This window comes from Barbus barbus, assembly GCF_936440315.1.
Source record: "Barbus barbus genome assembly, chromosome: 3".
Classification (NCBI taxonomy): Eukaryota; Metazoa; Chordata; class Actinopteri; order Cypriniformes; family Cyprinidae; genus Barbus; species Barbus barbus.
In genome coordinates, this window is record NC_136731.1 from 17,991,650 (window position 1) to 18,217,150 (window position 225,501).

At 37.7% G+C, this 225,501-nt stretch overlaps 10 protein-coding genes and 2 pseudogenes across 18 annotated transcripts; 6 read left to right on the forward strand and 6 right to left on the reverse strand.

The window, feature by feature from the left end:
• Nucleotides 1–7,366: 7,366 nt before the first annotated feature.
• LOC306858093 (SUMO-conjugating enzyme UBC9-like) lies at nt 7,367–10,700 on the reverse strand. Its single transcript, XM_079398490.1, has 7 exons — nt 10,363–10,700; nt 10,077–10,159; nt 9,867–9,950; nt 8,965–9,037; nt 8,689–8,798; nt 8,023–8,102; nt 7,367–7,914 (listed from the first exon to the last, which is right to left on the reverse strand). The coding sequence occupies exons 2-7, from the start codon at nt 10,140–10,142 to the stop codon at nt 7,851–7,853; spliced, it is 477 nt and encodes a 158-aa protein (XP_079254616.1). The 5' UTR covers nt 10,143–10,159; nt 10,363–10,700; the 3' UTR covers nt 7,367–7,850.
• Nucleotides 10,701–11,145: 445 nt separating this feature from the next.
• Nucleotides 11,146–17,679, reverse strand: LOC306858085 (3-mercaptopyruvate sulfurtransferase-like). Its single transcript, XM_079398480.1, has 2 exons — nt 17,089–17,679; nt 11,146–12,287 (listed from the first exon to the last, which is right to left on the reverse strand). Exons 1-2 carry the CDS (start codon nt 17,669–17,671, stop codon nt 11,986–11,988), a joined length of 885 nt encoding a protein of 294 aa, XP_079254606.1. The 5' UTR covers nt 17,672–17,679; the 3' UTR covers nt 11,146–11,985.
• Nucleotides 17,680–20,882: 3,203 nt separating this feature from the next.
• Nucleotides 20,883–31,176, reverse strand: LOC306853130 (uncharacterized protein). The gene is made up of 4 exons (XM_079390329.1): nt 30,914–31,176; nt 26,170–26,617; nt 25,644–26,042; nt 20,883–25,202 (listed from the first exon to the last, which is right to left on the reverse strand). Exons 2-4 carry the CDS (start codon nt 26,614–26,616, stop codon nt 21,324–21,326), a joined length of 4,725 nt encoding a protein of 1,574 aa, XP_079246455.1. The 5' UTR covers nt 26,617; nt 30,914–31,176; the 3' UTR covers nt 20,883–21,323.
• An 8,669-nt stretch (nt 31,177–39,845) lies between these two features.
• On the forward strand, nt 39,846–50,771 carry mief1 (mitochondrial elongation factor 1). Its single transcript, XM_079390338.1, has 5 exons — nt 39,846–40,098; nt 43,363–43,524; nt 43,864–44,044; nt 45,084–45,346; nt 48,244–50,771. Exons 2-5 carry the CDS (start codon nt 43,378–43,380, stop codon nt 49,060–49,062), a joined length of 1,410 nt encoding a protein of 469 aa, XP_079246464.1. The 5' UTR covers nt 39,846–40,098; nt 43,363–43,377; the 3' UTR covers nt 49,063–50,771.
• A 950-nt stretch (nt 50,772–51,721) lies between these two features.
• LOC306853149 (cathepsin D-like) lies at nt 51,722–57,144 on the reverse strand (annotated as a pseudogene). The gene is made up of 9 exons (XR_013785795.1): nt 56,965–57,144; nt 56,001–56,139; nt 55,788–55,911; nt 55,590–55,708; nt 54,427–54,626; nt 53,788–53,911; nt 53,494–53,638; nt 53,202–53,300; nt 51,722–52,456 (listed from the first exon to the last, which is right to left on the reverse strand). The product of XR_013785795.1 is annotated as a cathepsin D-like (transcript).
• A 2,418-nt stretch (nt 57,145–59,562) lies between these two features.
• LOC306858388 lies at nt 59,563–64,542 on the forward strand (annotated as a pseudogene). Its single transcript has 9 exons — nt 59,563–59,721; nt 60,091–60,278; nt 60,403–60,555; nt 61,201–61,343; nt 61,428–61,692; nt 62,107–62,708; nt 63,334–63,500; nt 63,943–64,215; nt 64,539–64,542. The product of its transcript is annotated as an uncharacterized misc_RNA (transcript).
• A 614-nt stretch (nt 64,543–65,156) lies between these two features.
• Nucleotides 65,157–68,320, forward strand: LOC306853204 (E3 ubiquitin-protein ligase RBX1-like; the record flags this gene model as incomplete). Of its 2 annotated transcripts, XM_079390443.1 has the most annotated exons (6): nt 65,157–65,490; nt 66,235–66,313; nt 66,428–66,498; nt 66,602–66,687; nt 67,052–67,921; nt 67,976–68,320. In XM_079390443.1, exons 1-5 carry the CDS (start codon nt 65,380–65,382, stop codon nt 67,062–67,064), a joined length of 360 nt encoding a protein of 119 aa, XP_079246569.1. In that variant the 5' UTR covers nt 65,157–65,379. The 2 variants fall into 2 exon arrangements, with proteins under 2 accessions (XP_079246569.1, XP_079246570.1); XM_079390444.1 differs by lacking the exons at nt 67,052–67,921; nt 67,976–68,320 and having other exon boundaries at nt 65,405–65,490; nt 66,602–66,691.
• On the reverse strand, nt 68,162–77,077 carry LOC306853200 (hsc70-interacting protein-like). Its single transcript, XM_079390429.1, has 13 exons — nt 76,975–77,077; nt 76,561–76,712; nt 76,241–76,292; nt 75,486–75,576; nt 74,436–74,509; nt 73,316–73,382; nt 73,121–73,205; nt 72,930–73,040; nt 72,743–72,845; nt 71,480–71,596; nt 71,346–71,394; nt 70,500–70,591; nt 68,162–69,121 (listed from the first exon to the last, which is right to left on the reverse strand). The coding sequence occupies exons 2-13, from the start codon at nt 76,668–76,670 to the stop codon at nt 68,990–68,992; spliced, it is 1,083 nt and encodes a 360-aa protein (XP_079246555.1). The 5' UTR covers nt 76,671–76,712; nt 76,975–77,077; the 3' UTR covers nt 68,162–68,989.
• A 1,046-nt stretch (nt 77,078–78,123) lies between these two features.
• On the forward strand, nt 78,124–105,342 carry xpnpep3 (X-prolyl aminopeptidase 3, mitochondrial). Of its 2 annotated transcripts, XM_079379992.1 has the most exons (10): nt 78,124–78,397; nt 79,007–79,129; nt 80,110–80,523; nt 80,602–80,786; nt 80,982–81,044; nt 85,746–85,859; nt 97,627–97,712; nt 97,814–97,997; nt 103,143–103,263; nt 104,533–105,342. In XM_079379992.1, exons 1-10 carry the CDS (start codon nt 78,328–78,330, stop codon nt 104,703–104,705), a joined length of 1,533 nt encoding a protein of 510 aa, XP_079236118.1. In that variant the 5' UTR covers nt 78,124–78,327; the 3' UTR covers nt 104,706–105,342. The 2 variants fall into 2 exon arrangements, with proteins under 2 accessions (XP_079236118.1, XP_079236119.1); XM_079379993.1 differs by lacking the exon at nt 85,746–85,859 and having other exon boundaries at nt 78,138–78,397.
• Nucleotides 105,343–107,153: 1,811 nt separating this feature from the next.
• LOC306846556 (histone acetyltransferase p300-like) lies at nt 107,154–157,545 on the forward strand. The gene is made up of 30 exons (XM_079380014.1): nt 107,154–108,998; nt 111,437–112,020; nt 113,751–113,912; nt 119,412–119,655; nt 119,736–119,849; nt 120,630–120,857; nt 121,268–121,376; nt 121,480–121,611; nt 123,123–123,240; nt 123,526–123,694; nt 125,322–125,399; nt 125,520–125,608; nt 125,695–125,847; nt 126,844–127,302; nt 128,737–128,964; nt 129,072–129,231; nt 129,960–130,111; nt 136,068–136,307; nt 137,541–137,629; nt 139,702–139,782; nt 139,932–139,988; nt 140,117–140,194; nt 147,546–147,613; nt 147,882–148,032; nt 151,711–151,857; nt 151,998–152,277; nt 152,437–152,604; nt 152,855–153,016; nt 153,140–153,421; nt 153,561–157,545. Exons 1-30 carry the CDS (start codon nt 108,905–108,907, stop codon nt 156,420–156,422), a joined length of 7,938 nt encoding a protein of 2,645 aa, XP_079236140.1. The 5' UTR covers nt 107,154–108,904; the 3' UTR covers nt 156,423–157,545.
• Nucleotides 157,546–159,449: 1,904 nt separating this feature from the next.
• Nucleotides 159,450–165,058, reverse strand: LOC306846566 (uncharacterized protein). 4 transcript variants are annotated; one of them, XR_013782081.1, is made up of 7 exons: nt 164,746–165,049; nt 163,632–163,675; nt 162,826–162,891; nt 162,650–162,716; nt 161,850–162,171; nt 159,941–160,784; nt 159,450–159,874 (listed from the first exon to the last, which is right to left on the reverse strand). XR_013782081.1 is itself a non-coding variant. In XM_079380027.1 (6 exons), the coding sequence occupies exons 1-6, from the start codon at nt 164,818–164,820 to the stop codon at nt 160,189–160,191; spliced, it is 1,170 nt and encodes a 389-aa protein (XP_079236153.1). In that variant the 5' UTR covers nt 164,821–165,058; the 3' UTR covers nt 159,450–160,188. The 4 variants fall into 4 exon arrangements, 2 of the variants coding, with proteins under 2 accessions (XP_079236153.1, XP_079236154.1); XR_013782082.1 differs by having other exon boundaries at nt 164,755–165,023; XM_079380027.1 differs by having other exon boundaries at nt 159,450–160,784; nt 164,746–165,058.
• Nucleotides 165,059–179,182: 14,124 nt separating this feature from the next.
• On the forward strand, nt 179,183–184,059 carry desi1a (desumoylating isopeptidase 1a). Of its 2 annotated transcripts, XR_013782087.1 has the most exons (7): nt 179,183–179,753; nt 180,587–180,608; nt 180,739–180,808; nt 181,058–181,167; nt 181,339–181,461; nt 181,830–182,001; nt 182,728–184,059. XR_013782087.1 is itself a non-coding variant. In XM_079380053.1 (6 exons), exons 1-6 carry the CDS (start codon nt 179,663–179,665, stop codon nt 182,819–182,821), a joined length of 510 nt encoding a protein of 169 aa, XP_079236179.1. In that variant the 5' UTR covers nt 179,433–179,662; the 3' UTR covers nt 182,822–184,059. The 2 variants fall into 2 exon arrangements, 1 of the variants encoding a protein (XP_079236179.1); XM_079380053.1 differs by lacking the exon at nt 181,830–182,001 and having other exon boundaries at nt 179,433–179,753.
• Nucleotides 184,060–225,501: the final 41,442 nt, after the last annotated feature.

Genomic DNA, 225,501 nt, shown 5'->3' on the forward strand with positions numbered 1-225,501 from the left:
TGTAGTATTGCGAGTAGTTTTAGTGTGTTGCTGTGCAGTTACAAGGGTGTACTGAGTTGTTGCAAAGTGGTTGTTTACTGGCCTACTTCAAAAGATTACAACTGCAAATCTATATGATACCCTGCTCTCTCTATGGAACATTTTCAGATTATGTTTATCAGCTTCTAACTTTTGCCTAACCCACATTTGTGAATTTGGTGTATTTCTGCATACAATTGACTTACATTAAAATCAGGGCCTATATTCATGAAAAAGTTTTAGTGAAAAGGGTTGACAAAATTCTAAGAAAATTGGTTGTTTCCCCTCACAAATAAAGAGATGATCCTAGGAAAGATAAAAGTTATTCACAAGGTATCTTAGCCCTTAAAATAGCTCTTAAGGTCAAAAAGCGTTAGAGTAGGGAGGAGGACTTTTAAGAGGCTTAAGAGTTTCTTTAGCAGAGGCGAAAATGGTCGAAAGATGAAGAGAAAGAAAAAATGTGTTGCAAACAATGGAAGTGACTTAAGACGCTAGATTAGATCGTGCAGGGATCATGTTTGTGAACAATCTTATTAGACAAACTATATATGTACACAGTGCTTAAATTTATTAGATCACCATCACCAATGTTAATTACATGTAAAGTAAAACATTTCAAATGTTTTTTATTTTAATTTTGATGATTACAGCTCACAGCTCATGAAAGTCAAAAATCCAGTATCTCAAAATATTCTAATATTTACATTTGAGCTTCATTAAAAGACCATCCCTACAGTATAAATCCCGGGTATCGCTTGTTCTTTGAAACCACAATAATGAGGAAGTCTGCTGACTTGGCAATGGTCCAGAAGACAATCATTGACACCCTCCACAAAGAGGGTAAGTCACAGAAGGTCATTATTGAAAGGACTGGCTGTTCACAGAGTGCTGTATCAAAGCATATTAAATGCAAAGTTGACAGGAAGGAAGAAATTGCGTAGGAAAAGTTGCACAAGCAATGGGGATGAGAATACTTTCAAGCAAAGCCGATTCAAACACTGTGGAGAGCTTCACAAGGAGTGGACTGAGCTGGAGTCAGTACATCAAGAGTCACTACGCTCAGACGTCTTCAGAAAAAGGGCTACCAAGCCACTTCTGAAACAGAACCAACACTGCAAAAACAGATGCGTCAAAAAACAACACACATGGTTGTGTTGACAGCATTCTGACACGTTGTATAGGATTTTAACACACAATGTGTAATTTAAAAGAATGCCTTTAGACAGATTGGCACAATAAATGTGTTATCTCCTGGGTGGGCAGTTTGTGTTTATGGAAATAAAAACAACACACATATTTCATATGGTAGCACATAAAAAGCTATAGAATGAATAAAAATCATTATTAAAATAAATATACAATATACACATCTCAATTTATTAGTTCTGGAATGAGCCCCAGCATCCTCAGAACATTCTACACCTGCACTGTGGAGAGCATCCTGACCGGCTGCATCACCGCCTGGTTTGGAAACAGCACTGCTGGCAACCGCAAAGCTCTGCAAAGGGTCGTGCGAACTGCCCGTCACATTGTTGGAGGTGAGCTTCCCTCCCTCCAGGACATCTACACCAGGCGGTGTATAAAGAAAGCCCGGAGGATCATCGATGACTCCAGCCACCCGTCCCACAGACTGCTCTCTCTGCTGCCCTCAGGAAGACGTCTCCGCAGCATCCGATCCCGCATTAGCCGACTGAGGGATAGCTTTTTTCCTCAGGCTATCAGGCTAATGAACAGTCAAAATTAATATACCCTACAGCACACTCCCACCTTAAAGTATACCACGCACCGCACTTTAATTCCATACAGTTCAAACTGGACTACCAGTACACTACTGCACAAATACAACAATCTTTTTGCCAGCACTGGATACCATCCAATGCACATCCATGACATTTGCACATCCGGTTTATATATAATCTGCTGCATCTTCGCATATTACTGTGTGTATATAACGTAGAATGTGTACTACATACTGTGTATAATGTGTATCGGTAACTGTATGTCTGTCTAATAGTACACTGTGTGTACTGAGTATATGTATGTGTATATTACACATTGTCATCTGTATAAGTCTGTACGTATGTATGATAATGTCTATATGTAAATTGTGTCTGCACTGTCTGGAGCACGCTCTCAAGAATTTCACTCACGAAGGCACATGTGCTGTGGTGATGTGACAATAAAAAGTTATTTGATTTATTAAACTTTAAATATTAACGGCTATTTTTTGCAATCACGTTAACTTTTAACGTTAAATTTAGTTAACTTTTAATTTTCCGTCAGTCATACTACACGATGTAGCTACAGAAGAGTCAAGCTAATAGGAAAATTATCGAAACTCTTTGGTCATTTTTGAGCGAGATGCTAATGGTCTAATCCGATTCAATGATCTATGCTAAGCTAAGCTAAAAGTGCTACCGCCAGACCCGGAGATCGGCTAAATGGATTCAAAAATGGTAAAACTCAACTGTTTAACTCTAGGGGAGATGTAAAATGAGCCTATTTCCAGAAAAAGTGGAGTGTTCCTTTAAAAACTCCTGAAATGTATTTGTTTTTTCCCCTTAACTCTAAGCCTGGGGCCATATTGCATCCCTCTGCAGCAGTTTTGCGACCGCATCAAAGACCAGACCACAGCCAATCTACATTGAGAGTTTGAAGAGCGCGACATGACAATACATCATTGCGAGGATTGACAGAATGACCATTTATGTGGCCTGACGTGCTGCGAACAAGATATTCTAGGTTTGAAACGTCTGTCCACCACAGATTAGTTCTGTCTTCACTTTCTAAAACTGGGACATCTAATATTGAAACACCACATTCTCTTCCTTTTAAAACTGACATTCCTACTTACTGTGTTGCCTCTTTTGTGGCCCAAATGTATTCTTCATCAAATACAACTATAGTGGATGTAACCAGTATTACTTCACAATTAGTACACACAATTTTACAATATTTACAAGAGTGACTGTCATTGAGAACAATTTCAAAATATGTGCCTGAATGTTTCTCTGAACTAAAATGTTTATATTTATATGTATCAAAAAGTATCTGCCTTTCTTATGAGATTAAGTTGATCTTATTTTATGAGAAATGTTATCCTCTGGTCTTGTTTCTGTTAAACGTAGGTGTAATTGACGTTGGCAACACTTTTTAATGAATACTGTGGTTATTAGCTAGTGCATTACAAATGCTTTTGTATTATGAAGAAAAATGACATACTATAGTTTTTTTTATTAAATGTCATTGCCCAATTTCAAATGTTTATTTGTTGTCTGATTTGGAAAGTTTTACCTTGTATCTGACATTTTATGTTATAAGTTGATCTTATGTTATGAGAAATGTTATCTGCTAGTCTTGACTGTGTATGATTTTCAATCATCCAAGGTGTAGTTGATGTTGGTAACACTTTTTAATGTATACTGTATTTTAGCTAATAGTTGTAGTGCATTACAAGGCATTTGTGCCATCTAATCATCTAAATTAAGTTTATGAAATTGAGATTTAAAACATTTTGTTGTGCCTCTGTGCATGCAATGTTCTCTACCCTGACAACATTTGGCAAATTAAATTGCTAACATTTTTACATCTGTCTGTTTTATTTAAATTTTGTAGGATTACAAATTGATGGTAATGCTTATTATTTTTGACTTAACACATTAATTAGCCGTTTCTGCTCATTTTCAGTTACACATGATGTGTGATCCATCTTAACACACAAATTGTGTTAAATTTGACACAACATGTGTTGTCCCTGAGCACATTCGCCATGTGTTAAAATTTTGCACGTCATTTTTATCACATCTCCTTTTGCAGTGAATGTCAGAAGCATCTTACCTTGGGTAAGGAGAAAAATAACTGGACTGTTGCTCGGTGGTCCAAAGTCCTCTTTTCAGATAAAAATAAATTTTGCATTTCCTTTGTAAATCAAGGTCTGGAGAAAGACTGGTGAGGCACAGAATCCAAGTTGCTTGAAGTCCAGTGTGAAGTTTCCGAAGATGTCTCCGATTAAGCGATTGTGGTGTTTTGTTGTTGGTTGTAATTATGAATATAGCAGTCGGCTCTTACTCTAGACATCTGAGCCGCTGAAGATGCAGAGGATTAACGTTACTTTAAATTTGAAGGGAATGCTATAATCCCCGATCTACATAAATGCGCCTATGTTCGTGCGAATCATTCGTGATCCTGCTTCATCTACAGAAGAAGTGAGTATAAGGGTTTTTTTATGAATCTTTGCAAATCGCCTTTCCTCATAACGCGTTAGCTAGCCAGTTTCACGGCTGAAGTAAACAGTACTGCTCTCACCCCACGGAAGAGAGGGGCGGGGTCAGCAGAGCTCATTAGCATTTAAAGCAACATGGACTATAATGGCTTGATGAAAAAAGAGCTGATTTTGACAGGGTAAAAAAGGTGTTTTTTCCACTACCATTGAGAAATTTTAACCAAAGTATGTTATAGCCTTTTCATTAAAGGGGTCATATGATGCTTTTATAAAGATCATTATTTTGTGTATTTGGTGTAACAATATGTTGACATGCTTTAAAGTTCAAAAACATTATTTTTCAAATACTGTACATTATTGTAGTTCCTCTATGCCCTGCCTCTCTCAAACGTGTCATTTTCTACAAAACCCCTTCTTCCAACAAGTGCAGTCTGCTCTGATTGGCCAACTGACCCAGTGCATTGTGATTGGCCGAACACCAAGCACACATCGAAAATGTAACGGCCAAATGGGCATCCGATGACCCGTTTAAAAAACATGATCTTTTCTGTTTTGCAAATCCTTTTTTTTGACTGATCTTAGGAAATATTCTAATATTTAGAGATACTGGGTTTTGACTTTCATGAGCTGTAAGCTCTAATCATCAAAATTAAAAAAAAAAAAAAATTTTAATCTAATGAATCTAAAATATATGAAAATTTCACTTTTTTTTTTAAATAAGTTACAAAAAGAAAGAACTTTTTCTTGATATTCTAATTTATTGAGATGCACCTGTTTATGGGTTGTTTACGTGACATGGCATTTTCACTGTCCCACAAGATTAAAATTTATATAATTAATATTGTCATTATTTAAAATGCAGTAAATGGTTTAAAAAATTGTGTCCTACATGGACCTTTTGTTATAAAAACTGCAGAGAAATTTTATTTTTTTAATTTTTGAGCCAAATGTAAAAATTGTCAGTGGTACAGTATTGCCCATGGTACAGTAAATTACAACTTTTATAAAAGAAAAGCATAAAAATATTACTAAATACCTCCGGCATAATTGTACAAGTGTCTGTTTTAGTAAATGGCAATAATTTTTTTTTCATCCATATATTTCTGAAAGTGTAGGAACTTGATACATTTTGTACAAAATGTAAATTTTCACAAAATGAAAATGTTCATCTGAATGAAGATTAATTTCACAAAATGTCCTCCGGTGTGACACCTGTACTGTCACACCACAGGACAAAGACGTCACACCAGAGGACAAGGTCTCTTTAAAAGGCATTTATAATTAAATAAGATTTTAACTCCTGTTTAACTCCTTTTTATTATTTTTTGATCATTTTCTGTGTTCTTAAATGCAATAATTACATTAAACTATTTTCTGATGTTTTACAGAAAACTTGTACTGTTATAAAGTGTCATGAAAATAAGCATAAAATGTGATACTTTGTTTTCAAAACAGAAAATTGAAGGAGAGAAATTAGTGGAAGAGAGAGGACAAGGAAATATAGACAGAAAATGAACAGGGATCCATGCAGAAGGGAGGAGATCCTAAGAGAACAATGCAGAAAGTAAATACAATAAAATGATGCCTTAGAGTAGCCATATAGTTTTAAAAAATATAAGTAATTCACATCTTAATGAATATAGTTTGAATACAATCATATTTAGCTGTGCTACACCGGGGAGTTTCAGCTTTTAGGACAACTTTGAAAGGTTTTGATCCACTTAAAATGTTGAATGTGTGTATTAGGGTAAAATAGAAAAAAATTAGACCCTATTTAATAGATCTCTTATTCTAGGACAACAGTCTTCACAGTCAATCAGTCTTCAAAAGAATGTGTCATACCTAGCAACAGGGTCATCCCCGCCTCCTCACTAAAAGTTTTTATTTTCCTCGCTCAGAGTTGCTCTCAGATTGGTATGAATAAAAATAAACACACATATTCATATTCATATATATACACACACGCACATACACATACGTGTAAAATTTACATAATAAATAACATTTATTTTTTGATATCTGACCACTGATTTATAGAGCGAGTCAATGAGAAATGAGAGAATAGGATTGTAATCTTCAAGCCTACCTAAGTGATCTGTTTTGTGCCCACACCAGTGCTCTGGATCGTGGATAAATGCTGGTAGAGGATGATGAGCATGAGTCCTTAACCAACGATGACCACACAACCGGGGGGCCTTTAATAGTGGACACATACAGTACAACATTTGTAATAGACAGTTATGCAATGTACTAAAAAGATTCAGTTTTTCTATGTGTTATAGACACACCTGGGAAGATGTTTGCACGCAGAGAGTGGCCCATCATATTATAAGATCTATGCAGCCAGAGCCTGTATCGGAGTAGTGAGGAGCACAAAGCGGAGGAACTCTGCACACCTGACATGCACATAAATACACATTTGTGTGATGATACGAGTTGCATAGTAATCCTCATGCAACAGCATTTCAGTGCTCTAAAATTATAAATTTAGCGATTCGTTTTGAACACTGGATCACACACAAGTTATTCAGTTCAGAACTGACCTGACTGCCGCTCTCCTTCCTCTTCTCTGATTTGCTGATGGTGTTCATCTTCTAATTTTCCTATCAGCAAATACAATTTATAAGCATGGTAACCAAAGTTAGTGCAAATGATAGAGACAATTGATGCAATTTCAAGTTTCCAAGTAGGTTGGATTAAAACAGTCTGAATACAAACATAGCACTTTAGTAATTTCATAAAACTGCTGAGGCTACATGAAAATATGCCAGGTTTGGTTTGCCATGATACGTTTAGTTAGCCTTAAACTGCTGTTATAAGAGTCCTTAAGAATGTCAGCCAATGATATTCCCATAATATCAAAGAGAGACTGGACACATTTCCTGAAACCAAAGAATTAAGACTTTGGATAGTTAAAGGGTTAAAAAGTTTGTATCTAACAACCAGCAGTTGGGCATGTTTTGTTTGGTGTGGGTGAAACTCTACCTGCGATATTAATAAATAATTGACTTCTACAGAGTATCAGTGGTTACAAATCGTGAACATCACACAAACATCATAACGACAGTTTAGCTTAAAAAAAAAACAAGATGCGGGTGAACAAGGAAACTTATTAACATACTACATAAACAACAACGGTTTTAGCAACCACTTTATCTTTTTATTTCAAATTATACATACACTCAATACATATATTATGGCCACACTTATTTTAATTAGTATAATGAAACAGTAAAAAAGTAAATAATTTTATATATTTATACTATATATACACAGAAACCTTTACCATCTCTGCTCTGTGTAAAAGCTGTTTCTTAGCAACTGATCAACAACCATTTTCCTCATCAGAAAAAAAACAACTAAAAACTAAACAAAACATTTCACCATCACTATATAAAACACTGGTCAGTGATCAGCAGCCAACATTAACTTGTTTCGGTTGCTTTAGTCTTAGAATAGTTTTGCACCCATTCTCATTCAGTTCTGTGCTGAAGCCAGCTTGAACAAATCTTTATTTCAACTCTCAACTGCAGTTTTGGGGTTTTCATCGAGTGGTGAAGTATTCTGGAGTCGGTGCAGAATTTCTTTATGAGATTGTGCATGTGTCGCTCTATGTAGGAGCGAATCTCTTAGCTTGTGCCCTCACACGCTTTTCGTAGTCCATCCTGTTTTGACTGCGAGAGAATGAGCGTGAGAGATAAGATCAATTTTGTAGGCATGGTATCAGATGAAATAGTAAAATCATATATAAAGGCGTGCAGGTGATATTTGGCTGCACTTACCAGTATATCGTATAGGCCTCTGCCTGCGCTGGGTCCTGAATATTGGGCTCATTCAGGAGCTCCTGGATGCCCAACAATATCTACAGCCACAACAACATATTGAGATATGAAAGCTTACTGCTTAAAAGGTTTGTTAAAATGCCTAACCTTATGAGCAACTGTGATCTTTAATGCTCCTATCATAATGGATAAAGCGTACACATTCAAAGGTTTGTGGTTAGTAAGTTGTTTTTAGGAAATTAGTATTTATATTCAGGAAGGATGGACTGAAATTATCAAAAGTGAAAGTAAAGACATTTGTGTTTATCAAAGAATCCTAAAAAATATGATTTAAGCAAAAGTATTGGTCAGCACAACTGTTTTCAACATTGATAATAATAAGAAATGTTTCTGAAGCAGCAAATTAGATTATTTCTGAAGGATCATGGAGTAATGATGCTGAAAATTCAGCTTTGCCATCACAAGAATAAATTACATTTGAAAATATATTCAAATAGAAAGCAGTTATTTTAAATTGTTATAATATTTCACAATATTATTGTTTTACCATATTTTTGATCATACAAATGCAGCCTTGGTGAACATCAAAAACATTTTCAAAAATCTTTCTGACAGAAAACTTTTGAACAGTAGTGTAGAAGCACACACATTTGTGTTTTTGCATACCTGTTTGATGGTGATGGCTGGTCTCCAATCCTTCTCTTCCTCCAGTATGGACAGACACACTGTGCCTGAAGGATAGACGTTTGGATGGAAGATTGGAGGCTCAAACTTGCCTGAGAAAAAAAAAACCAACAAGTCAAACATACTGTTTCAGCTTTACAACAGATATTTCTCAGTTTTTCAGTGTCTATATTAGGCACTAGCAGAGAGCTATACGGGAAATGTGTGTAAGTGCCGTGACAATGATAAGCAACATTTCTCGCAGAAGAGAAAACTCACACTTGGGTGGTGAAGACGGGTAATCATCCTTAAAGAGCATTCTCAGTTTGTACAATCCTCCCTCCCAAAGAGTCTGCAGGAAACAGAAAACACAATACAGGTGTTAAAATCCGTCGTTTAACGTTATTTGGTTTACAGGTCAAATATGATATGATTTGCATCTATGAACTAATCCAAGAGACCACGGATTTCCATTTGTCCACAGGCATGTTAGATGGAGATGTTATATCAAAACATTTAATACATAAATTATGCAAGGGGAAAAAAAGTACTGGCAAGTATGTTTACACAGAAAGAGAGACAGATAATAAAAATAAAATAAGTGAAAAGATTACATGCATGATAAAAGTATGAGTATGCAAGTATAAATGTTAAATACATATGTGACCCTGGACCTGGGGTATTTCTGTAGCAATAGCCAAAAATACATCGTATGGGTCAAAATTATTGATATTGACTTTTATGCCAAAAATCATGAGGATATTAAGTAAAGATCATGTTCCATGAAAATATTTTGTAAATATTCAAACTTAATTTTTGATTAGTAATATGCATTGCCATAGAACTTCATTTGGACAATCAACTTTAAGGTGATTTTCTTCTCAGTATTTTTTGCACCCTCAGATTACAGATTCTCAAATAGTTGTATCTCAGCCAAATATTGTCCTATCCTAACAAACCATACATCAATGCAAAGCTTATTTATTCAGCTTTCAGATTATGCATAAATCTCAATTTCGGAAAATTTACACTTATGACTGGTCTTGTGGTCCAGGCTCACATACGAGCATAAAAAATACCCTAAACAAATATACAGATTGAGACACTGTTTAGACCTCTGTGTAACTTGATCTAAAACGTAATTTCGAGAGGGGTGTAACATTGTTCAGAAGGATACTAACCCCCTTTTTTCCTGGTATTGCACACTCCCAATTCATGAGATTCATGGTGCCATCTGGGTTTTTGGTTGGTACAGCCACAAAGCCCTACAGAGAAACAACCAAAATACCATAGCCCAAAACAATCACTTTGAGTCGGAATAACAGACTGATTGAACAGTTTGCAAGTCTACGCTCAAACATTTGACTGATGTGTATCCGTGTGTCCCTCACAAAAGGATGATCTTTCCTCCAGGCTTTGCGCTCCTGGGACAGTCTACTCAAGGCGATTCCAGACATGACTCAACAGCGCCACCCTGCGGACAGAAAACACACATATCCTCCATCAACCTTGTCGCTGGAGCGTCCGTAAAGACACAAATACACATTACAGCTGAGCTTAAATCAATATAACGTTATTAGACAGAACACACAAAGATTTAGATGAACGACTTGGGGTGTTTTCAGCGCTAACGTACATCATCTCATCATTAGCATTATATCTCACTCGCTGTCTTACCGTAAATAAATGATTAAAATGCCTTTCCAGCTAATCCAAAACTGTTTCAGTGAAAAAAACGAACTCTAGAATAAAAACTGGAAACGTTAAAAAGAGCCAAAAGTGCGAGGAAAACACCCCACGACCCAACCTAGCGTTTGATTTCCAACTGTTTGATTATGAAAGCTTGTATTCAGGATCAAAGCGAATTTGACCAGCTCGTCGTATAATAGGCTTAAAATTACATCCAGATTTGGTCTAAAACGTCGGGGAAATACACAAACAACGTTTATCCATGAAGGCGGTGGAAAGGAGAGTGCGTTTGTTTGTTATTATTCTCAGGACCATCAGGCAATATCAGAGTCGACTATAGGCGTCTTCTTCTTGAAACTTATTGGCGGTTAACAAACAACAAAATGGTGTATTTCCGCCACCAACTGGTTGGAGTGTGGATCAACATGACTTACTACCTTCCCCCTTATATATATATATATATATATACATACAGGTGCTGGTCATAAAATTAGAATATCATGAAAAAGTTGATTTATTTCAGTAATACCATTCAAAAAGTGAAACTTGTATATTAGATTCATTCATTACACACAGACTGATATATTTCAAATGTTTATTTCCTTTCATTTTGATGATTATAACTGACAACTAATGAAAGTCCCAAATTCAGCATCTCAGAAAATTAGAATATTATGATATATATATATATATATATATATACTCTCCCACAATTTTTTATTTTAAGGTACTGAAAAATAAAACTATAGCATTAATTTTTCAAGTTATTTTGTAATATATCTCTCAGTTTATTTTTTCTAAATTTTGCATTAGAATCCTTCTTCAGTTTCGTATTTCTGACAGTACAATTATTCTGACCGGACAAAACATGTTCCACTGATTGACTACAGGAGTCCATCTGAAGCAGCCATTTAAAGTATTTAAAAGTGTGATAGACAAACAGAAACTTGACAATCTGTGCAGGAGCTCTATATTTATATTTAAGTGTAAGTTGAGATCATTTAACAGTAAGGGCGACATGAAAATGCCCTTCATGGGTGTAGGGCTTATTTTTACTGTTTTAAGCACTAGCACACAAGACAGTATTTTGTATTTATTAGATAAACTCTGATATATAAAGAGAACAAAAACAACCGAGTTCAGTCCCTAATTATATTTTGCTCATTTTTAGATCAAATTTCTACTGCCTAAAAATTAAATGTGGCATTATTGATTATTATTTTTTCCCTCATAAAAAAGTGGTGGTCTGCAATTACATTTAAATGCAAAATAATACAATTATATTAATATAAATATATACCATTTTAACATCATATAATTACATTTTAGAGACTTATTGTGAAGTATTGTTTTCTTCTGTATTCTTTACATCTGATTTGAGTTCTGAATTGGTAAAGCATAATAATTTCAAAATAAACGTCTTGTAACTCTCTTCCTAGATTTATTTAACTGATATTTCAACCAGAAAAGGGGCTTTAATGCATATGCATAGTGCAGTAGTTAATAGCCATTTTATGCAATCATTTCTGATACAATTTAAACTCTTGTGATTATATTAGTCATCAGTTCTTTATTACAGTGAAGTGGTGTAGTATGGGTCTAAGAAACCATTCATGGCAGTTTTCCTTTTCCCTCAGAGACCACATGTTCAGGTGCAGCTTTAATGAACCACTCGGCCCACGCCCCGTCGTACAGACAGACCCCCGGGTGGCCACACAGGTGAGCAGCGAGGGCGATGTGACAGGCCGTCACACCTGAGCCACAGGTGACCCAGAAGGGCTTCTGCATGTCGACTCCAGCCTGCAGGAAGAGCTTCTTGAGTTCCTCCACAGGAAGTTCTAGACCTGACGTTGAGTCCAGGCAGCTGGGAAAAGGCATGTTGATCGATCCAGGAATATGACCAGGCTCGATGTCTAAGATAAAGAGAAAGATACAGAAATAAGCTAATGGTACTTTTGCATTTTTGATAACATTTTTTATGTCTTACAGTGTGGTACATAAAATCTTCGGTGTGTTATATTCTATAATAGTACTTCACTAATAAGGGTCAATTTTTCAAAATTGAGATTTATACATCATTTGAAATAAATAAGCTTTCCATTAATGTATGGTTTGTTAGGATAGGACAATATTTGTCTGAGATACAACTATTTGAAAATCTGGAATCTGAGAGCGTAAGAAATTCAAAATATTGAGAAAATCACCTTTAAAGTTGTCCAAATGAAGTTCTTAGCATTGCATATTACTAATCAAAAATTAAGTTTTGATATATTTACGGTAGGAAATTTACAAAATATCTTCATGGAACATGATCTTTACTTAATATCCTGATAATTTTTGGCATAAAAGAAAAATTTATAATTTTGACCCATACAATGTATTTTTGGCTATTGCTACAAATATACCCCAGCGACTTAAGACCGGTTTTGTGGTCCAGGGTCACAAATGAATGTGACACAAAATGCATGTACACTAATTATAAAAAGTATGCATGAAATGGCACTGTGTGACACTGCTGTCAGACCTTGTTAACTACCATCTACTGTCTTACTGCAGATAATTAAAAGGTTATCAATAGTTGAAAATGACTGTATGCACAAGTCCTTGCAAAGCATAAAAGGGGTATCACAGATCTAAGACGTTTACCTTAACTTTCTTAACTAAGTTGCAGGGTTATTATAGTTAATTAAAATTAAAACCATAAAAAAACATTTCATTACTTAAAATAAACAACTGAAATAAAATAACATAAAACATTTTATTTTGCCAAGTTAGAAACATTTCTCATTTCAATTTAGTTTAACTTGAAGTACTAAAATAACTGAAACTAATAAATAAACTTAAAACTAATAGTCTAGTAGCCAAGTAGGTGAACCCGGAAATGTTGAGTACACCAAAGTTTTATTGCAGAAATGTGAAGTATGGGTCCCCAGCATACAGAAACTACCGGATGCTAATTTGCATATGTTGATCAATTTGCATAATTTGCATAATTTGCATTATTAGCTTAATCGTCCATTTTGACCACATATTTTGCACTGAATGGCCAATTTCTACAATATGTGAGTGGTTTTAGAGGTTTTAGAGGATGCTGATTTCATTTCTGGTATTTTCAGATTTCAAAAGAGCTAATTTTAGTACATATTTTGATTTATTTAGGCAAATTTTGATTACTTTCAGTCATAATTTTAGGTTATTTTTATGGTAAACAAAATAATCTAACATTTCAGAATCATGAGTGCTCTTGTGAATGTTGATGCATTGTTTTCAGGGTGTAGAGAGGCTGAATCCCCTCCTGACACTTTTGAAGATTCAAAATATTGCTTTTTGGATAAACAATGAATCTTTGTTAGGCTGAATGTTATGCATTTCTGGATGAAAAAGCAATGCGGGTATTTGACATAACTTGGATCCTGCAACTGTACGATACATATTAATGGGGTAGCTCTTTAAGACACCCAATGAGATGACATCACCTAAGCCCATCACCATGTGTGATCAACGAACTATGTACAAATATACACTATATACACATGCCATATAAGACAGGCCCTGCAAGTCGCTAGGGCCATGCCAGAATGGCAGAAGGGCTGTCCAGGTTGGTCCGCAAGTCGCAAGATCCAACGAGGACCCAGTTAAAACTCCGCCAAACGCAAGAGTTAAAACTGAGTCTGGGCAACCCGGGTCAGCCCGCAAGACTAACCAAGAGGGCCTCACCTCCGCACCACACAAAGCACACACTGGCTACCACCTTCAGGCAAACTGCTATGCCTCACAATTAATTAACAAAATGCAGCCTCATCATCTTCACTATCCTCTTCTGTTCTGTCATCATCTTCTCCAGACCCTTCATCCCTCTCTTTGTGTTCTTGGTGTTGTGTAAGTATGTTGCAGCATATACCATCATTGCCTTTGCAGGAACAATAACTGGTACAGGCCAGACCTGCAGCTGCACAGCTGCACTTTGCTGATGTGCAAGGTTTCAACCCGGCTTTGCAACCACAGCTGACAACATCTAACAAAGCAGGAGGAGCAACTGGACTTGAATCCTGGGTGGGCATATCCTCTCCTTCCTTTAGACCCATCTTCTTGTCCCATCCAAACAAGGTGATATCCACAGCCGGTGGATCAGGCTGGTCAGCTGCTTTCCATAGCAGCACCTGTAGGTGGGCACGTCTTCCATGAAGGCGCATATTGCGCTCTGTAGGAGGTAGTGCCTTCAGTGCTGGGGGCCTAAAGCTGCCAAGGTCGTATTCACGAGGCAATGGAATATTCTGGACCTCTGCACGCACTTTTCTGACAACCTTGTTGACATCATCGTCGTCATTGGAGAGGCCAGTTTGTCCTACTAATTTGAGTGATTTACCTATGTACTGCCTAAAGCCAACAGTCGTCTGGCATCCTTCAACTCTCAGTACAATAACGGCATCACCATAATAATCACATAGGTTGGCTAGCATTTGCTTCCGGCACAAATTCCCAGAATTAGCTACAAAAACATCATGTAATTCGGAGACAGTCCAAGTCACTGACTTGTTTGCACTCATGTGGTCTATGACCGAAGCTAGGCAGCTGTCAATTGGTTTACTAGCAGTTGCACTTGAGTCAATAGGTACCTTCCTGAAAGCATTGTAACACTTGGAGTGATACTGAGCATCAGCTGCAGGTAGGTCCATGATGCCATTCACCCGTAGCTTCACAACTTCTGCCCAATCATCCTGCCGTTCATCAAATTTAGACAAAATCACATCTTTGAAGGATGGAAGGCCTGACCTATCTAAAGTCTGACATTTTTGAACTGGATTCCACCTGTTAGGATTTTTAGAGTCTTTTTCTTCACAAATAAGACCACAGAACAAGCACTGTTTTGAATACTCAAAGGCAGAGAGTTGAGAACGAATGATTCGCTTTCCGGGCTGACTCTGAAATGAGTCTGACTTGCGTTTGCTCACATTTCTAGAATGAGAAGTATATGAGCTGTAGCAAGATTTGTGTCATAGCACAGAAGCTGATGAAGCACCATCAGTAGCAATAATGTTTGATAAAGTCTCATGTATGGCTGTGTCTCCGAGCTCCTCGCTCTTAATTAGCAGAGTAGCAATTCCTTTGGACCCAGATATTTTAAAGTCGCCATCTTTGCCACTGCATGGAGCAAACAGACACTTCTTTCCCGACATTTCGACCTGATCAAACCGTCTTTCTTTGTTTTGAAAGTACTTAACCCTAGATCCAAATGGTTAAATTAATACTCCACAACAACTTGAGAAAACAGCAATAACACTGAATATCGACTTTAGGACTTTTAATCCTTTCCTGATCAAATCGCAAGAAGTCTGAATTTTTAAAAAAGAAGAATACAAAAATTTTAAATTATGGTGACTAATTTTAGAACACCAGATTCACCCACAAAATGGATCTGAATAGAAATTCACAATGTACTGAACAATACTGTCATTATAACTCTGTCCACCTTTTATCTTAATGTGAAAACATAAGTAATGGCAACATTAAAATGTCAACATTAAATCCCTTGACTGACTTTTGTACGAATATTAAGGCGATATAAGAATATAAAAATATTTGCAAGGTGAATTTTGACTTTAAAACTAGACTATAACTACAACAGCTCACTGCTACAGATTATTTGCATAAAAACATGACCGGACCTCAAGAAATGTAAACAAATTGAGGTTATCAACATTCACATCAAAGAGCAAGAGTTCTTGTGATTCTGAAATGTGAGAATATTGTGTTTACCATGAAAATAATAAATAACCTAAAATTTTGTCCGAAATTAATAAAAAATGTCTAAATTTATCCAAATTTGTTATAGAATTACCATTTTGAAGTCTGAAAGTGCCAGAAATTAAATCAGCATCCTCTAAAACCACTCACATATTGTAGAAATTGGCCATACAGTGCAAAATATGTGGCCAAAATGGACGATTAAGCTAATAATGCTAATTATCCAAATTGCTCAACATATGCAAATTAGCATCCGGCAGTTTCTGTATGCTGGGGACCCATACTTCACATTTCTGCAATAAAACTTTGGTGTACTCAACATTTCCGGGTTCATAATGGGGCTCTATGGGCTGGCTACTAGACTATAATAAAAAAAGATGAACAAAAACTTTGTAGGCGTAAAAAAATTATATAAATGACAAAAACACAAACATTAAGCTAAATATAAAGTGAAACAGAAATAAAAATGCTAAATTCAAAATACAAACATAATATAATAGTATATAAATTATATTATAATAACACTGCTAAATCAGTATCACACCATTCCACAGAGATATTGTGTAACAAAAAGAGATAAGCTATAAACATATAGATTTGTGGTACATGAAAACTGCTGTTATTGATAACCTTTTTTTTTATCAAATATTCCATATGGTCACAAAAGTGCCTTCATAATAATTATACAAAAGTTGGAGAGTATTCAAAATAATTGTTTTGATGAAGTGGCACTGGCACTGTATGACTGTAGGCCTACACTGTATTACTGCAGAGAATTAAAAAGCTATCATTAGTTAAAAATGGTTGTTTGCACAAAGTGCAAAGTCTTTGCAAAAGAGTAAATGGGGTAACATCCATGGATACATTCCCAGACCTAAAACTAAGGCCTAAGACTAAGATTATAACCAAGTAGTCAACACTGTTTTACAGAGAATTTGTGCAACATGACAACTAACAATTTATACTCACTTTCCCTCGGCTCTGGTTCAACCCCACGAAATCTTCCATTGACTCTGGCGTCAACTACTTGAAATGCATTGGTTTTAATATTGTTCAAGACGTCTTCGTAAGTTTTGACCCAGGACTTGTTAAAGGACGCCTTGAACTCGACAGGCTCTGGTTTATTATATTGCTCGGTAACTGCATGACCCTCCTTTAACCAGTTCTTAAATCCACCGTCCAGAACCGACACCGAATTGTGGCCGAACACCCTAAACATCCACCACACCCGAGGAGCAGCGAACGAGCCGAAGTCGCTGGCATCGTAAACGACGACATGAGTGTTGTTCCCTATTCCCAGATTACCCACATAGTCTGCGAACTCGCCCTCGGTAGGCAGCATGTGATCAAACTTTGAGCTTTTGTCACAACACTCGTCGATGTCGAAAAACGAGGCTCCGGGAACGTGCGCTTTTTCAAACTCAACCCTGGGATTGCGTTTTAGTTTAGGTAGATACCAAGATGCGTCTAATATCCGCAGATTTGGTCCCACTCGGTTGGTTTTGACCGCGTCCGCGAGCCACCGCGCCGCCACGAGAGCTCGAGCAGCCATGTCTCTCTCTTATGGAGCGAATTTAGTGCCAATATTTATCAAACAAATCCAGTGTTTTGCAAATAAACACAATCTGCTTTGCAAAGAAAAACTCGACTTTCAAACAAACGCAAAGTGATTTTCAAATACAAAACTCTATTTGAGAGAAAATGCAGAGGTATGGACAAATATATGTATTGTGTGTTGCAACTGTGAGACTCATTTGCCTTTTTATGAGGAAACTTGGCTTGATTTTATCACAAATGCATGCAGGCTGATTTTCTCACACGAGTGCGGGCTGATTTTCTCACATGTGCAATTGAGCAACTTTCTTTTCCAAAACAGCAGATGGCGCTGTTGGTCAATTTACGCTAGTCTCCCGAGACCTGAAACGCCTCTTTACCTTTTCAGACCAATATGAGTGGGGAACAGGTGAGTTTCTGTCTTACTTGTAAAATGCAAACGTTGGTCATCTGAGTCACTCCTAGAAGAGTCCTCGCTGTCCAGAGTGTGTCTTCACCCGTGTAGCACGCTGTTTATTAAACCACTGTTTATTAAAATGCTGAATTTAGTATTATATCAGCGTGATCCTATCACTTGATCCTTCTCCCCAATTGACAGGACAAGAGTGACACCAGAAAATAAATATTCATCATTTTGCTAAGCTAAAAAATACGTAATTATTTTAGACAAATGATTGCACAGTTACATCATTTAAAAAAAATAATAATTAATGACCTCTTGGGTGATATTACTATATCTGATACCAAATTCAATTGTCTAAGCTTTCATTTTTGGTACACAATATTGTTGCTATCTATTATACATTTGCATTACAAATGTATACATTATACATTACATTGTGTCACAATATATTGTTATACCCCTGCATTGTTTTGAATGTTGAACAATTGTATCAATATATATATGTATATTCTATATCCCGCGATCCAACAGAGGATAAGAGGTATGGAGAATGGATCAGTTTTTATAGGGAAAGACAGCCTAGTTAAATGTTTAGCCAGGTCACCTCTGATTTTTGAACTAATCAATCATGTTAACAACTTTACAGCACTTGTTGTGAATTTCACTGACACTGTAGTAGGGTCGCTTTGTGAACACATCTAAATGGTTAATTATAGATCTAGTAAGACAGAAACTCACCTGTTCCCCACTCATATTGGTCTGAAAAGGTAAAGAGGTGTTTCAGGTCTCGGGAGACTAGCGTAAATTGACCAACAGCGCCATCTGCTGTTTTGGAAAAGAAAGTTGCTCAATTGCACATGTGAGAAAATCTGCCCGCACTCGTGTGAGAAAATCAGCCTGTCGCATTTGTGATAAAATCAAGCCAAGTTTCCTCATAAAAAGGCAAATGAGTCTCACAGTTGCAACACACAATACATATATTTGTCCATACCTCTGTATGTTCTCTCAAATAGAGTTTTGTATTTGAAAATCACTTTGCGTTTGTTTGAAAGTCGAGTTTTTCTTTGCAAAGCAGATTGTGTTTATTTGCAAAACACTGGATTTGTTTGATAAATATTGGCACAAAATTCGCTCCATACTCTCTCTGGCGCTCAGCGGTATAGTCGAGGTTTCAACGAATCAAAGGGTCACATATTACGTTGGTGTGATATTTTGTGCACTGGGAAAGGGGAAATGCCAATAAACTATTTCTTACTTTATTTAAATTAAGATTTGCAATCATCTTTGTCTATATTCTAGGTACGACATAAAACAATGCCAATATATTGTGCAGAAATCTTCTCTTGTACCGCGAGGGGGTATAGCTCAGTGGTAGAGCATTTGACTGCAGATCAAGAGGTCCCCGGTTCAAATCCGGGTGCCCCCTGTTTTGTCTTTTGGGATCTATTTTAGTACAAAACTGTGAATTCCATGGCTTTGCAGCAGTATTTACATTATATGTGGATACCAGTGAAGGTGTTTCTGATGCCTTATAGATTGCAATGCTATTTAGTAAAGAAGAAGCACTTAATATGATATGATTACATAGAACGAGGTTTGTAAGCGTTTTTTGACAGATTACAGAGGCTACATGATTGGATGGGACTATTTACTCCATTCCAACATAAATAGCCTAAACAGTGTAGAAATGCATAAGACATACATGAGAAAAACATAGTCAATGTTGGAAATAATTGAGCATGATTCATGCAAGTGATGTTTTAATGGGTGAAAATAGTGCAAGGTTTCTGAAACCAATGAACAGTGTCTGCATTGTAATGAATATATGACATATAATGTGATTTAGCTTTTCCAAAAGCCATCTGATTCATTCATTTGATTCATCTCAGTTTAGCTGTCAGCATAATCTGGAAGCAGAAATTTTGTTCCCACTTTATATCAGATGGTCTTAACTTCTATGTATTTACATAAAAATAAGTACAATGTACTTACTGTGTTCGTATTGTATTGCAAAACACTTTTGCTGCTGCTGATGTGGGATACGGGTAAGGTTAGGGACAGGTTTGGTGGCATGGGTAGGTGGCTGGGTTAAGGTGTAAGGGATAGGTCAACAGTGTAAATATAAATGTAATTACAGAAATTAATTACAGATGTATTTACATGCAGGTATTTTTTAAAATATAAGTACATGTAAAAACATGTATGTACACAATAAGTACATTGTATCAAATTATTAATTTAGATGTAAGTACATAAGGCCACCTAATATAAAGTGAGACCGAAATTTTTGGTTTATTGGTTATACACACTGCCCCTATGTGACTTGTGTAAGTTGGAGAAAGAGACACTGTTTTATTTATCTGAGTGTTGTCAGTTAGTGAGACTTTTTTAGTAGGTTGTCACAAGGTATGCAGCTTTGTGGTTGGTCATGAGAATAAAATTACATAGTCTGTAATGAAGATTTTAGCACAGCTCTAATCCTGTTTTAGCCTGAATAGTTATTGTGACAGAGGCGCATATCTGTTGCCCATTGATCTTGATCATTATCTGTTTAGTGTTTTTCATTCTGTTATGGTGTCAGCATAATTAACCATCTATGTAATTACTATTTGTTTAATGTGCTCTCTTGTTCACCTTTGGAAAGTTAAAATATTTTATTTAAAATATTTGACCAGCTACATGACAAGAATTGAATTTAGCACATATTTTATTAAGGCCATGACAAGCTTCTTTTTATTTTTGGGAACATTGAGTTTAATGAGTTCAGTGTTTAATGATAAAACAATCAAAAGACACAAATGGTAATTTATATGGATTTTATTATTATACTTTGAAACAATGTTATAAAAGAGTTTTGTAATCATTTTTTATAAATCAGCAAGCCAGTTTGTAATGCATCCATATGATATTTTAAGAAAGTGTTAAACAAAACAAGGAAAGAGAAAAAGATAAAATGATAAAGAATCACAGCGCTTATATAAATCAAACTGTCAATCAAGCCCAGCTCAAAAACATAAAATGTTCTGTTCTCAGAAAATTTAACATTTAGCAATCTGAAATGTAATGTAGTTACAACATTACTTTCATTTCAAAATGTCATATCCTTATTTTTGCTATAATTCTTGAGAGTATATTTACCATTTATTATATGCTTTATATATCAAGCTATAACCTATGGCTATACATATAATTACTTAGTATCCTGTGTTTGTAGAAGATATAACATTTGAGGGAAAGTATATACCATTTAAGGCATGAACTTTTTGGCTTTCAGTCTGGGTATGATTTGCATATCCCTGACATCACTGTGCTGCAGAAGCCAGCATAGGTATCTCTCTGTGCCCATACCCCATCCACTAGTAAGAAGAGGGATGACTTGACGCATGTTGATGTACCATTTGTATGAGTCCTCTGGTACAGCATGGTGCTGTAAGGCCTCTCGTACCATTTCAGGTGTAGAATGACGTTCCCCAAGCCCTACTGTCTCTCCTAACCCCAAGAGAAGGTCAGCTGCCTTGGCTTTGCTCCTGCCCGAACCTTCAACATATGCTTGGTAGAAGGGTACACCAAGATGGTCCATTTCTGTCAGCCAAACAGCACCTCCATACTTTTCAATTAGAACTTTTTCCCCCTTTCGAGTTAACTTCCTGCCAAACTGTGGCTGTCCCTCCTGAACCCATTCAAGGCAATCAGAGGAAGGCATAATGTGAATGGCTTGATCCAAGGTTACTCTTGGAAGGGGTTTTTCTAAGTTCTTCAGTAGTTCTTGGGCATGAGATAGTGTGCCAGCTGTGTTTAAGATAATGCTGGAATGTTGCTTTAGCATTGCCTGAGTCAAATGTGCAACGTAGCCTTCAGCTATACTAATGGCAACATTCATGTCGCCCAGGAGCTCACATTCCACGTGGTAGAACTGGTTGAGATGTGTAGCATCAGGATCTTCCCCTCTGAAACTGGGAGACACGTAGTAAGCCCCAGGAAGACCATCATGAAACCTCATGAAGTACTCTAAAACAAACTGCATAGAGTCCGCCAGATATACATCTTGGCCCAGCATGTTGACAAACACAGGTTCAGAATCGGACCCCAGACCCATTGGAGAGGAGATTGTGTCAGTTGTGATAGGTGTCAGTGCATAAGCATACTTGCATTTCTTGTTGAAGTACTCTACTGTGCTGTGAAACAGGGTGTTTTGGATTTGAAAGAGATTGCGATACCATTTGCTCCTAATGGCTGATGCAGCGTGAGTTTGGGGGTCTTTCCAGGACTGAGGTGGAGTAGTCTTTGTGATCTTGCTATGGATCTCTGTAAGGTCCTCTTTGCTAGCTGGGGGGCCATCTGCTGATGTAACATATCCTGCATAAGTTGGGCAGAACTGAGAAGCCACAGATGGGAGTTTTAGGGCATTAGGCTGAGGAACTAATGGGATCAGTTTGGCATGGGCATAATCAATTTCAAAGCCTTCAAATATGAGAGCTACACCATGGGCATTCATTCCTTCTTGCAAAAGGCGAGCAACCTTTTGTGTGGCCACAATTAGGGCTGTATAGTCACTCTCGTTCAGACGGAAGATGTCACTGGTAAGAGGTTTTCTTGGCACTAGAACTGTAAAGCCTGGTGTATTTGGAAAAGGAGTAAGGACGGCTACATGTTCCTTGTCTTCCCAGACACGCCACTGTTGCTCTTCACCACGTATAATGCGAGGGAAAAGGCCACCATCAGAGGGATCCCCATGGAAGTCAAAGCAAGAAGGGGCATTGGGTGTTGGGAGTCGTGAGCGAATCTTTGCCTGCACCTCGTCAAGATGTATATCTTCACATCGTGGACCACTTTTGGAGCTACAGTATCCAGTGTCATAAGGATTGAACTCCATTTCCTCAGCGAGCTGAGGCTTCCAGTTTGGTTCTAGGCCATGCAGAGGCAAGACTTTGATGTAAGCTGGCTTGTCGAATTCTGGCATGGACACAAGGGCACAGCGATGCACACCAAGTTTCTCGCAAAGTAGGTTGGCAACAGTCCGTGCCCCCTCCATCATTGCTGCATAGTCAGATAACACTAACTGAAAGATGCTTCTAGGTCCATTAATGGTTTTTCGAGTGAGAATAGTGGCTCCTGGGGTCAAAGGATTAGGCTGTAGGTGAGCTACAAGTTCATCAGTCTCCCAAATCACATTTGAAAACCCTTTCATAGGTCTCAAAACTTCAGTTCGAGGAATGCCGTTGACCATTGAACCAACAAACATGACCCCAGCATTGGTTTCAATAACGGCCTCACCTTGATTGTTCACAGCAATAATTCCTGCACACTTTTCCTCCAGATCATTATGGATAACTTCCCGACAAGCCTGTCTGAGACTGTAACCTTTGAGGTTGTATAAGCTGGCTACTTTGTGAGCAACTGATTGTCGTAAGAAAGCATCACCATCACCAGAGCATGTCACAGCAAGTTTCTCATCAGCATATATTCCTGCCCCCACTATAGCAGTGTCACCAACTCTGCCTTTCCACTTGCCAACTAAACCTCCGGTAGATGTGGCTGCTGCTAACTTGCCCCACTTATCCAGTGCAACTGCACCTACGGTTTGAGGATGGTTATTCTTGCCGTCACCTGACTTCATAAGCAACTCCTTGTATCTTATGTCAGTGTCAAAGTACTCTGATTTCAGTGTAGTTTCTTTCTCTCTAAGACTGTCTAGAAACTCTTCTGCACCTTTTCCAATCAGTAATGAGTGCACACTCTTTTCCATAACACATCGAGCTGCTTTTATTGGGTTTTTAACTCTTCGCAGGCAAGCCACGGATCCAGAGTTCTTTCCATGTCCATCCACAATGGTGGCTTCCATTTCATGCTCCCCATCTCTGTTATATACTGATCCTTTGCCAGCATTAAACAAGAAACAGTCCTCCAATGCAGCGACACTTCTTTGTACTGCATCCAGACTACTGCCCCCCTGAATAAGCACTTGTGCTGCAAGAGTTAGAGCTGTTTGAAGGGCAAATTCAATGGTTCCAATCACCCTTTCATTCAACATCATTTCCTCTCCTGCCCCGCCATGAATCACTAAAGTGAAATCTGGCTTCATGGTTTTGCTGTGTCCTTTCTGCTCTACTGCTTTGACTGCATCCTCCACTGAAGATTCATTCACTAGTTTTTCTTCATTGTCTTGAAGGAGACATTCAATGGCTCCCATCTGCCCAGCAATGGCATACCTTAGTGCCAGAAGCATTACTAGTTTTAGATTGAGCTCAAGTCTTTCTTTGAGATTTCCCAGGATGTTGGCGAAAGTACCCTTCCCATTCAGCACTAGACGTACTTTGTCCTTCCTGCCTAGATATGTGACTGCCAGTTGGTCTGTAGCATAAACGTTACCTACAGCACATTCAACTCCCTCCATCAGATCTGATCCAGTCAAGTAAATTGAAGGGCATCCAAAAGGGACAAGAAAGTTTTTGAGTGGGTTATCTTGAGACATAGATTTGCGCAAGGCTGCCAGATGAGGCCCCACACCAAGGCCAAGTTTTGTGGCTTTAATGAGGTTTTTGTGCTCTAAAAAGGCAAGGTGAAAGAGCCGGAAAAGCTCATTTGTGTACCGGGGAACCTTGTCTGGGCCAATGCAGGATGCCAGTGCTGTAACGAGCTGGTGAGATCTCACAGTTGTGGAGTATGTGGGATCACAGCGGCCATGTTTGAAGTGACGCATGTGAGTAGGTGTCACCATGATGAGGCGAGTAGCTGCATCCCCAAGTGTTTGCCTCAAGGATAGCTGCAAAGTGAAATTAATCCATGCATCATATAAACCTCTATGGCCCCTTAAGGTGGTGAAGACATCTGGGTAAGATGAAACTTCAAAAGTCATGACAGACTGGCTATCTTGTTGAAGGCTAGAAAGAGACTGATTAGGCATAGTTATGCCGTCCAGTGGCATTTTCAGAGGTTTAGGATGAAGGGAATCAGTGTTTGAGGGTGGAGCTAAACCATTGGTTTGGGTGTTTATCTTTTCTCTGTTTTCAGATTCTGAGAGCTGCCACAGACGTTCAACGACAAGTCCAGCTACCATTCCATCCAGGGCACTATGCTCGAACAACATGCCTGCTTGGCCATTTTTAAAAACCACCAAGTTCACCACCTGTTGATGAAGATGGTAAATAGTCATGTCATGTCATTCTGCCATTCATATCTAAACATTACAGACAGCTGAGTTTGATTTAGCGTTAATAATAATTTCATGCTAAAGAAATCATTACACTTTGTGCATCATTCCGAACCAAATTGAGAATGCCTATGAATTCCAGTTTAGTTTTTGAATTTCAATGGAATTTTAGTTTGCAAACATGTTGCAAAATTTGAATGTAAGAATTAGAGTTACAATATTTTGAAATGCAAAGTAATTAATATCATTTTTTTATTTAAAAAAAAAAAAGCTTTACAGTTTGATGGTTTATAGGACTGAATTCTTCAATTTTTCAATTCTGAATCTTGCAAAACTCTGACTAGAACATAAGCTTCCTGCTACGCTATATTAATTATAAAGTGGTAATTATAAGCATCCTAATTTTCTTTTACATACCTTATCATAGTATCTGAAACATCTGCCATCTTTCTCTCCTAGCCGGACAGCATTGAGCATATTTGCAAGATCAGCCGGTGCTGGGTTGTCGTCCAGGGAAACAGCCAGAATGGCACTCTCCATCATTTCAAGAGAAACTGCTGCTTCTCCCCCTGCATTTAAGATTTCCATTCTCACAGAATGCCAGGCTTGGCGATGAAGAGAAGACAGACCACAAATAGTGGATGGGTCTTGTTCAGGAGCTGCTGCTGGGTGACTCATTGCATGCACCAGTTGGGCATAGATGTCATTGAGAGGTAAAGGAGAAAGAGATTCTCCTGAACTTGGTTGCCGTAAAATTTGAATCGGAAATATACCCCCTGGACAGGTCAATATGGCATGAAGGCTGTCTTGGTATGTCTGGAACATTAAGGCCAAGAAATCATGTCATTAAGATTGAGTCAGCATTTCTAAAAAAATTACTTTGCTAAAGAATCTTAAAATTCAAAGTTAGATGTAAAAAAAAATAATGGAACCAAAGCTTTACCTTTAGCTCATCCTGACTCTTGCCTGGTAGGCGACTAGCAGCAAAAACCTGCGACTGTTGTGTTCGCTCAGTTGGTATATCCCCTTCTACCAGCTGTGGTTCACTGTACAGCTTAGCAGCTGCCCAAAGCAGGGCTGTAGCCCGCTCTATCTGTGCAAACTCCCCCTTCAGCTTAGAGGAGGGCAGGACAGAAGGAACAGCAGTGGAATTAGGCAGGGGATCGTAGCAGGAGAGCAGCCGCTTTTTGAATTCCTCAGTCACCCAGTTCTCACGTCCAGATGCATGTTTCTTCAGCTGTTCTTGGACTTCCTGGAGTGCATCTTTCTGCTGAAGAAGGGCAGTTTTATAGCGTTGGTATTGTTCAGGATTTAAGGTGAGCTGAAGCACGCGGCTAGCCTCCTGGAGCGTAACATCCAGTTCTGGAATAGGATAATCAGGTAGCGCCATCCTGTAGAGTAGAGGACGGAACATAAAACTTTAGACCACATGATACAGTTGTGTCGTGATTTAAATTTAAGTCCATGTTTGAATGATTACACACATTGCTTTTTCTCAGGGTACATGTGACACATAACTTTTTTGTCATGTGCAATTCAATAATTTAATTATGTGGGTCAATAGTAGTGGCTTATTTCCAGCACAAAAGTCTCAGTGTGGCTTGGAAATGTAGTTTGACTCTACAAGCATATTTCAAAGGCATACAAAGAATGAGCATTATTAATGTACACCATGATTTGACAACCTTTACACATTCCAAAGGTGCACATACTCTGAATTACTTTTTGACCTTGTGGCCATAATGAGTATACCATGCTGTTTGTATAGTCCGCTGTCATGGGAATATGTCTCATGCTGCATGTCCCTAGTTGAATAATTTGATTTTGCCTGATTTAATCACGCTGTGTCTCTTTTTGTAACTCTCGTAATGCTGTCTTTCTTTTTTTTCCATTTATGCTCCCTGGTGACATAGAAGTTCACTGTAGTTGAAACTAGTTGACCTTGATCATGTGATGTCATTGATCATACTGAATTCATTCACATTAAATAGGAGCAACACCAAAGTAAGTACAATTACAAGTAAATTCATTATTTTTAGACAAATTTGCCTTTGCCTAACACAATATTCTTATAATAGTAATTGACTGCAAAATACTGCATTGTCCTGCTTAAAAGAGCTTAAACAATCTTTAAGCTCTGACCATGCTGTGCAACCAACTTAAATCAGCTAAGACCAACAAACCATCTTTCTTGTTTGGTTAAAGATATATTTTCTAGCAAACAATTTTTACGTACAGATCTGACATTCTAATGCATGAATAAAATTTTTCAGTATTTGTTAATTTTTTTCAATCACAAATGAAGCCAGCATATTCGTATGAATTTTTGAATGTATGTATTTTTATTTTGTTAAATGTTTTGTGGCTGTACCAAATAAATAAATAAATACCACTGAACCTGAAAACAATTAAGTTGTACATTTGCAAGTAAGCTACAAGGAGAATGTAATGCAAATGTAAAAGCAGCTATATTTTTGGGAAATATTTAAAGAAATAAGTAAATTCATGATCAGTTGACCATAAGAGGTCAAATCAAATAGCCTTCCACGAACATTAATTTATTGATTTAACACACAATTGGCTGTATCTGTTTTGATTTTGAAATGTTCAGAATTAATAATGAAAGTATGTATATATATATATATATATATATATATATATGTACATGTGTGTGTGTGTGTGTGTGTATATGTGTATGTATATATATATAGAGTCCAAACAATGCACATGGCTAGTGGGTTAAAGTTGGGTTCAAAAATAAATTCAGTTACTTTTTTATTACTTGATTTTTATCCCATGCAATTTGCTTATGTATGCAAACTGTGATTTCTTAAATTTTTCTTATTTTTAACGTAAAATTATTTAAGGTTTGTCAACAAACTTGTATAATTTAATGTCAGAGCAGAAACATGAAAACAATATAGAAACATTCAACTCACCTCAAGGCAGCAAAGACTCCCAAAGTATATGTCGATTTGTCAATGCAATGAGAACTAGAGTGCAACAAGCTTTTGTTGCAGTGAACAAGCAAGAGGAGGGCTGTAATCTGAACCTAGTGATTCCAATTAAGAAATTTAATTTCCTATCTCCCAACAGAAGTGGGCTGTAAAACAGGACAGATTGTCACACTGACATTCCTTTTCTTTATATGCAGTTAAAGGAAAGGGGGAAGGGAAAGTGGTGTGTGGCCAAGTATGGTGACCCATACTCTGAATTTGTGCTCTGCATTTAACCCATCCAAGTGTACACACAGTAGTGAACACACACCCGGAGCAGTGGGCAGCCATTGCTGTGGCGCCCGGGGAGCAGTTGGGGGTTTGGTGCCTTGCTCAAGGGTCTCACCTCAATCGTGGTATTGAGGGTGGAGAGAGTGTTGGTTATTCACTCCCCCCTCACCAACAATCCCTGCCGGACCTGAGACTCGACCTTCAGGTTACAAGTCCAACTCTCTATCCATTAGGCCACGACTGCCCCGTCCACTTAAAGAGTACATGGTCAGTCTCATTTATAGTTTCTACAACTGTACACCATTTTTGATACTACAGTTTTATTCTGAACATTAACGCCTACAGAAGCTCCTTATTATAGAGCCAAGTCTATATAAATTGAGCTTTCTAGATTGTCTGTGTGCAAGCTGCTTACTAGTATGCGCTAATAACGTGTGTTTAATAACAGCTTGTTCTCTCATTCAGAAACAGAAACAGCGAGATTAATACTCTAATGTCCCACAAACATCATGTTCTTTCTGCATTCACCTTATTCATTCAGAAAGACACGCAACATGTGAATCATTTCCTTGTACTGTGAATTTAGTCTTGAAGTTAAATTAGCTCAGTATTGCTTATAAACTCATTCATCAGTTTTAGGATATCATAGTATATGATGCTAATATAATCTGGACATTTGGGTTCCTTGTGCTCTCTGTAATCAGGTTTCCTGTAAACGACATTGAAGTGTCATTATCTCACTAAAAGTGGAAGAAGGATGAAGAGTAGACATGGACTCCTAAAAAAATGTCATGTGATGTACTGTGTGGTGATGATTTTTGTCATGTGCGAGTGTCTGTTGCAGGCTGAACAAAGAAGGTACTGAGCAAGTGAGTGTGTGTCTCACGTGAGGAAGGTGCTTTTTGTTATCAGACAATGTTTAACTGTGACTCATTCAGGCTGACCACATGTCCTCATCATGCATCTATCTGTGCGTGCTTGTCTTTATGTCAATAATTGCTATTTTCATAACAGAGGTTCATAGTTTATTTTACATTAAATTATTTTACATAGTTTAAGTACATAAAATGCATTTTGAAAGTATTCTAAAAACCAAACAAAAAAACATACTTAAAGTACCACTAGATCAACAGCTCTCGGTTCTTGAGCCACAGCCCTAGTAACAAACTAATTAAAAATAAATAAATAAATAAAAGCACTTTTTCCAATAACACCGGAAGTAACGTTCTAGTCTAGTCACTTACATCTTCTTCCGGAGCGGCTTTAATCGACCCCGCACTGAAGACTGATCTCCCTCCACCCTTGACAAGCCAAACATTCACTTCTGTCTCTTTCAAACGTGAGTTAAAGGTTTTTTTTTTTAAATCAGGTCTGAATATGAGTTTATGAAGTATATGAGACCTCAGAGGTTGGGATTATTGGTATATTTACACAGTTAAAGAAGGTCATTGGTGATTAGGCTAGCTAACGGTAGCATGCAAATAACTGCAGCTCTGTTTATGAACGTCTCATTTTCATATTTCACTGATTCCCGTAGATCGTAGTGATTAATGTACCAACATATATATTTGTGTTTGTTTACCTGATAATAATACTAAATAGTAGCTGTGGAGAATAGGCTGTAAATATGTCGCAGTGGTTGTAAAGGCGGTCGTTCACTCTCCTATTTTGTTTCTCCAGTTATCAAGTAACGTTAAGGCATTTAAAAAAAAAATGATGTAAAAATTCCCAACATTAATAACAGTGCGGTGTCATTGCCATGTAATTACAGGGTCACATGACTGAGAATGTGGTCAAGAAGTCGCACGTGCCAGCATTGGGCTGGTTTTATGTGAGTTTGTTTTGAAAGGCGTTATTTGGTGTGTCCTTTTATCTTACACCGTTAACCCTATATCCTTACCCCAGGTAGGGTAAGGATACTCAAATCAAGCCTAAGCAGGGCTTGATACCATGATGTAAGGCTATATAATTCTCTTCTATAAAACGATAACAAGAGTAAATATTAGATATAATATTTATGCGCCGCACGCGGAATGAAACAGCGCCGTAGTTACATTTTTACTATGGTATTGAGGTGCTATTTTTGTGGTTTTAACTGTGGTTATCATGATCTAAAAATGTATGCAACAATGGGTAATTTTAATAAAACTCAAATGATTTGAAACAATATCTCTTATTAGAACATGCAAAAACTAAGAAATACATTTTTCTGTTTTGTATTTTGTTTAGGAAAAATGACTGGAAAAGTGTGAAGAATTCAAAAACATGTGGTTTGTCATGGTCTGACCATAAAGAGTAGTTTAAAACCACAATTAGCTGTCTGGTTTCTACAACTTTCACTTAGGAGCAAAAATGTGCCTAAAAATGTTTTGTAATAGTTATCAGTATAAACTGATATGAAAAAATGTATTGTGATAATTTTTTTGGCCATATGGCCCAGCCCGGCCATGAAGTACTCACCTGCTCACAGTTTGAAGTCTTTCAGGAATGATGTGGTTGTTCTTTCTTGAGGATCAGTTTGTTGTTGTAAGTAAAGTCTCGCGGGAGGCAATTTAATTGTTATTTATTGGTTGCAATACAAAGCAGTTAATGCAAAAATAAAACTTAAAATCAGCTGAACTAAGAGTTCTATAATCAAAATCTGAACCGCAATATTGGAGATGCTGTAAGGCGTCCCTCGATAAGGTGTCAGGTGTCCTTCGCGCTTAATGCAAGCAGCATCTGAAGAGTGGTTTACTCCTCAGACCTTTTATACAATTTTTTTGGGAACTCCACTTACATATCAATGTATGTGACATCTAAAAGGTCAGATGTCATTCCTTTGTCGTTTGCGTCATCATACAGCACGCTTCCTTTTCTTCGATGCAGTTTTCATCTGTCTCATCACTGCCTGATGTTTCAACATGCTTTCCTCTCCACTGCTTACCCTCATGTGGTTGATTACAGAGCATCATACTCAGAAACCTAACTTTCACAATTGTTGCTTATTCATCCTATCTTAAAGTCGGTGTCTAGTGCTATTTCATGCATTCTAACTTATTTCCACTTCTAAAGAATTGGATTCTCTTGCTAAACATGACCAAAGTCTCAAAAAAACGAGTTTGACGTATGACTGACTATTTCTTCACCAAAGACACTGCTTCAGGGTTCGTATAAGTTTCAGAAAGTTTTTTTTTTCTGAGTATGGCCCTGTATTACGGCATAAAGTCGTGGCCTAATGGTTAGAGAGTCGGACTTGTAATCCAAAGGTTGCGGGTTTGAGTCTCGGACCGGCAGGAATTGTAGGTGGGGGGAGTGAATGTCCAGCGCTAGGGGTGTGCGATATGACGATTTTTGATCGTGGACGATAAAAATGTCTCCACGATCTGCTTTTGAAGAAATATCGTAGTATCGTGCTACAGCACACATTATATCAAATACAGTTCTGGCGCCTCCGTCTCTATATACTGTACAACACGACATACAGCAGTAGAGTTACTCTGACAGGACACTGCACTTATTCGCGATCGCAAAAGTACATTATTTGCACACAAGCCTTGCTGGTTAAATGTTTAATTCGCGCGCTGGTCTGAGGTGCCCTTTTTCTGAGCGCATACACCTGAAGCGCGCGCACTAAAAAGCCTGTCTAACAGCGTCAGATTACTCAGCTAACTTATCTTTTGCGCTAATACTGTCAAAACACACAAGGTTTACATACAGACTCAGTTGGTTATCTCTAAAATGAAAGTAAATAGTTAAGAGAGAAACGGATGCGTGTCTGTATATTAGATGCGTGCAGCTCTTAAAGAGACAGGACACTAAACATGCTGTCGACTGTCATTAAAGGGATAATTCACCCTAAATGTTCATTTCTGTCATTAGTTACTCACTCACGTGTTGTCCCAAACCTCTATTAATTTCTTGTGCTGAACCCAAAATAAGATATTTTGAAGAATGAGGGTAACCAAACAGTTGCTGGTCCACATTGGCTTTGATAGCAGGAAAGAAAAATCCCATGGAAGTCACTGAGGACCAGCAACTGATTGGTTTTCCACCTTCAAAATAGCATTTATGTTCCGCAGAAGAAAGAAACTCATTCAGGTTTAAAACAACTTTTGAGTAAATGATGGTATAAAAATAAAACAATTAGACTGAGGTGCCCTTGAGCAAGACACCGAATCCCCAACTGCTCCCCGGGCGCCGCAGCATAAATGGCTGCCCACTGCTCCGGGTGTGTGTTCACGGTGTGTGTGTGTTCACTGCTGTGTGTGTGCACGTTGGATGGGTTAAATGCAGAGCACGAATTCCGAGTATGGGTCACCATATGCATGAAAAAATGCATGCACATCAATCATGGGTGCGTTTCCCGAAAGCATCATTAACTAACCATGGTCGAAAGTTCAGTTGAATTCTACTTGTAATAACGAAACTTGCCACCATAGTTGCTTTTCGAGAGACACACCCCAGAGCGAGAACAGGACCTCGCCCATCAATGAGTTTTATTTCGGGTTACAGAAGTTGTGGGGGTCAGTGAAGTTTTTGTTCCTGTTTTATTTACGTCAATGTCACAGCTTGAAAACTATCGTTAAGCAAAAGCTTTGCATGCTTGGGAATCTTTAGCTCCGCCCACAGCACGCCTCTAGGAGCTTTACTGTTTTTTGAAGAGGTACAGCTGTATCTGTCCTTAATAAATCTGATGAAACTAAAGATTCTTTGGATATATGAAGAAGACAATACTTCTCTATAGGGATTAACTTATAGGGAGTAGCAATGAGAAACTGAAAGAAACTGTGTGTTATGTCCACTTTAAAGTAAACGAAGGAAGTGTTGCAAGTACTTTCCCAAGTATTCAAGTATTTTTATGCTAAAGCATAATATGGCATTCATTTAAAATCAATAAAATAATATAACATTGAAACAGGAAAATGGCAATATCAATATCCAAAACACCCCTTTCTTGCCATTTTCCTGGTTCAGTCGAACACATTTATTACTCTCTCATTCTCATTTGCATGTAAACCTCATTAGTCTTTTTGTTAAACTTGACCTTGTGTAGTTATCTTTATTTTCTCAGTAACATTCATGCACTTTCATATTTTTCCCTTTTTTGGACTCGATACATCTTCCCTCTCAATACATCTTCCCTAAGGACTGTATCTCTTAATATCATTTTAGGGCCACATTTTTGCATTCCAAAGGATGGCCCTGTGTACTATAATACAATTTGCGACTTCATGTACGTAAACTTGGTCCACTGTAATCAGTTGGGTAGCTAATTCAACTAGAGGCCATATCGGAACTAGGGTTACGATGACTGTTACCAATATTACCATTAATACAGGTTTAAGCAAACATGTTTCTTTCCATTTCTTAATTTTTCTTGACCGGTTGTTTTTCCCCTCCATCCCATTTTTCAACGGCCATGTCTGACTCAGGAATAACCCTGCACTTTATTCTCCACCCAGTTCCATTTCAATCACACAGGCGAGTATTTCAGGTTCCGATGCTGTGGTTAAATTCATGATTACCTTGACTATCAGGGTCAGTCTGTGTGCTTGTAGAAATTCTGTCTCCTTCCATAATAGGTTTTTGTTATGTAGACTTTGCACTTTTCTCTTTCTGAGTGTTTTCCCTCTTCCAGACATCTATAGACACATTTGACACCCTGCCAACTTTTTCTGTTATTCTGTTCAGCCTATGTTCTTCGTCAGTTTGTCCAAACTAGCATCTCATGTTTTCTCGTCACTTTCACCTCGCCTGGGAAAATCAACTCTTGGTGACACTTTGTTCTCTTTCACCATTTCCCATCAGAAATTTAGCAACAGTTACAGCTGACCAGAAAATTTCTTTTCCTTTTTTTTTCTGGTTTAATTGTTATTTAATTGTTTAATTAATCAAGTGCAAATTGCGTCCTCTGCCATGTTGCCGTCAAATACAGCAGTTGCCAAGCCAACTTGCTACTGTAAACAAAAGCTCACAATATTTGCTCCGCTTCCTGTGTTCATCTAGTGCCGTGTACACACAGTAGTATGGGGAAAGTATTAACAGGATTTAAAAAAACTAAATTATTGACATGGGACAATTACATCAGTTTCAGGTTCTGAATTACAGTTTGGATTACTTTTCGATTAATTGTCCAGCCAAACCACCATATATATTCTCCCAAGCATCCACAAATTACACAGTTTTCTTCAACAAATAGCTTGTTGCATTTCAACCTAACAGGAATTCATGTTTTTCCATTTTGCCTGACCTTTTAATGCTGTATGTCTGTAATTATAAAGTTTATTCTGCTTTTCGCAATAGTGACTATTTGTTTGAATCATTCTTTTAAGCTTTGCTTCCTCTTTCTCTGTAAAACCTGACAAGTTAAGCTACAAACCATTTGTAGAAACCGATTGCCTCATACATTGAGTTAAAATCACTTATATTTTTAAGTGTTGTTTAGTTGATCAAACTCAACTCAAAAGATTTTAAGTTTATTCCACTCATTCAGTCTGATGTCAGGTACGAAATCTAACTCAATGTCTAATGCTGCGTCTAGGGTTGTAACGATATACCGGTATGACGGTCTATCGCGGTTTGAACGTACACGGTTATCATACCGTAACCATTTGCATATCTACGGTTTAAAAAAAAAAATTATGAAAACAAATATACAATAATCTCACCCACGCATATGCAATTTGTTTCGGCTGCTTCACTCTGCTGAAATAACAGAGACTGTATTGTATCTAATCTCCATGCCCCGCCGAAAAAAAGTTAAAATTTGCAGTATGGGAATACTTTGGATATTAAAAAAAAAAAAAAAAAACACGAACGTGGGGTTGTCCTTGAGGACGAATCCAATTTGCAAAAGACGTGGCTGCAAAAGCAGGCAATACATCCAACATGTTCGCTCATATTCGCGGACATCATCCCTCCGTGCAGATAAAGGTATGTCGCATTTATAACAAGTTATAAGGCCGTATAATTTCCGTGATGCAGAGGGAATCCCGGTGCAGTCGTGAACATGGGATTTACAGTATAACGTTAACGAGGTTGTCACTTAAAACGCGCATGGTTTTAAGTGACAACTGATCTCCCTCCACCCTTGACAAGCCAAACATTCACTTCTGTCTCTTTCAAACGTGAGTTAAAGTTTTTTTTTTAATCGGGTCTGAATATGAGTTTATGAAGTATATGAGACCTCAGAGGTTGGGATTATTGGTATATTTACACATCTGATGGATGGATAAATCAAAAGTAGATAGGAGTGGCGCCGTTTTATCTATTACATACTGAAGTATGCATGCATGACACTAATGTTGTTTTCAGCGTCTACATAAACATGAACATCAGCAGAGCTGCTCTGAGAGAAAACCAGTTTTATTTGAGAAAAACCATTGTCAAATACACTAAACTCAAAGGTCTGCTACAACCCGTCAAAATAAAAGTAAAATTTAACTTGAAGTCCTGACAGAAATAATTTAGCATTGTACAATGTACTTAAGTTATGACAATAATAATAATATTCTTTATAATAATTCATTTATTTAAACATTATTTTTAAGGAATATCATGTTTGTCCATGTTTTAACTTAGAATACCTCTGTTGTGCAGCACTTTGCCAAAAAATAAGTGTTGTTAAATTTTAATTTGATAACATTTTAAAACATTAATTAAAATGTTAAAGTGTGATATAGATATACATAAGGCTTATGGCTTTATTTTGTAATTGGTTTTTTTTCCTCAGAAGGGAGGCTTACTTTCATTAAAATGATTTCAAGTTTGTTGCAATAAAGGATTTGTTCACTCAAATAACTTGTTTTTATTCTTTTAAGGGTCATTGTTACTGATAAGAATTATTGTTTTATTATATACCGTGAAACCGTGATATTTTCTGAGACTATTATCATACCGTGAAAATCTCATACAGTTACAACCCTAGCTGTGTCCCAATTCACCTACTTATACTATGCCCTAAAAGTATGTATTTTTTTTTTGTTTTTTTTTTAAGTATGTAGCAGAATAGGCACTCTTTGGGACATACTACTTCATCATAACCATACACATGCTGCAGATCACTCAAACCCCTTTTTCTACCTGTCTGTCGGTCGTGCACATCCACCATGTTTGTAGTTTTTAAACTTTTTATGCGTGTTTGTAGTTCTAATCGAATCCTCGTCCACAGCGCAATGTGTTGTGGGCAATATTAGCTGTTAGAGTGCGCATCAATCTGCACTTCGAATTTTAATCTCAAGTAGTAGACCATCTGGGAATGTTTGGCATACTCTTTTCAACATGCTATGATTTGGGACATACTAATAATTCTATTTTCGAATAGGCTACTATTTATTTTAGGCTACTAATTGGGATGCAGCATAACTCTTAAGTATATACGAAATACAAAAACACTGGTACAGTACAATGAAGACAGAACAGGAGGGTATTCTTGAGTGTTTATTGAATTACAGCATTTACTAAATGTTTTCAAGTATAAAACAATCAGTGGGCTGTCAAAAATATATAACACTTAAACAATCTTATCAGACTTTTCACCAAATAAGTTAAGGCTGCACAAACAAGGAAATGTTGAAAAATTCCAAGTAATAAATAAATAAAAAGCCTAACTGCTATGTTCTTACACCACATGAAATGCAGTGAATAATTTTTATGTTGAAAGTAAATTAAACAGTCCTGTTTCCATATGGTTTTAGTCACCTTTGACCAAATATCTTTTAGACCAGATGCCATTTTCTATTAATTCCACTGTATGCTGCTCTACTTTTTTTGTCATTTATATTTTTCTCTGTTATTAGGTCTGCCATTGTGCCTAATCTCTAACTTCATTATTTCCAGCAACCATTTCACTCCTATGTTTTATATGCCTTGGTTGATGTATAACAGTAAGGTCCATTATTACCATATCCTCCTCTATTTCCTTCCAGATATCTATGTGCTCCATAGGCTTTCCTTTTGTCCAAATACTCATTCATTCCTACTTCAACATTGTTATTATTATAGCCTGTTTTATGTCGGGGTGCGCCGATCCGATACTCTGTATCGGTATCGGTATCGGCTCCGATACTGGCATTTTCTGCCGGATCGGGTGTCGGTCAGACGAGACCGATCCAGATCCGATATTCTGCGTATACTATTGTTATTATTAAGCCCCACGAAAGCCACAAAAACATCATAAAGCACCATAAAGTTTTTGTGCACTATTTTCCAAGTGTTCTGAAGCCGTTCCACAGTTTAATGTAGTACAGATACAGATGAATATTTAAGTAAAGTACATGTAAACTCTTCTCTCTGCTGTGGCTGTCTGTCATCCTCCATTCAGCTTTCAAACTGCGTTTCGGGTTCGGTTACGACAGTCAAGATGATGAAACTCTCTCCAAGATTCAATGTTCCTAATATTATACTTGATCTGTAAATAAAGATAAATGGTTTGCATAAAAGTACTTTATCTTGCTGGAGTTTTGTTTTGTTTCTAAATTGTTCCTTTCTATCGTGTTAGATCACAACACTGGAGTAGCACAATAAATTGTTCTTCACGAGCACGGTAACTGAGATTTAAAACTGTTAAAAGAAAAGGCTCAATAAACTAACGCAGATTTAATACACTATGCATAAATGTCTCTTCCCTTTGTGCTTTGAACTTTTCTATGCGGCGCACACCGCGCTGGACTTCAAGCGCACGGGATACGTGTTGGAGCCTTTCGTATCATAATACTTTTGCACAATTACAGATTATTAATAGCCTTTCTTGTTCGTCTTATCCATCATATGTTGCTGCCTCATTACTGTGCTATACATTTAAAAGAAATGTCTTTTAATTTTATAGTAGGCCCTATATGTTGATATATAAATATAATACTTTTGTTCATGAATGTATTTTGCAACCAATAAAAAGAACATGTAACATTTTACCAGATTTAGTCCAACGTTTCTTCACTTTTATTTGCTCCCAACTAAATAGTTTTTTTTCACTAAAAGTTTAGATTTTATAAAATTATTTTGCACTCATGATTTTTCTAGAGTAACTTTTGCTACTGAATTATCCACTAACCTAGTTTAGAAAGTTGTCTATACTTGGTAGATTATGTGTAACACTCAAAAGAGTGATGATCAGTTCAACACACATGGAGGTATAGAAATTGTACACTGATTTAAAAAACTGCGCTGATATCAGATCGATATCGCATCGGTTCTGAAAAAGTGGTATCGAGCCACCCCTAATTTTATGAGTAATTATTTTAATTTCTTTATTGCTTCAGCCACAGCTATGACCTCTGTTGTTTGTGCTGTACCTTCTTATGTTTTTGTTTTATAATGTATCCCCAGTGTGCCTGTTCATCATTGACTACTGTACTTTTTACCAAGTCTACTTTTGTCTTCTGACACACTTTGTCCCATTATCTGTTTTTTTTTTTTTTTTTCAAATTTAAAGGCAGATTTTTGCTCGTAAGTGAAAGATATAGAAACCAGACCATTTATTGTGGTTTTAAACTGATCTATTGTCAGAACATGACGAAGACTTTCTTTTTGTTTTCCTAAACAAAATGAATATCTTAATATAAAAATAGATTTCTTAGTTTCTGCATGTTCTAATGAGTGATATTGTTTCAAATGAATTCAAGCGCTTCACACTGGATCTCACAGTGCTGTTTAGTGCTCGCATGGCCAAAACTTAACAGTGATTATATCAAACATTTACCAAACTCTTTTTATCATTTTATCGAGGAGAATTATATCAGTTATTTTTATCGTTCTATCTCCCAGCCTGAGCACTCTTCCACTTCTTCACTGCAGTCGTCATCTGTCTCGTCTGCTCTTGATGTTGCAACATGCTCTCTTCACCACTGAGTACCCTCTTGTTAATTTTTGTGGTTGATTACAGAGCATCAAACTCAGAAACCTAACTTTCCCAACTGTTGCTTATTCATCCTATCTTGAAGAACACAAAGGAAGTATTGCAAGTACTTTCCAAAGCATTCAATCGTTTTTATGCTAGTCATCACTTGAAGTGGATCAAAACCTTTCATCAAAGTTGTCCTAAAACCAAAAAGTGTTTGTTTGAACTTTTTTTGATCACTTCAAATGTTGACAACTGAATACGAAGGCATATATGGCATTAACCGAAAAACAAACAAATATTATAACATTGAAACGGGTCAATAGCAATGTCAATATCCAAAACAAAGGACACATTGTGGACTGTCCTTGTTTAAAGAAGAGCACTGAATTGTGGTGATTTGAATGTGGTTTGGCCGAGTCAACTGTTTATTGAATTGGATAGCATTATAACCACTGCTCTTTTGTGTGGTCAGTGACCTTTTGTCATCCAGTGTGGCGTGGTATTAAAGTGTCTACTTTCTTTTGCAGGTGCGTGTGAGACGTCTGTCTCTGCCCGCTCCGAGCTCTCCCTGATGGGCGGCTGGTCCCGCAGTGCCGTGCTGCAGCTGTACCGAGCACTGCTCCGTGCAGGCCAACACCTACAGTACACAGACCGTGACTACTACCGGCGCGCAGTGACCCGAGAGTTCCGGCGCTGTCAGACCCTCAGCGCCCCAGCAGAGAGGGAGGACGCACTGAAGAGAGGCCAGTTCTTCCTCAACAGCGGGCTGGGTGGGTTGGTGTAGAAGTGGTCCATCAGCATCAGACTGTCTGACCAATAACCGGTAAGAGGGAATTTGTGCATCAGAAACAGTGTAGGCAGTTTGTGAATGTTCGCAGGATGTGTATGCTGTTGTCATTAACTAAAACCATTCATTTGTTTGTTGTCAACTGAGAATTTTAACATAAAATATAGCCTATTGTTAATGTTATGATTATTGTTAAATATTATTGTATACATATTAGATGAAAGACTTTGAAATTTGAGATATTCCTTTGGCACCTAAATAATATAAAAAAGGACTAAAATTACTAATTAGAAATAAAATCTAAACCTGAATTTAAAATAAAACAAAAAAGTAAATTTTAACTAAATTAAAATATTTAAAAAATGTTAAAAACTCACATTTCACTAGTGCGCTCGACAGAAAGAGGTGATCGTCAAAGGGGAAATATGGTAGCCGGCTGCAATAAATCATTTAGTCAAAGAATTACTCTCCCTACTGATGGCCCTGTTAGCAGAGGTTGTTGAGTTAAAAAAAAAAATTACCTGTTCCATTGAGGGTCAAAAACCTCCCGTTTGTCACTTTTTAAATTGGAAGCTGACAACCGGCACCACAAGGTGGCAGCACCAGCGACTTTTTCTCTGTCATCACAGCCAACTGCTGCCGCATTGCTTCCTCCTATGCAAGCATCAGATCTGCTCAATACCATAACTCACCTGCACTCTGCTAGCTTGATAACGATCGGCCATAAATCAAAGCTTTCAGTTTATAAAGGATATCCTGAAACTGAGCCACACAAGCTTTTAATTGTTGGAGACTGTATCATCAGATTTGTAAAACTTCCAAGACCAAGAGCTCTGAACGTTTTAGCTGTCTTTTTAGTTTGCAGTAGTGGTGGCAAAATATTACTACTGCCACTGGACTTGGTTTTATTAGTAATCTTTGATTCTACTGTCCAGTGTTCTGGTTCTGCACTTTAAAGCCTGGTCTTTGACAGTGCGGGTCCTGCTGGTGCTGGCTTCCCTCACTAATTTATTCATTCCTGATTAGTAATTACTGAAAGGCAGTGTGAAATAACTAAATCCATTTGCAGTTCACACAGAAACAGTCTTATCACAGTTAAAGCCACGTCTTCCATTCCTACAGCTATGTCCGCTCAATTTTGTCTACTCAATGTAAGGTCTTTGGTCAATAAGCCTTTCGTCTTCCAGGATTTTGTTTTGACCAATAATTAAAAAACAAAAAAAATTCCATTATCACAGTCCTGCATTAATTCTGATGAATGTGCCCCCTCATTGAGTCATCCCCCCCAGATTATTTCTTTCTTCACCAGCTAAAACTGACAGGCCGAGGGGAGGCCTCGCAGTAATACACAGAAGTGATTTTAGCTGTTCTCCACTTTCACTTGGCTGCTTCTCCTCCTATAACGGGAAGTCGTGGCCTAATGGTTAGAGAGTCGGACTCGTAATCCAAAGGTTGCGGGTTCGAGTCTCGGACCGGCAGGGATTGTAGGTGGGGGGAGTGAATGTCCAGCGCTCTCTCCACCCTCAATACCACGACTGAGGTGCCCTTGAGCAAGGCACTGAACCCCCAACTGCTCCCCGGGCGCCGCAGCATAAATGGCTGCCCACTGCTCCGGGTGTGTGTTCACGGTGTGTGTGTGTGTTCACTGCTGTGTGTGTTCACGGTGTGTGTGTGTTCACTGCTGTGTGTGTGCACGTTGGATGGGTTAAATGCAGAGCACGAATTCCGAGTATGGGTCACCATACTTGGCAGTATGTCACTTCACTATAAGAGTCTTATTTTTACTTTAAAGAATAAACTGCCCATTTTATGTGTTTAAATCTACAAGCCCCCTGAATCTATCTGCGGTTTTATTCAGGAATTTTCAGACCTTGTATCAGTCATTATGCTGCATTATGACAGAGTTCTTATTCTTGGTGATTTTAATATTCATGTTTGTTGCCCTTCTTCCTTGTTTACTTCTGATTTTATTAAACTTTTAGACTCTTTTAATTTGACTCAATATGTGAAGCTTCACCTCTCCATAGAGGAGTTGTTTTTAACAGCTCTTGCAGAAATATTCTAAATTCTGTAGCTCCAGTTAATTAAAAAGCTGAAACCACCTTCTCTACTATGGTTAAATGAAGAATTAAGAAACTATGCAGGAAGGCAGAACAAAAGAGGAAAACTGATGAACTCGGTGTCTTCCTTGCATCTGTAAAAAATCTAATGTTCACTTCTCAGTTTAAAATTAAAGAAGTAAGGAACACTTATTTTTCTGACCTGGTTACTAAACAAGGACACAATATTTGGCAGCATTTTAATATTGATTACTGAGAACATGATGTTGACTCCTGTTCAATGACTCCCATCAATGAACACGTTGTACTTTCAGAATCATCCACCTGCCCTTCTGACATTCCCACATGGTTTCTAAAAGCTGTATTTCGGATAGTTTACCCACTACTAAAGAAGGCCTCTCAAGACCCCTCTGCTTTAAGATCCATCTCCAAGTTGCCATGTTAGAAATGTTTTGTCCAAATTTTGTCCTGATTTTTAAAAAAGGTTGTGTCCATGCAACTGACTTCCTTTATGGAAAAACAATCTAATTTTTGAAAAATTTCCACTCCCAACATATAGGTCACTATTCACTAATGATCTACTGTTTGCAGCCGACACTGGCTTGTATTTCATTTTAATTCTTTTTGATCTCAGCTCAGCCTTTGACACAGTGGACCATAATGTCAACTATCTGAAGACTTGTTTGTATCAGTGATGTGGCTCTGGATTGGTTTATCTCTTATTTGTCGAACAGGTCGTTGTCTGTAGTGCTTGGAGATGCCTCCTCCTCTCATGCTTCTCTATTTTGTGGGGTCCCTCAAGGATCTATTTTGGGTCCCCTTTTGTTTCCTATTTACGTGTTAACCCTGGGTCAAATTTAGTTGACACCTTGATTTCCATTGCTATACGAAATCATGGGTAAAATAAATGTAATTTACATTTTCATATATTTAACATTTCCTCAATCTGGCCATAAAATTCCATCAACTGTCTCAATCGTCTTTCCCTCAGGCCCGGGACATCTGGCAGTTCTTTATATCAAGCCCTGCCATACCTGTTTGTCTGTCTAAACTTTTTTTTTTTTTTCTTCCCAATAACAACACGTTATTTGCAGACATAACTGGAAAGTGACATGTGACATTTTGATTTACATAATGTTATCACTTAGTAAACAGCAAATAAGGTCTGCATATTGCACAACTTGTTTATGAGAAAATCTATTTGCTCTCTTTTTTTTCCCACTTTCTTGCTTTGTCTTAGGGAGGTAAAAGATCGATGGCAGGAGTGAACGGGGACCGTAAGGGAAAGAAAGATGACAATGGGTTTGGCACAGCCATCGACTTTGTGCTCTCTAATGCAAAGCTGGTGCTGGGAGTTGGGGGAGCAGCCATGCTCGGGATCGCCACACTGGCGGTCAAAAGAGTGAGTTCGGGAACAAGCTGTAATGCTCTTTGAACCTGTGGGTGTGTTAAAGGGTTCATGTCATAAGGAATCACATTTCCAGTGATTTTGAAAATTGATGAGAATTACTGGAGAAGTCAACTTTGTTTAATATCCTGTGCAAGAGACCTTCTCAAGTTCTATAGCTCATTTCACATGTAATGAAGGTGTTTTTTTAAGAGGAAATCTTGTAAGTGTATCTCATGAGAGGAAGAAAAAAGATCCCTTTAAAAAAGTGCATGCTTTGTTTCCAGCACTGTAGATATATATTATTATTATTATTATTATTATTAGTGTATAATTGAGTTTGGTTTGTATCAGATGTACGATCGAGCACTCAGTGCCCCATCCAGTCCCACCAAAGCCGACCCATCGGGACGAAGAAGCTGGGAGGAGCCGAGCTGGCTGGGGTCGTCACCACGGACACTGAACCATGACATGAAACAGAACATCAGCCGCTCTCTACAGACGCTCCCCACATCCTCCAGCTCCTTCAAGCCAGGTATTGAATTTCTGGTGTCTTGCATACTTAACATACTTGGGGGAAGTCGTGGCCTAATGGTTAGAGAGTCGGACTCGTAATCCAAAGGTTGCGGGTTCGAGTCTCGGGCGGCAGGGATTGTAGGTGGGGGGAGTGAATGTCCAGCGCTCTCTCCACCCTCAATACCACGACTGAGGTGCCCTTGAGCAAGGCACCGAACCCCCAACTGCTCCCCGGGCGCCGCAGCATAAATGGCTGCCCACTGCTCCGGGTGTGTGTTCACGGTGTGTGTGTGTTCACTGCTGTGTGTGTGCACGTTGGATGGGATAAATGCAGAGCACAAATTCCGAGTATGGGTCACCATACTTGGCAGTATTTCACTTCACTTAACATCCTGTACTTTTATATGCAACAACCATGAAAAAAAATTTTGCAAACAATAATATGGAATAAAATGTTATTCCATATTACTGAATTTCCTCTTTACAGATTTGAGTATTTATTTTTATCCATTTATTTTTTTGTTTTCATTCAAATTATTCATTTATTTGTAATCCTGGGCCATGAAGGACACGGTTTTTCCTAGTTTTTCTTATCCTAACCTGTATCCTTATTGTTTCCCAGGCTTGTACATATTGGAGTGTCTGCTCTACTTGCTCAGTGGGTATCTAAACCCTTCCTTAACTAATACACTGTAGGTTTCTGTAGACCCTTCATTTGTTTTATGGGCATTAGGGATATACATAATAATTTTGACTAGTTGGTGACTGAATGACTAGTCGTTGTGAAGTAAGCATTGGAAATTTTCAAAAGCATCCTCATTAATCATTTGTTTGTTGAATGATTAGTTCAGCATCCTGTGTCATCTATTCTCCAACAAAGCCCAAGACTAGTCTTAATCGGTGTCTGGAAGACTAAATATTGTGTTGCTTTAGGCTGAGTGTTGTGATTAAGTAGAATTATTCTATCAGGTTTGACCTTTGGAAGGTATGAGAATGTTAAAGTATGCTAAATTGATTGTCATAAGTATATTTGTATGTTTTCTTCTGCTTTTGTTTAGATTCTTTACATCGTGTTATGGGTCGTGGTGGTGGCCGCCCTGGTAAGGCTGAACTCCAGAAAGCACGGATGCGCCTCTCGCTGCAGGAACACCTCTGGGCTTTCTTTCAAGAGCGAGTGGCGATTCCTTCAGAAGAGCAGGTCGTCGCTCGGCGTGCTGCGTTGGATATCTGTGCCGAGCTCAGAGTCTTTCTCCATGCAAAACTGCCTGATATGCCCCTACGAGAAATGTACCTAAGCGGAAGTCTGTACGACGACCTTCAGGTGAGAACAAGTGTGATCAATTCTGAGAGTGTCACATAAGCAAGAATATAGGGGTAACATGGCCTTTAATTGAAGTGCTTTTAATTAAGTCTCTTCTGTACACCAAGGCTGCATTTATTTAATCAAAAATACATTAAAAACAGTAATATTGTGAAATATTGTTACAAATTAAAATAATTATTTTATTTTAATATAATTTAAATAAAGGTACATTTTCAGCATCATTACTCTAGTTTTCAGTGTCAAATGATCCTTCAGAAATCATTCTAATATGCTGATTTGCTGCTCAAGAAACATTATCATCAGTATTGAAAACAGTTGTGCTGCTTAAAGGGAACATCAGATGCAAAATTCACTTGTACATGGTGTTTGCATATAAATGTGTCTTGGTAAAAATCTATTCACACTTTTTTTTTTTTTTTTTTATTCTCCAAAAAACCTAAACAGTCTCAATCATCAAGCCTTTTTGATTTTCTGAGTAATATGGCGTCATATTGCTCGAGCTCCGCCCATGAACACTGACAGACTTTCCTGTATTAGCATATTTCTGCCCTCAGCCAGTTGTACCATAGACGCCCTATACGATCGCTCCAGGCACGTAGATGTGGCCGCCGTCTTGGAAAGGTATTTTTGACGTCATTCACCATACTGTAGGTTCACACAGAGCCGTTGAGCCGTTCTGTGCATGATTGTGGCATCTTTCGAATATTCAGTGATTACTATGGTGAATGACGTCAAGTTTACCACTGCAATATGGCGGACGGCTTATGTATAGCGGCCCATAGAAACAGTCGCTAATGAGGCATCTACGTATATATTTCTACGAGTTGTACACTGTCTGCCGTTTTCATGGAGCTGTAGCGAACAACGTCTCGTAAGCAATGCAGCTGTTTTGTAGTTGGATGTAAAAGTCAACATAAGAGTCTTTATTTTCTCCAGACATCAGAGCTACTGAGGATGCAGTGGATTGATTTGGTTTTTGATGGTAGCTCATTATCATGTAAAACAATGGTTCTCAAACCTGTCCTGGGGACCCCCAGCCACCACATATTTCGTATGTCTCTCTCATAGGCCACACCCACTTCAAGTCTTGCAGATTCTACTGATGAGTTGAATCGGATGTTAAATGAGGGAGACATACAAATTATGCTGTGGTTGGGGGTCCCCGGGACAGGTTTGAGAACCACTGATTTAAAGGAACATTCACCGAAATGGGTCGCTGTGAACATAGCTGTTCTTGACAAGGGAAAAAGTGTTATTTTACACGGCCACTGAGGAATTTTAACCACAGTATGTTGCAGACATTTCATCAAGACCCTGAAGTGTCATACCAACTTGTGGAAAATGGGCATCCAATATCCCCTTTAATATGTTTGTGGAATTTTAAAAGGATTCTTCAAAAAATAGAAAGTTCAATTTAGAAAGTGTATGTTTTTACTGTCACTTTTGATCAATTTAATGCATCCTTGCTGAATTTAATTTCAGTATTTTAAATGGAAGTGTAATTCATCTTAGAGCCCTGCATTTCGGCCCGGGCCCGACGGGCCCCGACTTTTTAACGCCTCTAGGGCCGGGCTTCGGGGCAATTTTCACGTCATAGTTCAGACGCAGACCGGGCCTCGGGCCTGTTTTGGATTTCTCCTTAATTTTATATTGTAGACATCTATCAATTAGTGATGAAAAAAATTGCAGTGCTTGTGGAAACAAGACGAGACTGTGCTGCCGCGACTGAGAGCATCTCGATGGTGTTTAGTGTCCCGCAGCAGCAGGTGCGCAAGTGACTTCAGCGCAGCTGAGTAGTTCTGTGTTCAAATGCATGCAATAGGCTAAAGCTTGCTGCAAAACCCCAGCAAGCATAATCATGAATGTGTCTGCGGCAAATAGCAAGGAGATATTTGAATTATTTACTAATAAACTAATGTTTTCTGAGTCTGTGTTGCTGCTGATCCTGACTCGCCGTCTCCTCATTAGATGCGGCTTTAGAGAGAAATCTTTATTGATTATGATTAAGATTATAATAATAGAGTTTTTGTATTTTTTTATTTCGTTAAGTAATAATTTAAAGCTTTCTATAGATATACTTATCATGTCTGTGAGGCATGTATTCGCTCAGCTTCGATTCATTTTTGTGAAGCGCTCCTGTTCAAGACGCAGAAAGCACATCATGCTTGTTTTCTTTGTTTTATAAAAGAACTACCTTTTGTTGGTATTATGAGTGCACACAAATACAAGACCCTTTACAGTTCCGAATGATGTATTACTCTTACCTTTATCAAAAAAAAAAGACCGCGTAGGCTATTTTAATTTAAGTAAATCCAAGTGTTTCTGCTGGTGCCTCCATGTCCTGCAGAGCAAGCTTTAGCTTCCACTCTCCGCACAAACTGAGATATAGGCTAGAGCACATTATTATTATAGCGCAGGTTTAACATTTAAACATTGTTATATGCTTGAACTGTTTTAGTATATCTATAGATTTTATTTTAGGCAAGTCGTGATGATATGAGAAGGCTAAATTGATCAAACATAGGCTATGATCAGCTCATGCCGCTGGCCGCTTGGTCGTTACTTTATAAAATACAAAAACGTATAGGCTATTTAACAAACAAAAATGCTCCAAACGTTTTTCTAAATGAACTTAATAACAAAACAAAACGAAATATAATAATTTTGCCATTACTCACAAAACTGAACTATTTTAATAGCCGAAACAGTAGTATAAACTGTTTTTTAGGGGGAAAAAAAGACGGGCTCGGGTCGGACTCAGGCCGGTAATTCTGATAAGTTATCGGACTTGGGCCAGGCTAGGGCCTGAGCGTCTCGGGCCGGGCTAGGGCCTAAATTTGAGGCCCGTGTAGGGCTCTAATTAATCTCTCAATCTCTATTTTTCACATTTTTAGGTGGTGACTGCTGACCACGCCCAGCTGATGGTACCCCTGATCCTTGAGAAGAATCTCTGGTCATCCATTCCTGGTGAGGAAACCATCATGAACCTTCCTGGCTTCTGGCTGGTTCGTCGGGAAAACCTTGAGTACTTCCCACGTGGAAGCAGCTACTGGGACCGTTGCATGGTGGGTGGCTACCTTTCCCCAAAGAGCGTCCTAGAAGTTTTTGAGAAGCTCGTCGCCGGCTCCATCAACTGGCCCGCCATCGGTAGCGTTTTAGACTACATCATCCGACCTGTGGTCCCGTCAGAGACGCTTACGCTAGAAGTGCAGTACGAAACGGACCGTCGCCTTTATGTGGACTTCCTCCCATTGCTTGTTATGGAGGACGGCGTCTCGCTCATCGCCAAACCGCATCGATTGGCCGCCGAACGGCATGAGAACCTGTGGCGGCAGAGTTTTCGCGTGCCGGAAACATCAAAGTTACGTATGCTCGATCAGGAAGACTCCGGGTGCCGCTGCGCGTGTCTTAAAGTCATTAAAGCCGTGTGTAAACTGAATCCAGCGCTGGCACGATTAAACGCAAGCCAGCTCACTAATGCAATCCTTCTCCTGAGCGAACAGGAGGGCGATTGGACTCAGGAAGCGCTCGCCGGTCGTTTCATGCAGCTGCTTCGTGCACTAGTGGGACACCTAGAGGCTGGGAGGTTACCCTGCATCTTCAATCTCAAAGTCAATCTGTTCTGTGAGCTAACACCACAGGAAATAGATGAACTGGGATACACACTATACTGTGCATTGTCTGACCCAGAGAGCCTTTTGAGAACTGTTTAGCAAACACGCATGCACATTGGCTACCACATTTTGGTCCCCGCACAGAATTGAGTTGATACACAAACCTGAATAATGGCAATGTTTTCACACGTGTCTTGTTCTGAATAGATCAATAACCTCAATTGTTTTTCACACATTCATATTTTTGTCAGTCATACCATCATAAGTTATTTCCAGGTACTACAACCTCATCCGTTGGTCATATTTCATATGGCCCATCTTCTATCATTTCAGTGTTTTTGACTTTCCTAATGCATAGTGAAGGGTCATGATGATAATGTATTTATCTAGTGAAGAATCAGATTCTAACTTCAGTGATATTTTATTATAAATTCAAGCACCGTCATCTCTTATGTGTTTCTGTTGTTACCCAAAATGCGATACATTTGATCTGTGAAATTCATGATTTTATGTTTCCCAGTTATTTGTTACGTGGAGCATTGTTCAGTATTTTCTCCAATTCTGTTCTTGGATTCATCAAAATACTTTCTTTAGAAAAATATATATGACAGAGAGCCGTTTTAGATTAATCAGATGGCAGGGTCTCTAAATTATCTTTCAGTTACTAAATTTCCTGTGATTTTTCATAAATGCTTGCAGCTCTGATGCTGAAAGTGTGATTGTATCATTGAATTATTTTTAGTGAACCAACTTTCTGAAATATTAAATTATTGGAAGGCAAATGAAATTAAAACTCAGTAAAAAATGCCTAAAATAACAAACTTTTTCAGAGGATTTCTGTCCATTATTCAAAATCAGTGATAATAAAGTTTAAGAAAAAGATAATGTGTTTCTCCCCCATATTTCCATCTTTCGTCAGTCTGTGCCATTAAAATATGCAAATACTATTTTACCCAATTGCTTATTTTCAGATACGTTCTCTAAAATGATCCTTTAAAAGTCACTCATAGAAATGTGGAATGGATATGTTGTTATTTAAATGGTCGACACGGGTTATTACCACACTGCTGAAACCAGGTGAAGATAAATACCTGAATTAATAATCAAAACGCATCTTTAGAATAGCTGAACAAAGAGCAGATGTGATTTTTTTGTGTTAAAGCTGCCTAATAAACCAAGGAAACCCATGCAGACCTCCTTAAAGCTATAGAATCGTTTAAAAGCACTGTTTAATTTGAGGCTGTGGGTTATAAGGAAGGTGAAATTAAATGTATTGTGTGCTTCTACGCACAAATGATGTACAAGAGCCTAAAAAAGCAAACTTCATAGAGACATTTTAGTATTTTTGTATTAATTGTACAGATGTAACCAAAAACCAGTGTGAAACTATTTATGTATATCTTATGATCATTCTTTGTGCTTGGAGAGTGACGTTTGTTAGAACAAAATATACAATAGGCTACGTCTCCGATATAAAATGCCAAAACTCGCAGGAGACCTTGTGTTTGTGTATAGAAGCATTTATTTTGCTTGCGTAACCAGAACACCTGTGTCTACCTGTGTGATGTAGCAGAAACACATTTACCTTGCGAATGATATGAAAGGGCAGCACCGAATCAAAAAGTAGATCTGCTAGTGGAGTTCAGCTTGGCCTAGTACTTTGCATGTGATGCTTGTGTACTCGTTTCTTTATTTCCTGGTGATTTGTATTTTTATTAAACTGCAGTTTGTATAATGTTCTGTAAGCGTGTTCTGTGCTGCAATACAGAGTAAAGGATGAAAATAAAGTCGAATGGAGTGAAACTGTATTACAGCGTTATTGTGAATTATTTGTATAAGTCTCTGAGTCCAGTAGCTGACATAGACCAATGTTTGGGGTCAGATTTTTTTATTTTAAGCAATTGATACTTTTACCCAGCAAGGCTGAATTAAATTGATCAAAAGTAGCTGTAAAGATTTTTATATCAAGTAAACGCTGTTTTTAATATATTTGTACACTTATTTAATATGTAACGTTATATCAGTTTCTACAAAAATATTTTGCAGCACAACATTGATAAATGTTTCTTGAGCAGCAAATCAGCATATTAGAATGATTTCTGAAGGATCATGTGACACTGAAGACCGTAGTAATGATGCTGAAAATTCAGCTTTGCATGAGAAAAAATTACATTTTAAAAAATATTACAATAGAAAATGGCTATTTTAGTAATGTTTCACAAAATTACAGCATTAAGTATTTTTTAACAAATGAATGCAGCATTGAAGAGACTTTCAAAAACATTGAAAAATCTAACCAACCAAAAACTTTTAAACGGTCATTGAATCAGCATTGTTTTCAGTTTTAATGACTTTGAAATTAGATCTGTGCAGAAGGCAAATCAAATTAACCTCAGTGGTATGATCATTTCAGACAAAGCTAAATATTGATATGTTATGTGCTAAACTGACTCTAGATGTCATGTGATGGACATTTTGAATCATCACAGGAAACAGAAGATGACTAACACCATCACAGCATGCAGGAACTAACCAATGTCTTGTTTCTATAGGGCTACAGATGCAGTCAACCAATCAAATCAACCTTAGAGTTAACGGTTTACACATTGAAGTATAAAAACTGAAAAAAATTGAGGTTTGTGTTGAAACCTCCAAAAATAATGAACTAGACAACATCCCTGCTTGTACTGGTTGTCCCCCACATGGGATACCAGAAGTTACAAAAAAAGCAGAAGTGAAAAACCACCATCAGTCGAGAAGTTTAGACAAGAACAAACTTTATTTAACTTCAGGTTTGGAAGAACTTTTGCTGCAATTTTGTGTTAAATGATTAGACAAAGAAACCAAGAAATCTTGATTGACAAATTTCAGTGTGATAAATTGAGTATGATTATCAAACATTATTAAAATGGTTACAAAAGTCAACTGACAAAATTCCAACACAGAGAACCACAAATCCAAAGTACTATTCATCTACCAGCAATTTATTCAATTTTCTACAAAAAATAGATTAATTATAAACTAAAATTGCATAGTTTTTTTTTTATTTTTAAATTCATCTATTGAAACAGTGCAAAATAAAAACAAGCGAGGCTTCAAGGGGAAGTACAGAGAATCCCTAGCTCAACAAGTTTGTCACTTCTTTTTTTTCAGTTTTGCTTTGAGTTTAATACTTGCAAAAACATATACTGTCACTCAGGCATATGTTGATTTTCTTACGTTGCATATTTTAAATTGCAAAAGACTTACCAACTTTAACCAGTGCTTTCTGTATTGCTAATGGCCCATTAAGTCCAGTACAATACAATACAGTGATTTCTTTTCACTCTTTTCATTTAGCAGGAGCAAAGCCCATGCGGTCTGCCTCCCTGTCAAACACAGTGTAGTAGCGGCCAATGAACACATCTCCCAGAATCCACAGCGGCCCGGCGGGGGGTGGGATATCCAATGCCGTGAAGCCAGACAGACAAATACTCACACCCATGTGAGTCATCTGAGAAAAAGATAGAAGCGAGTTAAGATTGATTTAAAGTGTTCAATTAATCAATGCTGCATTCATTTTCAAAGCAGTTTTAATCAACGTCCTGAGATTCAATTAGATTCCAAACATAAAAGCAACAGAAATTTTGATTTGATTTATTTTTTCAGTGTACAATAAAAAGAAAATCATCCTGTGCAAATGCAGTTTGGTCCTCAATGTAATGAAAGGAATAGTTCAACAAAACAAGATTTACTCACACTCAGGCCAACCAAGTTGAGTTTGTTTCTTCATCGGGACAGATTTGGAGAAATTTAGCATAACATCAGTTGCTCACTAATCAATCGTCTGCAGTGAATGGGTTTGGACTCGCCCCATTCAGTACAGAGGTTCTTTATATTTGTTTTTGTTTTTGGTCAAACTTTCATTTTTTTGGTGAACTATTCTTTGAAGTGGAGGCAAGTATGAAGTTGAAGAAAAAGTATCCCAAACACTTACACAATACATAACATTAAATTATATATTTTTTCAAACATTCACATACTAATTGAGCAACTTATTATTTCAAAAATATGACTCAATTTACACAAAAAAAGCATAATTTAGCCACAAACTTAATTTTTCACTTCAAGGAATCAGGTAATTTATTCCATGAAATTGCACTTCTATATAAGAAAGGACTTTGTATGTTCAACATAATATTGTATGTTCAGTGTAAGAGAGGAAACCCACACCAGTGCCTGTAAAGAGGGGGACGCACCTTCAGAACATAGTCCTCTCCAGTTAAGTTGAACATCTTCCCTCCCAGGCTGAGGGAAACAATAGGAAGTGATGGAATCTTCTTGCAGTCAATCCAGTACTACAAGAGAGGAAATGTTCACTTTACAATTTCCTCAATTTATGCTGGAAATACATGGCGATGAAAGTATCAGCAAATTAAAAGGACATAAATGACAAAAAAAATATATATATATAAATAAAGAATAACCATTATAAATGATTTATTTAATGTATATGTTTTGAAGATATTTTTTAGTAGGAATGCTCCTAACCTCTCCCATCAGCAGTGGTAGGGCTCCGATGGCTTTCTGCAGCGCCCGCACCTCTTGAACCGGCCCGGTGATCATTGATGTTCCTGTGTCAACAATTGCCTGGCATCCATTTTTGCAGAGGGTAAGAGTGCCACCCACCTGAACTCTGTTGGAAAACGACCAATATAAGAAATAAGTCATCATGACAAATAAGATTTGTCCCATTTGCAGCCATCATAAACCAATATCAATCTGGCTAAAAACCACAGCCCTGGCTTTTGAAACATGGCTTGTATAGTAATGTTGATCACATACTCATCCATCTTTATCTGCCAGTAAGCTTTTCGTGTGACATTGACGTAATGCAGATCACCATCGAAATACTGCTGGTCAAAACCTCCCAGCATCAGCTCACCTCCAACTTCACCTGCGGGGGTCCCTACACATACACACAACATTCATTAACAAGATTAGCATGTGCATTAAGCCACTGCGATGACAGTTCCTGCAGCGCAAGTGATTTTAAATCTTACGCATCTTGGTCCCTAAAATGTAGGCAAAGCCTGACCTACATGCACACGTTTTAGTCATGAATCATTCAGTTAGTAAAAGAGGCTTTTTATACAGACGGAACAATAGACTATAGTGTGATAAATAGGCTGGAACATGCACATGCGCTTTGAAAAGCAAGAAAGGGGCGGACTGCTATGCAAGCAGTAATAGGAGTCATGCGTTACCGTTTAACAAGAATAAATACAAATCTTTCATGCTGAGGGTCACACTATCAGTCTACATTTGTAGCCACATTCTTCACCATTATAAAACCGAAATGGAGAAGCAAATAGAGGAACCTCAGATAAGGGAAAACAATGTTGTTTCCGTTCCAAACTATCCAATGTCAATATTAAACGTCCAACAATTGGCTAAACAATTTTGAAAAAAAGAGAGGCTTACCGGTTGATATAAAAAGAGAAGATATTCTGAGGCAGGATTTTGGCAGCCATGGCTGTGTCAAACACCGGCGTAACCCCATCTACAGAAATGGAAGGGTATGCCATGCCCAGGATGCCATCAAAACGTGCCATCGCAAACACAATCCCAGGCTGTTTAACTGCCTCGGCAAACTGCTGGTTTGGCACCTTCAGGCCTGCCAACTACAGACAGAAACAAACGTGAGACTTTTGGGGCATGTTGATGCCTCAAACATTGCACTTATGGTTAACTAAAACTATGCTTTCTAAACAGTTAAAACTGGGCATCATACACTAAATGCGTGAGGATCACACTACCAAACTTGTGATCCGAACACAAATTCATGCATAACATGCTTCAAAAGCTGCTTGACAAATTTAAACACTATCCCCCGGTTTCACAGACTAAAATGCATGTTTGAGCTGTCTCAACTGAAAATATCTTGCTCCGACATATTTTAAAATATGTCAGTGTCAGTGTCATTGTTCTGTGTCAAGATGCCCACCTTAATGTTTTCTTGTAAGGTAGTTTTGTAAAAGTTGCTTAAATATCTTAATTTAACTAAGGCCTAGTCCTGGCTTAAGCTAAGCCCCATTTGTGAAACTGGGCCTATGTATTCTCAAATTGGCTTAAAACGAAACATGCTTAATATTGGTCTTAACCATCTTAATATTGAGTCTTTGCCCATCATACACTTTGATTTTTTTGTGAAATCCGTCAACTCTGCCTGCCAGAAATCATCCAGAATGGCTCTGAAAAATCAGGGCCAAAATCTAGAAAAAAGAAAAGTTGCGCAGTATATTCCTGCATTAAGCTAAAGTACTTAAATTCCTAAAACTGAAAAAAAGACCAATATTTAAAAAAATTATTAAAAAAAAGACAAATGCACATAATAAAAGAAACTGAAAATATCAAATTAAAAACCAATTCAAAAATGTATAATATTATATAAATAATACTAAAAAAGCACTAGCCTCAGCAACATTATTGGTTTCTTTTTAAACAGTGTTGATCTATTTTTTACACATAGCTATTGGATTTCTTTAGAGGCATGTGATATAGTATAGAGTCACTTTTATGATGCTTTTCTTCTTATTTTGGAGCTTTTACAGCTCTCATGATCAGTTCCTGTAGTCTTTACTCACAGTGACTGTATCCTGACTGATGAAGCCAGAGAGACTCCCTCTGCCGTACTGGATCGAGAACTCTGTGCCATTCTGAACATACGTGCTTGACTTCTTAGAGTTGTAGCGATGGTGGAACCCTGAGAGACAGCCAGAGTAAGAAATTTAGTAAAGAAAAAAACAATACATATCAAAACAATGACCCAAAACATCACTCACAGCATGCAATGTTCAGGTAGGAGCAATGGATAGATGGAACCCAGAGGTTGGATGATCCGGTGTCAAACAGCACAGTGAAGTCCTGAGGAGGGGTGCCAATACTGATCACACCAAAATACTGAGCCTGAAATGGGAGAAAGGACAGTCGGACTTATTATATTCCTCATGCAAAACCAAAATGCATAATCAGTGACTGATGCCGCATTATCTTACATCCATGAAGTTGGTGAGTTTCTCAACAGGTGGTGGCAGTTTTGTTGGTGATGGTGTTGTTGTGAAGGTTTCCTCTCCGTCCATGGATTTGCTCTCTGCCAGCATGCGGCGCACAGTGCGCATCTTGTGCAGAGGAATCCTAGAGATACAACAGTAATAAAGCAATAAAACACCTGTGTCGGGTCATCACAAAACGACACCAGTGTTCAAACAAGGCCTTTAATGAATAATCCGGACTAGATTTTTACGTTTTCTGCAGAAAATGTTACTTGGTGTTGCTATGGATTTAAAGTCTTGTTTTTCTTCTGGACAATTATTTGTTTAGATTGCAGCACCACTATATTGTTATTTTTACATATTAGATAACCCCGCCCCTAATCGAACAAAGCGACCGGTGATTGGTCGCTTTAGAGTGGGCGGTTCTTGCAAGTCCACTACCTAAATTTCCAGTGACTAGTGAGCGGTCAAATTGTATCATTGCGAGGCGGAAATGTATAAAATAACCGTGCATCCGACATCAAATTACAACGCTGACTTTATAAGCAACGAAAATGCATGCTCCTTTTGTAACGAATAAGCGTTTAAGTTGTTCGCCTCTCTCGTTTTCATGGCAGATGCAGGTTCACATGTCGCACCTCAACCACAGCAGTTCACACATGTTGCTGCTTACTAACTGAACTTGGTCATGCGAGTTCAACTTCCTGATCCAAAACAGCAGTTGATGCTGTAACAAACCTTTACACAAAACGTCCTAAGCAGCACTACATTCATATTATGAAATATAATGCATCGGATTGTTGTTTGAAGATTTTATTGTAATAGGCTACAGATAAATTTGGTGATTAATAGAGTGAAAGTTAATGTGCAAAGACATAATGGGGCTGTTTAAGATTTTAATAATATCTAAATATGTTTGCATAAAATGCATTTACATCGATAATAATAAGAGAATTGATGCAATTACCTGATTATTGCTTGGCTGTCCGCAATTAACAGCCAAATTAAAAACGTGAACAAGTGAAGGCGATTCATTATCTGCCCTTTAAAAGGAATAAATTGCTTTTACTTCTGATCAGAAACAAAATTCAGACTTCCAGAAGCAAGTCTGAGGTATAACTTCCACCGCCGCCCCTTGTGCGCAACTTATACATCCAAAAGTGTCCTTCGGAGAGTGTCGTGCAAGTTCGGGGGTTTCCGTTCTCCTGAAACCTGATTGGCTAGCAGCACTGATGTAGCGCTACGATTGGCTAGAGACCATATCAATCAAGTTGAATTTCACGCCCCCGCTTCCTGAGTGCTTAAATGTGGAGTCACTTGTTTGTTGTATTTTTGTTTTAGAGAATTTTAAATTTGCATAGTTGAAACGCACCACGGCTTCCAAATGAACACAGAAAGTTAACTACAACCAACAATAAATAAATAGTAAATAATAATAATAAAGAAATATCCTTCCTCATTTGAACCTGTTGTGGAAATAAATTGCAATGCACAAAATAGGAAGTGGAGTAACCAGCAAAACCTAAACTTCTCTAAGCATGCAGATATATTGTTTTTTCACACTTAGTTGTACAAACGATACTTTTGACGTCACATTATTAACATGTACATTTTGCTTTTGATTTAAAACTTGTCCTTAGGCTTGACTGCTCCGGGTGTATGTTCACTACTGTGTGCACACTTGAATGGGTTAAATGCAGAGCACAAATTCTGAGTATGGGTCACCGTACTTAGCCACACACCACTTCCCCTTTCCCCTTGACTGGTTAGCATGGATATTATGTATGTATATATAGATGCCAAAACTGCACCCATTCTATGGCGAACCAGCATCCGTCTCCCGACTGTCATTCAAAAATAGCCTGAATAGCCAAAATAACAAATGTGTTTTAATGGAATAAAAAAATGTACTGTAAAATACTGTAAAAATCATATTTTTATTGTTTGTGATGTTTTGGAATCAGATTTTCTGTATCTTGAAGGTTGTAGGAGTGCCAAGGGGCTCCAGGTAAAGGACGGGTAGAGGTCTGTTACCCGACCCAGCCCGACTGGTCCTGAAAAATGCCCTTTGTGCCCAGTCCAGCCCTTCGGCCAACATGTGTTTTTGGCTAGGTTTGAAGCAAGGAAACGTACACTTTCAGATGAACAAGGCGACATAATGGATGAGACTTGCATCTCTCGTTTTCTCCAAAGCCCCCCTTAAAAAAAGCCCTTTAACCCTTTGATGCACAATCTATGAAAAGCTATGAGTCTTTGGTTAATAGGCAGAGCCATTCTTATCTCATTCACATATAAGCAGACAAGAACACAAGGCGCAGATGAAAGATTTTCACCCTAAAGACTAAATGTGTTGTAGAGGTGAGTTGTCATTTCTTTCATCTTTTCCTCATCTTTTTGCAGAAACAATAGTTTCTATTCAGCTCAATAAGAGAGAAGTCGTGGCCTAATGGTTAGAGAGTCGGACTCGTAATCCAAAGGTTGCAGGTTCGAGTCTCGGGCCGGCAGGGATTGTAGGTGGGGGGAGTGAATGTCCAGCGCTCTCTCCACCCTCAATACCACGACTGAGGTGCCCTTGAGCAAGACACCGAACCCCCAACTGCTCCCCGGGTGCCGCAGCATAAATGGCTGCCACTGCTCCGGGTGTATGTTCATGGTTGTGTGCGTGTTCACTGCTGTGTGTGTGTGCGTGCGCACTTTGGATGGGATAAATGCAGAGCAGTATGTCACTTCACTAATATAAATGGTTTTCATCCCTACTCTGATCAAGTTAAGTTTTGCATAATGAAACTGTCTGAATGAGTATTTGTAAGATTTAGAAATGGAAATGAGTAAATTACTTCTTTGTCTTTCTCCATTCTTGCACTAAAGTTTGGAGCCCTGTGAAATGTGGTACCACTGTGTTAATTGTGTTAAGGGCAGGACGGGATCAGAGGTCATAATGCAAGAATTTACCTATGGTGTTTAAAGACATAAGTATTATGTTGTGTTTGGTTTGAAACAGGAATACCATCTTTAAATAGTTACAAGGACAGTAGTGTTCAAAAGATGTTTTTTTTTTACATGAACAATGTGGATGTTTCTCTTCTCTCACACTGTATTTCTGAAGGATCATGTGACACTGAAGACTGGAGTGACGATGCTGAAAATTCAGCTTTGATCACAGACATAAATTACATTTAAAATTGAGTAGAACAAAAAATAAGTAATAATATTTCACAGTATTACTGTTTTAACTGCATTTTTGATCAAATAACTGAAACCTTGGCAAGTATAAATTACTTATTCTATGAAACATAAAAAAAAATGGCAGTGTTGTAATTTTTTATTTTATATACATTTTTATCATTTTCATGTACATATAAATGGACACGCTAAAACCTTTTGCACATGAAAGAATAAGCCTACTGCACCTATTTAGAAAAGATAAAACTAAGTCTTAAGGTAAATATGTACTGCTAGAAACTTTGCACCTTCTTGTCAGTATATATTTGATCTTTCCATTATGTTCAAATGCAGATAATAATCAGTTTCCTTTGTATCCCTTCAGTTGGAGGAGGTTGGCACCATGAGGCTGATAGTAGCACGTCTGCTTCTTTTCCTAATATCCTCTGTGCCTGCAGGTCAGACTGCGAAATGCCCGTGCGTCTGCGTCTGCGACGACACAAAGCTCACTGTGACATGTGTAAGGAAGAATCTCACACATATTCCTCCTACTATAAATGAGGTGAGTGTGACTTTCCACATACAGTACAGAACATCACACAACAAAAACATCATGCTTGTCTCTTAATATCATAATCATAGTTTACTGTCTGATCCCTCATAAGTTTGCTTTTGTATTGTGCATGACATCCACCATCAAACAACTAGATGATGCATGACACTATAACAGACTGAGCATTCAAATGGACTCTCATTTTATATTGTTCCTTCCTGAACTTCCTTCTTAATTGGTAAAATTTGGTATGCAGGGTTAATAACACTTCTAATGCCTTTCAAAATAACCTGACTAACTTATAGGATCTGATAGCATTATTCTGAGCATGTGGATCAACATATTTATATGCAATATTTGCAATGGCTTTTATCTCAGATCACAGTGAAATTGGACCTGAAGAGGAATAATCTTGGGGAACTGCCTAAAAGTGCGTTCAAACACACACCCTACCTGACCCACCTGACCCTGCAGGGGTCCAGTCCGTCAGAGAGGGGGCGTTCTGGGGACTTTCACGTTTGGTGCAGCTTGACCTCACTAGCAACAATATTGACATCCTCTACCAGGTATTTTCTTTGAGATGTGGAAGTGTGTTCATTTTAGATGAATGGAGGTAAAATCATTCCAAAGCTGATGGTTTGAGATGTATCTGTGTTTTTAGCTATGTTGTTACTGTCTCCCCTCCTGTAGGAATCATTTGATGGTTTATCATCACTAAAGCAGTTGTATTTAGACCGGAACCGCATTGAAGAGATCCACCCTGGAGCGTTTGCTGCGTTAAACTCTGTAAACCTGCTCTCCCTCACTCATAACCAGCTCTACCTCCCCAACATGGCATTCCAGGTACACTATCGATCAACAATTTGGGATCAGCAAGGATGCAATAAAAGTAACAGTGAAGACATTTGAAATGTTGCAAAAGATTCCGGTTTCAAATAAATGCTGTTCTTTTATGCATTCTTTTATTCAACATAACAGTTTCCACAGAATATTAAGCAGCTGTGTTCTACATGGATTATAATCATAATGTTTCTTGAGCAGCAAATCAGCATATTAGAATGATTTCTGAGGATCATGTGACACTGAAGACTGGAGAAATGATGCTGAAAATTCAGCTTTACCATTACGGGAATAAAATATATTACAATTGAAAACAGTTAGTTTAAATTGTAACAAATATTTCACACTATTACTATTTTTACTGTATTTTTGATCAAACAACTGCAGCCTTGTTGAGCATAAGAGACTTCTTTTAAAAACATGAAACAATCTTACCAACCTCATACTTTCAATTGAGAATGTAGATCATCTTTTTCTAGTGAATTCTAGAATTCTCTCAGAGTCCCATTACTTGATGTTATAAACTTTCCAATCTGAGATTACACTGATTTTGTTGGTTTGGAAGCTCTATGTGATAATCTTCTGTTAGGCCTTTTTGATATTTGAGTAATTTTCCTCCTGAGTAATTCCCAGTTATCTGTCTCTCAGGGAATGCTGAATATCCAGTTGTTGCTTTTGAGTCATAACTCTCTAAATAATCTGGCGACGGAAGCCTTTGCTGGTCTTGCACTCACACACTTAAATCTGGACCATAATGAACTCCAATACTTTCCTACCAAAACTATGACCAGGTAGCTACTGATTTTTGAAAAACAAAATTCATTATTGTTGATTTTAGATATCCTCTGGTATAAAACAAACCTTCAGAACTCACTGTTTGTGGTGGAGTTGACTCACCTGGATATGAGTTTTAACCCCATGACATATCTGGTGGAGGAGAGTGTGTCCATGCCGAAACTCACACATCTGTCTCTGCACCACATGGCCCTGCAGAACCTGTCTGAATCGGCTCTGTCTCTGTCTCCTCACATCTCTCACCTAGATCTGAGCTACAACCAGCTCCCTTACATACAGGCCCTCAAAATGTCCTCACAGCTCAACAGCCTTAACCTCACCGGTTTTAATACAGCATTGCCCACTGTCTCAGATCGTCCAAAATGTAGATGAGTTTGTTTTTTTATCAGAACTGATTTGAAGAAATGTATCATTTGGATATGCTAACACATCTGCAGTGAATGGGTGCCATCAGAATGAGAGTCCAAACAGCTGATAAAACCATCACAAGTAACCCACACGACCATCAGTTAATATTTTGTGAAGTGAAAAGCTGCACATTTGTAAGAGACAAATCTATCTTTAAGACATTTATAACTTCAAACGGTTGCCAGTGGCACCCATTCACTGCAGAGGATCCACTGGTGATCAAGTGACGTAATGCTAAACTTCTCCAAATCTGTTTCGATGAAGAAACAGTGTCATCTACATCTGTACCTTAAATCTAATACATATCTCCGTCTCAACACATTTTCTGTTCTCCTTACTCTCACCATCAAGGCTGCAGTTCAGCACGCTACATGTGAGGACCGCAGCCACACTAAAGTGCCCACTGGTTTCCCTGGCAACACACTTCTGCTTGACATGCGTGGAAACCATTTCCATTATCTTTCTAGCAACAGTTTCCCCGGCATCCCACAGGTGGTGTCTCTTCACCTGGACATCTCTACCTGTCTGACAACCAACTGTCGTCCCTGGACACAAAAACCTTTGAAGGTGCCCATGAGATCATGTACCTTCCCCTGGAAGGCAATAAACTCACTCGGTTTCCTTCTTCAGATACACATCCCCAAACTCCTAGAACTACATCTGGAGAGAAACCTTATAGTTAAACTAGAGCCTCCTTTGCTCCTTTCCCCGGTCCCTCAGCTGTCGGGCCTTTACCTCAATAATAACATCATCGCATCTATAGTGCCAAAAGCTCTGGATCCGGCACCCAAGCTGGACGTCCTTCATCTTGAAGCTAATGCGCTAACAGAAGTGCAGAGTGATGCGCTAGGCCATGCCCCTCTTTTGTCTGAGCTCCGCCTTTCAGGGAATCCGATTCGCTGGATTGGGCCAGTCTAAAGCACCTGCACATTGATAGAATGAGTCTTCAGAAGGTCAAATGAGGAACTACATGAGATAACTTTATGCACTATTAAAGGGTTAGTTCACCCAAAAATGAAAATTCTGTCTTTAATTTCTCACCCTCATGTCGTTCCAAACCCGTAAAACCTTCGTTCATCTTCAGAACACAAATTAAGAAATTTTTGATGAAATCCAAGAGCTTTCTGACCCTCCATAGACAGCAAGGATCCTTACACGATCAAGGCCCAGAAAGGTAGTAAGGATACTGTTAAATCAGTGGATTAACCATAATTATATGAAGCTACAAGAATATTTTTTATGCGCAAAGAAAACAAAAATAACTACTTTATTCAACAATTCTTCTTTTCCGTGTCAGTCTTCAATATGCGTCTTTCTGGGCTTTGAACATGTCAGTTATGTTGCTTTCTATGGAGGGACAGAAAGCTTTCGGATGTCATCAAAAATGTGTTCCGAAGATGAACAAAGGTCTTATGGGTTTGGAACGACATGAGGGTGAGTAATTAATGACAGAATTTTTATTTTTGAGTGAACTATCCCTTTAAATGATAAAAAAAACAATAGTTAATCCTTGCTTTTACTAATCTCGGTAATGGAAAATGTTCTTTCTCTGTCTCCTTGTTTGATTTGTGGTCGTAGATGAGTGCGAGGTCTCTGGCAGGGTTTGGTCGTGGTCTGTTGACTTTGTCTCTGGAAGAGAATCAGTTAGAGGAGTTGCCTGACCTTTCACCTCTTACTGGACTTCAATACCTCACCCTTAACAAAAATCCGTTAATGTGTGACTGCAAATTACTACCATTTTACAGGTGAGATATCCATCCATCCACCCATTCATCCATCTGCCATTCTATCTTACAAATTAGTCTATTACTGATTACAAATTACATGATGGAAATTATAGTTTGTAATGTATCATTATTATTCAATTATTACTATAATTATCTATTGGCTTACACATATTAGATAATGTACTCTGACTACTTTTTGATTACTTTTGAGCAAAAATGTATTCCATTCTTGTGTTATCTACGTCATGAAGTGTAAGTGAAAAGTGAAGGTGAAGACTTTCCAAATGTATAAAAGTGGTAGAATTTCAGAAAGGAAAACTTAATAGAAATCAAAAAAGAATTAGGAGTCAAATTATGAATAATATACCGCCATTTTGTGAATAATGTGTAATCATGTAATCCATAAAAAGTAACTGTAATCTATCTATCTATCTATCTAGATATCTCAACTTTCTTTCAGATGGTTGAAAAATCTGAGTCTGAGAGTTGAGGCCGTGTGCGGTTACCCTTCTGAGCTGCGAGGTCAGTCTGTGATGGAGGCAGCCATCTTTAAGAACTGTTCTGGAGAAAATGCTCATTCCTTCAACAAGACCTCCATTCCTACCAAAGCCCTTACACCAAACAAACCCATGCAGACCACAAAGGCCAGACCTGTGCAATCTGAACCTAATCTTAAACCAGTGAAGACAAAACTGACAGCAGCACCAAAGAAAAAGGAGAAAAAAAGAGGCAGGCGACCAAGGATTAAGTCATTAATGAAAAGTCATACCCCCAGTTTCACAGACAAGGCTTAAGCCTAGTCCTTGACTAAAATGTAAGTCTGAGCTGTTTCAAATGAAAGAAACTTGCACTGACTGACCTTAAATAATATCAGTGCATTTGGTTTGTCTTAAGATGCACTCCAGTAATGTTTTTTTCTAAGGCACGTTTATAAAAATTACTTAAATGTCCTCATTGAACTATGGCCCAATCCTGGCTTAGTCTAAACCCTCTCTATGAAACCGGGCCATAGAGGTTTTGATTTAAACTAAGCAGATAATGTGATATATTTATCAGGTGAACAAATTTACTGCTGTTACTTAGTTTATTTATAGGTAAAACTGACCAGAAAGACCATAGTTGCTACTGTATTTAGTCTTTACTTCCACTGTTTATAGTTCTTGAATGTGCAATTTATTTCAAGGCAGAACAGAATGATTTTGAATGTGATTCATGAAACATTCCATCTAATGTTGTTTTTTGGCATATATGTTTAACTCATAAATATGAGTTTTTATAATGTTAAGTATGTGTCATTTAAAATAAATTCTTTATTTAAAGAAATATTCTGAATTTCCTCACAAAATTACACCTTACAATTTTTTTTCAATCTTTATTTGTCACAATTTCTGAAACCTGACACTGAAACACCAGCACCACACACCAAATCTGCAAAACTAGACACTAATTCTCAGCCTTTGACACTTTTTGCAAAACATAACACACAGTTCTTTATGTAACACAAAAATCTAACATGAATTAAAATGATGGCAAATGTGTTTGCTTTTGAGATGTGTTTGAATGCAATGCTTCATTTTGCAAGAGATGTGAGGCATTTTGCGTACGCAGTTCCTGGATTTGTGTGCAGAGTTTTGAAAATGTGTAAATGTGTAAATATTTTGCCGAGGCATCAGCTGGTTCCATGGTGTAATGGTTAGCACTCTGGACTCTGAATCCAGCGATCCGAGTTCAAATCTCGGTGGAACCTACTGTTTTTCACTTGACTACAAAACAGTAGAGTTTACTTTACAATCGATATGTTGAGAAAATCAGCTTTCAATATAAACTGAATTCTAAATAGCGCGCAGTACTGCTTTATTTTATAGACAACCTACACTGATTATTAAACTGAGGAACTATGCGCTCTCGCGAGATCACACCATTAGCAAACATGGCGGCCGCGATGGATGTAGACACCCCGACTGGAGCTAACAGTGGAGCCAGTAAAAAGCGTTTTGAAGTGAAAAAGGTACAATATTGAGACGTCGGTATTAAGTATTGATGTCAAGTATATATATACACATTTAAACCGCTTAGTCTCTTGAAAATGTAAACTCTTTCACAGCGGCGTGTTTATAATCCCCGGTTAGCATCGGCGGCGCTGCTCTTTCTCATCATTAATATGTAGAATCTGATATCAAGTAGACAAATGTAAACTGGTCGTTCTTGACGCCTCTGATTTGAACTCGTAATCCCAGAGATTATTTAACTAGGCCACTAGAAAAATGAAACACTAATAGAAATCACTTAGAAACCCAGTGAGTTGCTTACCTAGACAGCATTTATAGACATCGCTTTCAGAACGTTAGATTTGCACATTTTTGACAATATAGACGCGTTCGATCCTAACAGTTTTGAACTCGTTCTAAACGTTCGATTCGATTGTTTTGGATTTAACAGGCACGTTCCAACCCATAGACGCGTCTAATTCTAACACTTTTTTTGAACACACATGGTAATCATTTAGTACCACAGTATATATGAAAGTTCCATGATATTACCATGTAAATTCTGTCAGTTTTGACTTTTATTTTCTGATCTATGTGTATGGATTGTACATCTGTTACAGGCGTTTTATTTCCTGGGGAATTGAGATTTACATTGGGTTGGATCTCAGTGCCACTGGAAAATAAAATAGTTACGAATTGCCGTGGAATTGTGTTCCGGAGATTTGTTTGGTTGAATGAATTCCAGAAGTGTGTTTCTCTTGCAGTGGAATGCCGTGGCTCTGTGGGCTTGGGACATTGTGGTGGACAACTGTGCCATTTGCAGAAATCACATTATGGACCTCTGTAAGCATCCTCTCCCGTTTGGCCTCCTCTGACTCTATTCTAGGGTTAGTTTGTTGTTTAACACAGTCAAATGTTATTTAGTGAGTTGTTTAAGTCTAGTTCATCTTCCTTCAGGTATAGAGTGTCAGGCCAATCAGGCGTCAGCTACATCAGAGGAGTGTACAGTGGCCTGGGGAGTCTGTAATGTGAGTTTGATGACACAACACACCAAATAACCAATCAAATGAAATCAAAATGTGGACTGTGTCTGTTCGGTTGTGGTATAACTGTGTGCTTTTGGTTCTGCAGCATGCGTTTCATTTCCACTGCATCTCTCGCTGGCTGAAGACCAGACAGGTGTGTCCTCTGGACAACAGAGAGTGGGAGTTCCAGAAGTGAGTGATTTTGTTTCTTCATTAAAATAGAGGCAGACCCAGAAACTGTGTTAATAGAGAATCTTAGTTCACTGAGTCACAAGTCTCAAACCCGCTCTAGATAACCCGTATCATCTATCACTTTGAACTTTATTTGGATGTAACATATGATTGGTGCTAAATACTTTTGATTCAGTTATGTCATGTCAGCTGAACATGCTAAAAATTATCCTGTTTTCCCCCATTATTTGTATTTTCCAGAAGTTTATCATTGAGAAGGGATAATGCATTGTTGTTCTAATTCCATATTTTCTGACATGTCTTTTATTGGTTGCAAGTGTCCATGCTTGTATTAATACTCATCTTTCGTTGCTCTGTTTTTCAGGTATGGCCATTAGCAGCCCAGTGTCTGTGCTTCAGATCCAGGATTTTCTTTCCCGAGATGCATTTTTGTTTAGACGTCAGCATTCTCTCTCTGTCAAAGACCAAATGGTCCACATTTAAATTGTTATGCTCGTTAGGATGTTTTTTTTATTTCTGTGTTATATGCAGCATTCTGAGCTGTAAATGACCAATAAAGTCTCTCTAAATTCAGCTCTATCAGTTCCAATATTTCTGAAATTGCATTCTATTTGAACACAATTTAAATATTTATGTGTTGTTGTTTACATTAAGGTTTTATGCAAGAAACCTAACAAGCCCAGTCACTTCATCTCTTGTGTTAAAATATGTGGAGAGAAATCTAAGGTTAGGATCTAAACATTTGATTGAAGGAACCTGGGGCCTGAACCATGAAGCTGCATTAGCTGACTAGCCAGGTAAGTTTCAGTTTAGTTTGCACCAATCCTGGGTTTTAGTGAGTTATTTACGTATAATTTATGACTTAGTTATTTTATGTTTAATAGAATTATGTGATTTATTATATTATTAATCCATTACACACAAGCAATTTTAGTTGATCAGGTATTATAATTTATGAATATTAATATGTACAGATCATATGTAATAAATAATATAAACAATAAATAAGATGTAGAATCAATAGACAAAGCTTTAAAAATGGTTACATGTGACCTAGCATGTTCAAGTCTATCGCTGTATATTTTCAACTATATAAACTAATTTAAGTTTCACTTGTGACTGCACTGATAGTAGAGCAAGATGAACTGTATATATTACATATAAACAGTACTGGACTCTTACTAGTCTATTAAACACAAAAGAAGATATTTTGAAGAATTTGGGTAACCAGGTAGTTGATGGTAGCCATTGACTTCCATAGGATTTATTTTTTTCCATACTATGGAAGTCAATGGCTACCGTCAAATGTTTAGTTACTCACAATCTTTAAATATCATCTTTTGTGTTCAGCAGAAAGAAAGAAACTTGTACAGGTTTGGAACAATCTGAGGGTGAGTAAATGATGAGAATTAATTTTTGGGTGAACTCTCTTTTAAGTCAAATAAAATTTCAAGTTTGTTAAAAAACAGATGTCTTATATTTGCAACAGCCAAAATGTTTATTGAATTAAATCATGAAATCCACACAAGATGCAAATTTGTCACAATAAGAGTTGTTTATGATTAATTTTTCACTCTTTTGCATTTATGAGAGACAGAAAACAATGTTAGGTTACACTGAGGGTGAGGAGAGCAAAATAAAATAAAAAACTAAAGAACAAAAACATGAATCAAAAACCTTTAAAAGAAACACCCATGAAATCTAAACAGGAAGTGATTGACTAATTGCTTTGGACAGGGAATATGTATAAATATAATCTAGACCCCGTTTTGATCCGGATCCCGCTGGATAAGACCACAAACATAAGCTATGTAGCATACTGAATGGATGAAGGTGATAATAATTAGACTAAATCCCTGGAATTATTGACTGCTGAATGGACAAGTTTGTTAAATCCAGTTTGTCAATGCAGCAACTGTCCGCTAGAATAGGCTCTCAAATCCAAACCCCCTGATATTCTGGAGAAGAGACCACGATCATAAGTGTTAAATGTGTCAGCCTCAGTGAAGCCCACAATATAGTTTGTCCCCAACAAAACGTTAAAGGAATAAACCCAATTCTTAGTTCATGCGTCACTCAAGCGAATCCCCCCACCCCCCAAAAAAGCGCCACATCTCTGGTCTTGTTCCGATACTCTTTCATAGTTTCTTCTTCTTTCATCAGCACAGACTCTAATCATAGTCTAAAATCAGTATTTCTAGTTGCTCATAAGCTAAGTGTTGTCTGTATTTATGGCAAGAAACCCAGTGAGAAAAAGCTACAGCAGAGTATTGGAACTGGACATGAACTCTTTCAGTGCTTTTTAGGGCTGCTGGCCGCCAAACTTGGAGCTGAGTTTGTTGATCAGGGTCATGATTTTGGGGTTGCTCTGGTACTTGGAGATGTTGGCGGGGTTCTGCGCCACATCCTGGAATGCTGCCATCACCTCTGGGTCCTGGAAAATGAGAATGCATAAAGGATTTACCATTGTGTAAACATTACAAGCAGCTGAGATGATCAGGATGTCAGCTACAGGAACGTTTATTATAGACATTTATGAACATGGTTCAATACTATATAGCTATATTAACTGACCCAAGTAACCCAAAGTAGGAAAAACAGTAATAGCGATTAACAATTTCCATTGTTCATTTATGATTACAATGTATTGTGAAGCATCTGTGAAACAAGAATCAATTTACACACCAATATAAAAAGAAATTAATACTTTTTTTCGGGCAGGGGTGTATTAAATTGATCAAAAGTGACAGTAAAAGACATTTACATTGTTAAAAAATTTTTTATATTTGAAACATTTCATTTTTGAAAATTCTATTTGTTCTTTTGAAATGTATTATCAAAAACTGTTCAACATTATCAAGATCTGAATTGATCTTGAGCAGCAAATCAGCATAGAATGATTTCTGAAGGACACTGAAGACTGAAGTTCAGCTTTGCATCACAAATTATTTATATTTTAAAATATATTCAGAAAGCAGCTGTTTTAAATTGTAATATTACTTAACAATTGTCCAGCTTCACTGTATTCAGAAACTTCTTTCATGACATTTTAAAAGTCTTACCAATTCCAAACTTTTGGATGGATGTGTAATTGTTCGTTCATCATTATGTTTAGTGAAGCAAGTGAACTAAGAATCATCATCAATTTGTTGAGAACCATTTATAAAGGTTTCCCATCCTCTTTGAATAATGAATTTCCATCATCTTCCCAGCTGTTTGTCATAAGACACCAATGAATCATTCTAATGAATTCATAATGAATCAGAACTGATTGTGACCGTCTTTGATCAAATAATTGGAAAGACCAACATAAATGTAAGATTCTATCATAAACTGGATATAATGATGACCTTTTCTCTACATAAGGTCAATACCTAGCCAATCAAATATTTCACAGCTGAGCTTAACAAGAACAATGTATAAATCACCATCGACCTTTCCATGATTTTCAAAAACTGTTTTGATTGAGGTAACTTCTTTGGTCCTAGAAAATACAATTCTTAAATTCCCTAATAATTACAGACCTTCCTTAACTTCAGACTGTAGTCCAGTGATCCTCAAATCTGGCTCGCGAGATCCACTTTCCTGCAGAGTTTAGCTCCAACCCTGATCAAACACCCCTGAGCATGCTAATCAATGTCTTCAGGATCATTAGAAAATCACAGGTAGGTGAGTTTGATCAGGGTTAGAGTTAAACTGCAGGAAAGTGGATCTTGCGAACCAGATTTGAGTATCACTGCTGTAGTCTATCCAACTGTTAACGCTGTATAAACGCACCATCATTGTGCTCAGCAGTATGTGGTTAACTTTACCTGCATGGCCATGAGAACCTCTGGGTCATTGAATAGCTCATTAAGTCCAGGCATTCCAAACGGAGGAGCTCCACCTGGGAACCCAGCACCTCCTGAAGGATCACAACGAATATTAACATCAATTACTAATAGCAGTAATCTCTCTTAAAGGCATAGTTCACCCAAAAATGAAAATTAGCCCTTGATTTACTCACCCTCAAGCCATCCTAGGTGTATATGACTTTCTTCTTTCAGACAAAAACAATCGGAGCAGATGACGTAGGCGTAAGCTACAGTGAGAATATGCTAGTCTCGTGAGAACCAAGTTTTTATTTACAAGTTTACAAGGAAAACCTGTCTACTCTTGGCTTACATTGAATTCCTCTGACATTGTTCTTTACTTCTAATTTGTGACCAGTGTTTTGGTTTCCTCTCTCTCCTCTGTGCTTCTGCACTCGTCACTCCTCTCATCCCACGTTATCTGCTGAAATGCCACTCTCTTGTGAACACATGTGAAACAGTTAGCGGAAGACAGAGGTTAATAAAGTTTTAAATATGGATATTTTTCTTATACAAATGCATTTTCAATTCAGGAGGCCTTAATTACCCCCCCCCCCCCGGAGCACTGTTTATGATAGATTTATGCACTTTATTTGACTTCAAAATCTTGACCCCCCCCATTCACTGCCTTTTTAAAGCTTAGAAAAGCCAGGATATTTTTTTATATATCTCTGTCTGCGTCTGAAAGAAGAAAGTCATATACACCTAGTATGGCTTGAAGGTGAGTAAATCATGGTTCATTTTTCCTATTCTGTTTTATACGTCAATATGGCTTATTATATACATAAACAGTTTAATAGTAGATACCTGGGAATCCTCCACGTGCCCCTCCAGCCTGTTGTCTGGCTTCCTCTTCCTGCACACACAGAGGCACATTAACAGGACTGACTGTGCAGAAAATTCTGATTTAGTGGCTTGATGCAAATCAATAGATTTCTTACCCTCTGTGCTCTCTCGTGCTCCTCCCTTGCTTTCTTCACTCGATCTTGCCGTGCTCTGACCTCTCGTTCTTCACGCTTGCGTTCATATTTGCGCCGATGCTCGATGATTTTGTTGGCCTGCGATGGAGAGGTGGGATCACATGAGACGCATTGAAGTTTCGGCACAGTCGCTTTGCCATTGTTTTCAACAAATGTACTCAAGCTAACATAAGTATTATTTTGCATCACAATATTAGCAGTGATTTTCAATCCTTCACTAGCATTTAAATGCTACCTTTAGTCTTACATTTTAAATATACACCATTGTTTAAAATTTTGAGGTCAGTAAAAATTTTTTTTTGTGAACAAGTTTTATATATATATATATATCAACATTTGAAGTGGATCAAAAAATGTTCCTAAGACAAGAACACATTTTGGTTTTAGGACAACTTTGATGAAAGGTTTTGATCCACTTCAAATGTTGACTACTGTATATATATATATTTGCAAGAATGCACCATGTTGCAATATGTTACACTACTATTTGTTACAAAATATTTCAAATAAATGCTGTTCTTTTGAACTTGCTATTTATCAAAGAATCCTGAAAAAAATCAGCTTATAATAATAATAAACTACATTCTAAAATATAATTAAATAGAAAACACATTGTAACACTCCAAATAAAATTTCACAATATTACTGTTTTACTATATTTTTATCAAATATGTAGCCTTGGTGAGCTAAAGATTCTTCTTTCAAAAGCATTAAAACATCTCATCAACCCCAAACTTTGAATAGTGGTGTACATGTGTCAGTGATGTAAGGGTCTCTTATAGTAGATTTCATCCTAAAAGTGTACGTATGCACAAAAGCTAGATTTTGTATACGCAATTTTTTTTCATATTTATAAACCCATGCGTACGTCCGAACCTGCGCAAAAATCCCTTTATAAATCCCAGTCAGGGGAAGATTCTACGTACAAAATCAAATTATATAATAAAAACCATATAGTCCATCATGACTGTATTAAAATCGAGTTCAGGAAGTCTTTTAAAAATGCCAAATAATTTGACATTAACCAACAAGTTTAGTTAATGAAAATCACGATATTTATAAAAAAAAACACTTTTGGATGTTTTTAAAATGGAAGTCAATAAACTATTACTACATTTTTCAATTATATTACATCATTCAAGAGAGTTCTCCCTGGATGGCAAATCAACACAACTGTTCTACAAAAAATAATAATTACACCAGTTCAGAGTTCTGCACAGATACCTTTGGTTGGACCTCTTTTAGCATGGCACTGGCCTCATCATCATAGTCCAGTTTACAGGCCATCGCCAAATCTCGAGCGGCCTCCTCCCAGTGACCGAGCAACCTGTCAGAACGAGAGATCTTCATCACTGATGTGTCAAGGCAGAAATCAAACCTCTTCCATCAAAATCTAGCTTTATTCTGTTACTTGTGTGCCTTCCCCCTCCACTTATAAGGCTGGGCTGAGTCTGGGTTGATGCTGATGGCTCGGTCACAGTCTCTGATGGCAGCATTGGGCTTCTGCATTTTCACATATACGCTGAAAGACACAAAAAGACAGAGTTACTCAACAGCCAATCGAACCAGGTTGCTAAAAACCAAACAGGGATTGGATGATACCTGGCTCTTTTGGCATACAGAATGGCCAGTTTTGGGTTGAGTTTGATGGCCTCTGTGAAGAGGTCTACAGCTTTCTGTAGGTCACCTGAAAAGTTGGCATGTCTCGTTGAACTCCGTTGTTTTATCATGAATTATTAACACAACTAAGGAAATATAAATTATTATTACATTATTACAGACTTCATCATTTCTTACCATCTCCTAACACTCCAATAGCCTCAGTCTTCTTCTCATTGGCCTGGTCCATCATCTCATCTGTGATCTGAGTATAAAGAAAGCATTCCATCATCCCCTTTGAATAATTTCACTTTACACTAAGAGCTTGATGAAAGTATTTTGACAGTATTCTGAAAGAGCACCCCAACAGCAAAGTCACGGCATCAGCGGTTGTCTATGATGAGAATATTTACAACCTCACATTGTTCAAACAGCTTTGGTTTAAAGGAGTCACATCTGGTCAAATTATAATGTCAGTCAAAGCTTGCTTAATATAGTTTCTCATGACCATTTATCTGACCTGTTTTGTGCAAATGTACATCCATGTTCTTTGTATGTGAAATGAGTAACTGTGGTTTGGGATTTAGCAGGACATTTTCCTGGCTTTTGCAGCCCAAACTGACTGAATTTGCTGTGGTTTCTCTCAAAAACTGTGGTAATATCAGTTGCATATTTTGAGTGGAAACCCACCAATAATCACAATGTATTTATGCAATTAGACTTAGTAAGAGTACTGTTACCTGTTCAAATATTTTGTGCATAATTACTTAAATCATGCACACTAACTTTGATAAACCCAACCCTCTAATTAACTTTAAATTGTTGAAATAAGAATAATATATATGCTTGGAACGTTTTTGCAGCTTAAGGCTAGAACACACTACATGACATTAGTTGACGCTAGTTGTCAAAAGTCAGAGCCAGTCTGCAGATTTGAGATAAAAGATTTAATAGAAAATCGTATAGTGTATGATGGTTACAGACTTCATCCAGTCCATTCTATTCACTCAACAAGATCTAACGTGTGATATTTTGAGCCGGAATAGCTTAAAAGTCTGATAGTGTACAATCCTCAGTTGTTTAGTGTATGATGCACAGTTTTTCTTGCGTAACAACTTACAAAGTCGGCAAGTGTATGATACCTAGTGCTTTAAACTTTGTGTAATGTATTCCAGCCTTTAGCTTCAATCAGTGGTCTTTTTAGACTGAGGAGAAAGCTTTAGAGTTCTGCACACTGCAGTATGCTTTTATAGTACGATCAACTCTTATCGCAAAGGATTATGGATATTTCTGGTTTTTCCCGATATTGTGCGTTTACCTCCAGGTTCTCATAATCGCCCATCTCCTGAGGATCATCCGTGTCAGGCTCAATCACTCCTTCATTGTCAATATCTGAAGAACATTTCACAGCAGCGTAAGCATTAGAAACTGTTGTTACAAAATAAGAGCATACTCTCCAAACAGACATTTGAAAATGATAAATCTCACCAAGCGCCAAATGAGATTAGAAATTGACTGCGCAGGGTAAAGCTTTACTGGCCAGTTAGCTGGTAGCATTTTTAGGGTTTGCAACATAAAATATATGTCAATATATAAGCAGTCTATATACAAACAGTCACTATGCGTGCTTTTAAAATTAATACTATCATTCAGCTAGAGTGCTTTATATCGATTAAAAGTGACAGTAAAGACATTTATGATGTATAACTGTTTCCATAAAAATATTAAAAAGCACAACTGTTTCAACACAGATAATAATAAATGTTTCTTGAGCAGCAAATCCATATATTAGAATGATTTCTGAACATGTGACACTGAAGACTGGAGTAATGACGCTAAATATTCAGGTCATCACGGGAATAAATTACATTATTTAAAACATTCAATAAAAAACTGTTGTTTTAAATTGTGATAATATTTCTTTAATATTAATGGTATAGTTCTTTAAATCTGTGATGTAAAATGAGGTGACTATTGCACCTTTTAACAGCTTCTTTACCTTCAGAAGTTTATGTAGACACAAACAGCGTCTTTTTATCTCTACAGTCAAAAGATTTCAGCCTCTAGTTTCCAGGATAATACAAAACAGACTTTAATGTTGCTTTAAAGGATAATTTTAGAGCCTAGATATCAGCTTCATATCAAACGCTATTGGCATACGTTTCATTGTCTTCTAACTGCCCAAGTTTGTATATGAAAAACGAAGCTGATGTTGCATACTGCTATAAGAGCGAGAAATCGTGAGCCAGCAATAGCTAGAAACGTTTAGTGAAAGTTCAGAGCTATTACCAATCCACAGAAAAGGCCAGAGCGATGGCATATGAGGAGCAAACAAAAGATAATAAAGGAAATATTAGAGTCAACATACCTAACTCACTCTCCTCGCTCTCAGATGGCGGGGCATCTCCGGGTTGGGGTTCTGGTGCTGCTTTGGGGGCCCCATCACATGGACAGCTTCCCTACAGACAAATGAAAACAGCAATCTGTAGAAAATATCCTAAAACAGCCCTGCCACAGTTGCAGCTCAGTTTCATCAGTGAAAACGTCAAATACACAATCAAATGCAAACCATCAACACTGGAAGAACATATGACAGAAATATATTACTATTGTATACGAAAATGCAATTCTTAAAAGTAATGATAATAATCATATTTTTTTAAAGATTAAACAAAGATGTTTTTCATCCACATTATAATTTATGCACTTCTGTTTTGTCTTATTTGACAAAAAAATAAAGATGAAATGCTTTGTTGCAAATTATGTGATGTATTAATTTGATTATTTCGTAATCCATTTAGTTCATTTTTAGAGTTTTATAAATCAATTACATCTGACAAATGATAATAAATAAAATGGATTTCATTAAAGGTAACCTGGAAATTAATTGTGAACAAGCTAGTTATGCTTACATTTACTCTCAAGATCTATGAAACATGTGGAAAGCATTTCTTTCCCCATTAATGGTAAATGCATAGTCACAAATACAACCTTGTATATATATATATATATATATATATATATATGATCTATAATATTATTAATATTTACAGACCGTAATGCTGTTTTTTTTAGGTTGTGATGCTATAATTCTGAATAATTCTTCTTGATTTATTTTCCTACCTTGCATGATGAGCTGTCATTCTTTGTTGGTAATGGTATGTTTCCTCCCATTCTATAATAAAGTAACATATTTGCACTTTATATGAGTCATACAGGGATGTTTATTTATCTGTGTGCTCCACTGAAAAGCGACGAAGCTAGAACTTTCTGGAAGCCACATGGATGTGGGTGTGACTGCTCAAACAGACGCTAAACTTTCACATAGAAACCTCCATTATTACACAACGCACTTCATAGTTTATCATTATTATAATGGAAAAACATAACATTTGGAATCAATACTGAACACAAAACCATAAACAACACAAACAAGCACTGACCCCTGTAGCCAGCTCTTAAAGAAGCCCATCTCTGGCAGATGCAGCACAGATGGATTATCTCTGCACAGCTGCACAAAGGCCTTTAACTCAGACACCTTCTGTGGATCCATGTTCCACAACACCAACCAAACTCGAGCAGAGAAAACAATGTGCTGGAAAACAACGAACCGTGCGTTATTATTATTAATCCCGTCACATGACGTGTCCCATCAGAGCGCGGGCTTAATAAATCATGCAACGCCAAAAACTGTGTAATGCAACAGTGCAGGAAATAACCGGGATTAACGCACGCGCTGCAGAGAAGCTTCTAGAAATAATGCGCGAGGAAGCGCAATTTGTTAAATCGGCGTGAAATTTTAATTATTCTTTTAATCAACAAACGTTCATTCAAAATATAAAACAGTAATGTTGTACCTGAACGTGCAATGTGCCTAAAACGCGCTTCCCCAGCAGCGATTTGAGGGTCGCGAGATCGCACTCGCTCTGCACGCGCGAGACTGCGAATTTTGCGCAGGCGGGAATTAAGCTACTCACTACTATGACTAAACCAAAACAACAGGGGTCCTTCTGGCACTGCATTCATTCGTTTTGGGAGTAAATGCAGAACATGTCCAATATCTACTTTATGGTGGTGGAAAAATAGACTCTGAGCTTTAAAAATTATATTATGAACGTGATTGCATTCTCTCTATATAAATGTACATTTGCTGATCGCAAATCTGACTTACTGTGTGAAACAGGGCAGTACACTGACAGTATTAGAGACTCTGAATAAAACCCATTCAATGCACTTTTGTTTTGCCATTTAATGTGTTTTGCCCCTATTTCTATTTGCTGTTATTTATAGTAGTATTGTATCATGTTGTTCAGTTGTTAATAAAGAACAAAAAAGAGAAATATTCGCATGTAAAATCATAGGAATAACAATTTATGCATTCTGTGTTTTTCAGAAAGATAGTATGTATATAAAAGCTTGCGCTATACCCCATACATATTTAATTACAATTTATAATATTCATTTAAGTGTATTCAAAAATGTGACCTCTGTAACTATTTCTATGGTATTTATATATCATGTTAATTTTGATGAGCTGTTAATTTGTTTGGAAATTTTAAATGAAATAATTAAAGAATATTAAAGAAAAAAAAAAACTGTCTAGAAGACGTACTTCTCGGCTTTCATAATTATGAAATGTCCCAATGCAATCAATATTATTTTGTTAAATTGTAACCTGTTTTAGGCAAATTCTATATGCATAAACTAAGCATAAATCTATATTTGAGATTAAAATATGTTTTAATCTCTAGAATGCAACAATGAAATTACAACAAAGAAAAAATACAAAAATAATAAATCGGTTAAAAAAATGTAAAAAGTTATGTTTGTTTCAATTATTTCAATTTATAGCAATAAGCAAGATCCACACAAAATAAGAAATTAAGGGTCCTTCATCATTCAGAGTCGCAGATTGTATCTGTCATAACAGAGCTGTCCAATCAGAGCGCTGGAGCCGCTCTCACTCCACCAATAGGAGCTCAGAGTCTTGCATGGGGCGTGACACTGTCACCTTCCAAGCGATCATGCTTACAGTTGTATGAGTTACATGTGCGTTCGGTGTTCCTTCGGTTTGTTACCTTTAGGTTAACAATCCGAAATCATCTCGGTTTATGTATTTCTAATGCACGCTGTTGTGCGAACTTATTCTACCTCATGTTGAAAGTTGGCGGATCAGTGCAGCTGATCAGAAATCTCGCGTACTTGAGACAATGTTGCATTCCAGCAGCAGTAAACTGAGAGCCGCCGTCCAGTGCGTTACTCGCTCTCGCTGGAGCCCAGGTAATGTATTACACTTATACTTACTAATTTGCAGCTCTGTCATTCAATACAATGTATTAATTTAACTCATAGCTGAGTACTGGGCACATGGCAGGAACCTTGCTGCTGCTGATGTTTGTAAAGACAAGCATTGTTCTAGGATTGTGCAGAATATTAATGATATTAGGCATTAATATGATCTTTATGATTAAGCACTGAAGAATAAATTGCATTGGAAATTGCTAGTCACCACCCTGACCTCATCATGTATGCAACAACTTATCTCTCTTTTGCACCCCAACAAAAGATCATGGATTAGCTGTTACAGTCAAGTGGTTTTTAACATGTGTTTCAAGGTCGATGTAAAATTACAATTGATACCTTTTATTGTCTTATGATACAATATATAATATAACATTAACTTGCACCAGTTAACAATTAACTAACATTAATTACATTTTCAAATATATTAGAATAGAAAACAGTTATTTCACAATTGATGTTTCTCAAGATTTACTGTATTTCTGATCAAATAAATGACCCTAAACCTTTGAACAGTAGTGTACATTAAAATAAGGAAGTAAAATGGTTTACAAATACAGTTTACTGTAGCTTTGTTTTGTTTTACAGGGTCTGTATGGTGTCACTGCAGGAATGTGTCTGTGAAAACAGGAGGATGGAAAACCAAGAAAGTTCCTCAGAGATACCTGGGTCAGCCAAGCCCGTACACACACCCTCACCTCATCAGATATGGTGAGAGAACGCTCCTTTTCAGTTGTTTTCATTTGAAGTTGACATAAAATCAGAACTGTCCTTTATGAGTCTCTCAATGTATGTTCTTGGTCTTATTCTGAACAACTGGTTGTACACATTTTTACAAAGATGAAAAATGTTTGTAATCTTTGACTAAAATGTAACAGCTTGCTTCACTTCTGAAACAATTTTAAGTTTTGACTGTTGTCACTTAGGCCATGCAGGCTATTGGTTTATAGAGTAAAATAGCTATTTAGGCCTTGTTTTAGATAATACTGTTGTAGATAATAAAGCCTTTACAAATCTTTCATTTAATTAACACATTAACAGCCAGTGATATAATGATAATGGAACGCCTACTTTTTACAATCCAATTAATTCCCAATGAATCAAATACAATTCCCATATTCATTTTTTTGTTGTTGTTAATTATTTTGTTTCATTTTGAAATGTTCTACTATTTAAATGTTTTGTCTGTAAAAATGTGTTATGTTCACCAAGGCTGTATTTATTTGATCAAAATGCAGTAAAAACAGTGAAATATTATTACAATTTAAAATAACTGTTTTCTATTTTAATGTAATTTATTCCTGTGATCAAAGCTGAATTTTCAGCATCATTAGTCCAGTCTTCAGTGTCACATGATCCTTCAGAAATCATCTAATATGCTTATTTGATGCTCAAGAAACATTTCTTATCAATGTTGAAAACAGGTGTGCTGCTTAGTGCTACATGGTTTATGGAAACCATGACACATTTTTTAAGAATAATTAGCTTAATATAAAGTTCAAAAGACCATCATTTATCAAAATAGAAATCGTTTGAAACATTATAAATGTCTTTACTGTCATTTTTAAGCAATTTAATGTATTTTGCAAAAAGAATAAATAAAAAACATGGTAGGTGTACATCACATTATAGAAAGTAAAATGGCATGCTCTGGGTTGTTGAATAACCTTGGAAATGTCTTCGTCTCATAGGTGAGGTGACGCCAGGTCTCACCCAGACAGAGTTTGAGTTTCGCCGGCAGCGCTTGGCGTCTCTGATCAAGATGCAGGAGGAACGACTAACAGGTTCCGGAGCCTCTTCAAACTCCTCCCACATTGTCATCGTCCTATCGCATCCCATTCGCTACATGACCAATGACATCCCTTACCCGTTCCACCAGAACCAAGACTTCCTGTACCTGACAGGAATTATGGAGCCGGATAGCGCACTGGTGATGTATGGATCGGGTAAGCCGGACCAGGCCGTGTTATTCGTCCCACGGCGAGACCCGGCGCGAGAGCTTTGGGACGGCCCTCGCTCAGGGAAAGACGGGGCAGCTGCTTTAACGGGTCTAGAGCGAGTTCACAGCACAGAGGAGCTGGGTGTAGTGCTAAAAAGCTTGAAAGGTATAAAACGAACATACATTTACATGCTTTCAAGGTCTACATGTGCATCAGTATCTTACTTTTTTCTTTTTCTCTTAGGAGGAACTATATGGTACGACAGCTCCCAGCCTAGCCATCCACAGTTACACCAGACTCATGTGCGCCCCCTATTGGAAGGAGGACAGCTACCGAAGTCTCTCCGACCCCTCACTCATTCCCTCAGAGCCATTAAGAGCCCAGCAGAGGTCGCTCTGATGAAGGCAGCAGGACGGATCACTGCCCAGGTAATGAATCTCTAATAACAGTACCGAACGTTGTGGGAAATTACTTTAAAGGAAGGTCTGGGTGATCTTGGGTCCCTTCGTTAGGTCAAGGAAAGTAAGATGTTCATGTAAAGTCTGAGTGAATTGATCTTTTCAGTTATGAGGGACTTATGAAGGTCAAACATGCAATATGTTAAGTCATGCGTTTATCTTCAGGCATTTAAGAAGACGATGGCCATGTCAAGAGGAGACATTGATGAGGCAGTTCTCTATGCAAAGGTAAGCAGAGGGAGTCAAACACGCTTAAACAGTCAATTTAAACAAAAGATTTAGTGTTTTGCAACCTGTACCCTGTTATATATTATATTATGTTTCTTCAACTTTGTACATTTTCTAGGGGTTGATTTTTAATGAACATTTTTTTAAATAAATAAAAAATGCTCTGTTCTATAAATGAAGGTCACTTTAAAATGATCACATTAAGAGTTTTTTTAATAGGCTTCAATCATTTAGGTTTATGGATCTTTTATTTTTTATAATCCCACGTCAACTAGGCATATACAATAGTAACAATATAGCCTATAGAACACCAGAACAAATACATAACCCTGCAATACACACATCCAATTTACACTTACATGTAATAAAGGACAATAAAACAGAATAAATTATAATCTAAATAAAAATAAATAATGGATAAATTGGTCACAGACTGTGTTTACAGTGTCAAGTAAAGTCTACAACCGGTATTCTGGAAATGTTGGGATGTTTTTTCATTTCAAATTTGATGCCTGCTACACGTTTCAAAATAGTTGGTATGGGGCCTGTTTACCATGGTGTAGAATCTCCTCTTCAAAACAGTTTGAAGATGTCTGGGCATCGAGGTTATAAGTTTCTGGAGTTTTGCTGTTGGAATTTGGTCCCATTCTTGCCTGATATTGGTTTCTAGCTGCTGAAGAGTTTGTGGTCGTTTTTAGCGTATTGTTCGTTTAATGATGCACCAAATGTTCTCTATAGGTGAAAGATCTGGACTGCAGGCAGGCCAGTTCAGCACCCGGACTCTTCTACTGTGAAGCCATGCTGTTGTAATAGCTGCAGTATGTGGTTTTGCATTGTCCTGCTGAAATACACATCATCTGGATGGGAGTGTATGTTGCTCTAAAACCTTAGAAAAACCTTACCTTTCAGCATTCATAGTAGGGGTCGACCGATTATCGGCCTGGCCGATTATTGGCACCGATATTAAGCATTTTTATGATAATCGGCATCGGTCATTTTCAAAACCGAAGTGCCGATAAAATTATTTAATTTTGAAACGCGCTATTTGGCTCTGATGCAGCCTGTCGGAACTCACCACTCTGTGGCCTAGAGCAGTCTCCGCCCACCGCGCATCTGATTTGTTGAGAGTCAGGAGTCCGACCAATCAACCTGGAAGACTAAAGGCGCTCTCACACCGAAAGCGCTTGCTAACTGGTGCTGCTTCACGCATCAGTTATCTCTCAAAGGCAGCAGCTGACCTTGCACAAGTTGCAATAAATTACAATCCACTACACTGAAGTTGTAAAAACCTCAATATTATCTATTTATGGTTTCCGAGATGGGGGAATCGCGGAATCCAGTCATATGGAATTTACTGTATAACGCGGAGTCACGGAATTAGTCAAAGTTTGGATGAATTAATCAAAAGTAGGTCAGTACACTTAAATCGACTCACAATATGGACTATCTGTAAACATTAAGCTGCAAAAAGACTATTTAAATATGAATTCTGCATGTTCGGCGTGTCTCTGTATATGTGAATGGCACAGACGCGCGGTTTTGACACACACACACACAGAAGTGCGCGACGCTCGCGGTGTATTCCGCATCTGCCATGTCACTAAATGAGGACATAAATACATGAACATCATCCCCAGAACTGCTCTGAGAGTTACTTCATGAGCATTTGACTGTTTCGTTTGAGTAAAACGATCGTCATATCATAAATAGGCTACAGAAACTTAAGAGGTCCTCATGGCAACCCGTCAAAATAAAAGTTCGGTTTATTTACTAATACTACTACAATTATTGCAACTTTTGTTTAAAAGAACAATCACACAATACGCTATTTCTTACATGTTTTAATTTTAATAGTAACCCCATTTGTTTGCCAAATTTGAGTTTAACTCATTTGATTAAAAGATAAATTAAATGAATGTTTTATGCCTTCATTTGCACTGCTCTGTAAATGAAAACTAATGGAAATTACTGTCACATAGGCCAAGACTAAGATACTGTCACATAGGCCAAGATTAAGATACTGTCACATAGGCCAAGATTATGATGACGGAAATTGGGACATTTCAATAGGCTATTGAACCAAGTGAGCCTATAACAGGCTATTAGTGTTATAGTTTCATTAAAATAGTTGCGGTCTTCTTCACAACTTCTACAATGGAGCTATGAAGACGATTAAATTATTTACACTTATTATATACATTGCGCTTTTTAAATTAATCAACTGATGTGCATTAGATGATGAATTGAATAGTCACCTCTTGTAGGTTATGATTTAGTCAACCGAAAATAATGAAGAATTATGAGAGGTTATGCTATTACACACACATTTCTAACATGTAAATTATTGAAGCCAAATACTTACATTTCCCCAAGCTGTTTAGCTGTAGTATTTAGTATTCATAGGCTTAATCATGAAGCATGCAGTGGCCCCACTTTTAACTCTCTCTTTATATATTACCCTTATTGTAGATCAGAGGTCTTCAACCCTGTTCCTGGGGACCCACTATCCTGAAGATTTTAGCTACAACCCTAATCAAACACACCTGAAGCAGCCAATCAAGCTCCTCAAGACTGCTTGAAAATTGCAGGCAGGTGTGCTGAAGCCAGTTGGAAATAAACTTTCCAGGAGAATGGGTCCCCAGGAGCAGAGTTGAAGACCTCTGTTGTAGATGGATGCATGGGGGAAGACAAGAGTAAGAAGTGCAACCAACACTAGGGAAGGCGGTTTTTGTCAGAGCCCTTCTTATTCTTAATTTTGACATTCATTTTAATTTTTACACCAGACATATATATCGGTTCAATATATCGGTTATCGGGCTACTTGGTCTGTAATAATCGGTATCGGCATCGGCCCTGAAAAACACATATCGGTCGACCCCTAATTCATAGTGCCTTCAAAAACATGCAAGCTGCCCATACTGTATGCACTTATGCACCCCCATACCATCAGAGATGCTGGCTTTTGAACTGAACGCTGATGACATGCTGGAAGGTCTCCCTCCTCTTTAGCCCGGAGGACACGGCATCCGTGATTTCCAACAAGAATGTCAAATTTGGACTCGTCTGACCATAGAACACTTTTCCACTTTGAAACAGTTTATTTTAAATGAGCCACGGCCCACAGGACACGATGGCGCTTCTGGACCATGCTCACATATGGCTTCCTTTTTGTATGATAAGAGCTTTAGTTGGCATCTGCAAATGGCACGGCGGAATGTATTTACCGACAGTGGTTTCTGGAAGTATTCCTGAGCCCATTTAGTAATGTCAATGACAAAATCATGCCGATGAGTGATGTAGTGTCATCTGAGGGCCCGAAGACCACGGGCATACAACAAAGGTCTTTGGCCTTGTCCCTTACGCACAGAGATTTCTCCAGTTTCTCTGAATCTTTTGAAGATGTTATGCACTGTAGATGATGAGATTTGCAAAGCCTTTGCAATTTGATGTTGAGGAACGTTGTTTTTAAAGTTTTCCACAATCTTTTTTAGCACTCTTTCACAGATTGGAGAGCCTCTGCCCATCTTTACTTCTGAGAGATTCTGCCTCTCTAAGATATTCCTTTTATAGCTAATCATGTTACAGACCTGATGTCAGTTAATTTAAGTAGTTGCTAGATGTTCTCCCAGCTGAATCTTTTCGAAATGTCTTGCTTTTCCAGCCCTTTGTTGCCCCGTGCCAACTTTTTTGAGACCTGTAGCAGGCATCAAATTTAAAATGAGCTCATTTAGTGGATAAAAGTGTAAAATTTCTCTGTTTAAACATTTATGTTTTATTGTGAATAAAATATTGGTTCATGTGATTTTTAAAGTCTTTTATTTTTAATTTTATTCCAATTTAAAAAACGTGCCAACATTTCCAGAATTCGGGTTGTAAATTTTTATTTTACATGATGTTCATTTATGGTTCCCATGGCTGATCAAAGTCTTTCCACTTGCCCTTAGCTTTATAAGTTAGTCTCTCCAGTCCGATACAGTTCAATATCTCCTTTTTCTACATTTTCAAGGATGGAGCATCTATATTCTTCCAGCATAATGCAATAACTCTTCTGGCTTTATGAATAGCATCTCAGATGGAGATTTTAATCATGAAATAATAAAATCCTTCATAAAAATTGATGATTTACACAGAGTGAAATAATAATCAGATTTTAGATTTTAAAAGTTTGAGGTTGGTACGATTTTTTTCAATATTTTTAAAATAAGTCTCTTACGCTCAAGAAGGCATTTATTTGATACAGTATTTTAATAAAATTTAAGATGTAATTTATTGCTGTGATGCAGAGCTGAATGTTCTCCATCATTATTCCAGTCTTCAGTGTCACATGATCCTTCAGAAATCTTAAGAGTGTTTATTCTTTTGAAACCCACAAACCCCAGTTGCCCACAGTTGAAGAAACAGCTGTATGTATTTTTTGTAGCAGAAGGTGCCAGTTATTTTTAAGCATTTCAGAAGTTTTTTTGTTGCTCTGAAATTTTGGGGTAGAATTACTATAAAGTTGTCATTGTTTGGCTGTTGGGTGATGCAGAGGTAATGGACCCTCTGAAAACTGAAAATGTACCACAGAAACAAAGTGACGTCAGCAGGCTCTTGGAGAGCCACATTGTAGTGTCCAGCCCACGTACTGAATAACATCTGTGCCTGCTTTCTCTTCTGTTTCTTTCTTTTCTCCCCTGTTTCCCTTTTTATTCTTCCGTACAGTTTGATTTTGAATGCCGTGCTCATGGCGCAAACTTCCTGGCATATCCGCCTGTGGTTGCCGGTGGAAACCGAGCAAACACACTTCATTACATCAATAACAATCAAATAGTGAAGGTAAAGTACCAAACACACTCGTGATCACTACTGGGGCTTTTTTTCTAAGAGGGGGGAGTCTAGAAAAGATTCATATGACATCTCTCTTTCCTGTTTATAAACAGCATTTATATATAAACTTTGTGTGCTAGTTATGCACCAAAATGTTGGCACCCAATAATTTGTACCTGAATTTTAGGCTCTAGTCGCCTCAATGCAACTTTCTCTTCTCTTTCTCTTTACTACTAGTTAAAACATTAAATAAACATGAAGGAACATCAGAAAGAATGTTGAAAAAACAGCTAGCTGAAATGAATCATGCCTCATAGGGGTGAAACAGTAACATGACGATTTGGTAGGTACTTCGGTTTTGACGTCACACTTCAGTATTATTTTGGTACAGCAGACATAAAAACATAAACAAAATTCCTTTTTTATAAATTAAACGGTGGTTTATTGAACATTGCTCTTTCTTTAAACAAATTAAATTAGAATTCAAATTTGGTTACACTTTATTTCGATAGTCCACTTTAGACATTCTACTAACTATAAGTAACTTTGTAACTACATGTCAACTAACTCTCAGTAGGGTAGGTTTAGGGTTAGTAGAATAAGTTGACATATACTTGCAAAGTTTCTAATACTCAGTATGTTGTATGTTGTGGACCCATCAAAATAAAGTGTTAGAAGTTATTAAGCAGAGAGTCTACTAATACTCTAACGACTGCTAGTTGACGTAGTTGCAATGTTACTTACTGTTAGTAGAATGTCTAAAGTGGACTATCGAAATAGTGTTACCTAAAATTTTACTTACACTTAGGGAATACTTTTTTGTATGGAAAGAAAACAAAAATAACGACTTTATTCAACAATTCGTCTCCTCCACGTCTCCTCCCCATCACCGTAACGCGATGTGGAGGAGACAAATTGTTGAATAAAGTCATTATTTTTGTTTTCTTTCCATACAAAAAGTGTTCTCATAGCTTCGTAAAATTATGGTTGAGACATCATGTAAGGCTTTGTTTTGTGATAACATCCGATATATTTGAAATATTTTAACGCAAATCTTATGTGAAGAAAGCAGTTGCTAGCAAGTGGCAAGTTCAAACTAGACGGACATTAAGAGATATGGTACAGTCACAGCTTGACGGGGAAGATGCCCATTGCCACTTGCAAGTTGCCAGTGGGCCCTCCCAGACCCAGACCCAAACCGAACCGAACCAACCCTCCCCTCCCCCACACCAGTGCCCAGTTTCCTAGTCCTGTTTGCAGATGACTGCTTTCACCCACCTCAGGCCGTCACAGATTTCATCTCCTTCTACATCCAAGGGGAAGAGGACTCCCTGTCCATTTCCGCTTCTGAGAAGGACTTGGTGGAGTCAAAGCCGGATCACCCTGACACAGAGGGCCCTGTGGACCTCCATGGTGAGCTCACCAGGGTCCTTGCCAAGGTGAAGCTGAGCTGGGAGGCTTCAGAGGGAGCAGAGCATTTCCTTGCTAGCGCCAAGCTGCATCGAGCAAGAAGATGCCATTCTTCCCTGACTTGCATGAGCACATGGTGAGGTCTGCGCACCAATCAGCACGTATCCATGCTCCATGCTCTCTTCTCGCACGTGGACAGGGCAGAAGCCCATGGGTATGTGCGCATGCCCCCCATCAAGGAGACCATCACCGCACACTTGTGCCCTTCTTTGGCCATGATGGAAGCAGATCTTAATCTGCCGTTTAAGACCTGCAGACTACCTACCCACTTGGCTGAAAAAAACTTCACTTCTGCTGGTGAGGCAACATTCGTGCTACACGTGATGGCAATGCTGCAGGTCTTTCAAGCAAAGCTTCTCTAATCCATGGACTGAGCCAGCGTTATTGTGGAAGCCATGAGAGACATGCGTGCAGCGATGGACTTGACCCAGACCATTGGCTGATCCATAGTCTTCACATGGTTCTTCACAGGCACCTATGGTTAACCCTTGCTGACCTGAAGGACTCCGACTGCAAAGCACTCCTAAATGCTCCTAAACCCGTCAATTTCTCCCTCTGTGGAGTCAGTGGTCAAGCGTTTTACTGAGGCTCAAAAACACAAAAGCTATGAGTCATCTGATGCCACGGCGTGTTCCAGCAGCCTCCTAGATCACGCTCCTCGCCTGTGCCTCGTTCTGCGTCTTAACAGCCTGCTGCATCCTCCATGGTGCACCGCCCGGAGCCGGATGTTCGCCGTAAGCAGTAGCTGGGAGGCCCGGCTCCCAAGCGTTGTGTTCTGCATTATGTCCTCTTTGTTCATATAGGTGACAAATGCAATGTTCTGTTTTACATTCATGCAGTAAACCCAAAAAAATCCTCTCAAAAAGAGCTGCAGTCTGTACCTGTTATGACCTCTCATACCTCTTTTCCACCAAAGCAGTTCCAGATGCTAGTTCAGAGCCAGTGCTATAGCCGGTTCTTAGTTGGTTCGACTGGCGAGCCCTTTAAGAACCGGTTGCTTTTCCACAAGCTAGAGAGCCAATACAGAGCCAGGTCTTACGTCACTGAATACGTTTCATGTTTCGGATCACTAGCGCGGCACAACAGGCATCTGTACAAAGCATCAGCGCCACGCAGATCGATCGATCGGCACACAACACACTAAAGCACCGTGAGAGCGATCCAAAAGCATAAAGAGCCATCTGCTTTCCAGTCGCTCCCGCAGCACCCCGATATTCCTCGCACCAAACGGTCCGCACAGAGCCGAACTATCCCGAACGAGCCTAAACAAACTATCAGCAATGGGGGACGTTGCGTTGCTATTGATGTTCATGGCTTTGCGAAACACGGCGAATCAAACGTGTTAGCGTTTAGCTGCTATTTCAAATATGGCGGTCCAAGTTTCTGTTCATCTTGTTGGTCACGGTAACCCCGCCCCCAGCCCCTGACGCAAGCGGTTCTTTCTTCTAGCCCAGCAATGTTGTGGTGCTACTTACGAACCGCTTTTCCTGGTTCGGAGCTGGTGCTTTGGGTGTCGAAAAACAAAGAACCGGTTTGAAACTAGGCTGAGAATCAGCCAACTTTCCCTCCACAAGCCGTTTCCCCACTAGCGCATTTAGCCTTGCTGGGGCACCAGCCTGCGCATAAAGCTTCTATGTCAGTTACAGGACATTTGGAGAGCTATTCCAGGCGTTTTGCATTGACTGTTGCATGTAATACAACATTGGGTATTCTCTCCAGTTTAGACACAGAACACCCCACTTCAGTTCCTTCACTGACATTGCCTCAAATTGCTCCGGTTATGAGACAGGAAGTTCTCAGTCTTCTCGCAAAAGGAGCAATAGCACGTGTCCCTCAGAGTGAGCTGCAGAGCGGGTTTTACAGCCGCTATTTTGTGGTGTCCAAGAGAGATGGAGGAATCCTTCCGATACTGGCTTTAGCCCCATGCATATTCTTGAAGTGCATAGATGCAGTGCTTTCCCCTCTCAGAGTGAGTGGTATGCACATTCTGAATTATCTGGACGATTGGCTGATTTTAAGACCATTTAAGAGTTGTGTTTATCAGTCATATGGACAAGTTGCTTCACCATCTGGAATACCTAGGACTGCGTGTGAATATGCAAAAAAGCATGTTCACCCTGAGTCAATCTATAACGTATCTGGGTGTGTGTTTCGAGATGCGAGCTTGCCTCTTTGGAGCACGTAGATATCATCTCTGCAGCTCTGCACCAGTTCAGACCGGGCTGGTCTGTTCCTTTGAGGGAATTCCAGAGGCTCCTGGGGCTTTTGGCTTTGGCGTCAATTTGCCACTTAGGCCTTCTGGACATGCAACCTGTGGCTGAAATCTTGGGTCTCGTGGAGAGAATGGACCATGGGGTGTGTGTGCATCAAGGTCACAAACAGGCTGTGTCAGATCTCTGAGAATATGACTCGACCCAGAAGGGCATACTGACTTCAAGACTGTGGTCAGAGTCTCAGAGCAGGTGGCACATAAACCGCTTGGAACTGAAGGTGATGTCCTTAGCTCTAGTGGATCAGTGAGGTGCTGATTCGCACCGACAACATGTCTGTGGTTTCGTACATTGATCGCCAGGCCGGCGTGCACTCCAGAGCCCTTTTCGATCAGGCTGCAAGACTCTGTTGTGGGTGGATCGTCATTTACTCTCCATCAGAGTGGCGCAAATCCCTGGTCTCCTAAACCGCAGAGCAGACATGCTTTCGAGGAATGGAATACCTCACGGAAAGTGGAGGCTGCATCCCAGCTTGTTTCGGATAATTAACCTTGGTTTCTGGACCTCGGGGAGATTCTGGTGGCTCCCCTTTAGTAGATCCCCCTCAGGAATGACCTGCTGTCTCAAGCGGATGGCTCAATTTGGCAGCCAACCTGGAGCTGTGGAGCCTGCATGTGTGGCTATATCAGGGATCCCTGACGGTCCAAGCCCCCTGCCTCCCCATTTGACGTGATCACAGAGTCTTGTGCACCCTCTACCAGGCATTTGTACACGCTTAAATGGGGAGTGTTTATGAAATGGTGCTGTGATGAAGAACAGAGGCTTTCTCACTGGATAGTGGGCGCTATCGTGTCCGCTTATGCGAGCTGGGGACAGGAATGCTCTCTCAACATCAGAGTCCATAAGACACGATATAATGCTTCCCCATGGGCCTGGTTTAAAGGCTCATCTGTTCGGGATAGATGCTTTGCTGCTGGCTGGTCTTCACAGAATATGTTCGCCAGGTTTTACAAGATGGATGTGCTGTCCTTGGCGTCTTTCGGTGCTTTCGGTGAGTCACTAACCACACTTATTATACTATTTCATTGCTATGTTTGCAAATAAGGCACTGTTGTTACCACATTAGCTGTTGACACTGTGCCGGCCTTTGTAAATTTTTATAGGTGCTTTGAACCAGTTGTTACTGTGTAAAGCTGTTGACACTACAGATCTATGTGCATTTCACATGCTGATTACTTTCCTTGTCTGCCCTGTGTTCAGTGCAGTTGCTTCGTTCATCCTGGCTAGATTTGCAAATTCAGGATACCTAAGCAAAAGATGCTCATTGGTCTGGCTGTGCCTATCAGCTACGAGCTTTCCTAGAGGGCGTCACTATTGGTTGGGAATATCTGTTGTTCTACCCCATGCTTGGTGTGGATTTTATATAATTCCCACTGCGATCTTCGCAATGTAGAGAGAATGCTCGATTAGGGAAAATCTCCAGTTACTATTGTAACCTTGGTTCCCTCAGAGCAGGAACGAGACATTGCAAAGATCGCCGTGCCCGCTGCTCAATAAGTAGTGCAGCGTTCAGTCTCCGACTATGACGTAACTGCCGCTTTCGGCGCATTTACACTGCCTGCCAAGCCTGTCAGTATTTGCATCCAATTTGCATAGAAGAGTTTCAACTGACAGTTCGCAAAACCTGCCCACCCTTAGTTACTGTTGCCATGACCGACAAGCTCTCACACTACACATCATGTTCTCACACAGTGAAAATAAATTGCAGAGCAAAGAGGAAACTGACAACACACCAACAGAGAAGAGAGAGCAGGTTACGTCTGATATGAAACAAAGTTTCAGGACCCTCAGCTTTTAAATTTTGTAATTTACTTTCACTTTCTGTATGACTGAAGTTAAATCGTTCACCGGCATAACGATTGCGCAAAGTTTGCACGTTGCTTTTGTGATATCCATTGGCTCGCCTTCATGGTTTAAAACAGAAATATTACCAGTATTGCGACGTAACTGCAACCCCCCATGCATATGTATCTTAAACGCAGGGATACATGAAAGAGGAATCAAATCGATATGCAGCGCTGTCTGAAACACGTCTCTATGCTTGTGCGCTCTTTGGGTGTGTGCAAGTAACGAATTGAGTTCTGTTTCGTTTCTTCTTCTTATATTTATATTTATTTATTTATATTTATATTTATTCATTTAGCTGACGCTTTTATCCAAAGCGACTTACAATTGCTATATATGTCAGAGGTCGCACGCCTCTGGAGCAACTAGGGGGTTAAGTGTCTTGCTCAGGGACACATTGGTGTCTCACAGTGGATTTGAACCCGGGTCTCTCAGATATTCTTCTTGTGGTTTTAAATAGCTTGAACGTGTAAATTGGCAAATTAATCTGCGAATCACACGCCGAACGGTGGGGTCTGGACCTGGTCCATATATCACTGATCAACTGCGACCCGTTTAAAGCCCTAGCCATGACAGATCAGAGCAATCTTTTATTTACTAATTTAACATGAAATCGTCAAATTGCTACTCGATATCAATCGCATACAACGAAAATACAGAATAATTAGAAAAATCATTTACGCACAATAAATAACAGAGCGTCATATCTATACACATTTTCCCCAGAACTTTCCATGGCCCGGTAGTGGGTCGCGACCCGGTGGTTGGGGACCTCTGCTTTAGAGTGTCGCAGTGACCGTCTTTTTGCAGTAAAGGACCTGTCATAGTTTGGTGAGTGGGAAGATGACATGAAGCGTCGTGGTTAACCTGCATTGAAAACAAATGAGCTCACATGCATATAAAGCTCCCATTCAGGGCGAAGTTCACAGGATTTTGTCCACAGAATGATAAGAGCACACGTTTTAACATTTTATTATTTAACACTCAGTATTTAACTCAACCGCTGCAAGCCATGCATACAGCGCAGGACATGACAGATTTTCTGATACGCAAAACAAGTACTTTAAAGGGGTGGTTGACTTTTTTTTTTTTTTTTTTTTTTTTTAGGCTTGATTGTGTTTATGGGGTATAGTCAAACGTGTTCATGCTTATTTTTTTTTAAAAACACATTATTTTTCACATAATTTACCTTTATTCCACACCTCTCTGTCCCTTTTCCACTAAACACCCGATTATTTCCTGGTTTTATGAAGCCTCTCCCTCAGAAATACGTAAAGGGCTCTGATTAGTTAGCTGGTCCAGTGTGTTGTGATTCGCTAAACCGCCTCTACTGCGTGTCTGAACGTCCCAACCCTCAGCTCAGCAGCATGTGCTCCAGTTGTATTGTAAACAATGACGTTGCCAATGACAGGGCGATTTTGAAAGTTGTGAATTCATTAGAATCGTTAGAAGACAGAATCACGATTCATATATGAATAGATTTTTACATACACCCCTAGTTTTTTCTTCCTCTTCTCTAAAGCAGCACAGCATGTCCTCGCCCCCTTTGCTGCATGTTCCTGGGGGCGGGGTTTATCTGGGTCTGTGATGTATCGGACCCAGGAACTAACTCGTTGTAGTCCCTTACCAGTCATTTTTGTAGGCATTAAACTGCCAGAATTTTAAAAGACACTATCTCCGTTTGCATTGAACTTTCAGCGTCATAACTTTGCAGATATTGTTTATGCTCAAACAGCAACATTACACATTAACGTTAAAAAAGTGAAATCGCAATCAACCACCCCTTTAAAGGAATACCTTAGCTTATTGCCATTACCGTGGCAGCCAACAACAGCACAGCTTACCCCTCCGCACATATTTATATTTAGTTACATTGAAAAAGTTTCAGTTCAGTCGATCTTTTTTACTCTGTTTTAACGTATTTGAAGAAGAAAAAGCTTTTATTGCCAAGTATGCTTGCGCATACAAGGAATTTGTTTTATTGTCATAAGCTTCCAGTTCACAGAGACAAAAATGACACACAGACAATAAAAATAAGATGAGAATAAAAAAATACACATGTAAATATCAATAGACAAAAAAAAGAAAAACAAAAAAAAATTGAAACAAATGATTGTATATACAGTTGTGCTATAGATGATAGAATAGAAGGAGCTGCAGGGATGTACTAGGATGGGAAATAAATATAAGGTTATAGCATTGTTATTGAATAATAGCGGGGGGGGGGGGGGGGCATTTAACTGTTCATAAGTTGGATTGCCTGGCTGTGCCTTGGGGCTCTGTAGCGCCGGCCAGATGGCAAAAGTTCAAAAAGGGGATGACTTGGATGTGAGGGATCCGGAGTGATTTTCTGAGCCCATTTCATCACTTTGGATGAATATACAGTGCCCTCCATAAGTATTGGAATGGTAAAGACAAAATTGCTCTGTTGGCTGTGGAGTCAAGACATTTGCAAATATTATTAAAAGATGAATATGAGACAAAACTACAGAATGTCACATTTTATTATTAGCCGTTTCAACACATACATGTTTTACCAAATAAAAAGAACAGCACTTTTAGAGTTCATCCCACTCATTGATGTGAGCATAAGTATTGGGACAGTTGACCTTAAGGCAGATATAAAAGATTAAAAGCTATTATTTAGTTGCATATCCCTTGCGCACAATTCAATTACAGCAGTAAGTCTGTGACCCATAGACATCACCAGACTCTTGGTCTCATCCTTTGAAATACTTTTCCCAGCCTTTAATGCGGCCAATTCCAATTGTTGCTTGTTTTGGGGAGTTTCTGCCTTTACTCTCCTCTCCAGCTGGTGAAATTCATGTTCAATCAGATTTAAATCTGGAGATTGACTTGGGCAATCTAAGACTTTCCATTTCTTTGCCCTTATAAATTCCTTGACTGAACTGGCAGGGTGTTTTGGGTCATTGTCCTGATGCAATATGAAGCACTTCCCAATGAATTTGGTGGCATTTATAAAGCCAGCCTGCTTTATATCAAGCTGATGTAAAGCTGCTTTGACACAATTTGGATTGTTAAAAGCGCTATACAAATAATAGTGACTTGACTTGACTTGAAGCAGGTAGGGACTTCACACAACTCCAGAGATCTAGTGAAGAACTGTGTGAACATGGGGGCCAGCTGGTCAGCACAGGTTTTCAAGCAGGCTGGTGTCACACCGTCTGGTTCTGGTGCCTTCCTTCTGAAGACCTGGCGCACATCTTCTTCAATGATCTGAAGTACAGGAGTGGGGGAGAGGGGGGTTGCTGGAGGTGTTAACTGTTGTCTAGAGAGATGGTCAGGACAGGTGTGGGGGGTTTCAAATCTACAGTAAAACTCATTCAGGTCTTCAGAAAGTTGTTGATTCACCTCAGTGCTGGGTGATGGTGTCCTGTACTTGGTGATGGCTTTCAGGCCTTTCCACACTGAAGCGGAGTCATAGGAATTGAACTGATCTTCTAGCTTTTTAGCGTAGGTCCTTTTAGCCACACTAATCTCGTTATTCAGTATGTTCCTAGCCTGATTGTACAAGACTCTGTCCCCATTTCTGTAGGCGTCCACTTTGGTCTGACGAAGGTGTCTGAGTTTTGCTGTAAACCATGGCTTATCATTGTTGAATGCTACAGAAGTCCTGGTGGGGATGCATATATCCTCGTCCAGATTGGTGGCAGCAGCTTCAAAAACACTCCAATCAGTTAGATCGAGACAGGCTTGTAAAACCCGCTCTGTCTCGTTGGTCCATCTCTTTAGTCTGTACCACAGGTTTAGCGGATTTAAGTTTTTGCCTGTAGGTTGGTATAAGATGAACCAGGCAGTGATCAGAGAGCCCCAAAGCTACCTGTGGAACAGAGTGATATGCATTATTTATTGTGGTGTAACAGTGATCTAATATACTTCTTTCTCTGGTGGGACATGTAACATGCTGTCTGTATTTTGGCAGTTCATTTGAGAGATTTGCTTGATTAAAGTCCCCAAGAATGATTAAATCAGAGTCTGGGTGTTGTTGTTCTGTGTCTGTGATCAGATCAGCGAGTTTCTCTAAAGCCAGGCTCGCGCGCGCTTGTGGAGGAATGTAAACACTCACGAGAATGAATGAGTGGAACTCCCGCAGCGAGTAGAAAGGCCTACAGTTAATGAAGAGAGCTTCTAGATATGAACAGCACATCTTCTTTAATACGTTTACATCTGTACATCACCTCTTATTGATGTAGAAGCTTGTCCCGTTGCAACGCGATTTCCCCATTGATTCTGCGTCGCAATCTGCTCTGATCAGCTGAAAGCCCGGCAGTTGTCTGGAATGGCGTCGTTCAGCCAGGTTTCAGTGAAACACAGAGCGACAGAGTTTGAAAAGTCCTTATTTGTCCGGGAGAGCAGAAGGAGTTTGTCCGTTTTGTTGGGTAGAGAGCGGAGATTCTTCATATGGATGCTAGGTAACGACGTTCTAAATCCGTGCTGTCTGAGCTTCTGGCTCGCTTCCCCGTCTGTGTATCCTGAAGCATCTGAACAGTGCCGCCGCCCTGCCGACTACTATGTCCAGCAAAACATCCGAATAATCGAAAACTGGTAGGAGATTTTGTGGTGTGTTCTGCCAAATGTTCAGCAGTTCTTCTCTGGAAAACTGATCGTGTTCGAGAAACAAAAAAAAACACTAAAACAACTGGATAGCGAAGCACCATGGCTGCCGTGAGTGGTACTATCTTGAACATCTTACTTCTATGGAGACAGGCCGTAGCTGTTGGGCAAGATGACAGATAGCAGCAGCGGCACATAATATCCGCATCCTGATTGGTCAGATCGCCTGTCAATCAAGCTCTTTGCGAACGGTCAGTTGGCCAGTTGGCCTGGTGTTATCCAATAAGACTTCAGGATTTCGGAAATGGGGAGAAGTCCCACCGCGATCTTCGCAATGTCTCGAGCCCGCTCTCAGAGAACTGAGGCTACGACACTAACCGGATACATTTTTAATGGTTGTTATTGGGGAATAACATACTTTGGAATGTGGTGACTGACCAATCAGAATCGAGTATGCCACAGAATTAGTTAGGTTAGTTTTTTTTTTCTTTTTGCTAAATATATGCACTTTACATATTTAGGGCCCAAGCCACTAAGTTGCAGGACCCTCTTGTTTTTCTAAGGATTATTATTTAAACATTTTTTTCGACTATCCTGGGCTTTTTGGGGGCCTTAACGTGCTCAAAAACTCTTGAAAATTGGCAGACACGTTGGAATCTGTGGTCATTAGGACGCCGCAGAGACTTTGAAATTGCATGTTTATGTTATACATGTTTTGCTTCAAACTTCATCAGAATAATTTCAAAACATGACCAATGAGAAGGGGTCCTCGATATAGTAAATGCCATGAATGCTTGTTGCCATGACATGTCAAACTTTAATATTCTTTTCCGGTGATTTTGAGGCAGATAACATGCTTAGAATTTAATGAAACTTAACACACATATCAGTATTAATGATAGATAGACACTCATAAGCTCATAAAAAGGCGTGGAAGAGGCACTCTATAGCGCCACCTTTTGATAAAACTTGGGGACTTAGTTTTAGCTATAGTCACCAAACTTGGTACATATATTGTTCTCATCAAGCCGGACAACTTTCTAATTTACAATTATTAGCTATTAGCTATTATTGCTGTATCCCTTAAAACCAGACTGCCAGAGGGTTACTGTAAACGCATGAGTCCACAGGGCACAGTTTTCCTGATGCCACCGGGGTGGCGTTTGCACTGATAGCTTGGGCCCGCAATCGCTGCTTGCAGCTATATTTATTATTTTTTCCTAAGCTTTTGTCTCCATTTTTTTAAAGTTTCTTTTTTTTTAATTAAAGCCACCGTTTAAATGTTTATATTTTGACAACAAAATTAGAGTAGAAACATAATTCTGTTATTAAAATGTTTTCATAAAAATTGACTTGTGTGCCCCAGTTTTTATTTGAGAGTTGATTTATTAAATAAAATCGATTGATTAATTGATTATTAAATAAAATGTTAAATTCAGTGTTTTCAGTTCAAGCTAAATAAAAACTTTAATTTCCGTTATACTGTTTCGGTAAAAATTTTATTTTGGTGCATCACTATTGTGTTCATGTTTAGTTTTTACAAGCATACACAAAGTTATAGGACTGGGTGACAGACAAAAGTAATAATATTAATATATTGAATTTTTTTTTCTCAGGATGGAGAAATGGTCTTGTTGGATGGGGGCTGTGAATATTTCGGTTATGTCAGCGACATCACACGCACTTGGCCGGTGAATGGAAGGTCAGTCTGTTTTCAACAGAACTCTTATTGTCTCAGGCGTAATGTAGTTTTAATTTTGTGCTATTAGTAAGTGATCAATCAACCCCGTGTGCCGTCTCTAGGTTCAGTCCTGCTCAGAGAGAGCTGTATGAGGCCGTGCTGGAGGTGCAGTTGGCCTGTCTGTCTCAGTGCAATCCTGGTGTCAGTCTTGACTACATATACTCCACCATGCTCACACTGTTGGCCCGGCAGCTCAAAGAACTCGGTATCGTCCCACAAAACACCAGTGATACAGACACACTGAAGGTACTCTAATTTCATAATTTGATCAAAAAAATGTTAACACTCAAAAATGTTAAAATATTTTTGATGTTGTTTGCTCAAATTAAATATCAAAATACCTGTATGTATGTGTGTGTGTATATGTATTTATGTATGTGTATATATACACACACACACACACACATATACATATATATATATATATATATATATATATATATATATATATATATATATATATATATATAATATATATACACATATACATACATGCACACTCGGGGTGTGCGATATGACGATTTTTGATCGTGGACGATAAAAATGTCTCCACGATCTGCTTTTGAAGAAATATGGTAGTATCGTGCTACAGCACACATTATGTCAAATACAGTTCTGGTGCCTCCGTCTCTATATACTGTACAACACGACATACAGCAGTAGAGTTACTCTGACAGGACACTGCACTTATTCACGATCGCAAAAGTACATTATTTGCATACAAGCCTTGCTGGTTAAACGTTTCATTCGTGCGCTGGTCTGACGTGCGCTTTTTCTGAGCGCATACACCTGAAGCACGCGCACTAAAAAGCCTGTCTAACAGCGCCTGATTACTTAACTAATTTATTTTTTGCGCTAATACTGTCAAAACACACAAGGTTTACATACAGACTCAGTTGGTTATCTCTAAAATAAAAGTGAATAGTTAAGAGAGAAACGGATGCGTGCCTGTATATTAGATGCGTGCAGCTCTTAAAGGGACAGGACACTAAACATGCTGTCGACTGTCATTTAAAGGGATAGTTCACCCTAAAATTTAATTTCTGTCATTATTTACTCACTCACATGTTGTCCCAAACCTCTATTAATTTATTGTGCTGAACCCAAAAGATGATATTTTGAAGAATGAGGGTAACCAAACAGTTTCTGGTCCACATTGACTTTGATAGAAAGAAAAATCCTATGGAAGTCACTGAGGACCATCAACTGTTTGGTTTTCCACCTTCTTCAAAATAGCATTTATGTTCAGCAGAAGAAAGAAACTCATTCAGGTTTAAAACAACTTTTGAGTAAATGATGGTATAAAAATAAAACATTATGACAGAATTGACAGACAGATGACAGAATATTAATTTGTGGGGGAACTATTCGTTTAACGTTGACAAAACAACAAAACGCAAAGAGAAAAATCACTCACTATTCTTGACTGAAAAACTTTAATACAGTTGCTTTAGGAATCAGTCTATCTAGTGTTTTATTTTTATATTTGTTCATTCAATTTCATTGAATGCTCTGCTAAATACACCTATTGTACCTGAAAATAAAGCACTGTTTGTTTTATTTGTATATTATGTGTATTTGTAACGTGTATCTTTGTTCTTAATTTTTAATAAGAAAGATAAAATAATGACACAGATTTTTATCTTCGCCCACTTTAGCCTAAATATCTACCATGTCTTTATTTTTGTTTTTTGTTACCTTGAAAGGCTTTGTCTTTCTAGTTTGGCTGTAATGCTCAGACAACTTGTAAAACCAAAATAGTAAAACCAACATGACAAAGAATCGTGATAAAACCGTGAATCGTGATATTTCTAAAAAAAATCGTGATATGATATTTTTCCCATATCGCCCACCCCTAATGCACACACACACACACACACACATATATACACATACAGGGTGCGATTTTCGGGGGGGATGGGGAGGATTTCCCCCCCTCTGGTTTATGCATCCCTGCCTCTGCTGAATTATTTTCATCCCCGGTGGGGATAAAAACATCCCGCGATCTCGCTCCAAGGTCCCGAAATCAAATCATTCACGATACACGCATTGAAGTCCTGTTCTGAATCAAATAATTTGCAATACGTGCTTTGAAGTCTCATTCTGAATCTTCGAAACAGTGAATCATATTGCAACTAAATGGTTTAACTGATTCGGAGTTTCAAAAAGCTCTGTTGATACGGTGTTCTTTGCTCACTTTCTCTATAGGCCTACAATTTATTCGTTGCTTGAATAACCGTGGAAATGAAATCATTACAATTAATAGGTCTAACTTACAATGTTTTTAATAGATTGTGATCACGTTAAATACAGTTTCCATCGTATTAAAGACATTTCATAATCCATATTACCCATATTACTTGCCTAAAAAGATGGGTTTATGATGTGCGTTATTAGTGTGAAGTGAAGTGAAGTGACATACTGCCAAGTATGGTGACCCATACTCGGAATTCGTGCTCTGCATTTAACCCATCCATCGTGCACACACACAGCAGTGAACACACACACACCGTGAACATACACCCGGAGCAGTGGGCAGCCATTTATGCTGCGGCGCCCGGGGAGCAGTTGGGGGTTCGGTGCCTTGCTCAAGGGCACCTCAGTCGTGGTATTGAGGGTGGAGAGAGCGCTGGACATTCACTCCCCCCACCTACAATCCCTGCCGGCCTGAGACTCGAACCCGCAACCTTTGGATTACGAGTCCGACTCTCTAACCATTAGGCCATGACTTCCCTTAATTAGCAGATTACACTAACATTAGGTTATATAGGCTATTACTTCCACCTATGGAGAGAGAAAAAAGTTTTCAAAAGCATCCCCCCTTTGCTTTTTTCACAATTTTTTTTAAATTAATACTTTTATTTATCAAGGAGCATTTAATTGATCAAAAGTGACATTTAAAATGTTAAAAAAGATGGAAAAATGTGTCTTTGTTTCCAGAAAAATATTAAGCAGCACAAGTGTTTTTAACATTGATAATAATAATTAATAATAAACGTTTCTTGAGCAGCAAATAATCAGCATATTAGAATGATTTCTGTAGGATCATGTGACTCTGAAGACTGGAGCAATGATGCTGATAATTCAGCTTTGGATCACTCGGGAATAAAATTCACTTTTCAAGTTGTTTGAACATAAATATATGTTGGAAGTGTGTTTACACATCGATCCTATAACGATAAAAGTCCACGCAGTATTTTTTTAAAATCCCTATTTTAAAATCCCCTTTCTCAAACCAGGCTGTTTGACCAGATTCCTGTCAGAATGACTGTAAAAAAAGATGGACGACGTGTCTACGCTTCCTTCCATTATAGAAAAGTGAAGCGAATACATCTCAGTATGGCTGCTGCCATTGTGAGTAAATGACGTCATTTGGAGCCCAAGTCTGCGCAGTAGAGATTCGTTTGGAGCCAGAGTCTGCGCAGTAGAGTCGTGACGCGGAGCCGCGGAACCAAACTCCCGCCCAAACTCCCACAGACCCAATCAACCATAACGACAGGCCCCGTTTTTATAGCATCAAATTACTAGCTAAAATCATACTTACCACAAAAACGAACAATTGAACATATATCAGTGTGATAACAACTACCTTAAATGACCAAAATCATATTTTGGAAAATTGTATTGGAAGTGTAATTAATTTTTTTGTTATGACTCAAGTCCCGTTTGTTTACATGGAGAAGGCGGGGTTTATGACCTGTACTGCAGCCAGCCACCAGGGGGCGATCAAAGAGCCCGCAGCTTCACTTTCCAGTATGAGTGAGAAACACCCGGAATGACAGTTCTGTACAGGCCCCTCCCACGATAGTTGATTGACAAGGCCATCTTAACTTAAACCCGCCCTCGGTGAGCTGTCATCAGTCCGCCATTGTGTCGACTCCGGTACAGGGGAAGACAAGAATGTCTCCGATTACTCGATTGAGGCGTTTTGTCGTTGGATACTATAATGAATAAAGCAGTCATCATTTACTCCTGACATCTGAGCCGCTGAAGACGCAGAGGATTAACGTTACTTTCGCTTTGAAGTGAATGCGCCGATCCCCGATCTGCCTGAATGCGTCTATGTTCACGCGAATCATTCACGATTCAGCTTCATCTACAGAAGAAGCGAGTATAATGGTTTATGAATCTTTGCAGATCGCCTTTCCTAATAATGTACTGGTTAGTCAATTTCGCGGCTAAAGTAAACATTACAGCTCGTCACCCCACGGAAGAGAGGGGCGGGGTCAGCAGAGCTTATTAGCATTTAAAGCAACATGGACTAAAAAACGGCTTGATGAAAACAGAGCAGATTTTGACAGTGTAATGAAAGTGTTTTTGACACTACCATTGAGAAATTTAACCAAAGTATGTTATAGACTTTTCATTAAGACCCTAAAGAATCATATCAATCTGTGGAAAATGGGCATCCGATGACCCCTTTAATATATATATAAAAAAATTAATAATATTTCACAATATTACGATTTTTTTTTTACTGTACTTTTGATCAAATAAATGCAGCCTTGGTGAACATAAGAGACTTTCAGTAACCTTATCTTACCAACCTCAAATTTTGAACGATATTCCTTATTATTAGTTGTGTTTAATTGATAAAACTTGGTGTTTTAAAAGTATTATAGTAACATGCTAAAACATCCAAGATGATCACTGCATCTTTAAATTAATTTTTAAAGCACCACAGGAACACACATTAGCAGCACGTGTCTAACGAATTTGCCACCTTCAACAATAGATTTAAAAAAATATATATGATCATTTTGTGTAAGAAAAGATTGTTTAGGCTTTTTATTTATTTAATATCTCTGTCTACTATTTTTCTTATTCCTGTGTATATAAACAGACGCTCATTGCATTGTTCCAGCTTTTACATCAGTGATGCCAAATGCAACTGATTCTTGCATGTTTTGTAATCGATTGCAATTCTCCAAGAAAATACACAAATATACTGTAAAATGTATCACTGGCTTCTCACACCAAGCTGAGATTCTGGTTCACAGTTGCTGAAACACCAAGAATTCGAGACATTTTTTATTTATTTAATTGAAGTTCCCTAAAGCTCTGTGGTCAGGAAATGACTTTAAGTCTTTCTGCCCAAGTTAAATGGCAAAGATCTGACCCACTTATAGCGTCTGTAAAGCACCACACTGCCATAAAAGCACCATTTCACTTAGTGCAGCGAGTTTATGAGGCCAACAAACCGACATGTTAAGCCTGTTGTGGCCATGGGGATGTAGGGGTGCACTTATTTCAGTTTAACTCTGTTTTCACATTCAGAGTTTGTCACATGCAGCTTTGCAGTTGTTTAACATGCTGTAAAATGCATTATAATCGCATTACAGTTGTTTTTCTTAAGGGATGTCTGCCCGTCTCTTTCTTTTTTCCTTCCAGGCTGCTCGGCAGTTTTGCCCCCATCACGTGGGTCACTACCTAGGCATGGATGTTCATGACACCCCTGAGCTGTCCCGTTCACAAACGTTGCAACCTGGCATGGTGATCACAATAGAGCCAGGTAGAGATCACTTTTATTGCAATTGTATTCGATACGCCAGCAACTGTATTGTAATTTCCACAGTTCATTGAGCAGAACAATCATTTTCAGCTGTGCTAATAATAAGAAAAGTTTCTCGAGTTGCAAATATGAACATTAAAATGATTTCTTAAGAACAAGTTCGAGGTAACAGTGTTTTCTTGTTATGGCTTTTGAAAATTATGCTTTTTAAGAAGCAAATTTAAAAAAATAAACAAATAAAATAGAAAGCCATTTTCTTTCTCCTGTGCTGTTATTGTATAAAAAAAAAACATTTTTGTTAATTAAAATAAAATAAATAAAACAAATATTGTATTGCTAGATAAGATGAAGTACTTAACATACAGTACTATAACTATATATAAAGGACAGCAGAACGTAAAATTACTACAAAGTTTAAACTGAAAATACAAAAATAAATGCTAATTCAAAGTATTAATAAATGCTATAATTGTGTATAATAAGTACTAAAATAACACTGATTATCCATAATAATAATGCATATTATTGTAGTTTATATAACATAAAATTCATGGTAATCAATTAACATGATATTTTTAACTAAAATAATACTAATTTAGTCAGACGGATGAAATACAGTGACTGGACTAGCTCTATAAAAACAAATATAATACATAAACATAAAATGCATAACAAAATTACTAAAATATACATTAAATTGAAAACTGACAATACAAAAATAAAAGCCAATTTCAGTGTATTAATAGCTACTATAATAGCATATAAAAATACAAAAATAATACAGATTATCTTAAAGAGTAATAATAATGTTGCATATTACTGCAGTGTTTATAGCACATAAAATTCATTGTAATCATTTAAGATATTTTTAAATAAATATTTTAATTCACTCAGTCAGAATAAATACAAAATACAGTGGCTGGACTAAAATTGGAAGAAGACATAAGTCATCTGAATGCATGTTGCAACACGCTTGACTGGGCACTTGAGGTGTAGACACAGACTTGTTGATTACAATCAGAGCAATGTTTGGCACTTTGCATCCCAAAAGAGATGTTTTGAAAACTGCACTTGTTGAGGACATTCATACAGCACCATGTTAGAAAAATAAGAGTAATAATACTGATAAACCGCAGATATATATCTTGAATGCACTGTAGAGACAGCTGGACTTTGGCATATTGGTCAAAGTAACATTCAACTTAGCATTTGAGCTGTACTGCAAAAAACAGAAGCTCTAAACTCTCATCTCTTGCTCCCTTCACCCAGGATTATACATCAGCGAGGACGACAGCTCATGTCCAGAGCCATTCCGGGGTCTTGGGGTGCGAATCGAGGACGATGTGGTGATCCGAGAACAGGGGGGACCCCTCATCTTGTCTGCAAACACCCCAAAAACCATTGCTGAGGTGGAGAGTGCTTGCGCACATGGAGAGGACTGAAAGGAAAGAGTAGAACATAGCAAACCCTGCTAGAATGAGTCTGTTTCTCCCATCTTTTAACACCTCCACTGGCAGAGTTTTCTGTAATAGAGAACTCAGGAGGTTTGGATCTCACAGAACTTGCACCAGTTAAGTATTAAATCTGAAGGATTAAGAGCTGGACGTGTCTGGACAGCGTACAATGTCTCACTGATAGCCAGTTCACTCCTACGCTAGCTAAATGGTTGTGTTGGGTCGTGTTTTGTATTTGACCTGCACAACTACACTCTCAGAAAAAAGGTATAAAAGCTATCACTGGGGCGGTACCCTTTCTAAAGGTACTTATTTGTACCCTATTTACCCCTTAAAGGGTGCATAGAAGTACCTTAAAGGTACATATTAGTATATAAAGCATGCATATTTGTAGTTTTTGAAAGGTTACCATCCCAGTGACAGCTTTTTTACCTTTTCGTTTGAGGGTTTACTTCAAATGAGTTCAGATGGAGAAACAAACAGGTTACTATGATTTAGCATGGTGAACAGGTTGTTTGAGAGACAATTGATCTTTTGTACTGTGAGAGGTTCGATTTGTCTGCCGAGGCTTTTACTGTCATACATGGTGTTTTTTACTGTTGCCAAAATAAACGTCTAATTCTTGATTTTGTTGCTGCAGTTTGTAAGCACAATGCATTTCTAAGCCACATAATTAGTCACTGAACAGATTTTTTACAAAAATGAGAATTTTTCATTCAGTACATATTCTAAGTACATTTGAAACTTTGAACGACTCCATAACACAAATTATATGATGCAGCAAATAAGTTATACTAACAAACTAAATTGCTTGGTTTTAAGTCACAGTGATTTACTATTAGAAGTAAAAAGAAAAGTTACACAAATAAGTTAAAAGTGATGACATTTATGTTGAATGAAGTCTAAAACTACAATTGTATAGTGTATTCACAATGCTTATAGACACTAAAATAGTTCACTAAAAACATCAGTAAGGTTGGAAATGGAAATCGAAAAACTCATCAGAATTTGTTTTGTGTGTTGGGCTGCTGTATTTTTGTGAATCTGATAACTCATAAGTTGCAGGTTCAATCCCAAGCAGATGTGAATTGGAAACTGGAGATGGTACTAACATCTCCGAAAACTACATAATACATTTGAAATGATGTATAAGCATGTTCTGGGTCAGCTGAGCTTGTTTAATGTCCAAAAGTACAGTCTAGGTGAGTTTCATGATGCTCTGAAGCAGCTCAATGGCTGGATAGGGTTTGAATGCATCTACGAGGCTCAAAATGCCATCTAGGTAGGCAGTTCACTGTTTTTTTGAAAATATTATGATGCAAGATGTGGTTAAACTTGGGATATTTTGAGTTTTTGTGAAGCAGAGCTCACTCAGAACATGCAAATGATTGCTAAAAAGTAGGTCTAGGTTAGCAGCTTGCTAGATTTTGAGACAATTTCTCAGCTAAGATGACTAGCAAAGCATTTATGCCCTTTTTTATGTGAGCTGACTTTGAACATGCCAAGTGAGGCCCAGAAATGCTGTCTAGCTAGGCCACTGAATATGCTTATGTTTCCCAAGGATGCTACATGGTCAGCTCCCTACGTTTTGAACCAAAAAGTTGTCTAGTTAAGCGAAGTTTCTTAGCTGACTATGAAGGTGTCCACAATATCCAAAAATGATTTATAGATAGGCAGCTCACTAGGTTTCAGAGTTTTTGAGCTGAATTGACTCTGAATATGCTTGTGATGCCAAAAAATGCTGTTGACAAGTCCCTGTTTGGAGTTTTTTTTACATGAGCTCACTCAGAATACACTGAAAATGCCCAAAATGTAGGCCTAGGTAGGCATCTTACTGGGTTTTGAGATGCAATCTCTCATCTGAGATCACTTGCTGTCTCGGGAAGCAACTTCAGGTTTTTGAGCTGAATTGACTCTTAAAGCTCATATGACATCCAGAAATGCTGTCTAGGTAGTGACTACGAACATGATGCCCAAAAATACTCTGTAGTTTGACAGCTCGCTAGGCCTTGAGGAACTGAGAAGACTGAGTACGAGGTCTCAAAAAAAAACATCACCGTGTGTTCTGGCCTCTATCACCATTGCACTTCAATAGGGCACTTGACCCCTGGGTTCCTCCGAGGAGGCTGACTGTGCCTCCAGCTATAGCGAAGCCAAGCGAGGCAATATTTTGCAAACCAAGTCACAAGGTGGGCATCATCTCACTCCTACTGACTCCATCATCTGATGCTGCTGGACCCCAGTCGCAACTCCGAAACAGTACGGAAACAGCGCTGTCCGGGAAATCCCGATCGCCATCTCCCCCTCCACCCCCCTTTACTAATGTTACCGCACCTCCAACCTTCCCTCCCCCCAGCCAGAGGAGTAGAAACAACAAGCCGCCATTTTGTTTGTGCGGAGAGAGTGAAGGAGGCAGGAGCGACCGAAAAAAAAGCCACTCGAGCGCCGACCACTGCGACTCTGAGCGCCGCCGGCTCCGGTTCGAGGATCCAGACCTGATAAAACACAAGCCCGGCGATTAGCGGAGGCGACGGAGGGAGATTAGAGATTCTCCCGTGTGCAAATCAAAGAGCAGACTAGGTTTTCCTTTCTTTTGCTGTTCTTTTTTTAAACGAAGCGGAGAGGCGGAAGAGGGCAATACATTTAAACGAAGGGACGCTCGTCAGGGGAAAAGGAAAATAACAGCGTCACGAAGTGGGAATATCTGTGAAATTACATCGCCGCTTGCTGGCGGACGACGGCGAAAGTGGGGAAAATTGCAGGAACTGTGCAAGAGAAGGGAGAAATTTAAAAGGGATGAACGCGCAGGGGGGTTCACAGCATCACAAAGCCTATGAAAGGGGTTTGAGGACCCCCAGATTTTGGGGGGTGCAGCTGGCAATATCACCCGGATCGACAGATGCTTCAGACCCGAAATATCATTGAAGCCCAGCTCGGTTCTGTTTTCGACCCACTGCTGGCTGTTCCTCTCGCGCTTTCTTAATGCTCCGCAAGGCTCTTCGTGCAGGGACAAATTATTCTTATTTGCTTGATGTGTCAGTGCATTGAAATACACGCATATGCATTGATCAACTTCACTTGATTCCCGTTCTTTAGCTCGTGCACAGCGGACTGCGAGACAACATCATCTTGCACTTCAGACCGATTGCTTGCATGTTCTCTCCATTAGACGGACACTTTTGAAATCATTTCTTTGCTTGCACGAGCTGTGCGCAGTGCAGGGTAGTCTCGTGAAGCGATGGTCAGAGGTTTTCTGCAAACACTTTTAACTCGTGCAGTGGACACGTTCACACAAAGGGCGCACGAGCCAGATTCAGATGCGAATGCACAATAAACCATTTGACTTGTCACTTTGAAGTGTTGTTGCAAAATGCTAAGACGTGGATACTGAAGTTGTTTGGAATCGTCTAAAGTGGTAGCTCTTGCATGCAAACTGAAGTTGGATGCACATTCATCGCCTTATTTATTCTGAAAAGAGTACCGTCTCTGGAAGGAAACTTTGACATGCATATGACTGTTTAATGATATTTCCAGTATTTATTTGTTCTCTCCATTCATCTTGGGAGGAAATAAAGACATTGATGAAGGAGATTCAAACATCTGTGTCAATTTTAAGGAGCACGATGGACTTTCAATCTTCTAAATAAAGTGATGCAGGCTGAGAATTGCACATGCTACAGTGCGAAGGCAGACACGATTCTGAATCATAGCGTTTGCTCATGAGCATTGCATGAAGCCGCACCGGAGCGGGTTCGGTTTCTCGTACACAACGCCTTAAAAAAAACAAAAAACACCCAACACTTCAGCTCGCCGCCGACAATGGCGGAAAAGACGGATGCAAGCAGCGAGGATAAATCTCGGGAAAATTGCTCAGTCGCCGAGGAGGCTACGTGAGTTTGCGGCGAGCTTGCATGACCGTCTGTCCCTCCCTTCACCTCCTCCATTCGGAAATATACTTTGAGGAACTAAAGACTAGAAATCTTAAAAGGGAGCTTTAAAGGTGGACTGAACGCTGAAGCTTTGCTTTGCATTGCATTGCATGCATGTATCGTCCCATGAAAGGGAAACGGGAATCCGTCCGGTGCTCGTGAACGAGGAGAGATTTCATTTGCACATCGGCTCGCGACTGCACAGGAAGGGCTATCCTACGCGGGATATATGCTTTAACACTAAACCGGAGGAAAACTATGGCCGATAATGTGCTGGAATCCGGTCCGCCTTCAGCTAAGAGGCCTAAATTGTCTTCTCCGGCTCTGTCGGTCTCCGCGAGCGATGGAAACGGTAACGTAAATAATAATGTTTCACGCGCTGCGGTGTGCGGCGGCGAGTCTGCCGCTGTTCGCCTGCATAAGACGCTCGACGTGTGTTCCCAAGAGCTTTCTTTTGTTGTATCTGTTTGTTTGCATCGTCCCCTGGTATTTAAATAACTTAGCAGGGATAGCTAGCAGGCTAATTTGCTCCATGTTTTCATGTGAAGTTGGTGAGGTGTGTTTGTGCCTGGTCATCTGAGAGTGCAAAATAGTATGCAGCGTTTTTCCGGGTGTGCGTTACACAAACTTTTCGCTTTGTTCGTCGGGGTTGGTGTCAAAGGTTTATGGGATGATGCATTTTGAGCTTGTCAGGAGGAACATGTTATCAATCACGTCGTTTTACTGACGCACGTTTGCGAGTGCAGCGTAGAGCACTTTGAGACTCCAGAGGTCTTACTTTTCAAGTTGGTTTACATGTAGTGCGTACTAAATAGTTGACAAACCAGTGTCTGCCAGTTTCTGATCAACACCACTTCATCTGTGTGTTTACTCTGTATTTTAACTAGCTCAATGTGGTTTGCTGGTCTTCCTGTTAGACCAGATGAAAAGTGTCCAAGACCCTTCGAAATCCAGCCTGACTAGTTCAGACAAGCAAACCAATCTAGGCTGGTTTATACAGCTTTTTTTTTTTTTTTTTTACAGCATGTATAGAAGTGGAAGTCAGGTCATATTGCATGAGAACTAATGCAGGTTTTTAGATGGCTGATATATCAACAGAGCGGACTGGTGACTGTTACGTATAATCTATATGTAGGTTTATTTTCATAATAGCAAACAAGATGAATTTTAATCAGAATTTTATTTCTTACAATATTTATTTCATTAAAGTCTGGGGAAACTGGCGTAAGTTGTGCCACTGTTTGTGTTGTCATCTAGGCAATAGTCCTTGGCTATCTTCAAGAATCGGCTAAAAACACATCTCTTCCCTCTTTATTTGACCCTCTAACTCTAGCACTCTCTTTTATAATTCTATTCTTTAAAAAAAAAAAAACTAATACTAGCATTTCTTGTATTTTTTTCTATTAGTTTAAAAAAAAATTATTATACAGTTAACCAAAGCAAAAAAGGCCTCTAACACTAGCTTGCTCTATTCTTTTTCTATATATATATATATATATATATATATATATATATATATATATATATATATATAAAACCTTGCTACGTATATTACATTAAGCTCAATTAAGCTAATTGAGACTTGTTATAGCACTTGCATATCATTGCTCTTTTGTTGATTTTGATTGCTTCCATTGACCTCATTTGTAAGTCACTTTGGATAGAAGCGTCTACTAAATGTAAATAAGAAATGAATGTTTGTACAACTAATACTTTGAACTAAATCCCAGTTTTTGTTTTTATTTTTACTGCACACTGTCTGCAATTACCTAAAGATAAACCCATAAAACAGGCGTAAGACAGTTATTTTAATATTCAGAATATTGAGGTCAATGTAAAAATGTTTTTTTTTTTTTTTTTTTTTGGAAATATACTATAGATGAAAAAACAATTACATGCCAAAAATGTATCAGGCTATATAATTGGCCTAAAACTGTCACTTTTCTAATTTGCGTCGCTTGAAAATTTACATGCATTTAAAAACTCTCCTTTAAATATAAAATTAAATAAAAACTCTCGTGTCCACAAACAAGGTTGTATATAGACTTTAAAACAGATAAAACCCTTCTGTAAATCAGCCAATCATGTGTTGGGTTGTTGGTCTATGACCATAATTCAAATCCAAATATAGTCTGATTAATTGCTTGGCTGATATATCGATCTAATCACTAATGTGAAGATTGCATTTATAAATTTTCATATTTAGAGTATGTTGCATTTATTAGTCATTGGTGCGTTGCTGCTATCAGGATCTGCCATTATGTAGGAAAAGGCCCCCATTTTGTCCCACCACTTGTCCATTGTTATGCCTTGCCATGTGTTTTTTATTAGTATGAACCATTAGGACATGCACACCGGCTCTACTGCATACTGTTCTCCTGTGACCTGATAATCTCAGTCCTTTTCTCATCACGGGTGCTGCAATAAACTGTCGCATGAGATTCGTTCAGTTGCACTTTGGTCAATTTGTCTTGATTTCTTGCTGTAGATTGATGGATCAACCCATGTATTGTGAAGGTCAACTAACCTCCCGGTGTATTGAATTTACAGATGTGTTGTCCACTTGTTGTTGTGTTTTAGTATTATTTAGTCATCAGATTAAATTCTAGTCATTTATCTCATCAGATTAAATTCGGTCTAAGAACAGATATGCTTTCTTTTGCTGTGGCTTTGCTGGAGACTTCTCATTTTTTGGGCATATGCTATAATTATTCTCTGATGTATCTCATTATGAGTAATTTTTCTGTGAGCAACAACCTTATTAAAGTCTCCTTTCTCCCCTTCTTTCAGATTTTGGCTCCCTGTTTGACCTGGAGCATGACCTCCCGGATGAGCTCATTAACTCCTCCGACCTGGGCCTTCCTAACGGGATGGACCCCGGCCAGTTGCACACCACTTTGGGTGGAAGAGGGATGTTGGGCCCTCTGGGTGGCTCGGGCCAGGACACAGCGGCCAAACACAAGCACCTGTCTGAACTCCTCCGCCCTGGCGCCCCTCCATCCACCTCCACAGCCACCGGCAACCCCGGTAACGCACCCTCCTTGGGGATGATGGGAGGTCTGAGCGGCAACCCGGTTACTCAGGGACTAGGTGGCCCTCAACAGCAGCAGCCTGGCATGATGCCGCAGCCTGGCATGGTGGCGGGACTGAACCGGGGCATGATGGGCACCCAGAAAGGGAACGGACAGCCGCAGAGCATGATGGGAGGGCAGATGATGAATGGTGCGCCTAGAATGGGTTACACCAATGTGAACATGAATGCGGGCATGGTTGGTAACGGGAACATGCTGCCCGATGCTCTGCAGCAGCAGAACGCAGGGCAGCAGATGGCACAGGCAGCAATGAGACCGCAGCAACCAGGAGCAGTGAACAAGGTAACGTCAACAAATCAGAGTGTCAATATAATAATTCTGTGTGACTTTTTTTTTTTTTTTTTAATTCATCAAGGATTAAATTGAATGTAATGTGTTACAATATGTTGTTATAAAAATATATTCAAAATAAATGCTGTTCTTTTGAAATTTGTTCAAGAACTCTGTAAAAGGATCATGTTTCCATAAAAATATTATGCAGCACAACTGTTTTCGACATTTGCAGTAAGAAGTGTTTCTTGAGCAGCAAATCAGCATATTAGAAATGATCCATAGAAATCACTGACACTGAAGACTGAAGTAATGGTGCTGAAAATTCAGCTTTGCCAACAGAGGAATATTTTACATTTTAAAAATATCAAAATTAAATTTAAAATTGTAATAATATTTCACAATATTACTGTTTTCACTGTATATATGATCAAATAAATGCAGCCTTGTTGAGCATAAGAGACTCAAATGTATACAATTTTATGTAATATTATATATTTTATTATAGATGCTATTTATGGATAATTTAATGATTATATATAGATAGTTTTTATTATATATATTCAGTTTTGATCTAATTATTAATTACAATAAATTTTATTCTATTTTATATATATATATATATATATATATATTTTAAACAAACATAAGTGTTGCTTTTCATTAGACAAATTGAAAAACTGACAAAGACCCAATGAAATCAATAAATAAAGACCATTGGCTAAATTAATTAATTAATTGTTATTAATATTATTATTTTTAATACAAAAAGTGCAAGCCCTTTTAACGTTTCTGTCCCAACTTCCTGTTTCAACAGTCGTCAAACTATTTAATGGAGCAAAAAGTACAATAACAACAAAAAGCGCAATGTTCTGTTGCTGTCACACACCTGTGTCAGTCCCAGACCCAAACTTTTTGGTTAAGTTGCTTTAGAGAGAATCTAAAGGTTAAACAAATAGTTCTCAGGATTTATGACTTTTAAAGGCCAAGTTGTCCAACTTTCAAACTTTATGACCTGAAAAAAAGACTCATGTAGTGTTTGCCGTTGGTTGCTTGATTTAAAAACTAAATTTGAAAAATTCTGTTTTTCATTGTCCGAATAGACAAATATGATTACTACTTGTGACAGCACTGTATTCCCCTCCTTTAAAAACACAACCCTTTGTTAAATTTTTTTTTAAGACTGTTGTTAGAAATCAGGTAGTGAAATAGACTATTCAAGCGAAAGAAATTTCTTGTGGTGTTTCTTTGGTTTGAATGTGATGCGATGTGATCCTTCACACTGAAACAGACCTCAGTTTGAAAAACCTTCTCTACTCCCTCATACGAGGAACTGTGCGCACCATTTTGTTGATTCACAGGCAATTGCACAACCTGGACTACAGGAAATGGGCAGAAAAAAAGATGGAATGACATTTTCTCTTTCAGTTTTGCTGGGTTCTTCTAGATTTCAAGCTGCTGTTTTGAGATTTATTTTGCAGAATTGATACCGCAGTGTCACTAACATTAAACGTATGCTGTGAGTAAACAATGAGAACGTGAGTGTGAAACAGGCTGAATGATTGATTCTCATCTATTGATGTTCATGTTCTTGTTTTGCTGTTAACATTTTCAGTTTTGTAAGATCATTTTGGATGCTTTATGATTCAGCCCAGGATGATGGATCAGATTCTGTCATGATTGATATACTAGCTCATTTTCATTCTTGACAAAGTTTTTCTTTGGTGTTTTTTTTTCCTCAGATGGGAATGATGGGTGCTCCAGGCCCTTACGGTAGTTCATATGGTCAGTGCGGAGGACAGTCCCTTGGGCCTCAGCTCCAAAACAAAGTGGGACAACCCAACAGCATTAACCAGTTCAACATGGACAAGAAACCTCAGCATGGGCAGAACATGGGTGGCATGGTGAGAGAACTGTACATAAATTGTCACAGCAAACCACATCCACACACATTCCCTGACCCTCTCTGACTGAAGAGATTTAATTCCATCTTTTACTGGCCACCAAGAGCCTTCAGTTATCATTTCCACTCAGACCTCAGCCAGTGGTTCATCCCACAGACACAGAACTACTTGATTAATTATTTCTAGGTACTCAAAAAATGTGTTCCCTTTATTTAACCAGGAAGAAACTCATTGAGATTAAAAATCTCTTTTTCAAGAGTGTCCTGTCCAAGATAGGCAGAGTACAACCATACATACATACAGCCACAAAATACACAAAAATAATAATAATATAAAACACTGAAAAAGCAAATCCTTTAAAGTCAAACACATCAGGCAAAACATCTACAGCTAGATGTGGCTGCCTCCAAGTCAGACAACATCCTCTTAAAAGCGACCAATGAGACCAGCTTATTAAGTTTCATGGATTTCTGTAACTTGTTCCATGTAGAGGGAGCAGCATACTTAAACGCCTTTTTTCCCAATTCAGTTCTAACCTTTGGAACAGACAGAAGGAAAAGATCCTGTGAACGAAGATTGTAAGTCCCGATGTTATTTACACTGATGTAGGTCAGAAGATAAGATGGAAGTAGACCTAAAATAGCCTTGTATATGAAGCTATACCAGTGTTGAAGTCTCCGCATTGATAGAGAAGGCCTTCCAACACGTTCATACAGTTCACAATGGTGGGTGAGGACTTTAAAACCAGTGATGAACCTCAGAGCTCCATGGTATACAGTGTCCAATACATATAAACTTTGAGACGAAGCGTGCATGTATAACACATCACCATAGTCAAGTATAGACATAAAAGTGGCAGCAACGAGCCTCTTTCTAGATTAGAATGAAAGGCAGGATTTGATTCTGAAATAAAACCCTAGCTTAAGTTTTAATCTTTTTGCTAGCTGCTGAATATGAAAGGTAAAAGAAAGAGATTAATCTATTAAAATACCAAGATATCTGTATTTTGAAACACATTCAATTCTCGTACCCTGTAGAGTGAGGATTGAAGGCAGATTTGATTTGGACTTCAAATTTGAAAAAAGCCTGACGTTTTTTCTGCATTTAGAACAAGTTTTAAATCATAAAGATTCTGCTGAAGCGTGTTAAAATCAAGTTGTAATTGGGAGAGGGCCTGGTCTGCGGTGGGTGCTGAACAATACAGTACAGTGTCATCTGCATAAAAATGAAATTTTCCTTTAGACACGTTACTATCAATGTTATTTATATAAAGAATAAAGAGCAAAGGCCCCAAGACTGACCCCTGGGGCACACCTTTTTTTATTTTAAGATAGCGAGAGGTGTTGCCATCTGCCTGCACACACTGAGTTCTGTCTGTAAGATAATTATCAAACCAGCTGACAGTTTGTTCAGAAAGTCCAGCCCTATACAGTCTGTGCTTAAGCACTGTGTGGTCCACTGTATCAAATGCCTTATAGAGGTCAATAAAAAGGGCTGCACAATGCTGCTTGTTATCTATAGATTCAATAAAGTAATTTAAAACCTTAAAAGCTGCCGATATTGTACTATGCCTTTTTCTAAAACCCGATTGGAAGTCAGATTAAACATTTTTATTGTTAAAAAAAAAAATGCTTTAATTAATTGATCACTAACAAGGGACTCTAAAACCTTGACCAGAACAGATAATTTAGAGATCGGTCTGTAATTATTTAAGATAGAAGGGTCACCACCTTTTAACTGGGGAACCACAAAGGCTGATTTCCAAATGAAAGGAATAACATTTGTGTTCAAGCACAGATTGAAAATATAAGTTAAAGGCACGGCAATAAAATTTGCTGCTAACTTTAAAAAGTGGGGATCCAGTTTATCAGGGCTTGAAGATTTTGTCGTGTCCAATTTCTTGAGGGCTTTATTTACATCTGAAACTGGAATAGGACTGAAACTAAAAGACTGACTAGAAGAATCCAAACCAACAGTCTCCACTGTAGAGGAACACTCATGTTGAGTATTGAGTGACTCAAATAAAAATCCTGAGGCTATGAAATGTTAATTGAAACAGTCAAGTATTTTGGTTTTATCAGTAAGTTTTTGAGAATCTATCACAATGCTTGAAGGAAGCTCCTGGCCCTTACTGTTTTATGATAATGATTTAATCGTTTTCCAAAATTTTGATGGATTATTCAGGTTATGAGTGGTTTGAGAAAGAAAACGATTAGCTTTGGCTTTTCTAATTTTTTAGAGTACAAGCATTACGCAGTTTCCTGAAAACCAGCCAGTCAGAGTTCTGATGTGATTTTCTGGCTTTTGCCCATGCCACGTTGCGCTCTTGAAGGATATTTGCTAAATCAGGAGAAAACCAAGCATTGTTTCGGCCTATAACTCTGTACTTCTTTAATGGAGCATACTTATTAATTATATTGTAAACCCCTCATAAAAGAGGTTCCAGGCACTATCAACATCTGCACTAATATAAATTTTTCCCCAGTCACAATTAGATAAATCGTGGAGGAATTCTTGTTCTGAGAAGTGCTTCATGTTACGCTTGACTATAATGCGTGGTTTAATTTTAGGTATTTTAGTATTTCTAACTGTTGCTACGACACAGTGGTCACTGATGTCGTTTGCAAATATAGAAGCGGTTGAGTACTTATGAGGAGCATTAGTTAAAATCACATCTATTAGTGATGATTTTTCCGGGTTTTTAAAGTTTGGCCGTGTGGGACTGTCAACAATCTGAAAAAGATTAAATGAATCACAATAAGCTCTGAAACCATCAGATACTGGTTGGAACCAGTTCCAATTTAGGTCTCCAAAGGCTACTAATTCCTTCGAGTTAAAATCAGACAGGAGTTGCATTAAGGAGGGCAAAGCACCGCTAACAGATGAAGGTGTCCTATAACAACCAACGACCGTTATACAAAGTGAGTTAAAGACTTTGAGCTCCAAGGCTAAAAATTCAAACTGTTTAACTAACGATATTGATAGCAATACATTAACTTGATACTGCTTTTTGATGTAGATTGCTACACCCACACCTCTATTAGGGCGGTCAGTCCTAAAACATTATAACCACTTCTATTCATTTCTTTATCTGAAACTGATTTACTTAACCATGTTTCAGACAAGACAATTACATCAGTATCTGTAGAGTGACCCCAATTACGCAACATGTCCATTTTAGGAACAAGACTGCGAACATTCAAATGAAAGAAACCAAGACCAGACCTTTCTTTAAAATCTGCTGGGGTGTTAAAGCCTATAGAGGCGTCTGGGCCTGGGTTTGGCTGCACATTTCCTGACATCAACAGTAATAAAGCAATTAAGTATTTTAGCTTAGGTGATTTCTTGTACGATTCATTGCTTCTCTGACCAAAATTGAAGTCTTGGAGCACACAAGAGATAGTGGTAAAGTTGTCACATAACGTCATGATACTAGACAGACAGACCAAGTCAACAGTATCAGAGGGGAAAAATAGGGGCAGAGGAAATGATGCGACATTAGGTGAAGAGCCAAATGCGCACGTGCCTTTAACTGATTCACACAGTATTGGGAGCACTGGACTAGAGTAGCCATTACAGTAGTTGGTGGCCCCAGGAATAAATAAGGACAAAGAAAAAATCAAACGGAGAAAGGCAAGGAGCAACCACTTCTTTCTCTCCATGCCCGTCGCCAAAAAAAAAAGTACGGGTTATTATCCGTTTCTCCGCGGCGACCGATGATATTGCGTGTTGTCACTCGTAAACAGGAATCCCGGCGAGTGAAGCAATGCTGCGGGTAAAAAAAGTTCAAATCAAGGCCAGCCGCCTCTAAAACATCAGGCTACAGCTTAAAAATCAGCTGTAAAAAAAAAAGGACTTTCCTTCACCATGAAGAGATCAGACCCATCAAACTCGGTGACACGTCTGCACTCGAGATCCATCAGGTAAGCTGGCTCCCAAACTTTATAAACGAGCGTTGTCGTTCTTTGTCCAAATATAATGCTCGCGAAATCGTTCCAGTTAAAAATAGGAAATATCAACTATGCGAGAGATGTTATGTTAGAATATATGTTAGAACAGTTCCAAACCTACAATATCAGCACATCATCTGCATTGCACAATTTGAGAGGCCATTATTTGTGAAATTCCACACATCACTACCCCCTTTTCCAGTTACTTTTAAACTTGAAAATGCTTTGAATAGTGATGCACTGTAACAGAAATTTGTCGCCTAAACTGCCTCGGAAAATTCTGGACTCAATAGACAGAAAGACAAAATCAAAGTGCTTTTTTTTCAGTTAATGTGTGCATATAAGCAATTACACCTACTTGCATAGGTTAGTGTGACCTTTTATCTAAAATAGTCCAACATTTAATTGAAAAACTACATAGTTTTTAGAATAAACTTTTAAGACACATCTGTTGCTTTACTGACTTATGTACAGAACACAATAACACTCTCAAGTTGATTTTTATGCAATAAAATTTGTATTTGCATGGACAAGGTCTTACAATTAAAGATCTGTTAAAGTTGCAGTTACTTCCGAACATTTTTGGCTGCCACAATTTTGGTACATCTCTAGTTTTGAATAAATGTTGTTTAAATAAAACATACATAAATCATTTCTGGCTATTTTTTTTATTTTTTATTTTTCTTGTTACAAGTACAATTGCAGTATTCTCAGTAACACATTTTCCCATATTAAAACTATTCTACAGAATCTAAACATTCAGAATTTTCAAATATGGAAAAAGGTGTGACGGTTTTGCACACCTTTTTCCATATTTCAGATTGGCCAAAGTTTAAAAATAACTGGGTATAAAAAATGACTGCAGTTAATGCCATATGCTGAACTTTTCACATGTTTCTTTAAATAGATTTTTAATGATGTATTTGTGTCATTTGGAGCGACAACTCATCATGTGGTGTGACCAATAACAGTATTAAATTAAAAATGATCTAATTTCTGTGGCTGACATGGATCATTGCTATAGTATGCTTAAGTGAATGCTATTTTAAAAATATTTTTTTTCAGTTTATGCAATTTACAGAAAAAATAAGTCTGCTAACTACAATTAAGAAGGCAACTCTGAAATTATAGAACAAAAAAAAAATATGAGATCAGTATGTGCAAAAACTCAAAAGTAATGCAAATAGTTTGTTTCTTAACACTTCAATTACTGAGAACGTCTAAAAAAAATGTTAAGCATGGTAAGGAAATTAATTTGAATATAAATCATGGTCGCACCACATGACAATTTTTAAGGCTACGGCTGATTCATCTAGATGAAAAAACACTAAAATCACTTAATTTAATGTTTGAACAACTACAAAAGATATCATTTATTTAGTTTTTTAAAATTTGCCTGTCGAAAATCCTTATGTCAATGACCCACATATATATTAAAAAAACCCGTACCGATCCCATTTTTTGAGCTAATTCTCTGTTTCTTAACACTCTGCATCAGCAGGAAGATGAAATCCTGTCCCTTGAAAACCCTCTCTCTGTCTGTGTCTAGCAGAGCTCAGGTGTTGTGGGTGGCGTATCGGGCCCAGGCACGGCGGCGGCGGCGCCCCCTGCAGCGGACCCGGAGAAGCGTAAACTCATTCAGCAGCAGCTGGTGCTGTTACTGCACGCTCACAAGTGCCATCGCAGAGAGCAGGCCAACGGAGAGGTCCGCCAGTGCAGCCTGCCCCACTGCAGAACCATGAAGAACGTCCTTAATCACATGACGCACTGTCAGGCCGGAAAATCCTGCCAGGGTGAGCGCTGCCACCAGTTTATATTCTTTCAATCATATTTTATTTTCCCACATATAAACAATGCGTGTGTTCCTCTGCAGTGGCTCACTGCGCGTCCTCCAGGCAGATCATCTCTCACTGGAAGAACTGCACACGGCATGACTGTCCTGTCTGCCTACCGCTTAAAAGCGCTGGAGACAAAAGAAACCAGCAGTGTGAGTTTTAATATGCACAAATGCTACTCATCCTGATGTCGTTCAAAATCTGTGACTTCCTTTCTTCTGTCCAACACAAAAGAAGATATTTAGAAGAATGCTTCAGCTGTTGGATTCCATTGACTTTACTTAAAGGGCTCATATGATGCGACTTCAAGTTTTCCTTTGTCTTTGGAGTGTTACAAGCTGTTTGTGCATTTATAAGAGATCCGTAAAGTCGCAAAGATTAAAGTCTCAAACCCAAAGAGATATTCTTTATAAAAGTTAAGTCTTCCTCGCCTTCCTAAAACACCTCATTCAAACACGCCCCCACAAATCTACATCACTGTGTGGGAAGATTTGCATAACACCGCCCAAATGTATACGCAAAGAAAGGAGGAGTAACTTTTATTCTCGCTGTAGTATTGTTGCCGCCGCCACCATGTCGTGGAGACGCTGTGTGTTTCCAAATATGGTAAGGGGTGTAACATTTCTGTCACACGCTTGAGGTAGTCGGCTGGACAGCTGGATAGCTGGCCAATCAGAGCACACTGCACTGCTCAGAACAATGAGCTTTGTAAAAATTGGCACGTTTCAGAAAGGCGGGGCATAGAGGAGCAACAGTAATGTACGGTATGTGGAAAATTACATTGCATTACTCCAAATACACAAAATAATCTTCTTATTAGCATCATCATATGATCCCTTTAAGACATCATCTTTTATACTAAAATAATACAATTTCAAAAATATTTGAAGTGTTGTTCGATCTCTCATCCTTTCATCCATTTTTCTCTCTAGCTCTGCTGGGAGGTGCTGGGATGGGCATGGGTGGTACGTTAGGTGGGTCATTACCCGGTGGTCAGCCTTCAGCCCCAAACTTAAACCCACCCAGTCAGATTGACCCAAGCTCCATTGAAAGGGCTTACGCCGCCCTTGGACTCACCTACCAGGGCAACCAGGCATCCAATCAGAATCAGCAGACCTCTGTGCCTGCTCAATCCGGCATGAGGACACTCAACAATATAGGTGAGAGTTTCCATAAGTTGTAGCCTCTAATTACATGTGTGTCCACTAATGTTATTTAAAGGGATAGTTCACCCAAAAATGAAAATTCTGTCATTAATTAATCACCCTCACGTCGTTCCAAACCCGTAAGACCTTTGTTCATCTTCAGAACTCAAATTAAGATATTTTTATTAAATCCGAGAGCTCTCTGTCCCTCCCTTAGACAGCAATGCAACTACCACGTTCAAGACCCAGAAACGTAGTAAGGACATTGTTAAAATAGTCCATGTGACATCAGTGGTTCAGCCTTAATTTTATGAATTTTTTTATTAATCATACATGTAGTGTCTTTTCAGTTAGTACAAAAACTAGGCAGCTAGTGTATATTCTTAACATGTCTTGCCTACAATATCTTAAACTGTGTGCACCAGCAGGTGGGAACTCAATGGGAGTGAACGGTGGAGTCGGTGCTCCGATGACAAACCAGCATCCAGGAATGCTGCCTGACGGCATGCTGCACAGGAACATGACGCCTCAGGGGTACCGGACATCACTGCGGCTCAGTGCACCAGGCCTGGTTTAAATGGATTGGTCAGTGAAAGCTTTATGTTGATGTTTGATGATTTGTTTCTCTCTCTCGCAGTCTGATGAATGACGGCTCTGGTGTTGGTAACATGGGTTCTGCAGCAACAGCCGCTCCCCCCTCTGCAGGAATGAGGAAGAGCTGGCATGAAGACATCACACAGGACCTCCGCAATCACCTCGTACACAAACTGTGAGTGATATGCTAACACACAGCCTGTCATTTTATACATGTATTATAAGAAATAGTAAAAATATGTTGGGGAATTTTACATTTATGATGAATGAAAATGAAGGTGGCGTCAACACTGAATAATTACTAGTTAGTAGCAAAAGACGTTCCTGCTTGATCTCTGTATTCAGCTGAAATAGGTGGAGGATTACAGTATGCACTCTCATTGGCTGTTGGACGAATCACTTCACTGCTGATTTGCATAAAGACCAATAAAATGGTCACTGTTGCTCATGCCATCAGAATGCACCAATAAATAACTTTTAGGTCGCTTGCAAATCACTGTTGATATTGACACATCGCCTATACACATGTGAATAGACAGTCCAGAAAAACAGCATTTATTTGAAATGGATATCTTCTGTATATCTTCTTATACTTGATCAGTTTAATGCATCCTTGCTGAATAAAAGTGTTAATTTCTTAAACTAGTATATTTTTGAATGATCGTGTACATTGTTAAATATGCATCTATTTATACTTAAAGGGATACTTCACTCCAAAATGAAAATTCTGTCATTAATTTACTCCCCTTCATGTCGTTCCAAACCCGTAAAACCTTCGTTCATCTTCAGAACTCAAATTAAGATATTTTTGATGAAATCCGAGAGCTTTCTGACCATCCATAGACTGCAACACAACTACCATGTTCAAGATCCAGAAAGGTAGTAAGGACATCGTTAAAATAGTCAATGTGACATCAGTGCTTCAACTGGAATTTTTTTTTGTTTTGTTTTTGCACAAAAAGTATTCTTGTAGCTCCATAAAATTACTGTTGGGCCACTGATGTCACGTGGACAATTTTAATGATGTCCTTGCTACGTTTATGTGCTTTCAGCATGTCAGTTACATTGCTGTCATGAATTATACATGAAGTAAAAGAAACATTACCTGAAATAAAGTATACAAAATTAAACATTTTATTTTAGCTAGCTATCAAGGCCACATTTCTCAATTTCAAGTTGATGTACTAAAATAAATAATTAATAAATACTTAATAATAACATAATAAAAGTTAATTCAAAATGTTAATATAAACTGTAATAGAGAGTCTCACACTGTCAACACCAAACGCAACAATTGTCGAGTCGCTCCGCAACCGCTAAAGTCTGTCTACACTGGACGCGACAAAGAAAACATTGCAAATAATTTTAACTTTGTTTCAGGACGTCATAAATCGAACGAGGCATCGGTTTACTGTCGGGGATTTGTCGTGTCACGCCACACCACATCCAGTGTAGACAGCATCACTGATTATAATGGGTTCTATAATATTTTGTTGCGCCGCTCGTGTCCGATGTAGACACGGTGCAGGGATACTGAAATAGCACGGATTTATTTGAAATTGCTCCTTGTGAACTTATTTAAAATCCTTATCTATTTATCACACAAAACTGGATCACACATGGTGCTGTTTAACTTCATGAATTCACTCTGTTAATTGAGTTTTTTTCTGTTGTGTGTGTGAGTAGTGTGCAGGCTATCTTCCCCACTCCAGACCCTGCAGCACTGAAGGATCGGCGGATGGAAAACCTTGTAGCTTATGCTCGCAAAGTGGAGGGTGACATGTACGAATCCGCCAACAGCAGGGTAAGAAAACGCTTGCACAGTATCATGTCTGTGGATTATATTTGGTAAATATCTAAGTGAATCCACAGAATCACTTGACTCCTCACATTTTACCCATGAGGCAGCTGTCACGGTCTAGCGTTGGACAGAGCACTGGAAAACCTCGTCTTAACCAGGCGTTGATGCGTCCATTAATTTTTCTGTCTTCACTAAAAGCTTCATGAAAAACACTTTGAACCGAAACATTGTACATGTTTAAAACGAATTGTAAGAATGATAGTCCTCGTGAATGTTTAACTTTTCCAGGCGGAGTATTACCACTTGTTGGCGGAGAAGATTTATAAGATTCAGAAAGAGCTGGAGGAGAAGAGGAGAACCAGACTGCAGAAGCAGGGTATGATGCCAGCTCAGCCTGGCATGCCCAACAGTGCTCTACCTCAAGCACCAGCTGGCATGAATCAGGCACAGCTGCCTAGTACGTACACATACACACCTGTATAACCTGGCCTTAAAGGAATTGTTCACCCAAAAATGAAAATTTCCTGAAAATGTGCTGATCCATAGGCTATCCAAGCTGTAGAGGAGTTTCTTCATTGGAACAGATTGGTTGAAATTTAGCGTTTCATCACTTGCTCACCAATGGATCCTCTGCAGTGAATGGGTGCCGTCAGAATGAGAGTCCAAACCACAGATAAACATCACGATAAACCACAAGTAATTCACATGACTCCAGTCCATCAGTTAATGCCTTTAGAAGTGAAAAGCTGTGTGTTTGTAAGGACCAAATCCATCATTAATGTATTTTAACTTTAAAAGGTTGCTTCTGGCCAAAATACAAGACCATGTGTCCAAAAGAATTCGCCATATCTATAGAAACCTTAGGGAATCAGCCAAATTAATTTTTCTTTTTTTTTTTTTTATTTAGTTTTTCTTTTTACCCAATGAACATAAGGATACTGATAAACACAGGGCACATGCATTTTCACTTCTTCAGGTCACAGCTGACCTGAGACTCTGGCTTTCTCTGTCTTCTTTGAAGCTCTCTATGAAATAAGAGAGAAAATACTGTCAGGTTCAACAGTATGATGAATTAAAATTAACATCAAAACTGATACTTTAACCTGTCAACTTGCATCCACGTTTTTAATCTCTTTAACCTATAGTTGTGCCGGTGCCAATGAAGTCATGCAGTTAATGTGCTTCTAATTCATACGGCCACAGATGAGGCATTAAGTGCATGCCACTGCCACTCGCTCAGTTTTTTTAGATCAATTTTAAGAGTGTAATAGATTTGAACAAAGAAATCAGTTGCTACACAAAGGCAGTATTGGCCATGACTTGATTGCAAATACAAATACAAAAATTAGATGAGTAAAGAAAACGCGGTACTTATTAAAAGAATCACTCTTTTATTTAAATATATGAACACAGGAAACCGCTGTTAACTGGTTAATGTAACATTTCCCATTCCATGACTAGTAAAATAATGGTAACTTACTGTCTGTATAATATTGAACATGGTTCTTCTCGGAGTAGCGTGGCCGCACGCTGCGCCGTCATCTTGTTTGACAGATGTGGCGCTGGAGTAGGCTATTTGCGTGTCGTGTTATCATAAGTGTCTTGTTCATTTGAGATCTCATGGTTACCGCCAATACAGATATATCGTCACACCCTACATTACCACGATGTAGATATTTCATTATTTGAATATCACGGTTATCGTACCGTTAATACCGGTATATCGCGACATCCCTAGCTGTAAGAAATGGTTTAAAGATGGATTTGTTTATTATAAACACACAGCTTTTCATTCATGTAGGTTACTTGTGCATTATTGTGTTGCATTTATCAGCTGTTTGCACTCTCATTCTGACGGCACCCATTCACTACAGAGGATCCATGGTGAGCAAGTGATGTAATGCTACATTTCTCCAAATCTGTTCCCATTTTTGTCTACATCTTGAATGGTCTGAGGATTTGTACGTTTTAAGCACATTTTCATTTTTGGGGCGAACTATACCCTTAAATTTAAACTAAACGTACAAACACACGCAGTTAAATCAAATTATGCTGTTTGTGATAGTTGTTCTGGTCTTTCCTAGATGGTCCCCTTCTAGATCCGTCCCTAGTTCAAGCTGCTGAACCCAATCAGATGGTCAACCGCATGCAGAATCCTGCTGGTATGGCACACTCACTAAATGGTCTGTAGTTAATTTTTTTTAAAATGTCTACAAATAAATCCCTTTTTTTTTGCATTTGCCTTTTTGTAACTTTTTTGCAACTCTTTTGCAATTCTGCAGGTATGAATCAGTTTGCTCAGGTGGGGATGCAACAGCCAATGGGACAAAGGGCAACGCCACCCCTGCCAATGGGAGCAAACCCCAATCAGGTAAAATCACTTGCGACTTGAAGAGGGACAATCAATTAAACTCATTTTTATTATGTTTATTTTGAGCCTTTATTGTGTATTTTCAGATGGGTATGCAGGGAACACCTCGAATGACTCAACCCAACGTACCCCAGTTACAAAACCAGTACCTGCAGAACCAGTTTCCAGGCACGGGTGCCGGACTGGGCCAGGGTGCAGTTGCCCTGAACCAACCTGCAGGGCAGGGAGCCATGTCACAGGTCAACTATTAAAACGCATTCATACCATGTTACTCAGTACAGCTTGTTGTCTCTAACGCATCAAATATGATTTGTCTTTTGGTGGCTAAAAGAGTGAAAGAGGTTTTCTATTGTGAAAGACAATATGGATGACTGTGAGTAAATGACTAATATGCACAATTGTAGGAAAAAGTACTGTTTAAAGAGATTTAAGCATAACATTTAGCATAATTTAAAATTGCCTTTATTAAAACCCATTTTGTTCATTATTAATGTATCATGTACCTTGGTCTGTTTGTGTATTGCACCTGAGTGATTAGTTAGTATTACTTAATTGTGCTCATAAATGTTAATACAACTTCATGTTAAGTAATACTTGATGTAAATGAGTGATTTAGGGACAATAAAAAAAACAAAAAACACATTTATACTTTTATTCAGCAAGAATGTGTTAAATTGATCAAAATTGACAGTAGACATTTATAGGGTTACAAAAGATTTCCATTTAAAACTGTTCCTTTTCAGCAAAAAAATCATTGTGTCCACAAAAATATTAATCAGCACAACTGTTTAAATGAGCATAAGAAACTTTACATATAAACATTACATTAAAAGAAATATAAAAAATGTAAAAAGAAATCTAGTAATAAATAATGGCACATTTTTTTTCACTGATGGTTCTTCATTGAAGAAACCCAAGTTATATAATTGTTCATTTTTATACATGCTAATATACATAGTAATACATAGAAATATTTTAATATTTTTCTAAAACATTTTAAAATTGTAAAACCAAAAAACATTCTATAACATATAAGCCACAGTAATTGCTGATGCAGCCATGAAAGTGTCTTCAGGAAACAGAACAACTTAAGATCACGGCAGTATTCCCAATGCATAGTGTTATATCACCAATGAAACTATCAGGAAAATGTTGTAAATATTTAATACATTGCCCAGCCCTCGATGTATAGTAATACCACCCAGCTAAGTCTCATTTTTGTTTATCTTTCTCAGAATCAGATGCCCACTCCACCATCGCTGGCAGTCAGTAGTCCAGCAGCTCAAACCCAGGCAGCAGTCTCAGGCTCCGCAGCCACTGCCGGCCCTCAGGGTCCTCCGTCCAACCTCCCCCCACCTGCTCCACAGCCCGGACTGCACGCGCCCTGTCCTCCCTTACGCCAAAACTCCCCTTCTCCTGCACGCAGCCTCACCCCTACCCCTGCCCCGCACCAAACGCCCCCGCAGTTGCCGGGTAACCAGACCCCCCAGCCCCACACCCCAACTTCTTCGACCACTATGGCCCCACCTGCAACACAGCTGCCCCCGATGGCACAGGGGGTGGCCTCCGAAAAAGCCAGTCAGCTCCAGCAGCCATCACATGGGGGCGGAGCCGCTGGAGGCCCCCAAACAGGGCTAGCGTCATCTGTGCCTTCCCAGAATGCACACGGGCTTTGTGCACACCCACAAACTCCTGTGAGTATCACAATCGAGATTGTGTTTGTTTGGGGTGTTTTTGCTTATACCTTCACACTGAAGATATACCATACTATCAGCACTGAAGAGCCTCCAGTTATCATTTTTGTTTGGGCCCTATGATGAAACATAGAAATGGAGTTTACAGTATAATGCGAATTGTCATGGAATTTGGCAAAATTTGGATGAATAGATCAAAAGCAGGGCTGCACATTTAATGAAATCTATGAATATTAAAGCGCACAAAGCCTGCATTTAACTGTGTAGTCTACATGTTCTGCACATCTGTTTGAATGAAAATTATATTTCTCAAAGTAATAACTGTAATAATACAGTTTATTAAAAACACTTTTTTTGTCCGTGTTTTAATTTAAACCGTGAACCTTTGTTGTGCAGGACGGTGTTTGCCACAAATGAAAGAAATTGTTTAAATTTAATTTAATTTATATAATTTAATTTCATTTTAAAATATTGTATTTTTTAAGTTTTATGCATTTATTTGATTTACAACCATTTTTGATAATGGTTCCAAAAAATAACTATAAAAATTTTTCTGAAAGAATAAAACTATTTTAAAATGCACTATTTATAAAATGAAAGTAAAAAGTATTAAATTAAGTTTTTAGGAAAACTGGGGGGGGGGGGAGGGGATTCGGAATTTGGGAAAAGATAAAACTAATTGTAGCGTCTGATGAATTTCTCTGTTTTGTTTGTCTGCTATGGAACTCTGTCACACTTCGCTTGTTTGTAATGAAGCAAAATAAACTAAATTGCACAGGGTTTATAGCAGAAGGAAACACAGCAAACACGCCCATCATGAAAGCTCTCTTAATCTGCAGTTTGTTTAATATTTCCTTCATAATCTTTATTTGTATTGCTGTTTTTTTGGCTGTTCTCTTACTGTACTCTTTCGCATTGGCTGTTCCTTCTGGCATTTTTTGGGGGGCTTTCCATACACTGCTGTTCTGTATTAGGCATTTCCTGCTGACTGTTATTTTCTCATTGGCTGCTCTCTCATTCAGACACGTAGTTCTCTAGTTATTTGCTGTTCCTTTTGTTTGCCATTGGCTGCTCTTTTTTTTTTTATAGACTGTTCCTTCATATTTTTCGTTGCCATTGGCTGTTTTGTCTTATTTTATCTCTATTTGATCTTTTTTTTAGTTTAATTATTATTTATTTTTGTAGCATTTCTTACTGGTTTTTGTTTGCCATTGGCCTTCCTCCTGGTTTCTTATTTAGCCATTTGCTCTGTTTTGTTTCTTTAATTTTTCATCGGCCTTTCCCTCTATCTGCTGTGCCTTGTTGCCTGTTCCTCCCTCATTTTGTTTGTTGTTAGCTCTTCTCTCTTAATCAGCTGTCTTTATTGGCTGTTCCTTCTTGTTTTTGTTCGCCATTGGTCGTTCTCCTAATCTACTGTTCTCTCCCACCCCTCAGCTATCCCAGAAGTCATCTCTTACTGCGGACGGTCAGGCCTCAACTCCTGCCTCGGACAGCAGTGCTGACCCAAGCTCGCAGCTAACATCATCCGAACCCACCGCCCCACACGACCCCAAAACTGGGGTCAAACAGCAAGAAGAGGAGGATGAGAATGAGAGCGAGGATAAGGCCTCAGGGAAAATGGCTGCCATGCAGACTGAGATTAAGACTGAAGGGAAACTAGAGGTGAGTCGGAAAACTATACATCTGTTAAACCAAAAACGGATCCTTTCTTTTCAGTCTGTACTTCAATTCCGTCTCTAACCTTATTTTGATTGGTCTGCAACATAAAGAAGGAGGAGCCTGCAGACGATGAATGTAAGACAGAGCCAATGGAAATATCTATTGGGTCGACAGCCGAGGACAAGAAGCCGGAGGTAAAAACCGAACCCAAAGAGGAAGAGGCTACGGGAACAAACAGCACTCCCGCAAACACACAAAGCAAGAAGAAAGGTAAAATAAACTAACGCACGCATTCATGGAGACATTTCACATGAAAAAAGTTTGATGAATCTTTAAGGTGTTGTGTTTTTTTTTTTTTTTTTTTTTCAATGTAAAAATACCTTTTTCTATGAAGATATAATATGCTGGGAAAAAATCCATTGGTAGACAATCCTGGAGAAGTTAAACCTGAAGCTTTTTGTTTTATAGGCTGTCTCCATTTTATAATTGATTGTCATTCTCGATGCTTCATGTGATTGTAGTTCTAAGTACACAATTTTGTCTTTTTGTCTGATTTTCAAATAATCAAAATGTGTAATGTGATCAATTTGATAGATTAATCAGGATTTATAACTGTTAAAAATGTTTTTTCCCAAAAACTTCTGATTGTGTTTGGTTAGTGGCACAGAAATAATGTGTTTCACCTTTAATGACCCTGCAGATGTTCTTATATAATTTGCACACAGTCATTAACCAAAGCATCTTACAACATGCAATGGATTTACTGTTATTTTATTTTGTGATTTAAATTTATATGGTGCTAAAAGTAGGGCAAATCATCAGTTGTCATTGCTTGAAATCTATTCATTCTGACCTAGAATCGGCAGGTGCATGTTCCTTTCCTCAGTTTAATATGAAGGACAAACACTGCTTTGAAATCAGTACTCATGATTTTCATATGAATATGTGCCTTATTCTTGACTCTGCTGCTATACCTTTATTTCCTTCCTCTCCATCAGTTTTTAAACCCGACGAGCTCCGCCAGGCTTTAATGCCCACTCTGGAAGCTCTGTACAGACAGGACCCAGAGTCGCTGCCCTTCCGGCAGCCGGTGGACCCCCAGTTACTGGGAATACCCGTACGTATTCGAACTAGTAACAAAACTAACCTGGTAAGGGCCTGCGCTGGCACGCATTACGCTACAAAAAACCTAGCACTTTTCAGTTCTAGTCTCATTATTTTTTTTATTTGTTTTACCTTGATCCCCTCTCTTTCTCTCTTCTGCCTGCTGTTGTGTGCACTGTGTTTGGATGTGAGAGAGACGTTGCAAGCTTGCTTCTGTAGCGTTTCTGTCAGAAAACATGAGTGAATATAAGGCAGCGCAGACTATGAACATCTGTTCTTGTGCTTAGTGTCTTCATCTGGTCAAAACATAGACAGAAAATTATGTTAGACCGTATTCAAATCAGGAAAATTTTAAGCTGAAGCTTGTGATTGTTTTGAAATTAAAACCCAGAATTAATGTGCTGAGCCATTTTTTATTTTTTTGTCTCACTCAACCAATGGTGTTTGGCGAGTTTGGGATGTGTTTGGGCAACAAATAGTTTTTTTTTTTTTACTAGTGATGTTGCTAATGCTAGAGATTACATGGGTAAGCTTTAAATGAATTTTATTTACACTGTGTATTTAAATAGAGGAATGTAGCTTTAAGATTATATCAAATTGGGCTGTGAAACAAGGACATTTTAGTTAATGATAAAACAGTAATTTAACTAGTTTATTTTGAATGTTAAGTTGGAATTAAGTCTTAAATGTTGCTGGTTGTTTGACATCAACAAAATGAAATGGCTCTGAAAGATCTCACAGTCTGCGATGGCATTATTTTCTGCATTTAGTATCATTTATGCTCTCATCTGCTTAAACTCCATGTACTTCATTATCTTAACCTGAGCTTCAAACCATTGCACTTGTTTTATTTTGCCACATATCCTCATTCTTTAGTTTATCATCATTCCCCCAAGTTATGGCCAAGTGTTTTAGCAATAACCAGCACTGCAGATGAAATTTTACTGATTGTATAATTGGTATAATTTTACTGACAGGTACAACTGGCTTTCGTTTACGTCACGGAGCCACAATTCTTCCACTGATCACTGTGTTGCATGATGGGATCAGTTGATTCTGTTTCTTAGAAAGTGGTGAAAATTAAAATGAGTTTCCTGCTTTTCTGGTTATTTTGCTGCTTTATAAGTGGTTTGTTTGAATGAGGCACGGTGTGACGAGCAAACATTACAGAGAGAGATGTTTGACCTCAAAATTTAAGTCTTATGTTGAACAAAATCTGTATAAAACCTAATCATGGACAACTCAAAAGTCATAATTTATTGGTCAAATGGTAATCCCTGAAAATTAAAAATAACTCTGGGTTTGTTCACTCTCTTCACTGGTCTAACATTAGTGTTTGTTTGAAACGCCTCAGTTTGTCCTGGCATTGTGTCCTCCCCATCGTATCTTCTTAAAGAACGCATATGGTTCTGTAAACACCGATGAGGGAGCCATTATTGTAATCACTGTAAATTTTCATATTTTAATGTATGGCTCTGCAGATCTGTCAGTCTCCAGGCACCCTTCAGAATCTCAAGATCTAAAATCTTTTTAATGTGACCCAAAACCTTCATCTAAATTTCCCTAAAAGCAAAAGTTTTGATAAAGAATCACAGTCAGTTCCAAATAATTTGACACTCTCTGTCACACACAACCTGAATACGGTGGGGTTGACACCTGAAGGACAGAAGTTTTCTCCTGTGTCTTTGATTTGTGCTGTTGGACTGTAAAGAAGTGAGTCCAGCTGTGCTTTGTGCTGTAAACTCTCATAGTTATGCTGCTGTAATTTAATATCACTCCGCTTGTACTCACCTCAGCTTACTGTACCCTAAACGATACCCCTGCCAACATCACCCTATGATTATTTGGATTTTTTGGCCAAATGGATTAATCCCTCCACATGTGATATTATTGCACCAAGCCTGGATTAAAAAATAGTAAATGTTTTCTTAAATACAGTTTCCAAGTTACAAATAATGACAGAGCATAATAATAAATTACAGTCATAATGGTTAACAAGTGAATATTATGAAGAAATGCCGAAATCAAAAGAAAAACAAATTATATTTTGCATAAAGCTTATTTTTAGGACCTTTTTTTTTTTTTTTTACATTGTAGCATCATAGTGACAATTGAGCACATTTAATGGCTTCATTCTTTTAAAATTAAAATAATATTAATTGTTAAAGTAATTACACTGACCAAAATTATAAACCATAAACACAACACTTTTGTTTTTGCCCCCATTTTTCATGAGCTGAACTCAAAGATCTAAGACTTTTTCTATGTACACAAAAGGCCTATTTCTCTCAAATATTGTTCACAAATCTGTCTAAATCTGTGTTAGTGAGCACTTCTCCTTTGCCGAGATAATCCATCCACCTCACAGGTGTGGCATATCAAGATGCTGATTAGACAGCATGATTATTGCACAGGTGTGCTTTAGGCTGGCCACACTAAAAGGGCTAGCCTAAGGCTCGTTATTATTTTTGGTCAGTGTATAATGATGATGATGGAGAAAAAAAAAAACTCATTATTATGGTAACACTTTACCGTAAGGTTCCATTTGTTAATTTATATATATTAGTGCTGTCAAACGATTAATCGCGATTGCATTCAAAATAAAAGTTTTTGTTTACACGTGTGTGTACTGTGTATATTTATTATGTACATATAAATACACACGTGCATGTATACATTTAAGATAAAAACTATATTTATATATAAAATATATTTATATATAATAAACATGTAAATATTTCCAAAATATATTCTGTATGTGTGTGTCTCTACATATACATAATAAATATACATAGTACACACACACATTGTGTAAACACAAACTTTTATTTTGGATGTGATTAATCGCGATTAATCTTTTATCTTTTGATAACACTTATATTTATATATATATATATATATATACATGCATACAGTGGGGAAAGGATTATTTGATCCCCTGCTGATTTTGTTTGTTTGCCCACTGAAAAGAAAAATGATCAGTCTATAATTTTAATGGTAGGTTTATTTGAACCGTGAGAGACAGAATAGCAACACGAGATCCTCTCCAAGTCATTAAGGTTTCGAGGCTGACGTTTGGCAACTCGAACCTTCAGCTCCCTCCACAGATTTACTATGGGATTTAGGTCTGGAGACTGGCTAGGCCACTCCAGGACCTTAATGTGCTTCTTCTTGAGCCACTCCTTTGTTGCCTTGGCCGTGTGTTTTGGGTCATTGTCATGCTGGAATACCCATCCATGACCCATTTTCAATGCCCTGGCCCTGACGGTACATGGCCATCGTCCCTTTGATGTGGTGCAGTTGTCCTGTCCCCTTAGCAGAAAAACACCCCCAAAGCATAACGTTTCCACTTCCATGTTTGACGGTGGGGATGGAATTCTTGGTGTCATAGGCAGCATTCCTCCTTCAAACACGGCGAGTTGAGTTGATGCCAAAGACCACGATTTTTGGTCTCATCTGACCACAACACTTTCACCCAGTTCTTCTCCGAATCATTTAGATGTTCATTGGCAAAATTCAGAAGGGCCTGTACATGCGCTTTCTTGAGCAGGGGGATCTTGTGGGCGCTGCAGTATTTCAGTCCTTCACGGTGTAGTGTGTTGCCAATTGTTTTTTTGGTGACTATGGTCCCAGCTGCCTTGAGATCATTGACAAGATCCTCCCATGTAGTTCTAGGCCGATTCCTCACCGTTCTCATGATCACTGAAACTACACGAGGCGAGATCTTGCATGGAGCCCTAGACTGAGGGAGATTGAGAGTTGTTTTGTGTTTCTTCAGTTTACGAATAATCAACTGTTGATAATTCACTGTCACCTTCTCACCAAGCTGCTTGGCGACGGTCTTGTAGCCCATTCCAGCCTTCTGTAGGTCTACAATCTTGTCCCTGACATCCTTGGAGAGCTCTTTGGTCTTGGCCATGGTGGAGAGTTTGGAATCTGATTGATTGATTGTTTCTGTGGACAGATTGTCTTTTATACAGGCAACAAACTGAGATTAGGAGCACTCCCTTTAAGAGAGTGCTCCTAATCTCATCTCCTTGCCTGTATAAAAGACACCCGGGAGCCAGAAATCTTGCTGATTGATAGGGGATCAAATAATTATTTGACTCATTAAAATGCAAATCAATTTATAATTTTTTGAAATGTTTTTCTGGATTTTTTTGTTGTTGTTCTGTCTCTCACTGTTCAAATAAACCTACCATTAAAATGATAGACTTATCATTTCTTTGCCAGTGGGCAAACAAACAAAATCAGCAGGGGATCAAATAATCCCCCCCCCCCCCCCCCCCCCCCCCCCCCCGCTGTATATCAAATCAACATTAACTAAGTTCAATAAAGTATTTTTAGTTTTTTTTGTTAGTTTGTTAACCACTAATTTTAACAAACTGAACCTTTGGAAAGTGTTATTTCAAATCATAAATTCATTACTGCAAATGCTTTCAAACATATAGTTGCATGACGTCACTTTGTAGGTGGATCAGCTGTTAGCATGAAACTGGTTTCCTCGACAAAAAGCCAATAGGATTTTTCCATAGGCTTTTGGATAATCGCAAAAAATAAGGTCTGTGTTCAATCATAGTTCATGAAAATTACAAGTCCATCAAGATAATCTTCACAAAATAATATAACTTTGACGAATTTTGAAGCCTAAATAAAAGCACCAGAACTAAAAAGCTAAACTTGGGCTATAAACAATCTACACCACCACGGTCGCTCGCCTTCAACGTCACCACCACCGCGCTCCCGACAACTTTCTCAAACTTAATTTTAAAAAGGATTTAAACTGTATATAAATTTTAATCCACGCAGCATGAACCGTTTCATATAAACTGGAATAAATACAAAACTAGAGCCAAACTGAAATGAAACATTAGTAATAAATAGTATAGTGAATAAATGAAATAATCTTAACTAAAGGATATTTGAAAGCATGTATTTCTGTACATTTTGAAAAGGTGCATTAAGTCAATAAATCCTTGATTTAATATGAATATTTTAATTAAAAATGTATCCCCACGTACTATTCAATAAAATTCTAGTGCATTTAATCTATTAAATAACAGCAGAGTGAGTGAGTTTTTGGATATGGTCAAATTAAACTTATTTTAGTGAAAAAAATACCACATTTCAGCTCTCATTTTGTTAGGGTGGTTACACAATGTTATTTTATCCTTGCTTCTACAAACTATATGCTTTCTAACAGCTTCATGTGGCCGTAAACATTTAATTTTAACATGGCTTTAAGCACTATGCATCATTAAAGTTTCATTTTCACCACGTAAAGCTGGTAAATGTGGTGTTTACATGTAATAATCGTAATACGAGTTTACCTTATGGTATGAACCCGGAGTCGAACCATAAAGTAAAGTGAACCACGGACCTTATTTAAGGGATTTAACCAGAATCCCATTAAAAAAAAACAAAAAAACATTGACTGTACGATGGAACCGGAAGTGCTAAAATGCTAACTCGCTTCCGGGTTTTCGCCTACAAAGTGACATCGTAGTTCCACCACTCTATTGTATTTTTAGTAATATTTCATTAGTATTGGGGGGTTAATTGTCATTAATAAAGTTTAATTGTCATGAATTTAAAGACAATGCAAATTCTTAAAGGTCTTAAAAATGAGCTCAAAATTCAAAATATAACTTTCTTGGCATTTCTTGACATTTTGAATGTGATTCAGTCTGCTATCTGACCATATGTTCATATACTTTTGCCCACCCCAGTTCATCAGTAGATGTCTGCCATCATTGCCGCTGGCCCTGAGATTTGTGTGTATTTGTGTGTATGAAGGAGAGAAATAGGGTACAGAATTGAGCGAGGCAGTGGGAGTCTGTTACGTTTTTCTCTGTTTGTGCATGTGAACCTCTTCTACAGCGCTCAACATTGTCCCCCTGCACCCTCTTCTCTCCCCCTGACTCTCAACCCGCTGGGCCGTCGTCCCTCGCTCTGTCCGACTGCAACTCCATTTCATCTGCGATCTGGACTTCGTTCTCCAGGACTACTTTGACATAGTGAAAAACCCCATGGACTTGTCCACTATCAAGCGTAAGCTGGACACGGGTCAGTACCAGGAGCCCTGGCAGTACGTGGACGACGTGTGGCTGATGTTCAATAACGCCTGGCTGTATAATAGGAAGACGTCACGGGTGTATAAATACTGCTCCAAACTGGCTGAGGTGTTTGAACAGGAAATAGACCCCGTCATGCAGGAGTTGGGCTACTGCTGTGGAAGGAAGGTGAGTCGTGTGTGTGTGTGTGTGTTTGTGTGTTTGTTGGTTTTGTTTTCTTTACTAATAAGTTTTATAAAAGGAATGTGGTTCAACCCATCAGATTTCATTGGTTTTAATGTAACCAAAATATACTACTACACAACTTATTAATAATGTTTAACTATTTATATTGTTGTTATAAGAATAATTTCAGCAAATAATATAGTGAGTGACTTAAAAGTATGTTTAGACTTATTATTATTATTATTACTATTATTATTAAGACAAAGAATTATAATATACTACCATATAATACTTATTTAACAATATAACTATTATTATAACAATTTCAACAAACAGTACCTTAAATGTATGTTAAATACTACTTCTTAAGAACAATTATAATGTACTACCATATAATGCCAAACAAATTTTAACAATAGAACAGTTATTATTGATAACAGTAATAATAATAAATATGGCTGCAATATATAATGGGGGTGGATTTAGTTTGTTTTGAGCCAAGGATTGCAATGATATAAGACACTTGAGTCTGACAATTGGTCTAGGAGTTATGTCCTATTGTCCTATATTGTCCGACTGGGGTGAGTCTTTGGCAGGTTCTCCCCAAATTGAGCTCTATCACTTGGCCAAGTTTCTAGGCCTTACGGTTCGGTGTGCATGATCAGTTTTACGGCAGGAAAAAACTAATAATAAAAAATCCTAACAATTACAATAGAGTTACAGCACTATGTGCTTGAACACATTGAATACATTGTATGGGTCAGAATTATACATTTTTCTTTTATGCCAAAAATCATCAGGATATTAAAGGTCATGTTCCAGATATTATGAAAATTTCTTACTGTACTGTAAATAAATCAAAACTTAAGTTCTTAGCAATGCATATTACTAATCAAAAATGAATTTGGACAACTTTAAAGGGGATTTTCTCAATATTTAGATTTTTTTTTTGCACCCTCAGATTCCAGATTTTCAAATAGTTTTATCTGTCAAATATTGTCCTATCCTAACAAACCATACATCAATGGAAAACTTTTATTCAGCTTTCAGATGATGAGTAAATCAGCGTTTAAATTACAGCGTTTTTACCACAGTTGAGTTGTAATGTTTGGCACATTATGAAGTAGATTGTGGTTTCTTGCTAAAACTAATGGGATATTGCTAACCTACTCTCCTCTTCCTCTCCCTCTCTCGCTCTCTCTTTTAATCCCTCTATACCTATTTTTCTTCTTTCAGTTGGAGTTTTCTCCTCAGACTCTGTGCTGCTATGGCAAACAGCTATGTACCATCCCTCGAGACGCTGCGTACTTCAGTTATCAGAACAGGTCAGTACCCACTGTATTATACACACTACATTATATCCACTCTACACACAGTCACTCACACCCATAGCTTAATACTATGCAGTATAGCCACTAAAATACAGAGTTATCAGTCGTATTAGAGTAAGAATAGCCACCTGAAAGTTCAAAGAGTCTATATTATGCATACAAACAGAAGCAAGTTATTATATTCACACGGATAGTTATATCATAGTGAATGTGGCCTGATGGGTAATTGCCTGACCCCATCTGGCATGTCGTCACACTATTGTAGATCATTTGCATTTCAGCCTAAAATCAATTTCATGTTGCCTGGCAGCATTAAAAGCTCTGCTGTGAAGAGGCCTAGTGCTAAAATGAAGTATTATGAAAGCTGTTTGTTTTCTGAACACTTTAATAGACACTAGGCTACTCCACTACATCTGTCATATTCAGATTTGGTTTGCATTGTGTATTTGTATGTAAAAAGATTGAGGTGAGTATTTTTGAGTGGTCTGTTTTCATGTGCTTTGTAAAAATGTAAATGCTGTTCTGCTGTGAGCACATATTTCCCACATCAGGGTGTTGTTGAATTTCAGGCCTGTTGAATTGACTTTCGGTGGCAAAATAGACCACATTTCACATCTCTGCTCTTTTTCCTGATTTTAAACGGCCATTTTAAAGAGGGTCTGCATTTTTGACTCCAGTTGAGTTTGGGCATTTTGTTGGTGTACTTACAATTAACAGGTGTGTTAACCTCAGTTGGTAGCTACAAGCACAAAATAACAAAGTGCTAATAAGGAAGCACCAAAACGGTTGCACTAATCTTCCTCTAATGCGTTAGTGAAAATCATTGCCAGTTTTCTGAGTTATGTCATCCTAGATCCTAACAGCAAATCTTTTACTCGCCAAGGCTGGCAAAGACTTACACCAGAATCAGAGGTTTCGGTGTAAACAAACTTGGGTTGTGCAAAGCTTAAGATTTGGTATAACTTTGGCAACATTAGACTTAATATGAACCTTACTTTCGTTATATAAAAAGGCTACATAAAACATGTCAAGTTACAATATAACAACGCTTATTATAATTATAATAATATTAGTATTATAAACACTTATTAAAAACAAAAGATTGACAACACATGGTAATAAAAAGAAGCCCATGTGAAAAAAGCCATATATAATGTTATATATTGTTGTTATATATATTTTTTTTATTATGTTGTGATTCCTTTTAAGCTGCATTTAAATAAAGAATTTTGTAAAATGATAATGTCAGATATCAATGGTCCTTCATTTGCTTTATGCAAGGAACATTATTTTTGGGATATATTTTTGGGATATATGACCTGGATGTGTTTTATGAGATTCACCCAAAATGTACTAACTGAAAGTACGGTATTTCAAAATTGGCTAAAACTTAATTCATGCTGCCAACTACAGGGCGTACTAACTCTTTATGTCACACGTTGTTTTAGTAGCGAATATTGGGACCCTCTTTAAAATGTCCTGAAAGGATGATGGGTCTCTGTTGCTCCTGTTCTCATTCTTCTCATCAGTTCGTTCACTCAGTCCATTGTTGTCCCTCGCTTCTCTGGGCGTCACGGTTGCTTTAGAGCTCAGCAGACGCGAAGGAGACCGTCTGTGCTTTTGCCTCGGCTTCCTGCTCTCTCTCTTTTGGTTTAGTTTTCTTCTTCTACATCTGACCCACCCCTCCACCTGTCCAACATGTAGCTCTTTGTCCCTCATAACGGTTTTGTTTCTCACACTTTTTTAAAATATTCATTCTGCCCCCCCCCCCCTTCCCTTTCTCTCCCTCCTTTTTTAACGCTTGTGATGTCTGCATTGGCCTGCTTTGATGTGACCAATCATCCGCTCCGAAATTTACACGCAACCAATCAATCAATCTGCCCACACAAAAAACCTGCTTCATGATTGGTTGCTCCTGGCGACGAACCTGCCTTCTCCTGTGTGCCTGTCTCCTGGCCTGGCCTGCCCTGCTCTGATTGGTGGCTGCTTCCACGTGCCCTTACTGTGATTGGCTGTGCTCTTGGCGAACGGTCTAGTTCACCCAAATATGGGCTTCTTGCTGACAGGTACCACTTCTGTGAGAAGTGTTTCAACGAAATCCAGGGGGAGAATGTATCCCTGGGGGACGATCCAACCCAGCCTCAAACGTGAGTAACCGTCTAAATGTTTGTGTTTTGATCTTCTCCTTCATTGTTATTGTCGTGATGCTATTCCTCCGGAGAGCATTCGTTCAGTGATTCTCATGACCCACTCGATTGGGCGGCTTCCTCTTCTGTCTCTCGTTTCCTCTCCTCAGGTCCATCAATAAAGATCAGTTTCAAAGGAAAAAGAACGACACCCTTGACCCTGAACTGTATGTACATATTTTCTCTGTCCAAATCTCATTTTGTGTCATCTCAGTTTGCTTGTTCTGAAGCTTTAGTCAAGGTCTGGATTTGTTGTCATCGTCTGACCTTTTTGTTTTCCGATTTTTCTTCACAGACTGTTGGAATGTGCTGATTGTGGTCGAAAAATGCATCAGATATGCGCTCTACACCATGAGACGATATGGCCGTCGGGGTGAGCTAGTTTTATTTGAGCACACTTTTATTTGACACATTCTACTGCAAAATAGGTCTTAAAAAATGGAGTGTTCGTGAATGCAAGGCTTTACCTGAGAGTGAAACTTAATATAAAGTTAGGGTTACTCTTCTTGTGAAGGAAAAGTACATAATTTGAAGTATGTAGCAGAATAGTAGGCAAGCTTTGGGACATACTACATCATAGCTGCGTCTTTAACGGACGCTTTTTTGCTTGGTTACATGCACTGTGTCACGGTTTAAACTGCCCTGTCAATCATCTTGTCACAGTTAACATTGTCCACATTTCGTTTAATTTGATTTCCTACGGTACTGGAGAGAAATGAAGAGGCACATCACAGGTCTTTCATGTTGAGAACTCTGCTCATGTGTTTGTATAATGATGCATTTATAAATTAATGACCAAACGTATCATTATAAAAGTTCACAGTGTTACTGCAGATGAAATATAACGTGGATAACATTAAATAATTTTTTCATCAGGTTGGACCATTGATTATTTATCACTGCCTTGTCAGTTCTCTACCTGTCTGTCGGTCGTGCATATCCGCCATGTTTGTAGTTTGTTTTAACACTTTATGCGTGTTTGTAGTTCTAATCCTCGTCCACAGCGCAGTGTGTTGTGGGCAATATTAGCCGTTAGTGTGCATCGATCTGCACTTCGAATTCTAACCGAAAATAGTAGTAGACCATCCAGGAATCTTTGGCAAACTTTTTTATAGGGGTGCACGATATTGGATTTTGCCGATATCCCATATGCTGATATTTTTCAACTAATTTTCACCAATAGCTGATGCCAATACCGATATATTTATTTTTTTTTCTCCTGTGTGGAAATTATAAGCTAATTATTTTTAATTTTGGTTAGTTTTTACTTAGAACTTATTTGTTAGAATTAAATAATGACGCCGATCTTTTATAATGACAGTACATTGAAGCTTTGAAAATAACTATAAAAAACTATATCAGTCTTTTTTATTTTTTTTAATGCAGTAGTAACCTTAACATTTTATTTTAAAAGGGTCATCGGATGCAAAATTCACTTTACAAGTTGTTTGAACATCAATGTGTGTTGGAAGTGTGTGTACAGATCCATCCTATGATAAAAATCCACCCAGTGTTTTTTTTTTTTTTTAATCCCTATTTTAAAATCTCCTTTCTCAAATCAGGCTGTTCTCATAATGTGATAGTTAGCAAGTTTTGCGTTGGAGTTTACAGTCTGCTCGTTACTCCACGAAAGAGAGGGGCGGTGTCAGCAGAGTCATTAGCTTTTAAAGCAACATGGCCTAAAAAACGGCTTGCTGAAAACAGAGCTGATTTTGACAGGGTAAAAAAAGTGTTTTTAACACTACCATTGAGAAATTTTAACAAAAATATGTTACAGATTTTTCATTAAGACCCTAAAGAATCACATCAACTTGTGGCAGATTCCGATATCGATCCAATAATATCGTGCATCCCTACTTTATTTAAAATTAGTATGTCCCAAATCATAGTATGTTATTTTCGAATACTATTTAGGACGAATTGTATGCAAATTGGGATGCAGCATTACACTATCAAAAAAAAATATATATATATTTTATAATTTTACACTAACGATGTAATCAGTATTCTATTTATTAAAGCCAAGTATGAATCTCATAAAATTAGTGCTTTTAAGAATTTATATTTATTCCAAAATTATAATGCAGTAACCATTAAGATATGTTTTATTTGAGAACGTATGTTCAGATAGTGTTTTCAATCGTTTTCTTCAGTCATCAAAGCTCAGTAAATATTGGTCACAGACATGGAGATTTACCTTAAATTTCTCTAAACTGATTACTCTAAAAACTCCCACATATGTCTTCAGGCCATTTCAGATGTCATGTTAAATGATTTTGAGGTAACGAAGTAGTTCTATCTAAGTGTGTGAGCTGTTTACTTACTTTTTTTAAATTAGTCTTCCCATTGATGCCATTATATTCATTCAGACTGATTTGCGAACATGGAACGTGCACAAACATAAGAGGCAGTATTTATCTCATGAACCAATAACAGCCGATCATAATCCGTCATATCCAATCATATCGCTAAGGAGGCGCTGCCTCTTCTCACATGTCTTTCCTCCATTCATTCTCAATTACCCCCCACCAAAATCACAGCACGCTTGTTAAAACTCAATGGGCACAGGAGAGGCAAGAGAGACGCGGATTCCCGCTGTAGCTTTACCTGCTGGTGTCGCTGTTGGACAATGTTTCTTTAAAAAGTGTATAAATCACTTGTTTTTCTAATGTCATATTTTGTAATAATTGTGTTTTTATTTTTGTACTATTTATTTATTTTTTTCTCTTCTCATTTTTTGAGGAGGCACTCCCTCCCTTGCCTCTTCGAAGGAAATGCCCCTGATAAACACAAACACACACACATACACACATATATACATATGTATACAGTGCCCTCCAAAAGTATTGGAACAGTAAAGACAAAATTGCTCTGTTGGCTGTGGAGTCAAGACATTTACAAATATGATGATAAAGATGAATATGAGACAAAACTACAGAATGTCACATTTTATTATTGGGTGATTCAATACAGATGTTTTACCAGCTAAGAAGTTCAGCACTTTTAGAGTTTCATCCCTCTATCTGATGTGAGGATAAGTATTGGAACAGTTGCCTCACAGGTCTTTCTAACACAAATCTTTTCTACAGCGTCTCAGTCAGGGCGGCCAGGGCGAATTTTGACGCTCTCGTCGGCGGCGGTGTGAACGCACAGTAAGTGATCAGCTGTGTCCTGTTGCATTAATTCTTCAGATATTAAAAGCAGGGAAAGTGTCGTATCAGTTATATCCATTACTTCTGCAAAAAGAGGAAGTCAGTTATAGCTATAGCTATGGCTGGGTATCGTTCAAAAAATTTCGATACCGATACCTTGAGTTCGATACCGGTTCATGAACGATACTTTTTTCGATACCAATTTTATGAAATCCGTTTTAACAAGATTACATTATCTCAAAAAAAGTTGATTTAATTTTTTTCAGCTTGTTGACATGTATAGACTCAAAGACTCATCGCCTGAGCCACTGCACAAAGGAACAAAATATAGCCAACACAATAAATCAGTACAAATAATTTTAATAAAGCTCAAATAGTTTTCAGTTTACACATCTGTTAGGCTACATTTACACTAGTGTGTGTTCGTTTTAAAACACATAGCTCAGACAGAATCATCATTTCTGTTCATTTATTCTATAGGTTGTTAAAGACTTTGAAAGAAATTGAAAATCTTTATCCACTTTCATAAGTGGGTGTTTTATTTTCTTTCACCATGTTTTATTGTTATTAAATTCTGTGTTGTAGTAGGTCTAATTATTTGAATGAATAAACTACGTTTATTCAAATTTATTCTTAAAATAGCCTTATGAAATGTTTTATTTTTCCTCAAAAATTATGTTCCGTGTCTGGTTTTCAAATGAAAGCATAAAACACTTAATTTCATTTATCTTTTAAATGATTGAAAATCAAAATTTGATTTATTTTGGCAAACTAAATTTTACTATTAAAATTAAAACATGGAACAAATGTTGTGCACTGCCCTGCCTGACGGGCTACCTTAAATACAGCGCTCCCACGCAGTGTTCCCTCTAAGCTGAGCGCGTGTGCGACCGCACTCTTCTTCCACCGCGGCCGCGCAGAAGAAATATGTCCCTCGCGCGCACAAAAATGAGTTGGGTAGCCATTTGATTGAATGCCGCCAGTAAAAGGGAAAGAATAGCAATGCTCGGGCAAACCGCTATAGAGCTGATGTCACGACAGAGTTAGAGCCGGTTTCATAGAAAGAGAACGATGTGCACCAAATGAGTCGCTGTAGAAACTGAATACTTCAATGGTTGCGGTGCGCTCAACACGAGAGACGACGCAAACGCAATGACGTGAAATAAAACGTCCTCATGTATTAAAGAAGAGTGGCTTGATTAAGTGCTGGAAATAATGAAGGATGGGCAAAGAACAGTAACAAAACTCTGAAACGTGTACAGTCACACACAAGAGTATGTTTAGACAGCTATAGAAGTTCACGTTTTTTTAATTTAACTTACAGATCTCAGCTTAAGTTTTGCTTCAGTTTGTATTCTATTCTATTCTATCAGTTTAAATAGTTTGTTTTGATAATATATTATGTTAGGGCTATAAACCCGATAAATAATTGACCTTGTTTTTGAGTCTTTGACTTTGAGTCTCTTGCTCATCAAGGCTGTATTCATTTCACAAATACAGAAAAAGTGTGATATAGTGAAATATTATTGTAATTTCTAATATTGTTTCCTATTTTAATACCTATACTTTAAAATAGCATTTATTCCTGTGATCAAAGCTGTATTTTCAGCATCATTACGCCAGTCTTCAGTGTCCCATGATCCTTCAGAAATCATTCTAATATGCTGATTTATTATCAGTGTTGAAACTGTTCATATTTTTTTGGAACCTGTGTTTCTTTTTTCTTTGATTCTTTGATTTAATAAAATTAAAAGAATAGCATTTATTCAAAATAGAAATATTTTCTAAAAATAGAAGTCTTTACTATCAATTTTATCCATTTAACACATCCTTGCTGAATAAAGTTTATTTAACTTTCTTTAAACTTTTTTAAAAAAGAAAAACATTTCTGACCCCAAAATTTTGAATAGTTTATATTGTAACACAAAATCTCTATTTTGACTAAACACTGTTCTTTTTCTTTTTTTTTTTTTTCTTTTTTTTTAAATATCACAGGTCCCAAAAAATACAGTATATATAAAAAAAAAGCAGTACAACTGTTTCCAACATTGATTAAAAATCAGCATATTAGAATGATTTCTAAAGGATCATGTGACTCTGAAAATACTGCTTTTCTTCACAGGAATTAATGAAATTTTAAAGTATATTAAAATAGAAAACATTTATTTTAAATTGCAATAATATTTCACAATATTATTTTGTGAAATAATATTCAGTATTTTTTATCAAATAGATACAGCCTTGATGAGCATAAGAAACTTCTTTAAAAAACTTTATTGATCAAACTTTTGAACTGCAGTGTATTGTTCAGTAAAAATGTGTTCCTAAAATGTACATCATTTAGTTACATCAAGGGTCAAATCAAATATAAATGGCACATTAAAGTTAAAAGTTACACACTTTTTTTTTTTTTTGTGTGTGCTGTACAGGTCTGGTATAAAGAATGCTTTTGCTCAGGTGCGTTAAATGGTATAAGAAATAATTTTTCAAATTGCCTTAAATAGATTTTTAATCATTCTGCAGATACCTTGTAAATAGTAAAATAAAACTCTTTCCTTAATATTCATTGATATTTGTGTATTGAAAATGTTTTTGATTGACATTTATGGTCTTTATTTTATTTGGGCTAGTTAAATAAATTTTCGGGCTACCAAAATCTGAAGAGTACCTGCCCGAAGGGCTACCAGGGATTTAGAAATTTTGCGAGCCCTGACTCTGCTGAACAATATTAATATATTTCTGCCTTGGTGTCTTCCCAGTTAAACCTAACTATTTTGACGGGTTGCCATGAATACCTTTACAGTTCTGTGTGTATATGATATGACACTAGTTTTACTCAAATCAAATGGTAAAATGCTCATGGATTGACTCTCAGAGCAGTTCTGGAGATGTTGTTCATGTGTTGATGTCCTCATTTAGTGAGACGGCAGATGCTGAAATCACCGCGAGCGTCACACACGCTTCAGTCTGTGTGATAAACAAAACCGCGCGACATGGAGAGCAGACTGCTCCGTACGCTTTCGAATCACATAATGACGTAATAATAACAATGATTAATCAGCTCCGCGCTGTTTCTAGTCGAATACATCTAGTGCTGCAGGCTTATTGCCTCACTGACGTTGATGAGATTAACCCCTTAGGTATCGAAATTTGGTACGTTGGTACGTTTTTCGATACTCGTGATATCGAGGCAATTCGGTCGGTGCCTAAAAAGTATCGAACTCGATACCCAGCCCTAGCTCTAGCAAAAACAAAGGGCATGGAGAAATCAAGAGTTTGGAAACCACCAGCAACCAACAACTACCTGATCGGCTGAGAAAACATGTAGTTGATGACAGACAAATCATAAAAGCTGTGAAAATGAATCCTAAAAGCTGTGTCTGTAAAATCACCAACAACTTCCAGAAAGCTGGGGTGATGCTCTGACAATCTACTGTCCTCAGGAGACTTTGACACAGAAGTACAGATGCTACACAGCAAGATGCAAATCTCTGACCAGCACCAAAAATAGAAAGCACAAAGATGAGCCAGAAGAGTTTTGGAACTGTGTTTATGGACCGATGAGACAAAGATGAACCTTTATCTAAGTGATGGGAAAGCAAAAATGTTGAGAAAAAAGGGAACTGCAAATGATCCCAAGCATACAGCCTCATCTGTAAAGCATGGTGGAGGTGGTGTCATGGCATGGGCATGCATGGCTGTCTCTGGAGCAGGCCCTCTCAACTTTACTGATGACTTAATGTATGATGACAGTAGCAGAATGAATTTGGAAGGGTACAAAACCATCTTGCCTACCAATATTCAAGAAAATGCCACCAGATTCATTGGGAAGTGCTTCATATTGCATCCGGATAATGACCCAAAACACCCTGCCAGTTCAGTCAAGGAATTTATAAGGACAAAGAAATGGAAAGTCTTAGATTGCCCAAGTCAATCTCCAGATTTAAATCTGATTGAACATGAATTTCACCAGCTGGAGAGGAGAGTAAAGGCAGAAACTCCCCAAAACAAGCAACAATTGGAATTGGCCGCATTAAAGGCTGGGAAAGTATTTCAAAGGATGAGACCAAGAGTCTGGTGATGTCTATGGGTCACAGACTCACTGCTGTGATTGTGCGCAAGGGATCTGCAACTAAATAATAGCTTTTGATCTTTTATATCTGCCTTATGTTCAACAAGTGCTGTTCTTTTTATTTGGTAAAACATGAATGTGTAGAAACGGCTAATAATAAAATGTGACATTCTGTAGTTTTGCCTCATATTCATCTTTTAATAATATTTGCAAATGTCTTGACTCCACAGCCAACAGAGCGATTTTGTCTTTACTGTTCCAATAATTATGGAGAGCACTGTATATATGTATTTGTATATAATACAAATAATTTTTTTTTTTTTTATTTAAATGTTTTTCAGAGCTTTGTGACGATTTGAGCTACTGTAAATATGGAAGACATAGGTCGACTTGATGTCCTTTGTTACTTCTACTTGATTATTACTGTTCTGTCTTGTATCTATAAATGCAGAGTTAACCATATATACAGAGATGTAATGCTCTTTTTCTGCTTCAATCAGGTTTGTTTGTGATGGATGTCTGAAAAAGGCCAATGCAACGAGGAAGGAGAATAAATACAATGCAAAGAGTAAGTCGATAAGAGCTTAAGAAATCTGGAAAAATTCCTTTTTATTTAACTTTTTTTGAGTATAGAATTCCATGCTTGGCTAATGAGAATCAAGCATTTCTGAGAGCCGTGTAATAAGATTTAATGGTAGATCTTAAGAGTGAATATGGTGTGTTGCACTGTTTTATGTTAATGAATTGTCAATGTATTTTAAAATGCTATAATGCTATAATTGCATTTATATTGCATTGGATTTTAAACTCCCTGCTTTTCTTTCTCCTTATTCCAGGGCTTCCTCAAACAAAGCTTGGTAACTTCCTGGAGACAAAAGTGAACGAGTACTTGAAGCGCCAGAGTCATCCCGAATCCGGTGATGTCACCATCCGTGTGGTTCATGTCTCTGATAAAGTGGTGGAGGTCAAACCTGGCATGAAGTCCAGGTGAGGGACGGTGCAGAATATTCTGAAATATTGTTCCTTTTAAGGTTCGGGGACTTTGAATTTGGAACTGTTTGCTTCATTTCTTACTTTATTTTACTTTACTTTTAGTCATTTAGCAGATGCTTTTATCCAAAGCGACTTACAAATAAGAAAATGTAACTAAAACTAAGAGTCAAAACTCTGTAAATACTATATACACATTTAAGAAAATAAAGAAATTAAAATTGACACGTGCATAGAACATTTCAATACCAAACATTTAAATGATAACAAAGAAAATAAGCTAAAAACAATTCACAATATTAAAACAACAAAAGGTATGAGTATAATAATGCTTCTAACATAACACCAAACACCAAAAAACAACTACATATGTATGTACAGCCACACACATATACATACATATAAAAATGAATTCTATCTATCTATATATATATATATATATATATATATATATATATATATATATATATATATATATATATTATTTCATTTCCATATAGTATGAAGTACTATATGTAGATATATATATATATATATATATATATATATATATATATTATTTCATTTCCATATAGTATGAAGTACTATATGTAGATATATATATATATATATATATATTATTTCATTTCCATATAGTATGAAGTACTATATGTAGATATATATATATATATATATATATATATATATATATATATATATATATATATATATATATATATATATATATATATATATATATATATATATATATATATATATATATATATATATATATATATATATATATATATATATATATATATATATATTATTTCATTTCCATATAGTATGAAGTACTATATGTAGTACGCTAGGAAAACGCTTATTTTGTTTACTGGGATGAGAGTTGCTGAAATCGCGTTTGGTCTCGTACTGTATCACGTGTCTTGTCAGTGTGTGCACTTGCTTGGCCATTTTTAGTTGATAAACAGGAAAGTGGGTCCAGCTGAATTGAAAGTGGGTCCAGCTGATTTGTTGGATTGGTATAAAAAAGGTTATTATACCGCGGCAGCGGTCGCGGCAGTCGTCGTGTGAAGCCCTCTTAGTGTGAAGACCAAAGAGTGTAAAGACCATCAACTCTACCGTGCGACTCCACCGGGCAGGGACACCGGCAAGGGATAGTAGTATCGCTTTTTATTTAATTTTTTCATTTATATGTTTATTATTGAAATGTTGTTATATGCATGTGTCAAATGAAATAAAACTAAACCTGAATAAACAACCTATACAGACATCAACACTGAGCCAAGCACACAACAACAACAACAACAAATTACTTACACACAGTAAGAAATGGTTATAAAAACTGAAACAGAAGTGAAACAAGTAGTAGGAAAGAGGAAAAATAAAAAGCGATACTTATTTCTTGTGACTGAATTGTCCTTGTGATTATTATGAAACTTAACAATGGCCCATAACCTTACATGCAGTAATACACTTTTTAACATGATTTCATTATTGAAGGCCATCAAATAGATGTTGTTGTATACCCTAACTAAATAGTGTTATGTTAGTATTATTTATACACTATTATAGTATATGATATTGATATTATTGCTATTTTGGATGATCTTTTATTTTTATATTTTCATTTCAATTTTAGTTTGTATAAAGTCATTTATGTGCCCATTTTCTTTTTTTATATATATTTGTATTTAGACTTAATTTATTTGGATTCAGTTTTAGTCATTTCTTTGTTAGTTTCCAAGGCAGCATTTCATTTTCATTCGTTTTGAAATTTGTTTTTCATTTAATATTTTTATTTAAATTTTCAGATTTATTTGTCGAAAAAACAAATTTGAATTGGTTTAATTTCAGTTTTAGTTAACAATAGTAACACTGTTTATCTCCAAACGTTATTTGCGACCTTCCGTAGCTTCTGGTCATAAATGGTAAAATTAAGACTTTGTCAAGAAATCATTTTGAGGGGGAAAGTATTTCCATGGAATTGCAGCACTATGCAATTCATCATATGCACATGAACGAATATTACAATGCATGAATCAAACTCTCTTGGAATGTCCAAGCGTTTTCCATATATATTTTTAATTCTATCGATGTATGTGGACAGATGAATTGCTCACAGTAAACAATAACATCTTCATCTTGCTTGCACTCAAGTGCAGTATCTCAGAGGAGACAGTTTACGCATCACTGTTGCACTTTGGGATGTCTTTTTCACTCACATTTGTTGTCAATCTCATTGCTTTGTTGCTCATTTGCATAAAGTAAAACTGTTCTAAACTTTGGACATGACTGCATTGCATCACCATCAGTCGCTGTTGTGTAAATAGTAGGGATGTCATTTTTTGATTATTTCCATGATCAATCGTAGTTTAAATTAACAATCAATTAATAGATTATTATGGTTAAACTTAATTGTTTAAAATTGCAGTAGCATATAGTCACCGGCATGTGCCAATGCCACTCAAAACACCAGCTTCCTCACCCAAATTAAAGGGGTTTTTAGTCTAAATAAAAGGCTAGTAGCAGGACTGTAAAATTAATAGATGTGATTTACGATCATTTGATAAAATGAAGAGAGCGCGCCATAGTAGTTACGTTTGGGATCATTTTTCTTTGTTAGCTATTTCATATCCCGTCACGGAGACCACTGAATGTGCCTCTTTAAACTGTTTCATGGTGCTCGTTGTTTTATTTTAAAACACGATCGCAATGTTTGCAATTGACATTATTGGCATTTAAAATAAAATGATCCCAAACGTAACTGCGGCGCATGGGGCTGAGCCGCACGGCTAAAACACACTGCTGCTCACATGAAACATTTTTAATGCGAGTATTATGACACAAGTGAAGTACAAAGCTTTGTTTATAAGAGAAATTATGGGTTAGCAGGCAAATGTTACATCGTGACCATGCTTTTGCATTCATGCTGTTTGATACATTTAAATCCATATGTGGCTTTCCTTAGTTTTGTCAGTTGGTCACAAATTTTATAATATTTATTGTTTCTTTTCCCAAATCCTTACCATCTCACCCTCTAATTTCGCAGGTTTATTTTATTGTCGTTTACTTTTAATGACTGTTTTCACATCTCTTACTGTTGTAAACGTGGGGGGAAATTAAAGATTTCATGGCCATGAAATTATAATTAAACATGACTTAGTTACTACATTTCAATACAAAAGAACTTTGTATTGTTTCTGTTTTAATGTAGCTACTTTTAAAGTTTGGATCACATTAAAAGCATAATTTGTATGTTAGGGAATTATTTTCACCAAAGATCCAGCCCTGTCACCACCACTCACAGACGCTTGCACGCGTTTTGTGCATGAGCTGTATGCAGCCCTAAATTAAACTGCTGAATCGACTATTGATAGCTTTAATCGATTGCATCCCTTGTCGACAATTATTTGATTGTCGATTAATCGTTGACATCCCTATTAATTGTCAATGAAAAATTTTAAAGGCCTTAAGGAGAAAACAGCATTGGATCAATATATTACACAAAATTGGGTATTGCAATGTGGTTTAATGAATGGATCCTTGATTATGAAATTGAAAAATTATAAATTTTCATGCTTAATTAAAAATTACTTTTTGTCTTTTTTAAAAAGAAGAATTTTAATGGACTCCATGAAAAGATCTAAAGAATTTACTGTCTGTCTTTTACAGGTTTGTTGATAGCGGCGAGATGTCAGAGTCATTCCCGTACAGGACAAAAGCTCTGTTTGCATTTGAAGATATTGATGGGACAGATGTCTGCTTCTTTGGAATGCATGTGCAAGAATATGGCTCTGACTGCCCTCAACCCAATCAAAGGTTAAAAATAGCAAAGAGACAGTCACACATCTTCAGGCACACACAAAATCTTCCCTCATGTGGATAACATTACAAGAGTTTGAGAAACACAAGTAGCTTAGCAATATCCTCTGTCTGTCTCTCTCTCTCCCTCCACGCAGACGTGTATACATCTCCTACCTTGACAGTGTGCATTTTTTCCAACCCCGTCACCTGAGAACCGGAGTCTATCATGAGATCCTAATTGGATACTTGGAGTATGTTAAAAAAATGGGGTTTGTCACTGGCCACATCTGGGCTTGTCCACCAAGTGAAGGTGACGACTACATCTTCCATTGCCACCCATCAGATCAGAAGATTCCCAAACCTAAACGCTTACAAGAATGGTACAAGAAGATGCTTGACAAAGCAGTAGCTGAGAGAATTATACACGACTACAAGGTACTGTGACAGCTGTACTTCTGGGTGACAATAATAAAAGTTTAGACTTGAGTCAGCATAATGCACTATAGTCTTTTCCCTTGTTTGGCTTGTTGTTGACAGCAATGTGTTGTCTATCTAAAGTCCTTCACTAACTATTGCATGTTTCTCCTCATCCAGGACATTTTTAAGCAGGCTACAGAGGATCGTCTGACCAGTGCGAAGGAGCTCCCATATTTTGAGGGTGATTTCTGGCCTAATGTGTTGGAGGAGAGCATTAAAGAGCTGGAACAGGAGGAGGAAGAACGGAAGAGAGAGGAAAACAACACCTCTAGTGAAAGTATTGACGTGAGTGATCGACTCAGATTTGTAACCGTTTTGTACTGGGGTAAAAACATACTCAAGTGCTAATTTGTTGTGTGAACTAGGTAACTTTAAAAAGCACTTCTAGAAAAACTGAACATATACTTAGGATTTTTAGACAGCTACTGTCCTTTCTGGTTTCTGAATTCTAGTGCAGCTGCTTTAATATGTATTCTTAAAACCTGATTATTTTAACTCGATGCTTAAGATTAATGTTTTTTTTTTGACTGTCTAGGCTACCAATGGTGACAGCAAGAATGCCAAAAAAAAGAACAGCAAGAAGACTAGCAAGAACAAGAGCAGCTTGAGCCGAGCCAATAAAAAGAAACCGGGCATGCCAAATGTCTCCAATGATCTATCCCAGAAACTCTATGCTACGATGGAGAAACACAAAGAGGTATGTAGCTCTCAAAAACATTTGAAGCATTTGTCATTTACACGTTTGGACTGAAGTAAAAAAAAAGTAAAAGTAAAGTAAAAGTCTGAACTCACAAATATCAACACTCTACTTAATTTCAAGGTATTCTTTGTTATCCGTCTCATCGCTGGCCCTTCTGCCAATTCCCTTCCACCCATTTTGGACCCTGACCCCCTGATGGCCTGTGATCTGATGGACGGACGAGATGCTTTCCTAACGCTTGCAAGAGATAAGCACCTTGAATTTAGCTCGCTGAGGCGGGCCAAATGGAGCTCCATGTGTATGCTAGTAGAACTGCACAATCAGAGCCAGGACCGCTTTGTCTACACGTGCAATGAATGCAAGCACCACGTTGAGACACGCTTTCACTGCACTGTTTGTGAGGTAAGAAATGGCATGTGGGATGTATGATACTTGGTATATCTTTGAGGAGGGTTTCTAAAAATGCTGTATTGTGGTGCATATTTTTTTAGATAAAACACTGAGAAACTTTTGAAATGCCCCCTTCTTTCTTCTTTTGTAGGATTATGATCTCTGCATCACTTGCTACAACACTAAGGGCCATGAGCACAAGATGGATAAACTTGGACTGGGTCTTGATGACGAGAGCAACAACCAAGCTGCAGCCTCCACTCAGAACCCTGGCGACTCACGTCGTCTCAGCATCCAACGCTGCATCCAGTCACTGGTGCATGCATGCCAGTGTCGCAATGCTAATTGCTCTTTGCCATCTTGCCAGAAGATGAAGAGAGTAGTGCAACATACCAAGGGCTGCAAACGCAAGACCAATGGTGGCTGTCCCATCTGCAAGCAACTCATTGCACTATGTTGCTATCATGCCAAGCACTGCCAGGAAAACAAGTGTCCTGTGCCCTTCTGTCTCAACATCAAGCACAAGCTTCGTCAGCAGCAGCTACAACACAGGCTTCAACAAGCGCAAATGCTGCGTAGACGTATGGCCACCATGCAGCGAGCAGGGCAGCCACCACCATGTGGCGGTGGGCCTCCTGGAGGTCTTCCATCCCCCGGCAACAATGGGGCCACAGGTCCTAGCACACCTACTTCGGTCGGTACGCAACCTGCAACCCCTCAGACGCCCACACAGCTGACACCTAACCTTACGTCTTTGCCCCAACCTGGTGTGGGTGGAGTCCCATCTGGAGCTCCCCAGCAGCCTCCTCAGCATCCTGTCCACCACCAGTTTCAGCAGATGCCAGGTGCAGGTGGGATGATGACCTCACCGCAGCAACAAATGGTTCCTCAACAACCTGTGGGACAACGCCCGCATCCACACAATCAATATGGTCCCCATTCCACAGGTCCCTCCCCAAATCCACAGTCGCAGGGTAAACCAAGCCTTGGTCCTGCAACTCCTCCTCAACTCCCCAGCAATCCAGGCACAGCACCTATGTCCCAGCAACAGCAACCTTCAGGTCCTCCAGCTGCAGCTGTGGAGATAGCCATGAAGATCCAGCAAGTGGCAGATGCACAGCGAAAGATGGCACAGGTTCAGATGCTACAAAGGCAGGCTGTGCAAGCTGGCATGATGCCGCAGCACCATCAGCAGCCACAGGGACAGATGGCAGTAGCCCACCCTGGGATTGGCATGGTAGGGCCACAAGGAATAGCCTCGCAGGCACAAACATCAGCGAACAGAGTGCAGATGGAGCAGCAGCAAGGATCTCAGGGAATGATGGTGGGAGCTGGGCCCATGCAGCAGCCGCAACCCCAACAGGCAGTTGTGCAAGGCCAGATGCCACCACAAATGCATCTACAACAGCCGAGAATGAACCCACCACTTCAGCCTCAGCAGCAACAGTGGCCGGGGCAGGGTATGCCAACCCAGCAGAGACCTGCCATGATGGCTCAACCAGGAATGGTTGCAATGCAGCCCTCTCCACAGCAGCAGCAACAGCAACAACCACAACAAATGCAACAACAGCAAGCACCCCAAATGCTGAATCGAAACGCCTTGATGAGTATAGTGCAGGCTGGTCTGCAGAGTGGCATAGCAAGTGGGGCAGCAGCTGGCAATCTGCCTCAGGGAGCCCTGCAGGATCTTTTGCGGACCCTGCGATCTCCAACCTCTCCTCTACAGCAGCAGCAAGTCCTCAACATTCTTCGGTCTAACCCACAACTAATGGCAGCATTTATCAAGCAGCGGGTTCACAAGTATAAAGGAGGCACAGGTGGCCCTGCTGGACCACAGGGTGGCCCAGGACCTATGGGAGGACAGCCAGTGGGTGTCAATACTGGGATGTCCCAGCCTGGCATGCACCTTGGACAGGGTGTTAACATGCAGACTCAACTTCCTCAGCTCCAACAGCAGCAGCAAATGCAACAGCGGCCGCTATTGCAGCAACAGCAGCAGCAAGTTGCTACCTTGCAGCAACAACAACAACAGCAGCAGCAACAACAACAACAACAGCAGCAGCAGCAACAGCAAGGAATTCAGGGTCAGGGTGTTCCAAACATGGCCAACATGAATCCACAGTTTAGAGATCTGATCATGAGAAGGCAACAGCAACTACAGTTTCAGCAGCAGCAGCAGCAACAACAACAACAACAGCAGCAGCAGCAAATGAGTAATCACACAGCATTCCAACAGCAACAAGGTTACATGGGTCAGCAGGGTAACATGCAAGTCCCACCAGGAGGTCAGCCACTACAAGGTGTGCAACCTGGCCAGCAGCAGAACTTTCCAGGCAACCCTGCGCAACAGCAAGCTGCCTTGCAACAGAGGCTTGCACAGCAACACCAACTACAGATGCAACAGCAGCAGAATGTGGCATCGCAAGGTCCCGATGTGGGGCACGGAGGAGGTCCACAGCCCACGCAAGGAGGTCCCAGTCTTCAGACATCACAGGCATTATTGCAACAGGCCTTGCATCAGCATCTGCTTCAACAGCAGAAACATCTCAGTGGCACCTCGCCAGCACAGCAGAACAACCCCATGAGCCCGCAGCAGCATCAGATGTCTCAATCGCCCCACTTGCAGGGCCAACAGCTCTCATCCTCCCTCAGCAGCCAGGTCTGTTCCCCTCAGCCCTCCCCGCGACCCCAGTCCCAGCCACCTCACTCAAGTCCGTCCCCGCGCCTGCAACCACAGCCCTCACCCCACCACATCTCACCTCAGACCCAAATGGGTTCTCCGCATCCTAGCCATCTTCAGCAGCATCACTCAGGCATGGCTCCACCTCCTCCACCTTCCCAACAGCCACAGCACAACTCTAAGGACTCAAGTGGATTTGGTGCAGATCAGAATGCCATGCTATCTCAGCTCAGTGGCTTGGCAGGACTCCACGGACCGGGAGCTAATGATATGCTGCCTCCTAGTGGCCAGGACCTCGCCATTAACATGAATAACCCTTTAGACATCATATAGTTATTACGGAATTCACAAAACCTCACCTGAGACAGTGTTAGCTTTTTTTATACTACAAGGATGAGTTTAGTGTTTTTCATCATAAATACTTTGAAAATGGACCCCCTTAGAGAGATAGCAAATAAGTATGGGGTGTGTGTTTTTTTTTTTTTTTTTTTTTTGCCAGTTGTGTACAAATTGAGGATTGTTTCTCGGCCTCAGAGAACAAACCACAAGTAATATTTTCGCAACTGGTCCAGGTTTTCTTTTTCAAGAGATATTTTTTAAGATTTTAAAAGTGGTATAAAATTAAAGTGCAAATGATTAAGGACTTTTTTTATATATAGTTTCACCATGTACCAGTCTCTGTTGTGTGTTTTACAGAGTCATATGGAACTTTTCAAACGTTGTCATGCCTATATTATTATAATTATCTGAACATCATGCATATTTTCCTTGTAAATTGAGTTTTGCATTTTATTTATTCTAGCCTTTTCATTTGTTGTCATGATGGATTTTTTCATGTGTGTTCCCAGAGACCGCTACAGTTCACATAGAATATATTTTTGTTAAAACCTATTAAATTGGGGAGCTATTCCTTTACTTAAGCTGGAGATTTAGGTTATTGAGTATAATATAAATTACAGTGTTGGGGGATCGGTCTGGTGTGCGCTCTGCTGCCCAATGGATCTTATTTCATGCCATATTGGAAATTCCATTGGACATCACTTCTTTTGCAACAGGACAAGTTCTTAGACGCACACACCCGCCCTCAGAATGTTTGTGCACTCCTTATAAGACTTACTGAACAGTGGAGGTGTCTGTACTGGTTGGATGAAAGATGTGTGTGTGTGTGTGTGTGTTGGATGTGGTGCCGGAGTTCTTCTGCTCTCGCCAATATCATATTGAGCAGTGTTTCACATATGAACTGTATGGAGCAGTGAAACGAGGGAGAAGGAGAGGCGAGCCACTGATTTCACCGTTTTCGTCCTTCTTCAGTACCACTCCTACTTTTCCTCCACTTCCAGAATTTTCTTTGCTCTGAACTTTGGGAGTTTTATTTGAATATTTTGTACTGTACAAAGGAAACACAAACTGTGGACTTAATACTTTTTTTTTTTTTTTAATAAAATGAAGATAACAAAATTCATTTATTTGTTATTGAGGATTATTTGAAAGGGGTGGTTGACTATTTTTATTTGTTTCTAGGCTTGATTGTGTTTATGGGGTGCAGTCAAACGTGTTCATTCTTCGTTTAAAAAAAAAATCATAATTTTTCACATAATTTACCTTTATTCCACACCGCTCTGTCCCTCCTCTGACAAACGCCTCGATTATTTCCTGTTTTATGAAGCCCCTCCCTCAGAAATACGCGATGGGGACTCTGATTGGTTAGCTGGTCCAGTGTGTTGTGATTGGCTAAACCGCCTAGTGCGCGTCTAAACGTCCCGCCCCTCAGCTCAGCTGCATGTGCTCCGGTTGTATTGTAAACAATGGCGTCGTCTATATTGCTTATGGATGTGAGCCCGATTGAGATGCAGAGGATATTAGTGAAGAGGATCGCGCGGAATCTGTGCAAGCACGGCTCTTAATGGTATGTTTGTTTGTTGTTGTCTCAAACTTTTAGATACTGCTGTTTGTAAATGCTACTGCTTCTGTTAGCTTTTAATATATGGTTTTATTCTGATTAAAGCTCAATGCAGCACAGCAACCGCACGCGCGTCCATGTATAACGCTTCTCACTGCTATGTGAAAATAAGTGTATAATTGGAAAATTGCAGATACTGTTTATGCTCAAACAGCAACATTACACACTAACTAAAGTTAAAAAAGAGAAATCTCAATCAACCACCCCTTGGAAGATTGCCATTTTTTAACCATTTGCCTTTCTGCTTTAATCTTTTATCTCTTTGACTCAAAAAGATCCACTTTCTTCAGCTCTTGGATTAGGTTTGTTTGGTTAAATGTGTTAACAAGGGCTGTTAGGCTGGTCATAGTTGACTCATCATTGCTGGTTGACGTTCAGACAGATACTGAAGAAACTTGCTCCTGCAAATCATCCTAGAGGTGATAAAAGTGGTTAAGAATCAGCTTTAGCGTCAGCAACTATGGCAATACTGTCGGCATATGTTTTATAACTTTTGACTAGTAGTTTAGAACATTTACCTGGTCTGATTGACAAGAGAATATCAACTTGAGATTCTCCTCCTGGGTTTATTTTGTGACAGTAACTGGCCGACAGTACTCGCTGTTTAATTAAGTATTCCAGAGTGTGTAATCAGGATTATTTTACCCTGCTCTCTGGAAGACGTTCATTAAATATATTTTAAGGAAGCTGCCTCACAACAACAAGGAACAAAAAGTAGCTTAATGTTTAATAATTGTATTTATTTCTTGTAATTGCAACTTCATAACTCACAATACGACTTTGTCTCACAGTGTGACTCTCGCAATTGCAACTGTTTTCATTTGAATATGGACCACAAAACCAGTCATATGGGCCATTTTTTTAAAAAATTGAGATTTATACATAATCTGAAAGCTGAATAAAAGCTTTCCATTGATGTATGGTTTGTTAGGATAAGGACAATATTTGGCTGAGATAAAACTATTTGAAAATCTACAATCTGAGGGTGCAAAAAAAATCAAAATATTGAGAAAATTGCCTTTAAAGTTGTCCAAATGAAGAACTTCGCAATGCATATTACTAAGCAAAAACTACGTTTTAATATATTTACGGTAGGAAATTTACAAAATATCTTCATGGGACATGATCTTTACTTAATATCCTAGTGATTTTTGGCATTAAAGAAAAATCTATAAATTTGACCCATACAATGTATTTTTGGCTATTGCTACAAATATACCTGTGACTTTGTGCTCCAGGGTCAGTAGTTGCAACTGTAACATACTATGTGATCATTTCAATGTAACTGTCTTGCAGTTGGAACTACAGTCCCAATTACAGGGTATAAAGTTACAATTGTGAATCACTCTATTTTACTACATATTCTACTTCGAGGCACAAATTGGCTTACACACAAAAAAAGTGTTACTCCAGAATGAATTAAAATCACCCACAACTTTATTTTTCCATTTATTTGCTGTAAATACAAGCAAAAAAAATGTAGTTGTCACATGTGAGCGCAACAACAGAGCTGACAAGCCATGTTCAACTATCACCATGACCAAAACATGTAACTTAGGCACGGCTCTGATTTCTGCCATGCTAAAAGCACACCTAAAGCACAGATGTGTTCAGATGAACAGGATCTACCTCTACGGAAGTGTCCACTGTAGCAGCTGTGAATGTAAACCAATACTGTCTCTAAAAAATGCACAAAGGCTTCTGAACAGTGAAGACAGCTCAGGTGCAGATATGGAAACAAAGCCAGGTGGCCATTCCTTTTCCTACCTGGTTGGTTACAGGACAAAAGAGGTGACATAACAGTAGTTTTGTCTTCGAGTCAGAACTGAAAAACAGTTTCTTCTCATTAAGTCAATGACTGCTGCTGATGGAAAAGTAGTGGTACAGATACAGAGATTTGCTTTACATGCTTAAAGTCTTCGAATACAGCATCACTGAGTATAATCAGAAATGTCGTCCTTCAATGTTTATTTTACCACAATGACACAAGGAAAACTTAAGAAAACAAATGCCTTGTTGATGTCTTTACCTTGCTTAGACAATATCTGCTTCACTACTGCAAACTGTATTATTCACTTGGTCCTGACTAAATGTACATCAATCTTTTGTATGTTCTTGGGATCCTTTGTCAACTTAAACCTATAACCCATAGCCACTAAAAAAGCCTTCTGCACTCGTGGCCTCTTCAAAGGTGACGGTCAAGGAATTTATCGTCACCCGAGTCACAAGGACTTTCCCAGGATGTGCTGTGGTGGTGGAGGGAGTCTGTGATTGGTCAGTTGGGACCTGTAATAATGTTGTGTGTTCTGCTGTAACATCAGCATCCATTCCTTCCTTTTCTTTGACCTCTGAACTGTCTACCTCACCCCTTTCTCTTACCTCTTCCTGTCTCCATGTAGTGCTCGAATGTACCTCGATAACCGAAGGTCTGTTCTGTACTTTGTCAAACACACCTTGCTCGGCTCCTGACTTGGTGCTGTTCTGTAGTGATTGGTCAGTGTTTGTTGTGTCATGTGATACCCGTTCGGAGTCCTCATCCCCTGCAGTGTTTGTGACTGGCTCATTCTCTTGTGTGTTGGTGATTGTACTGTTTTCTATTGCTCCTAAAACTGGATCTGTATCCTCACTTTGCTTCTCAGCATGGTCAAAAATGAAAGAGCAGTTCTCAGTTTCCTTGATTGTGATTTCAGCTTCATGTTCTGCCGAAGAGTTGTACCCCTCCGACATCTCTTGACCTGACAGAAAACAACAGAAACTCATAATGAACTTTGAAGGGAATTGTTCAACTAGAACTGAGTTATTTAGTGACACTAAAGTCGTTCCAAACACATATGACCTTCTGTTATGTTGCTTCAAGATATGTCATAAACGTTTTGGTGTCAATGATCTTTACCGACTTAAAACCTGTAATGACGCACCTTTATCAACAAATTTGAATGTACTTAAATGCAAAAGAGATTCAAAAGCAGCAGCAGAAGGGAAGACTTTTGTCAACTATCAATATAAATATCACGTTGGTCCTACTGTATAACTTCTAAAGAATTGGAAGACATATGGACTACTTTGTGAAATTGATTTTATAAAATGAGGAGCAAACCGACTTGGGCTGTGTCTCCCAAATCCATCCATCGTAAGCCCAAGTAGATCGTAGAAACCACTGGCACCAATGGTCTCAACAATTAGACTTATGATGATTTTGGGAAACGCAGCTCTGAAAATCTCACATTTGGTTGCTACTTCAAGACGTCACATTTGGTTTTACGTCAATGATGATTGATCGCAAGGCGCAAGAACCAATATTCAACGTCACTGTCATCAAACCTGACACAACTTCATATCTTAAGATGACCAGTTTCAATTTTTTAAAATGAGATTGGAGTGCTATGATGAGGGGTTAAATAGATTTTTGGCTATTTAAACGAGTCAAAGGTGAAATGGCTTTAGAAGAGTTGAAATTTATGGCAAATGTTGTATTGGCTGCTTTTATGGTGCATTATGGTCCAGTTTTTAAGTTTAACGGTCATTCACTTTCATTGTAAGAAAAAGTACCTAAAACAAAACTCTTTTTGCAGAGGACAGAGTATCTAACAGGTTTTGAATGACAAACTACATCGTCATTTTTGGGTGAATTTTGACTTAATATTGTCAAAATATGACTGATATTTCTTAATCACATTAAACACGTGTTGTCTCTGTGATTCAGAAATATATGGCTAGATTTTTCAGAATGGCCCTCATGAATATTTTCATTGCAGTGTATCTTAGCAACAGTTGTCATATTGATGCCACACAACACCTACCACTTGGAATGTCCTGGAGCACTTCTGTTGTGTTTTCTTTGTCGTTTTGCATCATCTTCACCTTTTTCTTCCTCTCATCTTCATCGTCTCCACCCCATGCTTTCTCTAAGTCTTCATAAGTCTTTGCAGCAAGTGGATGTCGCCCTGGTTGCTGGGATGATTTGATGTCATTCATGAGTTTGGACCTGCACTGCCTTATCTTGCAGCGCCGCCCATTCTGATCTATTACCGTCCCCACGGAACGGGTGAGGGACAGCCGGATTCTTGGGATGGGTTTATCTGGAACCTTGTTTTTACTTCGTAGGTCCATTGGGTAGAGGCTCTGTTAGAGGGGTGAGATTATGCTGTGTTGATCAGATGTTGCAAATACTGGTTAGGCTAGATTGTTCTTTCTGAAATATTGAAGTTTCTTCACAACCACTGCAGTACATTATCTTGCAATCTAGATGGCTCCATTGATGCACTTACAGAGAACTGTTTTGAACCATGTTCGAAAGAAAAAGTCAAGTACAGCCCCTGTGGATGCTATGCTAAATTTGGACAATGAATTGAAGTTCAGATCCTAGGACACTTTTTTACATCAGATCTTTTTTATTACATGTATCCAAGTGTTGGATATATGAATTGAAATACAGAAAGGACACAACAGTTGGATGAGTCTTAAAATATTGTTTTAGGGAAAATAACACAGAGTTTGTGCATTACAGAAAAAAGAAAAGAAAAAAACCCATCAGAATTACATAAATTACATAAGAACTGCTAGCTACTGGACATCAAAGTAGTAAAGAGGTAACTCATACCCGCAGAATAACTCGACGAGGTCTCAGCCCTTTCCTCTTATAAGCCAGAGCTCTTTCCTTCTCCTCTCTGTTAGAAAGAGAGAGATATGCAAAGGATAGGAAGGTAAGAACATCTCGTTGCCTCAAACATATTCATCTTCCCATCAGTAACCGAAGGCTCCCAGAGTGCGACTTACTTTTCTTCATAGGCGAGGACAAGACGAGGGTCCAATATGTTGTCCTCTGGTTCCCAGGAGCTGTACCTGACAATCACACAGTCCCAAACAGATCATTAGAGCAGCACACAGCTAAAAGAGTTTCAAGCATACACACAAATATTTGTAATACAAATACTCCAGTACAGAATGTGGCAATCATATTTTGTTTTTACCCAGAATTAAGATTTATAATCTATAGTAATTTTCATCTCACAAAATCAGTCAAGATCATACCTGGCTCATATTTCACCCCAAAATCAAAAGAAATAAACACTGCAATATTTTCATGACATCTGAGTGTCATTTCTCATTACTGTAATTGGATAAAACAATAATGATAATGTGAAGTATATATACTTGATGATGGTATGCAATGTTCTGTTTTAGATCTATAAAAATATCATTGTAATAAATAAAAAGGAAAAAGAACAATGGGAATTGTCATTAATGTTGCAATGCACAGCTTCTTTACATTCCTCAAATTAGGGCTCATTATCTTTACATAAAACACTGTTTTGTTTTTCTTCTTTGATTTTGGTGTGAAATATGATCAGCACATGTTCTTGTCAAGTTTTGCGAGATTCAGGCATAAAATATGTGACATGAGAAAGAAGGATAATATGATGCTGTGTGTGTTTTACCTAATCTTTTTTGGGGGCTGGTGAAATGTGACCTTGGCATGTTTTTGTAGGATTCGGCCACATATTGTTTCCTAGTTGTGGGTTATATTTTGTCTTTAATAAAATGACTAATATATGTTTTCCCAATCTTTTATGAGAACTTACTTGGGCGACCACCCCTGCCACTTAAGCAGATATTCCACATTTCCCTGGAATGAGAAAGAGAAAGAATTAAAAGGGGTCATTTTCACTTTTAAAGTTAAGAGGGAGATATGCGTCACCATTATGTTCTCAACAAATCCACTATAGAAACATCCCAGATTTTGAAAAAGCATGCTTGTCTCTTTAAGACGTCAACACTCGGTAGTATTTTGACGCGAAAGATTATGCAGGATGAGAACGGCGCCGCCCTCGCGAATGTTATGGAGCGTGATGTCATAGAGGGGCGAGCACGTGAGTTCCATTTAAAAAAAATAAAAAAGCGAGTTTCAAGAGCATTCATTGGATGGAAGTAGGTGGGGCTATGGGAGCGCGTAAACAACTCGTTTCGTGCAACGTGCAGCACTGCGAATGTCTGGTCTTGCCTCTCCTCATGCTTGAGCGTACGAAACGAAACCCGCGTGCATGTGCAGCGCTAGTCATCCTCATCATAGCTATTGCTATACATTACAACACCTGGCTGTATACCACACTCAAAATAATAAATACACAAACAAACACCTACCAATGTGCGTGCTCTATTAATAAACATGACCAATTTTATTTATTGCTATTTAAACATATTCAGTCTCGTTTATTCTGGTCTGGTCTGATTATTTTGGAAACTGCGCAGATGTTATACACGCATCAACACTGGCCCTGAGTGCGTACAAATAAACTGCGTAGCCACTAAACGCGGCGATTTTCCGAGCGAAAAGCGCATTGAAGGAAAAGATGATGATGATGACACTGTTCTCTTCTCACACACCCACCTCCATCTCTAGCGCTCGCAATTCAGTTTTCGAGACCTTGCGAAAATTCACATATTTTAGAGAATAGCATACAATTTAACGCAGTGTTTTGCACACGAAAAGTCTCGCGACGAAAAAGTTCCGAAACGTTACGCGAATTTAGGTGTTAGTCACTCGTGAGTCATTCCTGAACTGGCAACAGAAGAAAACTGTGCAGACTTAGGTGGGATTAATCATTTCAAAACAGAAAGTAAATAGTGCGTGCAGAATACATTGCATAAAAGCAACTGACCGAAGTGCATTTTTGCACGCACCGACAACGTCCTTACCTTTCTTACCCTCTTCTTCGTGATTGACTCCACAGCAAACACTTGCTCCCCTATTGCTAACAGCTCCATGTTCATGAGATGATCCAGTGCAGCAAATAAGAGTTTCTTATCTCTCTCGTTATTGCTATTCAGGTGATGAAATGCCACTTAGCTATTCTGCGTAGACTATTAGAGTGTTTTCTTTGTTAGGATTTAAACCCACTGGTACTCTAGGTGCACACTCAGGTCCGCCGCTGTTCCAGCTCTCTCTGAGTTTTAGAATCTGCGACACATGTACTGGTTTGGTTTGGCGCGTGCACGATCTATGCACCCCACTTCTCCGTCTATGGCAAGCCGTGTTAACATGTATTCTTTCAACAAGTATGTATTATTGTTATATTTTACTTCTTTATTCACCAGTTAGTCTAATGGTGGTATCCTTTTTAGTGTCACTAGTTAGTACATTTTCATTTGTTAACAGTATTTTTTCCCCCTTGTTACTGGAAAATTAATTATACTTATATAATTAATTAACATACATGGTGAAGGCAGAGCAGTAGGCTAAACACACGTGACATTCCATTCCCTTGCTGCTCACACCTCATGTTTGCGAATGCAAATGATCATAATTGATGGACAACTATGCCATGAAAACACATCAGGAATCTGGCACCAAGAGAGTAAAAGAAAAAAGATGAAGTCCGTACATCACTTTTAGATGCTTTCTAATCCTGTGCAACTCCTTTGGCTGTTGACGTTAATAATGTGTTTTAATGTCAGTAGTAATTTCACCACCACCAACGCATCTTATATGCTCTCTTGAGTTTCCATGTTCCCTTATGAAAATTAGCCATGGTTTTACTATGAATAAAACCAAAAACCACCTTATGAGGTGCAAGTTGAAGGAAAAAATATATGAATCCGTTAAGAGGTAACCACAAATTAACCATGGTTTTGTTACTTCAAATAATAGTTTACAAAGAAGAGCATGGTGCTAGCAACGCCAAGATCATGGGTTCGATTCCCAGGGAAAGCAAGAGCTGATAAAATGTAAAACTGTAACTTGAATGCAGTGTAAGTCGTCTGCTAAATGCATAAATATAAATGTAAATTATATAAAATATTGAGGCAGTAATGATTGGTTAATTAATAATTATATTTAATTGAATAACCCTGCTAAAATAGGCTAATACAAAATAAACAATTTATGTACATTACATATTACAAATGCCTGCAAAGGGAGCCAAAGGCCTGGTAATTGATGCTGTTACACTTACAGGATGATCAAGTCCTTTAATACTGACTAAACATTTAGGCTAATTCAAATATCCACTTGATCTTTCATTTTTGGCCACCTTTTTGCTATAGAAATGCTACAGCCTCTATAATTTCTTCAACAAAAAACGTGCACATCAAAATCCTTACAAAAATTAACCATGGTTTTATTGTATTAAAACTGCTTAGTTCCCTATCGAGATCTCTCAACATTGCGTCATAGCCAGAAGCCGGTCTGCCATCGCATAGTGCACCAGCCCGTGCTTGATGCATCCATGGTGACGGCTTTCCAACTGACAACTTGTCCCATCATCACTCTCTGGCTGTACATACTGTCGCTGAACCAAGGTTTCAGCACGCCCCTGCAGCTGCAGGTTACTTTGATGCGCAGCCTGCCGTTCTGCCATGCCTGGCGGGGAATGCAATCTTTCAACCAGAGTTGAAGAGGGCGCATGTGCAGCAGCCCCAAACGGCAAACTGTTGACGTGGCTACCATCAACCCCAGTGTGTTTTGGAAACACTTTAGGGGTGATGATCTCCCCGGTTTGAACACAGCGAGAGAATTGATTATAGCATGACAGCGCTGCCGAGAGAGGCGGGCTCGCATTGACAGCGAATCCATCTCTATTCCTAAGAATTAAATGGTTTGACTGGTTTGCAGCCTGCTCTTCTCCAGATTGGCAGAAAGCCCCAGGGACTGCAAGTGCTGAAGGAGCTTTGATTTTTGAGTATTTAGCACATCCTCGGAATGGGCTAAAATTAACCAGTCATCTAGATAATTCAGAATGCGCATTCCGCTCAGTTTGAGAGGGGACAGAGCAGCGTCCATGCATTTTGTAAACATACGTAGAACCATGAACTGATAGGCCACGCCTTCGAAGGCGAATCGCAGGAAGCGCCTGTGGTGAGGGCCTATCTGAATGTGAAATGTAGGCTTTTTTACGTGGTTTGACGCATCTGATGAACAGGACTCCGTGACCAGTCCTTTCTCTCCAAGGCTGCGGTAGACATGGCATCCTCGTCCAACACGCCAAAAGACACCAATCCGTGGGCTGCTTCAGAGGGACGGAGGGAATCTTCGGCAAAAACAACTGGCTCAGGTGAGCACAAGGTACGCGGGATCTGGGCCGGCGTGAGCTCGTCTCCCTAGTGAGAGGCCTCCGGCCGGCGCTCCTTCTTTCTCCACGGTTCGACCACGGCAGAGAGAGGAAGCATAATTGCGGGCGGCCTATCGCCAAGAACGTTGGCGATGCGGAGGGTCTTTACGCTCATTTCCTCACAATGGGGGCAATCAGACCCGTCCATCGCCGTCTCCGCATGAGCACGACCCAGGCACAGCACACACGAGTCGTGCCCATCCGGGAGCTCAATAGGTCCCGCGCAGGAACGGCACTGTTTCAGAGACATCTCTCCGACTTCGCCGGAACGCAAAAAGGAAATAGTCCACTTCTGTAATTAAAGTAATAGTTCACCCTAAAATTTTATTTTCTGTCATTATTTACTCACTCACATGTTGTCCCAAATGGGCAAGTAACATCATGACAGACCCTTCTCACCCTGGACACGACCTGTTTGCACTTCTCCCCTCAGGCAGACGCTACAGATCTTTGTGCACTAGAACATCTAGGCATAAAAACTGTTTTTTCCCCCATGCCATCTGCAGCCTAAACAACCAACACGGGAATTATTACCTGTGTTCTGTAATTCATGCCTGTAATTAATTCATTCTGTGTTCTGTAATTCATGCCTGTAATTCATTCCCCATCTCTAATTATTGACTCTCTCCCTAGTACTTTGTAAATATATATGCATATTTTTCTAAGCAGCTGTATATATAGAGTAAATGAGGCACAAATCTGTACATAAATCTTCTTTTCCAGATTTGTACACATTGATGGTGTCAGATATGTATGTATGTATGCATGTATGTACCAAGAGCTTCTTAAAAACCACAACAAATTCCTTGTGTGTTTGCACACACTTGGCGAATAAAGCTGATTCTGATATTTTGGAGAATCTGGGTAACCAAACAGTTGCTGGTCCATGGAAGTCACTGTGGACCTGCAACTGTTTGGTTTCCCACATTCTTCAAAAGAGCATTTATGTTTAGCAGAAGAATGGTTTAAAACAACTTTTGTGTGAGTAAATGATGGTATTTTATTACACTTATATTTTTGGGTGAATTATTCCTTTAATGTTAATAAAACGCCAAACACAAAGAGAAAAATCACTCACTAGCCTTGACTGAAAACAATACACCTATTGTAGCCTATACCTGAAAATAAAACAGTGTTTATTTTATTTGTATATTGTGTGTATTTGTAATGTGTATCTTTGTTTTTATTTTTTAATAACAAAGATAAAATAATGACAAAGATTTTTATATTCACCCACTTTGGCTTAAATATCTACAATCCTTTTTTTTATTTAGATTTTGTTACCTTAAAAGGCTGTATTTATAATATGGAAATTAATTTGGCTGTAATGCTCAAACAACTTGCAAAATAGAAAAACCAACATGATAAAAAAAATCGCAATAAAATCGTGAATCTTGATCTTTAAAAAAAATAAAAAAATAAATAATGAAATGATATTTAGCCCCTGCCCCTCCGGAGGTGCACGCCACTGGCTAATAGGCTATTTGTGCATTATAAAAGAGACTTCTGTCAAGAACGACAAACATTAGACGTTATTCTTCTAACTGCAATCAAAAATAAGTATCATAGATACTAGTTTTAATGAAAGAATGTTAAAATGGCTTGCCAAACTCCGTCCCTTTAGCGCTGCACCGAGCACGAGTCTCCACGAGAGTTCGCGCGCGCTGAGGAAGGAGCGCGACTGTTTTTGCCAAGAAATGGAAATGAAAGACGGGAATAGGTGGTCTCTCGCTGAGCGATAAAGATGTTTTAGTGCGATGAGTCACTTTTGAGATACACGAGAATATCGAGTCATTGCAGAGGCTGATGTAAACCCCTGTATACAGTAACGTGATCTACACATGCACATACACTTGGTTACAACATAATGAAAGTAGGCTACTTAATGTTTTCCGAGAAATGCGCGGAAAAACACTCATAATTAGTCCTTCCCAGAATCTGCGCCAACAGAATTCCACAGAAAGTTCCGCAGATTTCCAGAGAATTCCAGTGCCCCTCATTTACAGTAACAGATCTACACACCTCCCACCCTCGTGTGCTGCTGTGATCAGTGTTTTGGTTTATTCTATGTATTTACCAAATTTAAATCATATCGACGAATTCCGCTGATTTTCACCCACAAACGCAGATAATGTGAGAAGGTGTAAAATGAATGTATGCAGGAAAGCAGATGAATATAAGGCAATGCCTAAAGTGTTTCCCTAAAAAAATATTCAGAAAACGCTTAACGTGGCAAAATGAAAAAATATGAATATCGGAGACCCAAATTCAGTAGGCAGTTAATAATAATAATACATTTTACTTATAACGGACTTTATATTCACACAGAATCCCAAAGTTCTACAGATTAAAAACAAAAATAAATGTTTAGAAGAATCATTCAAAGGCTTTGCTAAAAAGGTGAGTTTATACAGCTAAACAGATGAACTCAGAATACAAACGCGGTCCTTCAGTATCTATAACTGTCTTAAATACATACAAGCTGTTTTATTATGGGGGAAACGCGTAAGTTACCTTTTTTGTGTTGCTTTCATATTCGGTGTTATCATATTCCCAGATTTCACAGTCTGTTAAACGTTAAGCGTTTAGAATGTTTCGCGTAAATCCACGAATATTAATAATTAAATATATAAAAAAACTTACCGACAAAGGATTTTATTTGAAAATTAAATGGCTAATCAGTCTCATTATTGGATTGCTCAACCTTTTAAATGTAAGATACCAATAAGATGCATCTTCTGACAGATATCTTACAGAAACCAGGGGGACGTTGACATTCTCGGATTATTTTGGGAAGGCTTCCTCTCAAACTTAATAGAACGTTTGCTCAAAGTTTTCTGTTCTTTAAAAATGTTCTCAAACGTTAGCACAAAACCATTTTTTATACATTCCATGGAACGTTTTTCTCAAATATTTTAGTTGGATGGTCGTCTAACATTTGTTTAAGAATGTTTAGAAAACATTCATGTAAACACGTCAAAAGTAGTGTTCCCATAATGTTTTCAAAATGTTGAAAAGAATGTTCACGTAACCAAGAAAAGTTTTTTAAAGGGGTCATTGGATACAAAATTTACTTTACAAGTTGTTTGAACATCAATGTGTGTTGGAAGTGTGTGTTCACATCCATCCTATAATGATAAAAATCCACCCAGTGTTTTTTTAAATCCCTATTTTAAAATCCCCTTTCTCAAATCAGGCTGTTCTGATAATGGTGCGTTCACACCAGACCCGAATGAAGCGTTATGCGCGAGTGATTTACATGTTCAGTCAATGCAAAGACGCGAATAGACATCCTGCGGCGCGATTCGCGCGAACGAGGCAGCGCGAATAACGCGATTCGCGTGGATGAATTGAGCGTTTCGGGCGTTTGACGCGCGTAACGCGTGATTCGCGCGAATCGCGCAAGTTGAAAAATCCGAATTTTGGCGGATATTCGCGCCGCGTTAACCAATCAGGAGCTTGCTCTAGTAGTGACTGATTATGAGCAGAGGCAGAAATCCGAAACAATAGAGGACAAAATCATCGTAGCTGTATGTGGATACCTGGAGCTGTACGATAGACCAAAGATTACCTGTTAGATTTACCCAAAACGAATTATATCTTAAGTTTATCCACTACAGAGACATCGGAGCCAGCGGCAAATGTCAGAAGGACTAGCCGAGGTTATGCTCCTCTCTTTGGGATACATGAGCACTGAGCACCTGGTGATCGCCTGGAGCTCACGGCTCCGAAATCGGCGAAGCACATTTTCAAATAGGCGCTGTTTTTATAAATAAACCGCAGGTTTGAGTTTTAAACAACTACATTCTCGGCTGAAATACACACGTCCAGTGTTTCCATAGCACATAAAGTGCTACCACCCTCTCAACAAAATCCATGACAGCCATTTCGCAACGAGACTGGAGCCTCCTGGCAGGCCCCTCCCATGACGCGAATTCGCGTCTATTGTGAAGCGAATTTGAGAGGGGGTTCAGCGAGAAATCGGCAGCTGGCAGCAGGAAGTAGCTGCCACTGGCAGCTGACGTCAGCTGCCGCTAATAACCGGAAGTCGGAGGTGGATGCCGCTTTTAGCAAGGTAAATCAATTATTATATAAATGTATATATAATTTTAGTACTTATTTAAATAAAACACTTACATTTTTAATTATTTTGTATTTGATTTAAAAAGATTTATCAAATATAAATCAAGTAACGAAGATCATAGACATGATACAAAAAACAAATATCAAGCTACACTTGATTATGAATTTGTACATGTATAAATATAACTTAGGAATGTACGTTTGTTAAATAATGAAATGTATACATAAATGATTGCCTATAATCATATAGTATATTTATTAAATGTACATAAACATTCATTAAACTTATTAAAGTCCTGTGTAAAAGAAAAAAGAACATTGTCTCATGAATGACCTTTATTTTAAATTATATTTTGCTATCATATGTTACATTAGTATTTCAATACTGTCTTTGTTTTATAAAACAGCTGTAACTTTTAAAATAGGCTTTATTTGTTGTTCTGAAATCAGAATGATCAACAACAATTCTGAACTAGATGGTAAAGTTAATTGAAAAACTAAGTTGGCTTGAAAAAGCCAAGCCAGAAAGTTTGAAAAAGTTTTACAATGTTCTAGCATGGTTTAACATTTTCTAGTGTTAGGGCATAACAGCTTAAAGACCCAGGGCCAGATATGATGAAAGAACACCAGGAGTCGTAAGGTACAATCAAATAAGTAAAAATTTACTGAAGAATAGTTCAGTACATCAGTAGAGCCAGGCGTCAAAGTCTCACAGGGTTCGCAGACCAGAGACTCTACTGTACACAAATGACCTCGGAGGTCGTAGAAAGGCGTCTTGGGGTCCTCCAAGATTGTAGAGGGCCTGAGCTCACCATTATCAGGACAGACTACTAAAACACTGATAAAACATTCCCTCCTCAGAAAGTAGTACAGATAATGTTCACTTTAAAGAAATACACAAAAGTACAATTCTGTGAATCAGATCATATAAATCATGTGTTTAACCCCTGTAACCTTAAGATTAGTAAGAAAGACGGATTTGTTAGAAAAAATAAATTTTTCAGGTTTTGGATGGGACCCAATCACCAGATGAGATCATAGGTGCAGTGGGTAAAACAGTGTTGAAAAGATCTGACTTGATGTCTTTAGGATTGAATCAGGAAGTGGAGGCAACAGTTAGTGGATATGTTACACAACTTTATTTTTATTAATTACATTTTTACCATGGACAGGTGTTTGCATGTTCTGCTAAAATTACCTTGAGTTAGTAAGATTTTGGGGAAAAAAATGGCTTCTTACCTGCCATAATTGATAGGAAGTTACACAAGAGGTGTAGAACACAGAGTTAGAGAAAAAAGTTAGTTCTTAAAAGAACTGTTTTGTCAAAAAATGCAATAGCAATAAAACAAAAATCAACACATGGATGGATATCAGACAATCCCCTGAAAAATTAAATACACACACAAAAAACGATATGGTTAGTGTTGCACGTGTATCATCAAGGCTAAGCTTGTCAATAATTCCAATAAATCAGCATGAGTTTTATTCTAATCAATAGATTAAGTTAACATACGCTAATATTTAATGGTAGCTGCAAATGGTAACGTAAGTTAGTATTTTAAGTGAATGATACAGCCCCTCACAAACCAGGACCACACGGTGATTGATTAATCACAAATGATTAAATTAACCAATTCAACTAAAGTAGTCACAGATACACTGTCTCTAACATAAAAGTTAAAAATCCAACTTACAGAGCAACAATTATTTATTAATCTGATCATTAATATACGACCTTACCGAGCCAAATACAGCCGCCATTACTGAAGATTCGCCAGCGCCACCATTGGCTGCTGTCGCTTGACTTCCAGTTAAATGTGATTGGTTGCTACTACGTTGGACGATACTGATTGGCTGCCACGAAATAGCAGGTCCCGCCTAATATCGCCTAATATGGCAGGGCTTCCGGCTGTCAACGGCAGCTACTTCCTGCTGCCAGTGGCAGCTACTTCCTGCTGCCAGCTGCCGATTTTTCGCTGAACCCCTACAGGCGAATTTCACGCACGAATGAAGCGAATTTCACACGCGAATGAAGCGAGTAAACTCAAAATGTTCAAGCGTACAACTACACGCAAATAGCGCAAATTTATTCGCGCAAGTCGCGTCTGGTGTGAACGCACTGTTCTGTACAGACCGCTTCCACGATAGTTGATTGACAAGACCGTCTTACCTTAGACCAGGCTTTGCCCCCCCACGGATCCCTGTGCGGACCGAGGGGGATGGCCGGACTTTAGTTTAGAGTGTATAATATTCTAACTCATAGTGTAAAATAGTCTAACTGATTGCTTTTAGATGGAAATATGCCCATAACTCCTGGTCTAGGATCTGTTTTCTTCGTAATAATAGCATAATGAAATAGATTTGGCAAACAATCCAGTGTATCTTCTGCTTTGGAAAGCGTCAAATGATTTTTACAACGCATTTTCGCAGAGGGGAGACAAGTAGCTAATCACAGACATGTTTGTTGATTTCTACAATGCAATGGCCAATCAGCAGTGTTGGGGGTAACGCATTACAAGTAACGCGAGTTACGTAATAATATTACTTTTTTCAAGTAACTAGTAAAGTAACGCATTACTTTTTAATTTACAAGAAAATATCTGAGTTACTTTTTCAAAAAAGTAACGCCAAGTGCAAATTGCATATTTTTTTAGTGACAGATGTTATTTACACTAAGTGCAAATAGCAATGGATTCTGTTTACACCATGTTAAAATAGCAAGATGTTCTGCTATTTATACTACTTATTGCAAATAGTGGCAATTATCTGCACCTCAGTATTGTAGTACATTATAAAACAGTACGCAATAATAACGTACTGAGTGTAAATTATAATTTTAATTCAAATTTATTAAATGGATGCCACCTTATTGGGACAATAAAGCCCTCCCTACACCTACCCTAACCCTACCCGATACTTTATTTTCAACTTTTTGATTATTTCCTTCATTTTTATTGAAAACAAATGCCTTTCTGATGTGATATGAGATTTGAAAAGGGAGAAAAAAATTTTTGGCAAAAGGTGGGCTCGAACTCGGGTCGATCGCGTCAAAAAGCATACGCCTTACCCTCTAAGCGCCAAAGTCGCAAAATTGCGACAAGACGTCATACTTCATGAAATGGGCTGTAGTTCCTAATCTGGTGTAATGTCTCATTTGTATTCCCTTCCACTAGATGGCAGACATGTAGTACTTCGATTCTATACCAAAATTGTTCGAGGAAATAGCAGAGCAAGTGAGCTATCGTGTCATTGATGCGGAAGCAATTCAGTTCATAGCGTCTGAGTAAATTGTGAGATTTGTGAGAGGAAATCGCCAAACGGCTAATAAAAAGTTGTACTGTGAGGATGTGTTGCAAATGTCATTCGCCGATTCTGACTCTGAAGGGGAATATTTGCCTTTTGGAAATGACGATCGGCCGTCTAATGATCGCGCTTCTCCCGGTACATCTTTTCCGAGCAATGGTGCCGTTGCGCAAGGCGCGATCGTTCACAAAGCACAAACAAGTGATCATTTCAACACTTTGCCCAACGGGGATGGGGGTGGCAGGGGTGGACGTGGTCTTAGTGTCCATAGGAGAGCTGTTGCTCTCTGATAATCGGCCAGATTGCGCTGTTTGTTCTGCTCGTGTGCGCTCCAAGGGCCGCCGGCAGACAGTACAGGTGCACTCAGTATGGGGTAGGTCTGTGCGCTGTGCCATGCAATGAGAGCTACCATACTCTCAAGAACTATAAACTGTCACCTAGATACCTGATTGGGCAGATAGCTGGTCAACTGATCAAAAAATAGGCACATGTATTTTACTATGGCACAGTAATATAGTAATAATTTACTACTTTCTCCTGTTTTGCTGTTGATTTCCTCTTTTCCTGATCATTTGGAATGAGGATAAAAAGACAAAAAACAACAACAACATGCAAATAAGTTCAAACATCCATTCAATATCTATTATTTCCTGAATATTACTGATGAACTGATCAAAAAGTAGGCTACTGTTCACATGCGTTTTACTACTATATAGTATAGTAATATAGTAATAATTTTGTACTTTTTACTGTTTTATTGTTGGTTTCCTCTTTTCTGATCATTTGGAATGAGGAGAAAAAGACAAAAAACAAAAAAAACAAACAAACATCAATTCAATATCTACTATTTCCTAAATATTATGAAATTCAAGAGGGCCGCCCCTGATGACGTCATAATATGCAAATTAGATGAGTATATTTACACCCCACATAAACTTTCGGTCATGCCCAACATTTTTCTAATTTACAGTAGATCTCTATCTTTAAGCCATTTCAAGCCACAAGCTTTTGAAATCTTGATGTCAAAATCCAGCATTTTTTCCAAAAAACCCTGGCGCCTAAAGGGTTAAGTGTTTTATTGTTGACTAACCCAATCACACGTTAGTGGGCGGAGTTAGTGTAAAAAGCCTTTGCCAACAAGATGGGCTATTTGCATTTAGTGTAAATAGACACTCCGTTACTTTTTCCCCATTTATTGACTGACAGTGCGCTGTGTGAGCATGCTGTTACTGTAGATCTAAATGTGAATGTGCATGAATTCATCCCTTTCGCAAAAATCAGATTTAGTATTCATCAAAATGAATTAAAACAGTGAAATGCAAACTCAGAATATGACGCAAACTGCAATAATTAAATATGTTAAACAACACAAATGTATGTAATCCCATTTTATTAACCAATGTCTTTGCTGCTGAGCTTTGATGATCCAGTTCAACCATACTAATAAGCAAAAATGACTTTAGATAAACTAACAATTGTACTTCATTGTTTTTTTATTGCCGAAGAGTGTTAAACCTTCTTATCCTGAGTTTTACTTTACAGACGTGAATTTACTTTTCCTTCACAAGATACAGGGCTTTTACATTTGTATTAATGTAATTTCTTGTATTAAAAACAATCAAGCCCTGCTCATATTTAAAAAGTAACGCAAAAGTAACGTAACGCATTACTTTCCATAAAAAGTAGCCAAGTAACGTAATTAGTTACTTTTTTAGGGAGTAATGCAATATTGTAATGCATTACTTTTAAAAGTAACTTTCCCCAACACTGCCAATCAGAGGCGTTTAGGTTGGAATTCACGCACTCACCGCTGTTTGTTCAGCGCCGAGTTCTATTGTGCTCATAACTTCAGTAAAAAAAAAAAAAAATTTCATTGTGTGGTCACATTCATTGGTTAAAATGGAACTTTGTAAGATGGTGATGAATGAGTGAGTTTTTAATAAATTTAAAGGGAGCACTCTTTGCATGCTGTATATGATAATATAGGATATGCAGAATTTAAATAAAACTTGTTTTTCATGCTTGACAGGTGACCGTACGACAGAAAGATAGCTAACTTCTACACTATATAGATGAAGATAATAATTTCAGAAGCACAGTGTGATGTGATTCTGCAACTGAGCCTGGTCCAAATGCAAGATTTAGGTAAGGAAACGGTTATTAATTATTTGTATTGGCTGCCATGCCAAATCATGCACCTGCTTGCTTTTCTGTGTAATTTAAGTGTTAGTGAATTATTGTAAAGTGTTACCCAAATAATGCATTCTGTGCGTTTATTTGAAACCAACCCCAAGCCCCCCCCCCTCCGATTCGGACCCCCGAATAAATATAAAAGCCCCCCAAGGTCGTGCGTACTGGCGCCGGGCCTGCCTTAGACCCGCCCTGAGTGAGCTATAAGCAGTCCGACCGACTCCAGTGCAGGGGAAGACAAGATGTCTCAGATTAAGCGATTGAGGTGTCTTGTTGTTGGATGTAATAATGAATATAGCAGTCGTCATTTACTCCCGACATCTGAGATGCAGAGGATTAACGTTACTTTCATTTTGAAGGGAATGCGCAGATCCATTATTATGGTGAATGCGAGTAGAGATGTTCCGATACCCTTTTTCCCTTTCCGATTCCTATACCTAGGCTCAGGGTATCGGCCGATACCGAGTACTGATCCGATACCAGGGTGTGTATCTGGTTATACATCTGTATGTACTACTAGCCCTGTAATAATCGATACAATTATTTTATGGTGTAATGTGCTAGTTAGCCAGTTTTGTGGCTGAAGTTTAGTATGCTCCATATATATATATATATATATATATATATATATATATATAATATATTTCCATTTTGCAGCGTTAAGCAAAGCTAGCGCGCATAACTATAGGTCTTGTTTAAGAAAATGGCATCAGACCGGTACATGGGTTCAAGTATTCCCAGATACAGATGCCAGAATTTTTTGTGGTATCGGTGGAATTATCGGTGGCTGACGCGTCAACGTATCTGGAGCGGTCGAATAAGGATCTACATACATCTATGGTCTGCTTGTCACTCTACGGAAGAGAGGGGCGGGGTCAGCAGAGCTCACTAGGATTTAAAGAAACATGGACTAGTTCAGCGTGCTGAAAACAGCTGATTTTGACAGGGTATAGATCAGTGCTTCTCAAAGTCCGGACTCCGGTCCGGATCCGGACCCGGAGGGAATTCAATCCGGACCCGCTTCTATTTCATATTTCAAGAACACTAATTATATTTCCTACTTTGATAAACGCACGTTAAACTTGTAAATCATTTGTTTATTTATTCTTATTTTTTATGTCTTTTTGGAGACGGTCCAAAATTGCAGGCGAGATATTGAAACTTTTCCTTAATAACATTTGTTGTCATCATGACATCCAGTGAGCGTATGACGTTTGACGTAATCGAGCGACATTTCACCGCTAATATTTGTATTTTTTTGTTTTGTTTTGCTATCACTTATATTATGGCAATTTGTCTTATAGCAGTGCCCAGTGTATACATTTATTTGTGGCGGCTTGTCACAATATCAAAACTGACCGCTACAAATAGATTTTCCAAAAGGCTTATACTTCGTTGAATAAAATGCTGCGCGGGTGTTTTTATATGAATGTATCTTTTAAAAGAACCGTCCGTTTTCTTCAGAAAAGCTTTGATGTCAATTTTCATTTGGTCTTTCCTGTAATGGCTGATAAAGTAGCGCTTATTTGATTACAGTCGTTACCGGGGAAACAGCTCCAACAGCGCCTCCTGCTGGCAGAGAATCAACTTGCATTTGCTAGTCTGCGGGAAACACTGGCGTCTGTCAGCAAACATAAACAAAAAAGCATGCTTCAGAACTGTTTTGAGAAGGTGCTTAAGTTTTGAGCCATGTATTATTACTATGAATTAGGCTACTACTACTACTATTACTATCTTGTGCCCTGCAATAACCATTTACGCAAACTCTCTTTTGATATAAAGGAAAAAAAGAGAAAATCGGCCCAAAAAATCAGCATCATATATCGGCCATAGGCTGCCCTGATTTCTAAATATCGGCATTGGCCAGAGAAAAAACATTATAGGTCGACTTCTACTGCTGACACTTAAATTAATTGTTTTGCCACTTTTGCACTTGTTATTAAAGTATTTTGAATGCAAAGGGAACCTTTTTTTTTTAAATTAGTGTTTATTTGTTATATGTTATGTATGTTTATTAAAAACACGTTTTGTAATAACCAATTGTTCCGGACCTTTGACACTGATGAAAATTCAGATTTGGACCTTTGAATGTAGACTTTGAGAACCCCTGGTATAGATGGTATTTTTTACACTACCATTGAGCAATTTTAACCAAAGTTATAGACTTTTCATTAAGACCCTAAAGAATCATATCAACTTGTGGAAAATGAGCATCCGATGACCCCTTTAATAATGTTTTTATAGCATTATGGGAATGTTAAAAAACGTCCTTTTGTTAGGCTATGTCCTCTTTTTTTATAACGTTTCTTTATTTCAGAAAATTAAAATATTATTTCTAAAAACATATTTTGTTCCGAGTTCTTCTGGCTCATCTCTTCTCAGATCTTTTCAAGTCAAAGCTGATCTCAAAAAGTTAGGCTATAAATTAATTAATAATAGAGCAGTAGCCTAGTTAAAGACTTGTCAAACTGGACTAATACGAACAATAAAAAATATGGATGAAGAACAGTAACAGAACAGTAAGGAAGTGTGATAGGTGTGTTATCCATTTGTTGCATTTTATAAAGTTAAAACCAATTTAAAGATACGCACCCTGAAATAAATGACCGTTTTATTGGTCTTGGGCATAATGCGTCTACAATGTCGTGAGGTAAACGCTTGCGCATCCGATAGATGTCGCTGTCGTGCTGTTAAATTAATACGCTTCTTCATTGGCGACTTGAAAGGACAGAGCCTATTAATCTTGCCATCGTTTTAAAGCAGCTTTGCTGTATTTTTTACTCAGACCCTCCTAATGCCATCGATTCTTCAAAAGTCTGATATAGAGACACTGTTTTAGAAATTTCAAAACTGACTGTCGCGATAGTTTGAGAATCTTAAGGCCGTGTAGCTGCAGTGTATCGCCGCAGACAGCCTCCAGCTTCACAAACATGGATCAACACGACTCGACGTTTGGAGTGCAGCTCTTCATTTATGATCTGTCGAGGGGGATGGCTCGACAGATCAGCCCTATAATGCTAGGTGAGTGATGCAGACAGTACATCTTTACCGTTATATTGGTGAGGGCCGCGAAATTTCCAATCCTACCATGAAGAAGGTTTAGCTCATTTATATGACTTCCATCGTGCTGTCGTTGCCTGGCAACCTTCCAATGAGAAATCTTGGCTACTGAATATTAATGACCTGTTTCTAAAAGTTGTTTGGCTGCCTTCCAATGACGACGACTTAGCTCGTGATTATTATTCATGTAAACTGACGTTGCGTCGTTATTATCCAATGGCGAATGGTTTGCTTATGAATATTTAAAAGATGCCGTCACTATACTAGGATTCGTCGTCCGGTTACAGCTAATCTACGAAAACACTTATCAAAAAAATATTTTATTCACATAAACGTGACAGCTATATTCATCGAGACCTGTTCATCTGGTACTCTTGAGTTATCTAGAATTATATATATATATATATATATATATATATATATATATATATATATATATATATATATATATATATATATATATATATAAAATCAAATCAAATAAATTTACATTTAGTCATTTAGCAGACGCTTTTATCCAAAGCGATTTACAAATGTGGACAATAATTAATAAATAAATAAAAAAACAAAAATTGTTTAAGAACATGATGTTCTTGCTGAATGTCACTGATGTCACATGCTGACAATAGCAATTATGGTTCTCAAGGTTCATTAAATTTAACAATGTAACTATCAAACCATAACAGTCCTAATATTATATGTTAATAATATAAACATAATTTATAACTTATGGAACATATGTAAAATCTGTAATATCTAACTGTGATTTCTTAAAATCATTTTCTTTCTTACAGGAAAACAGCTTGATGGGATTTGGTAAGTGAATTACTGTTATTTAATATCTACTTATTATAGATTATGGTTAAAACATTTTATGCATAAGTTAAATATAGAAATTTCTAGTTATATAACGACATGCTTTTCTTGCATGATCATGTCAACACAGGCACACATCTATAGTGGTCTACGGAGAGGAATTCTTCTATGGTGGTGCCGGGATCTCTAGTTGCCCACCGGTAAAATCTCAACCCATTACAACACTTTTAGTAACTCAATATAGGACAAGCACTTCAAAACGTAGCCCAAAAATATACTCAGTGTAGTCCGTAATGTGCCGTTTGTGAGCCCTCGGTTTACATGTTTATTGCAATCCATGTGAAGATTTAAACATCTTAGCACATTGGCCTTGCAACATAATTGAAGTACATTTATTCTAGGGTGGCTACAAGGACGGTATGTAGCACACTATGTATGTGTGTTTACAGGGCGGGACGATGCTTGGACCTCCAGACACAGTGGTGGAGCTGGGAAGCACCGAGGTGACAGAGGAGATCTTTATGGATTATCTGTCCTCACTTGGAGAAACAACATATAGGTGAGTGTGTGTCTTTGACAGTTGTTCATTAATGAAAATAAAAAAATAGGGATTCCTTTCTTCAGGTATAAGGTCTTCATGTAGTTTTTGTACTGTACAGACATGTGCTTTATATGGATTGCTTGAATTTTGTAGGCCCCTGAAATCTCTTGTCTCTATCCCTCTCTGCAGTGGTGACAAGTACAGATTGTTTGAACACAACTGTAACACGTTCACTAATGAGGTGGCCCAGTTTCTCACTGGCAATAAAATTCCCTCCTATATCACAGATCTGCCCTCTGAAGTGCTCTCCACGTGAGTATGCTAAACATAAACCTGCTCACATACATGCTTGCGTATTTCAAAAAGATTTACAGTGTTATTTTTACTTCCACTTGATAGGTAAATATTTAGTAACTGCATCCAGAGAATAAATAAATAGCTTGAGATCTGCACTGCAGATTTTTGTTTCAGAGTTGTGTATTTTTTTATGCATTATGGTAATATAACTTTGACGAGAAAGTGCTTAAATGTACAGAAAATAATGTGGGAAATCTTAAAGAGACACCCTCATGTCGTTCCAAACCTGTGTGACTTGTATTTTGTGAAACAATGAATATTTTATATAATGATTTTATCCATATAAATAAAGGAATATTTCATCCAAAAATGAAATTTTGCAGAAAATGTACTCACCCTCTGGCCATCCAAGATGTAGATGAGTTTGTTTCTTCATGGAACAGATTTGGAGAAAATTAGCATTACATCACTTGGCCAACAATGGATCCTCTGCAGTGAATGGGTGCCGTCAGCACGAGAGTCCAAACAGCTGATAAGCATCACAATAATCCACAAGTAATTCACATGACTCCAGTCAATCAATTAATGTCTTGTGAAGTGAAAAGCTGTGTGTTTGTAAGAAAGAGCCTCAGCATTAAGGCGTTTCAACTATCATTTCTGGCCAAAATACTAGTCCATAATCCAAAATAACGGCAGTGGAAAAAGTCCATCCCCTGTTGCTCAAATCAAAATCCACCAACATATTTGTTTAGAACTGTTTTGGCTTGTAAACAATGCTTGATCTGTGCATATTTCTCTCCTGATTCAGACAAAACGAGAAAGCAAGATTATGGATAAAGGACTATTTTAGGCGGAAGCAATGGTTTGATGTTAAAAACGTCTTGATGTTCCTTCAAAGTCAATAGGGTCCAAAACAACATTGGATCCCGCTGACTTTCATTGTATAGTTTTTCATTGTATAGGCATTTTTAAAAATTATCTTCTTTTATGCGTTCCATAAAGGTTCTGTATCCTATACTTGAATGACAAAATGTTCATTTTTGGATGAAATATCCATTTAATGGTCCTAAAAATAGGCTTAATTTTAGTTATGCAAATTTTTATCTATTGATTTTGTAGTGAGATGTGACCTTGACCATGTTTTTGTGAGATCCTCCCATTTGTGATTTTATAACTGTGATGTTCTCTCATTTTCAACTGTCACATTTCCAATGCTGAAAATGTATGTAAGAAGATCTGTGTGATTTTCACAGTACTTTGTGCTTTCTCTTTCTCTCTCAGGCCATTTGGTCAGGTGTTGCGGCCAATCCTGGACTCAATACATATTGCCCCTCCAGGCGGAAACGTGATCAGCAGCCAAAATAATCATAGCTAGATCAGCTTTGTAATCTCTTTCTCACACACACCTACACACGCAATAATTCACACATACGCTGTTTATACACACATTTGCTCTGTTGCAAATGAAGTTGGCTCATAACACCTCGTTCAAGAGCACTGAACAAAATTTCATCAGTTCTGGTCCATATTCACAGTTGCCCAGATATTCAAAAACAGTTTTGCTTAAAGTGTTTCATGCACAAGGTCCCAGGTCATTCTTTCCAGATCACTGATGGTTCATATTTTTCACTGTCGAGTTCTTGGTTTCCATGGTTTTCATTTTAATATGTATCTTTACTTTGTATCTCTACAGCCCACCACATGCAAAGGTCATTTGTTGTTTGTTGATGACAATCCAACTTTTTTCCCCCTGTTGTTAGTTTTTATTCCTTTCGCATCATTTCATGCTGTTTTTTCCCTAATAACGTGTTGATATGTATTAATATTGGCAAGCCTAAAATGTAAAATACTATCTTTAATTTTATTCTTAACATACATACATTTATTTATTTTTGTGAGTGACTATGTGACAAAGAAGCACATATGCTATTATATGACATGCATTCTGAAGAAATGACTAAATGTGAATGAATGACAATGATACATGTGGCTCAGATTCAGAGAGAAATATATGTATCTGTGCCTTTGTCATGGCAGCTTGGGCACAAGTAACATTTTAATCGTAACAAATACTGTAAAGTACAAATTATTTATACACGTTATGCTTATGGTAGACGTTGTCTCTTCCATTTATTTAACAAGCTGAATGCTTTTATATATGCTTTATGCTAATTTTTATTTTCATGAAAGGAAAGTTTGCTGCTGTTGTCAGTGTTATATGGTTGAATGTGTCTTTGTTATTGGTATTTATTAACATATTACTATTTTAAATTGGTTTATTTATTGAGCACAAGTGATAATGTAATATTCAGAGATGTTTGATGAAAGACTATTCAACAACGTCGTTTGCACCGCGCTCCTCCGTTACTTGATCTTTTTGATTTTGGCCTAGACGTTTGTGTCTTTCCTTATTGGTGATGATTGTTGCATTAAACGGAAAAAGAAGACTGTTCTCGTGAGTGATGAAAGACTAGTGCCACTCTTATTTTGTTTTCATGCTGTTGTCATTGTCAAATAGTTGCTGCAGACCCTAAACTGCACTGATTGTTTTGAGCTTTATATTCATGTTTTAATGAAAGTCATCTCATTAAAGAACCAGCATTGAGTCTACATAAAGATGTGCGTGTATGTGTTCTTATCCTCACTTTTCTGCAATCTAAACATACACAAAGTACATGACACTACATGTAAAAATGTATAAATCCAGTCTTACTTTGAAATTGACAGTTCACAATACCGAAATAAAGCAACTAATACACACAAACACTCACTCTCTCTCTCTCTCACACACACACACACACACACACACACACACACACACACACACTCACTCACTCACTCACTCACTCAATCTAAAAATAATAGCATGAAACCACTGATCTAGATCAGTGCATGAATCCCATAATACAACATATGAATTATATTCAGTATTACCAGGAAAAACTGATAATCCTTGTGTGAAGTATACATCTGAGAACACGTGATAAGGGAGACATTTTAAAAAAGTGTGCTACCCTAGAAAAACACCAGATGGAGATATTACACAAGACAATGCTGTTGTCCTTCAACTTCAGTACATTCTTGTGTGAATAAAACAGAGTGAGGCATGATGGGTAGGTAAAACTTTTCCTTATTTGCGGTCATTACTCCAATTTCAGGGATTTTATACCAAATCACTTTACCCGAGTAGTTTCACGGAGCCTATTTTTGTTGTTTTTAAATTTGACCAAAAATGAATAGCCTGTCATTACTCACCCTCAAGTTGTTCCAAATATGTATGAATATATTTCTTCAGCTAAACACTTCCTGGTCCCCATTGACTTCCATAGTATTTTTTTTTTCTTTTTCTTTTCATTTTTCAATCTATTCCTTTAACCCCACTCATTCACTATCCTCCAAGTCCAGAAACCATTTAATAGTTATAAAATATGCAATTTTGTAAAATAAATGATTAAACTGTATCTATCTCGAAACTTTCACTCACAACAAATTCCATGAGAGAAAACAACTTGTTCTTTCAAAGGGGTCATTTAATGATTTAATGAATAATCTTTTGGCCCTTTGACTTGAAATATTCAGTATGCTATAAAAACATACTTTCAGAATTCCAAACTTCATCCCCAATGCAAAAAAATACCATTAAATGACACTAAGCTGCAAAAGCAAGTTCTGAACTTCTGCAAAAGCCTGATGTCAGACCGATACATTAACGGACACATTAATAATATGTGTGTGTGTGTGTGTGTGTGTGTGTGTGTGTATGTGTGTATATATATATATATATATATATATATATATATATATATATACATATATATATATTGCTGTTATTCTCTGAATCGCTACAGAGGGAAAGAGCTGCGTCCAAATCTTCAGTTCTCATTCAGTTAGATCTATCTGCTGCTTTTAATACTGTTAAACATAAAATCCTTCTGTCCACCCTCTCATCTCTGGGCATCGCTGGAACTACACTTCACCTGGTCGGATGTCAGATGGAGCTTCTCATCTTCCCAGCCACCCCATCAGTACAGCACCAGTTTACCATCCAGCTATGCTCATCAATAATAATCCCATCGGCCAGTAATCTTGGGGTGATCCTTGTTGAAGATAGCTAACCTTTAAAGATCATATTGCAAAAGCAACACGATCATGCAGGTTTGCACTACACAACATTAGAAAGAACAAGCAACATGCTTCTCGTCCAGCTCCTCGTCATTTCTAGGTTGGACTATTGCAGTGCTCTTCTGACTAGACTTCCAACATGTATAACAAAACCTGCAAATGATTCAGAATGCAGCAGCACATCTTGTTTTCGATGAGCCCGAGCCCATATAACACCATTTCTCATTTCTCTGCACTGGCTTCCAATCGTGGCTCACATTAAGTTCAAGGCTTTGGTGCTTGCCTACAGAACAGCCAATGGCACGTCACCCTCCTACCTCCACTCTCTGCTATGCGTCTTCATCCCGTCCAAAAGCCTGAGGTCGGTAAGTGAAAACGTTTTCAAGGACGTTTTCTTTCACCGTTCCTTGCTGGTGGAATGACCTGCCTAACTCTATCCAAACAGCTGGATCCCTCACAATTTTCAAGAAACAACTGAAAACTCTGTGAGCATCTAACTGCATCCTCCTAAAAAATAAAACAATTCTGTGTGCTTTTACTTTTTCCTATGCTCTCATTATCACTTAATCCCTTCCTGTCCTAGCTATTTTGAACGATGACTGAAACCTTGTATAACTGGCACTTCTGGTGTTTATTGCCATCTTATGACGAATCGCTTGTTGTATTACTCAAATGTAAGTCACTTTGGATAAAAGCATCTGCCAAATGAATAAATGTAAATGTATTTTCCAGAAAATATTTTAAGATTTGCTTTAGATTTCATTAGAGTGGTAATATTAAAAGATAAATATTTAATTGTACAAACAACATATTTAATATTTTGACATTTTCTCAAGAGAATAAATGAGTCTGTATATGGGACAATATTGGGTTCCCTCAAAAAGGAGATCATCACATTTGAGGGTCCTTTTTCCTTTTTTTGAGGGTCCCTTGAAAAGATCACAAAACAAGCTTGTTCTTCAAATGACATCTTTATTATTCTAGTCTTAAGGACAAAGTCCATTTGTTTCTTTTGCGATTAGATTCATCACTACAGAAGGGGCGCCTGTGTTCCCCCCTGAAGTCAACCCCGTTACACTCATTCACTGACTCATTCTCTCGTTGGCTCTCTCCAGATAACACTGTCACTGCGGGAGGTGTGACCTCTGCGGAGACGTCGCCAATCCTCTGTGTGTGCATGTTTTTGTGTTATGACTGTGACAGACCCTCAATCTGACAACCCAAAGTCTTGGTGCACACGTAAACATGACCCAGAAAGGTTCTGAGGGAACATCTCAGAATAGAAATAAGCAGTTTAAACCCAAACTTAATCCCCACAGAGAGACTTACGATGGATTCACTTGGTACTCACTTGGTACTGTTCTGTTAAATGCTTTGTCATTTTAGGTGAAATGTCGATGCTGAAGTATTATAATAGAGGAAACACTTCCAGCAAACATCATATAACACCCATGTCATGAACATCACCTCTTGAAGCACTGACAAAATTGTATAGAAACAATGTTCAATCAGGAATAGCTATTCAATTTCACAAACAATTACAAAAGAAACTGCAAGAAACACTGAATCATATGTTAAATTTTGAAGTAGAAAAACTGAAATAGTATTTTCTTTTTAAACATCCTCCAATAATTGTTTTATTTACAACATTTAAAAGTAATTTTTACAGTGAGGGACAGTTAACCCAAACATGTCCTCTCATTGTTTACTCTTCGATATGGTTACGCTCCCATTCCCCAGTCTAGGGTTGGGAGTGGGAGTAACAGGTTAACAAAAATTTATAAAAGAAGATGAATAAAACCAGGAGGAATCACCCCAGTCCTCTGGCCCAGAAATGCAACAACCATTTAATTTTCAATTCAATTCAAGTTTATTTGTATAGTGCTTTTTACGATACAAATCGTTGCAAAGCAGCTCTACAGGAATTTAAGTTTCCACAATATATTTATATATTGCAGAACCTTAATATGTTTGACTTATGGCAAAATTAGGTAATTCTGTATATTGTCTGAGCTTTGGCATCCTCCGAAGTCCTCTGAGGGGTTGCATTATCTTTTCTCAGGTGTGTTCGGTCATCTCAGATCATTTAAGGGTTGGATCCAGTCTGAAGCTTCTGTCATTCCTAGTTACCACGGGATGTTAATCAGAAACAGAGAAACAAATAGAGACCTAATTAGCGTAGCTGCTGTTCCATCTAAGCAAAAATGATTTGTTCAACCCAAGCTAAAGAATAATAATAATGTACATTTGATCAGATATAACTGCAGTACAAGATTATAAGATGCATTATGTGTATGCTTGGCTAAAGAGATGTGTCTTTAATCTAGATTTAAACAGAGAGAGTGTGTCTGAAACCCGAATGTTATCAGGAAGGCTATTCCAGAGTTTGGGAGCCAAATGTGAAAAAGCTCTACCTCCTTTAGTGGACTTCGCTATCCTAGGTACTACCAAAAGTCCAGAGTTTTGCGACCTTACAGAGCGGGTTGGATTGTAGCATGGTAGAAGACAAGTTAGGTACGCAGGTGCTAAACCATTTAGGGCCTTATAGGCAAGTAATAATATTTTGTAAATGATACGGAACTGAATAGGTAGCCAGTGCAGAGACTGTAAAATTGGGGTAATATGATCATATTTTCTTGACCTGGTAAGAACTCTAGCCGCTGCATTTTGGATTATCTGTAGCTTGTTTATTGAAGATGCAGGACAACCAGCTAGCAGTGCATTTAACTTGATAAACTTAATTTATTTAGAAAAGCAAGAATCATGCAAGCATTAGATGTCTTCAGGAGAGGGCCTGGCCAAAACAACAAACAAATCGGCAGTTAACTAACAGCAGGAATACTAACCTATCCAGGTAAAAGAAAATAAATCAACAACAAAAACTTTCCTCAACTCCCTTACTAACCAAAAACAGGAATAAACAGGAGTACAAAATAAATCGTTGTTAATTAATGTGCTATTTTCTTTGCAATTATTTGTGACATTTACTAGCAATTTCTGAGTGCTATTTTAAACTAGTAACTTTGAAACCTACAAATGAGATTTGATAGCTGCACAGTAAAAATGCTTTATTAACGTTTTATTGGATTATAATAAATTCTACAAAAAATACTATTTCAGTCTTTCTACTCCAAAATGTAATGTTTTAGCGCAATGTGTTGCTTTTTCTTTGTAAATATTTGTGAAATTTACTAGTTATTTCTGAGGGAAAATGGTAAGCATAAAAATAAAACCATTACATGACTCTGAAGACTTGGAATATAATGCAAAAGGCATAAGAACACTTTTAAGGGTTTTTTTTTTGTCAGTTTGACAACCAGCTGTATGGGAATGAGCAGCATTCACATTGATTAAAACATCTCATTTTGTGTGCGATAGCAGAAAGATCCTAATCATAGAGGTTTGTAATGACATGAGGGTGAACAAATGTTCCTTTAATTTGAGACGATTATGATGTCACAGACCCAGTTTTAGCTACCGCTCAGCCGTTCCCAGAGACTCATTTGGTGTTTCATCATAACGTCCAGACATGATGTCTCACGCTCGCTCTGACTGTCTTTGTATGTGTGGCCCCATCTTAAGTGGGTCGACTTGCAGACAGAAGCAGAACTAAGCTTCCTGTTCTTCTCCAAGAGTTTAATTCCAGCTTTATCTGGAGATCTAATGTCTGACTGTCACTTATGGTATTTCTGAGAACGGTATATCTACCACTGTCATAAATGAACTGAAACGAGAGCGAGAGTCTCATGCTTGAGTGCATGTACTCGTGTCTCTTCCACTTTGGCTTCTAATATCTCTCCATCCATTTCTCTCATCTCCTGTCCCTCACGCCAATCTCTCATGACTCGTCAGATTCTGGAGCTCACAGACATACACTTTCACACCATAACAAGCATCTTTTCCAATATATTGTTTCATTTTCCCTTCCAGCCTCTCTATTTCTTTTTTCATTTTCTTTCCAGTTCTTAGGTAACAAAGCATACTTTAGTTTTTTGTAGTTGTAAAATAAAAAACTAAAGAGATTTGAATCAGATACACCAGATACAAATTTGCCACTAATCTGAACAAAGCTGAGATATTCTACAAGCATTAGTTTTCAGAATTCACTGAGAATGACCATGACTGTCTTGACTTTAAAAACAGCGGATTAACTGTTTTATCTACAGTAAAATGCACTTTCTTCACTAAAAAAAATTAAAATCATTTTAAGCTAAGTTGATCGTAGAGACCATTGGTGGCAAAGGTCTACTTCCAGTCGTGGTCAGAATTATTGGCACCCTTGGTAAATATGATCAAAGAAGGATGTGAAAATTAATCTGCATTGTTCATCCTTTTGATCTTTTATTTAAAAAAATCACACAAATCTAACCTTTCATTGGAGAAAAAGAATTAAATTTCATTATGAAATAAATGTTTTTCTCTAATACACATTGTCCACAATTAACGGCACCCTTTTATTCAATACTTTTTGAAACCTCCATTTGCCAGTTTAAAAGCTCTAAATTTTCTCCTATAATGCCTGATGATGTTAGAGAACACCTGACAAGAGATCAGAGACCATTCCTTCATCCAGAATCACTCCAGACCCTTTAGATTCCCAGCTCCATGTTGGTGCTTCTTCTCTTCAGTTCACCCCACTCATTTTCTACAGGGTTCATTCAGTTCAGAGGACTGGAATGGCCATAGCAGAAGCTTGGTTTTGTGCCCAGTGACCCATTTTTGTGTTGTTTTTGAGGTTTGTGTTTGGATTATTGTCCGGTTGGAAGATCAAAACAATAAACAATGGATAAGATTTCCTATTATAAGATTTCTAACAGAGTCAGTCACTTGTTGATTTTTTTATCTGTTGGTACATGTGTCTAAACAAGATGTCCAGGACCTCCAGCAGAAATATAGGTCCACAACTTTAAAAATACAGCAGTATATTTCATTGTACACATGGGGTACTTTTTTAATTTTATCCCTGTGCACCAAACCCATCTTGAGTGTTTGCTGCTAAAAGCTCAAGCTCATTTTTTTTGTTTCATCTGACCATAGAAGCCAGTGCCATTTGAAGTTCCAATCGTGTCTGATAACTGAATATGCTGGAGATTGTTTTTGGATGAGTGAGGTGAATCTTTCTTGAAACCCTCCCAAACAACATGTGGTGATGTAGACACTTTTTTTAAAGGTTTTCTGACCCAGAAACATAACCTTTCTCTACAATTCTCCAGCTGTAGTCCTTGAAGAGTCTTTGGCCACTCAAATTCTCCTCCTCACCGTGCATTAGGACGATATAGACACACGTCCTCTTCCAGGCAGATTCATTATTGCCCTGATGGTGGAAATGGAAATTTTCACTGCTCTAGCTCTTTTCTTAAAGCCACTTCACTAATTTGTGAAGCTCAATTATCTTTTGCTGCACATCAGAAATATATTCTTTGTTTTTTCTCGTTGTGATGGATGATTAATGGAATTTGGACTTTGTTTTCCCTCCTATTTATATTTCTGTGAAACAGGAAGCTATGGCTGGATAATATCAAGTTTATAATCCCCCTGGAGTGCTCAAAATTGTAAATATGAATGGAATATACTTCAGAGATATTTTAGTCATAAGAATTTCTTGGGGTACCAATAATTGTGCCCAACTTGTATTTGAGAAAAACATTTATTTCATTTTCCCCCCATTTTCAATTGTTTTATATTGTTCAATGTTAGATTTTTCTGATTTTTAAAAAATAAAAGATCAACAGGATTAATAATGCAGGTTTATTTTCAGAGCCTTCTTTGATCATATTTACCAAGTGTGCCAATAATTCTGACCACGACTGTACGTTTACGATGCTTTTGGGAAATGCAGCCCAGCTCTAGCATATATTAGCATGCAAAACATAACTTTTCTTGCTAATGACCTGAATAGTATGTTTGCTTGAATATCTCCACACAACTCTATAACTTTCATGTAGCCACCCAATATCTAAGTTCAAGCTCCATTCTTCTGCTCGATGATAACCACAAAACCTCTGAAACACAAACGTTTTGTCAAGGTTATTTCAAAGTTAGGAACAAACAGTCTTCCAGTAATGTTGATAGAAAGTTTGTTCAGAGTTTTCTGGTCTTTACTAATTTTCTCAAAATGTTAGCATAAAAATGGTATCATTCATGGAATGTTTTCTTTCTGAAACATTTTAGATGGATGTTTAACTAACAGTTTTATTAAATGTTACTACCTGTTTCAGAATATCCTATAATGTTGGAAAAAATTTAAAGTGGAATATTCTTTAAAGGGGTCATGAACTGAGAAATCAAAATTCTCTTGATCTTTTGACTTATAAGAGGTCATTTTATTATAAAAAAATCCTGTAAGTTTCAGAATTCAAAACTTTTGTTGTTAGTCTGAAAACAGCTTATATTGAAGCCATGACTGCCGAAATAACAGCTTGAGAAATGTTCTACTCTATGATGTAATAGTGTGGATAAGCACCGCCTCCAGAGAAGAAGATAAAAGAAGAAGTAAAATAATAATAAAAAAAAGGCAGTTCATAACCCCTTTAATGTAAAGTTTTCATACATTTTATAACTAAACGGAAATGTTAGCAAAATATTTTTAGAACATATTTTTGTTAGCTGCGTACAAATCTACCATTGCCAACAAAAAAATGAATGTAGTCCCAACACAAAAAGATTGCTTTAACTTAAAAAAATTACATTTTAAGCAGAATTTTTTTTTTTAAGTGCTGCAATAAATCAGGCTGTAGATGAAATATAAGCATGCTTTTATTTTCCCTGAAAGTTGAGTTGCATTTGTCCTTCTGTTCACTTCTTTGTCTTTTACAAACTTTTGTGACATTGACCCGAGGGGCACCACTGCAGGGCAGGAGCCATATGGATTTCTCCTGAGATTGGCATGACCCACCTCAGTCAAGGCCAACGATATAAACACACATATGCACATGGAGGACAGAGGTTGCTTACGCATGTGTGACTTTAGTAGAAAGCACTGCGTGTACATTTGCCTGAAACAGCAGGAACACTAAGACTAATGTTACTTTAATGTCCTCATGTATACCAAACATATGCACATGATCAACACTGCATACAAATTACACAATGCATACACATACACGTGTACTTTTTCTAAATATATTTAGGTGTATCAAAGTAACTTGATAGTAGTTTCTTTCCGATTAAGAATAACGCATTAATGCTTTTACCTTTATATAATGAGCAAGACACAGAAGACTAGCCAATATACCAGCCTTTGCATATCAACTGCTATTTCTACAACTTTTATATTCTTTCTACTTCAAAAATTCACATTTGAGTCATGTTACTTAATGTTTCTTTGTAATTAATTGTGAAATTAAAAGTGATTTTTTTTACACCAATGACCCCCCCCCCGCCCAGTGCATTTAACCCTGTTACAATCAAAATATGGTTTGGTGTTGAAAAGCAGAACAAAAAATGGCTTAATAAAAAAGACCTTAAGAATCAGCCTTAAAAAAAAAAAAAACTCAATACATATTTTATTTTGGTCACCCAATAAACAATTCTGTCATCTTTGAGTTTTGATTTTATACATTGTGAAAAGTGTTTTTCCTAAGAGCAGATCAATAGAAATGATTTTCACTATACAGATGCAGCTGTTATATTCAAATGGTTTTAGATGGGATTCAATGGCAAATCTCTCTGTGTGCACTATTGACTTTACTGATAAAGCATCAACTACTGGGTTACGAGAAATATTAGTGTGTCAAAGTAGTTTAGACACACACTCACAATGCCCAATGTGTGCTATTTGTGTGAGTGCTTGTTCAAGAGGGATATGAAGTGAATTATGTTATCCGTGACATATTCCCATTGCATTTGCGAAGGCAAAAGAAATTGTATTATTCCACTGCTGAGTGACCGAAGCTCTCCAGGTACAGTAGATTTTAAACGCTGCTCATAAGTTACCTTCAATATGATGTCTCTGATTCCACGCGACTTTAAACAGTGATTCAGAATATCAGGGCTCATATCACAGTGACATACATTGACAGTGAATATTGACTCATCTAAGCAGTTTTTGCCCGAGGGAAGGACAGACAGTTACTTAGTCCGACACATGGATGCCCATGATGTAACTGGACTGAGAAATGCTGGGCTTGTACATTTTACTAGCACACAGCATCTGGACAACAATACAGAAAAACACCATGAAAGCAAGTGAGAGCATTGTGTAGATGTTTGTGCATTTATCCAATACAGCCTGCACAGTAAATGCTTTGAAATATGTACTACATTGCAGAAAGTATGATTCATAGACCATTGTGACATATGGTAAGCCTATGGCTTCTCTCTAAAGATCAATCCCCCTCCCATCCATTTTTTTCTTCTTCTCATGGTATGTAGAAATAAAAAGGACATAAAGAATGACTGTCATTTATAACAACAACAACAACAAAAAGGTGATTTTAATGACTATAGACTGAGGTAAATAATATTTCATGAAAAAACAAACAAAAATGCTCACATTTGAGAAATAAGCTTTGTTTTGAAGGGCATGTTTGATTCCCAAACCTTATGAATGGCATTTTTTGATGTAAAAGAGAATCCATCTCTCTGAAATATTCACATTATTGATCAATGTGGGTTTTTCAATGACTAATTCTTAAAATTTGACCCTCTCTTTCCCTTTAATATTGATTATTTAGTTGCAAACTTGCATCAACAGTCACCTGCAGGCCACAGCCATTCAGGGTAGTCATGATTTATAATCAATAAGCTGTAAAAGCCTGCATGAAACATTTATTTACTTCAATAATATGTTGCAATGCTTTATTTTTTGTTGTGTCCTGATCCTATTCCTCATTCTTCTCCTCATAATTTTCTGTAATGGCTCTACTCATATCAAAATCCCAAATGTTTTCATTTAACTATTTTTTAAATATTATTTTATATATATTCAATTTATAGAAACTACACTGTAAGAAATAAATCTGTAAAATAACAGAAAAAGTACTGGCAGCTCATTACCAAGCCATTTTTCCATTATTTTTAATCCTAAAACAAAATGCAATTAAAGGAGCACTCCACTTTTTTTTTTTTTTTTTGGAAAAAGGCTTATTTTACAACTCCCCAAGAGTTAAACAGTTGAGTTTTACCATTTTTTTAATCCATTCAGCCGATCTCCGGGTCTGGCGGTAGCACTTTTAGTGTATCTTAGCATAGATCATTGAATCGGATTAGATCATTAGCATCTCGCTCAAAAACGACTAAAGAGTTTCAATAATTTTCCTATTTAAAGCTTGACTCTTCTGTAGTTACATCGTGCACTAAGACCGACGGAAAATGAAAAGTTGCGAGTTTCTAGGCTGATATGGCTAGGAGCTATACTCTCATAGCGGCGTTATAATAAAGGGAATTTGCTGGCGTACCGTGATGTGACTCAGCGCCTGAAAGTAGTCCCCAGTTAGGTAACTAGTTATGATATAGCTGGGGACTACTTTCAGGCGCTGAGTCACATCACTGCGCCTGCTGCACACATGGTACGGCAGCAAATTCCCTTGATTATTACTGTTTAACTCTAAAGGAGTGTTCCTTTAAGTGTAAAATTCAAAATACAGACAAAACACCTATAAAAAAAATAAATATGGAAAAATCAAATTAATACGGTACCTTGTGCACTATTTTTTTTTTTTTTTTTACAAATAAATTGTCATTAGAGTTTAGATGAGGGTGTTAAGATTTATTCTGGCAATGATGATTGAAAAAATATATTTTTTTTTGACTCTGGGCCAATACGCTACGACTCTAGCAATTTCATAGTAACTCGTAAACAACTCAAAAAATGCAACCAAATAGCAGCGTTCTGGCTACCATCCAATGCTGGTTTTAAAAATGCTGAAATGTGTTCATTTATTGCAGTTCTGTTTGCTGCCACTAGTGGCACAGAAATGACACACAGCAGCTGACATGTTCTCCCCTTCTCTCTCTCAATCTCTGTTTATCTATGACATTTGTGCATCTCCTCTCTTTTGATGAATGTGGTCATAGAATGAGTAAACATGTTGACGGTCACAATAGTTGCAATGACAAAATATTGCACTAAATTAAAAATTCAAATGTTACAAAAAATGTACAATAATGATGTTGTAATACTTGTAGCATTAATATAAAAATGTGATGTTATATTTTACAAAAAAGTAACAATTTTGAAATGTGGTGATGGTTGAATTTTTTTGTCTTTTATCTCTTTATTTGTGTCCCTATCAATGTTCCATAAGGGTTTTTTATGCATAATAGTAACATCAGAATGTGCTCAAACAGTTTAAAATAGTTGGCTAAGATATATAACAATTTTTATGACTGCAGAAATATGTTATTTCAGTACACACATTATCCCACCGACAGGGACTGGGACAAAAAATCGGCCCTGGCATTTTGGCCCAGACCGGCCCACTACATACATATCAAAATACATACATATCAAAATACTACCCATCTTTGCACGCTCTTGAATATGTATACCAGCTCCTATTCCATAAAAGCACTAAAGCCATATAATAATAGGTAGGAAAGAGTGAGAGTTGACACATTAAAAACTTCTAAAAAGTGTAATTTATTAATATAATAGAACTATAATCCACACTGATGAATCCTAAAACTATAGGCCTATATGGTTATGACATCCTGTGTATGTGCCTGTGTGTTTGGGGGAGAAAGGGAAGAGACATGATAACTTGTTGATCAGATGATCACTGTTTCCCATAGTATAGCATTAAATAAACTGTAAACTTACTTAGTCAGATTTGTTAACTCCTTGGAAGAACCTTTAAATGCATAAGAAGGCATCCTGTGTGTGTGTGTGTGTGTGTGTGCGTGCGTGCATGTTTATGTGGTTTATGAGGACACAAATTTGTATAATGACATGGTATGACAGAGGTATTACAATATGAAGGTGGTTTATGAGGACACTGTCTATGTCCCCGTAATTCAAAAGGCTTCAAAAACATACTGAATGGTGTTTTTTTGAAAATCTAAAAATGCACAAAGTCTCCTGTGAGGGCTAAGTCTAGGTGTAGGGTTTGTGTAGGGCAATAGCACACACAGTTTGTTCAGTATAAAAACCATTACGCTTATGGAGAGTCCCCATAAACCACAAAAACCAACAAGTGTGTGTGTTTGTGTGTGTGTGTGTGTGTTTGTGCAGTAGTGTATAAAGTACCTCAAATCCATACTCAAGTAAAAGTACAGGTATCTTACCAAAAAATGACTTTGGTAGAAGTCTTCGTTTAGAATATTACTTGACTAAAAGTCTTAAAGTATATGATATTTATTGTAATTAAGTACGAAAAGTATTTTTAAAAATCTTAAACGTACTTAAGTATTGAAAGTAAAAGTACAAGTAAATGCAAAATGGAAAAGAAGCAAATAAATATGTATATATATAAAAAAATATTCATACAGCTTTAGTAGCAAGATTGTGTTTAGTTTCAACTCTTTAAAAAAATAATTTAAAGAAAATAACCAATGGGCTGCTGATTAAATGTCTCATGGGCCGGTCTGTCTGGGGGAAAAAATCCTAAACCGACTTTTTTTGACAAATACATTGAACAGCTGCAAAGACCACAGCGCCGTCAACTATTTAGGCAGAAAAAACTATAGGCTGCTAAGAGTTTTATGGGCCGATCAGACAAACATGGTATGAGAAGATGTATAGGCCCAGCCCAAAAAGTACTTCGGCTCAGCGGGAAAATGCCCGGTCTGCCAGATGGCCAGTCCGCCCCTGCCCACCGGTCACAATTATGACCGAACATAAAACACAATTTTCACACACTTTTCCAAAAAATAAATTAAAAAAAGAATTATTGTTTATTTCAAAGGGTTACTAATGACACATCATTTGGATATTTTCATGTCTGTGAAAAATTTGGGATTAAACGGGTTAAGAGACAGATTGTCAGTTAAGAGCATGCGTGCGATTAAAAGTGTAAAGAAAGCCTAAATGTAAATATTACTTTTTAAACACAATACTGTGTTTTCTGAAATTTCTGAAGTTTTCTGCACTTCCCACAAGCCAGTAGTTTCAGTTTTGCTTTAAATGTTTTAATTTCTTTTTTTCTTTGCATTTAGAATGAATGTCATTTATAATGAATTACATTTTCAGTCCTTTTCTGAATGCCATTAAATTTAATGGATTTATTGTGGAATGAGGAGAGCTAAAATGTAAACGCTTCGTTTTATTTACTGACATTTTACATTATTTCTGAATATAATGTGACTTATAGACAAATGTGACATAGTCAGGTGGAAAATACAGTATCTGTTGGACTGTAATTTTGTCAAATTATGCAAAAAATGTGAAAATGTTATTTAATGTGTGTATTTAGGATAAATAAGATGTTAACCATAAAATTAACCATAGCAAGATGGAGTCAGACATTTTATTCCTAAAATTTTATTTATTTATTTTTTTCCAAAAGAATGCTACACTGAACACAGTATACCTGTCTCCCTTGAGCTGTGCTGGAAATGACTGGTGGCAAAGTTTATGATTTTCAGAAGTCATGTTTATGCTGTAGACTTGTATAAATTGTTGAACACTGTTAGTTGAAAAATTAAATAAACTAATAAGAGTTTCTACAGAGTGTGCACAGGTCAAAAATGTCCATACTGAAGAAAACACTGAGCCAGTGCGCATGAAGACTTAGCTTTTGATATCCATAATCAGCATCATTCTCCCTGCCTTTTCTGCTGTTTTCTCCTTTGCTGTTCCCTCTGGATCTACGATAAACTGACGTTTCTTTGCTGATATGCAGATTTCCCCAATCACTTCATCTCTAGTCCCTTCACACACACACACACACACACACACACAATCTGGATTGCCCAGAAATTCTCTCGCTTCACGCCGGATGCCGGGTTGCCTCAGTGAAGTCTTTGATGTTATAGGCCGTCATGGCAGGGGAGCCGGCTCAGGCTTTGTAAGGAGAGGTGATGACGTCACAGCATGTAAACTCAAAACCCAAACATAAACAGGGCTTGCTGCAGTGCAGCACTGCAGGATTATAACACTCCAGTCATGCAGGCCTCTGATGGATATATCAGTGCAAAGAAGCAACATTAAAAGAACGTTCTGGGCTCAATACGAGTTAACATTCAGCTTGTGTGCCACCCTGCTAATTACCACAGAAAATAATTTTGCCTCACCCCTCAGTTTGTAAAAACTTGTGCATAGTAGTTGCACAATATGGTGCTGTTTGCCTGTCCCATTGGCTTCCATTGTAAGTGTGTTACTGTAAATGTCGAACGATTTATTAGAATTATTGCCTGTGGAAATCAACACAGATTTAGTCGATAAAGAGTATAGCTGATATATATCTAAAAAAAACAATAGTAAAATATATTCTTTTAAATAGAATGCGGTCATTATTTAAAAACAAATATAAATAAAAATAGTGTGTAATCTATCTAAAATATTTTTTATTAAATTAAATTAAAATAATTTTTGTAATATATATAAAATTGAAAACAAAATAAATAAATCCAAAAATTTTGTCATGAAAATCAAACGCAATCTGCCATAATGACATCATCACATGTCACAGCTTATGGTCCTTTTCATATCAGCAGCCAATGAGCTGAACATTCAAATACTTGGCTAGTGCTTGCTGTAGCAGTTGCAGGACACTTCAGAAACCCTCCACCTTCCCCAGCTCCACCTGTATAGATCTGCTATGGGGTGATTCATGTATGCTATAGGGGTTATTTCATAAATGCAGAGCAGCAGTATTTTAAACACATTAACATTGTCATGTACATTACCACACTGTAAAAAGTGATAAGTTGACTTAAAATGATCAAGTAAATAATAATAAAAAAATAAGTTAAGTGAACCTGACAATTCACTTAACTTATTTTTTTACAATTATTATTTACTTGATCATTTTAAGGCAACGGGTTTCCTCAATTTTTTAAGTTAAGTCAACTTATCACTTTTTACAGTGCATGACAATACCTCTGAGAGTTATCATGTCAGAACTAATTTATATATATATATATATATATATATGTGCTGTCAAACAATTAATCACGATAAATCGCATCCAAAATAAAAGTTTTTGTTTGCATAATATACGTGTGTGTTCTGTGTATATTTATGATGTATGCATAAATACACACACATACAGTATATATTTTGAAAATATTTACATGTATTTACATGTCTATATTTATATTAATCTAATTTATATTATACATATATTTAATAAATAAAAATGTTATTTTTCTGAAATATATAAATGTATGTGTGTGTATATACAAATAAGAAATATACACAGTGCATATATTATGTAAACAAAAACTTTTATTTTGGATGCGATTAATCGTGATTAATTGTTTGACACTAATATATAAGTATATTATTTTACTTAACTATTTTAAATCAGCAACATCAGGGTTGCTTGTCAGTATAAAATTGAACCATTCTTGTTAACTGGGTCTCTTGAATACTTTCTTTTGGATAACATCATTGACAGCAGGCATGCCAGCAGTAAACACAGACACACAGTGATGCAATTCCACCTAGTTTATCAGTCTAACAAAAAATAATGCACTCTATCAGGACCTGACTGTGCCAGCACCTACTTTCTGTATTGTGTGCGTGCGTGCGTGTGTGTGTGTGTGTTTCCAGAGCAGCCAGGCTGGAACTGAACGAGCTGAAAATAGCTGTGCTCCTGTTAGTGTTAAGAATACCTGCCCGTCTCGCAGAAGAGTGTGTGTGTGTGTGCGTGTGCATGTTTAAGAAGTGAAATTTCCCTATTCTCTAATTACCAGTGAACTAAAATGAATTAACAACATTGACTCAAGTGATGTGTGTAAGTGTGGCTCAGAGAAGAAGGGCTGAGAAAGGCAGAATTCTCAGGTTGCTAAAATAATGAAGCAAAGACTGAATTTGTCTGTCAAGACAAGCTGTTAATATGTCAGGAATGTGTTTTCAGTGTGTAAGTGTGGGTGATGTAAACCAGACCCTTTGAGTTCTGATGTTTAATAAGCAGGAGAGTTTGGGAATTTTCAGAAGACGCTGCAGTCAAACTTTCATTGAAATCCAGTGTGTTGCGAGCAGTCACAGTGTTTGTAATGTGGGTCAGTAGCTTTGGAAGTGGTGGTCCTTTTGTGACAATCGCCTGAGAGTCCACAGTCAAATAATGGCTAATACACACACCCGAATTTATCTGGGTCAGCCCAGTGGTGGAGACAGTAACCCTTAGACAAAGAAATAAAATGAGTTTGACTGCTGTTTAGTTTAGCGATGTGGGCCGAAATGACTTTCACACAATTATATTTATCGGTTGTCATCCTCTGGTAAAGCCTCATAAAACACTGAATAACAAATGTGGAGGAAATAATAATGAAAGGAAGTGAAACGTTCCAGAATGAGTCACAAAGAGAACTAGATGTTTACATGTGATAAGTGTTCGCCTGTGCAAAACTTGTACAGTGATTTTACAGTGTGCTGGGTGTTTGTTAACAGATGACTGCTACACTACTGTAAAAAAAAAAAAGAAGTTGTTTCAACCTTTTCTCAATCACTTTGGCACAATTTTTGAAACATCTTAAATTCTCTAAACAGTACGTTCAGCTGTCATAACTGTTTGCTGGAACATCAAAATTATATTACATGTCTGCAAAATACCCCAAACATTTAATTCATGCTTCAAAACCTAGTTATTGTGTCAATGACTTGGCCAATGCCACCAAAATAAAAGGTTCTTTTGTCATCATTTGAGCCACACTGGTCAAAATGCTTAGATATTTTTTTCACCATGGAAACATTTGTTATACATTATGCACATTTCATTTCATGTTATACTGTATGCAAATTTCATTTTGTTAATTTCATATTTGTTATGCAATTTAATTTCTGATTTATGTGCAATTTGTTTGTTTTTTTGTAATTTTTTGTTAACAGCTTTCTTGAGCATTTTAGATACAGATTTCAACATGGGTAAAAATTGATTGGTAAAACCTAATACTGTAGCACATAAAGAGAAAACGAACATTTATATTTATACAGTGCACTTAGTTTTGTAGAAATATGTTACACATTAACTGAAAATTCAGCATTGCTTATTCATTTTTATACACACTGTTGTCTTCTCCTTACACCAACACCACCACACATTCTTCTTCCTATTGCTCTTCCACAACAAGCAACTGTGAATGTTCAGTTTACATGTAACACATTTCTACAGGTAAATGCACTGTTCAAATATAAATGTATTTATACAGTATTGCTACTGCTGTTTAGAGTTGTAACGTTCCTCCTTCAAAAACAGTAGTAATTGTGCTGGGCAAACTCCATATGCAAGCTTCCAAACTTGATTGATTGCAATATTGTAGGACATTTCTGGTAAATTTCTGGAAACTTTCTAAAAGTCTCTGAAAATGTAAAAAAATTCCCTGTTTTTCCAAAATTTTCCGTAAATTTTCCACCCCTTTGCAACTTTAATGGCAAGCCATTTGACAACTTAGCAGACATTACAACCATTCCATATCAGATATTTATGGAATATATCCACGTCTGACAGATTTTGATAATTGAATGGATCATTTTACAGGTGATGGCTCACACAATGAAATAATGTTTAGAAGCTGTGAAGAGTTTGGCAATTTCAGCTCAAAGCAACTTATCAGTTTTGATCAACAAGCCATGTTCAATTTGTTATTGTTCAAATTTTAGACAACTGCACTCACTCATGCACACATGTGCCAAAACACACGCAATTTGCTTTGATCAATAAGAAATGTAAGTTTATTGTTGTCAAGATACTAATTATTCAGACATCTGAACTTACAGTTTGGAAAAAAACTAAAAACTTTTTTTGAGCCAATGCAATTGCACTGTGAAAAGGTAAGTGTCTGTGCTGCCTTAAAATGTCAAATTTAGTCAACTTGAAATGTGAAGTTGACTAAACTTAAAATTTTAAGGTAGCATAAACACTCACTTTTTAAATTTGAAAACTTTTTTTATTACAGTTCAGTATATTCTAGGTTGCTAGGGTGTTCTGGGTGTTATAGATAGATAGGCAGACAGACAGACAATGATGTTGTTCATTGTTCTCATTGTTTGAGAGCAATAATGACTTTCATGTGGTCGTTGTGTCTGAGCTCTTTCTGAAGCCTTCAAAATACTGGCAGTATAGTGAGTTTTTTAGTTCAGACTTGGATTCTTTCTTCAAACGTCAAACTTAATCTCAAAAATAATCATTCAGCAGGCCAAAAGAGAGAAAGAGATAGAGAGACTGCGAGCAGGCTGAGGTGTGCGCTTGTGCGTGTGTAGGCAGGACACAGGGAGCTAGAAGAGAAAATAACAGGATCTGAATGGACACTAAAGAGATCACGGAGAAACTGAATCTCAAATATGGGGTGTTCGCTCCTCTGCTTGCTTTTGGCGAGTTTTCTGCAGACAGATCCAGCCTGATCCAGACAGACAAGTGGGGCTCAAACAGCACACAAAAATCAGACACTCTTCTAGCTAGAAATAATTAGTTTGTTCACAATCACAGGGCAACAGCAGACAGTCAGAACGTATGCGGATTGTAATTTTAGACCAATAAGTTTTCACTGTGGGGAGAGCCACCTAGTGCAAAGCAGCAGAAAGAGAAAACTAATGGATCAACTAAAAAATCTATAGTATAGGTTACAGTCAACACGGTTGACCTGAATAAATCCATGGTAATTCAAGGTTTTATCTTTTAAATTCTGAAATTAAGACAATAATGTCAGATTCAGTTTCTGAAATGTAGCTGCATCTCAGTTGCATCTCAGTTGTCCTTGTTGTCGGTTGCATACGGCCTCTGCTGAGGTTCAATCACTGATGCTTTCAGAAGCACCGGCGTGAAATTATGCTTTAAGGAAAGTGAGCTTTGAACACATTAACACTGGCTAACACGCCTGCAGATAAAAACTGTGCCTCTGTACGAGCCGACTGCGTATCGCTTATGACATGCTGTGCAATAGAATTTATGAGGCTGTGAAACTGTTGCAAACCACTGCTCCAGTGTATTGCTAGGATCATATAGCTAGCAACAGGAATAAAGAATTATCCATAAAGCAATTCACAGAGTAAAAGTAGGGTTATTCCTAATCAAAGGTTTGCTCGTGTCATGTGTATATATAGCTAAAACAAAAAAGCAAAACAGTAATTGTTTGTATGTTAACACTTGTGTGAGAGTGTGTAGTTATGGAAATAAGTTTTTGCAGTGCAAGATAAAATGATTAAACCCACACTAATATTCACTTCTCATAATTAATCTCAAAATCATTTGAGTTGCATTGCATTTTGCAAAAGGAAAATGAAACCTATATTAAAGGGTTAGTTCACTTAAAAATGAAAATGTTGCAATTAATTACTCACCCTAATGTCATTCCAAACCTGTAAGACCTTTGTCCATCTTCGGAACACAAATTAAGATATTTTTGATGAAATGTTGATGAATTGTTTTCTTTGTGCAAAAACATTTTCTTCTAGCTTCATAAAATTAAGGTTGAACCACTGATGTCACATGGACTATTTTAATAATGTTCTTACTACCTTTCTGGGTCTTGAACGTGGTAGTTACGCTGCTATCTATGCAGGGTCAGAAAGCTCTCGGATTTCATCAAAAATATCTTCATTTGTGTTCCAAAGATGAGCCAAGGTCTTACGGGTTTGGAATGACATGAGGCTGAGTAATTAATGACAGAATTTTCATTTTTGGGTGAACTATTTCTTTAAGGACCATTAATACACTTTGCATTGTGACATTTTTTTTAATGACAATTAAGCATATTGGCCCACTAATTAATAATGTAATGCAAAACACAAACACACACACACACACACACACATATATATATACAGTACTTGTGGGAATTACAAAAATATCAGTATGCATTACAGTAATGAGAATTTGTGGGGGACCGTGCTTAATTGGCATTAATAATGTTACAATGCAAAAATTCCTAATGGTCCTAATATAGGTCTGATTTTATTTATTCAAATGTTTTCGTGTTCTGTGACCTAGACATGTTTTTATGATATTTACACAATCAGCTATAAAAGACTGAATGTTACAGCTTTAAAAAAAATTAATTCAAGTAATATTTTCATCTATTTTACAGCCATATATACTACACTATACTTACTGTATTGTCAGTGATGCTGGATTATAAAGGAAAGGTTTTGGTTCCCTTTTCTGCTTTAATTTCACTCAAGTCTGCATGTAATTCCTGGACTAGCAGTCTTACTTACTTAATATCAAACCACAAGGATCTGTTTCTTTCTATCCTTATCACTCTTCTTTCCTCTCATCCACTATCTGAATCTAACACATCTTAGACTGACTTTGGATTTAAATGATCTGATCTAAATATTTAGTCTTGTAAATAAAACCTGTGCCATGACTGACATTTTTAAATACGCTTGTGAAAGTATCTTGAAGCACATCTTTCTTGTGAGATAAAACATTTAAATCCTAATACAACATTAAGGACGTGTTGCCATTCCTCAGGCTATGATAAGGTCTCTGTAATTCTCACTGAGATGAGTTGAAACTTAGAGCAACCTCAGTGAAGCCTAATAGTTTCTCTTCCAAAAACAGATCTATTGCAGAGCTGCTTGATGCTGTTTTATGGTTGAGAACACAAGCTTTCACGCTAAGCAGCAACAGCCATTGTGAACGTAATCGTGTTGATGCAGTGTTCATCTGACTGAAACAAATCCAAAATCATTTGGCATAACATATTTACTTGAGCTGCCAATTTAACATGTTACATTGGTGCAATTAATTATATACAAACATGATTAAAAATAAAGCAGTTAATAATGCAAACAATATATTGACTTCTAAAGCCACATTTTGTAATATCTCCCCAACAATTCACTCATCTGCCACAATAATATTATGGTTATTGAATTATGAATAATTATTGAATTATAATTATTAATATTATTGAATTGTTTATTTTGAGGGCTTTTTTTAAACATGAGTCATATTGTGTAGTTCATTCTATTATTTATTTTTTCTAATTCATTGAAAGTAATATTCAAATGCTAGCAAGTATATAGTCTGTGTCAGCACAAGCACACCTAAAGCAGCTATAAAGGAGCCAATCTGTAAATCTTAGAGAAAATCAAAGAAGTGCACTAGGATGTGCAGTGCAAGCATGCTATGCTATACTATGTCTGTGTCCTATCAGCACTACACAGATGCATTAGTGTCATCTAGTGTGTAGTGCTACACCTGATTGACTGTTTTTTTGTTCTTGTGCTGTATTTTTATCCGTTTCAGCTAACCTTCTAACTAGCAGTGCACTATAAATATTTTTTATTATAGATGAGGTTGAATTTACCCATATAAGACTAAGACAACAGGGTTGAATGTACCCATATATAGAGTTGCAAACCGCACAAATTTCGCTCTTACGATGAGCCAAGATGATGCCCAACAACACTGCTTATGTTATCTGCCTATATACGCACTACATGACCTTCTCCTGCCAGCCGATCAGATGCATGACCCACAGCTGCCAAGATTTGTTGTCATCTGGGACAATGAAAGTTTCCATCAGGCTGCTTGTTCCATCATTCCTGTTTGTATTTCTTTATTGCAATGTATTGGATTTAAGACATAGAAAATCGGTGATTTACATAAAACTAACACACCTGGGTAGGGAAAGTTCAGAATTGAAGAATTGGTTCATTTTTAAATATTAAGTTAGAACTGAATCCCACTGGCTATGTTTCAAAGAAAACTGAAATGGAATGAAAGGAAAAGGATTTACCATAATTGCAATTCAAAGAAATTCAACACAGGTAATGCATTCTGGTAAATGAAGTGTTCTTAAGATTAAAAGAGACTTTCTTAAATACAATTAAATATATAAACTAAACAAATTTCTATAGGCTGCTTTTTAAACATTCATTCATCCATCCATCTCTCTAAAAGCCCTAAACTAAAAAAAAGTCAAAATTGTTAAAAAATATATTTCTCAAATCTTTTAAACACAAATTTGTCAAACCAACATTCAAGTTTGTCTTCACAAAGTTCTATCTTCTAATAAAAAAGGAAAGAAATGTACATATATTTTTAGTTAATTTTAATTATATTTTTAAATATTTAAAAAATATGTTTTTATTAAATTTAAATAATTGTAATAATAAATTTTTGCTTTCTATTTTATATTACAAAAAATATTCAAATTGGAATTCTGCATCCTGTTTGCTAACTCGCATTAAGGAACTGAATTGAACTTATGAATCACTTGCATTCTCAAGTAATCTTTTTAAATAAAGAAAGGTTATATATAGAAAGGTTGACCTAACAATAAGGTTGACCTTGCTGGTTAAGCTAGTTAAAAAGAGGACAAAACCATCTATTGTGGAATGACTCATGCACTCACAAATCCTCATACTCCACCAGTAAAGTGAAGTAACTTAAGGCGAACACGTCCAATAATAAACTGGCACTAAAACAAATAACAGCAGACACTCAGGCACTAAAACAAATAAAAGGCTGCAAATTACAGAGCCCAATCAGAAAAACAGATCCAGAGGAAACACACACAGCAAGACACAAGCAGTAGAAAGGAAATAAAAGCTGTATTTTGGGAGCAATGTTATTTATATTATAATAAGCGGGAGAGAGAGAGGGACTGTCTAATTGCACATTAACACAAGCCGAAACAGTAAATCTTTGGGGACGTTACCATGACTGTCAGTCTCTTTGTCGCTTTTCAACCATAATTAATTCAAGCTTCTGTTACTAATTAATTTGGCTCAGCTAATTAAACAAAAGAGGCACCTTGGGTTCCTATTCCCTTTCTCCTCTGTCCTCTGTCGTTGTTCTGCTTTTTTCCTAAGATTTTCTGTGTCAGCGGGACAATTCAACCAACAAAGCCTTAAAATTTGCTCTCTTCATCATACTGATGTTATCATTTCCTGTATTATGCATGTTTGCATTTATACCTTATCTAAGGTCTAAATACAGTACGTTTGAGGAAAAAAATTAAGCATTTTCATTTCACACTGCATCATAGAAATGGTTATACTACATATTTAGACATAAAAGATAAACCCTCTGTGTATATTTCAGGATCATCTTGGGTTACAGCAACAAAACAGATGCTGAGAGTAGTGCAGTATAAATGAAAACACCTAGACCTCACCTTTAATTATCCGTGGATGATACAAAAGGAGGTTGGCATATCAATAAGCTGAGCAATGACTCTGGCGACACTTACATGTCTCTATATTTGTAACAAGAAGCAAATGAACATCATTATCCTACCTCCTTCCGTGTATTGATGAGAAAGAAGCACTTTTCTGCACTGAAGAACCACCTAGACAAGCACCAGATCACCCATAGTTAGTATGCACACTTTGTAAAAAGCCTCTAGGTTCAGTATTCATTGACTTTACCTGATATTTTTCTTGCTACAGTTAGTGTAGAATGAGGTGCTGCATGCATCACCATGGCTAACAGACTGTTTGCCAGCAGCATGTCAAGAATAGAAAAGATATAGCAAGATAGTGTGGAGGTCATCTCCTAATGCATGGATGGGAAAAGCAAGGATTAGGATGAAATCTAGTGCACTACTAAAATATGCACAAATGTATTCTCCTAACCCATCTTATTATGCACTTCAACTAAAAATAGAAAACTTACAACTCACTTGCATTTGTCCACAAAAAGGGGATTATAAAGTGGTCTATAAAAAATTTGCTTCTTTATTAGTTTATAAATGCATCCTAACATTTTTGTACCATTCAAAAAGCAGTGTTATCTTAGTAAGTTTTGTTTATATTTTGAATTAGATTTGATTCATATATTTTCGTTTTATGTTTATGCTTATGTTTTCACTATAATTTTATAATAATTTTGTTGTCTGTTTTTTTTAATGACTTTATTTGATATGTTTTTATATATAGTCTACAGTGGTGTGAAAAAGTGTTTGCCCCCTTCCTGATTTTTCATTTTTTTGCATGTTTGTCACACTTTAATGTTTCAGATCATCAAACTAATTTAAATATTAATCAAAGATAACACAAGTAAACACAACATGCAGTTTTTAAATGAAGGGTTTTTTTTATGAAGGGAAAACTAATTCCAAACCCACATGGCCCTGTGTGAAAAAGTGTCCCCCCCCCCCCCCTCCCCCTGTTAAAATATAACTGTGGTTTATCACACCTGAGTTCAGTTTTTCTAGCCACACCCAGGCCTGATTTCTAAAGCTTTGGGACTCCAGCGAACCACAGTGAGAGCCATTATCCACAAATGGTGAAAACATGGAACAGCGGTGAACCTTCCCAGGAGTGGCCAGCCGACCAAAATTACCCCAAGAGCGCAGCGACGACTCATCCAAGAGGTCACAAAGACCCCACAACAACATCTAAAGAACTGGAGGCCTCACTTGCCTCAGTTAAGGTCAGTGTTCATGACTCCACCATAAGAAAGAGACTGGGCAAAAATGACCTGCATGGCAGAGTTCCAAGACGAAAACCGCTGCTGAGCAAAAACAACATAAAGGCTCGTCTCAGTTTTGCCAGAAAACATCTTGATGATCCCCAAGACTTTTGGGAAAATACTCTGTGGACTGACGAGACAAAAGTTGAACTTTTTGGAAGGTGTGTGTCCCATTAAATCTGGCGTAAAAGTAACACAGCATTTCAGAAAAAGAACATCATACCAACAGTAAAATATGGTGGTGGTAGTGTGATGGTCTGGGGCTGTTTTGCTGCTTCAGGACCTGGAAGACTTGCTGTGATAAATGGAAACATGAATTCAGCTGTCTACCAAAAAATCCTGAAGGACAATGTCCGGCCATCTGTTCGTGACCTCAAGACCTTGAAGCAAACTTGGGTTCTGCAGCAGAACAATGATCCAAAACACACCAGCAAATCCACCTCTGAATGGCTGAAGAAAAACAAAATGAAGACTTTGGAGTGGCCTAGTCAAAGTCCTGACCTGAATCCTATTGAGATGCTGTGGCATGACCTTAAAAAGGCGGTTCATGCTCGAAAACCCTCCAATGTGGCTGAATTACAACAATTCTGCCAAGATGAGTGGGCCAAAATTCCCCCACAGCGCTGTAACAGACTCATTGCAAGTTATCGCAAACGCTTGATTGCAGTTGTTGCTGCTAAGGGTGGCCCAACCAGTTATTAGGTTTAGGGGGCAAGCACTTTTTCACACAGGACCATGTGGGTTTGTATTTTGTTTTCCCTTCATAATAAAAAACTTCATTCAAAAACTGCATGTTGTGCTTACTTGTGTTAGCTTTGATAAATATTTAAATTTGTTTGATGATCTGAAACATTAAAGTGTGACAAACATGCAAAAAAAAAAAAAAAAAATCAGGAAGGGGGCAAACACTTTTTCACACCACTGTATACATAAACAATATATAGTCTTTATATAATATATTATATAGTTACAGATTTCTATTTATTTGTATTAGTTTATTTAGTTTTACTTATTTTTTGTCATTCAAGATAAACTAAATGAAAATGAGAAATTATTCAGGACTAGCTGAAATAATAATAATAATAATAATAATAATATATATATATATATTTTAATTTCAGTAAATTTTTTAAGTAACAAAAATGTGTGTGGGGGGAAAGGGATTATTTTAGGTATGTATGTATGCATTTATTTATGTTTTAGTTTTGGTTAACTAAAATAACCCTGACAAGGACTGGACTTTGGGATGCATAGTACATACAGTCCATCAAGCCCTGGCCCAGGATTCACCACTCCAAAATGGGTGGTTTTTATCAGGGGTAAATGTCCATTGTCTAAATGGGATGTCAGATGCAATAACTGGAGGAAAATGACATTGGAATTGTAAAGGAATTGGGTTCCTGTGAGACTGGTCCAGCTTTGAGATACTGCTAGACCCCCGACTACTAGAAAGCATATCGGAGGCTCAGTGAGGTCTAACAGATTAACAGCTACCATATTCCAAAGCCTAGCTCACTTCTACTCTGGATCTCATGCTGGGATACTGGCAAGGTCACTTCACGCCCACAGTGAAGAAAAAGACCTTATGGCCTGTATGAGCCACCTGTCACCTTGTAGAGATTAACGCATTAGTTGCAGCCACACTAATGCTAAGCATCTGCTTACCTAGATGATGACATTCTTCACCTTGAGAGCTGTGGTGGTGGTGAACATCTGTTGCAACTCTGAGGGACCTTTGCAGGGCTGGAGAGAGAAGTGCTGGCAATAAACTGAGTCTTTGGGGCTCCTCTTGCCTTCTGGGCAGCACTTTTTCCTTGTCACAAACCAATGCAGTGGATGGCACGAGCAAAGGAAACCAATTCTCTGTCTAATATTGTACAGAGATTAAAATGGTCACAAAAATGTAATGGTAATTTAACAACATTGTCGATATTGGTGACAGTCAGGACTAGTTTGTGAGTGCAAATAGCCGCGGCCATTCATATTTGCTCAAAGTGTAAATAGCTATAGATTCTATTTACACTGTTAAAATAGCCAAATGTTCTGCTATTTATACTACTTATTTCAAATAGTGGCAATTATCTGCACCTCAGTATTGTAATACATAATAAAACAGTACACAATAATAACGTATTGAGTGTAAATTATTTTTAATTCAAATTATTAAATGGATGCCACCTTATTGGGACAATAAAGCCCTCCTTACACCTACCCTAACCCTACCCAATACTTGTATTTTCAAATTATTTCCTTCATTTTTATTGAAAATAAATGTCTTTCTGATGCGATATGAGATTTGAAAAAGGAGAAATGTTGTTAAAGTTTGTTTTTTAAGACATTGAAAATAAATATTAATAAAGCAAGATGCCCTGTTGAAATATATGACGTATGGTTTATTTAAATTGCAAAGGTAAAATGTAAATTAAAATTTATTACAACAGTTGAGAAGGGGGAGGAGAATTTACACGTGCGTCAGGTTTTTCGATGAAAAAGACTTCTGCATAGGATACATCTGTGAATCCTCGCTCATAGCTCCTCTGGATGCTCCTCACTCCTCGCCTCCTCGCGGTGCAATTGGCTGAGCTCGATCAGTTTCCGGGCCATAGGATGGAGGACTGAGGAGCGAGGAAGCGAGGACGGATATTGAGAAGCACCCCCACAGTGCGAAACCACCATGACCGATTCGTGAACAAATGACTCGTATGAACTGATTCTTTTTAATGAGTCAATGAGTTAATAAAGATTCATACTTTCTCTTTTAGTAGCTGTTTGAATCAGACTCGGTCAGAGGATCGTTAAAAGCCGTTACCGAGTCCCTCGCTGCTTTTTTATTATTAAACAGTGCAAAATATTAAAACACTAAGGCACTACAACATAGGGAAAAATACAAAAATATATTTTGTTACTCTATATTGTTAAAGAGCAATAAGGGGATCAAGCAAGGTTGTTCTGGCCCCCAGGGGCCTCTGGTAACTATGGTGATGTACTTAATTGATGAATTGATTGCCTTGATTAATGGGGAGCAAGAGTAAAGACAGATGCTCGATGCTGTTGAGCTCTCACTACAACAAAGCGACGGCCATGGAATCATGTGGGATGAGCACCTTCATGAATGTAAAGTGATGTAGGCCTGCTTCATAGCACTCTTGTTATGTCAACCTGTCAACTTGTGTTAACCTTGCAATTCATTTTAAAGACACATTGCTGATTGCATTTCAGGTTCTGTTTTCAATTTCTGACGCTGCGCTGGTCAGCCGTAGTGAATAAGTTTAGTTGCTTCTTTGTCAGTGCAAAAATTATGTTTTTAATAATTATGCTGTAACATTTTTTTAAATAACATCTTTGCTAATATTATAGTTAATTTGTTAACATTAGTCAACTACATAAATTAACACTCAATGAACAAAACCAAACTACAGCCTTTATTAATCTTAAAGGAATAGGAACAATTCCTTAACATTTATTCATCTTCCATCCAAAATGAGTTTGTTTCTTCATCAGATCAGATTTGGAGAAATGTAGCATTACATCACTTGTTCACCAATGCATCCTCTGCAGTGAATGGGTGCCGTCAGAATGAGTGTCAGAACAGCTGATAAAAACATCACAATAATCCACAAGTAATCCACACCACTCCAGTCCATCAGTTAATGCCTTGTGAAGCAGTAGCTGTGTTTGTAAGAAACAAATCCATCATTAAGACGTTATAAAACTTCTTAAAGTAAAATATAAGTCTGTAATCCAAATGAATGCTTCCTCCAGTGAAAAGGTTGTTTTGTCTGAATCAGGAGAGCAATATGCACAGATCAAGCACCGCTTTCATGTGAAACAAAACAACTCTAAACAAAAACAAGACAACAAGGAGTGGACTTTTTCACCGCAAGAAGTGTTATCATGGATTATGGATTGTATTTGGGCCAGAAGCGATCGTTCAAATTTAAAACGCCTTAATTATGAATTACTTGTGAATAATTGTAATGTTATAATTGTAATTGTAATAAACAGAAATCTTACAATAAAGTGTTACAAGAAACAATCGGACAATGGCAAAAAACATAAATATTAGATTATATTAGACAACAATATTAAATATCTTGGCTGTGATGGTAATGGGCTCAAAAGTACAAATTAAGTAAGCTAAAATGTAACTGAACATATAATTAATGTATGTATCACTGCAATATATTGGAGATTTTAGTAGCTTTCTCTTTCACTTTCACAACAGACACACTAAAAATAATGTTATTTACATATCTATGAAAAACTATTTGAATCAGTGAAGTCACGTTTATATCCACAATATGCATTATTTCAGAGTAGCTTCACAGGAAAATATTGCGGTAATATTTGTCATATGATCACTTTTTTCAGTGCTTTGTTTCCAATTCCTTATTTCAACCCTTGGATTTTCATGTTTAATTTAGTCAACACTAACCGTGCCAGTGTTTCTCTTTTCATCCTTCTGTCAAATAATGCATATAATTCAGCTTCCTTCCTGTTTAATGTTTATGTTCATTGTTGGAGTGCATTTACTCTGTGCAGCTGCGTTCCAGCTGCGTGCGATTATGTCTGCAACAGCTGTTGACACCCAAATTACGGCAGAAAGAAGGTGCTACAAATACAAAAGTGAGTAAATATGACTTAATCAGTCACCCTCCACATGTTCTCGCTCTCTCTCACTCTCTCCCTTCTGCCGTCTCCCTGATCTCCAGGTAATCTAGGCACCAAAATAGAGCTCATCATTTCAAAATAAAACAGACTTAAACAGCCTCTGACAACCATTTCCAGCCTCTTTTCCCAAGATGCTTTGCTTCACAAGTAAATGGACTCTATCTGAGATTTACTGCCATTTCCTCCCCTGTTTGAAATGGGAATGGGTCGATCTCTCTTCGTGAACCAGTGACAACCGCAGCAAGAAGTAAACCTTGTTTTGGAAACCAAAGACAGGAAATAGGTCCCTCTCAGAGCCTGACAAACACTCCTAGTTTAACGAGTCTGTGCCCAAAATAAAAAAAAGTGTTATTCACAGATATATCCATAAATATTAGTATGCTACATGGGAAATGTGCTGTCTTCATGCGTAAATGTGATCAAATAAATGGCTTTTTTTCCTGTGTATTTGTGTGTATGCAGTACCGAAATATTATCTCTTGTAAATCAAGAGCAATGTCGTCTTTTATGGCCACGCTACAGCGCCTTAAGATGTTTTTCTTCTTGTCTTCATGTTTCTAGGTCACTGTCTCATTGGTTGTTGCTATTCCAGCTATTAGGAAGAAGGAATATCATAAAGGATTTGATACTTCCTGCTGACATGGAAATCTCTCTCACTATGAGTTAAGACCTCCTTTTCTCCTTCCTCTCTAACTCCTCTACCTCCGTGAAGTCTGAAATGAGAGCTGCAATTTCATCCATGAGTGTGAGCGGATCTCAAGGATGAGGATCACCCTCTGTGAATTTTTCCGTTTTGCTGTGAGTTAAAGGGGTCAGATATACTACTGTTCAAAGGTCTTGGTCAGTAAGTTTTTTAAAGAAATTAATATTTTATTCATGCATTAAATCAAACAAAAGTGACAATTAAGACATTTATAATGTTACAAAAGATTCCTATTTCGTATCATGTTCTTTTGAACTTTGAAATGTGACAAAAATGGCAATTTCCACAAAAATATGAAGCAGCGCAACTGTTTTCAACACTAATAATAATAAAAACAATATTTCTGACGCATCCTATTAGAATGATTTCTGATTAAGTGATAATAAAGACTGGAGTAATGATACTGAAAATCATTTTTTATTATCATATTTTAATAGAAAACAGTTATTTTAAATTCGAATATTTCACAATATTACTGTTTTTACGTAAGATAAATGCAGCTTTGATGAGCATAAGATACTTTTTTGTTTTCGTAAATATTAAAATATATTAAGATTTCCCTCTGAGGTCAGTGCCAAGGTTTTTAGTGTCAAATCCAGTTATAGTTTTCTGCACATTCTCTCTCTTTCTGACCTTTACGATTAAACAGACTGTTATTTGTGGCTGCGCCAACGTCTGTGTAAACAACCTCCCTACATGTGTAATGAGTAATAGAGTTTAGTTGTGTGCTCATTAAAAAAAGTAGATTAGTATGTTATTAATCATAAATGTAAATTAGTAAAAAGGTCCGTTTTTATTGAAAGTTGACTTTCAGGACACAGCTTCAGCCCCATGTCAGTGCCTCCGATTTTGGAGACATTCAAGAGTGAAATGCCTCAAACACAACCGTGACCTCCCTTCTCTTTCAAAGGGCAAAAATTTAATCCTGCGGGCCAGGGAAAGAACGGGGGGGGGGGGGGAGACGAAAACGTCATGAGGATAGATGTTTTTGGCTGTTTTTGTTTTCGAACCACAAACTACTCTCAAACTGCACAATGTACCTTGCTTATTACCTTGTGGAGTTGCTGAACATTATTGCATACAAAAACAATCAGCTGCAGCAGCAAAGCACCTAAACCACCTGACAAATGTGTGCTTTTGTTTTTGTTTTGTTTCAAAATTGTATTCATTATTTTGTAAAATGCAAGTTAAATACAAAGCAATGCTTGGGCTTACAGATATGGAAACAGCCAACAAAATCTCAAGGCAATTTCGTGACTATTTTACATTTTGGCGAATTGTTAGCTAATTTGTATGACCCAGTGATGGATGATTATGTTTAGGGGTGGGCCTTAATGCTTACTTTTTTTATTTTATTTTTTTTATTGTATGTATTCCTATGATTCACATACAAATTCATACAAAATCACCACGTCATAAAACAGGTACATTTTTATGTGAGATTAGAAACAGCTTTATGTCTCTCTTTAACCCCAAATACAAGTTATTCAGGCTATAACATCTACCATGAAAACACAATTGACTGATTCAGAGCTTGTTAAAAACACGAGTCTAATTGAAGAATTACACATATTTCTGGCTGCCTTACTGGCTTTTAAAAAGCTAAATTTGCTATTTTACTAATAAATAAGTCTGTCTTAGATAAATATTTCAATGATCTTAATAAATTATCAGGCTGATCAAGAGTCACAGAGCGGAATGTTTCTATAAAATTTCATTCGTCTTTGTTTTTCAGATGATAAAGGTGACAAAAGACAGAAACATTGGAAGAGTACATCAGGCTAGAAAGAAAGAGTGATGGGAAATAGAGGTTTAAAGTGATTGGGGAGTTGAGCTGATGGAAATGGAGGGACCAGGAGAGAGAGAGAGAGAGAGAGAGAGAGGAGTTTGATTACAGAGACATTTTCCACCCTCTTTCTCTCGGTCTCTTCATCTATCCATCCATCCATCTCACGCACTTGCTCTCTGCCGAGGGAGCCGAACAGACGTATCTGGGAAAAACAAACATGAGGGATTATATGTCACAGAAACACACACGCATGAACACAAATCAAAACAAACACACCGAAAAGAGTTTTCCTGAAGGAGTAGAAAAAGGAAATGGATGCAGAAATTATGCATGATGGGGAAGGTCTGAAATATAGATGCAAAGCTGCCAAGGACAAATGGACAGACACATAGGCTACAACATTCATGATTCAGTTAAAGAGTCAGAATGTCAACAACAACAACAAAAAAACTTTATTTATTTTTAACTTTGCAATGACATTTTTTTTTCCAGGAAGAAATGAGAAAAAAAAATAGGCTTGATTTTATCCTTCAGAAATTGATTGGATTGTAAAAATGGGCATTCTGTACCAGGATATATGAGGGGAGGGGCTAAAAACAAGAGGTCTTGATGATGTCATCTGAATAGGAAAGCCATTTCATTGGAAGAGCAAAGGTTTTTAGTAAAAAAAAAAAAAAAAAAAAAAAAAATTCAAAAATCATTCACAATATGACTAAAATATACATTTATGAATGTAAAAAGGTTAACTTTGATTTCATGTTGAACTAATCAATGATCTGGACTTTCAACTGCATCATATACACATAATAAAACACAGACTGAATCTAGGTCATCCTTTTCTCAGACATAAATGGAAGGGCAACAAGATCTGGACCTGTGGAACAAATCAATAGGTGGTATAGAGTGACTCCGCCACATTTACAAGTGTAGGACACTGTGTGTGTGTGTGTGTGTGTGTGTATGTGTGTGTGTGTGTGTTCCATCATATGAAAACAACAGAAGTCTGTATGTCTTCATTTAGCTTATTAAATATGTGTAATGAGGTCACTTAATCATATAGAGTACTTCAAAGTATATATAATAATTAATGAATATCATTGTCTGCATTAAGGATGCACAAAATATTTCAGCACTAGTTATCAGCTCACATATTTTTTTTTTTAAATTCTTTAACCTTTTTTATGAATTTGTTATATTGCCTGATATTGAATACAGTATATTGCTGTTTCTGCCTTATTAAAAAATATTTAGAGAATTTGTGCCATCATCTAATACTAAGTAAAAGGCATAGATGAATATATCAATGAAAGAGAGTAAATGATGCCAGAATTATTATATTTATGTACTATGTAAAGGGATTCACTTTAAGAGTGTTTTATTCTGCAAAGTAATATAGATTTAAAATATTAATCATAACAAATTTTATTTGTATTTTTTGATGTGTCCGTATTTGGGTATTTTGCATCCCTTTTGTGTGTTTAAATTGCCTGTAAACTGTCCCTCTGTGCTACAGACATATCATCTGCTTTGCTGACATCTTTTCTGTTTAAATATCACACCCAAATCATCAGCTTTTCTCTCTGTTTGCAGAACTCTGTCTTCTTTTATTCTTGTAAAACAACTCCAACACCCCCTCCCTTCTTTTGGCCCTCTTTCCTTCTGGACCCGGAGTCAAAAGTAATTTATACTGACTGACAGCTCCTGACAAACAGAGTGTGATAGAGAGAATGACAGAGAGAGGAAGAGGGGAAAGATAGAAGGGAAAGAAAAGGGGTATTGGCTTGGTGGAGGTGAAAAGATAAATTGTAGGTGTTGTTTGGTCGCAATATGAGATTAGGAAATATATGAGAGTGAGTCAATAAAAGTTTACTTTGATTTGATGAGTATTAAAAGTATTAAAAAGTATTAACTATTAAAACTAACACACACACACACACACACACACACACACACACACACACAAACTTCTTCGAAGTTAAATGGCATTGTATGTTTTCTGAAAGAAAAAAAAATACACTAAGCCCTCTAGTGGTTGAAGCATAAATCTACAGGTTACTTGCAGAGGAATACTGTTTTTGTATTTATGTGAGTTGCGTGTCGGCTCCGCTGTGCACATGAATCTCATGGCTAGAAGTGCGCAGCTGTGTCCATGGTTACAGATAAACTTTATCAGTGCAAATGTCACTAACAACATCAAAACCTAAACACAACAACATCTTGACCAAAGAAAGTTGGATCTACGAAAAATGTCATATAGGCAGCTAGTTAGCTCATTATGCCACTGATGTTTTGACTTCAAAATCATTTGTTTTAATATAAAGTTACAAATATTTGGTAATGTTAATCATTAGAAACTTATCTTATCAGGTGGAAATTATAACTTGGCAAGGATATTTATAGATAAACAGACCAAAGTATAGTAACTGGTGTATAGGCTAGCATTGTTACCAACATAAACATTGTTTTGTGAATCTAGTCAATGCAAATGAGATGCTATACAAATTATGTTGATTCAGGTTTTATTACGGGTAACGTTACAGTGGCTTTCCCTTATTGCTTCTTGGTTCGATGTTCAGTTTTGTGGCTTCAAGCTACTTCCAATGCATATAGTAGCATGCCCATCTTTCCTTTATTTATGGATGCGATGTAAACACGCATCTATGAATGATGAAAGTATGCAGTTTCTGGGGAAATCTGTCCCGACAGCTCTAAAATATAAATAATTATTATAGGCTTACCATAGGGTAAGGCAAAACACAGTTTGAAAGATGTTTATATGATGTACTCGCTTGTTTAAACTGTGTTAATTTTGAATAAAAAAGTACATAGTTTCTCTGTTATTAAGGCTTTTATTGCTAAATGCCAGTAAAACCTCTTGCTTGGACCTACAGAATTCAGATCCTGGCTGAGATGAACCGAACAGACAGATAACCACAAAGCAAATGAGTATATGGGATTATCCAAGGCCACTTGCCTCCATTTAGAAGAGAAATGGCATGATCAGGCCGGAGAGAGAGAGAGTATCTTAAATGATTAAAGATAAGTTTCCCCCGGCCTGAACGCTCATTGCCCCTTATTTCTCCCACAAGACCTCTGGACTCATACGTTCCTTCCCTGTGGTGCCGAGAGCCGCTGCTGCACCAAAGCAATAATTCAAAAACACAGAACCAGAGAGAAGACCCAGAGACTGATTTTGAGTACAAAGATGCTATGGAAAGAGAAGGAAATAGAAAAACGCATTGGAATCAATGGCGAAATGAACAAGGTCATGGGTTCAGTTCAGAGAGAGCACCTTGAATGCACTGTAAAAGTGACAACGTAAATATGGAAATATAAGTGATCAAAATCAGTAAACACTGGATTGCATGTGATGATTCCCTGTGGGCTAAGTTTCCCCCAGCTTCAAAATCCCTTTTTGCCGTTGGCTGCAGCCTGTTTTCTGAAACATCAGTGCTGTAGAGCAGCCCATTTAAATGAGTCAGAAATATTTAACAGCAATCAGAGCTCATAGAGTCACTGGCAACCAAAACACTCAACAAAGACATTATATATATGCATATATGCACATGATTCTCTCTTTCTAGCTCTGCTCTTGTTGTTCTTTTCTTGACCTCGTTTATTTTCTTTCTCTGCTGCTTTTTATCCAACTCTCAGTGGGTGAATCACACGAAAGCTGTTGGAAAAGTGTTATGACCTTTACGATTTGTTGCATTGTGACAATATTTTCATGACAGTTAAGCACATTTGTTCAGGCTCATTGGAAATACGTGACTACCAGAGTTGGGTATACGTGTTACTGTAATCTAATTACTTTTCCTGGTAACGCAGTAATGTTACATTTTAAATTGATGTAATTTGATTACAGTTACTTATGCCAATAAAATTATGCTACTTAAGTTACAAATGCAGTATAAAAAAAAAGAAGTAAAAATCATGTTTTGCGAGTCAGTATGCCCTTTAATAAATCACCCGAGAATGCGAGCTAAAATGAGAGTCCTACAACATTTAGATGCATTGAAAGGTTGCCTATCATATTTCAAAATGTTGCACTCATCATATTTTAGTCTGGCATTATAGTTTGGGAAAAGTTCAACAAGTGAATGTGTACAAGTTTGTCACAGTAACACTAAAGTAAAAAAAATAAATGACTCATCAGAATGAGATCAACCACTGGATTAAACCGCGTCGGCATCACAATTCAAGGCTTATTCCTCACAGTGCGTCTTCTTCCAAAAATGAACTTTAACCTTTGTACAGGGGTGACGTGAGCGTTTACATGTTCACGCGTCTCAAGCCTGGTTTCGTGTGGATGATTATCTTATAGCAGGCGATGTGCGTGGGCATGATCACATTATAGCTGAGCTCAGACCGGAAAGACTGTATCTCGCGTTGGTTTCATACTGATTATTTTATCAGAGAATATTTGTTTTCGACATGACTTACTTCATTTAATAATAGACACTTCAAGCTTTCTTTAGATATACTGTATTCCTCATGTCATTTTCGTTCATTTTAGTGACTCGTTTCAGGAAGATATTCACGGAGACTGAGAATGCAGAAAGCTCACCCTATTTGTTTTCTTTATTTTACAAAACCAAAAAAAAAAAAGAAAGAAAAGTTTTGTTGATATTGGAAGTGAATCATACAAATAATAGGCCTAATTATGTACTTTTTTTTCAGTCAATATGAAATTAATGAAAGAACTATGAGTTTCTCTTTGTAGTGTATTTTTCAGGTTTGATAATTTGAAAAGTAAAGTAAACTTGAAAGTAATTAGTAATCTGATTACTTTTTTAAATGCAGTAATCAGTAATGTAATCAAATTACAATTTTAAAGAAGTAATTAGTAATTTGTAGTGGATTACTTTTTTTTGTAACTTAACCAACACTTTTGCGAAACCGGAAATATGGTGCTCTCTGTATATTTCACTGCACTTTTCAGATGACACATCCACAAGAGGTGCTATAATCAATATCATTGTTTTCTATCTTGCAATTTTGATGTAATGAAAAAAAGTGCATTCTGCAAAATGATGTTGTGATGCTTGTAGCATTTTGTATTTGCATTCTGTAGCATTGTGTTTCACACAAGTGCAACATTGTACCAGGTGAGCTACTGAGCAAGTTTACTACAACAGAAATCCATACATATAGAGCTGGTTAAGTGATGCAAATGTCAAAATGTATTTGTTTGCAAATAATGCACTTTGAAGTTGTGACATTGTGCAAGGAATTGGGTAAAAATAAGTCTTTATCAATAATTTGCCCCTGTAATCATAATATGATGATTTGGTAACACTTTATTTTGATGGTTCCTTTTGAACATTCTGTTGACACTAAGTAATGTTGCAACTACATGTTAACAAACTCTCATTAGAGTATTAGTAGACTGTCTATTATTGTGATGGTCTCCCAATAGACACTCTACTGGCTGTAAGTAACTTTGCAAGTACGTCAACTTATTCTAACCCTACCAGTCTACTAATACACTACTAACACTCTAATGAGAGTTAGTAGAAATGTAGGTGCAATGTTAGTCAACAGAATGTGTTAAAGGGACCATCAAAATGAAGTGAAACCGATGATTTTAATTTAAAAATTAGTTGGCTGACTTTATAGACACTCCTCTCTTTTTTTAAATGTGTTTTATTATTTATTTATTTACTAATTTAAAAAAAATTTTTAGTTGTGATTTATGTATTATTCTATTTAAATTATATGTTAATGCTTGGTATTTTATTTGACTTAAATTACTGTGATAATATTGCAGAATTGTATAAATTACTGTGATAATATTGCAGAATTGTATAAATTACTGTGATAATATTGCAGAATTGTATAAATTACTGTGATAATATTGCAGAATTGTATAAATTACTGTGATAATATTGCAGAATTGTATAAATTACTGTGATAATATTGCAGAATTGTATAAATTACTGTGATAATATTGCAGAATTGTATAAATTACTGTGATAATATTGCAGAATTGTATAAATTACTGTGATAATATTGCAGAATTGTATAAATTACTGTGATAATATTGCAGAATTGTATAAATTACTGTGATAATATTGCAGAATTGGATAAATTACTGTGATAATATTGCAGAATTTTATAAATTACTGTGATAATATTGCAGAATTGTATAAATTACTGTGATAATATTGCAGAATTGTATAAATTACTGTGATAATATTGCAGAATTGTATAAATTACTGTGATAATATTGTAGAATTTTATAAATTACTGTGATAATATTGCAGAATTTTATAAATTACTGTGATAATATTGCAGAATTGTATAAATTACTGTGATAATATTGCAGAATTGTATAAATTACTGTGATAATATTGCAGAATTGTATAAATTACTGTGATAATATTGTAGAATTTTATAAATTACTGTGATAATATTGCAGAATTTTATAAATTACTGTGATAATATTGCAGAATTGTATAAATTACTGTGATAATATTGCAGAAATTGAATAGCAGAATTTGTGGCAAATGGGTCTCTTATCTGTGGATTATTCTGTGTAGAAAAAAAGGTAAATACATTTAAAAAGAATTATGTATTGTATTTTGTATTAGTATGGATGCATTAGTTTTGTATTTTGCATTATAATGAATATTGGGAGGAATGCATTTAATGTTATCATGAAAATATATCTGGTACTCAAAACTTATTTTTCTTATATAAATAAAAAAAGCTAATAAATTCTGGCATTTTTCACAAACTACAACAACTACACTCCTGAGTTTGAGTTCAAACACGTAATACATATTCTAAATTGCTTTAAGTAAATTTTATTTTTTTCTTTTGGAGTATGAAATTTTCTACAATATTTTACATTCTACAAATATTCTATATTTTGCTGAGATTCAACCAAATATTTTTGCTTTTCCAAGATAAGATCTATTTTTCCGTAAACCCTAAAATTCACTCTCTCCTCAGTCCATATTCCTGGATCCACTCTTCCATCGTTCCTTCCTCTCCTTGATCCCTCCGTTTCGTTAATGCCCTGCTGCTTCCTGCCCATCATCTCAGCCAAACCCCAAAAGAGTGCTGTACATGTGCCACACACACTCACACACACAGATCTGTGACCTGCTGTCTCAGTAAACACTGCTGCAGTTATCTGTTGAACCACAAGGTTTTGTTTTCATACATGGAAAGAGAAAAACGCAATAGATAACTGACACACACACACAAAAAAATGATAACAGGTTGTGGAGACAGTGAGAGCAGGTAAACATATGGCAAAGTGGAGGCAGAAACAGAGGGAAACGACAGGAATATTTTTGAACAGTGAGAACAAAACATGGGACAAAGGAGGGAGAAGGTGTCAATGACAGAGAGAAAAAAGGGGGGGCGAAGCAGCAAACGAGATACGCTCATTCGCTCAACTGAGTGAGAGAGGGAGTGAGAGAGTGAGAGAGAGAGGGAGCGCCAGCCACTATCATTCGTTTCTGACTCCACACGGGAACACACCATCCCTGGAACACGGAATCTGGCTGGGAACAGAGAAACGGGAATGCACTGGGACGAAAAAACTGAGGAGAATAAATATTACCTGCCATCTGTTGGTCTTCCTCACTCATCTGTCATCCACTATCACTTTTTCTTTTTCTTTTTCTGAGGAGAACTTCTTCAGAGCCTCCAGTGAAAACACATACATATAGAGATATATCTATAACAATCCTATACATATATCAATATACAGTATGCCTGTTTTCATAAACAGCGTATGGGTAAGCCGATGGATTCAGATTCTACGCTTCAGAAGCATTTCCTCCGTTGCAGGAAGCTGATCTGTTGCATTCTGAGACGTGTGCATCTGCACCACGCGTCCACATGGAGAAAGACAGACACAGAGAGGGAGCTTAGATAGCTGCTTTGGGAGCTGGATTAGGTGTGCTGTTCTGTCTTTTCGTGTGTGTGTGTGTGAGCAAAAATTGAGGGGCTGAAATGCTGAGACCCTCTTTCTTTCTTTGTGTGTGTGTGTGTGTGTGTGTGTGAGAGAGAGAGTGTGTGGCAGATGATAGATGATAGAACTGAGAAGAAATGATAGAACTGAGAAGAAGAGGCCCCAAAGAAGCCAGAACCAGAGGAAAATGTGTTGATGTTGCTCAGAGGTTGTTCAGGAGACTTCTCACTAAGGTTTCTTCGAGTAGCAACTTTGTCTCAGATGTTTCTCCAGAAATGTCTTTGGAGAAACAAACGGAAAGCTAAACTAATATTGTGGAGAGCATAGCTCGGATTATTTTGATTTTGATTAGAATGAGTTTGAGTTCATACTAAAATTGCAGACTTTGGTGTCTTGGTCAAAACAGAGGATAGTTTAAGGCAATGTTGAGATCTGTTCTCAACTCTCCTCAGGAGAAGCACTCATTTTAACTGGAGACTGTGGTCTAGAAGAAAGAATGGAGATGTTAGAGAGATCTCATTTGTGATTTCTCTTTCCTGTGGGGTCTGCGAGTATGTTTGTGAGCGAGAGAGAAGCAGAGAGTGTGTATGAACGAGAGGGAATATCAGATCAAAAGTGCCCAATGTGAGAAACACACACAGAATAGAGTTCAGCAGATCAGATCAGACCTGTTAGTTTGAGATATTCGAAAACAAGTGGGCTAAGAAGAGTTGGGTTTGGGTTGTGTTTTGGCTTCCAAATAAGAGCAATCAAGTGGAAAAAAACAATCTGCAATGCTGCTCATTCTGATCTAGATCTTAAGATTAGCACATGCATCTTTCAAAGGTCCAACACATTGTATTTATGACAAAACGTTTCAATCATTATATATAATTTATGTGTAATATTTAAATTGAAGATAATTCTGATTTGTATCTATATATTTAGACTATTCCAATTAACATTAATTATGTATTCACAACTGTCAGCAGAGTTACAGTATTTGGGACTGCGTGGAAAATATTTGAACCCAAATGTATATAGTCACAGTTTACATTTAAATATTCAGATTTATACATATATATGTATTGTATAGTATACTTTTATTGCTTATCAATAACTCTCACATGAACATCTTTAATCACAATCTTTTTTCGACTGAAAATGGGAATTTATGACCGTATGTTTGGTGTTTTGTCACAGGGGACAGAACTGAGCAGAAGGAAGACACCTTGATTGTGAAAATAAAAGCGTCAGGAGGACTAAAGAACAACAGATATTCCTTTGAGAGAACAGAACAGTGTAAACCACTGAGAATGACTTGTGGAATACCTCCGAACTGTAGCGTGAGGCATCTCTTCCTCGTTGGCATCACGCAATGTTCAGTGGG

What these genes read in the sequence shown, in the direction of transcription:
- LOC306858093 (XM_079398490.1), bottom strand. Translation starts at nt 10,142, where the DNA reads ATGTCTGGAATCGCCTTGAGTAGACTGTCCCAGGAGCGCAAAGCCTGG. An exon ending in CCCGTCTTCACCACCCAAGT is followed by an intron (nt 8,799 to 8,964) that starts GTGAGTTTTCTC and finishes TTTTTTTCTCAG; the next exon opens with GCAAGTTTGAGCCTCCAATC. An exon ending in CAGCCATCACCATCAAACAG is followed by an intron (nt 8,103 to 8,688) that starts GTATGCAAAAAC and finishes TTGTGGCTGTAG; the next exon opens with ATATTGTTGGGCATCCAGGA.
- LOC306858085 (XM_079398480.1), bottom strand. Translation starts at nt 17,671, where the DNA reads ATGGCTGCTCGAGCTCTCGTGGCGGCGCGGTGGCTCGCGGACGCGGTC. An exon ending in TGAACCAGAGCCGAGGGAAA is followed by an intron (nt 12,288 to 17,088) that starts GTGAGTATAAAT and finishes TCTTTATCTTAG; the next exon opens with ACATCGAGCCTGGTCATATT.
- LOC306853130 (XM_079390329.1), bottom strand. Translation starts at nt 26,616, where the DNA reads ATGGCGCTACCTGATTATCCTATTCCAGAACTGGATGTTACGCTCCAG. An exon ending in AGAGTCAGGATGAGCTAAAG is followed by an intron (nt 26,043 to 26,169) that starts GTAAAGCTTTGG and finishes TTAATGTTCCAG; the next exon opens with ACATACCAAGACAGCCTTCA. An exon ending in GTTTCAGATACTATGATAAG is followed by an intron (nt 25,203 to 25,643) that starts GTATGTAAAAGA and finishes CTTCATCAACAG; the next exon opens with GTGGTGAACTTGGTGGTTTT.
- mief1 (XM_079390338.1), top strand. Translation starts at nt 43,378, where the DNA reads ATGGCAGGAGTGAACGGGGACCGTAAGGGAAAGAAAGATGACAATGGG. An exon ending in CTCCAGCTCCTTCAAGCCAG is followed by an intron (nt 44,045 to 45,083) that starts GTATTGAATTTC and finishes GCTTTTGTTTAG; the next exon opens with ATTCTTTACATCGTGTTATG. An exon ending in GTCTGTACGACGACCTTCAG is followed by an intron (nt 45,347 to 48,243) that starts GTGAGAACAAGT and finishes TCACATTTTTAG; the next exon opens with GTGGTGACTGCTGACCACGC.
- LOC306853200 (XM_079390429.1), bottom strand. Translation starts at nt 76,670, where the DNA reads ATGGATCCACAGAAGGTGTCTGAGTTAAAGGCCTTTGTGCAGCTGTGC. An exon ending in TATTGGAGTGTTAGGAGATG is followed by an intron (nt 73,206 to 73,315) that starts GTAAGAAATGAT and finishes CCAACTTTTCAG; the next exon opens with GTGACCTACAGAAAGCTGTA. An exon ending in CTGTATGCCAAAAGAGCCAG is followed by an intron (nt 73,041 to 73,120) that starts GTATCATCCAAT and finishes TGTGTCTTTCAG; the next exon opens with CGTATATGTGAAAATGCAGA.
- xpnpep3 (XM_079379992.1), top strand. Translation starts at nt 78,328, where the DNA reads ATGTTGCATTCCAGCAGCAGTAAACTGAGAGCCGCCGTCCAGTGCGTT. An exon ending in ACTTGGCCGGTGAATGGAAG is followed by an intron (nt 97,713 to 97,813) that starts GTCAGTCTGTTT and finishes TGCCGTCTCTAG; the next exon opens with GTTCAGTCCTGCTCAGAGAG. An exon ending in GTGATACAGACACACTGAAG is followed by an intron (nt 97,998 to 103,142) that starts GTACTCTAATTT and finishes TTTTCCTTCCAG; the next exon opens with GCTGCTCGGCAGTTTTGCCC.
- LOC306846556 (XM_079380014.1), top strand. Translation starts at nt 108,905, where the DNA reads ATGGCCGATAATGTGCTGGAATCCGGTCCGCCTTCAGCTAAGAGGCCT. An exon ending in AGACTGAAGGGAAACTAGAG is followed by an intron (nt 128,965 to 129,071) that starts GTGAGTCGGAAA and finishes TGCAACATAAAG; the next exon opens with AAGGAGGAGCCTGCAGACGA. An exon ending in GAATAAATACAATGCAAAGA is followed by an intron (nt 147,614 to 147,881) that starts GTAAGTCGATAA and finishes TCCTTATTCCAG; the next exon opens with GGCTTCCTCAAACAAAGCTT.
- LOC306846566 (XM_079380027.1), bottom strand. Translation starts at nt 164,820, where the DNA reads ATGAACATGGAGCTGTTAGCAATAGGGGAGCAAGTGTTTGCTGTGGAG. An exon ending in TGGCAGGGGTGGTCGCCCAA is followed by an intron (nt 162,892 to 163,631) that starts GTAAGTTCTCAT and finishes TGTGATTGTCAG; the next exon opens with GTACAGCTCCTGGGAACCAG. An exon ending in GTCCTCGCCTATGAAGAAAA is followed by an intron (nt 162,717 to 162,825) that starts GTAAGTCGCACT and finishes TCTTTCTAACAG; the next exon opens with AGAGGAGAAGGAAAGAGCTC.
- desi1a (XM_079380053.1), top strand. Translation starts at nt 179,663, where the DNA reads ATGGATCAACACGACTCGACGTTTGGAGTGCAGCTCTTCATTTATGAT. An exon ending in AAACAGCTTGATGGGATTTG is followed by an intron (nt 180,609 to 180,738) that starts GTAAGTGAATTA and finishes ATGTCAACACAG; the next exon opens with GCACACATCTATAGTGGTCT. An exon ending in CCCTCTGAAGTGCTCTCCAC is followed by an intron (nt 181,462 to 182,727) that starts GTGAGTATGCTA and finishes TTTCTCTCTCAG; the next exon opens with GCCATTTGGTCAGGTGTTGC.